The 232,760-nt window shown below is 40.6% G+C and overlaps 1 protein-coding gene across 3 annotated transcripts; it reads right to left on the bottom strand.

Moving 5' to 3' along the window:
• Window positions 1–10,381: 10,381 nt before the first annotated feature.
• On the bottom strand, window positions 10,382–162,095 carry IGF2BP2 (insulin like growth factor 2 mRNA binding protein 2). 3 transcript variants are annotated; one of them, XM_087439896.1, is made up of 16 exons: window positions 161,851–162,095; window positions 160,222–160,282; window positions 56,083–56,131; window positions 54,763–54,814; window positions 50,999–51,062; window positions 47,912–48,184; window positions 45,906–46,040; window positions 37,236–37,358; window positions 36,749–36,884; window positions 33,745–33,873; window positions 22,501–22,569; window positions 21,450–21,566; window positions 17,201–17,275; window positions 15,540–15,671; window positions 13,695–13,819; window positions 10,382–11,238 (listed from the first exon to the last, which is right to left on the bottom strand). In XM_087439896.1, exons 1-16 carry the CDS (start codon window positions 162,026–162,028, stop codon window positions 11,091–11,093), a joined length of 1,866 nt encoding a protein of 621 aa, XP_087296022.1. In that variant the 5' UTR covers window positions 162,029–162,095; the 3' UTR covers window positions 10,382–11,090. The 3 variants fall into 3 exon arrangements, with proteins under 3 accessions (XP_087296022.1, XP_004424674.1, XP_004424675.1); XM_004424617.3 differs by having other exon boundaries at window positions 11,178–12,246; window positions 13,706–13,819; window positions 161,851–162,094; XM_004424618.3 differs by lacking the exon at window positions 33,745–33,873 and having other exon boundaries at window positions 11,178–12,246; window positions 13,706–13,819; window positions 161,851–162,094.
• Window positions 162,096–232,760: the final 70,665 nt, after the last annotated feature.

The following is a 232,760-nucleotide window of genomic DNA, read 5'->3' as shown; positions in this document are numbered from 1 at the left end:
AACTTGTTGGTAATAGGATTTTTATATCTAAACAGTTTATGAGAAAAGCAGTCAGGTGATAAAAACAGCTATTGATTTTATCAGTAGCAAATTATCAGCATTAAAGCCAGTGAGTGGATCGACAGATAGATACATATGTATTTTTTTATTGCAGTAGTTTAGGGGTCTGAAGAAAGGTGGAGTGAACCATTGTTCTTTTTTAGTAGGCAGTCTCTCCTCAAGATTGATAAAGAAGAAAAGAAAAGAAAAAACTGTTGGTGAGCAAGTATCTTTCTCATGTTTGACCTTGTACCAGAGCCAGGATATGGGTGGGAGGGAAACAGACTTGGGGCATAAGGAAGATGTTCTAGAGAGCCCCATATTCTACCTCAGTTACCTAAGGCTATTAGAACTTCTGATCTTTTCCTCCTCTGAAATCCTAAGCACAACTTGGGAAATGCCATGTCGAATGTTGGATGTTTGCCTGCACTGTGAGTTGCTTGGTGCTGGGACCAAAGTGTGGGTGTGGGAAGAATGTGTCCTTGCAGATATATTGAACCTCAAATACAAATAAATAAACAAGGTAGAGAAATTTATGTTTGTAATAACCTTAGTACTATAGTTAGGCTACATTGTTTAAATTGGCTTTTTAGAACTAATTGGGAACCTAATCTCTTTATAATAGTTTGAGAAAAAACTCTAAGCACCCAATATTCAAACAAACTTTTGGTACTTGTTTCTAAGTTGGGGGTCTAGCTGGCTGTATTGCTTTGATAATTTTTGATAATTTTTTGATATATACAAGGGAGGGTTTGGGTGTTTGAAATAGGTGTTGATTTTATCTAATTACCAATAAAGTCATCTCTTTAATTCGGTGGATTTCAAATTATTTTGATTGCAACTCATAGTAATAAATGTATTTTATATTGTGACCAATATACATATGCATATCTATTATGTGATTATATATGGACACAAAAGTTTTACAAAAACATTACTTATCCTTTTTACTTCTCTCTGATAGTTTTATTTCAGTTTTTAGAAAAATGTGGGTTTTGACCACCAAGTTGATTTCTCAATCCACTAATGGATAGAAATCCGCAGTTTGAAAAACACTGCTCTAAATGAACTGATGGCGAGAGGCAAATTATGTTTAAAACTCTAAAGCTTGAGACCATAAAAACATGATAAATGTGGGGCTGTTTTGAGGTGAATCCATCTAAATCTAGGAAAACAGGCCAGAACCTTTCAGACCCTCAGTGGAAATATGTGGTGTAAACAGTTCTTGTTCTTCAGGTTTTTACATGGGCTTTTCCTAAAATGTGTTAAGTAGAAGTCCTGTTACTTCTATGTAGGATGTAAAACAAAGAGTTCTATGGCCCAATGAGTGTGTGTACCATGTGTCTTCCTCCTGGCAGTGCACAGCAAATCTTATAATACATTAATGTCTTAGCCTAACATTTCTGAAAGCTTGGAAGCTGAGCCCTTCTCTGTGCAACACCTGTGGAATTGTTTTATGGAATACACTTTGGAAAATGCCAGAAGCAACACAGAGTTCTTGGAAGCATGTACTTCAAATATACACTGGGGAGGCACCCCTCTCTCCTCCAGCACACACACTGCCTCCTTAAGGGCATATGGTGATCATAAAGTCTATGGTCTCAATTGTATTTTTCTTTAATTGTATCGTAATAGGTGTTCATAGTAGAAAGATAAAATACTGATAAAAGATAATAAGAATTCTGCAAACTCCCTACCCAGAGTTAATAACTTTTAACATTTTGGTATATATACTAGGCTTTTAGTATATACTCCGTCATGTATGTATGAATAAGTATGTGTGTTGTGCATGCTTGCACATTTATATCTATTTTGTTATTAACAAATATAGAATCATACTATGTATATGGCTATCTAACCCCTTTTCCACTTAATTTATCTTGAATATATTTTCATGTCAATAAATATTGACATCATTTTAGTTACTGCATAGTGTTCCAGCGTATGACTGTAACATAATTTATTTACTCCAATATTGCTGGACATACCATCTTGCACAATGTTTGGGTTATTTTCTTAGGAGAAATTCTTAGAATTAAAATTTCTGAGTTAAAGTTAAATATATTAAAAAAAAAATCACCCATTGGTATTTTGACTTTTATTTCTTCTGGCACAGGATGACGACTTGTATCTCCATTGATTTAAGTTTTATATTTTTCATGTGTGGGTCTTCTGGATAAGTTCATTCTGAGATTTAATGTCTCATTTTAGTGGACAGTTTTATCTTTTTTCCAACTACTTTATGAAAAGCTTTTGATTATGGAAATTTTAAGAAATACACAATCATCACCCCCTTTCAGCAGTTATTAAAATGTAGCTAATCTTGATTCACCTTTTCTTTCATAGGGGAAAGGAGAGGAGGGTCTGGAGTATTTTAAAGCAAAACCCTGACATATCATTCTACCTAAATACTTAAGAATGTCTCCCTAACCAAGAATAACCTAAAAAAAAAGCCTATGTCATTTTCACACCTAACAAAATAAGAATTTGCTAATATCATCTAATACTTAGCTCATATTCAGATTTTCCTGATCGTTTAAAAAATGTTTACTTATATTCTTCTAATTAGGATATATAATGGGCTGAATGGTGGCCCCCCAAAAGATATGTCCACATCCTAATCCTTAGAACCTCTGAATATTACCTTCTATGGCAAAGAATGAATACTACCTTCTATGGAAAAAGATATAATTAAGTTAAAGATCTTGAGAAAAAGAATTTATCCTGGATTATCTGGGTGGGTTCTAAGTGTAATCACATGCCTTATAAGAGAAGCAGAGGGAGTTTTGAGACAGAAGAGGAGAAGGTGCTAAAATGGGCCTAGGAAGTGTTTATATTTTATACCTATTTTTGTGGAAAAAAATCTGATTATACATATCTAAAACAAAATCTGGAAAAAGATGCCCAAGTATTAATAATGGTTGTCTGGAAAGGCTCATTACTTTCTACTTTATAAACTTGTGTTTGAAGTTTTTAAAAAAAGAAGAGGAGGTGGCAGTAAGACTATGGAAGCAGAGACTGGAGTGATGCTACCACAAACCAAGAAAGCCTGGAGCCACCAAAGCTAGAAGAGCCTTCAGAGGGAACATGGCCCTACTGACACCTTGATTTGGGACTTCTGGCTCCAGAACTGTGAGGGATAAATTTCTGTTGTTTCAGTCCATCAGATTTGTGGTAGTTAGTTACAGCAGTCTCAAGAAACTAATACAGGATCCAAATAAAATGTACATATTGCCTTTGGTTATTATATCTCTTGAGTCTCTTTTCTTCAACAGTAGTCTTCCTCCTTATACTATTTTTTTATTAGAGAAACTGGTTTTTCTGGTGGAACATCCCATCTTTGGCTTATAGCTCCTTGGTGTTTAACTAGTTCCTCTGTCCCTTGTTATTTCATATAAACTGGTAAGTTCAATCTAGAGGCTTGATCAGATTCAGGTTGAATTTATTAGGAAAGGTTACTTCATTAGTGGTCCTATTGTATCGCATCATGTGGCACATAATGTCTAGTTGTCCCACTTAGCGGTGTTAAGATTGATCAGTGATTCAGGCCATAAGGGTTCCTATCCATCTTTCTCCTCTTGGTTTTAAACTTAATTGCTGATCCATTATTTCATTAAGAGGTACAAAATGGTGATTTTCTGATTCTATCATTTCTTCTGTGTTCATTACCTTGAATTCTTCTATAAAAGAAAAACTTATCAACTATTTGGTTATCCTGAAATGCATTTCATACAGGAACGAGTATATGATGTATATGATGTTACGATTCATTGTAATTATTCTTTTTGATGTTCAGATTGCCCCATTTTAGGTTCCAGTGCCTTTTGACAGAACCCCCCAAGTCTGATTTTGATAGCTTCCTTGCTTAACCAGTATGGTAAAGGCTCATCTTACACATTTCCTGCCCCTGACCTGGAATTGGCCATTTATTAAAGGATTTTTTTAGAGACCAGAATTTGGGCACTATTAATGCTGATTACTACTGGGTTATTGGTGCTTCTTAGGCCTTTACAACAGGTAGGTTAGGAAATACTTTTTCTTCAAAGGAAAAAAAAACCGATTTCCAATTCAAATGTAAGATTCCAAGGTTTTTCTTGATTTTATACTGTAATCTTCAAAATCTTGTTGCTAACAACATCAGCGTAATTACTCGTTTTCTCCTACAGTATACTTATAATAATTTTAAAATAGCAATACCAGCATAACAACTAACAAGTCCACTAAGCAGTTTAAGATTTCTTTGCAATTCTTTTTATTTTTAGACTATATCCCACTAGAGATTCACAGTGAAAATACTCTTTAATCACTTAAAGTGATTATGTCATCAGTTTGACACACAGTTGGATTCATTTGTTCTTGGTGTCCTGGGATTTGCTTTTGTTTTTTAATTACGTAAAACATAAACATTAGTCTAAGAGCAAAACTACAGAACAGGTGCCTTCACAGTTTTGCTTGCTTCACCCTGTTCCCTTCCCTGTGTAGATAATTTTTTATTGGTTTCTAACCTTCCCCTTTTTGAAAAATATCTAGACATGTATGTATTCATATTTCTTTCCTTTCTTACACTTAAGATAGCATATTAAAAACACTTATGCTTCTTGATTTTTTTAAAAACTTAATTTATTCTGGATGTTACTCCTCATTTCAATTCTTTTTACAGCTTCATAACAATCCATTGTTTCAGGGTGCTGTGCTTCATTAGCAGTCCCCTCACGGTGGACGTTTAGGCTGTTGATCTTTTTATGTTACAAATAAGGCTGCAATGCATGTGCCTTGTGCATGTGACTTCCTATTTTTGCTAACATATCTTCGGGATAGATTCCTAGAAGTAGAATTGCTGGGGTGAATACCTAGCATATGTAATTTGCCAAATTTCCTTCCACAGGGGTAGCATAATTTTGTATCACTTCACAGTCTTACCTGCAAAGCCTAAAATATTTATTCTCTATTTACGAAAAGAATTGTCAACCCCTGTCCTATGGCACTGCAGTCCTTAAGGGCCAGCCAGCAGAGAGCATGGAGGAGGTAGTGTAGGCAATTTTTAATGGGCCCAGTTACGTGTGACACAGATCACTTCTGCTCACGTTCCTTTGGCTAGAGCTCAGTCCCATGTCCACGTAGTACTGCAAGGGAGAGCAGGAGACAGTCTGGTTGGGTCCCTAGGAAGAGGAGACCATGGATTTTTGTTCTGCAGCTAGCACTTTGCCACAATTATCAATTTTTGTCTTGTTTATGACACTTTCGGGGTTTTTTTTTTTTTTTTGCCCACTGTCTCCATATACATTTCACACATTTTTGGTCTTTGTTAATATGTGTTTTGGAACTTTATTACTATCATTACTATATTTTGCTTCCTCTCCAAGGGTAATTTTTGATATTTAAATTCAGTTTTAAATTTAATTATATTCAGCTCTGAATTTAGACTTACAACAATTTAAACATTTCTAGTTTAATTGGGTTCAATGCTCATTTTTAGTCTTTTTTTTTTTTAACATGAGTTCTATTTGGCTTTATCTTTCAGTTAGTTGGAAACATTATTTTCAAGGACATAGGAATACTCTTATCTGAATCCTTGCAAATATGAGAATTTTTCTCAAGTTTTCACACATGAAAGATAACTTGACTGGGTATAAAAATTTGAGTCACAGCCCTTTTTCTCCTCAAAACTTGCTTTCTGGCATTTAGCATGGAGCAGAGATATCTGAAACTAGCTTAATTTTTGCTTGTTTTTTGTTTTGTAAGTAACTTTTTTTTTGGTCTGTATCCTATTAGAATTTTAGTTCTATCCAAAAAATATGCCAGAATCTATCTAGATCTAAATCTCTGTTTTTGTATGGTTGTATTAAGATACTAGTTTGTTGCTGTAAAAAAGGCCATAATAATAGTGGTTTGTAAAAGACAGAATTTTCTCTCTCTCAGGTACCAATCTGAGCCTAAGCAGTCCAGCACTGAGGGAGCAGTGTCAGTGTCAGCTTTCCTTAACGCTGGGCTTCCATTTTGTGTTTTAAGATGGCCCTTCCAGCTCCACCCCACACTCACCTCCACATCTGCATTCCATCCAGTAGGAAGGGGGGAGTAGTAGGTACATCATGGAGATGGCAAGTATGCATTTTCCTACCTTTTAAAAAAGTGGTGTCATGAAGCTAGACCATGCCATGCACTGAAGTTTCCCATTCCAGTTCTGTATAGCTTATAATTATTGTCGATTTCCCTTGCTTTTTGGTGTTTAGTTGTTTTTTTAAGTCTGTTTTTGGTGCTAAGTTTTCATCATTTTTGATGTTCAATGAGAAATTGTAAGAAGCAGGCTTGAAGGCTGCTAACCAGAAGCCATTTTTGACTTAAAAGTCCCTTCTTATACATCAATTAGAATCAAAGACTTTGACTGTTGTGTTCAAACTTTTATTTTACGTACAACGAGACAGGTCTCCAAGAGGCTGTGATGTGCACAAGGTTATACAGCTAGTGTACAGACAAGCAGAGAGAAAACTTCTAGGCCTGGGCATTCTCTTATTTTCCTGATGAGAAAATGAGACTCTGGTAAAGGAAAGGGAGATCTAGTCAGAGGTACCTGTCCTGCCTTCAGGCCTGCCCTGGGGTAGTGCAGAGCTCCGCCCTGCTATGCTCCTCCAGTCTCATGCTCTTTCTTGAGCAAAGCCTCCCATGCCTACCACCAGTTACTGTGGCTTTCGAAGGTATATCATGCAGGAGCTAAGGGCTGTATTCCTTCACAATATGATTTTTAAGAGCTGAGAGAAAGCTAGTCCTAGATATGAGGAATAATTGGAGGAACCAAGAGAAGGGAGGATGAGACAGCTGTCTTCAGACATTAGGAGAGTTGTCCTAAGTAAGATATAGCAGCCACTGTGTGTGGATGGTTGTAGGGACAGCAGATTTCAGATCAGTGGAAGGAAGAACTATGAGACTGGGCTGTGCAAATACAGAACGGCCTACCTTAGGAGCTGCGTTTCCCCTCGCTAATGGCGTGGTGAGTTGTTGGAGAGATTTTAGAGGGCATTATTTCATATTAGGAAGGTGGACTGAATGACCTCTAAGGTCCTTTCCCAGTACTACTGTTCTGTGAATCTAGAGTTGAGGATAGGTTTTACTGAGTTCACTGAAGGTGACTGGAAGTAGTTTTGTATGTATGGGAGAATCAGGGACATTCATGAGTCGTAGAAGTCAGTCAATCTTTCATATTGGAAATTGTTGAAATTACAGATAAATTGAGATAGGGATCACGTTGAGTTTAATTTTTCAGAGTTTGCCGATTGCTAGAGGTTATTGGAGGCAAATGGGTATCCTTCTTCACTGTTTATTGTCAGCCCTAAATAGAGGCGTGCCCTAAAATGGGAACAGACCAAGTGCCTTGGATCTATGACCAAGTCACTGCTTTTACAAGAGAATATAGGGAACATTCAGGTCAAGTTAGAATATAATTTTCTATGAGGTTTTCTCCTCATGCCGGCTGTTTCTAAGAGAGCAAGAGCTATTAAGAGCGCTCATTATGGCTTCTAGAAAGACAGTGACTTTATGTGGCTGATGTGAGCCAGAATAGAAAATTAACCTGCATTCGGGGTAAGTCTTAAATTTCAATTCATCAGCACCTTAAGGGGAATGTGGAGAGGAAATAAAAGGCAGCAGCAACAACTGACAGTAAACACCAGGGGAGTTTGCTAGCAGTGTGATTAGACATTAGCGGTAGCAGGCCAAAGAACTCTCCGTTAGGCTTTAAGACAATGAGAGATTTGGATGCATGTACTATTTAGGCTAGTCTTTAAATATCTACAGTTGTGGGCTTCTTTCATAATCATTAAGATGAGGATGCCTCTATTGCCCACATCCTTCCCCAGGGATGTAGGACAAAGACTAGGCCAAATGCTTTTCATACTCCTTATCCCATCTCCGTGTACTCAGTCACTGAGTCATTCAGATCCTAACTGATGCCAGGTTATCAATTTTCCCTGCTTGCCCTTAGAAGTCCAGTGTTTTCTCCCACCCTTGCCTCCTGTCTGTCAAGATGCCTTCTTCCTGTCTAGGGCTAATCCTCTGATTCTTGGTTGAAACCCCTCCAAACTTCTAACTATTCAGTCGATTCTCTTTTTTCCTCATGTTTTTAAGTTCTCCCTCTATGCTGGAATCCTCTTCTAAACTGGAATCCTCTTCTAATTTGCAACCAACCTCTATCACCTTTCCTTTCCAGAGCTCCACGTTGGAGGAAATAAGAATGTCTTGAAGCAGAGGTGGAGGTAAATTAACCAGGACAGAAGGGATGCTCAGGCCTACTCACCAAGTCGAGGAAGATGCTAACATTCAAAACCACTGTGGGTCATGGGTTTTCAATGGGTTCAGTCCAAGGGAGTGGGGAGGGGTTTTTCAAGTCCTGCAGGCTAATGAATAAAACCTTTGTTGTTGAGCTAAGTCTCCATCTAACAACTGTCCTTTTATTTTGCATAATATCATGTTCAATTAGGACTTTCTGGGATGTCAGGGCATCTTGTCAAGATAGAAGTCTGGGATTTATAGCAGAAGAAATGAATACAAAGTTTGTAATAGTTTGAGCCCACATGTGGTGAACTATTCATCAGAGCCCAATGCACACACGCGAAGCTGTTCTTATATACAGTAAGATGGGCTAGGATTTCATCCTGTAAAGGGATGGTCTCATGCTCATGCTGCCCTCGGGAAGCCCAAGAGAACTGAGCCCAAGTGCTAAATAATCTAGCACTTGGGGGTCTCAGAAAATGGGTTGTGGGAAGAACATCTCTGCCTAGGAACAAGGCCAGCTGGTCTCGTTGCTGTCTCCTGCCTCTCTGTGTGGCCTCCCCTTTCACGTCTGCAACTCTAGGACAACTTGTGGGTGCTCTGTACCAGGGCAAGTCAGGCATCACCTGAGCACTTCCTTCTGTCTTTCTCACGTGTTTAGAGACAAATATTTTGGAAATGGGCAGTTTAAGAGCTCGAGTTAACACTCAAATTCTGCCACTTGGAGTAAAGGCCAAGGAGTGAAACCTGAGAAGCAGGGCCTCTTAAGAGAGTGCATTTTTGGAGGTTCTTGTGTCTTTTCTCTCACCCCAATTCCGCTCATCTTGACAGATTCATTACCAAGCCCTTGGCCTGTATTTAAAGCCCTTCCTTTAAAAATGTGCTGTTGCTCTGTCTGTTCATCTGACATGGATGCCTCAACCCAGGGAAGAGCTTTCAGTAATAACCCTGGTTGCTAAGAACTCCGACAGCTTCTCTTGGACCATGGACCTATGGTTTGTCTCCCCCAGAGAGGGCGATGGGTTTGAACTAAATGGGGAGGAGGGAAGGTGTAGCCATAGATACTGGGCTTTCTAATGGCCACATGAAGGAACAGCCTGTTCCTGCCCACGTTCATGCCGACCACAGCAATGAGGAAGAGCTAGCATCTACACGCCATGTGACTGTAAAAGTAAAATCAGCGTCATGGAAATTGGAAATAATGGGAAAATCAGGAGTGGGGATGGAACATTGGTGAGGAACAAATTTTGATTCAGGAGCCCTCAGAGTTTGTTAGAAGGGGCATGTGGCTACTTTGGAATCCCATCAGTTCACCTCCATCTGCCCCTGCTGTGCTATGAACAGTCATCCCCAAAAACCTGACTGCCGATGGTAGTCTAGTGTCAGCTCGTTATTCCTAAGACTGCTTGGACTTTTAGCAGCTCTCTGGTAGACTCCACATGCCTATGAACATAGGCTTATAAATGGAGCAGGACCACTGCCACCCAACCTTTTCACAGCACATTGGTGGGAGTGCCAAGTAGGCTGACCCTGCCCTTCTCTGATCTCTTGGAATACTTACAATCAGGCTTCTGGGGAGGGGTGAGGTACTTCCTCCCTTGAATTGTCAGGCATATTATCTGCCCCTTTCCCCCACATAAAAATAAACTCTTGCCCAGGCCAAGGTTAAAGTTCCTTAAAGATAGGGGCTGGTCGTACCTAGCTCGATATGCTGTCAATCCATCCCTCTACTTCTGTGGTTCTCAAACCTTAGCAGGCATAGGAATCACCCAGAGGGCTTGTTGCAACAGACTGCTGGGCCCCACCCCCAGAACTTCTGATTCAAGGTGGACCCCAAGAATCTGCATTTCTAACAAGTTCCCAGGTGATATTGCTGCTGCTGGTCTGGAGACCACACTTTGAAAGCCATTGACCTAGTTTAGCTTCTCCCAAAATTCCCTGGAGAAGCCAGCCTCCTCAGAGTAGCTCCCCAGTCCTGACTGTGTATGTTGTCCATTTCTCTCGTCCCCTCAGAGCTGGGACTCAGCTGACACTGGGGGATGGGCAATACTTAGTAAAATAAGAGACCAAGACACCAGGATCTTGTTAGCTGGATATATTTCATTTTTTTTTGTTTTTGTTTTTGTCACAGAACACTGTTTGCAGTAGAGGAAACTGGCATTGCAGTCTGGTGGTAAAATGGCTTGTTCACATAAACCAGTACATGTTCATCCTTTAGCGCAAAAAGCCCTAATGGCGCGTACCCTATTGAAATTCAGGACATCTCCAATATTTTCTCTCTCTGTTTTTCTTTGTCATCATTTTTTTTTTTAATAAACATTTTCAAGGTTTGTCCAAAAGAAGGCCATATAGGTTCTTGGCTAGCGGAAGACAATTCAGAACAGTTGTTGCACACTTGGACTGTCACCTTCTCCAGGCTGGCAGTTGATATCTTATTTTTTTTCCAACTCATTTTTATTAAAAAAATAAAAAAATGCTCCAACTATCAGTTTTACAAAATCTCTAAGGGAAACACAAGAGCAAGGTGCTGAGGTAAAAAACACCTGAGGTAGCTTTTTTTTGTGTGTTTTTCTCGATAAAAAAATCTGTAAATTTAACGCCCTGGGCCAACGACCTCGTGTAAATTGCTATTTTTCTCCATATTTTTTTTAAAAGAAAGAAATCATTTCACTGAATATTGATGGCTTATACACCAAAATGTAAAAAGACAAAATACATTCTTTCTTTGTGGAATTTTTCTTTGTTTGGTTGGTTGGTTTGATGGGTTCCTGTTTTCCTCTTCCAAAATGCTAGGACAAGTACCATTGACTCTTGTTCTTTTGAGTTACCAAGTGTAAGTTGCGGCTGGTTTGTGTGTTTCGCTTTTGTTCCTTTTGTGTGATGTGATACTCAGAGCACTGCTTTGCCGGGGGGGGGGGGGTGCGTAGATATGGGGAACTGAGACAGAGGGATGAGGGAATTAAAAAGAATGGGGATGGAGAAGGGGAGGGGAAAAGGGTAGGGGGAGATAAACAGAGAGAGACAGAGAATTATATAGCAGTATGCAAAAACCAGTTTAAAACCTGTGAAGCAAAGAGAAATGGGTGTGTGAGCTAGACAGGGATGAAGAGAGACAGAGTTTCCTCTTCAGAGAGACGGTATCCCTTCTGTTGACATACACAGGTGATCCAGAACTGCTGTGAGTGTCCTTTCGACGAGATTTCCCTCTGGGTGAATTTTGTGTGGGTGGCCTTCAAGCTCCTTACTAAACCATTAGACCTCCCAAAGAAAGACTTTATTCTTTAAAGTCTAGAAAAGCCTGCTTTCTCTTTAAAAAGAAAAAAAAAAATTAATAATTGATTAAAAATTGGAGTTAGTTGAGTTATTTGATATATTATTTCTAAAATATATTAACGCTGCAGGCACCCTGTGTAACCCACAGGCCACATATCTTAACATCTTTCCCCTTCTAATATGTACACACATGTACAGAGACAATTTTCCACAAAAAGAAAAGGGTGTGAATTTTGCTTTGCTTTGAACACGTTCACCTATGTTAGTTCAACTGAAAGGGATAGCGTGGTGGGAGTTAAGGAGAGATCCGAGTGGATGGTGAAGTGGATGGCTGGGAAGCCTGCAGAGGCCCTGGGGGGAGGCAGGAGGCTGGGCGGTGAACAGTCTGACCTCCCTGCCTCCCTCCCAGCCCCTGGGATTCTCAGGGCCTCTGCAGAGTCCCTGGCGCCTCCGCAGACTTCTCATTCCTCAGGATGGTCTTTGGTTTGCTCCCGATCTGGCTGGCTGTGTTTGGTCTCATTCTGTCAGGTGTTGGAAGGGCTACATTCATCCGTTGTTTTGCTGGTGCCTGTGGGAGCCTCACTTGCTGCGCTGTGAGGCGACTCCCTGAGGATATTTCTGCTCCTGCTGCTTCACCTGTTGTACAATTTCCCTGATCTTGCGCTGTGCAGTCTGCAGCAAGGGAGAGGAGGGGACAGGGGAAAAAAAGGAACCCAGTTCTGAGGACAAGCAGTGGGGGGGAGGGGGAGGCTTGGGGGAGGGAGGTGGTAAGCTAAGAGAAGTGTCATCTACCCGCTGAGGCCCTTACTCTGGGGGCCTTTTCTACCTGGAAATAAAGTGGCAACATCATCCCCCCACCAACCCCCCAAGGCTGCTGGGTAGAAGATAAGGAGATGGGACCCCAGAAGCTTCCAGTTAATTGCTGGACAGACAGGCCAGGACACAGAACCAGGGAACCAGTGACCAGAAGGCCTTGCAGAGGTCAGACAGCACCCTCCTCCCAACCACACACGCTTCAGCTTCCAAGGCTGCCCCACCCACCTTTCTAGAGTCCCTAGGAAGAACATTAGTGTGATTGCTGGGAAAGATGGAAGTGAATGGGATGGGGATGAAGTGAGGAACTGGCCCAGACACTCTGCCCTAAACAACTGGAGAAAACGTGTGAACCCAAACCTGACCCCTCACCCCACCCCAGTGCTCCCACTACTGGGAGACCCCTGCAGACCGAACTCCTGCAGCAACCTGGCAGCTCAGACACAGGGCACTGGAGGAGCTGGGACGTGAGAGCAGCAGAGTCGGGTGTGGCTGGGGCTGGCGGGGCTCTGACTGCAGGAGGCCCAGGTAGGAATCTCACAGGTCACAGGGCATGGGGATGCGGCAGCACAGCAGGTGCCTTTTCCCAGTCAGGTCTCCCGGCACAGGCACGGCGCTGGAAAGCCAGCTGATGGCTCAGACAAACCTTCCATGAAAGCTTAGACTTCCTTCACTGGTTTAGGACAAGGACCGGGACTGCTCCATCCCAAAACCCAACTAAGAAAAAGCATCAGCAAGAACGGGGCCACATGACACAGGTCGCTGGCACCTCCGAATGAAAGAGAAGCAGCTGTGTGAAGGTCCTGTGTCCTGATGGGGGGTGTCATGGTGAGATGGAGGAGGAGAGGAAATGAGGGCCTCGTGCGATGAGCACTTAACCCGTAAGCGTGAGATTCTGGCACCCAGGCAGGTTCTCAGGGCCTGGCTGGGACCCCCAAGGGTGGGCCCTTGCCTGGTATGTGGCTCCCAGCAGAGGAAGGCTGTGACTGAGGCCTGAGTAGGAGGGCGAGGGAAGCAGAGACCTCGCACTGGAGCATTTCAGGGGGCTTGAAACATGCTTGGCTTGACTCCAAAGTTCTACATTCTTCCTCAGGCTCCGCTAGCATGCCTGGGGGAGAGCAGTGGTGAGAAGGTGGGGAACAATTTCCTTGCCCTGTAGGCAGTCCCTGAAGACCCAGGGAGAAGTTCCATCTCTGTGTGGGGTCGGGGTAGGGGGTGTGTCTGTGCAAGGCCCATGGCCACCCGACAGGCCACTAATAGGTTAGACAGAGAACTGAAGAGACTGGCAGGAGAGACCGGACCCTCACAGCACAGGTACCTGGCTAGCAAAGAAGTGCCCAATAATTCTGACGATCACTTCCTCATTTTCATCTGGCGTTTGGTCACGAGGCACGATGACTTCTGCACTGGTTAAGTTCTGCAGTTCATTCACCTGGGAAGGGAGAAAAGCGGGCTCAGGAGGAAGTGGGCGAGGGGAGTGGCAGAAGGCAAGGAGGCTGCTCTCCTTTCCTTCAATCTAGGACACCTCTGGGGACTTCCCCGCCCCGGTCACATGAGGCCGTGTTGGTTTGGCCCTGCGAGGCTCGAAGACAGAGAGGGAGTCCAGTCCCCAATTCCATGGAACTGCTTATGGGGCTGAATTCTCTCATTCTGGAGTTCCCGTCAATGCGGATCTTGCACATGGTCACAGTGACTCCAGGCTTCCCAGTAATCCAGGGAAGAAAGTCACTACCTGACATGCTCTCCTTGGCGCGAGCCCTGAGCCGTAGACAAAGTAAACTTTCCTTTCTGATCAGGCCCTGCTCCGTCCCTCTTTGCTCCAAGTCTTGCTTATGCTGTTCCTACCCCTACGTTGTCATCTTTTCTCCCTACCACTCGAGTTCTATCACAGGCCTGCCTCCTCCGTGCAGCCTTCAGCCCCTGCTGATCTCCCCTTATCCTATTTCCTGCAGTCTGGTGTTCCTCCTCACTGGGTCTGCTTCCCAACAAGACTACACTTCCCGGGAGCTAGTACCCCAGCCCCTGGCATAGTGCTGAGTACACAGGTAGAGTTGGCAAGTGCCTAGTGGACAGGCGGGGGCAGGCACAGAATTCAATGACGGATTCTAAAATAACCAAATAGGACATGGAAGGGCTCAGGAGTCCACTCCCTAGTGGACTATTTGCTCTCTTTGCCTACTACACTCCAGCTTGCTAGAGCTCGGTGTGCCTGCCCTCGGATGTTGATCACCCTCCTGGATACAGGGAATAATCTGCATGCCATGCAACTTTATTCTTTTGCATAAAAGTGACTTATTATATCCAGAACTTGGCTTTGATTCCTCTGTAAGAGTTTCTATGTAAAGAAAACAGCAAACACACACACACAGTCAGAACTCCAAAGATATCCCAAATTCCTGCCACCCAGCACTGCCACCTTGCCAGCGTGCACAGGCTTTACTGGAACTTCTCAGGTGTCGATCCCCACCAGGTGGTAGGTCATGTTCCAGAACACACCTGTGTGTCTGATGGACTATCTGCTCATTCCTACAGGCTTCAAAGTCGATTCTCTGGCACTTTTCAAATTACATTGTATTACTGCCACCTTCAGGTTGAGAACCTTGATTATTTTTTGAAAATGATTTCCTTCTCACCAACTACCCTATTGCTATCCTCGCTCCCCTGTAGCAGATGGCCAGATGTGGGAAACAGCCAGAAGACACAGTCTGTAGGAGGGAGAGTTAGGGCCCCTGGAAGGCATCTGTCAGGAGAGTTTGAAGAGTCAGAAGAGAATGAAGGACATCAGACCTCACGGGGCTCTGAGCATGAAATTCAGAGAATATGATGGTCTGCCAAGTGGGTATCCTCTGGGTGGGACTCTGCTGCCTATTATTTTCCTGCTGCTCTGTGGGTACAAAGGGGCAGGAGGCAGCCTCCCTGTCTTCAGGAAGTGGAGACCATTTCCCAGCACGTAGCTGAGATGCAGTGTTCAGGGTGCAGGACCCTGGTGTTTTTGGTACCTAGCTCAGTACCACGGATCTGGGGCCCTCATCTCTGGAGGGATGCCAATTACATTTTTGTCCTTGAAGAGCAGTGGGGGTCTGTGGGAAGTCAGGCCAGGCCGGGGCAGGGAATTCAGCTCAGGAGGTGAAGCCAGCTCGGAGCAAACTTACGGTTTTGCCGCCCTTGCCAATCACCCGGCCAGCTGTAGAAGAGGGCACTCGGATGTGGGCTTCCAGCTTCACCTCTTCTTTGGGGTTAAAGAAGTTTTCTTCTTTCAGTTTCCCAAAGATCCGCCCCTGGGCCTGAGAGAGCAAGACATGACTGGTGACTCGCAGTCAGCTGCCAGTCAACCCACTTTAGCGGCGCTGCTCCGGGAGCCGGCGAGTCCAGACTGCACCCCTGTGCTGCCACACTCGCTCTGGCCACGTGCAGGGAAGGTGTGCGCCCTGCTTCGCTCGCTCACAGACCTGGCAGGGTGCCGTTCTGGCCCCATCCCATGACTCCCACTTTCCGAAATGTGCACTGGGCACTCCCGTGTCTTCATGGTTCGCACACCGTCACCTCCTCTAGGAGGTGTGTTGGACTGGGGGTGGTGGTGAGGCGGCAGAACTGTATGTCTTATTTCCGTCTCCCTAGCACCTCTAAACGTCTGGTTGAATGATTTTGTTCAGGGAATTCTTTATTTCCTCTTACTATGATATATTCAAACCTCTGGTTATTAAAGGATGGACGTGAGGGTGGTGGTGATGGGATCTGATGAGCGTGATCTTGCTTTTTGATGTCTAACTCCAAAGCCATGGTAGCTAAGAGGTTATTGTTCTTTTTAAAAAAACTTAAAAAAAAATTGAGATATAATTTATATAACCTAAAATTAATCATTCTAAAGTGTACACTTCAGTGGTTTTTTAGTATATTCACTATTTTGTGCAAGCGTCAACACTATCCAGAACATTTCTATCCCATCCCCCAAATAAAAACCCCGTACCTATTAGCAGTTAGTCCCAATTCTTCCTACCCCCATCCCCTGGCAACCACTATTCTACTTCCTGTCTGTATGGATTTGCCTGTTCTGGACATTTCATATAAATGGAATCACATAATACACATGGCCTTTTGTGTTTGCTTCTTTCACTTAGTGGAATGTTTTCTAGGTTCATCCATGTTGTACTGTAGTGTGCATCAGAAATTCACTCCTTTTTATGGCTGAATAATATCCTGTTGTGTGGATATACCACATTTTGTTTATCCGTTTATGAGTTGAAGGGTTATGGTTCTTGAATGGTTCCACATGAGTTAATTTTGTCTTTTCAAATTTTAAATGATAAGGATTATATTTTTTTGACTTTTAGAAAACTCAAGTTATAATTTTCCTAGGGGAGAAAAAAGGGCAAAAACAAAGCACCCCACCAAATAACTTCCAACAAACCATGCTATTTCCCCTTACACCCCATGTTTATGCCCCCCTAGCCTGAAGGGGGTAAATGACCAAATGAGTATGACATATCCATCCTTAGGACAATGACTGAGGGGTCAGAGATAACACAGAGGAGGCGCCATTTGAGTGGTGCACTGACGGACGATCTACTTTTCCAGGGGAGAGAAGGGAAGGAGGGCTCCAGGCAAAGGCAATAGCTGGGAGGTGGGGAAGACAGGGTGGGTCAGACTAGTGAGCAGTAGCAGGAAAGGAAAAAGCAGCAGGAGGTTGGGGTTCCAAAAAATGGCCTTGAACACACCTCTGGGGTGGCTGCCGCCTGTTAAAAGGCCCTTGGCTCCCCAAACAGGTGGCCCTGTGCCCAGTGCCTGCAGAGCTGAGGTGGCCCTTGGCACTGACCTTGAACTGGGCTTCAGGTGGGCCGGTGATGATGACCATCCTTTCACTGACGTCTGGGCCTTCCGCTGGGGCAATCTGCAGTTCACAAGGAAAGAGGAAAGTGCTGTTGCTTGCTGCGTTCTGCAAGCCCCTTTCTTGTCTAAGTGGATGGCACACACACTAGCAAGAGATTACAGAGCTTCCGTCTCTGCACCTGGTGCTTCGTCTGACCCCTGCTGCTGCCACTCTGGGTCTTAGGAAGTCATGACTGTAGTGCCCAGGATCAAATTTGGGTCTTTGGCCGCCCAGAGAGAGTTGAAGCAGGCCAGCAGTTACTGGCTGCCCCTGTCCCCAGCACCAGCAATGACGGGCCTCCTGTCACCAAGCCAAGGGAGCTGAGCTCTAGGAAGAGGGAATTATTCAGGCTCCACCAACCCACCCAGAGCCCAGAGGGGAGGAAGGGCCACTCCAGAGGCGTTAAATTGGAGCCAGCTTGCAGGAAGGTAACCCTGGTTCTGATGCTCAGCTCCCAGAGGCAGCTGGCTGCAAGTGACAGTGGCACTAGAGCAGGTGGGGCGAGGACCAGCTCCTCCATGGCACACAAATCAACTGTGACAGCCCCAGAGCGGGAATGAGGGACGCTGGTTCCAGCACCGGCTCTGCAGATCCCTCCCCTCCGTTTCCTCATCTGTGAAATGTGGAGGCTGAACCTGGCAGGGTCAGAACGTCCTTCGAGCTCTCATTCTTGGTGAGTCTGAGTTTTTTTGTAACACAACTCAAATGTTGTGTGATGGACCAAGCAAATTTTTTTTTGTTAGAGAGATTCTCACTACATATTTTTTTTTCTGCACACCCTGCCTTATTCCAGAAACCTTTAATTAAGGTAGCTTTAAAAACAAATACAATGTAGCAAAATTTAAAAAAAATTAAAGTAAAAAGAGTTAAAAGTATACTGGGCATTAGGAATGAGCCAGGATGAGGCTAGTACACAAATACATCTCTTAAGGTCCTATACACCTGCCTCAGGTGCGCCACAGACGGGGATCTAAGCTTACTAAGCAATTACAAAAAGGGAATATGATCAGTGACCGTGTTCCTAAGGCAGAACACCACCAGCAGCTCAGGGGAGGCACCGTTCCTGAGACTGAGCCTCGACACGCAAGCTGTTCAGAGTGAAGGTGATTCACCACTGACGTGCACGTACCCATTATCATCTCGGAACCGCTCCGTCTCAGTCTTAGGCTCCCCCAGGAGGACCCCCACCTCCACCTCCACTGGATTTAATTTAGTTTTCTCTCAGTATATGCCCCGAGCCAGGTTCCATCCATGCGTCCTGCGTTGCTGTCTCAGCTTTATTGTGAGGACACATCCAAGGCGTGCTCTGACCCGTACCCCGCTCTGGAAGGAGGGACCCTTCTACACAATTTGTGAAGAGGTCTCTGGCCTTGATTACTTTGGAGCACGAGGATGAATGTGGGACATAGGGTGCCAATGACCGAGCTTCTTAGGAGACTTCCCTTTGCTGCGGGCAGACCACCTGCCAGCCTTCAACTGCAGGACAATGGCCTCAGCCGAAAATCACAGAACGCAGTGTGGCCAGGGGACCAAGACTCCCCAGCAGGCCACACACAGACTGGCCCTTGAGACCACTGGTGGAAACCCTCTCCTCTTCTTCTAGATCCACAGCCAGCATTAAATCTGGTCCTTATCTCAAAGAGTAAATAAGAGAGACCAGATCATGGACATGGTGTTTGCTAGTTCTTACCCACCGAAACCAAGAAGGGCTGAAGGGTAATTCACCATTAACGTCGACCAAATCAGTTTCCTGGTGACTCATGGCCGTCTTGCTTAGATTCTGAAAGAAGCCCCCCAGCTCTCTCTACTGTCCAGCATTCGCCAGCCCAGCCCAGAAGCCCGAGAGTTACACACGTGCTCCTGAGTTGTGGAATGGCATTCCACAGGCAAACTCCCTCCAGAAGACCAGGAGTGAGGACCCCATTCTATGACTGAAGCCAATGGGACCCAGAGAGATGAGGTGACTGCCAAGATCCCAGGGTGAGGAGGAGCTGGAGCAAGGATCAGGAATGGAGTGTCCCTGGCTGGCACTGTCAACTGAATTTTGTGTGGCATTGCTCTGCAAAAAAAGGTGAGCGATGGGAGCTCAGCTCTTCCTGTAACCAAGCGTCTTGTGGCATGCACCTCCCCGACCTCAGCTCCGCCCACCCCCGCCAGCACTCTGCTCCTACTCTCAGTGGAAAGCTCTCTCCCGGCCCCAGCAGCATCCAACGTGCCTCTAGCTGTGGCCCCTGAAGACTGGCAAAGCAGGACTAGGGGCATTCTCTGGAATCAGTGAGATCATCCATCTTGCTTTAGAGACAGATGCTTTCAGAGAACTGTCCAGATAAAGGGGATCTAGCAAAAACCAGGTTGATTTTAAAAAGTGGGGACTTTCTCTCACAGACACATGGCTTCCCTGGTTTTCCCGCCTCTTTACTGTTCTGGAGAGAGGCAGGGGCTGGGGGAGGAGAAGGTTGCTGGAGAAGCAGGTTGTTGGCCCAGCATAAAAAACGTCTGGACATTACCAGACTGCAGAGCCCATCTGTCTCCCAGGTCCAGCCCTGCTGTCTTTGCCCATCACAGAGGTCATGAGCAAAGTGACAGGCCACCATGCTACCTTGCTGGGACAGAGGGGCTCTGGGGATGCTGTGTGGAGAAGCCCAAGGGACTATCTCTCTCTCTCCGTATTTTCCTAAAGGCCTGCTGGGAATGGGTCTGTCACAGCACTCAGGTTGCTAGGGTAGAAAAAACACTGGACCAGAAATAGGATACCCTGGCCAAATCTTCACTCTCACGTTCTCTAGCTTTGTGGCTTTTGACAAGTCAATGAAACTCTCTGGGCCCTGGTTCCTTGTGGGCAACAGTAAATAGAGAGTTATTGCTGCAGTCATCTCACGGGTCAGCGGAATTGATATCTAAGAGCCAGTCTTGCCACTGATTCTCTAAGTTTCACTTTTGTCAGGGGAAAAAAGGGAGGATTTCATGAGATGATCCCTCAAGTCCCTTTTAGCTGAAATTGTCTCATTCCATCTCTGCATGGCATCTTGGAGCACAGGACTGAACACTGGGAAAGGCCCGCGAGGTGCAGCCTTCCACACCTTCCACACCTCACCTGTCCCATTCCAGGAGGGGGACCCTCACCTGCAACAAGCCTGCTGGTGGAAAGGCCCCTGTGTGCCCCCCCACACCCCCACACCTCGGGGCTCTCATCCAATCTGTCCACTTTGCAGGTGACATAAATGAGGCCTGAGAGGGGAAATGATTTACCTAAATAAAACTCGTCTATGGTCTCACTGCAATGTTTGTTCTGCGCTACTCAGAATGTTTTGTTTTTGTTTTTTCTCCAGCACACTTGCTGTGGGAGAAATTCCAGCTCTTCTTGGGGAGAAAGTGTAAGCATTCTTTCTCTCCAAGTCATGAGACTTCTTGTTCGGAATGCCGGGTTGTCCCATGGTAGCAAATTATTTTACGTAACAACGGAAACTCTGTTTCCGAAAGTGTTTCATGAGGCTCGGGACGTGCTCAGCATTCTGCCCGTGAGTCAGAGCTGATAGCTGGGCTTGGAGCAGGACCAGGGTGGAATAATCCTTCCCTTTCAGCTTCTCTGACGATTCTTCACATTGTGCTCGAGGAGGCAGGATGTGGGTATGGAACTGCAGCTATGTCTGCATCACAACCATTTCCATAAATCAAGGGGCCTTCCTTCCTGAGCCTCCTCTGTTCAGTCCCAGGGCTGCACATCAGGTTGTCACCAGCTTTTATTTATCTATGGTTTTATCATCACTTTTCAAAGAGTTTTTCATTCAAATTAGTTTTTCAAAGTTCAAGGGTTTCTGAAGTGGAGATTAATTAAAGCATCGAAGCACTGGTAACTGCTAAGTATAAATTATCGCTCCACTTAAGTCCACTCCCTTGACTTGGGAAAAATCCTCAGCCATTCTTGGCTTTATCTTCTTAAGAAGAGGAGAGTGCTAACCCAAAGAGGACTGGGTTGGCTTATCTGTTTTTTCTATTCCATATATTTTTTCTAATTCAGTTGTTAGTTGAACAAACAAGCAATAACAGAGATAAAGATGAGAGCAAATGCCCTGGAGGCAAATTTTCCAGATCCTGTGGCATTCTGTCCCTGGGACTGACAGAAGCAACAAGGGATGTGGAGGGGGAGGTGGTGGTGGAAGAAGTGGGCTGGGGTGGCTGTGGAGAGTGGCTTTACCTTGATGGAGGCCCCGGCGAATCTAGCCAGCTGTTTAATGTGCGCCCCCTTCTTCCCGATGATGGCCCCCACGGCCTGGGTTGGGATGAAGAGATTCACAATCTCCTGCTCTGGATACTGTAAGGGCAAGAATGACAGAAGACATCATTCCCACTGGGGTTGCTCCTTCGCGCACTCAACGGTTACTGAGAATCTACCATGAACCACATGGTGGGGAGGCCCCACTACTAACCAAAGGGCCAAAATGTGCATGGGATTCTTCTGTGGCTTACGGCTCTGCAGGTGTGAAACTTGAGGAATGAACCTGAACACAGGGAGGATCGCACGACAATCAAAATGCAAACTCCTCTTGAGCAGCTCTGAATTTGCTAGATACAGAAAGTTGTCTGTTCAGAGGTTTTCTGTCATATACAAATGTGATATGTACTTCTCCTGTGTCTTCATCCAAGAAATCAACATAGCAATCAAACATACCTGGCCTGAGGCTGGGGCCCTGAAGCACTTCGTTACAGGGAATGGAAAGCTGCCTGCCCAGCCCATCTTATAGCCAGGAATGGCATTTTGACAAGAGTGGTGTCCTATTCCAAATAAGAAGGCAACAAGACCCACCCTGACCAGGCTGCATGGTGACAGCCCAGAGAAACATGGGCAAGGCCACCAGGGGTCCTTGCTATAGGGTCCGTGGGAATGACATGATCCTATCTGCTAGACTTTGTTCAGAGATCTTTGGAAACTCTAATCTTTAGTCCAACATCACCTCCTACTTTGATGGCTCATTCGCACCTGTTTCCTGCCACCTATGGGATTTGTAAGCATCAGCAGGATTGTGAAACGGGACAGCACCAGCACTTTGAAGAAGCTCTAGTGTACTTGAGTGCTGAGTAGTTTGGTGTGCTCATGCCCTGCTATGTGTCCCTCCCAGGATGACCTGGAACCACAGGACCCAGCATGCACACCGTGACCATTCACTGGTCAGTCTGCCAAAGACTATGTGGTGTCAGCCACAGAAGAGGGAAACGTGGTGGATGGGGCTGAACTGAGGGGCACTTACGGAGTGATGATGCGGGAACGGGCCGAATTGGTGAGGGGGGTACAAGCTGGAGAAGTATCCGGAGTGGGTCTGCAGCATGAGAGAAACAGTCAATCAGCTGGTGCTCTCAAGGTCACTTACCAAACTCAGGGAGGCAAGATTCCCACACGCAACACAGGCTGCCTGAGCCATCATCTGGCCCCACTGTTGTGTCTGCACACCTGTCCCTCTGCAGCTCAGATCTCTGCTCCACCTTCCCCCTCAGAGCACTGGGCTGGGCTGAATGTTGATCCTTTCCAGCTGAGCCATGGTTTAGGTTTCCTAGCATCTTACCGTGTGAGTGAGCACACACACATACCCTTTTAACCTGCCCGCAGGTCGAGAGGCAGGGCCAGTGGCTTCTATTTTCTGGGGCATTATGAACCATGGATAAAAAGGAACAGAGTGTGCTAGGACAACATCCAAGAGTTATTCAGAACAAGCAAATGTGCTCCCAGGAAGTCAGATCAGTGAGCTCCATCAGAGAGGTTCAGAGGGAACGGAGAGATTGAGAAGGGAGAAACTGAAAAAGAGATGGAGAGGAAAGAAAATGAATGAATAAATATATTGTGTGTGAGTGTGGGGAGCAGGAGTAGGGCACAGGAAGGCAGATGTGGATAGAAGAAAATAGCGCTATGAGGAAAATAACATTTTAAAAGTAGCTGTTTTTTATTGAATACCTATTGCATACTAGGCACTGTGGTAGATACTTTATTCATAAACTTTTTTTTTTGTGAGGAAGATCAGCCCTGAGCTAACATCTGCCAATCTTCCTTTTTTTTTTTGCTGAGGAAGACTGGCCCTGGGCTAACATCCGTGCCCATCTTCCTCCACTTTATATGGGACGCCGCCACAGCATGGCTTGACAAGCGGTGTGTCAGTGCGCACCTGGGATCTGAATTGGTGAACCCCGGGCTGCCGCAGTGGAGCGCACGCACTTAACCGCTTGCGCCACCAGGCCGGCCCTCCATAAACTCTTTTAATCCTCACAATAGTCCAGCAAGGCAGGAATAGGTCTGATTTTATACATTCTTATGGGCAGGACACCAACCAGTCAGCAAAGTCTAGTTAACTGTACTTTATATAAGGCCAAGTAAACGCTGACATGCCTGTTACAGAAAAGGAGGTGAACAGCTCTGAGCACCATGGAACCAATCCCTCGGGTCCAGCCCGCAACATAACCTCCCTGGAAGACCGTCCAACAGTGGTCAGACACGGGTAAGGCTTGGACTCAGGGGACCCAGCTTTCATTTGAGGACCCTTTAAAAAAAATCTTAGGACGTCCTTCATCTCCTGAATCTCTAGCTGAACTCGGAGCTACAGATCACAACTTTGCCCTATGATTCATTAGGGACAAAATGAAACTGTTCCCCTTTTTGAGCCTGGAGAGTGGACTTCTGGACCTGCGGAAGAAGAGATGTGAACACTATGGGGAGCGTCCCCCAGGGCTGCTCGAGGTGCCCACAGCACCTACGGAGGACAAAACTCTGCTTGTGGAAGGAAACGGTGACTGTAGCGCAACCCTTTGCTTTTATGACTTCGAAAGAGGCTGCAGTGATGCCTCAAGCCCACAAGAGGGTGCTATGAGATCAGCGTTCTCTTGGCAACCTCTAGTTTTGAAAGGCAGCTGAGTGAAGAGGTTTTGGCTTCCTTGGTCGTGTCTCTTTCTTGAAGATCATCAGCTCCAGATCCTTGTCCATGCAGATCCCTGTCTGGGGCTTTGGAGTGTGGGGGGAGAATTCCTGCAGCTTTTCCACTTAGACAAAGCTCTACCTTGGGAAAAGGATGCTTCTGCCCTCCCTACCTGGAGAGCTTTCCTTCAGCCCTCATAGCAGAAATAATTCTTTTGAATTGTGATTTGGCCTCACTCGTCTCTCTCCTACCACTTGGGTTAGGAGCGAGAATTACCTGTAAAAGGACAAAAAGGACAAATTCCCACTCCCCTTTTTATTCATGAGCTACAGCTGGGAAACTGTCATGAGAAAAAAGAACCCTGAACTCAGTAATTAGGAGCTCGTTTCCAGCTGAGGCTCTGCCATTAGCCTTGGTGCACATAAGTTGGCTTTTGGAGTCAGAAGACTCAGAAGACCTGAGTGAATCACTAGTTCTATACAAGTTGGAATAATTTATTCAGCCTTCCTAAGCCTCTCCACAAATGGTTTAAATAATATCTAGATCTTTTAATATTGTTGTGTGGGTTCGTTCAATTGTTCATTCATTCATTCAAAAGATATTTGAGGGCTGGCCCCATGGCTTCATTCAAAAGATATTTGAGGGCTGACCCTGTGGCTTAGCGGTTAAGTGCGTGCGCTCCCCTGCTGGCGGCCCGGGTTCGGATCCCAGGCGCGCACTGACGCACTGCTTCTCTGGCCATGCTGAGGCCATGTCCCACATACAGCAACTAGAAGGAAGTGCAGCTATGACATACAACTATCTACTGGGGTTTTGGGGGAAAAAATAAAATTATAAAAAAAAAAGATATTTGAGCACCTACTATGTGCAAAGCACTGTCCTAGGTGCTGGGCACAGAGCTATTAAGATAGAAAAGGTCACTGCCACGATGGGACTTAGGTTCTATTGGGGAGGCAGACAGTACCGTGAAAGAGATGACCAGGGGGATGTGAGGAAGGGGAGCTGCAGAGATGACAGGTGGGACGGTGACTTTAGCTGGAGTGGTCTAGGAGGACTCTTGGAGGAGGTGACCTCTGAGTTGGGACCCATGGAGGAGATGGAGCCCTGTGAAGGAACTGGGGAGGGAATATTCTTTTTTTTTTTAAAGATTTTATTTATTTATTCCCCCCCCCCCCCACCGCAAAGCCCCAGTAGATAGTTGTATGTCATAGCTGCACATCCTTCTAGTTGCTGTGTGTGGGACACGGCCTCAGCATGGCCGGAGAAGTGGTGCATCGGTGCACGCCCGGGATCCGAATCCGGGCCGCCAGCAGCAGAGCGTGCGCACTTAACCGCTAAGCCACGGGGCCAGCCCGGGGAGGGAATATTCTAAGCAGGGTTCTTAGAGGTTCAGAGCTAGGAAAGGAGTTGGCCTGTTTGAAAAGCAGAAAAGAGGCCTGTATGGTGAAAGCAAATAAGAGAGTTCAGTAGGATACGACGGGGAGGCAGGTGGGGCAAGATCACGCAGGGCCTCGTGGGCCTTGGTTTGGGCCTGGATTTGACCCTAAGTACAATGGCTGCCCCTGAAGGATGTTACGTGGCATTCAGTGAGGTCACAGGAATGGAAGACTCTATCATTGGGCATTGTATGGGCTGAATCAATGAGTGTTAAATGAATACTTATTTATAAGGAAGTGTGTGGCTTATCAGAGCATACTTTTTCCCATCCCTCCAAGCTTACATGGAGTCTACAACCTCAAATAGAAGAGGGCTTCCAACCATGCGTAGTCACAGTGATCAGAAAAGTAACCTGTTGATGATTTGAATAAATGTTCTCTTTAATGAGAAAGCAGGTTGTAGCCATCTGACAAACCAAGGCCCCGGGGAGCGGGAGGTCAGCATGGAACCCTGACTCCAACGTGGCAGCTGGGCTCACTGTCCCAGTTTGAGAGTCCCCAGCTATTTTATGAGGGAGAAGCTACTTTATTTTTTTTTATTTTTTTGTGAGGAAGATCAGCCCTGTGCTAACATCTGCCAATCCTCTTCCTTTTTTGCCGAGGAAGACTGGCCCTGAGCTAACATCCGTGCCCATCTTCCTCCACTTTATATGGGACACCGCCACAGCGTGACTTGACAAGTGGTGCGTCGGTACGCGCCCAGGATCCGAACCTGCAGACCCCAGGCCACTGAAGCGGAGTGTGCGCACTTAACCGCTGTGCCACCAGGCCAGCCCCAGAAGCTACTTTATTTTTGAGTGTTTCAAAAGCATTATGACATTGGGGAGAGGGAGATGAGGTGTTATGGCAAAGGTGCCCCTGCCAAGCATGCGCCCACCCCCTGCCAACAGAGAGGCAGCAAGGGGGGGGGGCATTATTATGCACTTGTTTATTTCAAATTCTCAGTTTGAAGGAAACTGGTGTCTGCTTTCCTCTATGCTTGACTCCGCAGGGGGGCAGGTAGAGGAGTATATACCAAACACACTTGTGAAAACTGAAAACGGTTGGGCCTGCTTTTCCTGGAAGAACTGCAGGGTCCTTAGTTCCAAGGTGTTATGTGTGACCATGTGATGCACGATTGAGGTGATATTCTTAAGCATGAAGCAATCAGGGTGGGAGGAGTGAGGAGTGGGAAAGGGGTAGTGGAGAAGGCAAGGGTCAGGCATACAAATTATGCTCAAATGTTTAAATAGCTTTACTATAATGACAGAGGGACACCACGTTGCAAAGACGGCGGGTGCTCTCCCTAGGAACCAGGGATACAGACATGGGCCTGGGGAAGGGCAGTGGACTTGGCCAGAGGGATCAGTGTCATGGGAAGAGCCTTCCATGATTCAGAAGGTGCACGGTTCCACCCCAGGTTGTCCAAGTGCCTCCCCACAGCAGCTGCTTATCCACCTGTGTGCGCTCACAGGGCTAAAACTGGTGAGCTAGCAAGAGGTAGAGCCAAGGATGCACAGATCTCTGTGGCTGACCCTGTGGCCCAAGATCTTAACCACCACACCCAACACTGCCCTCACCTGGAACTTTCCAAACTCACTGGTTCAGGTGGAGTCTATGGCGTGTGTTATGAAAAAGCTCCGCTAAGGATTCTAATATGCTCTCTGTTGGGTTTATTTAAATGCATGAATGGACAATTAAAATTCATTAGACATATATGGAGAATTAGCATGAAAGAGGGGAGATTCAAGAGGACAGTGCTTTATTAGGTGAGTAGACTGCTATGAGAAAAGACTAATCAGAAAACTAGATCAATCTTGGAAATTAAAAACATGATTAGTGAAGTAAAACTCAATAGAAGCCGTATAAATACCAGAACAGACACTCCTGAAAAGCCAATCACTGCATTAGAAGATCAACTGATGCAAAATAAAAAGAGAGCATTAGCGACATGAAGAGCAGAGGGAGCAGATCTTCTATCCATAAAGTGGGACCTCCAGAAGGAGGAAATGCAGTGGAGGGAGGAGAAGGGACACTAAAACTAATTACGGAAGCAAAAGATTTTCCTGAGCCAAAGAAAAACTTGAATCTTCAGATCAAAGGGCTCAGACTCAGATTTCTGAATTCCAAGGGTGAAGGCAAAGTACTACAAAAGGCAAAAAAACTTACAGACAAAAAGGAAAAAAAAGTTACCTACAAAAGAAAGAGAATCAGGCTAAAAGAGAATCACACTTATCTGAAAAAGGAAATGTTAGAAGTCAAGTTTTCAGAGTTCTGAAGGAACAATGACTCTAGAATTTCTGGACACCCAGTTGAACTTTCCTTCATGTGTGAAGGGGAAAAAAAGGCATTTTCAGAAATAGAAAGGTTTAGAAATTATGCCACTTATGTATTATTTCTGAAAAAAGTTGTTTGAGGAAGTACTCCAGACAAACAAACAAAAAAACCAAATAAATACCTCAAAAAATGAGAGGATATGGAACACAAGAAACCATCTGCAGTTAGCAAAGAAACCAGTAAAAGTTTAGTTAAATCTAAATAACTGTGGATTATGAGACTGTGTATTCATTAAGGAAGAAAGCTTTATAATTTGGACTAGAATTCCAGATTATTTCCAGTTATATGATCAAAACACATTAAATAAAATCTGTTAGAAATAAAGAATTTGACAAAACCATAATCATAATGAGAGAACAGAGAACAGTAAACTGCTCTCAAAATTTAGTAAGTTATATAGATAAAAAATTATAGAGAGGCTATGAGCCATCAATTAGAAGCTTGATTTTATAGCTGTTAACATAAGAGAAGGTATCTTTCCAAATGCCCATGATTTTCAAAAACTGATGATGCATGAGCAAGGCCACAAAAATCACAAATGTTCCAATAACATTCTCTGAGTACAAAGTACAGGAAACAATTTCAAGATAACAAAAAAAGAAACCCTTGACTACTTAGAAATTTAAAAAATAGAAAAATCCCTAGCAAAGCTGATTAAGAAAAAAAAGAGAGAAAACACAAATCTATGATGTTAGGAATTAAAAGAGAGCTATAACTACAGGTTTGGAGATTTAAAAGGCAACAGTCTGCTTTGTACAACTTTATGCCGATACATATGAAAAGAGAGGTGAAGTGAGTACTTTCATAGGAAAATATAAATCCAAAAACCAAGTCAAAAACTTATAAGAAATTGAAAAGGTTATAAATGATCTTTCTCCAAACAAAAGGTGCTAGGCCCAGATGTTTTACCAATGGGTGTTATCAAATCTTCAAAAACAGAACATCTCTATATATTCTTTAATTTTCCCAAGCCTAGTAAAAGTTGGCCTTCTTTCCAATTCATTCTTTGAGAGAAAAAATAACCCTGCTGTTAAAACTATCGAAGATAGTATTAAATTACAGTAAGTGCAGTGTAGACAGATGAATGGAACAGAACAGAGTCCAGGAATATGAGTAAGTGGGAATTTAGTGTAAGACAAAGCTGGCATTTCAAATTGTGTGATAAGATGGTGCATTACTCAATAAATGATTTTGAGAAAACTATGGAAAAAAACAAAGTTAGATCCCTATCTCAAAGTATAAGTCAAGACACATTGCCTATGAATTACAGATATAAACATAAACCCAAATCCCCCAAAACCAACAACTAAAAATTACTTTAAGAAAATGTGGGAGAATATTTTTACAGTCTTCGATGAGAAAAGACTTCTTCCTTAGCATGACATCAAAGGCCAGAAATCCATACAGGAAAATATCACTGATTTAACTACCTTAATTCTTAAAATTCTGCATGAATTGTGTTGTAGGGAAATCTGTGAAAATTTAAAATGCATGTACCCTTTGACACAATAATTCCACTCTTAAAAGAATTTACTTCCAGATATACTCACACAATTGTGTGAAGACTTTTGTATAAGGATATTCCATTTTGACATTATTTGCAGTACAGAAAACCTGGAAACAACCCAAATGTCTAAAAATAGTGTGCTCAGTAGAAAAATTATAGTAAATTCACACAGTGGAATACTAAGGAGCCATTAAAGGGAATTAGGTCTAGCTACAGAAGGATGCCCATAATAAGTAAAAAAACAACTTGTAATTCACTGAGTATAGCATGATTCCACTTGTATTTTTGAATAACATCATCGTACATATGCTGAAAAAACATTTTTAAAAAATTGTGTAAACAGAGTGCTATACTCCTGGGGTGTGTTGTTGGGTGAAATCTGGGTAAGAGAAGGAAGTCTGCAGGGAAACATTTATATTTTACTTCATACAATAGTTTGTTTACTCAAAATATGTCTATTTTATTTATTTATTTATTTATTTTGGTGAGGAAGATTAGCCCTGAGCTAACATCCGTGCCCATCTTCCTCTTTCTATGTGGGACCTTGATAAGTGGTACGTAGGTCTGCGCCTGGGATCTGAACCTGCGAACCCCGGGCCACCAACGTGGAGAGTGTGAACTTAACCACTACGCCACCAGGCTGGTCCCAAAATATATCTATTTTAAATTATCATGGCACAAGACACCACAATAAAGCAAAGAGAAATGACAAGCTGGTGGAAAATATTTACAACACGACAAATGGTTAACAGCCGTAATATGTAATTGGCTGTTACAAATCATTAAGAAAAAGATGGAGGGGCCGGCCCCGTGGCTTAGCGGTTGAGTGCGTGCGCTCCGCTGCTGGCGGCCCGGGTTCCGATCCCGGGTGCGCACCGACGTACCGCTTCTCCCGCCATGCTGAGGCCGCGTCCCACATACAGCAACTAGAAGGATGTGCAGCTATGACATACAACTATCTACTGGGGCTTTGGGGGAAAAAATAAATAAAATTAAATTAAAAAAAAAAAAGAAAAAGATGGGGGAAGAAAAGATGACAATAGCAGCTAAGATTTACATGGCAATTACTATGTGCAGGTTTTAACTTATTTAATAACTCTTACAACAACTCCACAATACGTGTACTGTTATTACCCCCATCTTACAGATAGGGACATTGAGATGCAAAGAGGTTAAGTTGCTTGCTCAAGGTTAAAAATAGCAAGTGATAGAGCGGAGATTCAAACCAGGCAGTCTGGCTCCAGAACCTATACTGCCTCTCAACAGACTGATGGGCACAGGATACAGAAAGACAATTCATTAGCAAGGGGATAAAATGGCCAATAAACTTAAAAGTGCTGTGTCTCATAATAACAAAAGAAATGTGTATTTTACAGTATCAGATTGCAAGGACTAAGTACACTGGTAGTGAGAGTATGGGAGGAAAAAATTCCTCTGTCACATACTCCTGGTGGGAATGAAAAGTAGTACATCCTTTATGTATCAAAATTTATATATTATGTATCAACATTTATATATTTTATAATGATACATTCCGTATAAAATTTATACATTATTTGGCTCAGCAATTCTATTTCCAAGGATTTATTCTAGGGAAATAATTGGATAAGAGAGCCAAGATGTATATACAAGGATTTCCCTTGTAGAGTGAAGATTTGGAATATATATATAACATATATGTATAAACAATTTGTATATAAATATAAAATTTATTTACACACACACATATACATGGAAACACTGGTTATCTCTAGATTAAGAAAAACCTGAACTTTCTACATTTCTGTATTATTTACTTCTTAATTACTATGTACGTATTACTTTTATCACCAGAAAATAATTTTAAAATGCGTTTTCATACATACGCATATGCATTAAAAATTCCAGAGTCTAGAGACCAACTCATGCATATGAGCCAGCTATAAGGTGGTACACAGATTTCCTGACCTTTGGATGCCAAGAGCAAAAACACTAGAGTTTTGTGATGTATAAAAGCAACCAAGAAATATCTCAGTTCCTTGAAATCTAAATGCCTATGTGACAGGAAAACAATATTTTCTAAGTATTTAATGTATGCCCACGACCCCACTCTACCCTGTCCTTCTCAGGAGGCCTGGGCCCACCAGGGAAGCCCACAAGCCGGCAATGCAGATGCTGCAGGTGTGGCTTCAGGGACCTGTCCCAGGTCCTACACAGGTGGGTGGCGATGCACCTCCATGCCCTGGCCCTGCACTTCTGCAGCTGCCTGAAGGAGATGTCTGCAGAGGCCACAGTGTCACAGAGTCAGGGCAATGGTGCGCTCTGGATCAGAATCTAATCTTGATCTATGGGATCAAGACCACAATTACATGGCTTTCAGCGTAAAAAAGAAGTTTTATTTAAAATCTATTTTATAAGGAACAAGAGCTATGTATTTTAGTAAACTACTACTACTGTTTTAGTTTAAAATACTACTGTTTTAGTAAAACTCTCAGATGTAAAGGAAGCTTTCCAACTGGCAAAACCTATTTTCAAGTTTAGAAAATCTTCTGCTTTCATGTGAAAACTTCTCCTCTTCGTTTAGTTTTGGGATTTGCAAAGTTTTTCTGTAAAGGGCCAAAAAAAATTTTAGGCTCTGCAGGTCATAGAGTCTCTATCGCATCTACTCAACTCTGCCATCCTATTAGGAAAGCAAACATTCAATATGTAAACCATTTGGTCATGGCTGTGTTCCAATAAAACTTTATTTACAATATAAGTGGTAGGCTAGATTGGGCCCTTGGGCTGTAGTTTGCTGGCCCCTATTTAAGATGATCAATTTTAGAAGTGGTCTATTTTATTATACCTCTTTTCCCCCACCACTTATGTTATTTAGGTTGAGAGGGTAGCCTGGCTTTTGAGGTTATCTTCTGTGGGCAGTATATATAGCCTTTCTCCCAAGAAATGAGATGTGCCTCAATGCCATTTAATTGTACCAAGCTCGGTCATTCTCAAATCTCACAGCAAACGTACGGAGACGTGCACCTGTCGTAACTGTTCTCGCTCCTTGGAGCAGCCACGTGACCATAACAGCTGCCTCTAGCTCCCTCTAACACACACACATGCGCACATACGTACACATGGCTCAATATTGGGCCCTATCCTTCAGTTTAAGGGAAAACGGATATAACTCTAAAGCAAGAGTCTGAAGATTTAGAAGTGACTCAGAGGATCTACATATAAACAAGATTGCTGAATGTATGTTCCTGAGACTAAGGACGTGGGTGCCAGTCCATGTCTGTATTTTGTTGGCAGAACAGCACAGAGGGTTCATTTCAGCTCTCTACAGGTAACCCAAGGAGCTCCTAGGAATTCTCATACTGTAATGCCTACAGATAATGTTTACCAACCTGGTTCTTCTCATTTAAACAGTATAAACATTGGGGGAAAGAAAGTTTGCTTCAGAAATAAACAATAGATGCGGAGGGCCGGCCCCGTGGCTTAGCGGTTAAGTGCTCGTGCTCCGCTGCTGGCGGCCCGGGTTTGATCCCGGGCGCGCACCAACACACCGCTTCTCCGGCCATGCTGAGGCCGCGTCCCACATACAGCAACTAGAAGGATGTGCAGCTATGACATACAACTATCTACTGGGGCTTTGGGGGAAAAAAATAAATAAATAAAATTAAAAAAAAAAAAAACAATAGATGCGGAGAAGAATTAGAAATAGAAAAAAAACAAAAAGCTGTTAAGTATCCTGAACCCCAATTTGGTAATGTATTGTTCTTGAATAATGCTCGTGAATAGGAGCAACAAGTAGAAAACTCATAAAAATCACATTACTTCTTTTGTTATTAATCGTGACTCAAACAATACTTATTGAGAACCTACTAAATGCCAGGCATTGTGCTAAGTGTTGAGAAACAAACACTGTGTATTATTTTCTTTTAAAAACTGCCTATTAATAAAATATAATGCATTTGACTTGTAGACATAGGTGGGAATTATATATATATCTAACTCCAAGAATCATCCAGGTACCCTAATATTTTAATAAATGAACAACGCTCATGAAGGTTCTTATATGAACTAACAGTTTTTTACAATAGATAGGCTTCTAGTTAATGAATTTTCTAGTAGTTTCTTTCCTAGATATGATAATATACTATGTTTAAGCGCATATATTTAGAGGTTGGTTTAATAATATTAATCTGTCCATTAGGAAAAAGTCCTAAGAAATGTTGGATTCATTCTACAATCAATTTAATTATGAGCATGGCCTCCAAATTAAAGCTTTAGCTCTGATCAACATAGCAGAGTAATGCTCCTGCCTGGGGGTGCCCAGCGCATGAGCAAATCTCTGAATGCTGAGCTACTTACAGCGAAAGGGTGGTAGGGGGGAGCGGGGGGAGCTCCTCGGGGCCCTGCTGGTGGAGGCAGCATGGACAGTCCTGTTGAAAAGATGCCAAGTGCGCTGAGGTTCAACCCCGGGATCAGATTGGCTTGTTGCTGGGAACAGAAATGGAGAAAAAGTTGAGGGGAGGAGACCAGAGAGGGCCAGCTTGCCTGGGTCAACCTCTATCTTGTCTGGTTGGCACCAGTGTCTCCTAATCAGCTCCACCCCGGCCCAGTGGGCCTCTTCCCCACTCTGCTGCCAGAGTGGGCTCTCCAAACCTCAGCCTGACCACGGTCTTCCTTCAAAGCTTCTCTGCCACCCTTGAGAGTGTCTATACATCGTAACACAGCAAACAAGGCTCTTCCTGGGGACCTAGGCCACTTCACCAGCCTCTCTCCTGCTAACTTCTCATCCCCATCCTGCCCAATCCTGCTCCTCTCTCACCTCTGGACCCCTGCACATGTTGGGTACCTTGCAAGGAATGTGCTTCTCCCCCTCCTCATCTGGCTAAGTCCTTCTCATCATGTGGATTTCACCTGAGCTCAGGTGTCACCTCATCCAAGAAGCCTTCTTTCACCCCAAAGGTCTCAACTCAAGTACCTTTTCTGCGCTCTCTTAACATTCCTATGTTTCCTTAAAATAGAACTCAACACATGGTACGTGAATCACCTGTGTAGTTACCGCTTCCCCTTTAAGACCATAATTTCCTTGTGGACAGAGTCCTTGTGGACTTAGCATTGTGTGCTCAGTGCCTGGTACATAGTAAGTATTCAATAAATATTTGTTGAAGGCATATGTTTAAAACAAATTGGATTAACAGTTTTTTTAAAACTCTAGCAGGGAAAGATCAGACCCTTCACTAGGATACCACACACGTAAACTCCATTACCCAGATTTAGGATGGTTCACAACTTTGGCTTTTTCACCATTTAGTTGCCATCTTCATGATTCTCTCACTTGCTTGCTTATTTCGCATTTAAACACCGGGATGCTCACACACGACGGGGGTGAGTTTTAACTACACAGCCCTTCAGAGGCAGAGGCATGTAGCGACCCCTCCAGGCCTGTGTCCGACCTGCCCCTACCTTTGTCTCCCTGGACACTAAGCAGCTCTCTAACATATTCTATTCTATCTGTGCCTGGGGTCACCCAGCAACTTGCCTTCTTTTATTTTTTTAATTTTGTTTTTTTCTTTTTTTGCTGAGGAAGATTCACCCTGAGCTAACATCAGAGGCTATTCTTCCCGTTTTTTTGTATGTGAACCATTGCACAGCATGGCCACTGACAGACAAGTGGTGTGGGTCCACCACTGAGAACCAAACCTGGGTCGCTGACATGGAGTATGCTGAACTTAACCACTAGGCCACAGGCCTGGCCCCTTGCCTTCTTTCGGAATGTTTGGAATACTAGAGCTGGGCTCCTTAACCTTTATCCCATTTGATATATAAGATCTAGTAATTTTGTTATTCATCTATCAATGCATGACTTTAGTACAGACATGAATGAATCTAAGTGATAGGCTCAGGTGAAGATGTGTGGAGCACCCAGACCCTTTTGTAGCTTTCCCAGGTGTTCACAGAAAGAGATGTTTATCATAAGACGTCAAGATCCCAAAAGAAGAAAATGAGATCAATGGATGATACTTCCATAGCCAAATACACACAAACTGTAATCTTATCCTTATCATGTCCCATAATTACCAGGTGATGTGGGCTGCTGAGGTGGCGGTCAGGGTAAGGTGGGAGATAGTGTACTGACGTGAATAAGAGGGTCCTGTGGAAAGTGCTGCATGAGGGAACTGGTTTTAACCTACATAGCTCTTTGTCATCATTTATTCCTCTATGAAATGCTACCAGGTCGGGGATTTGCTTCAAAGTTATCCAAAGGGGGTGGGGAAGTGGATAAAGGTTCAGACGAAACAAGACAGGCCATGAGTTAATAACTACTGAAGCTGGATTATGGGTATATGAGGGTTTATCACAGTATCATTTCCTCTTTTGTACCTGTTAGAAAATCTTAATAAAAAATGAAAAAATTTACTCCTCTGAGTTGAGCTTCGGCTTTGCTGATGGACAAATATTTTTAAGATTTATGAATGCCAGACTGGTGTCTTCCCATTATAAAATGGGACCTACGTAGCACGAACAGGAAGGACAAACCCAAACCAGTTTGCTAGAAGTATTAGTGAGAACTTAGGCAGTTGACAACATTTATTGGGCAATCTAAAAGAGCAAATCAGTATGTAACAGATGAAAATCAGAAGTTAATTTTAAAGTATATATTTTTAAAATTTAAGAAGTAACAGGACAATATTACAGCAAGTTTGGAAAGTAGAAAAACATCCCACTTTCCTAACATACCAGCTATTTTTATTTTTATATGAAGATTTCCAGTCATTTTGATCCATTTTATTTTACATAATTCCAACCCTAGTTATATATACTTTTACATATTCTTCTTCTTTTTTTTTTGTGAGGAAGATTAGCCCTGAGCTAACATCCAAGGCCAATCCTCCTCTTTCTGCTGAGGAAGATTGGCCCTGGGCTAACATCTGTGCCCATCTTCCTCTACTTTATACGGCACACCGCCACAGCATGGCTTGACAAGCGGTGTGTCGTGGTGCGCCTGGGATCTGAACCTGCGAACCCCGGGCCGCCACAGTGGAGCGCGCACACTTAACCGCTACGCCACCAGGCCGGCCCCCTACATATTATTTTCTTAACTAACATTATATCATAAGCAATTCCTCATTCTTCAAAGTTATGATTTTAATGGCTTCATACTATTTTGTCCAGTGTATTTATCATACTTTACTGGTTGGTTTCCCGATTGTGTTAATGCCCTTGCCCCAAGACCACAGGAATAATTCTGCATACTTATTCTAAGGTGCTTCTTCACTAGCTAAACGACAATTATTCTTAAAGAAGCTTGGGTCCTGCCTGAAGACACACGTGAAAGCCAGTAGAGAAGAAAACATTAGGCACTTACATTAACAGCCAGCATATCATTTTCAAAGGCCTCACGCAGCTTCTTCATAATCTCTATCTCAGCGTTGGCACAGGCCTCAACTGTGCCCTTCACAGTGATGGTTCTCTCAGGGTTGTATATGCTCAAATCCTGCAAGCTGGCCACCGAGAAAAAGAGAGAAATTTCCTTTTTTTCAAAAGGAAAAATAAAATCCCAGAAGGATCATAAATAAGTCTTGGTGGAGGAGGCAGGGAGAACACTAGATTCCCTCATCACACGCTGTGGTATAGCATACCGGCCTTCTTATCTCAAATCATGGTAGTGACTTAGATCATATCCATAGCAGAAAATGTTTGACTGGTAACTATTTATGTATTTGTTTTGATGGTGTTGGAGATAACATCACTTATATATTCCCATTTTAGGGAAAAGCAGATGAATGAGCTGGGCATATCAAAATGCTCAAATTCTCTATTATTGGACACAGTTAATCTGATGAGTGGCTTACGATGAGATTGTTATCTTGGTCCCCGTCTCATGTTCAATTTTCTTCAAATTTCTGCCTTCTTTCCCAATCAGTCTTCCAACCAAGCCATTGTGGGCCAAGATTTTCAGAGGAATCTCTTCGGCTCTAAGAGAGAGAGAGAAACAACAATTGAACACTTAAGGTGGACACAGTGATTGGCTCCCAAGAGCTATTACCCTGATTTTTTCTTACAAATAGAAGCCCTTTTGTTCAGGTACCAATGGCCATGGGCTTTAGGAGGGGCTGAGTGCCTCACCAACCCCAGAGCATGACTTCTGATTAACATAAACCAAACCATGGTAATTATACTCCCCTTGTTGTGACTGGTTGGAAGTGGGTCCATGAGGCAGATCTACCCAATGAGGTATGAGGAGAAGTCTGTTGGGTGACTTTATGAAAGTTTTCCTTGCTCTTAAAAAAGGCACAAGGGAGAATGACACCAGCCAGATGTCAGACTAGAAAGCTACAGGCTGTCCAACCCCAAGGAGACACCAAATTAACAACAATGGACAGGCCAGAATACCTCTGTGAGAACCCTAGAGATCAGCTGAGAAGCTACAGCACCCACGCCATTATAAAACCCAAGGGATTCCAGCAACAGGGGTAAAAAAATTTGTGACATTTGGCGAGCCCATTTGTGCTCCTTCCCCTACACAGCATAACAAAGAGCAACTGGGAGGAAATCTCCCATACCAGGGCGTCCCCCTTGGGATGGAAACAAAAGACTGAACCATGAGTTCAACATTCTGGCTTGTCTGGGAGCTGCCTCAGGGATTGGTTTCTGCCTCGCCTGACTCAGAGGGCTGACAAGACTGGTGCCAGAATTTGGAAGCCACTGAAAACAGAGTTGAACAGTAAGTTAGAGCTGTAGTTCCATGGTCAGAAGCTGGGGGGAGAAAGAGATCAGAAGTTTGAGAGGTCCTAGAACCTCCAGCCAGGCTGATTAGTGAAGGTATTCCCCTGAACAAAGCCAGTATGCAAAGCCTATGAGAGGTGGCTGTTTTTTCAAATGCCCAAATCCCAGCAAAATATTACAAGGCATACAAAAAAACAAGGAAACACAGCCTAATCAAAGGATCAAAATAGAAATCCAGAAACTGACCCTAAAGAAACTCAGATCTATGAGCTACCTGACAAAGAATTGAAAAGAACCATCATAAACATACTCAGTGACCTAAAAGAGAACACAGACAACTAAACGAAATCAGAAAAATGATGTATGAATAAAATGAAAATATCAACAAAGAGATAGAAACTATAAAAAACAACCTAACAGAAATAATGGAGCTAAAAAAATACAAAAATTGAACCGAAAAATTCATTAAAGGGTTCAACAGCAGACATGATCAGGCAGAAAAAAGAATCAGCAAACTTGAAGATTGGTCATTTGACACCATCAAGTCAGAGGAGGAAAAAAAATGAAGAAAAGCAAAGAGAGGCTAAGAGACTTATGGGACACTATCAACTGGACCAACGTACACATCATGGGAATCCCAAAAGGAGGGGAGAGAGAAGGCGCAGAGAACTTATTTGAAGAAATAATGGTGGAAAACTTTCCAAATCTGAGGAAAGAAATGGACATATAGATTTAAGAAGCTCAAACAACTCCGACTGGGAAAAATCCAAAGAGAACCACACTCAGACACATTATAATCCACGTGTCTCAAGTCAAAGACAAAGAGAGACTCTTGAAAGCAGCAAGAGAAAAGTGATTAGTAATATATAAGGGAGTTTCCATAGGATTATTGGCAGATTTCTCAGCAGAAATTTTGCAGGCCAGAAGGGAGTGGGATGATATATTCAATGGGCTGAAAGAAAAAAACTGTCATCTGAGAATACTGTATCTGGCAAAACTGTCCTTTGAAAATAAAGGAGAAATTAAGACTTTTCCAGATAAACAAAAGCTGAGGGAGTTCATTACTATTAGACCTGCTCTACAGGAAACGCTAAAAGGAGTCCATTAAATTGAAATGAAAGGACAGTAGACAGCAATGCAAAGCTGCATGAAAATATAAGGTTCTCTAATAAAAAGAAATACACAAATACAGTAATCTGCACTATAGTAACAAGTATAAAATTTAAATGACAAAAACATGAAAAAAGACAAATTTTGTTAACAGGTATACAATATATGAAGAGTAATTTGTGACATCAGTAACAAGGGGGAGTGGAGTTTTAAAGGAGTTTTTTTTTAATTGATGTCATAATAGTTTGTAACATTGTGAAATTTCAGTTGTACATTATTATTTGTCAGGCACCATATAAATGTGCCCCTTCACGGCTTGTACTCACCCCCCTAGCCCGTTCCCCCTGGTACCCACTAAACTGTTCTCCAGAAGGGGAGTTTTTGAATGCGACTGAAGTTAAGCTGTTATCAGTTTAAAATAGAATGCCATAATTTTAGCATGTTTTACGTAATTGCAAGGGTAACCACAAAGAAAATATCTATAGAATACATACAAAAGGAAATTAGAAGGGAATCAAAGAATATAACTAAAACACACACACACACACAAAGGAAGGCAGTAAGACAGGAAAGTAGGGACAATAAAACTACAAGACATACAGAAAACAATTAACAAAATGGCAATAGTAAGTCCTTCCCTATGAGTAATTACTTTAAATGTTAGAGGATTACACTCCCCAGTCAAAAGACATAGATTGGCTGACTGGATTAAAAAAAACAGGATGAAAGATCTCAAATCAACAACTTTACACCTCAAGAAATTAGAAAAAGAAGAACTAAACTAAACCCAAAGCTAGCATAAGGAAGGAAATAATAAAGATTAGAGCAGAGATAAGCAAAACAGAGAACAGAAAAACAAAAGAAAAAAAAAAAATCAATGAAACTAGGAGTTGGTTGTTTTGAAAAGATCAACAAAACTGATAATTCTTAGCTAGATTAACTAAGGAAAAAAGAGAGAACACTCAAATATCTAAAATCAGAAATGAAAGAGGGGGCATTACAACTGATGCCACAGAAATAAAAACGATTATAAGGGGGGCCGGCCCCATGGTGTAGTGGTTAAGTGCCTGCGCTCCGCTGCTGGCGGCCCGGGTTCGGATCCCGGGCGTGCACCAATGCACCGCTTGTCAGGCCATGTTGTGGCGGCGTCCCATATAAAGTGGAGGAAGATGGGCACAGATGTTAGCCCAGGGCCAGTCTTCCTCAGCAAAAAGAGGAGGACTGGCATGAATGTTAGCTCAGGGCTGATCTTCTTCACACACACAAAAAGAAAAATTTTTAAAAAAATGATTATAAGAGAATACTATGAAGTTGAACACCAACAAATTGGATAACCTAGAAGAAATGGATAAATTTCTAGAAACACAACCTACCAAGACTGAATTATGAATAGAAAATCTGAACAGACCACTAATGAGTAAGGAGATTGAATCAGTCATCAAAAAAGAAAAGCCTCCCAACAAAGAAAAGCCCAGGACCAGATGACTTCCCTGGAGAATTCTACCAAACATTTAAAGAAGAATTAACACCAATCCTTTTCTAATTCTCCCAAAAAATTGAAGAGGGGCAAACACTTCCAAGCTCATTCTATGAGGCTAGCTTTACTCTAATACCAAAGCCGAACAAAGACACTTCAAGAAAACTACAGAGCCAGCCCTGATGGCCTAGTGGTTAAAGTTAGGCATGCTCTGCTTTGGCAGCCCAGGTTCGGTTCTCAGGTGCTGAACCACACCACTAATCTGTCAGTAGCCATGCTGTGGCAGCAGCTCACACAGAAGAACCAGAAGAACTTACAACTGTATACAACTATGTACTGGGGGCTTTGGGGGGAAAAGAAATAAAAAAGGAGGAAGATTGGCAACAGATGTTAGTTTAGGGTGAATCTTCCCCTGTGAAAAGAAGGAAGGAAGGGAGGGAGGGAGGGAGGGAGGAAGGAAGGAAGGAAGGAAGGAAGGAAACAACAGACTAATATCCCTGATGAATACTGATGCAAAAATCCTCAACAAAATACTAGCAAACTGAATTCAAAAGCACATAAAAAGGATTATACACTATGATCAAGTGGGATGTATTCTTGGAATGCAGGGATGGTTCAACATATGATAATCAATCAATGTAGTATACCACATCAACAGAATGAAGGACAAAAACCGCACAATCACCTCAATTCATATAGAAAAAGCATCTGACGAAATTTAACACCTTTTATGATAAAAACACTCAACAGTCTAGGAATAGAAGGAAATTACCTCAACATAATATAGGCCATTTGTGAAAAGCCCACAGTGAACATCATATTCAATGGTGGAACAAGACAAGGGACAAGACAAGGATGCTCACTCTTATCATTTCTATTCAACATAGTATTGGAAGTCCTAGCCAGAGCAATTAGCTAAGGACAAGAAATAAAAGGCATCTAAATTGGAAAGGAAGAAGTAAAATTATCTCTGTTCACAGATAATATGATCTTATATGTAGAAAACTCTAAAGATGCCACAAAAAAAAACATTAGAACTAATAAACTAATTCAGCAATGTCGTAGGATATAAAAATTAACACACAAAAGTCAGTTGTGTTTCTATACACTAACCACAAACAATCTGAAAAGGAAATTAAGAAAATAATTCCATTTACAATGCCATCATAAGGAATAAAATATTTAGGAATAAACCTAACCAAGGAAGTAAAAGACTTATACACTGAAAACTACAAAACCTTGCTGAAAGAAATTTAAAAAGACAGAAATCAATGGAAAGACATCCTGGATTCATGGGTTGGAAGACGTAATATTGTTTAGATGTCCATACTACCCAAACTGATCTGTGGATTCAATACTATCCTATCAAAATCCCAATAGCAATTTTTGCTGAAATAGAAAAATTCATTCTAAAATTTGTACAGAATCTCAAGGGACCCTAAAGAGTCAAAACAATTTTAAAAAAGAACAAAGTTGGAAGACTCACATTTCCTGATTTCAAAACATATTACAAAGCTACAGTAATCAAAACAGTGTGGTACTGGCATCAAGACAGACAAATAAACCAATGGAATAGAATAGACAGCCCAGAAATAAACCCTCACACATATGGTCAAATGATCTTCGACAAGGGTGCCAAGGCTACACGATGGGAAAAGGACAGTCTCTTCAACAAATGGTGGTGGGAAAACTGGATATCCACAGGCAAAAGAATGAAGCTGGACCCTTATCTTACTCCATATACAAAAATTAACTCAAAATGGATTAAAGACCTAAATGTAAAACCTAAAACTCTAATATTCCTAGAAGAAAACACAGGGGAAAAGCTTTATGACAATGGACTTGGCAATCGTTTCTTGGCTATAACACCAAAGCACTGACAACAAAAGCAAAAACGGACAAATGGAACTCCATCAAACTTAAAAACTTTTGTGCATCAAAAGACACAATCAGGGCCGGCCCCGTGGCTTAGCAGTTAAGTGCGTGCGCTCCGCTGCCGGCGGCCCGGGTTCGGATCCCGGGTGCGCACCGAGGCACCACTCCTCCAGCCATGCTGAGGCCGCGTCCCACGTACAGCAACTGGAAGGATGTGCAGCTATGACAGACAACTATGTACTGGGGCTTTGGGGGAAAAATAAATAAATAAAATCTTTAAAAAAAAAAAAAAAAAGACACAATCAACAGAGAGGAAAGACAACCTATGGAATGGAAGTAAATATTTGTAAATCGTATATCTCATACCGGATTAATATGCAAAATATATACAGGATTAATATGCAAAATATATAAAGAACTCCTACAACTCAACAACAAAAAATCAAACGACCTGTTTAAAAACTGTGCAAAGACCTGAATAGACATTTCTCCCAAGATGATATAAAAATGCCAAAAATTACATGAAAAGATGCTCAACATCACTAATCATCAGAGAAATGCAAATAAAAACCACGATGAGATATTGTGAATACAAAATATTACCTCATACCCGTTAGTTTGGCTACTATCAAAATAACAGAAAATAACAAGTGTTGGTGAGGACGTAGAGAAATTGGAACCCTTGTGCGCTGTTTGTGGGATTGTAAGATGGTTAATTGCTATGGAAAACAGTATGGAGGTTCCTCAAAAAATTGAAAATGGAACTACCATGTGATCCAGCAATCCCACTTCTGGGTATATATCCAAAAGAATTGACAGCAGGGTCTCAAAGAGATATTTGCACACCCGTGTTCATAACAGCACTATTCACAATAGCCAAGAAGAAACCCAAATGTCCACGAATGGATGGACGAATAAAGAAAATGTGGTATATACGACAATGGAATATTATTCAGGATTAAAAAGGAAGGAAATCCAGTCACATGCTATAACACGGATGAATCTTGAGGACATTATGCTAAGTGAAATAGGCCAGTCACAAAAAGACAAGAATTGTATGATTCCACTTGTCTGAGTTTTTCTAAAGTAGTCAAATTTATAGAAACAGAAAGCAGAACGGGAGTTACCAGAGGCTGGAGGGAGAGAGAAAAGAGGAGTTGTTGTTTAACGGGCATAGAGTTTCAGTTTTGCAAGATGAAAAAGTTCTGGATATTCGTTTCACAACATTGTGAGTATACTTAACACTCCTGAACTGTGCACTTAAAAATGGTTAAGATGGTAAATTTTATGTTATGTGTTTTTTACCACAGTAAAAAAAAGTTCAAAAAAAAAAAAACAAACAAAAAAAAAAAGGAAGAAGGAAAGATGCCTTGTCTTTCAACTTTTGAATATTTTTGTGTGGGGACACAAGATCAGAAATCACCACAGCCATCTTGTCACCACCAGGGGAATATCAGACATACCTTGAAGAAGGTAAAGCAGAAAGACAAGTTGTGGGTCTTTGAGACCATGATTTAACTGACCTTGGAGTCACTCTACGCTAGGACTTCTTGTTATGTGACATAGTAATTGTTTCTTATTGCTTAAGCCACTTGTTATGTTTTCCGTCTCTTGAGACCACAAGCATCTAACAGATGCATTACTGCTCAAGATACACGCACACTTGAAGAAGCTCCACTAGAATGTGACTTTCAGAGGCCTGAAAGTTGGCCTTGTTCACTGGCACATAGTAGGCGCTCAATAAACATTTGGCAAATGAACAAAAAGAAAGTTTAGGATCCCTCTTTTCCTACATCTTCCACCTCCTACTCATCCCCCTCAGGGCTCAGCTTAAGTGTCACTTACACAAGGAGGTCTTCTCTGAAACCCTCTAATCTCCTCCAGTCCTCCTAAAGCCTTGATGAGGGTCTCCAGTTACAGTGAAGCACTTCTCATAGCCATGCTTAGTTATTTTATGGTGTAATTATTTGTTTAACGAATCTCTCACACTGGATTGTAAGCTCCATGAAAGCAGAAGTGGGTCTTGCTCATGATTGTAGCCTCAACCCCCAGCACAGTACTTAGCAGTGTGGCACTTAAAAATTTTTTATTTCAAAGATATTCAAACTCTACCTTGGCTCTACACGAAAACTTAAAAATCCAATTTATAAATTAGTTTTTTTGATTATTTAGAATATTGTAAGTTGCTTGCACTTGGGTCAAAAGACCAATGAGGGTGTTATTTATAAAGTTCTCAGTAACTTAGATGAGGGAGGGGCTTCTTCAAATTAAGCCATGGCATTTGGGGGTTTCAAAAGCCCCAAGTAGAGTAAATAATTCACAAGTGAAAGGTTAGAGTCCCTTATGAAACCTGAGAGTTGATTTGTAATGTTTTTCTTTTAAGGCCTACTATTACCTTCTTGGTTTTGGAACACTCTTATTTGACATTATTTGCTAAATTAACTTTATATTCAATTCATCCCTCACTGCTTCTCTATAAAAAAACTGCCACCACCGCCCATAAGCGGATTTTGCCAAACTGATATAAAACCTTTTTTATTACGTTGTCTACTCCATTACCATTAATTCATTTATAATACAAAGACAATTGGTTTAGGAAGAACTGTATTTGCCATTCAAACTGGTGCAACACACATTAAGCTGTGGAATCCTAAGAAGTATTTTGTAAAACAAAGGGAGAGAGGGAGAGAGAAGAATAAAAGAGGAAGAAGAGTAGAGTAGCCACTTGGATACCAGTTTCTACTACTTAAGGAAATGTAATCCTTAATTTAAAAAGAGTGCAAATAATTTAGGAGCATGGTGGCAAACACCTTTTCCAGGACAGTAAATGATGGTTTTGATGACAACGTACATTCTATACCTGCACTGTCCAATATGATAGCCATTAGCCATACACGTGACTATTTTATTTTAATTAATTACAATTTTAAAATATTCAGTTCTTCCATTGCACTAGTCACATTTCAAGCACTCAGTAGCAAAATGTGGCTAGTGGCTATTGCATTGAACAGTGCAGATAAAGAACATTTCCATCATTGCGTGGCATTGGACAGCACAGGTCTATATGTTCGTACCAGTAATTATTACCAATGAGTGATGGAAGTATTCGAATCACCAAGACAAACACATGAGTGGAAAAACAGACATATTATAAATGTAGAAGATTTATTTCCCACTGTCTTCTCCATGGGAACAAATTTCTTAAAAATAATCCCTTTCCTGCTCCCTTTACTGAGTAATAGATTTACAGTTTCTTAAAAATTGCTTAAGCTAAATGAATGAGAACCTACTCTTATTCTCTGTTGAGTGATCTGGGCATTGCATGCAAACTTACAGTTTGGTCTCATCAGCCTCTTTCTGCATGATTTCAAGAATCATGCGGCATGCTTCAGAGGTCCCCTCTGGGGTGGCATGGATGGTGACAGGCTTCTCTGCAGCCCCAGAGTTCTCCTTTCTATGGATGTCTACCCTGTAGGAAAAGAATCAGGAGCCATAGCACAACGTCATCTGGGACAGGATCCTAGTCCCAAGAAAGCGTCACACCAGCCAATGTACAGCAAGGACGCAGACAGACAAGAAGTGTCATTAGCACGTTTGCAACCAATGCCATTCTCCAAGGAGGCGACAAGCAGTGCAGGGGATCTTGTGCCAAACTTGAATTCTTTGCAGCTCCATTTAGAAGGGAATATTTCTTACAGGAGTGCTGGGGGACAAAGGCACCATGCCAACTTGGTAAAGAAGCCAGTTTGGTAAATGAAGTATTTTGTGTAGTCTTTCAAACGATCGTAGAAGTAAGAGTCAAGTGAGTGGGATAATACTGCACATTGGCACAGTGCCGGTCTCTGAACTGATTGCAGCTTTTAAAAGCCATATGTTAATCCAAATCCAAACACCAAATTCAAGCCAGCTTTATATATTTGAGTGTGGACAGAAACAGAGGCATGCCCTCTCTCTGCCTCTCGAAGTTTTTGGTTTCCTTGCCACTGGCAGCCTGCCTTCTTCCAGGCTCTTAAAACTAATGTCTTAAAAGCTTGATGACTTTATCAGACTTCGTTGGGTAGTTGTGGCCCTACTTGTTTTTGTTAACTTTCAAAATCACATAATTGATTGTATCCCTTTTTACTTTGGCTCTTAGAAAGCCCAGATCCAAGTCTTTGGCCCACTTCTAAAAAAATGGGCACACACTTTGAGAACTAACCTCACTTCTATTTAAACTTGTTGCATTCTTAAAGCCACTGTAAACAATTTTTGGAACAAGAAGACACATAAATAAAAGTCACTTTCGCAGTGAAGCCAAGTTGGAGGGGAAAAAAGGGCTGATTTTAAAATAAAAGGAACATCAGACAGTATTTCCCCTCTCTACTATCTCATCATTTCACTCTCATGGTTATGAACTCTGAGACTCATTTAAGTCTCTATCATCTGGGAGTAACTCAGACGCTTTGAAGAGAATAGTGTTTTCTCTTTCAGGTTACAAGACTCAATGAATGACCTGAATAAAATGCACTAGGCACGTAAACAATATTTGTCAGTAATTTGGTGCTTTGCAATTTAAATGCTTTCACAGTAATTATTTCATTCACTCTGCCTATCCTAATTCTCACAATAATCCTGCTTTACAGAAGAAGCAATTGATGCCTAGAGAGGTTAAAATTTTTTCCAAGATCGATAGCTATTAAGTGGTAAAACTTGCATGGGTCTTTGTTTTCAAGTCCTGTGCTTTCTTCATTACATCATGGTATGGTCTGATGAACACACAAAAATCAACAACCCCATAAGTCACTTTATCCACTACAACTCCTATTACCAATCCAATCTCCTTAAACAGACAGAAAACTAAACATAGGCTAATGTACTTTATTTCTTGCTCAATATAGCAGTGACTCACCCACTTCCTTTATGTAGCTATTTGTGAGACTACCTAGGTGGTCTCAAAGAATGACTACCACCCAGGGCTCTGACTAAGGAGAGGAGGTAAGAGCTAAGATAAGTGGGTTCTAGGATCCCACAAAGTTCAGCCCCATACCTCTGCTGTTTTAGAAATAGATGCATTCATAAGCATCAGTTAGCTTATGAGAACAATTCTTGGCTGTGAGGTCATTAGTACCTTCTTTATGAACCTATAGTGTTTCAGGGTATGACCTTTAGACCATTGGTATGGAAGTCATTAAAGCCCCTGGCTTTATGTTAGTCTGTTAGTTCTGTTTAAAGAAGCCACCATCCCATACAGCACAGCCCCCCACTGCTGACGCAAGCAATAGCAACCTGAGGATGGCTGGGACCCACCAGCACTCAGGGGACCCCTCAGAAGGAAGCAAAGGAAGCCCCGGAGGCACGTACCGGGACTGGGTCTGCTTAGTGATGTTCTTTATGGTCAAGCCCTCCTTTCCGATGATGGCACCAACAAACTGGGTGGGGACCAGGATCCGCAGCGGGAAATCAATCTGTCTGGCCTGAGAAGAGCCCCCAGGGGCATGGCCTTGCTCCCGGGAAGAGTGGTCCCCACGCTGGGCTCGCTGAGGGGGCGAAGGGGAGCTCACCTCTTCATCCGGGATGTAGGAAATCTTGAAGGAGTAGTTCTCAAACTGATGCCCGCTTAGCTTCTCGATGGCTCTGAAATGCAGCAAGGGCAAGCAAGCTTTGTGAGCTTTGCTAGAGAACAATGTCAGAGAGGACCCTCCGGGTCAGTGGACTGGTTCATTCAGTCTTGTTTACCAGCTGCCTATGTGGGCGCTGTGCTGGGCACTGAGGATACAGCGGTGAGCAAGACGCCATCTCTGCTCCCTCAGAGCTCGTGGTTAACAATTAAACAAGTCATCACAATGTATAGGCCTGGTCAGATTGATATGCAGTTTTGCATTCTGCTTTTTTTCACCACCCAAGGCTGTATCCTCTTCTTCAAACACTCTTTGTAAATACTGGTATAAAATTATGACTCATTTCTTTCTCATTTTAATCATAATTCATAGTTATTATTATTGTTTTTAATTTTTATTTATTTATTTTTTCCCCCAAAGCCCCAGTAGATAGTTGTATGTCATAGTTGCCCATCCTTCTAGTTGCTGTATGTGAGACACGGCCTCAGCATGGCCGGAGAAGCGGTGTGTCGGTGCGCGCCCAGGATCCGAACCCGGGCCGCCAGCAGCCGAGCGAGTGCACTTAACCACTAAGCCATGGGGCTGGCCCATAATTCATAGTTATTAAAAATTCAGAAATAGATAAGGAAAATAAGAAAAAAAATTTTAGTCCATCCTACATCTTTGTTTTTCCTAAATATAAGTGTATTATATTTATAAAAATGGACTAATACTATTCATACTACTTTATAACCTTCAAAAAATAGTTAATACTCTCAACATTTTTCCAAGTCATTAAATATTTTGCAATTTAGTTTTTACTGGTTATTTAACATTGTGTTGATTTACCTAGTTTTTACATGATTCTCTCTTTTTTTTTTTTTTAATTAGAGGTTAATTTTTTTTTTTGAGAAAGATTGGCCCTGAGCTACTGTCTGTTGCCAATTTTCCTCCTTTTTTCCTTTTTTTTTTTCCCCAAAGCCCCCAGTAGACAGTCGTATATCATAGTTGTACATCCTTTTTGTTGTTCTGCGTGGGGTGCCACCTCAGCACAGCTTGATGAGCAGTGTGTAGGTCAGTGCCCAGGATCCAAACCGGTGAACCCTGGGCCGCCAAAGTGGAGTGCACGAACTTACCCACTACACCACCGGGCCAGCCCCATGATTCTCTACTGTTAGATAGATATATTATGTCCAATCTTTTACTACATATTGCATATAGAGTTGCCATGGACATCTTTGCAACTACAACTTTGCACACAGGACAAATTCCTAATGGAATTGCTGGGTCAGAGAGTATGCAGAATTCTAACATTATTAAGTATTGCCCAGTGTCCTTCTGGAAAGGTTTCAACATTTACTATCCCATAGCAGTTAAGAGAGCATTTGTTTCCTTGAATCCTCAAAAGCACAGAGTATTATTATTTTAATAGATTTATCAATTTGAATGGGAATAAATGATATTCCACTATTGCATTTTAAAAATTATACATGAAGTGGAACAATTTTTTCACATGTTTTTGGCAGCACTTGAAAACATCAACCCTGGGCTGGCCCCGTGGCTTAGTGGTTAAGTGCACGCACTCCGCTACTGGCAGCCCGGGTTCAGATCCCGGGCGCGCACCGACGCACCACTTCTCCGGCCATGCTGAGGCTGCGTCCCACATACAGCAACTAGAAGGATGTGCAACTATGATGTACAACTATCTACTAGGGCTTCGGAGAAAAAAAAAAAAGGAGGATTGGCAATAGATGTTAGCTCAGAGCCGGTCTTCCTCAGCAAAAAGAGGAGGATTAGCATGGATGTTCGCTCAGGGCTAATCTTCCTCACAAAAAAAAAAAAAAAGGAAACATCAACCCTATTCTCCTAGGCTAATGTGTAGGGTTTGTGAATTTAATACAAAGCAGCACCTTCTGAATTCAATAAAAGCAACAAAGTAACATCATGGACGGGGCCCTACCTAAGCAGCAGCTGGACAAGAACTGTGAAGGTGAGCTGTTGGTATCTATCCTGCTTACATATGCGTGCAAATGTCAACAGCAAATGAACTATTGCCTTTTTCAATGCAAAATTAACTTTTTGAAAACTAGCAGTATGAGAACAGGTTAAATATGTCTTCATGTACGTTGAAACCTTGAAAAAGAAATAAAACTATAATGCTGGGATGTATAACCAAGGTTATACCACATCCATAAAGCATGATCATAGGTGACCCTAATTCTATTTACTTCAAGGACCTCCTACAAAAAGGAACTTTTTTGGTTGTTGCTGTTGTTTTTTTAAAAAAGTCAATCAATGTCCATTAATAGCCAAGCTCAAAATTAACCATCACTAAAGCCATATAGTCATGAATGGGGACTAGAAAGTAAATGGGAGTAGGAAAAAGAACCCAAGCCAGGTGCTCTTTGATTAACTACTTCCAGACAATTCTCACTGAGGGGGATCCCCCTTTAATACTATAAAGAGGAGAAATTGATGTTTCAGCATCCATTCAGTGAGTGTGGATAGAAACAGGCTTGTGCTTCTTCCTTGTGGTGTATGGAGGAAGCTCCAGGTAAAAGTGGCTCCCAGGGGTTGGCAAAGCAGAGTCTAGAGACACAGTGTCACAGAGCTGGTGCCCTCTATTCCTAACCATGTCAAGACACAGTCCCCACCTTGGGTTTTGATGCCAAGGCCCAACATTTTTCAAGATAAAGTCTCTGTATAATTAACAAATAGACATGCCCTGGAGGTCCACTGGCATGTCAAAGACTTGCATCTTTCCATAAAAGGTTTCTAAACACAGGACTCAGCAGAATTCAAAGACAAGCCTCCCCTAAATTTAAAACGAAATAAGCCCAAATCCACTTACGTTTTTGCTTCTTCTCTTGTTGCATATGTGACGTTGACAACGGCAGTTTCTGTGTCTGTGTTGACTAGGAAAGAAGCAAAAAACTACACTGTCATAGAAAAAAACTGTTGTCGACCTCTGGCTCAATGTAAACAGACTTACTCTAGAGAAAAATGCACAAAAAAAACTCATCGCCCTAACTCTAGAGTTATTTGAATCTCTACCTTTATTCAGGTGCATTCATAGTAATGTATAATCAATTGTATATACACATTTGTAATCAATTCTATATACAACTCAAAGCTATATTTTCACTTATTTTATCAAGACTTTTGCATGTGTAACTGTACACTTTCTTTGTATTTTTCATTTTTAATACCTACGTAAAATTGCAGTAAGTAAATGTGCCATGATTTTTGCCTAACCGTTCCTCAACTGTTGACAAATGGGTTGTTCCCAGGATTTGCTATTCCTTTTTTTTTTTTTTTTTTAAGATTTTATTTATTTATTTTTCCCCCAAAGCCCCAGTAGATAGTTGTCTGTCATAGTTGCACATCCTTCTAGTTGCTGTACGTGGGACGCGGCCTCAACACGGCTGGAGAAGCGGTGCGTCGGTGCGCGCCTGGGATCCAAACCCGGGCCGCCAGCAGCGGAGCACGCGCACTTAACCGCTAAGCCACGGGGCCGGCCTCAGGATTTGCTATTCTAAATAGTGTTGCCAACAATCACTTTTGCTGCAAATATCATTTGATTTGTGTTCTTCTGAATTAGTTTTTTAGGATAAAATCATAAAAGAAAAATTATTCAGTAGAGGAGCATAATGCTTTTTAATGCATATTTTGAGATTACTTTCCTAGAAGTTTGTATCAATTTATTGTACCACTTACTAAGGTATGAGTTTTAATTGTTATGATTTGCATATATTTTTAAATAATTGGATATATATTGTAATTTTAATTCTTCATTCATTGATAAGGTTGAACTATTACTATTTTTGTCTCCCTTTGACTGAACTCCTTGACTGTGTGAGTTAAATCTAGTAACTGTGTACAATAAATAAAGAAAGCTGACAATTCCAACTCACTTGGCTGACAGAGAGAACATGTAAACTCTAAGAGTGGCTAATACAGGATCACTCTTATGAGTTGGCTTATCTTGGTTCATAATCGCTTGCTTCTTCTCCAAAGTCAGAAGTTAAAAATAAATTCAAAAGGCAAGATAAAACTTTCTCAATCCAAGCCAGTAAACTTAAACCAGAAATATTGGTTTTCCCAAAACAAGTAGACATGACTAAACCAAATACTCCCTTTAAAACATTTAAGCTACTGGGAGATGTAATAACAACATTAAGTTAAGGATAATTCAAGAAAACCATGATAAAGTTGCTTTTCAAAGTAATAATAAAACCCTATAGTGTAGGGATTCTTAATTTTGGATCCATGCTCGAGCTTCAGGAATTCTATAAACTCCCCCTCCAAAGATTCAAATTTGTGGAAATATGAATTTTTCTGGTTTATAATTTCCATAAGATTCTCAAAAAGGTTAAAGATCACTGTTAAAAACACTGTTTATCCAATAACTTCAAAGTAGCTGTAGCCTTTACAGGGAGAGGATGTACAATCCTTAGGAACAAACTGCTACCGAGGTTTACATGTAATAAACGCTGAGCCCAGCCCTGGCCTTTGCAAGTGATGATTGCTCTCTAATCCACACCCAGAGAAGACCTCGCGGTGCAAAACAGGGGAATGAGTAGCCCCTAGCCTTCCTCTCTCAGTGCTGACACATACAATGTTACAGAGGTTTCACATTTGCTGCTTTCTAGTGCTACAGATGAGGCTGCAGACTCCCAGAAAGGGAGAAAAGGCTGGGTTTGAACCTCCTGGATAAAGCTAACCACTAGGAATCTCAGATTTTGTTCTCACTTCTGGGTCATACTCTCTGTTCTTCAAAGAAGTTTGTCTACAGGGCCGGCCCCGTGGCTTGGTGGTTAAGTGCGCGCGCTCCGATGCTGGCGGCCCGGGTTCGGATCCCGGGCGCGCGCCGAGGCACCACTTCTCCGTCCATCCTGGGGCTGAGTCCCACATACAGCAACTAGAAGGATGTGCAGCTATGACATACGACTATCTACTGGGGCTTTGGGGGAAAAAATAAATAAATAAATAAAATCTTTAAAAAAAAAAAGAAGTTTGTCTACAAGAAATCAGACAGTTCTATGATTCTAGGAAGAACTGAGCTCCATTCAAAGAATACATTTCATTCATGGGATATGATACCTCTATAAAGTTTCTTAAAACTCTAGCGAAAATGTTTTCCTGCTGAATCAGGGATCACCTATGAAACAGAACAAAACAAAAGCCCAAGACCTCTCTCTTGTAGTTGTGAGTCAGCTGGAAACTGGGTGTTCTCCAGGGCACAGGTGCCCCAGGAGCTGTAAACTGCCCCAGGGACTTGGAATATTTCTTCCTAGCGTGGCATTGTCCTGAGCTTATAACATGGTCTTAGCCAGTAGCTTTTACAGGTTCATGTCTTTAAGGCCATCTTGCCTACTACATCCAATCCTTATTAGAATATCTTCTTTTCCATGTTGAGGGAAATAACAAGAACTGAGAAATAGAATCCTTGTAAATCATGTCTTCTTTCTGAGCTCTTTTCCTTCACCTTGGGGCACGGGCAGTCAGCAGCATGAAACTGAATAACAATATTTTCAGTATTCATGGAGTGGAGAACAACTGAACAATTACTGCTTTAAAACTATTATATAATTATACTGGCAGACAGAACAACTTGCATATGAAAAAATGGGTTCTCTATGATTTTTCCTAAGTGACCCTTAACAATCCCTTGAGATTATGTATGACTTCATTGTCTACAAATATTTGTACAAGTTCTCTTTGGGTACCACAACTATTCAGTGATAGAAGGAGGGTAAAATTATCCTCCCCATTTTATAGATGTGGAAACTAAGTCAGTCAAGGTAAGTGACTTTTACAAGGGCTCACACTAAGAAAATTCACATTCTGCTTTCTAGGCCAATGCAAAAAGAACCTTTTATCACATGTTACTGCCTGTCATATCAGGAGCTTAGAATCTATTTTTCCGGGACTCTTAAAGAGCTAAATAAGATCTCAGCTTCAGGTACCTTTACTTTTCTTTTTAAAATCATTGCCTTTCACATTTTATAAGATAAAAATGAGGGTGGCAGGAAGAAGAATATGTATTTTCTGGGCATTTACAACACTGTTCCTAAGACAGAGACTCTCAAATGAGTATACACAAAAATCACTTGGGAGTGCTTGTTTAAAATACAGATTCATGAACTCTTCCCCTAAAGAGTCTTACTTGTAGGTCTGTCTGTGGTGAGCCCCAGGAATCTGCATTTTCACAAGCATCCAGTGGATTCTGGTGTAGGAGTCCTACTCCTTGAGAAACACTCAGTCCAAGACACTGGGGATCTGTTGTTCTTAGCCAGGAAGAGGAAAGTTGTCATAGTGTAAAGTTAATTACTTCCAAGTGAATTAAGCTTACCCCAGCTTGACAGCGTTTGTCCAGTGCTTGAGCACATTACAGAGTAGAAGAAAAATAGCCTGAAAATCATTCCCTGAAGAATAAAGTATATAGATATATATAGACATCCCTCACACATAGATATGTAAACATACATTCTAGGAAGCTTGCTTCAAAGAAATATGACCTTCCTATTTCTCCTGGGATTTGACCCAGCCTATAAGAAAAAAACAGATAATATCCCTCTCAAAATTCAGTAGGCTAATTTCCTCACTTATTACCTTGTTCCACATTCTCCACTGTTCCATACTGAGCCAAAAGTCCATCTAACACCTGAAAAAGAAAACTTCAATATTAGAACTTCAGGTCTTCCATAAAAACAGTTAGAACTAGGGGCTGGCCCGGTGGCGCAAGCGGTTAAGTGCGTGTGCTCCACCGCGGCAGCCCAGGGTTCGCCGGCCCGGATCGTGCACTGACGCACCACTTGTCAAGCCATGCTGTGGCAGCGTGCCATATGAAGTGGAGGAAGTTGGGCATGGATGTTAGCCCAGGGCCAGTCTTCCTCAACAAAAAAAAAAAAAAAAAAAAGAAAAAAAAAAGAGGAGGATTGGCAGATGTCAGCTCAGGGCCAATCTTCCTCCCCCCTCCAAAAAAAAAAAAACCAGAACTAAATACATATGTTGGACTTTCATTTGCTTATTGGCTCCTAAGTAATCTGTTCACTGAGGTGACACAGCAGAATTTCGGAGTCTTACTAACATTAACAATCACATTCATCATGATGGTTGGAAGCCACTTACTGCTTTTGAAATGAGAAGCAGAATAAAGTGCAAGGATCAGTTCTTCTTGGAAGATTTAACCATTCTTCCTTCAGTTTTCCTTTAGGGATCTCCGAATTTTACAAAGCAATGGGATGTATAAGTTTGAAATTTTTCATAATAAAAAGTGTTTTTTTTAAAGTAACAAAAAGTTAGACAAAACATTCCGTGTCCTTTAAGGCTATTTTGATTTTGTTTGGGTTGGCGAATATGGGGCAGTTTGTTTTTAAATAATGCAATAAGGCCACTCCTCATATTCTATCTTATTTTAAGGTAGCGAATCTTATAAGAAGTTTTACAACTCTGAAAGTATATCTTAACTATTACTCATGGCAACTAATTTAAAATAAACAAAAACCTGCTCAAAGAACTTTCTATTTTTATTAGTTTTCCAGTGATTTTACTTTTTTCAAAATCATAATTTGGAAAGGTAAAAATCTTTTACAAAATCATGAGATAAAAATTACAAGCCAAGTAAACATTTGTTTCAGTTTGTTCGTTGGTGCTTGGTGCTTAAGACAGAATAAGAGAGATCAAAGTGCACATCCTACACAATGAAAGGGACAAATACGACCCCAAACTCAGGACAGATCATGCACATAGGGTAGTGAAAAAGGAAGAGACAGGACCCAGAGGCTTTGTGGACCTCTCAAGTCTGAGGACCTCTAACTCATAAATGTGAAAGGGAACTAAAAAAGGGAGAAAATGTCTTATTAACCCATTAAAAAGTAAAATGAGGAAAGAAAGCAGGAAGAGAGTAAACACAGAAGTGACATTACCTACCTCCCACTGCAGGTGAGGAGGGATATTTCGAATCTGAATTTTCCTGCTCCTGTAAAAATAAAAGTACAGACTGTAACACTCTCCAGGACACAACTTCAGCAACTAATAAAAACAGGCTTCAGACCATAGTTTGAGTTAACTTTCTCACTGTGTTCACCAAGGCATCAGCAAGAGACTGTGACGGTGAATCAGAAGCATCATGTTTTAAGGTTTTCAATTACGTTGGGGAAAAAATAAAGAACAAATCCCAAAAGTCCAAACAGCTAAAGGAATGGTTTAAACGCAGATTTGCCTTTTCGATTTCCTGCTAGTTAGAATTTAAAGTGTCATACATGGGGCCGGCCCGGTGGTGCCAGCGGTTAAGTGCACGCGCTCCGCTGCGGCGGTCCAGGGTTTGCCTGTTTGGATCTCGGGCCGGCACCGACGCACTGCTTGTCAAGCCATGCTGTGGCGGCGTCCCATATAAAGTGGAGGAAGATGGGCACAGATGTTAGCCCAGGGCCAGTCCTCCTCAACAAAAAGAGGAGGATTGGCACATGTTAGCTCAGGGCTGATCTTCCTCACAAAAACTAAATAAATAAATTGCCATACAGGTTTTCATTACAGAATTGTCCCTTTCCTCCTCAAAATATATGGTCCTGCAACTGACCCTCCCCCAAAAGGTACCTAGGTTCAAACATGATAGGTAAAGTCACATATACAGCAGGCTTAAACAAGATCAGATTTAGTTTGTTCCTTGTCTAACAACACAAAACTTCCTTTTAGAAAATTATTTTTAATTCTGAATAGGTAATACAGTCATAATTCAAAAATCAGAACACTATAAAAAGGTATACTATGAAAAGTCTTACTCCCACCCACCCTCTTCCTTACCAGAAATAAACACTAGTTGCTTTCAGTTTCTTTATGCAAATAATAGCAAATACAAATATAAATTCTTATTTTTTCCTTCTCTTTCAGAAATATTCATATTTTCCACACACTCACTGCATCTTGTATTTTTCGCCTAACAGTAATATCCTGGAGATCTTCCTATGTTGGTAGATAGAGAGTGTCCTCACTCTATTTTATACTACCTGGTTGCCCGAGGTGCATTTAACCCATTCCCTATTGATGGATATTTGGGCCTTCTTCTGCCATTTTATTCAGAGGATTTTTCTGTTTTTCCAAGATAACTTTGTCTGATAACTTGGAGTGATTTAGATTGTTTCTTGTTTTTACTTAAGCATTAAAATTAGATAGAAAAAAGAATAGAAATACAAGGCTAAGAATTTTTCTGTCTTTTGAGAACATCAGATTCTGGAAAGAAAACACAAATCAGCATTTAAATATTAGAGAGGTCATTTTAATAGAAGAGCTTGACATAGAAATCCCAATAATATCCACTATGGGGGGTTGCAGGGGAAGGGACGTGATAGCCAAAGCATACCCCCATTACTTGTTCTTTCCTTCTCGTCTGAGAGGCACCAAAGAGCTGCTATCCACAGCCACACGTTTCTCCATGGCTTTACTCTGGGCAACAGCCCCAAAAAGAAATGCTACAATTCACGCAGAGAGAAAAAAAAAAGAGACAGAGAGAGAGGTACACAGGTAGAGGAAACAGGTAAACAAACAATGAAGTAAATGAGGGCTCCAGTGTCCTTATTGGATAAAGCCCCCCCCCCACTAGATCCCATACACTATTTCTCTCATCTTATTTTTGAAAAATGAGAATGCATTCATGCTTTACCAGGGCTCCTTAAATGACTATACAAGCCAGTCTGCAGAACCTCTAATCTTGTATCAGGGTAGGAAGGAGGAAAAAGAACCAAAGACTAATTTCTACCTCTCTGCTATGCAGGCTCTTTCCTGACACTGCCTTTGGCAAGAGTTCATAACAAAACTGCTGACACCATCCCATACAGTGGCTACACGGAATGCTCCACAGAGGATGTCACAAGCCTAACTATTTATAGAAAAGGCATCAGAATTTGCAAGAAAATTGAATATTTCTAAAGAAAAATATTTTTGTTATCTCCAAGTATAAACATTGACCCCAACTGCTAACCAAGAATTTACTGGTAGAAATCCTATTGGAAGAAATTCACACATGAACACAAAGATTTGAATAAAGACAGATACTGTAGCATTGTTTGTAATGACAAAGATTGCAAACAATCTAAATATCCACCAACAGGGAGATGAATCAAGTAAATCACAGTATAGTCATAATAAGGAACATCATACAGCAGTTAAAAAGGGTGAAGGAGACATATGTGCACAGTCATAGGACACTCTCCAAGGCATGCTGTTACAAGAAGAAAGTTAATTACACATTAGGTTGATAGTGTTTTTTAAGAGCACAAAACTACATGTTTTTTCTTTTTTTGTGTGAGAAAGATCAGCCCTGAGCTAACATGCATGCCAATCCTCCTCTTTTTGCTGAGGAATACTGGCCCTGGGCTAACATCCGTGCCCATCTTCCTCCACTTTATATGGGACGCTGCCATAGCATGGCTTAACAAGCAGTGCGTCAGTGCACACCCGGGATCTGAACCTGTGAACCCCGGGCCGCCGCAGCTGAGCGCGCACACTTAACTGCTACACCATCAGGCCGGCCCCAAAACTACATGTTATTAAATGTGTATATGTGTAAATGCATAGAAAAAAGTAGCAACAAACAGATTTGGTTGGTGAAAAGGGACATGCACTTTTTATTTTAGCTACTTCTATCTTGTTTGCTTTTTTTAAAAATGAGAATGTATTCGTGTCTTACCTTACTTGCTTTAAAAATTAACAATTAAAACTCCTACTAGGGATGCTTTAATGAATATACAAGATTTATTTTTTTAAGTATATTGGAACCTGCTAAGCAAAAAAAAGAAAAAGAAGATGAAAAAAAAACCAACACCTCACTCTTTCCATAATTACGTTAGGTACTCTTCTTGAACTCTTATTTAATAGAGCATTAATTTATTTGCTGAACCCCTTTGTTCATAGTGCACAAGAAGGCAAATTCTGCCCAGTCCAGATGATCCCAAATCCTAACTAAATGGGTCTAAAACAATGTTTCCCTGTAATACGTCATGTAAAGAATGCACATGAGGCAATCAGTTCAGTTACTAGAATGTTTGTTAAGCAGGATTCTAAGAGAAATCATCTCTAAAAAGCTAGTGTGTATGTAGCATCTCTAATCTTAGATCAGGATGGAAAGGAGGAAAAAGAACCAAGAACTAAAAAAGGGAAATGGAGATCACTACAGTAGAGCCAATTAAACTGGAGCTCAGTCAGGTCATTTAGGAGAATATCCTGAGAGATCTCTTTCAGGATCAGGAGTGATCAGGATCTCTGAGATCTGCGAACTCCCACAGCATCATGTGGACTCCATGCCTTCTTGTCACAGAACCCAGGATGCCTGTCCCCTTTCCCCTGGGAGGGACTTCCACATGCTCTCCAAAACCCAGCTCGTACCTACAGACATTTCCAGGGCATCTCCAGGCAGAATTGTTTCTTCTGCACTCTTTAGCTTTTATAACAGCTCACTCTTTGGTATAATTATTTATCTGTCAGCACTGTCCGTCCTGCTAGACAGTGACTTCCTCAAGGACAGGCTCCTTGTTTACTAGTCTCCTGTCGAGCATGGGGCCAAGTGCATAGTAGAAAAGGAGAATGTGGAAGCCCAGGGGCTGGGAAAAGCACTCCTATCGCTGCCTGTGTTCTATTTGCGATGTGGACCCTGACCCCACCCAGGAAGGCAAACTGCCCTTTTCTCCTTTGCCAGGTGGTCAAGAAGAGAGGGAAGGGGGAGTTCTTTTTCTTCTTTCCTTTAGAAAAGAAACCCAGTGTTTGGCTCAGTCTCGAACAAGAAATATGGACCTTTTTCCCTTTGAAATCCATAAAAGTGTGCCCTGCTTTAAAACAAGCCAAACTTACACAGTAACTTAGGAAAGAAATTGGCTATAAAAAAAATTTTTTTTTAAATAATTTCACAGTCCCTTTACTTTAAAAAAGAAATCAAGCTTTTCTAAATATCCGTAAATGGCATTGCTCATCCTTACGGCCACAGAACTATTACCACAGTCTCCCGGCTGGTCTGCCATCCCACTCCAGTCTCCCTCCTCTCCCATCCATCCCACACTTGGCCGCCAGTGACTCTGTAAACACACAAATATGACTGGTCACTTCTCCCTTCTTTGAATGTCACCATGTCCAAATTCCCTTTCATGACCCTGTTACTGCCCCCTTCCCCATCTCTATCTTTAAACACTCTTGCCCCAGCAAACTGTTCAAACTTTGTGCACTTATCCCCTTCACCAAAAATAATGCGTTACACCTGTAGTTGATACGCGTGCGGGGTCGGAGCCTTCAACACTCCCAGTCGACCTCAACAACAAGAATAAGAGGGCAGTACAGAGCATGGTTTTGATTTTTTTTCTTTTTCATTTTAACCAAAAGCAGAATAAGACCTGTAGTCAAGCAGAGGGTGCCCTTTAATACAGATACACAGACTCTTTCCCTGTGGCTGTGGGATTTAGGAACTCAAAATTTCCCACTCTCATATTCAGGTAAGCTAGTATTTTGGGTGGGAAAGGGCAAGCCCAGGCTCCACACGACCAAGAAAAGGATAACATAGCCCAACAGCCATCTTGCTTGGCTGGGGAACTGGCTACTTTGACCGATTGTGTATTCTGGTTAATTGGTGATATAGTATACATGTGTAGACTATCAAACCTTTGAGAACGACAAAACAAAATATACTTAATTAACCCCAGCTCATCTAACTCTCATTTAGTTGATGGTTCCTAAGGCTTTTCAACATAAAAGTAACTCAGGGTACTTTTTATGAATATATTATTATCTTTGTACTGTAGATGCTCAGAGGAAATAGAAGGTTCCAACTGAATGAATTTCAGATAAAACTAGATGTCCATTGTTATGAATTTCAAGGGAGGGCCTGGCAGAAATTATTTTGTGTGGTAGAATTTGTTGCTTAAAATAAGTGGGCAATCATCTGGGGAAATAAAATGATATTTAAATGTCAAGGAATCTGTGATTCTGAAGAACTATTTCACCTGTATTTTAAAAAAACGTAAAACACCTGCTTGCAAGTGAGGAGGATAATGCCATAGTTTTCAGGCATATGGTCACCTAGTCACAAGTCTGATCAGCCACCCTGGGAACTCTAAGCCAAGCCTTGATCTTGCTGGAGGCTTGAGTAGAGAACAAAGTTAACAAATTGTGAGAACTGAGCTCATAGGATCTCAGGTTCCATTTGAAAATTACGCCAGCTAAGGATGGGAGGATTCCCCAGGTAAACTGTGGGGAAGTGAGGCAGCAGAGGCAGCAAAGAGGGTCCTGTGAGAGAGTCCTTTGGGGTTCAATGAGGGATTCTACCCCACTGGGTCCCATCGGTGTGCACAGCAATTCTGAGCTCCATCGGATGACACAGGGTCCTCATCTTGGAGGGAAATCAGAGCACCATGGAATGTGCATTATGTGCAAAGAGAAGCTGGTGTGCTAACAGACTCCAAGGACCAAGACTGAACCCACCAGAGCTCTCAGCCCCACCACCTCTAGTGCTGTAATCAGATTCCACGGCACCCTGTGCACTCATTAGTATGTATTTGAGGCACTTTATCTGTTTCCTATTCCTCATTAGTTGTGAAAGTTCCCCTTAAAACTGCTGGACATTGTGTACAAGAGACATTCTGTGCTAAATTGAAGTAGGATCTAGGGCTGCTTGGGGAAGCAAATGAATCACTGGTGATAGCCCAGTCCAACTCTCTACCCAACTGTCCCTTAAAGTCCCCGCCCCCTCCTCTGTCTCTATCTGTCTTTGTCTCTGTCTCTCTCTCTCTCTCTCACACACACACACACACACACACACGCACACGCACAGAGGCAGGGCACAGAGAATGATTAAGAGTCAATAAAACAAATTACTTAGTCACTTTCTTTGTTACAAAATTATTAAGAACAATTGCCTCTGCCTCTATGGAATCTAAAATAAATGTATTACAACAGTTTTTAGAAAAATAAATGCCTTCAACATAAAAATTGTTGAAAAATGAACAAAAAGAGGTTTGGGGGTTTTTTAGAGAGAAAAAAATATGTGATCAAAGTAAAGTTCCTGTGAATATTAGCAGTAGTCTGGGCCAAATCACAAAAGGATTAAATCAGATATTATTGTGGTGACCCACTGCAAAGGGTTTTGAGCCAGGAGAATTACAGTTATAATCCCAGTAACTTTCCTTTTTGTATAAACTTATGTCCACAAAACCATAAATCCCCAGTGGCCCTCACGTACTCATGCTTCCTGAGCATTCAGGGACAGGAGCTCATGAAAGTTCATTGCTTGATTGGAACAGAAAAGAAATCAGTGAATATAATAAGCAATAGTCTGAGACTTTGTAGCTCATTTATTTACCCTCCACCCCTTCTCAAAGAGTTTACTAGTTCATAAAAAGGCCTTGATTTTTTAAGAAGTTGCTAACACAATTACAGATTTCCTTTTTGAGGAAAACATCAGGGTTTCTTAATTGTTGAAAGCAGCAGAAGGGGAAAAGAGAAAAGCCAATAGGATAATTAGATGATGATCAGAGGTTCATGAGAAGATAAGTCAGACTGCTATGTCGTGGGCAAGACGGTGAAGGAATTTCCCTATTGGGGGTATGGTGGGTAGAATTTGCATTAAATGACCATTAAGTTTCATTCCAACTGCAGGATTCTACAAATCTTTGGAAAGAGGTGTAAGAGGAAAGTTAAAATCATCTATTAAAATGAATCAGTATGTTTGACTATAGCTTGAAACCACCATACACTGTTCTAGAGAAATAGATAACCAGATTTCTCAGAGATTCAATATTTTAACTCTTTAAAAAGGAAGCCAATACCTAAAATTTTCTTTTTGATTCATATTCAGTTTTTAGCCAAGGGGCTCCTTTTACTGGAATAGTGGTAAACAGTAGAACTATTTGAAGTGAAAGAAAGCTAAAAATCTAAATAATTATTTGGGAAAAAGACAGTATTTTTCTTTGTCAAAGACTATTTAAGGAAATTAAAATAAAACAAAAACAAAAAACCCTGACATGGAAAAACTGTGACCACTCTTATCAAGACTTGTGTACAATTCCCTACAGATATCATCTTTCCCATCCACCAACCCCCTCCTTAACTTGTTTTGTGACATAAGAGAGAAGGAAATACAGTTTCAGCTCTAGTTTTACCAGAACTTCTCTATTGGCCTCATTGAACTCTCTCTCTTCCCCATCCCTCAAGTTATTTTATTTGAGGAAGTCTAATAAAGTTTCAGAGGTATACTCAAAACGTTCATCACAGTGTTTTTAGCAGGAATCTTTCCCCAAACCACCACTACTACTTCCATTAATGAATGCTAAGCATCTCATTCAAGCTTTACCACATTCCCGCATAAAGTAGGCATTGTTATCCCCATTTTTCAGATAAGTAAACTGAGGAGTTGATGAGTTCCTTGTCTGAGTCTCACAGCTAGGCTCTGATATTTTTGACTTGCAGTCTATAAGTTTAAAAGTTGGCTCTTAAAATGTTACTCTGGCACTGTCAATTCACCAAAATAACAAAATTTTTACATTTCATGTATATATTTCAGTTCAATGAATCTTGGACAAGATGTGCCCCCTCAGGCAAATACTAGGAAAATGGGTCTTAGGAATAGATTTCTAGCTTTTCCCTCTCACTGTCAACCTCATTGTAGACTCTGACCAAAAACATCTCCTCCAGGAAGGGTTATTTTAGATACTTCACCATAGGGGCCCACTCTTTGCGCCTCACAAGAACTTACTTAAATATAAATGCCCTTTAGAGAGGGTAATAAAGGTATTAATAACGAGTAAACTCCTTCATAGGGTGAGTTCACTCCTGGTTAACAGTCAGGCTCTCCTGGCCCATGGCTAGCAGCTGTCCACACCTGCAAGGGACTGGGTATGTGAGAAATCACCTGCTTACCAGTTTTGCTTATTATCACTGGCTCCAACCAGGGCTGTGCGGAGCCCCATGGGGCAAGATGAAGTTTGAGAACCCTCCCCAAAATACGGATTGCTGAATGGAGAAGGGTGGAGTGAATCCCAGACAGGCAGACAAAGTCCTCAGAAGGCCAGGACATTCGTGTGTGCGTGAGTACGAACACGCATTTAGATTCAGGAAGGTGAGATTTTGAGAGGCAGGGCTGAGTCTTTGCGAGCCAAAAATCTGCATGCCAGCTTCCAATTTTTTAAGATCTAAACCAAGTAAGAACCGAAAGCATTTTCTCTAATGCTTTTATTCTGCCGTGAAGATCCCAGTTAACAAAACCAAATTGTGTTTCTAGAGAAGTGATTAGCCACCCTTATAAGGCCCTCAACTCCTTACCTGTAATTAAGACTAACCAGGGTACAAACAAATATTTACACATCGTAATTTGAGCCCAGATGAAAAACATATATAAACACAATGCAGCACAAGTTATAATCTGAGTATGTAAATGTTTGCCTTGTGTGGCACATGTTAAATACAAAACCATCTTTGTAAGGGCAAAGGGAGCCACATGGCCGGCCCCGTCACCAACACCTGTGCCATCCTTTCAGCATCTCTTCATTTTCGAATAATTGTTCTCTTTAGTTCTCCAAAGGGCACTCAAACCTGTCCCTTTCCTTCCTTCCTTCCTACTTCTGTCTTTTTCATTTTTTTCCCTCCTCAGTCCAAGCAGCAACTGGAACAGAGCAGGTGCTCCGCAATCAGCAAATTCACCAGGAGCATTCGTGGACTACAGCTGGCTTCTGTTTCCTAGCCCACTCCATCCCCTATTCTGTCTTCCGACCACAAGAAGAACAGGTGCTTACTGGAGACACTGACTGGTCTTCAATCAAGCCAATTTCTTTCACTCCAGTTTATGCTCATCAGCTCAAGGCAATAGGCTGCTGACTGGAAAACGGATGGGGAGACATTTCCTGACACAGTAGCCACTGCATACATTTCCTGTGATTGGATGTAATGACTCATATAGAGGTGGTGTTCTTAACACAAGAAGTACAACGGCATGCCTTGATTGACTGAAGAAACAGTTTCACAATTAACACAAAAACTCAAGCCAGAAGCTGTGAGTCCTCCATGCCTGGGAATGAGTAATAAGCCAACAGCATTTTACTTCTGAAAAGAAGGAACTAGTCCCAGTGGTTATAAAAGACTTTGATCTTATTCATTACAGTCATGATGATGATTAAGGAAAATTAAACTCATCTCTTAATAGAGCCCTAAATCCCAATAAGCAGAGGGAGGCAGGAGAGGGCCAGCCAAATCACATACTCCTTCCTCATAAAGGAACTTGGTGCCCTTGCCATGCTAATCAAATAGTTTTCACCCTCCATCCCACACAAGAGTAACATCTCACTCATGCTCAGGGCTGGGGTGGTGTGAACAATCCAAACCACTCATAATGTTTGGACTGGAGGTTAAATATTGGACATTTTATCTGATTTTGGAAAATAGGATGATTTCTAAGATTGAAATAAAAACTTTCCAAATTCATTTTACAAACATTCACTAAGCACCTATTATGTGCCAAGCTCTTGTTTTAGGTTTTGGGTATTGCAGTGAACAAAACAAAAATGTCCTCACGCTGCTTACATTCTAGGGAGCAAAAAACAAACAAACAAACAAAAAGACAATACTGACCTCGGCAACCTTTAGAACTCTCTACTTAATTTCAATAAAACAATAGTTATGTACTTGAGAGTTGGTCCTTTGATCCAATGAAGTCTTCAAGGAAAAAGGCTATCCCTGCCTTTTCCTAGCTCCTATTTTTAGGTTTTAGCTAGAAGTGAACCAAATATCTTTAAACACCTATTTTTATATTTCTGCACAATATCCTCATAATGTCATTGCAGCTAGTCAATGCATCACACGAGCCCTTGTTTCCAAGTGCCATGGGGAAGTTCCAGTTGGGGCAAGTATTTCTGCGTGTGACAGCACTGGGAAAGTTTCCTCTGCAACATGAAGGGGTGCTCTGGAGAAAATAAAAAAGATCATACTGGAGAGGAGGCAGAAAAATAACCTCTTACACAACACCAATAAAAAAATAAAAGCACTTCACAGCATACAAAGAAAAATAAGTCAGTGAACACCCTTGGTATCTCATAAGGTGCTGATGAAAAAGAAAAGGAAAATCATTGGGTCTTGGAGCCAATTCCATGATTTGAATACAACTAAATTAACCTTTTTTTTTTTTTTTTGGTGAGCAAGATTGCTCTGAGCTAACACCTATTGCCAATCTTCCTCTTTTTTTTTTTTTGGCTTGAGGAAGACTAGCTCTGAGCTAATATCTGTGCCAATCCTCTATTTTGTATGTGGGTGACCACCACAGCATGGCTTGACGACACGCATATGTCTGTGCCCGGGGTTTTGAATCCGAGAACCCAGGCCTCCAAAGCAGAGCATGCCAGACTTGAACCACTATGCCACAAGGCCGGCCCCAAAATTCACTTTTTAAAACTTCAAATGGCCAAGTTTAAAAACAGATGAATGAACTGGGGAAAGATGGCATGGAAATTATTCTTATTTTAAAAAGGATTCATCACCTTAATGAGGATTCATCTTAAGATCCCTTAATATCAATTCTGAAATGAGGCAAATTAGTAGGGAAATAACTTCAAATATACAAATTTGATTTGTCACCAATTTTGGGAGACTCGACTTTTGCACTGAGAAGTTTTACCAGTAGGGCTGAGAGAAACGCAAGATTCCTGAATTGTATCCTTCCTGAATATGCACACCCTATCCCTACCCCTACACATTCACGGCTCCTAACCTGGTGACGTATACACAGCAGTCACTAAGTTTGATGAATGAATGAACGTACATGACAGGGTTAACATCTCTGGCACTTAAACACAGAATTCCTTCCAGCTGCTGATTCACACTCTCTTCTGAGTTCCCCGTCTTACAAAGACAGTAAACAGAGCATCTGTCTCAGTTGGTTCCTGCCTTTTCATCACTTCCTCTCAAGCCAGCAGCATTAGCTGGGTGGCCTCTGCAGGACCCATCAATGAGAAGTTGCATATAAGAGTCAACATCTGACTCGCATAAAGGTGAACCACCTACCTGGCTCAGCAGGTGGCCATAGAAGATCCTGCTACCACAGCTTCAAATTCCTTTTCCTATCTCTTTTCCCTTCCCTGGATGCAGCACAGGGTTGCCCCCTACTTCCAGGACCCTGTTCCTTTCTTTGCTTGGAGCCAGGTCCTCAGCAGCACGATTGAGGGAGGGAAGAGAGTTCAGGGGGTGCCCTTAACTCAGCTGTTCACAGGGTCCCAGTCTCCTTAGTATTATGATGAGCTCCTGCCCTCTCCTCTCATTTGTCCCTCACCAAACCCCACGGAATTATGAGAAAGTTCTCCATAAACTGCAGTGCACTCAACATATGTGGGTATTAGGAATATCTGGATGGAAGCACAATACCATCAAACTCCCCTTGCATCTCTCATTCACAGCTTTGGTCCCGACGTGCCCAGGAGAGCTGGTTTTCCTATGAAATGTGAACGAATCTGACTTCACCTGATGAGTCACAATCAGGTAATCAATTAACTAGAAGGCATTGCATGGAGCCAGCACTGAACCAGGAGAGAGGCGACTGAAGTTATACAGAATCCCCTGTGGACTCAGGACCCATTTCAGGAGAATTTCAGAAGCTGAGAAGTACAATTGGCAAACCAATGGATTATGCTTCTCCTTCATTAAGAGCAACTTGATTATTGGGCTTAATTAAGGGAGAGTACTTTTGTTCCTTGGTGGGAAATACAAAATTTATAATATTCAAGGAGAGATACTTGTGGAAATGCTAACACTTTTATTTGCTAATGTCTATAAGCAAAGCAAAAGGCCTTGATTTCTTAGGGAACAGTGATGTAAGAAAAAATATAAATTTAAATATACTCCCTGGATTTTCTAACCCCTAATAAAACATTTTATTGTTACCAAAGGCTACCATTATTACACAACAGAGAAGCAGAGTGGGAGCCATGCCCAGCTGGGAACTGGAGACCAGGGTTTGAATCCCGGTTCCACCTCGGACAAGACGTCAGACAGACGTCAGGCCAGTCGCTTAACCTCTCTGGTTAATGCCTCAGACATGAGGCAGTTAGACAAGAAGATAGGCAGTTAGACAAGATTCTTTCCTCATCTAAGATTCACTTCATTTTGGCAGCAAAACAAAATTGTCACAGAGAGAAGGTAAGGAGCAGAAAGAAGAGGAAATGCCTTGGACTTTAGGCTACAAATAGAAACAATTGGAAAAAAAATTATTTCAATAAATCTTACATTTTGTTTGGGTCACAACGTTGAACAACCCAATAAATAAGTCAGATGACAGAGCCCATGGTATTTTTTTAACTGGATGGCTTACAATACAAAATATTGGGTTTGTGACTCGACTTCCGTCACAACACAACCCTATAGCCACAATTGATCCCACTTCTTTCCTTTTCTATCTTACTGCAGAAAGCTTTGTTGACACTTTACTACTGCCAGTGTTACTCTTGTACAACCTCTGGTGTCTGGATTTTGAAGATGTAATGTTATTTCATGAAATTTACTATGACTAGATGGTATGACACAGCTATGTAGGAGTTCATCCATTTCCTATAGGTAGATATAGGTCTTGGCATGGGACTGTGCATGAGGAGGCTATAATTGCTTCCAAGGAATTCCACTGATGTCATAAACCACTGGATCAAAGTTTACGTTTCCACTACACAGAAACAGAGCTCTGGCCCATAATTCAGATGTTGGTTAATTAGTATTGTAGTGATACTCCACTTGTTATTGCAACTTTGATCTAAACAGCTCTGTAAAGCCCACATTCATATTTTTAAAGTAACACGCTTTAGCAGCAGGTGACAGAAACTTAAGACATGGCACATTTCTTGGAAAAGCAGGAGTGTTCAGCTTGATTTAGTGGAAACATCACTAGACAGTTGTCTAAGGCCCTTTCCAGCTCCAGTGATCCAGGTAAGAGGATAGTAAGAGACTTCAAAGACAGGGGGACAGAGAGTGGGAGGGTGTGGTGAGACATCAGGATGAAAAGTGTTTATATTACATGGAGCTCTTCCTAGTGATTTTTACATAGTGATTCTGCAGAGCTCAGCAAATCTGAAAACATTATCTACCACTCAACTGGTTTCTTTAAAACAAATTTATTTTTTAGAAATAAGCACCACATAGTCTTTGTACAAAGTTCAAAATGTACCAAAGGGTATAGTAGAAAAATTCTCCCTTCTACACCCATCCTTCAGCCCTCCAGATCTTGATACCATTTTTTATTGATGTCTTAATAGTTTATAAGTGTGAAATTTTAGTTGTACATTATTATTTGTCCGTCACCATATAAATACCTCCCTTCACCCCTTGTGTCCCTCCTGCCAATCCCCTTGCCCCTGATAACCACCAAACAGTTCTCTCTCTCCATGTGTTGGTTTATATTCCACGTGAGTGAAATCATGCAGTGTTTGTCTTTCTCTCTTTGGCTTATTTCACCATCCAGGTCCATCCACGTTGTTGCAAATGGAACAATTTTGTCTTTTTTATGGCTGAGTAGTATTCCATTGTATATATATACCACATCTTCTTTATCCAATCATCAGTCAAGGGACACTTGGGTTGCTTCCACTTCTTGGCTATAGTGAATGATGCCGCAATGAACACAGGGGTCCATAAGCCTCTGTGGATTGTTGATTTCAAGTTCTTTGGATAAAGACCCAGAAGTGGGATAGCTAGATCATAAGATATTTCTATTTCTAATTTTTTGAGGAATCTCCATACTGTTTCCACAGTGGCTGCACCAGTTTGCATTTCCACCAACAGTGAATGAGAGTTCCTGTTTCTCCACAACCTCTCCAACATTTGTTGTTTTTTGTCTTGGTGATTACAGCCATTCTAATGGGTGTAAGGTGATAACTTATGCAGTTTTGATTTGCATTTCCCTGATGATTAGCGATGCTGAACATCTTTTCATGTGCCCATTGGCCATCTGCATATCTTCCTTGGGAAAGTATCTGTTCATATCCTCTGCCCATTTTTTGATCGATACTGTTTTTTTAAAATCATTCCAGCATATTCTATACATAAGCATATATGTATATATTCTTTCTTTCCCCCTAAATACAAATGTTAGTGCTTTGTATATGTTTTTTTCACTTGGAGATTGTTTCATATCCATATACTTAGAGCTGTATTATTCTTTGGGACAGCTGTATAATATTCAATTTTATGAATGCACTGTAATTAAATTTAACTGGTCTACTGATGGACATATATTTCTAATCTTTTGCTATTTCCAAAATAATAATAATGCTGTAATGAATATCTATCTACCTACCTAATTTTGCACATAAGTGAGAATACCTTGGAAGATAAGCTCCTAGAAGTGAAATCACTAGCTCAGAGGGCTGTGCATTTGTAATGGTAACATACAAATGCAGTGTTGTTTCCCCACACATCTGAAAACACAGTTACCAAATTTTTTATTTCACCCATTCATAGGTGAAAAATACTCTCATTTGCATTTTAATTATGAATGAGGTTGATCATTTTTCAAATGTTAAAGAACCTACCCCATCTCACCCACCCTGGGGAAACTCCACAGAATTCTCCCTTGCTTTTCTTCAGTATTCTGGTTTGATTAACTTCATTCATTTCATTTATTTGACAAACTCTTACTGAGTATTTGCTATGTTGGACACCAGAGAGACAGGTGAAAAGCATTTTCCCTCCCATGAGGAGCTCACAGTCTGGTGGGAAGACAGCAAGCAGTCAGCGCACCTTGCGTGCTGTGCCACAGACACATGCTGTGCTATAGACAGACCTGTGCCACGCTGGAGGCACCCCTGTGCCGGGGTGGCCAGATAAGAGGGGAACCTGGCAAGGCCCCCAGGGAAGGTGATGCGTCAGCTGAGTCCTGAGCAGTAGGAGGCAGAGTGGGTCAGGTGAACAGAAGTAAGGGTGAGAGTGTAGAGGGGTCCAGAAAAGCCTTGCAAGTCAAGGGAACGAGGCATGGTGGTTTGAGGGAATCTGGTTTGAGGGAATCAGAGAATGCTTCCAGTGAAAGTCAAGAGAGCAGGCTGGAGAGGTTGGCAGGAACCAGGAAAGGTGGGAAAGAACTCCTATTTCCTGAGTTGAACCATGAAGGTGATAAACCTCTGAACAACTCACTACACGCATGCAGGGTCTGTGAACACCAGGTGCAACACTGAGAGGCATGTAAACATAGCCAGCAGCACTAACTTTCTTTTCTGAAGCTATTTTCTTCTTACTGACTCCCTTCCTCAGAGAAGACAGCCTTGTGGCTCTGAAAATTTGGGTGCAAGTATAATCTACCCTTTGCTGTGGCTGTGTGCCTCCCACCACTGGGGCAGTCTACTGATGACTGCTCACTTCTCTGACATGGGGCTGCCACGTACACTTAACCAACAAACTAAGTGCCTCTTTATCTTAAAATAAAAGCATCTCGCCAACCACCATTATAATACTCTTCTGTTCCCAGCAGGGAACACCTCTCGAGTGTGCAACAGATAGATCTATTAAAAATATTAAGAGTATTTTAGATTACTGGAAGGCATGATTAAATAACATGATTGATTTTTCTTTAAAACAAATGCACTGGAAACTTTATTTTTTAATCCAAGTGAATAATGCCACCATCAAAGTAATGCCCTCAGAAGACTTTACTTATTCCAATAATGATTCCTCTGCCCAACAAGTTTTGGAAATTCTTTATTGATATTTTTTGCAGCATCTATCCAATAAACATTGATTTAACGGATTTGCCTTCGGTCTGTAGTGCAATCTTACGAATATGATCTGTGTTGAAACAGAATATGCCGCTTTTCCTTCCTCTTCTTCTTTCTATATTCAACAGGAACAAAACAAAACTTGGAGGCCTCTCCTTATGCCTCTGCTAACAGCAAAGAGCACAGCTCTCTGGGGGAGTGGGCTGCCTTATTTTCTAAGCCTCCTTAGATGCCAGGACTGCTGGGTTGGCCACCATACCCAGGCCACCAACCTATTCTCATACGGGATTCACCTCCTACTTTCCATCGGGGGTAGGGTGGGGTGGAGAGAAGCAGCACCAGGAAGAATAATGCCCTTGGCTGTCTCGAGCTCCCTGGTCTGGTTAAGAAGAGGGTGTTTACTCAGGGCCATGCTGGTACATGGGGAAGCCAAGCCCATCCCTGTTGGCTGATCATCAGAATGAGGGCAGGGGACAGTCTTCATTCCAGGTCGTGTCTGGGTAACATCAGGTGCCAGGATCGGAATTTCATCCAACTGAGGGGCGGCTGCCCAGCCTGCAGGGTCAGTGCTCCCACAGCCCTTAGTAGTGCCTTGTTTGTGGCATTCATCACAACCCTCTGTTTACATCTCTGCTGCCCAGCCAGACTCTGCCCCCTGTAATTTGTTCATCCCACCATCCAGCACTTTACATGCTCGAGGGATGATTATACACAAGTAAACAGATAGCAGGCGTGGCTGCCCTTTAAGTCCATGTAAACGGGCCTCTCAATTCGACCCACTTTGGTCAGGCCAGGTCATCTGAATGTAAAGGGGCCTCTCTGTCTCTAACCAGACTCCTTGCTGCCCTTTGATGGCCGTAGAGCTCTGAGAAAAAGCTCATTCCCTGAGGGCCTGATGATCTTTACCTCTCAGTCTATTGGGAAGTCATGGGCAGAGAGTTAGACTAGGCATCAGGATAGCTGAGCGTGGGGCCACCACCCAATACGTAACTGTGGCAGGCTACTTCATTTCTTGGGACCAGATGGCCTCTCTCCATGATCCTCCTCAATGTCCCAAGTTCTCCAGTCCTGCCTACTCTCTTCCCCAAGCACAGGACAGATGTCTCTTCCTCCTGTAGAAATGTGTACAAGGACTAAGTTGTCCAGGCGAAAAAAGCCTCTGAAGGAAGAATTCCTGTGCTGTGACTGATTTATTCTAAGACTAGGACTCAGACAAGTTTTAGAAATCTTCATTCAATGACACAGATAGACAGACTTTAATCTGTGAGCCAAGAAAAATGGTTTGTAAAGCCTACAAGAAGAGAATCCCATGGCTAAGAACTTGTAAAAACATCTATAACAAACAAAAGTTCTAAGGGAAAGACTGTGAATCAGCAGGATCTCAGGAGGTGGAGAGAGAGCTTTGAGATGACAGAGAATTAAGTGGCTAAAGGGCAAAGGGTGCAGAATGTGACCGCAAGAGGTGATGCACGTGGATCCAAGCAGCACCTGGAGTCAACAAAGGACAAGTAGACACATTTCATCCCAGGCCTCTACCAATGGGGACAGCCTAGCTCATCATACTAGTATTTTCCAGATGGGAAGCAGGGATCACTGAGATTCATTAGAGTTTATAAGGCCGAAAACCCCGTCTTGGGAGGTGGAGGAGAGAAGGTAGTGAGAATGAACAGGAATGACATTTTCCATTCCTGGAATAGGAATGACAGTTTTGTACAGTGCTGGGCAAATGCAATAGAAGCCTGCCACCGTGGTCTCTGCCTTCTAGGAACTCAGTCCAGGAGGCAAGGAAGACAGTGGACAAAACCTATCACCCAAGTCCCGCCAATGGTAAAACTGGTGCAGACTTGACCATTACAAAGCATTTTTACACGTTAACTCATTTAATTCTCACACTAATCAGCAGGCCAGAAGAGAATTTAAGTAACTTGCCCAAGGTCTCTCAGCTGTTAAGCGGTAGGACCAATTATAGAAATTTCATAGATACTACTGTAAGAGACATTTTGAATTTGCGAGGGTTCTAAGACAACAGTGTCCACGCTAAGCGACAGGCATTGTGATGGAGGCTTTACAAATACCAACTCCAGTGCCTAAAAGAGCCCCACACTGGTGCCCAGATAGTCAATACCTAACTCCTACTTGTTGCATGAATGAAGGTGGGGTGAGCATTACCTGTCTCCACTTTGCAGTTGGGGAATCTAAGGTGAAGTCAAGAATCTGAACACAGACCTGTCTGATGCTCAAGTCACTAGTCCTTTCATTCTGGCAGTGCTTTGAGGTGGCCCATGAGACACAGAGCTCCACGCAATGACTGCAGGAGGTGAGCAAATACAGCAATAAACAATGCATCACATTTCATTTATTTTCTAATATTTCTTTTTCCATCAAGGAAAAAGTCTCAGTTTGGGGCTGGACAGTCTTCAACAACTCTCCAATACCAATTCTCTTCCCTCTTTAAAAAAGGAGAAGGCATTAGGCTTAGAATCTCCCAGCAAGAAACAGTAGCTAGAATTTAGTAACACTTTGTTTTCAGTATATTTTATTTTTATGGTTACTTTCCATTTATTGCAAATGGTATTGGTTTTCCATGTATATAAATGATAGCAAGTTTCTTTTTAAAGTAAACTTAGGTTAAGTTCTTTTAAAGGGGCACCACTTTAAAAGACAATATTAAGTAGTTACCAGTGCAGGTAGTAGAGATATGGCAGAAAACACGAAAGCAGCACACAGATGGCTGAAATTTGGGAAATGTTGCTCTCATACTGGCTCTCAGAACACCAGTGCTTCTGCCCAGTTTTGAATCAGTGCTCCTTTGTGGGTAGAGCAAATGGGGCAAGTAATGTTCTCTGGAACCCCCAACTCTGAGGCTGCAGGATTCCCAGCTGAGCATGTCCCCAAGAGACACTCTCTCTTGCACCGGCTACACTAATGAACATCAGTATTGAGGCTGGAAGTCAGTTACATGAACAGGTGTCAGGAGTGGCTATTAATAGGTGTTTGACCAAGGCAGGAGACAGAAAACTATAGCCCACAGGCTACATCCAGCCCAAAGCCTGTTTTTGCAAATAAAGTTTTATTGAAACACTCATTTGTTTACATATTGTCTACAGTTGCTTTTCCACTATACTGGCAGAATTCAGTGTTGCGACAGAGGCCAGATGGGCCACAAAGCCTAATATATTTACTAACTGGTCCTTAACAACAACAAAAAAATTGCTAACCCTTGGACTAGGGAGGCCAGACATTGAAATTGAGAAGATCAGGGCCAAGGAAGGGTGTATGAGTGTAGTTCACAAGTCAGAGAAATAACTCTGCCAGAAAGTAAGCTAGAAACTCCCTCCTGGAACTGGCAGATGGGTAGGAAGAAATCTAAGAGGAAAACTGAAGCAGGAAGAGGGGAAGAGCAAAACCATGATCAAAACTTGAGAAGCAGAGAAGATGAACAAGGGGCAGGATAATACCAGAGATAATGGTCTTGTACCTTCTGGAGTCAAGAACCATTCCTTTATGGGGTGGGGAGTTGGGTGAAATAAGTGAAGGTGATTAAGAAGTACAAACTTCCAGTTATGAAATGAATAAGTCACAGGGATGTAATATACAGCAGAGGGAATACAGTCAATAATATTGTAATAACTTTGTATGGTGACAGATGGTAACCAGACTTATTGTGATGATCATTTCATAATGTATATAAATGTTAAATCACTATGTTGTACACCTGAAACTAACATAACATTGTATGTCAACAATACCTCACAAAAAACAGAACTACCTCTTAGGTGGGCTATTCTGGGTTTCCCAGACCTTCCCAAGGAACTGCTCCTTGCAGCTTAAGGAGCCACGTCCTTGAGAAGCCAGGAACCCCAATCATACTTTGCCAGGTGATATTCAGTGTGGACCATGATAGCATTACGATGGTCAGAGATGAGCTCAGGTGGAGAGAGGAAATAACAGACTGTGTTTAGGCAAGGGCAAATGGGGTTTATTTAATGGGGAGACAGATGAACGCTAAGTGGGAACAACTGCAGAGGCCTCATTGAACAGGGTGAGGGGTTTGTGCTAATATAGTAGGCTAGGGGAGATCACTGCAGGCTTTTGAGTACGGCAGTCATTTGTAATTCCAGTTATTTGTGAGGCAAAGCTGGGGCGTGACACAGCTCTACAGAACTGTTAGATACTACCTATCTTTGAGTAACAATAGTATAAAAGACAAAATGGATTGGGTTTGCTAGAATAAAGGTGTTAATAAGATGGCCATCACTAGCAGTGTGAGACTCTGCTGCAGCACAGGCTCAAAACACCCATGCCAGCTCTTCTTTCACATGCTTCATCTCGTTTGCATGGACATTTCTATGAGTTAAAGAGCAGGAAGGCAGTGATGACCTTGAAGTGACCAGGAGTGTTGACTGGGGAATGAAGGTTGGAGTACAAAGAAGTGAGCCTTGATAGAGACAAACTCAAAGGAGAGAAGTAAGCTGTACTCGATCCAAGGGCCACTAATACATACTTACACTTGATGGGGTAGGAGTGGGGGCAATTTCTAGTTGTTGCCAGTTTCCGTGCTATAAATACTCTCACCATAGCTAATTTAAAGCTACTAACGTGAGGTCACCATTTGCAAGCCGGAAAGAGATGCACACAATTGGCTCTGGTGAGTCGAGCGACCCTCCTCTAGCAAACCACTAGAAATCCAGCATGTTGCTCACAGCAGCTCTCACCTGGATGATGTGAGATGACAGGTTACTCAGAAGCCATGCTACTGAAGCTACTCCACCCACCCAGTTATTGAGAGACTGAGATCTTTCAGGGGACATTCTCAAAAGGTTTTTGAAGAACATCAGTTGCAGATCTCAGAATAACTTCATTTTGCAGAAAAGGAAACTGCAGCCCAGGGCTACAGAACTGCTCACCTTGGGCTACATGGCAGGGCTGGGGATCATGCTTTGCGTGAGCAGAAACAAATTCTGAAACCAAACAGGGAGTAACTGTAGAGTGAGAAGGTAGTCTACAAACGGTCAAGCCACATCAAAGTGCAGCTGATACAGGGCTGGCAAATTACTCCAAGGGTAGTCTGGTCAAAGAAGAGGAAAGAAAGGCCACCCTGGATGCACAGAAGCTGTGTGTGTGTGTGTGTGTGTGTGTACACATGTGTACATATATACATGTGCACAAGTGGGTAGATATCATGAAGCACTCCCAATTGCCACCTCCTACATCCTGTCAATAGAGCAAGACACCCCAGGCATCTTATTTAAGATAACAAAAAATTAGTGTGTGAATTTTAACTAGTTAATGTCACATGTGAAAGGAAAGGCTCATACTTGCTTCTTCTTCCAAGTGGTTTTTTCCCTCTCAATTTTATTTTTACGGTTAAAACTTTCAATTTTGCTACCTGCTCACCTCAGCAAATAAACTACAGATTTTATTGGAAATCAATGCTTCCTCTAAAAACTGTATTTTCATGCCAGTTTCCTTCAGACTAATAAAATGCTTTATCAATCTAAACCTCAAGTAGGCCTCTTGTGCACCTGTCACCCCCTCCCTTTCATCTGAAAAGACATGAACACCCACCTGGTTAGTTCCCTCTGTCATGAGAACCAACAGACCCTGGGGAAAATTCACCCATGTTAGGTTTCTTTCTGACTCTTCCTGCTTACAAAGAATGCCCCTTTGGCAAGTTAGGGCAGCCTTCTGGTCTGTTTGTGAGGCACTTTTCTTCTGGGTGGCAGACAATGCTGTCTATTTACCAACCATTCACTCACCACTAACCAACCTCCTTGGCAGCCCTTAAACTTCCAGGTGGCACTGTTTGTTTATCCCCATTTTGTAGGAGATGAAACTGAGGCACAAGAGGAGGAAACCACTGTCAGGACATGCCACAGGAGCAAGATACAGTACACGAGTATTTCAGCATCATGGATTATTTTTAAAAACTGAAGAAGGGATTGCAACAAGACCTGAATCACACCTTCATACAGCACTGCCTTCCTTCACCACCTCCTTCACACTTCCTTCACCAGCCAACTGTGAAAGGAACCTCTAATGAGGGGCAACACGGACAGACTTAAGTTTTCACTTGTATGTCATTTTGCGCTTTCTGGAGGATAAAGCGAGCTTAGAAATAGGTGATATGGTGGGAGGGTGGAGATGGGAAAGTAAAGTGAGAGGCTTGTATGATCTAGACCAGGATAATCGAACTCAGAATAATCAGTCTGGTGGAGGCTACACAGAGACTCCAGGAAATGATCCTCAGCTGTACTCACAGTTCACTGGAAAACTGTAGAAAGGGCTTCTGTACATCAGGGCTGGTGGGTAGAGAACTCAGGCCTCATGCTGTATAATTATGTAAATAAACGTATATATGTGTATATACATACACACACACATAGATACATATAGACACACGTATACGTATACACAAAAACATATACATTTATATACACATAATAATATATAGTTATGTAATTATAATTGAGTTATAAGAACCTACTATGTTAGTGTGTTTTCAAGACCAGACTTCATTGTAAAGGAAAACTATTAGCCATAAAAGCTTTGCTTTGGCTTGTCCCCAAGGGCGTATGTCCATTTGCCTTACTTTTGCTAATTAAGAGTTGAAAATTGTTGAAATGTTTCTTGTTGGCTAAACTGAAGAGAAGACAACAAAATTCAGTGGAGACTTATTAAGTCTTGAGAATTAGGATCCACTGAGGTTTATGTGGGAAGGGGAAAGGGTTTGTGGACTGTGGACATGTTTACAATTCCATCAAATCAAGTCAGCCACAGCTCTCCACCAGGAGCACAATCAAAATTGCACAAATAACTAAATTTCTGTCCTAAGGAAATGATGATATTGGGTCATATTTTCAATACTTAGAACTCACTGTTTAGCTCCATGGCAGTCTACAGTCAAAAGCTTATCAGATCAAGTTGTCTTCACAGAGTATTAGGGCTGGGAAGGTCCTTAGGAAAACCCCTTCATTTCTTAAATAAAAAATATTGTGTCCCAGAGAAGCAATTTGTCCGAAGACACACAATATTTTCTGATTGAGAAGCCCCATCTTCTGAGTCTCAAGATCCCTGAATATTCTTCCCACCCCAACACCTCTGTTGGCAGCATCCACCCCAGTCAATCCATTAACAGATATGAACAAGAACTGGTGTTCTGGGCATTGTGCCAGCCAACTCAGGAGGATTTGAGCATCTTTGATATGCCCAGCTCTTAACAGGCACTGAGGGCTCCAAGATGAATGATACAGTTTCTTCCCTGTTGGAGCTGCCAGGCTAGCGAGGGTCACATGGAACTAAACAACAGATGAGTACAGAATGGGGTAAAAACCATTCTAGAAGAAGGTACAAGAAACCATGGGAGCTCAGAAGAGGGGCCATGACTAGCCTTGAGGGAGGGGGGTAGGAACCTGACCTGAATCTTGAAGGAAGAGTAGGTATTATCCAGGTAAATAAAGGGAACAAAGAACATTCATTCACCCTGCAGAGAAAACAGCATAAACAAGTTTGGGAGGCAATCCCAGGTAAGCAGGTTCAGGTTGGGCTACCCCAGGGAAATCAGAAGAGCCAAATCCAGCGAGAAGCCAAACTACAGGGAGAAAAATCTCTGTAATGCTAAGTGGGGCTGCAATGAGCATGAGGTCAAAGCAAACACATGGCAGAGGCAAGGAGCCCTAAGTGGGCACCAGGCCAGGAAGAATGAACAGATCAGGAGACAGCAGGAAGAGGAAGCGAGCCTCCCAGAGAGCACAGGAGCAAAACAGCCCAGCTGAGGCCAGCAGAGGCAGACACAGAGACAGTTACCAAGACCATTCCCTGGGTGCTTCTCCTCCACTGGGGCCACATGCAGTCTGAGGACTAAGCTGGCTTGAGCCATCAGCCAACAAGACTCTTCTTTCCCTAGGGTTGTGAGCTTTCCAGGACTGGAAATGGACAGGTGGGGAAGTCAGTCTCAACTACAACTAATGCCTAGTAGGTTTTTATAACTGCTGTTCTTCTCTCCCTCTTTCTTGGCACCTGGGCTTTTGTCCTGAAGGAAGTAGAGACAGTATAGCCTGGAGGTTAAGACTGGAATCAAAGGTTCTACGTTCAAACCTCACCCAGCTACTGACTAACTGGGTGACCCCCTGACAAACCTGCCTTAACCTCCATGACTCAGTTCCTGCATCTAAACTCTCAGAATTGTTGATGAGATGAGAATGCATACAAAGTCTTTCAACTTCATGCCTGGCACAGAGGAAGTGTTCTGTGAGTGGCAGATGCTCTCCTGTTCTATTTAAAAGGTAAGGTGGGTCATACTTTAAAGGAACTCCCATAGATAAGGGAATCTGCACTTTGTGACAGACTGTATTTTCCAAAGACGACGGCAACAAAATCACCCATATGCTCTTCTTAGGATGTGACTCTGACACTCCTCCCACTGAGAGATGGCGTTCTATGTTCCCTCCCCTAGAATCTGGTCAGGCTTGTGACCACAGCGAAACTGATAGTGTGTGGCTTCTGAAGCTAGATCACACCCTGCCTCTCCTAGGAATGCTTGCTGTTGGAACTCAGCCACCGTGCTGTGAGAAAGCACAAGCAACCACTCGGAAAGACCACTGTTCCAGCCGACAACTCCAGCTGAGGTCCCAGCTGACAGCCAGCATCAAATCGCCCAAGATGTGAGCGAGGGAGCCCTCAGATGTCAAGTCGCCCCAGCCTTTGAATCTTCCCAGCAGAGGCCCCAGACATCACAGAGCAGAGACAAGCCGACCCACTGTGCCCTTTCCAAATTCTTGAACCAGAGAATCTGTGAGTCTGAAAAAATGGTGGTTGTTTCATGCCAGTTAGTTTGGTTTTGTCACACAGCAACAGATAATCACTACAAATCTTTTAAGGCAACAGAGGGCCATGAGATTTGAGAGTGGTGGAAAAAAAGAAAGGTTTCCAGAAGGCTAACCTGACTGCATGGGTTGAGATTGGTGGCAGAGGGACCTAGTAAGGAAATCACTGATACGATATGGCAGGCTCTATGTGATACAAATCTGAATATTGCGGTGTTTACAGGGGACAGATCAGATGTGGGAGTTGAGGAAAAGAGAGTTCAAATGACTCCAAGGTTTGAACTAATGGTGTAACCCCTGGCAGAAGTAGGTTCATCCAGAGGGGGCTTAATTTTTTTTTTTTTTTTTTCCTGGTGAGTCGTGGGGAGAGAGGAGAGAAAGTAAATTCCATTCTAAATATATTGAATCTGCATAATGTCAGGATAATCTAAGAAGTGTCAAGCAAGAAGTTAGAAATTTAGGACCAGAGGTTGAACACTGGTTTTGGTTAAAACTGAAAATGGATGAGATTACCTCTGAGATTATGCTGAGAAAAGGTCTTGGCCTCAGCCTACATTTAAGGGAACAAAAGACCAGAGGAACCATGTTTGGTCAGTCATGAGGCAGAATTCTGGGAGTATAACGTCACAACCAAGTTTTGGAAAGGTGTGATCATTAATTGTGCCAAATGCTGCAGAGAGGTCAAAGAGACAAAATATTGAGAAAAGGGACCTGAAGCAAAAAGGTGACCAGAAGGGACCCAGGGTCAGAGGAGGGCATCTCCACCCCTGACCAAACGTGGAATCAGACACACAAACTGAAGAGTGAAATGACACAAAGCTGCTAAGTACATCAGTCTTTAGTCTCCATTCAGATAGTTTCCTGCGAGTCTGGAAAGGGGAAGTGGATAGGAACTGTTAAAAGGAGATGGTGAAATACACATTTCTAAGGGTATAAAGTAGGCAGAGGAACACTTGCCACTTATCTACCTGACAAAGATAAAGTACAGATTAGATTCCTATAAAGTGCTTTGAGTTCTCTGGCATTGTAGTAGATCCCGGGACCTATCTTTCAGCCTTTAAGAGGAACAGTTCTTAGCATTTGTTAAACTCCACAACATTCCCCTGAGGTAGATATTATCATTGGATGAGGAAACAAAGGCCACACAGCAAGTCAAAAGCCAAGGCCGGATTAGAACAGGGCCTGCCTTCCGTGTGGGGAAGGCCCGTTGGCTGGATTCCTTTTGTGTCAGTAATAGGTTCTTTGATCTGTAACACGGAAGAGGCTTGTTTCTGAGAAGGTTGTGAAAATAGATTCATTAATGACCATAAGGTTCTCTGAAACTCACTGAGGGGGATATGGAAAAAAAGGTGCAGCCACCCAGATTCTAGAAACAATAAAAGCAATTCCAGGAACAATGGGGATTCTAGGAACAGCAAGGGAGATCGGTGCACTGGGGAAGAGTCAGTCTGGGTGGTAACCAGAAGGGAACAGTTTGGGGAAGGACCTTACAGAAGGGGCTGTGCGCCAGCTGTTCCACACACATCTTCCTTCTGCCTCTTCACCTGGGGCAGACACAGCATCAAAGTGGCTGGGTTGGACTGAGACTCCTGGCCTCAAAGACAGAGCAGTAACTGGGTTACTCCCAGGCTGAGGTGGCAGTACCTCAGAGCAGAGGGGGTCTGGATTAGAGCACCTCAGGCATCCCCAGAAATAGTGAAGAGGAGGGGTTATGGTTTTGTGAAATATGTTACTTGAAATCCCTAGAGGAACAGCAGGATCACAACTACATCTACCTTTTTCTAAAAACTCAATTTCTAATTTTATTTATTTATTTATTTATTTCCCCAAAGCCCCAGTAGATAGTTGTATGTGCACAGCTGCACATCCTTCTAGTTGCTGTATGTGGGACGCGGCCCCAGCATGGCCGGAGAAGCGGTGCATCGGTGCGCGCCCGGGATCCGAACCCGGGCCGCCAGCAGCGGAGCTCGCGCACTTAACTGCTAAGCCACGGTGCCGGCCCCTAAAAACTCAATTTCTTAATAGAAGTAAAAAAGCAATGACGACACTGTTTGAATAGTAGTTAGGGCCTTATTATAAATTAACAGTGATGGAGTTTAAGATAAATGAAGCTGGCATGGGGAAGGTAATAGGCATTTATTGAGTGCCTACCATCAGCCATCTCATTTAACATTTACAACCCCTTCATGAGGTATTGGCAACCCCATTTTACAGAGACTAAACAGAGGCTTAGAAAGGTTCAATCCTTTGCCCAAGGCCATACAGCAAGTTTATGACAGAGCCAGGATTTGAGCCCTGACATGACTCATTGCAGAGCTCATGTTCTTTTCTGTACATCGCACTGCCTACCTCCCAATAGTCACAAATTCAACATTAGTCAGGTTTGAACTAATGAGATTTATTGGACCGCTCCAGAGATGACTACACCTTAGAACTGGAGCATGTGTAGGGAGGGGCACTTATATTACATACGCCAGAGCTATGTCTGCAATTCACAAAAGATAAAGAAGTGACCAGGACCAATCCCAATGCATGAGAGGCAACGTTACTGTCTTTCCTCGCCTCCCCAGAGAGCCCTCACTCAGTACTCTCCCACCATGCTCTAGCTGTCCAGTGGACCCTTCACTGCTCTGGATCTCCCCACTCCTTTGCCCCTTCGTCAAGCACTATCCTTTTTCTCCATTCCTTCAGAGCCTTGACTCAGTTGGCAAGAGCTGTTAGGTTAATTAGATAAAGCAATCCCTGCTATGTTGTGAGCTAATACATTACCCCTTCTAGGATATGGGTTTTAACTCAGTTAGTATGTACTTTACCACCATAAGCATACCAAAGAGTAATTATAATGGTGGACATCTCAGGCATCCTGGAAGACTGACAGAGGAGGCAGCTTCTGGGCAACCCAGGCTTTGGGCATTTCCCCAGATAATACCTGATTGATTGATTGATTGATTAAGTTTCACCAATACCCACTAATGAGTTAACTATTAGGCAGATTAACTCATTTAATGAGGTAGGTACTGTTATCACATCCATTTTACAGAGAGAAAACAGCCACAGAGAGGTTCAATATCCTCCCAAAGTCACACAGCTCATCAGCAGAGGCAGGATTCAAACCCAGGCACTCTAGACCCTGAGTCATGCTCTTAACCACTAACCCATCTAGTTCTCAAAGTGTGATCTGTAGACCCTTGGAATCCTCATGACTCTTTCAGGGGTTCCACAAGGCTAAAACTATCTTCCCAATAATACCAAAATGTTATTTGCCTTTTTCACGGTGTTGATATTTGCACAGATGGTGCAAAAGCAATGGTGGGTAAAACTGCTGGAATCTTAGCATGAATCAAGGCAATGGCACCAAACGGTGCTAACAGTCATTGTATCCTCACTGTTATGCAGTCTCAGTAAAGGGGTCCTTGATAAACAGTAAAAATTACTAATTTTAAAAAATCTACCCTGGAGTACCAATCTTTTAAAATATTCCATGTGACAAAATGGAAACTACACATAAAGCGCTTCTACATATTGAGTGAGATGCTATCTCAAGGAAAGACACTTGTTGACTGAGTTGTGAGCTGAAACAGCTGCTTTCTTCATGGAATACCACTTCTACTTGAAAGAACAACTGACAGACAGCTATGGCTATTCAGAATTGGGTATCTGACATATTCTTAAAAATGAATGAAGTGAGCCTATTACTTCAAGGAAAACAATTGACAGTATTTGTTGCTAATGAAGAAATATGACCTCTCAAGCAAAAATCAGAATTCTGAGAAACTTGTATTTACCAACATGAGCTTGCAGCTTCCCAATATTTAAAGACTTTGGGGATGAGATTGGTCATGACAGCAATGATTGTGATTTTTTGACACTATATAATACAACACGTCAACATTTGGAATATCTGAATAACCCAGTGAACCAATATTTTCCAAGTGACCAATATATGACATCACAAAATCCTGCATTAGTAAACGATTCTAGTGTAACAGAATATTAAAGTTCATTCATATGGTTTCAGATACTATATGGCAACTAACCTTGAAGAAACTATTACTTGTCAAGTTTTGGTGTAGTATCAAAGAAGAATATCCATAATTATCTGAAAAGGCTATTGAAATACTCTTCTTTTTTCCAACTACACATCTGGGTGAGCCCAGATTTTCTTCACATACTTCAACCAAAATAATATATTACATCAGATTGAATGCAGAAGCAGATATGCAAATCTATATGCCTTCTCTTAAGGCATCAAAGAGATTTGAAAAAACAAAAAGGTAAAACGATGCCACTATTCTCATTAAAATAGTGATATTTACAAAAACAGTTATTTTTAATAAAGTGTTATCTATGTTAACAAGCATTTGTTTTATTATTTTTAAGTGAATTAATAAATACTTTCAAACTTTCTTAGTTTTAACTTCAGATATGGTAAATATCAAAAACTCTTTGGAGGGCTGGCCCCATGGCTTAGTGGTTAAGTGCACGCGCTCCGCTACGGGCGGCCCAGGTTCGGATCCCGGGCGCGCACCGACGCACTGCTTCTCCGGCCATGCTGAGGCCTCCTCCCACATACAGCAACTAGAAGGGTGGGCAACTATGACATACAACTACCTACTGGGGCTTTGGGGGAAAAAAAGGAGGAGGATTGGCAATAGATGTTAGCTCAGAGCCGGTCTTCCTCAGCAAAAAGAGGAGGATTAGCATAGATGTTAGCTCAGGGCTGATCTTCCTCACATACACAAAAAAAAAACTCTTTGGAGTCCTCAATAATTTATAAGAGCGTGAAGAAGTCCAAAAACCAAAAGTTTGAAAATCACTGCTGTAGAGCATGGAATCTAGAAGAGAAGCCCAAAGAGCAGACCGTGCAGGTGTATCATTTTCCAGGTGAGAGGGTACCATGACTAGCCACCATGAATTTCATGGACTTCTCAGCAAGTAAGTTTCAAGGACCTAATTTCTCATCAGGCTTTATGGCTTAATGACAATAAGTATTAAAGATCATTCTCAACTCCTTGCAGTTCCCCGAGTACAGTCGTTCTCTCTCTTGTCCCGGGAAACCCCTACGCTCCTTGAAGGAGACGTATCACAGTAGGTGCTCACCTCTCCTCCAAGTGCCCTGTATATCCGTCTTCTATAGCACTAAGCACGTAGCTTTGATATTTGCTTACGTGGCTCTCTGTTGGGAGTGTGAAGCCTTGAAAGCTAGAATTTTGTCTTAATTCCAGCACTTTGCTCAGTACTTGGCACAAAGAGTAAAACTCAAAAAAAAAAAAAAAAACAAAAAAAACAAATCTGTTCAATTAATGTAACTGGTGAACTCCCCACCACGCACCAAGCAATCTTCCAATGGCAACCTGACCTCTCCAGGGGAAGACTGCTGGCCAGCCAAGAGGAACAGTGCAGGTTTTTAGCATTTCTCAGTATTTTATTTAACTGACATTCTGACTCACTGTCAAGTCTCCCGTTAGTAGGATTGGTGTGAATCTTGAAATTGTAAATCTGAGACCCAATCCAAGGCAAGCTTCCACTGCACCCTCCCCACACCGAAGGGCCCTTCCTGTGTAGACACTGGCCTCCCTCTGTGATACCAGTGACACCAGCTCTCTAAAACCAACAGAATGCTTTTAAGCAGCCAGATTTGAAGAAGAAATTTTTAGTAAAAATGAAGAGTATATAAAGCCAACTATAAAATCACTGCTGTAGTTTGAACTGCTACATGATCAGGGACTTCATAACCCAGAGGAAAAGATTTTTTTTCCAGATTTAATGTAAGCAATGTGTGGGAATAAAGGATGTTGAGTCAGATAATCTCCTGTGAGCATCACAGACAATACAGTGTGTATAAGTTACGAAGAATTTTCACAGCTCAGGATGTTACAGCTTCTTTCTGGAATGCTGCTACTGTCCTGTTAATCCCCCCTGCCTCCAACACACAATGTTCTCTTATCCTGTTGCTCATCCTGCCTCTTCCCTTCCTTCTACCATACCTTGTTCTGCTGCTTCCTCCCTCTATTCACGTAGGAACTGAAGAAGGATAATAATAAAGCTGATAGGCATAAGACATTTCACAGCCTCCAGAGGCTCTGCCAAAGAATGTGATCTTCTTATTTCCTTATCCCCTACAGAGTAAAAACCTTGGAAATCATCCATTTTCACCCCCCATATTACTAGAGAGAAAACTGAGAAAAATGTTAAGTGACTGAAATGCCATACTTCCTCAATTTATTTCTGTATGTTTCAGGAAAACTGATACCAAGGAAAAGGGGGTGCCCGTAGGTAAAAGGGGGAAAGAAACTTAGGAATGGTTAAGACGACGGTCAGCATCCACACAACACCATGTCTTGAGTTTCTACTACAGGCTGGGTGCCAGAGGCCTGGGTTAGCACAGGCAGACAGAGAAAACCCGAACTGAGCATTAAAAATTTAACAGATAGTAAATCAGAGCCAAAAAAAAATGAAGTAAATGCAAACAGCACGAATGAAAGCAAAATAAATACAGTAGTCTAGGAAAATAAAAAACCTAGCAAGGCTCTCTATGAATGGAACAGGAAAGAAATGGAGGAAAACATTACACATTTATTCCTTTTGGCGGGGGGAGCAGGGGGGCAGGCCAAAGAATTTTTTTGTTGTTGTTATTTTTTTTTATTGCAGTAACATTGGTTTATAACATTATATAAATTTCAAGTGTACATCTTTGTATTTCATGTTTATTCTGATTAGAGAAAAAAATGTGATTATCTCTCACTGCAAGCAAAGCTGGGTCAAGACTAAGCAATTTATTCATATTGCAATTTAAGGATCTGTTTAGAAAGAGTGTGTACCTTCATCACTGGGAAAGGATTTCTGGTGACAATTTTTAAAAAACCCACAATAACAACATTCAAATATTTTTCCGAAGACTCCCTTAGCCCCCTCACTTCACCACAAGAGGGTGCACACTTCCTTATTAATACGGTAACCAAGGGAAACCCTCTTAAGTTCCTCCAGGCAGCTGCCCACCTCTGCCCAAGCACCTCCCTCCCCAACCCCAAGCCTCAGGGGTAATGAGCATCCACAGAGAGTTACGTGGGTTAAACCCGTTTCATACATATTATCTCACATAATTCTAACAATAGCTCTGTGAGGGTGGGTAGGGTGAAAAGTATCAAGCCCATTTCAAAGATGAGGAAACACACTCAGCTGCAGTGACTTGTCCAAGGGTAGAGAGATAATACTGTTAGAGCCCAAACTCAAGCTAATGTCTTCTAAGTCCCAAATCCTATATACATTTTCCTTATTTCTGTTTAAGAGCACAATCAAAACAAACGCACACCTCAATCATTCAGTGCCTCCATCCTTCCATTCTACTTTTTCTGAGCAAAGAATCATACACTGGGCAGATCCGGCTTTGTGAGCCTTTGCACCATTAAAGCTCTTTTTTAAAAAGTGTGTGTTAATACCTGGCAATTATTTTTATGGGTTTCCAATGAGGTGAGAAATGTGCTGACACCTGTCTTCAGGATTCTATGGCAGCATTAACATGGACTAGAATAATTTTAAGTGTTGCTTATAACAGGGAAAGAGTAATTGTAAACTCAAATTTCTTTGGACAGATCTTATGAGATTCAGGCTAAAAACATAACTCCAAAGGCCTTCTCTTGTGAGAGATGGTATAGCACAGTGGTAAAGATTTGAACTTGGCAGCCAGACTGCATGAGTTCAAATCCAGACTGCACCACTTACCATGTGACCTTGGCAAATTACTCAACTCCACTGTGACTCAGTCTCCCCTCTGCAGAACGGAGAAAAGAGTAGCAGCCACCTCACAGTGCAGTAGGGAAGATACAGTTATTACATGAAAGAGCAGATAGTAAGCTCTCAAGCTCAAAAGGCAGTCCTTATTCTGAAGGGAAAAAATTATTAATTATAGTGATTATTAAAAAAATATTAATTTTCTGTGCTTTATATCACAGTAGAATTGCATTTTATGACAATATGTACATTTGAAAATACATTTAAATCCCTTAACAGTCTATGTGCACAGCAAATTATAACTATCTTAAAGGAATTAGAGCATAAATACAAACTGCTAAGGAGTATACAGTTCTCATAACTTTGCTTTTATGACATTGTTTGTCTTATCTACCGTTAATTTGATGCCACGTCCTTGGTGAGGAAAGAAAAGCTAAATTACAGAGTTCCTCCGGGAGGAGATAATAAGCTTTACCCAGTAGAGGGGAAAGCTCCCTGCCCAGGAAACGTAAAGACCCAAAGTGTAGTCCCAGCTCTGCCACCGACCAGCATCCCCCTAATCCCACATCCAGAGCTCCTAAATATCTCTAAAAAGCCACCTTTTCCTCTTCACTCCTACCACCATGGTTGTAATTCATATCCTTATCATCATGGACTCCCAACTGGCCACAGAAGTGGGGCTCATGAAGTTTGCTGAATGAGTGAATAAGTGGGGCTGGAAATAGTGACACTAAAGAAGACTGCAAATACAGGGGGGAAGATCAGTTTACAAACTATATACATGTACTTCGTTCACTCCCGTCCTAGCTCAGCTCTGACTTGGTAGAAAGCCGGGTCACTCCAGCAAGGTTCAGCTGTAAGAATCTTTCTTCCCTCTCAGAACTTTTTTTAGTGGTAGTGTCACAGGCCCCACAGGGATCCCAGATCACCTTTTTCAGTCCTGTTCAGTTTGCCAGATCATTAAGGCTGGCTGCTCCTGCACCTGGCTAAAGCTACTTTGGCACCTCTACGTCTAAGATGGCACTGAGCCTGGTCTCACCAGAGGTCACATGGGCTCAGAGGTAGTGCGGTCCACTCCTTCGCAGGTCTGAGTGCCTTCCAGCTCCTTTCAAGGGCCCCAACAGACCTCTGATCCCTTCCCATTCTAAACATCACGCTCCTCCTTTTAAGACTGCCCTCTAAATTCCTGTTTAGTTTGGAATAAAAAGCACTAAATACATAGAATAATGTAACCACTACTCCTAATGCAACCAGCAGATTTAACAACTATTATTTGTTAATAATATGTGGGGCAGAGATAACTCCGTGGCTACATCCCAATGAAAGGTGAATACACCTTTTACAGCTTTGACCTCAGATTTTATCTGATATCCCCATAGGCTCTGGTGCCCCTCCTAGGGACACGACTTCACACACACAATATGTGCAAGATCATTCCCTATTCATGCAATGGCAAGGTCTTACTGCATTCAAAGGAGGAGGGACTGTATTTCCTCCTAGGCTCCCTCAGGAATGTTCCTACTTGCTTACCCAACGTGGCTGTTGATTTTATAGTTAAGGAGGCTCCTCTGTACCTTGCTCACAACCTGAAATTTCCAGCAGGAGGCACCATGGAGGGAGGAATCAGTCACTTTCTTTTTTTTTATTTATTTTTTATTTTTTTTATTTCTTGTGTGAGGAAGATCAGCCCTGAGCTAACATCCATGCTAATCCTCCTCTTTTTTTTTTTTTTGCTGAGGAAGACTTGCTCTGAGCTAACATCTATTGCCAATCCTCCTCCTTTTTTTCCCCCAAAGCCCCAGTAGATAGTTGTATGTCATAGGTGCACATCCTTCTAGTTGCTGTATGTGGGACGTGGCCTCAGCATGGCCGGAGAAGCAGTGCGTCGGTGCGCGCCCGGGATCCGAACCCAGGCCGCCAGTAGCGGAGCGTGCGCACTTAACTGCTAAGCCATGCGGTGGCCCAGAACCAGTCACTTTCTGATGGCAGAGTTAAGCAGCTAAACTCTTAGGGTTTCAATTTAGGCTTCACGGACAGTCTGTAAGGTTGGACTGCATGACGCTGGGGACGTGCCTGAGTTTGGCTTCTACGAGATTGTAACAAGACACTTCCTTCTGACCCTGATATGCAAACTGTGCAATCAGAACTGGGTGGCAAATCCATGCTAGAAAGGGCCATGATCTCAGCCATCGAAATTAGAACTGGAAAAGCCCTCCCCAAATGTAGGCAGGATAGCTCAGTCGTAAATGCCTCTATACAGGGCTTTTGATACCTCTCTTGGGATTCCAATTCACAAGCTAATAAGTCTCTCCATGAAAATAGCTTTTCTTGATGTTTAGCACTAATTTTTATTTCTCTTTGTATACTGCTTTGATCAGTTCTAAATACATTTTCTCTTTCCATGATGTTTACATCCTTCACATTCTTAGGGACTGTTATCATATCCCCTTTAATCATCCTTTGGCCAAGCTATACATATTTAGCTCCTTTCATCTCTCTTATGTCCTTCCTTCCAGCAGTGTTGGCTCCTCTTTAAATTCCTTCTAATCTGTCAACATCTTTCTGAATCTGATGCACACCCTCCTATAATAAACATTCTAGGTACTCCTTATTTCCTAAGAGTTCTCCAAAGACTCTTACAGTAAAAAGAATAACGGGGGAAGGCCCTGTGGCTTAGCGGTTAAGTGCGTGCGCTCCGCTACTGGCGGCCCGGGTTCGGATCCGGGGCGCGCACCGATGCACCGCTTCTCCGGCCACGCTGAGGCCGCGTCCCACATACAGTAACTAGAAGGATGCGCAAGTATGACATACAACTATCTACTTGGCCTTTGGGGGGAAAAAAAAAAGGAGGAGGATTGGCAATAGACGTCAGCTCAGAGCCGGTCTTCCTCAGCAAAAAGAGGAGGATTAGCATGGATGTTAGCTCAGGGCTGATCTTCCTCACAACAAAAAACAAAAAATAAAAAAATAAAAAAAAGAATAATGGACCAGGAATCAGAAGTGGTGGTTCTAGTCCTGGCTCTGCTCCAAGCCTCAGTTATCCCTTCTATAAAATGGGAGTGATACCTCTTCTGATGTGATCAAGAGAACATAAAATATGAAATCACTTTGCAGATTATAAAGTACTGTGCATGAAGAATACGTGCAGACATTACTTGCATAATTTTAAAAGCATAAACAAAGAAAAATAAGATTGGAAACAAGTATGTCAAATAATAATTGTTAAATCTGGTGGTGGCATTAGGAGTAACGGTTACATTATTCTATGTATTTGGTGCTTTTTATTTCAATTTAAGGAATTATTCATTTATTCACTCACTAAAAGTGTTTACTGAAGCTTTAATATACGCAAGACAATGGGCTGGATGATGTGGAAGAACATAAAACAAGGACTTCAAGAAGTTATCATTATTATCCCAAGCTCTTAGGAACTCACTACTTGGTTTGGATCACATAATACCAGAAAGCTGCTGCTATACCTTCAAAAAAATTTTTTTATTGAGGTATAATTGACATAACTGCTGTACCTTTGATTACGCTCTATGTTATAACATTAGCGTGATTTCTTATTATTTCTTTAGAATAGATTAAAAGAAATAGAATTACTAGGTCAAAGGGTATACTCATATTTAAGCTTCAAATTTCCAAATAGTTTCCCAGAAAAAGTGTGCCAATTTATACCCTCATCAGTAATGTATGAATGTCTCTTACCACATCATTGCCAACATTGGGAATTACCTTCTTTTCCCATCTAACGGACTGCTCTTAGAAATCATAGAGGGCGGGCCCCGTGGCTTAGCGGTTAAGTGCGCGCGCTCCGCTGCTGGCGGCCCGGGGTTCGGATCCCGGGCGCGCGCCGACACACCGCTTCTCCAGCCATGCTGGGGCCGTGCCCCACATACAGCAACTAGAAGGATGTGCAGCTATGACATACAACTATCCACTGGGGCTTTGGGGGAAAAATAAATAAATAAATAAAATTATTTTAAAAAAATCTTAAAAAAAAAAAAGAAATCACAGACAAAAACAGGAGAATATCTAAAATAAATTCTTTTCTACCAACACAGAATATCCCCACTTGGTACCTATTTTGGTATTGCCTTAGGGCAATTAAGTGTTGAACAGAATATCTGAGTGTCTATTACTTTCCAGGCAATATACTGGGGGTTAGACCACCAAGATGAAGTAGACCCAGACCCTGCCCTCAAAGGGCTCATAATCCAGTGAAAAGATAAACACTAGTAATTACAGAACACTGTGGGAGGGGTCCTTTGTTGAGAAGTACATGGAAAGTGCAAAAGCAACAAGAGACGAGGAAGCCAGGGGCGGTCAGGGAGGCTTCAAGGACATGTGAGTCGGGTTTTGAAGGATGAACAGATCCTGACCAGAAAAGAGACAGCAAAGCAGAGTAAACCAGGCACAGGAACTAGTTGTTGGCCTCTGCAGCCACGATAATCCTCTCTCAGAAAGTGTTGTATTACATAAAGTGTTAGCAATCTAGATTTAAGCCTCATGGGTAGTTTTATTGTTTTCATCTCTATCATCTGCAGTTGCATTTCTGTCCATGGAAAAAGCAATCAGCAAATCTTCCTGCTACTTCCTGCAAGATTACTCTTGCTTCCTTCAAAGAGGACGGTGTTTCACAAAAATGGGTAGGAAACCATTTTGCTGAATACAAACTTTAAAAATCAGATTGTCAAGCTTTAAGAGGATCTTTAATCCTTAAATAGTTTCTCAAGTTAAGGTGGGAGGGTATAGAAATGAGATGAATAACTTTCCTTTCCACTCCTAGAAAAACGAAGCAATTGATCTACACAAAATCTAGTTCAAAAACTGTATAAGAATTTATTAATGGCATCAGATCATTTTCAAATAATAAAAATACCCCTAAAAGCTGCCCATTTATGTGTTTTCACACGTCATTAGTGGCAGATATAAATACTGCGTCTTGGATTTAACTGTTCTGAAAAACATGCTTTTGCAGAATATGGATTTCAGCAGCACGCTCTAAAAAGGGGGGAGGGGGGCAATTGTAACTGCAGGAGGATAAAAGCCTCTAACTTATCCTAGAATTTTCAAAGCCCAAAACACCTCTCCAGGTCACTAATCCTCTGGTGTTTAAATTGCAGAGGATTTAAATAGAATTGGCAGAAAATCACATAAAAAGGGGCCTCTGGTCTTTTATAAATTATTAGAAAATGGCTTTTGAATGACTTTGTCAATTATTTTTACTTAAATTTAAGCCTTTCAAATTGTGTCCAATTGGCTCAAATATCTTCCTAAACATTTTATTATCAAAAGCCAAATAGATCTTCCTCCGAATCTAAGTGACAGCCTGGCTTTCTCCTGGCTCCCTAGGAACCACCACCACCACCTGCCGGAATGCATCTGAGCTTGGCCAGGAGCAGACACTGATCATCTCTGTGCCCATGACAGGGACAGCTTCTCTGGCCCAGAAGCTCCAGGGGAAGGCTATGACCCTGGAGCCCAGGTAAGCAACCATACGGAGTTTCAGTTTCTGTCCAGCCCTACAACGCAGCCCAGATCCCAGCCAAGGCTCTGGGCCATCTGCCACCAGGCCAAGGATTCAGGGGTCAAGCCTGTGTTCAGATATGGAAAATTATCACTTATCCCATCTTTATTAAAATTAAAGATAACACCAGATTTTCATCTGTTTGATTTTTTCCTATCTTTTTTTTTTCAATTGTCAAAAAGCAAAGGGAATCCTCATACACAGAAAATGACACACACCCACACAATTTTTATTGGCTTGAAAAATATATCTCTTGGTTTGTTTGTAAATTTAGAAGGACAGATGTCACACAGGCTGAAAAATAAATTACTGACCTATTTATTCATTCATCGTTTAATCAACAAGCACCTACTATGTGCTAGACACTCTGCTGGGCTGAGGATTGTAACAGAGTTCCCGTTCTCAGGACACTCACAGGCTAGTACAGACCAACACCATTTTCTCCTTCGTATTTAATTTCTATCTGCCAGGTTTCCAACAGAACGAGACTGGACTATTTCTTACATTAATCTGATAACATGTTTATTATCAGATTTATTCACCTTCCAACCTTACGAGCATAGTCATTTGAAGTCTTTTTTCCCTCATTTTATACTAATAAACATAACAGTTAAAATCGAATGCCTATTCTGTGTCAAACATCAAATTAACCCATTTTCTGTACATTATTAAGCATAATCCTCTGAGCTATCTACTCTATCATGGCCTCTTCACAAGTGAGGAAACCAAGCTCAGAACCACAGGTGACTTACCCAAAGTCACATACCTTGTAAAAGGTATAGCGAGGATGTGAACTCGGGTCCGCCCAACCTCAACTTACGCTCTTAACTACCAAGGCTTTGTGGCCTCCGCTTACTCAAGAGACTGTCAAGATTAGTTGCAAATGGAAAGAATTTTTGGATATTTTCTGAGAAATTCTTCTATCAAAGGCGCAGGGGCAAAATACTCCAATAGCCTCTCAAAGATAAGTTCATGAAGTTATTGGTTTGCAAAGATCTTAACAGCCCACCGATGATTTTATAAGGCCAACAGAAACTTAAGGAGAATACCTTCTTGCCAGCAGAAGTACAATTTTAAAGCTACTGGTTATAAATTTTGATTTTTATTAAACTTCTTCATTCCCATGAGCCCAGCCTTTTAGACTCAGCTCTCTTTCTTTCCTATTTAGGATCAATGGACTAATGTGTCTGATTGATAAACACATAATGAAAGAATGAATTGGTAAGAACAGCAAGCAACACCTTGTACCATGGATAACTGCTATCTGTCATTGCCAAAAAAACCTGGAAGTCACCCTGAACAGAATTCTGGCCCCATGGGACTACAAATAAAGGGGACTCATAACCCAGAATAGAAAGCCATGGGAAGGGTGACAACAAGACCAGTCATCAGGGTTGCAAAAATAACAATAGTTAGGGCTGGCTTCACAGGCATGGCGACCCATACAGTCACACAGGGCCCTGCACTTGGTTTAATGCTCTCCTGTCACCACATAGGAATTCTTAATAATTTTGTCTTTGAATCGGTGTTTTGCAACTACAGTCCAATGGAACAATGGAGCACGGGTGTGAGCAGAGGAGATAAGTACAATGCGCGTTGCCATTCCTTGCCGCCCCATTTGCATAGACCATTCATGATGCCCTATGAGCACAGACTTCTAATGTACCCACTATGTGTAGGATTACAGCAAGACTCAGAGCAAGTACAAGGTAAGTATGTGATTCTACGACTGAGTAAGTGGAAGTGCAGCCCCCAGGAGGCACTTGGAACCAGAACTTGCTTTGAAAACAGAAAGAAGGCAATGGCATTCTAAGAAACCCAAATGAGCAAGGAACCCTACGTTGCCACCTTTTCTCATGTTACTTTCCCATGTTAGCCAGCCATTTACACTGAAATTGATGAGGTATGATGTAAAAGGAAAGGAAAAGATAGGGCAATCCACAGTTCCTTTTCCATGAATCCTTACTATCAGTAAGGCAAGGGTAGAGTTGGTAGAACATGCTAATATTAAGTGAAATAAAAAGGCTGAGTTAGTTTGGAACAGCATTTCCACTGTTCTAGTAAGAACAATGTACGAGCTACAAAATACAAATTGTGTAATTTTGATGATTTTTGCATATAAGCTAACTGTTCTATACTTGCATTTTAAACTGGCATTGCACAATATAAAAGTGAACAGTAAAATTCATAATAATAACAAAAATTTTTAATTTTTCTTTACTTAGAATGACATTAAATAGCAAATAAAATATACCATGACAAGTCAAGATAGAGAACATGGAAGAAAGGAAAAACCTTTATATTTTAGTACCTTTAATAACACTTTTCCCCTGCTGTTTTCAAGAGACCCCACATTTTCATTCTGCACTTGGCCCTACAAATGATGTAGCAGCCTTGACAACAGTAACAGATGAAAGGATTAAATTATGATTAATTCATTGCCTGCTTTCAATCAGACTTCAAATCAAGAGGTGAAAGACTAGATAATTCACCGATAAAACAAAAAAAAAATTTCTGCTTAGAATTCCGACTTTGGTGAAATCAACTAATCAACACACACACAACCTTCTTCCACCATGTGCAACAACCCAACCCAGGGAATCACAGAAAACCAAGAGTAGTGAGCCTGAAATGGAGGAAAGAGGTTTTACATCAAGTCGGTCACCAACACTTCTCCCAGTGTCCAAGACTGTGCCTCAGGGCTTCTCTGTGAGGGAAGAACATGCAGGTAGCACAAGAGGTACAACTGTACATTTTCAGTGCAAATCTCTGCGTGACACAAGCAGCCTCAGACTTCGGCAATGACTTACTGCTTTTGTGCACCTGTCACATTTGGCACTTTAGAGAGAGAGAACTCCTTGAGTTTGATGGACGTTTTAAGATTTAATAAGCACAAGCACTTTGATATACCGTCTTACTTTATTCCTACCATAGCCATGTGAGGGACTCAGGAAAAGTAGTTTTTAATAAAATTTTTACTGTCAGTATTCCAGTGATAAAAGTAATGTTGGTTTTAATGTTCTCGACCTGGGGAGTGGTTACAGGGTATTCACTTCAGATTCAATCATTAAACTTTATGTATGTATCTTATGTACTTTGTGTACGATATAGTCTGCAACAAAAAGAACAAGGGGTAATAAATGTTCACTGTAGAAAATTAGGAAAGAAGGTTAAAATCTCCCATAATCCCATCAAAGGAAACTATTAACAACTGGATGCTTTCTCTTGTTTGTTTTTAAATTGGAATCATTTTTCCACGATGTTTTGTCTCTTTTTCTTCAACATATCACATTTTCATCCAGCATTAAAAATTAAACATAGTATTACTTAACAAAGATAAACCCTACTTTATTAACCAACTCCTATCGTTGGATATTTAGGTTGTCCCTAGTTTATTTCCAAAATTACCAGCAGGCACTTATCTCTCTTTCACGGAAAAGGAACAGCTCGTGGAGGTTGATGGCCTTATTGCCGCTCTGCTGCGGAGCCAGGAGAGGCTGAGGCTCACCGGGTTTGGAGGCTTGTTCCTCTCCATACGCTGCTCTGCACTTCCTCTGATCACGAACTTGACAAATTCATGGGGAAAACAGTGCAAGACAATCCGTTCCTGACCCTTTCCCACGAACTCTCTCTCACCCTAAAAAGGAGCACAGCCCAACACGTTCAGAGTTAAGATCAGGAAGGATGTGTTTCTGTGGTGCCAGGTCTGAGATGAAGGGCACCATCGCTGTCCCTCTGAGGTATATACTGCCTGGGTCCAAACAGTCACTTGGGAGGCCAGGGAGGGAGAATAAACTTTTCAAAGGTACAAGGTTGCAGGGTTCGAGGTTAGTAGGGAGGTTCTATAAATATTTACTGAACAAAACTCTGCCTGTTAACTGGTGACACAGAGCAAGGTGTGGTTTTCCTTCCCGCCCCCGGAGGCGGCTGGGAAAGCTGGTCTGACAAACTAGTGGGAAACGCTGCCCAGCCAAGATGGAACCAAGAGACGCAAGAAGGCCTAACATGATTCAGGAAATGAAATGAGTCCAACCATCTTCTGTCTGTCCTCTCCCCTGAGCCCCCACAACTCCCACCCCTAGTCACTGAACCGGAAACCATAGAGGAGAAGACACTCATAAACAAAACACTGGCCACAAAAATGAGAGCCTGGAGTAGCTGGCCAAACAAATAGCTCTGGTCGCCGTACACAGTTTAGCTGTTTCTCAACAGGTTGAAATATCACTGGCACCACTTAATACTGCAAAAGCGACTGGGTGGCAATGAAAATCATGAGTTGTGGGGAGGCTGTACACAGAAAAAAAGTCCTAGCCTACCTCTGGTTTGGTGGGTGGTCTGAAAGTTCTCTTTTTGGCAAGGCAGTGTCCATTCCTTTACTAACTGAAGTAGCCAAAAAACCTAGGTTTGGGCAGATGACCTTCCTTCAGGTAGAACCACAAATAAACCACTCCAGACTTAAGAGAATCGATCCTATTATCTAAAGACCTCAGAGACAGTGATTCCAAAACCCACTGGAAAACACAAAGATGTTTAGCTACAGTTTACTGGGAAAGCCACCCCCAACCCCCAGTCAATTCTAATCTAATCCCTGATTCTAAAAAATAAGCCCATTTTTCAAATAACAAAATATAGTCTATGTGGCATGGCAAATTTTGCTTGAAGACATCCTGGGTCAGTGGAGGGGCATTCAGAGGGATAGGAAACCATCTTCCAGAGCTGCTGAAGCCAAGGTGCACATGACTGCTCAAAGCAGACATCAAACCTGCTGTTCCAAACATCAGCATTCTCAAGGGCAGGTGCTCCCCCAGGCAGGCACTGCTGTGCCTTGGAGCTGCTTCTTACATGGGCGACTCCATGTCCTTCCAGTAACGGCAGGGATTGATCTACTTAATGATGATTAATTATTTTCCTGAGCAACAATGGGGAGGCCAGCCAGGGTATCATACAGAAGGACTAGCCTTTCTAGCACTGGAACCCTAGCTCAAACTGAATTTCTCTCCCTTCTGGATCAAAAAAGCCAGCTCTCAGGGCCCATCCCGTGGCATGTAGTTAAGTTCAGCACGCTCCGCTTCAGCGGCCTGGGTTCGCGGGTTCGGATCCTGGCCACGGACCTATACCACTTGTCAGCCATGCTGAGGCAGTGTACCACATACAAAAAAAGAGGAAGATTGGCAACAGATGTTAGCTCAGGGCTAATCTTCCTTACCAAAAAAAGAAAAAAGCCAGCTCTCATAAACATGGGTATGAGGCATAACTTGGTACATAAGCTTTGAGGGCCTCAGTGAGGAAGACTGTACATGGAGGTAGAGCAGAAGTGAGGTAAAGCCAAAAAGAAGCATATATCATATTACTCAAGCAACATACCTATTTTTTATAACTTTTATTTACATTTTCATTTAAATGATAGATTCTTAAGCTAGGATTCCTGTAGAAATTAACTAAATATTTTATGGGAGAAGAGAAAATGACTCTCTTTGATGCTTTAAGTTGACAAGTTAGGTCTGTAAAGATCTAGGTATCCAAATGTGGCTGTGCTCAGTGGGACTATGGGCTCTTTTTCATTCCTGGCCTGCCTTATTTTGGAAGTGTGACTGGATGAAAATCAAAATCAAGAACAAACAAGAGCAAAAACCAGATAAAACACAGAAATAAGTCAGAGGCCTTGAAAACTCCAAAATTAATAATTTCCAAATCACTAGGAGTTAAGGATAATTATCCAGCTATGTATCAATGGAATCACTATGTTTTAACTTTCTAGAATTCTCATGCTTCCAAAACTAATTATCTGCTTACCTATAGCTTCTAACTTACAATTTATAAACAGGCGCCCTTTTACTGCATTGAAGAAATTTAGATTTTAAATTTAATTTAAGATTTTAACATATTTAAAAGCTCTGAAAACTAGTAATCCTCTGACATCACTTCTTCTCACTATCCTTATGTTTTGGCCCAGTCACCATCCCTGGGCTTGAAAGTCTTTGGTATTTACGGTTTAGGTGCTCTGTGCTTACAGCACTTAAAAATATACGGACAATGACTACTGTAGTTTCTTTAATAGGTTGGGAGTGTCCCAAATGCAATCATAAAAATTTCCTTCCTATCACTTTTTTAGGGGGTCCTATTCAGCCTGCTCTCACCAGCAGCGAAAAAAGCAGAGGAATAATGGATTGGCACAATGGACACACGGTTAGATATATGATGCACTGCCTGCCTATGCTCAGTGTGTCAGTAAACAAGCACTATTGTGCCTTAACACTAGAAGCAGCAATTGGCAAATGGAGAAATATGTCACAAAGCCTGCTGCTGTTACTATTGTGGGAAGTCAAACAGCAACCTTTTCAAATATCAGTTTTCTTTCCCCCCAATAATAGGTTATACAGAAGCTCTCTTCCAAGTTATAGAATTTATTTCTAAAAATTCCCAACCAGCAAATTCTAGACCAGCAGTAGGAACTGGTAAAGCACAACACGCAACAATCATTAAAGGCTGAATTCCCCAACTCTTGATTTAGGATATACCAACTGTCACCTCCACCCCACCTCCCCACACAGCATGCACTGTGGCAACCCTATTCCAGAAGGTCTGGCCGTCCCCACATAATTCAAAAATCAGCCTGATAAGTCCCATTTTGTGAAACCTGTTCCTCAAGTTCTTGACACAAAGAACTCCAATGTCATTGGTAACCTCAAATTCCATAAAGCCCTCATACCTCTTTTCAGCCATTAAAATTGTTTTAAAATATGTATAGTAATTCAAGAACTTCTCCCTTTTCCTGCTTAATTGTATTAAGAATGGTGATTTAACCTAAACATGTACATGTCAAGGCTGTTTTATAAAGGATAATTACCTACCAGTTTATTTATTAGACTCTTGGTCTTAAATATCAGGAGGGAAAAAACTGAGAAGTTGGGGTCATCACTTGAAGATTCAACTCACTTAGAGAAATTAAGATGCATAATCAATTACTGGTTAGACACCAATGATTATAATGTATGCTGCAGTCCATAGTGCAAACAAGCAATTAAGGTTGATACAAGAAGTGTAAACAATTAATGAATGGGCTGACTGCTCTTCTGAATGAAGACTGGCCTCTATCCCTCACACACACTCTATGACAGTCAGTCTATGGTAACTCCCTTGCCACTTCCTCGCAGGTGCATACTGAAAAGTTCTGAAAAGTAGTAATACTCTGAAAATAGGTTTATCTTTCATGACCATCACTTCTTCCTCTGGGTAATTCTGAGAAAAAATTTCAAGTTGTTTTAGTAACCAGTGTCAAAAAAAAAAAAATAGGACTTACAATTAGACTTGGAATTAGCTAGGATATGAGCTCTCATTGAAAGCAAAGGCACTACTACAATTAGCAAAGTTGCAGTGTTAAAAAGGTCCCCGACATCAACCCAAGAACATGAATTAGCTTGGCTCAGAGAGAAAAGAGCCTGTTCCTGAGATAAATCAGGCAAGCACACATCTTTAACAAAATTAAAAGTACACCAAAACCACAATGGCATCTTGGCTTTTATCCCTCTTGCTGATTTAATACGTGACTATAAACTCTTCAAAAGTGGGGACTATATTCTAGCTCAGTTGTTTCAAACTTTAGCCTCCATCAGAATCCCCTGGAGGACTTGTTAATACATACGTTGCAGGACCCACCTCCAGAGTTTCTGATACAATAGATCTAGGGTGGGGCCTGACAATTTGCATTTCCAACAAAGTTCCCAGTTGATGGTAAGAGGACCACACTTTGAGAATCACTGTCCTGGCTTATATAATACATGTGGTGTACAAAAGTACTGGGAGGATACTTACTTTTCTGTGGGGAACATCCCTCAACAGCATTGGAGAGCTGAATTGTGAAAGGATCCTTCAGGAAATGCCCACATAGGCCCACAATTTGCTCTTTTTTTTTTTTTTTTAAGATTTTTTTATTTATTTATTTTTTCCCCGCAAAGCCCCAGTAGATAGTTGTATGTCATAGCTGCACATCCTTCCAGTTGCTGTATGTGGGACTCGGCCCCAGGATGAACGGAGAAGTGGTGCCTCGGTGCGCACCCGGGATCCGAACCCGGGCCGCCAGCATCGGAGCGCGTGCACTTAACCACCAAGCCACGGGGCCGGCCCTACAATTTGCTCTTGACATTGGGAATTTATTATCTGTTGATCTTTAATCTACGTATTATAAACCTCTCTGGACTTTGAGACCTTCCAAAGCAAAAGAAAGCAATTCCCTCAGCCTAGGAACCATCTCACCTAGGGTAACATGCGTCACATCCCCTAGAGGTACAAGCTCTAGTAAGATGCACCTAGGTTTAAATCTTGGCTCTTTCACTTAGTAAACTGTGAGCCCTTGGGCAAGTTACTTAATCTCTGAACCACGGTTTCCTCATTCCTAAAATGAGAATCATAATGACAATGCCCACAACTCATAGTGTGGTTGTGAGAATTCAATGAAATAATGTGTCTACAGCTCTTAGCCCAAAATCTAACTCATAGATGTCAATGCTACCATGCCTAGTCTTTGCTGAGGATTTCTAGAATTCTCTACCCAGATCATTCGTAATTCAGGAACTCTTCCTCCACTGACAAGTCCCACCTACCCAGACTTTTCAACAAGATGCCATGACAGGAGAGAGAGTTTGCTCCTGAGAAAACAGCATTCACAGTCCTCTTGGATCTCTTGGTCATCCTGTCATCCCTGTCTCTCTGCTCCAGTCCAGACCCTCTGTATATGCTGGTGTATGAAGTCTACCTGGTATACTTGTCCCTAAAGTCCTCCAGACAACCTAAATTCTTTCATCACTGGTCAAAAAGAATCTTTTTGGGATGTTAGAGGAAATATGAATAAAGTATGAACTATAATTAATAATAATGTACCAATATGGGCTTATTAATTGTAACAAATATACCACACTGATGTAAGATACTAATAACGGGAAACTGGTTTATGGGAACTCTGTACTATCTTGCAAAGTTTCTGTAAATCTAAAACTATTCTAAAAGTAAAATTTATTTAAAAGAAAAAGAGTCTTTCTGAATAAAGGGAAGAAAGGTGTGGGCATCATTAACTCAGCCAACTAAAGATAAGCTACCATCACACCACCTGAACTCATGCATTTCCTTTGAAATTTATGTAATTCAGTGCACGTTCTCTGTTTTTTAAAAATTTGTTTCATTTTTTATAAAACTTTTCTTATAAAAGTAATAAATATAGAAATTAGAAAATTAAGACCGCTAGTGATTCTATCACAAGATAACCACTGTTAATAATTTGATGAATGTTATTACAATTATGTACGTATTTCTGAAAATGGGATCATACTATTTATTATTGTTCTGCAATCTTTCTCACTTAGTATGTTGTACAAGTCATTAAATATTCTTCCACACAACATTAATTTTAATGGCTGCAAAAGGTTTCATGGCACGGTTGGGCAATAATTTACTTAACCCCTTGGAGCTTTCTCTCTCACACATGCTGTATACGTTTAGGATCCAGCACAATGAATATGTGTATTCACAACTGTTGCTCTCCACCACTGCGCCACATGCAAGGATAGAACTGTTGGATTGATAAAGCTAAAGCATTTATTACCTAATAAACTTGCAGACTGACTTTCTTAATCAGAGAAAAACACTTAAATTAATTAACTAAAAAATACTTCTAATCATTTTCTGTACATTCTAACGCTGGAGAGCATGCGGCTCACAAACTCCTTCCCTTTTGTACTCCAATGTAGCTGAAACATTTTTTCCCCACTTTTGTTTTAATGAGAAATTTAATTTTGTCAATAAAATTAAATTAAACCAGAATATATTTTATATACATTCCCTAGGGTCTAAAGATAGTACGAGTATTTAAAACATTTTTTTTTTTTTTTTTAGATAAAAGAGGGAGAATTAAGACTTATAGAAGCTATTTACTGTGCTTGAATTCTGTATTCCCTGAAGAGAGAACGGAGGGGGCTGAGAGTGGTCGGGGAGACCAATCTGAGCCTAACACTGTACATTTTCATTAGTTAATGCTGTTAAAGAATCAAAGACCCTGTGTGAGGAAAAGTCCATCGCTCTGTTTACACTGTGCCTCTTAAGGGTTCTTGTAAAACTGATGACCATGAGTGCAGGAAATCACCTTTCCAACACGGAACATTCACCCCAGGAAGCACGTACAGTCGTGGCCTCCACATCCAGGACTGATATCACTTCTGAGGACTGTCAAGTTCCTGCAGGGGTGCACTCTGCTGGAAAGAGACCATCTGCCCCCGCTACCGAGCCCCTCCAAGTCTGTGCCTCCTGCTTGTCATTTCTCACTAGTTGCTTCAAAGCATATGTCTTCCTTCCCATCTTCGGAAGCCCAACATTACTAGGAAAGATGCAGAAAAGATGATATATATTATCTAGAAAGAATGAACTCATATACCTTTATGAAAAATTACACTGGGCCGGCCCCGTGGCTTAGTGGTTAAGTGCGTGCGCTCTGCTACTGGTGGCCCGGGTTCAGATCCCGGGCGCGCACCACTGCACCGCTTCTCCGGCCATGCTGAGGCCGCGTCCCACATACGGCAACTAGAAGGATGTGCAACTCTAACATACAACTATCTACTGGGGGGCTTTGGGGAATAAAAGGAGAAGGATTGGCAATGGATGTTAGCTCAGAGCCGGTCTTCCTCAGCAAAAAGAGAAGGATTAGCATGGATGTTAGCTCAGGGCTAATCTTCCTCACAAAAAAAAAAATAATAATAATAATAAATTATCACCTCTTGTAACAAGTCATTCCAAGGAGGACCCGAGGGTCTGCCACTCTGTTATACGTAGATAAAGCAATTGCCCAATCTAAAAAGACCAGCAGGGCACAGCCATCTTCTCCCACTGCTCAGCAGACATTTCCTTTTATGTCCCAGCATCTCAAATTTAAAATTTTATCTCCTCAAACCTACCTTCCTCCTCCGATTCCCATATTACACTTAATGAAACAACAGCATCACCCTTCTCCCAAGATCCCTAGTTCAGGATCTCTGGGCCATCTTTGATTACTCCTCTTCCTTACCTTCACTGGACTTGCATACCCAGTCACTAACTTACAAGTCCTGTTTCTTCTTTCTTCACAATATCTCTTCCATCTGCCTCTTTCAGCTTCCTCAGCCAATATCCTAGTTCAGGTCCTTATTACCCAAACACCTAAACAGATTTGTAGCCTCTTAACTGATTTCCCCACCCATCAGTCCATCCATCCACAGCCACTTGTTTGGATCATACCTCTCTGCTGATCAGAAACCCAGGTGACTACAGAATAAAATCTGAATATCTTTGTCCAGCACTCAAGATACTCCACGGTTCCAGCCATATCTCTGGTCTCGCAAAACTGGTCTATTTTATTCCCGGGGCACATTTATATATGCACTTTTATGTTTCCAAACTACTCTTGACACCTTTCCCTGCCTTTGGAATGTCCTTCCCACTTTCCCACTCTTCTCCACATCCTTCAATTTTATTCATATGTGAGTGTCCAGCTTAAATCCAACTTATTCTACGAAGGCATCAAAAAAGGTACTAATCTCTCTCCTCTGCCTTCTCATTCATTCAAAAAATATTTATCAAGTTCTAATGATGTGCCAGGCACTAAGCTAGTTGCCAAGTATAAGGAGATTTGAAAAAAAAAACACAGACATGGCTCCTGTTTTTATATTTTTCTCTCTCCATGAGTCATATCTGCACCAATTAGGTGTAAATCTTTGAGAGGCTGTATCTCACACTTTTTTTTTAATCCTTCAGCACTCCTAGCATAGTGTCAGGCATGGGGCGATGCTCAGCAAATGTTTGCTGATTGATTTTTGATTAGTGCTTACAGATCCAATCTATCCACACACACACACCCTGACCTGCCTGTGTCCAGGCTATTTATGCGCCCAGGCTAACTGGCTCCTATCTGAAGAGGCTAACCTTTATTAACACCATGCTCCAAAACCAACTGGGCTAAGTGGCCACCTGACCAAGAGCGATAATTTTCTTTCCCATAGAGAACGTTAGCAGTTTGCCTTAGGCACCGAGAGCCCTTTCTGAAACCCCGATGCAACAGCAAAAGGCACACTTTTGAATGGCAACAGGAGATGGAGGTGGTCTCTGTCTTCATACGTCCAGGCAACAAAACATGGGTTTGGTCGAAGATTCCCACTCATATAATGCCTTTGATATTCCCTATAGACTCATAACCATTTCATCTCATATAAATTTAGGAGATATGCAAAAGACCTGTCAAGCATCCAAAGTATGCATCAATTCAGCAAATATTTACCAAACACCAAAAAGAGGCAACACATTTGACAGGGAAAAGCATGGGCTTTGGAACTAAGAAAACCTGGGTTTGATTCCTAGATTTACCACTAACTAGTTGTATGGACAGACACTGGACCTTGCTCAGCTTTGGTTTCCTTCTTTGTAAAACAAGTGTGGGGCCACCTACCTCACAGGGTTGCTTTGAGGATTAAATGAGATAATGCATGCACAGTCCTCGGCACAGGTAGCTGTTCAGCAGGTGGTAAGTTGTTGCGATGGCTAAAGGAGAAGAGCAGGCAGTAGTAGTATTCGCAGTGCTAGGCCCAGTGCTTAATTCGCACTGCTGCACAACCAGCAAAACAAGCTCAAGGGAGACCTTGACTTGGTGAGAGAAATTAGGTGAATATATATAAAACTATCTTATGCCTTGGAACTCTGTGTCTGTCATTCAAGTCTAACAAATGTGGAGATTCAGATATTTCACTGACATCACAAGCAACATTATCCCAAAGCATTTATGAGTACTTAGTGTTTTCAACAATTCAAACTGCTTTTGGGGATACAGGTCAGTGGTAGAACATCTGACTGCACTTCAAAGTCCTTTCACCTATTTTACCTTGAGCTAAACAGCTTGTAAACTCCTAGAAAGCCACTATTGTTCCAAAAACCCAAGTTGGTCCTCCAGGGAAGGTAATGCCAGAAATCCAAACCTAGTAAGAATTCAGCTCTGGTGCAGGCCACTGTAAAGAGGACACACCTAGCAACAAAAGTTTGCTACACCTAAGAATGAGTTTCAGTTACAATTAACCTGCACATCTAGTGTAATGTAACACCTGGGATATCAATGTAATAAATGTTTCTATGAATAAGAGCTCCAACCTTCAGCATCAGAGAAGGAAATACAAATGCCCCATTTCAATCTCTCCCAAGAACAAAAAGTACCTGAAAAAAGTACTGAAACAGAAACTGGCATTCACTCGCAAACATATGCCACAGTCAACGTGCATGTTTTAGTTGTGTGGGTTCCAAGTTCACATAGGAAGTTAAGGATAAACGCTATTCTTTAGCATCTTGCTAAAAAATTTAGCTCCTGTCCCAAGAAAACAGTAAATTGAAGTACTTTAGCACTCAAATCCCACTAAAGAGCAGAGAGACTTAGGAGACAAAGAAGTATAAAGGGCAAAATTACCCTTAAAAGATAAGAGCTTTCTCTGTCTTTCTGAAGGGTGGCAACTCTTCCTTCTATCATGTAGCAGCATCTGAGAAGCACAGAGAAGGCTGAAAAAGCTGTGGATGACCTTACTAGAATTTCATGCTTACTTATACACGTGACTTAGAGCCAGTACCCAGGCTTCCAATCTCTCCGAAGTCACCCATAAATCAGCAAATGAGACAAGTGCTGCAAACAGCATAATTTCTCATGAGCAAGAACCCTGGCTATGTCGCTAGATTTTTTTTGGTAGTTAAGTTAACAGAGAATAATAAAATCTGTTGTAACATTTTATTGTGAAAATTTTCAAACTTACACAAAAGTAGAGAGCTAGTGTAATGAACCCAGCTTTATTAGTTATCAACAGACGGACAGTCTTGTTTCATCTATACCCTATCCACTGGATTATTTTCAAGATAAACCTAGATGTCATAGCATTTTATTTAGAAATACTTCAGTATGTATCTCTAAAAGAGAAAGACTTGTAAAAAATCCCCACAATGCCATTATCATACACTAACAATGAAAAGTAATTTCTTTATATTATCAGATACGTCGTCAGCATTCAAATATGTCCCAAATGTCTCATAGCCTCATTATCTTTTGACAGTTGGTCAAAAATTGCATGTTCACAATGGAAAGAAATTTAGAGATTGCACAGTCCAATTTCTACCCAATATGACCCAATCCCCTTAAAGCAGTACCTCAACTGTGACACTGCCCCTGAGAAGTGTGCATCTTGTGGAAGACACGAATCTTAGACTTAGGAGTTGATTTTTCTCCAGTATGTTATTTTATCATCTTTCATAATTGCAATATTTTAATTTTTTGAAAATAACAGCTTTATTGAGATATAATTCACATACCATAAAATTCACCCATTTAAATTGTACAAGTCAATGGTTTTTAGTATATTTACAAGGTTATGCAACCATTACCACTATCTAACTTTAGAACACTTTCACCACCCCAAAAAGAAACCCCACACCCATTAGCAGTCACTCCCCATCTCCCCTTCCCTATCCCCTGGAAACCACCAGTCTGCTTTCTGTGTCTGTGGATTTTGCCTTTTCTGGACATTCTTACTCCCCTCTCATGCTGTTTTAAAACTGTTGGGGGTCTGCTCCCCGCCGACTTCCCACTAAGCAGGAACTGTCCTGGGAGGAGGATACTAGGAGGATACTGACACTCATGAGAACAAGATTCCCCAACAGGGAGCTCCCCCTCTCTCCCCTAATTTGGGAGCAGAGGATCAGCTGTTTCTTCTTGCTTTAGCTGTTGGAAAGATCAGAGTTAAATTTGCCGCCCAACTTTTATAACCATGTAGCATATTATCATACATATTTCTCTGACCAAACTTTCCCTCTGTCCTCACTTTAGTATTCTACCTTAATTTTCCCTTTGTTTTGTTCATTTGTTTTTTTCTTATATTTCAAGAATTTTTGTACTTTATCTCAAATACTTTTTCGGAACAGGAAAAGATTTAGATGCATAACATTTCTCTCCAGACATTCTGGTACTCCCCTATCATGTCTTAAAAGCCTAGGAAAATCTCCCCTATTTCGCTATGATTATTTTCTTTTTGATGATGGATGCTTAGGCTGGTATTCCCCAAAATATGGTCCTAGGACTCCTACTAAAGGATATGGATGCATAAAAGGTGACTTGAGTGAGGATGTATCAAGTTTGTTTCTGTACACACAAAAAAGAAGGGTCTGTGTGGGGGCAGAATCTGTGAAGAACAAGTTGGTGATTCAAAGGTTTGAGAACTAAAAATAAGAGTTGATGGTCATGGAAAATAAAGAGAAAGAGGAAAAGAGACATGGCAGGTATCACTCTGGGATACCAGGCTGGTGCCTTAATAACATATTACTGCAAATACTGGGAGGTGTGTGTGTGTGTGTGTGTGTGTGTGTGTGTGAACTTAGAGAACAAGAACTGCAGCTTTACTGCTAGAAGTGTGATGTACTCATCCCCATTTGAAGTGCTGGCTATTTAGCACATTTTACTTGGTGGTATTGGTTGTTCTGCTCTTGCCAAAAGAAAAATATCCTGTACCAAGTAACAATAAAACCTAGGCTTTCCCAAGGAAAGGTTGCCAGGAAAGACCCCACAGGCAGAGGACATTAATCCTTCCCTTGATGAGAGTTCAACAAAACTCTTCCTGCACCCAGGAATGCAATGATTAATCAACTAATTTCGACCCAGGTTTTGTTTACATGTTCCAACTGTAAACATTAATTGAAATATTTCCATTGCAACAAAATCACTTTGGTTTGGATTTAAACACCACTGTATGACAACACGCAAGCATGCTTCAGAACATGAAAGCACAACTTAGCAAAATAACATTTCCCATAGTAAATGCAAGGGGGCACACAGTGGAAAGTGTGTTATTCTAGGGTGCATGTACTTGACATCTAGAGCAGGGGACTGGGATTTCCTTTTCCATGTAATAAACTGCAGAAGATATTCCACCCTGCTTTGTGGTTTTAGAAATGCTTGCGTGAAGAAAAATTTGCTTGTTGGTGTCTGTTTCGTTTTGTTGTTGGTGGTGGGGGGTTAGGTTTTAACGTGAAAAAGAGACACAAATGGTGGTAATACCATGTCTGGGAGTAAGCCTGTTTTTGATAGTATTTGCATAGGGGTCAAATCCCTGGAAGAAGCTTCGATATAATAATAGAGGGGAACGTGATAACATAGCTTGTCCAGGCTGTATCCTATTTCAGTTACTGCTCTAGGAGAAAACAGCCTTTGGGAGGAGCAAAAAGTCTCGGCAATTTGAGATGCACAAATGCTATTTTCTTAATAAAAGCTAACAGATGAATTTTATCCAAGTACTTTAAGGTACACATAACACAGAATGATCTGCACTAGCTCTTCTCATCACCACCAGAACTCTCCCACCTTTAAGATGACAACCTCCAGGTTTCTCCAACAACGTAATAGCAAGACATTTACTGTTTTTTTTTTTTAAAGGAAGATTTATCTGCCTAGATTATGGTTCCCAATCCTGGACACATTAGAATCACCTGGACAGCTTTTTCAAACAGCTCCCCCACAACCCAAGATTCTATTTAACTGGTCTGGGATTGAACCCAGGCATTGGTATCTTTAAAAAGCTCCCCGGTAATCCCAACGTGGGTCAAGGTTAAGCGTCAATGGTCTATACAGATGCCTCAAATAAGCTTCTACTTCCTTCAAGGCTGAATCTCCTCCATGTAATGTACCAAAATGGTCCTACCTTTAATACGACCCTAGTCACTTAACCATTCCAGATACACCTCCAATATTGAGGCTTTCGTATTTTTCCTGTGACTTAGTACTTATGGATATATCCAGCATTACATTCATAAGGTAGCCATCGTGTACGTGTTTGTTAGTACGGCTTGTGCTTAAGCTATGTGCTCGTGTTATCTTCCTCATTTGATTTATTAGATGATTTTGGAAGAGGCTTATTATGTGAAAGTCACTACGCTCAAAGCCTCTGGAGGCTGCAAAGATGAAAAGTCGCTCTTGTAGCTACACCTGCAGTCAAGAAACTTAAAATCCAGCATAGAAATAAAACAGATATGAATAACACAGTTTAGAATACACAGTCTATAGCAGACATCCAAGATATGCTAGACCAGTCCCAGCTGCAGAGCTCAAAAATATTTCTGAAAGACATATATCAAAATGTTAACAGAGGTTATCTCTAAGAAGTGGGATTAAGGATTTTGTTATTTGTGTTTTTCCAAGTCTTTTCCAAGGAGCATGTGATGAAAAATACTCTCTAAAGAAGGTAAAATCTGTTTGAAGGACAGAAAATTGATATGTAGAGAGGGGCATAAACAGACATAAAGCACCAAATGTATTTGGTAACGTGAGTAGCTCCACTTTGGTATAACTTGGAGTGTGGGGCACAGAGAGCAAGAGGTGAGGCTGGAGAGACTGGAGCAATCTTGCAAAGGCCTTGAATGCCGGGGTGGAGGGATTAATAATCAGCAATTGGGAGCCACTGAAGGTTTTTAAAGGTACTTGTTATCATTATAAAAATAATGTTTTGGGGCTGGCCTGTGGGCGTAGTGGTTAAGTTCGCGCGTTCCGCGTCGGCGGCCTGGGGTTTGCCAGTTCCGATCCTGGGCGCGGACCTACTCACTACTCATCAAGCCATGCTGAGGCGGCGTCCCACACAGAAGAACTAGAAGGACCTACAACTAGGATATACAACTACGTACTGGGGCTTTGGGGAGAAAAAGGAAAAAAAAAAAAAAAAGAGGAAGATTGGCAACAGACGTTAGCTCAGGGCCAATCTTCTTTACAAAAAATTAAAATAAAAAATAATGTTTTTCTCAAAAGATAGTATTATATGTTTATCATAAAAATAGTTGGAAAAGACAAAAATCATAAAGTAAATAAAAGTTATCACCAGGAAGAAGCTCATCACCAGGAGAAAACCATTGTTAACACTTCGGCACATTTCCTTTCAATCCTTTCTCTATGTATATAGTTATGTAAGTTTTTGAGCAGGAATGTGACATTATCTGGGCTATGCTTAGGAAGGCTGGTTTACTAGATGGCCTGAGTACAAAGTGGACTTTCTGGGAATGGAAGTGACTAGCTGAGGCTTCCTCACACACATTCACGGCTTCTCCTGCTTAGTCTCTGCACCTGCACAAGTGAGAAGAGAGTCTAGCTATTTAGGGCAGACCCACAAATATGTCCTAAGGGGCAAGTGACACCTGAGGCAGAAGCCCAAGGCCGGAGCCTAGGGGTAAGCATTCCTAACAATATTCAGCAAAGCCGGAAGACCTCAATGGAGGTGGAGATGCTGATCTGCAGAGCACTGGCAGGTTTCCAGGAAAGGAAGTCTTATCTTGGGAGGGGTTTGTTTCATAGGACTGGAGAAAGCTTTCCTAGAGACCATCCTCACCACGCACGATTCCCAGTAGGGAAATATCTAAAAATAGGCGATTACCACATCTACTATGTGATAATTATATTACCCTAAAACAGCTCATGGTATGACTGCTACTGCCTATTAGTCAGAAATCATGTTGACTCTGAGATCACAGCCTCAAGAAGTTGACCTGTGTCAAAACTCACTAACAGGCTCTACTTGCCAAGTCGGTTCTCCCAGCACTGAGCCTTGCCCCCTAACTCGGAGACAATGGGGCTCTGTGCAGGAGCAGAGGCCAAAAACTGGAAGGAAATCTGCATGCCTCTTCTACCCCCACGAGGTGTTTATTATTTTGCTTCCAAATAGGCTGAGTCCAATGTTTGATTCCTCCCCCTCCTTCCCTTTGCTAATTTTAACTCAATTTCAAATTAATATTTTTCAAGAGATAACTTAATGGCCGGCCACTCCCAACCCTGTTTATGACTTAGGAATGAACGTAAGCACAAAACATCTTGTGATGGCCTCAAAATAGAAAGCAGGTTTAAAGTTTTATTTTTCTGTCCCAAAGCTGCCAAAGCTCTGGCGTGTTTTAACTTCTGCTCTACACACTGTTTTCTCCTTCCCTCCCTCCCATCCAGCTATATTTAGTAAAGCCCAAATAAAAGGGATACAGGCAAAGCAAAATTAAATATAGTTTCTTTGAATCAGTAAAGCCCAGAGTTAGTCTGCATGCGAGCAGCTAAGGAAGTGAGGCTCACATGAACACACGTATACCCACGAGAGGCACTGTCCTTCTCCAAAGGCGGCCGGCAGCCTTGCCTGATTCACCAAGCGGCAGGTGTATCCAGGAAGGCAAACATACCATGCCCCCCGACTAAATCTCTGACCACCCCTTTTCCTTCTTGCTCCCATACCTCCCCAACCCCCACCTTCAGTGCCACCCCCATCTCTCTGCTCTCCATTTCCAGATGTCACTGTATCTGTACCTCTACTCCCTGCCTGCACCTAGAGGGAAAAGAGAAAAACTGAGAAGGGTAAATTTAAATGAAAGGAAGCATGGAGAAGTGCTTAGATGACCAAGGAATTGTAAACCAAGCTAGCTGAGAAGCATACCACTGTCACTGCTGTGCAGTATATACATTTTGACCTCAGTTCATTTATTTAAAACTGATCTTAGGCTTTCGTTGACTGAAGGAAATTCTAGGGGACTGAAGGACAAGGGACACATTCCGGTTCTGGTTTTCCAATAGGGACAATGAGCCTACAATGGCAATAAGTTTTTTGGGGACAACTTCTTGTCCACAAGGCAGAAAAGCCATAAACCTAAACACAGAACATTCCAAAGGAAGGAACGGGGTGGGTTTGAGGAGCATAAATTGTGGGCGTGGAAGAAGAGGAAGAACAGGGCAAATGCAACTTTCGCTTTTCTCATGTAAGAAGTACAGGCCTGCCCCATCCCTTTCCCAAAACCAAGGGCATAGAAGACGACGGGGGAAAAGATGCAGAGGTTCTAAGAACCTAATGGCTTGGTAGCAAACCCATCCTTCACCGAGTTTTCTAAATGTAGCCCTTGTTTCCATACAGGTTCACTAAATTAATTTAATTCTACTATCAAAAAGGAAGCTACTGGGCCGGCCCCGTGGCTTAGCGGTTAAGTGTGCGCGCTCTGCTGCTGGCGGCCCGGGTTCAGATCCCGGGTGCGCACCGACGCACCGCTTCTCCGGCCATGCTGAGGCCGCGTTCCACATACAGCAACTAGAAGGATGTGCAACTATGACATACAACCATCTACTGGGGCTTTGGGGGGAAAAAAAAATGAGGAGGATTGGCAATAGATGTTAGCTCAGAGCCGGTCTTCCTCAGCAAAAAAAAAAAAAAAAAAAGGAAGCTACTACCCAGTCCAATGTGAAGAGCAGTAAAGGGCCGACCCAGTGGCGCCAGTGGTTAAGTGCGCGCGCTCCACTTTGGCAGCCTGGGGTTCGCAGGTTCGGATCCTGAGCATGCACTGATGCACAGCTTGTCAAAGCCATGCTGTGGCGGCACCTCATATCAAGTGGAGGAAGATGGGCACGGATGTCAGCTCAGGGTCAATCTTCCTCAGCAAAAAAAAAAAAAAAAAAGAAAAAGAAAAAGAAAAAGAAAAAAAAGAGAGGAGGATTGGCATCAGATGTTAGCTCAGGGCTGATCTTCCTCACACAAAAAAAAGAGCAGTAAAGATTGTACACTCTCTATTTAGACAATATCATCAGAAAAAGCCCGAAATTTATTTGCTACTCCATTCAGGCAAAACAACTCTACATTTTAAAATACTTTAAGAAAATGTTCTAGAATAGGAGTTAGGCCATAATAGGCCCATAGGCCATAATCCAGCCTGCCACCTGGTTTTGTACAGCCTGCAAACTAAGAATGTTTTTCACATTTTTAAATGGTTGAAAAAAATCAAAAGAATAATACTATCCACGACACGTGCAAATTATATGAAATGCAAATTTCGGTGTCCATTAATAACATTTTATTGGAACAGAGCCATACTCATTCACTTACATATTGTCTATGGCTGCTTTTGCGGAGTTAAGTAGGTGTGAAAGAGACTATATGACCTACAAAGACAAAACTATTTACTATCTGGCCCTTTATATAAAGAGTTTGCCAATCTCTGGTCTAGAGATGTATCTGAGGTGTAAAAAATACCTTTCACTTATTTCATACTTTATAGTTTTTCCAGGTATGTTCACACTCATTACTTTTATTTTTTATCTTTACTCCAAGCCTGTGAGTTGGATAAGCAGGAATTATTATTGCTTCTTTACAGATAAGAACACAGAAGTTTGAAAATGGATTTGCTCAAGGTCATGTTGCTGCTAAGTGGCTAGGCCAGGGTTAGACTCCAATTTTCTGACCTACATGCAGAGGTGTTCACATTACACAACTCTGTCTTCATGGACGTCAACCGACTGTGGCTACCCAAAGTCTTTTAAACACTCTCTCCATATCTGAGAGTTCACCATAGTGTAAAATCGCTCCTTCCTAAAATAGGATCCAAAACACTACACTTCCCAGCCCCACTTCCTGTGAGGGTAGAGACACAGGAGTGTGGACTCAGTGGTTTCCCATCACGGCAGACGCAGCTCTGGCGAAAGCTTCCTGATGGTGGCAGAGGCAGTGGTCCCCTTGGCAGACTAACTCTGTGGAATTCCTAGAAGCTCAACCTGGAGTTGGTTTCTTCAGCCTACCCAACAATTCTGTGCTCTATCTACATACCTCAATGCATTCTTTTCTGCTTAATCAAGCCACCATGGGTTCTATTTTCCAGAACTAAGATCACGAACCAATACAACTTAAGTTCAGAAGAAATCCTTATAATACTATAGTGGTTCCTAAAAACTTCTGTAACAATTTCCCACTACCATCTTCCAAAATACAATCCTATTTCCATACGACATTACCAGATGTTAATCTTAAAAAAGGATTCTAGGGGCCGGCCAGGTGGCATAGTGGTTAAGTTCGCAAGCTCTGCTTCAGTGGCCCGGGGTTCGTGGGGTCACATCCTGGGCGTGGACCTATGCACCGCCTATCAAGCCATGCTGGGGCAGGCATCCCACATATAAAACAGAGGAAGATGGGCACGGATGTTAGCTCAGGGCCAATCTTCCTCAGTAAAAAGAGGAGATTGGCAACGGATGTGAGCTCAGGGCTAACCTTCCTCACCAAAAAAATAAAAAGGATTCTGTAATTAAATAACAAAATTGGGAAACACGAAGTTAAACAGATTTCTTTATTGCAGGACTTCTCAGAGCCTTAATATGTATGTGTGCTTCATAAATCTCCAAGAAAGGGGCGAGTACGCAACATTTAAAAAATCTATTGGACCACTGAACCATTTTTTAATATAATCTCTCACCAGGATAGTAACACATTTTGGGAAATATTGATCAACATATCCTCTACCTAGAAAAAACGTTACTGTTCTAAAATATAAAAAAAATAAGGCTGTTGAAATGAGGAATCTAATTCTGGAGTGTGTTACAATGAAAAATATACTTTCATACACTACTGGAGGGGGTATGTATTAGTACAACCTTTTTGGAAAGCAATTTGGCAATAATGAGCAAGCGTCCTAATATTTATACTCTTTGACTCAGTAATTCTACTTCTAGGAATTCATCCTAAAAAAATAATTTGAAATGTGGACAAAGGTCAGATCCTCAGTTCTTATGTACACCTGTGTCACTTTATGAAAAAGAAAAACAATATGCTCTGACTTGAAAAAAACACAAAAGGGGGCTGCTTCATCCTTCTATTCAGGTGATAGAAAAAGGACTTCCTCATGATGGAGGGAAAAGAGACAAAGGCACTTTTATACTCTTAGTGGCATCATGACACTGTATAAACATTTATTTAGCTCTTTACCTTCTGCAGAAAAAGAAAGAAGGAAAGTTGAAAACTTTCCCAAGAATATCTCTATTGTTAACTAAAATATCCTAGGCCAGACGCACAGCATCTCCATAAGTTAGGCAGGGAGATGAAACCTGGGTGACATAGATATGTAGTTGGAGGTGCAACAATGCTGGGCTAACCTAAAGGCTGATGACAAACCACAAACCTCTGACACAGATTTTTTTACTCCAGGATTCAGGTTAACTTGGTAAAGACCAAGACAATGATGATAAGGAATTGTACGTTAAATATTTTAAGTTAACTTAAATACGTTTTAAAAGATCATTTAATATCACTTAATTACAGTTATTTATTGTATTTTGTATTATTGTATATATTTAACATATATAAAGAAATAATAGAAATTTTCAGTGGAGGATTGAAGGGAGCTTCAAATTCAGCAATTTGTAGGCTCAGATCATGTGACTAAGGCAGCAATGCCCCCTAGTGGTGGAGCATCACACTTTCACTTGGAGGCTCTTGATAGATCAATAAGCATCTTTAAAAGGTTGAATCCACAAAAATAAAGTTTTGAAGAGACAGTAAACATTTCTAAGAACCTGTAACTCTTAAATGGTGAAGACCATGACGAAATAAGTAAACATTTCTAAGAACCTGTAACTCTTAAATGGTGAAGACCATGACCAAATAAGAGTATTCAGTTTTAAGACCATTCCTTGATTTGCTCAAGTCCATTTTAAAGATAGAGAAACCACGGCCTCAAAAGATTAGAAATGATTTCATCTCAGTCACAAAACCACAAGAGGGCTATGTGTCCACCATACTTACTGCCTATTAGGCAAAAACTACAAACTAAAGATGCATGAACCATCCTTTCATATTTTATTTCTAACAGTGTCAACTGCCTATAGCGGCAGCCACTACATTTTTTTTCCCGAGTTCAGCCCCTGTGGTTTAGAGGCCCACACAGACTGTGTAAGGTCCAGCTACTCCCAGAAGGGAAATGACTCCCTTCTCCATGTCCCTCAGTGAGTAGAATAGGGAGACTGGTTCCCTCTTAGGTTCAAATGCCAAGAGAATCTGTGTCTCATAAGAAAGGATGTGGTAGTGGGTGTATAATTGACATCAGAAAATGAAGCCTATATCTTTGTTCTGCAGGAGCATAACCACAGAGTTAGGATTCAGGACTGGTCAAGTAGGACCAGCCAACCCCAGGGAACATATCTAGTGATTTACAGGAAACTCTCGAGTTCTCTCAGGGAAAATAGGATGTGGTAGGAGAGGCAAAACCAGAGAACAGAGGTCATCATGTTGTGGTGGTGGTGGTTTATATTTGCAGAGTATTTTTTACATTGCAAAATATTTTCACGAATACTTCACTTGCTCCTTTGGTTATGACCCTGTAGAGAAAGTACCTTTATTCCAAGGTTACAGGTTAAGAAGAGAAGACGCTGAGAAGTTAAGTGGCTTGTTTGTATAACCTGGCAAGTTAGCGGACTCAAGATTCACCCTGGGGTCTACTGTGTTTCCCCCAGCACCTGTGACACTCAAGTGAGAAGGGGCTTAATTAGCAGCAAATATAAACTTGAGAGGAGCAGTCCTTTAGGCAGTCACAGTCAGAGCAGCAGAAAGAGACTGGTAACAGATGACACTGTGGAAAGGCTTTTCAAAATCCAAGGGACAGTCACAGAAATTAAAAAGCAAAGAAGCTTGAGACCATTTAGAATAGGAACAAACAGGCTTACAAAACTTGAAAAGAGCCTAAGGTAATCACTCTATTACAGTAAAAATATGCTCATTATACTCTATTTAAGCAGCAGAAAGTGAGAAATCCATTTTAGAAAAAGACTGCTACCCCAAACTGCCAAACATTTGCTTAAGGAGGTAAACTTTCCACTTTCCCAAAACCCTCTGGATAACCAAGGTTCTGGCTAAAGTCTCTTCTCAACCATTTCAATCAATTAGTCAATCTTTTTCTCTTCTTCCTGTGCTCTCACTTTTCCTTCTATTTACTTACAGTTTGAATAAGTAGTCTTGTATTTGGAGTTTTTACGATGGTATATCTCAAATCCTATGAGCTTATTTGCATTGCAGAACTCATCCTTGGTAATGAAAGAAAACAATGGAACTGGAAAGGTGGAGAGCCTATAACAGACATATTTTTGAGACTGTCAGCATCTCACACTGTGCCCCACACCCTCAGGAACGACTTCTTCAACCCAGACGTGGGATCTTGGAGGCCATGTCTATAGTCATGTCTATATGTCCCTGTGGCCATATCTGATTGATCAGGAGTAGACATCTGTCCCCAACAGACCCAATCAGAAACTTCCCCACAGCAATTCCTTTTGCTTAAACTAGCTTGATTCTATTTCTATTACCTGGAACCAAAATGTTCTAAAACCATACATTTTACGTATTTATTTCCTGCTTTCCCTACACTACATTGTTTGCTCTACAAGGGCAAAGACTTTTGTCTGTTTTGTTCACTGTTATATCCCAAGTGCCTACAACAACGCCTGGCCCATAGCAGATATTCAGAAATGTTTGCTGAATAACCAATATTGTCAGCCTTTCTTAGTTTTACCCATTGTAGGTTTTATTCATTGGACGTATTCTACTTGCTTAAGAGTTTGGTCTTTAAATGCTTCCACACAGTATCTGAAAGATGTTCAAATTCTTCCTTTCCCAAATACCTATTCCCTATGCCTCTGTCTCTGAAAGATTCTCATCTTCCCTTTATACATTAGCACTTTAGTACAACATCTGTCGTATATAGTATACTGTATTATCATCATCAGAATGGGATAATCCCTACATTTCCCTTTCTTCTCTTCTTTTTCATCCTTCCAATTGTCTGCTCTCAATAATGTCACTGGCTGGGCCATCTATTAATGAATGGCCAGAAGACCTTGTTCCTGCTTCACAAGCTCCAGGATTTAAATGATGTCAGCGAAGGAATAAAGAGGTGCTCGGGGAGGCCCGATGACTCCATTACGGTACCAATCAGGCTCCTAAGAGCAGCAAAACATATGATCACTACCCAGGAGGCCAAACAATGTCAATATACCTCCAAATCCCTTCACCGCGGACCAGGGGAACACACAAACTACTAAAAGACAGCTGGCCCATCTTTATAGCTCCTAGATCCTATAACTGAGCCATTTAACTGCTGTGTGTTGATGAGTCAAATAGATCAGTCCTATTTCTCTATATTGTTAGTGGGTAATAACCACTATTATAATACCTAGACTACAGAAGCTGATGGCTAAGATAAAATGATCCATTAGATTTTTACGTAATTTAAAAAGCAGAAGTGCTAAATAAATATAAATCGTTCCTATGTAAAGTTCAAGTCCAGATTACACATTCAAATGGAGACATAATGAAGAAATAGATAATTTTTTCTAAGTAGAAAATTCCTCCAAATACATGGCTTTAAAATTCAGTGTTTATGTCTACAACCACTTAGTTAAAAAAGCAAAACAAAACAAACTTTAGGGAAGTTTAAATTCCCAACATAAATACCAAGTTAGGGAAACCAAGCAGGGGCTTATTTATAAAGCAGAAAGAAACATCTTCACAAATGGATAAATCAGCAACTGGCCTTATCCCTACAGTTTCTTACCATTCCTTTTATCACCTCATCTTCTCATGTCACATTCTTTCTTGTTTTAATTTCTTAATGTAACTCCTTAGGCTTAAACACTCACATTTTTTTTCATACTGTGGCCATTCATTAGCTCAATCTTTCTTGCGGTCTGAGTACTCTAAAAACAAGTGCTCTAAAGCCCTTGTGTCGTACTTTAATGTCTTGAGCACACTCATGTAAGTGAGCTGACAAAGGCAAATACCATCTCAGAATTCTTCTCACTTCTGGCCCTCCCTTCGAGGAAGTCCTAACTTTGCTGATTAAGGGGAGAAACAAATATCTTTTGATACTCTGGGGTGACAGCTACCTGCCGCTCTCCACCTCTCCTTAAGACAGTGCTGAACGCAGTTTTCTGGAGGAGCTCCAGAATGTGTGAATTCTAGAGGAGCAAAGAATTGTGGCAGCCTCCTTACTCCAGTTTACATAGCTGAGGCGAGTAGGAGCGTCCAGAGCAGAGGGGAGGGAAGCAGGGAGCCTGTTCATGGGGCTTACCTGATACCACTGACATTCCCAAGTTCAAATGCCCTCTTGTTTTCCTCCACTTCTGCAAAATCACAGACTCAGAAAGTAAAAGTGACTTCAAGAAATAACTACTGGGCAAAGTCCTGCCTTCCTACAGATAAATAAAATAAGTCTCACAGACGTATATGTGATGGTTAAGAGGGAGCCTGGGTTCAAATCTTGGCTCTACTGCTTATCATCTGGGTTAACTCTAGTAAGGTACTGAAGCTCTGTGCCTCAGTTTCTTCATTTGTAAAACAAGGATAATAACACAACTGACCACAAAGGATTGTGCAGATGTGACACGAGATAAACATGTAAAGCATTTAGAACAGAACTGGGCATGTAAGAGCTCAATAAACAGTAGTAGCTGTTGATGTGATTACTATTACTGGCGTTGTTTTTTAGAAAGTTCCAAGAATTGCAATGCCTTCATTTAGCAAACATTTTAATAAGCACTTACCAGGTGCGTCACGTATACGGTGCTAAACACTGGAGAGAGAGGCTCAAAACGTGCAATCTGGACCCTCAAACAGCATCCAATCAACTGGGACAACATATCACAGTGTGGTAAGATCTATAACAGAGAGGTGTACAGGACCTTGGGAAGTGAGAGGCCTGAAGAGGTCCGAGAAAGGGAGAATGAGCCAAGTCTTAAAAGGCAGACTGGAGTGCACCAAAGGAAGAGGAGAGGGAAGGTAATTCTGGGCAACAATGGATAACAGCAAAACGTAATACAAATAAACTTAAGCAAAGGCAAGTGTACGAAAGGCCTAACTAATCTGAACCTTTTAGCCTGAAGATAAACACGGATCCTGGACTTCAGGACAAAGGATCAGAATAAAACGGGAAGGAGACTAAGTGGTGATTACTGCAATAATAAAAACCCCAAAGTGGGCAAGGATAGATAAAAACCCCAACAGGTCTTACAGAAAGGATGGAGCGGAGAAAATAGATCTCCCAAATATTTACAAGTTCAAGTGACAGATCTTAGGGGCTGATTAGATGTGGAGGATTAGAGAATGGGAAAAGTACAGACTGGAGCGACAGGGTGGATGGTGGAGCAACGGGACCCGGGCAGAGGGGGTTTGGGGAGAGGATGTGGAGCTTAGTTTTGAACATGTTACGCTGAGGTACCTGAGGGACATTCAGATGGAGCCGCCGGTAAGAGGGAAGTCAGAAGTACGGACATGCATCTGTGAATCTGGGTGAGGCTGCAGACAGAGATGAGCCATCACTGCTCAGGATGCAGCCAAAGCCACAGAGAGAAAAAGAGGGGCTGTAGGTGACCAAGGCGGATCAGTCAGGGAGATGGGAGGACCAGGGAGAAAAAGAAGGCAGATACCACAGCCACCAACATTTTCTCGGAACTATGACACTACTTTCAACCTCAACAGTCTTGTCATGAACAACTTTTTCAAACATTCCAATGTTCTTTATTTATATACCATCTGTTTCACAAATATTTAAGGCAGCTTACAGTAAAGGCATACAATAAAACAGCAAAATAAAAACAAAATCAATAAATCAGAGCAAGAAAATATGGAATAAAATCAGGAGGTCAAGACAGAGGCAGATTGGGGAAGAAAGTAGGATTAGAATACAATTATGCAGGGGAAAGGGGACTAGACAGTTGCTACAGGAGAGCTGCAAGTTTGGCTGTGAGCTTCCCAGCGGCCAAAGTAAAAAGAGAGACAGCCAGTTACCTCTGCAAGAAGAAACTATACTCTTCTTCAGGATTAACTGATTTACCCAAGATCACACAGTTAAAAGGTAAATGGCTCCTTCTACTCTACCAAGCTGTTTCAACATGCAAATATTCTTCAACATAGTTAGATTCCCATTGTCAGGACAGAATGGTAGAAAGAGAACTGGACTAGGAATCAGGATACCTAGTTATCATAGTACTAGGTCTTCCAAAAACCACAAACCTAAGGCAGATCATTTAAATTCTTTGTGCCTCATTTCTTAACTGAGCCAGAATCAACCAATACATAATGATAGCATTAGTGCTATCATTCTCCAATCCAGCACACCTTGACAGACATTGCTAATTAATCACAGAACTTTTTTCTGTTGAATCCTGAAGACTTCAAAATCTTGCTCAATAGTGTTCCAAGTAACCACCAACAAATCAACATGGGCATTCAGACCCTAGAGGGTCTCTAAAGTGCCTCCAGTGCTATCATGCTGTGATCATGGTGTGCCATATTCTGTAGTATCTTCTCTGAATAAGGAAGGCTGAGGGGGATTTGACTGCAGCTGCTAAGGTAGGCAGATAGGGAACAAAGCTCGTTTTGAAGTTATTTTTAAACTTCTAAAAATACTTGGATATGTTAAAATTAAAACTCACAAGAGTCAAAATACACTACTAATTAAAATAAAATGCTTCCAAATCATCTACCAGAGGAAATCTAGGAAAAGCATAGCAGCGTGTACCAAGCTGACAATCTTTAGGAGCAACTCAAATTTCAAAGGATCTTTCTTTTATTTTTAAATTTGCATTATGAGCACTTCTACAAAATGCTCCACACAAAAGTAGAGTGAATGGTACAATGAACCTATATGCACCCATCACCCAGTTTCAACAACCATCGACATTTTGCCATATGTGTTCACAGGATTTAACTATAAAGGTCAAGCCTTCTAGGGCTTGAGTTAAAATCCTTAGGGCAAAATATAGCTCCTTCTGGAAACACGGTTGTGTCCATGCATTCACACATGGACATACACACCTAAAAACATTAACTTCCAGGCAATACAGAGAAACAAGCTGGACCAAGATCTGTTCTCTAGATTCTTACTACTCAGTGTGGTTCCTGATCAGCAGGGTCAGTATCAACTAGGAGCTTGCTAGTAATACAAAATCTTAAGCCCCATTTCAAACTTACTGAGTCATAATTTGCATTTTAAAAATCCTCAGGGTGTCCAGCCCCGTGGCCAAGTGGTTAAAGTTCCGTGTACTCTGCTTCAGCAGCCCGGGTTTGAGGATTTGGATCCTGGGTGCAGACCTACTCCACTCACCAGCCACACTGTGGCGGTGTCCCACATACAAAGTGGAGGAAGACTGGCACAGACGTTAGCTCAGGGCTAATTTTCCTCAAGCAAAAAAAGAGGAGGATTGGCAACAGACAGTGCAGGGCAGGTCTTCCTCAGCAAAAAAAAAAAAAAAATCCCAGGTAATTAGACTGCACAATAAGGTTTAAGAAGCACTGGTCTACTCTAGACCACCATAACTGTCTTCTGCAAATCTTTCTCTAAGTAAGTGGCTCATGGTAGTTGGGCAAGAAACTGAAGTGTGAAAAACAGTGTCCATTTTACTTGGGAGGGCAATTTGGCATTAACCAGTCATATTTAAAGGTATATAATTTATGACCTAGCAATTCCACTTCTCAATACCTTCACTAGAGAAATATTCACACATATGTTTAAATAGGATATTACAAAGATGTCTATCACAGCATTGTTTCAAATTGGGAACAACCTAACTGTCTACTGATAGGTGAATGGTAAAACAAACAATACAGAACAGTAAGCAGAGGTTCAAGTGAATGAGCTGGATCATGGAAAGTTCTCCTAGATATGCTGCTGAGGAAAAAAGGCAAGTTGCAGAATGTTCCACTTAGTATAACAACATTTGTTTAACACAAAAAAAAGAAAAACAAATGCTTCATTACATACTTTTCTCTTATATACGTGTGTAAAGGAAGAGAAAAGGTCTGGAAGGACAGATACCAAAGGAAACAGTGGTTACACTTGGAAGGGGATGAAGGGGACTGGGATTAGGGGTGGGAAATTGAAGGAGGATTATAATGTTTTCTCTTTTTGCTTTTTTATGGAAAGGAGAATGCATTCATATATGATTTGTGGGACAAATATTTTTTAAGTAGCTAAATGGTTTCCTACACTAAATGATTTTATGTATAGAAAATATGGTCAGGTAGAGAAAATATGACAGACCATAAAGAAGCATATATGATGGACCATTTTTTCTCACTGGTTTTTTCAACACAGGCATTCACTTGGTACTGTGCGTATTTTGCACTATTTAAAAATGTGTTCAAAAGTGGTATGTTTGTTTTTCTGCACATTTTTGTATTTCCCTCATTTATCTATGAACTTCTGGAGAACAAGTTATATCATATATGTGATTGTTTTTATTGCTGCATATTCCGAGTTCCTAGTTCAACAGATGACGGTGCACACTAGATAAATAAATAGATAAAGCCTATGTATAATAACAATAGCTTAAAAAAAAATCCCTAAGAGGTAGGCAAAGCACGTATTGTCCTTATTTTACAGCTGAAGAAACAGGTTCAGAAAGGTTGGGTGATGCGGCCAACAACCCTTTAGCTAGTAAGTGGCAAAGTCAGACCTTGGCTCCCCCTCTGTCATTCCAAGTCCCCTGCCCTTTCAATTACACTGCATTTGCCATGCCGCCAAACTTACATATGATACTTGCCTACGCCTTTGGCAGTTTTTAAACAGCTTCAGACTGGAAACTCTAAGGAGAAATATTAGAATGCAAATAATATAAACCTTTTTGGGATCTCATATCTAATTATTTGCTTGAGTTTCTTTTCTTTTCCAATACCTTGCCTTGAACAGCCCAAGGAGATGAGACTGAAAAAAATACTACTACCACCCTATTCCCACCATAAAGTAGAAAAATGATGAAATTTACCTCTTCTGAGTTTTGTGTGTGTGTGTGAGGAAGACTAGCTCTGAGTTAACATCCATTGCCAATCCTCTTCTTTTTGCTGAGGAAGATTAGCCCTGAGCTAACATCTGTGCCCATCTTCCTCTATTTTGTATGTGAGATGCCGCCACAGCATGGCTTGATGAGCCATGTGTAGGTCCACGCCTGGGATCTGAACCTGAGAACCCTGGGCCACCAAAGTGAAGTGCGTGAACTTAACCACTATGCCACCAGGCCGGCCCATTCTGAGTTTTTAATAATGTGTCTGTTCTAATTTATATGGAAGAAAAAATACAAAAGTAGACAGATACTATGTACCCATCTCCCAGCTTTAACAATTATCATAATCCATTAGAAAAATCCATGTGACAATATAAATAGTGTTGGGGGGTGGGAAGAATCTAGTTGTCTGTCCTTAATAAAGGAAAGTGACAAGATACCTGGAAGCTTTTCCTGTGAAATATTCTCAATGTGATTTACAGGCTTTGTGAAGTTAGCTGTTTTTTTAAAAGTCTGGAGTGAACAAGGTTAAAAGGTCACACTGGACCTTAGATATCAAGATAATACAACTGACTTCTTGATCCTCTGAAGCACTGTGACTAGAGAGAAGCAACTCTGGACACACATGCATGCCTCTATTTATAGCAGCAAGCACCAAGTCTTATGGGAAAAGCTCCTAAACCATTTAAAAATCAAACTATTTTAAGCACCTCACAACTTTCTAAGAATTTTGTTTGTTTGTTTTAACATTGTTCCCAAAAGTTGGGTCATAAACTGTGTGTGTGTGTATGCATGCGCATGCGTCTGTGTGCTTGTTTTTGGGAAATGTGCAAAATGAGGTTAGTGGGTTTGAAGCATTAAAGGCTCTATGAAGAGCTCTAACCAAGGCGGCATTCGTGGGATAATGTCCTGGGAGTTCCTAGTATGACTAAGAAATGAATTAGCTGCCTTAAAAAAATTTTTTTTTTAGAATTGGGAGGAAGATACATATTGTTTAAAAATATGAATCAAGTACAGCTCATTTCAAATATTAGGCATATTTCCCATAACCATTTAACACATATATATACTGACTCTGGGATCCTGCTAAATTTAAACCCTGACTCAGTAGAGTAAGACAAGTTCTTCCTTCTTCTTTAGGGGAGGGAAGAGTGGAAGAGACTGCCCCAGCAGAGAAGACTCCTAAAAACACCCTCTATGTGCCAGGAACTTGTTAATAATAGAGACAATTATTAACCCTCCCCTCTTTCTTTTGGAAGAGTAAAAACCAGTTTAAGGGGCGTAGTGGTTAAGTTCGGCGTGCTCCACGTTGGCGGCCTGGGTTCACGGGTTCACGGGTTCGGATCCTGGGCGTGGACATACACCACTCCTCAGCCATGCTATGACAGCGACCCACATGCAAAATAGAGGAAAAATGGCAGAGACGTTAGCTCAGGGCTAATCTTCCTCAAGCAAAAAAGGAGGAAGACTGGCAACAGATGTTAGCTCGGCAAATCTTCCTCAGCAAAAAAAAAAAAAAAACAGTTGAAGACATTTAAAACCTGCTTAGGATCACAGCTAATTTCCAACATTGGTCTGTCTGACTCCAAAATCTACCCTTTTCCCTCTCTACCACACTGACTCTCAACTAGGCCAGCACCCTATGTTTGCTTCAGATAGTCTTGAAATAAGTTTTACTGACCATCTCTGCTGGGAATTAATCTTTTGATCATGGCTTTCTCTAAGGTACTATGTTTTAAAAGTTCACATTCGTTTACAGAGTAAGTTATATTACTGCCCACCAATTTTGAGAGAAGCCTTGAAAAGCCTTGAAAACCATGGTGCTTACAAGGTGGTCATCAAAAAATGGCTCTTCCTAGTAATTTTATTGTATCACCAGAAGCTCAGAATGTAAATTAATGGGCACAGCTACACTGGTCTTGTCTGAAAATAGCTGCATGAGCAACTGTGTCCATACAGTGACTAGAATGAGTCAAAGCACAAGACTCGTGGGTTGCAGAACTTTCGAAGAGGAGAGCCTCCAGGAAGGCAGACCAGGATCCCAAGTTGAGGGTTGGGAGGTGGAAGTCACTAGCTTGGTCACCAAATAGCACTCACTTGAGATTTTTACCAAAAGTCTTGTTGCTGTAATTGTTGTTTTAAACCCTCTTAAGGAACACATATGAAGAAGAAGGTATGCAGTAGGGATTAACCACCTGTCAGCTGTGGGCCTTCTGTTATCAAGTTACAGGCTTGACTCAATTAGTAGTTGTAATTAATTACATAATTTTTAGTTCAAGTTTAATTCCACTAAAATGTCATGGTGAAACTAGGCCAGTTATGAAGGTTTATGCATAAAAGGATAATGATAAGCTTAAAGGTTAACACACATTTGATTCAGATTTGAGATACGTGAGATATTTGTAAACCAAGAATGGAACCTCTTGTTCCACGAACAGCAATAAAATTAAGTGTGTCCCTCACATATATAGGTTTCTGAGCATTTGGACTCTTACTGAAAATAGACTGATACCTCTGCTCTGAGAAGACCACGAACGGCCTAATTCCACCCTGGCCCTCAGCAAGGAGAATGTGGTGGGCCTCTCCAGACCTGCATGGAGCTTTGCAGAGGTGGAGAAGGACTTACAGTGGCGGGGAGCCCCAAGGCTATTGTGATTGCCACAATCACCAAATGGAGTTCTCATCCTTGAGAGCAGGACAAAGGGTTCCCAGAGATTCCAACCCAGCAGTTGATTATAAACTCAGGGACATAAACCAGGGAGAGTCTGAGACTCTCCCTGCCACTCTGCCACTCTAACCACAGGTCACGTGCCTCTGCACCTGGTTCTTGGTTTTTACCACTTTACGTGAAAACACACCTCAACTTCCAAGATTTGATTGGCCAAAGTTTGTGCTCAACTATGCTTCTCCATTTACGATGTAAGTCTTCCCAGGGGTTCATAGCAGTGGGCTCAGGGTACAGGATGAATGTGGTTCATTCTTGTGGAAAATCAATTCCATGTAAAGTTTTAAAATATTTTTAATATTTTTAAATTAAAACAAATACACGTATGGTGGAGTACATTGCTAGAAACACAAAAATGTTAAGAAAAAATACAACAGGAGACAAATTTTATGTTCATAGAGGTCACTTTGGTGGATACATCCTGATTCCCCAGGGGAATTTTGGTAGAGATATTTGAGGAACAACAGTCTCCTGGATTTCTAGGAGTTCCCTCAGAGCCTCTGGCTGGAATGGAAGGTCCCTCTCCCCAGATGCCACTTCCAGCTCCCAGCCCAGCAGGAGGCATGAACCCTTGGCACTACCTCTTTCAGTACCCTCCACCACACTATACTCTATGTCAACTACGGGACAGGACACTATTGCATCCACATTGGTTATGCCATGAAGACCTTCCCTGTGTAATGAATGCTGTTTGAACAATCCCTTGCTATTTATCACCACCAATCCTTGCAACAGTGATGGAAAGACCAACTGGTACTGGGGACCAAGGTGAGTCAGTGAGAAGTGTATCTACAGGAATGAGTCTGTAAGTAAGAACAAGTTGGGGCAAAGAAAAACTGCTAGTAGAAAGAACTCCAGGGTACAATGAGGCATGTGCAGAAATATCACCAGTACAGCCAGTACCAGAAACACATTCGCTGACCACCTGCCATGTAGGCACTGGGGATACAGATACATAAGACACAGCTCTTGCCTGTGAGGCGAGATCAGGATGACCTAAGTTCCTGACATTTCAGTGGCCTGTTGTCAAAATCTGTATATTCTAAATCAGACTCTGTTTTCAGGTAAAATAATGATATACCTGTGTTTTCAATTCAGAGTTGACATGACTGTGAGGAGACTTGCATGGAGCTTTAGGGTTAAAGGTCTTTACATCCCAACACCTATACTCATTTTATTGCATCTGTAACAAATGTAAGAAAAAATAATAAGAATTTTAGTCTAATAAGCAAGAAGCATCTGTCTGTTATATCGGAAAGATTAATCATTTGACAAACTTTTCAAAGGTTAAAAAGAATTTTTTAAAATTTCCAGTGCCGTAGAGTTTGCCGTGAAATCAATTTCTAGACAGAATGGGTCACTGAACTAGATCAGAAGTTTCATTTATTCAACTATGCTGTAACAAATTTAATGGATTGAAAAAATGTTCTAGATCCTCTGCTAAACACTGGCATATTCGGAGGCTAATAAGACACAGGTCCTGCCTTCTAGAATTCAGTCTTGGGCAGTGTTTCTCAAACTTTTTTCATTATCACTCCTCTAATGAGCCCAACCAGACATTTGTTCTAATCGCCCCTCTCCTCCCCAAGAAATTTTAATACCAGAGATATACTATATAACTGTTTATATACTGTGGCCCTTTGGAAGGCTGGGGAACATTATTAAATATCTAAGATTTCTTACCTCCCCAAGAACCAATTTTCCCCACTTAGGGGCAACATGGCCCTGTTGAGAACACATAAGACATGTGAAACAGTATGCATATACAAACACACATATTTAAACCAAATTCCTGGTTTTTTTTTTTTTTTTAGTGAGGAAGATTCACTCTGAGCTAACATCTGTTGCCAATCTTCCTCTTTTTTTGCTTGAGGAAGATTAGCTCTGAGCTAACATCTGTGCCAGTCTTCCTCTATTTTGTATGTGGGTCACTGCCTCAGCATGGCTGACAAGTGGTGTAGGTCTGCACCTGGGACCCCAACCTGCTCACTGGGGCTGAACTTAACCACTACACGACGGGGCTGGCCCCTAATTTTTGTGTGTGTGTGTGTGTGTGTGTGTGTGTGAGAAGATCAGCCCTGTGCTAACATCTGCCAATCCTCCTCTTTTTTTGCCGAGTAAGACTGGCCCTGGGCTAACATCCATGCCCATCTTCCTCCACTTTATATGGGACGCCGCCACAGCATGGCTTGACAAGCGGTGCATCGGTGCGCACCCGGGATCCAAACCGGCGAACCCCGGGCCGCAACAGCGGAGCACGCGCACTTAACCGCTTGCGCCACTGGGCCGGCCCCCTAAATCAAATTCTTGAAGGACCCCATGATCCCCCACCCCCGCCAAAAAATATATTAGATCTAGAACAGGGGTCAGGAAACTAGTTCTGTAAAGGACCAGACAGTAAAAATTTTAGGTTTTGTAGGCTACATACTGTCTCTGTGGTATATTCTTTATTTTGTTTTGTTTGTTTTTACAACTCTGTAGAAATATAAAAACCTTCCTTAGTTCAAGGACCCTACTAAAACAGGCTACAGGCCAAATTTGGCCTGTGGGCTGGAGTTTGCTGACTCCTGATCTAGAGGGATAATAGCTAACATTTTTTGAGATCTTACCATTTATAAAAAAGTAACTTGTTTGTAGAACGGTGGTTGCCACGGGCTGGGTGGAGAGCAGAGGGGAATGGGGAGGTATTGTTTAATGGGTATAGAGTTTCAGTTTTGCAACATGAAAAGAGTTCTGGAGATGGATGGTGGTGATGATTGCACAATTATATGAATGTACCTAATACCACTGAGCCGTACATTTAAAAATGGTTATGATAGTAAATTTTGTTATATGTATTTTACCACAATAAAAAAAATTGTTATTAAAAAAAGTAACAGTTTAACTTTCATTTAATACTCACCAAAAAACCACATAAAGTAGATATCTTCATTTTATAGCTGAAGAATGTGAGGCTAAAAGAACTTTGACAACTTGCCCAAGTTACAAAGCTAGCAAGTGGGGTGCTGAGATTCGAGTCCTAGTCTGTCAGCTTAAAAGACTGAGCTCTTCGTCATTCTTACCACACCAAGAACTCCTTTTATTTATTTTCTCCAACAGACGCCATATTTCAAAAGATTTTATCTGCTAAACAAACATCATTTACTAATAGTTTGTTTTGCTTCTTAAACAATTATTTATTCAAAGATACATATTGACAATCAGAACTTCAGATCCATTCAGGGGTCAGCCCATTCTTAAAAGAAAGCTCTAAATTGACATGATTTCAGCCAAAAATCAAAGAAATTTGACATTCTAGTTAGCCTGTCAAGATTTTTTTTTTTAGGTAAAGATAAGGCCCATGAGGGAAAGGATCTTCCTTATCTGTCTGTTTCACCCACTATCCTTAGTTCCTAGAACAGGGCCCAATATTTAGAAATGCAAAAGAAATGCTCACACTTCTTTATCTCTTGGTCCTTTGTACTTAGGAGACCCCATAACATATGAGAAACTACCAAATGTAGATGGAATCTCGGATCTCTTTCATCTTTCAAGTTTTATAATTCTGGCTCAACGTACTTACTCCAGTGGTATTCACTCAGTCAGTCAACCATAATTCTTGAGAACACACTACAGCATAGGGTGCTAGTCTGTGTTCTTGCAAAAACACAGAGTAAAACGGAAGAGGAGCCTAAAGTCTAACTGGCTAGCAAGTCCATCACCTGACGAAAACAGTAACAAAAGGCTTTAAAAGATTTTTAATGAATTAGGCAAAGAATCTTAACTAGTCATTTGAACTGGCTCCCATCCAGACTAAAAAAGCAAAAAACTGCTGTGGCTACCTGCTTATAACAATTCCCTCAGGGCAATGTCTGTGTGACTTCCCTGGGCATGTGACACAAGCTGAGCCTATCATGTACCTCGTCCCCTTGGCTGTATGAACTGTCATGAGCACACGACGTAGGCCAGGCCGATTAGAATTCTTCCCTGGGGGCCGGCCCCGTGGCTTAGCGGTTGAGTGCGTCCACTCCGCTGCTGGCGGCCCGGGGTTCAGATCCCGGGCGCGCACCGACGCACCGCTTCTCCGGCCATGCTGAGGCCGCGTCCCACACACAGCAACTAGAAGGATATGCAGCTATGACATACAACTATCTACTGGGGCTTTGGGGGGAAAATAAATAAATAAAATCTTAAAAAAAAAAAAAAAAAAAGAATTCTTCCCTGGGATTTTTCAAACTTAAGCTGAGGGAACAGGATTCTGTTTTCTCCCAGATCATAGGCTATAAAGACATCTATAGATTGGCACTGACCATGGTACTACCTTCCATGTAGTGGAAATTCATCTGCAGTGAGAAAAATGAAGCCAACACTAAAACACAGAGACAAAAAGTGGAGACAAAGAGTGAAGGAGCCCAACAGAGATACACAGCTGCTGTGTTCAAGTCCCTAGTTCTCAATGTCCTTAAGACCAACTTCATCCAGCTCAACCTGCAACTTGATTAAGTTAAAAAAAAAAAAAGAAGAAAAGAAAAGAAAAGAAAAAAAATCCCCCCTTTTCCTTAAGCTAGATGAAGTGAGTTTCTGTTACTTGCAACCAAGAATCTTAATGCATGAGCTGAGGCCGCTGACGACCTGGAAGGATCAAGTGCGTCATCCAGAGAAAGTAGGCTAAAGGTAACCAGCTCCTCAGCTCACTCTGGACTGGTTCCTCATCCTTCCTACACCTGGAGTTTTCCTCTGAGAAACTAGGTTAAACCTCTTTGCTACTAGGTGAGCTCAAATCCCTTAAACAGGCAGATTTGACATAACGCACTGTTGAAGCATTTTTATTTTTCGACAGAAGTGAGCCACCCAAAATCTCCAAATAAAATTATATTTATCTTGAAAGTCCCTTTACATTTTATAGAGCATCCAGAAACAAGTGTGAAGAGACTGGGCTTCAGGCTATACATAATAAAGAGCTTGAAGGGAACTCTTAAGGACGTAATCCCTTCAAAATAGCTCATGTAAATTATACTAATCTATGGAAAGAAATCTTGCATCACAAAGAGAATCTCAAGAAAAAATTTCACTTTTTTCCAACCCAGCCACCAGCCCAATCACTTTTATCTTGCTGGTTTTGTATTATCACTTTCTTACCTTTCTTTCTTATGATTTTTTTTCCCCCCCCCAAAGCCCCAGTGGATAGTTGTATGTCGTAGCTACACATCCTTCTAGTTGCTGTATGCGGGACTCGGCCTCAGGATGAACGGAGAAGTGGTGCCTCGACGCGCACCCGGGATCCGAACCCGGGCCACCAGCATCGCAGCGCGCGCACTTAACCACCAAGCCACAGGGCCGGCCCTTCTTATGATTTTAATTGTTTTTTTTTCCCCATATGAAACTAGATGAAGCTATTCACCATTAAATCTGCCAATTTTACCTAAGATTGGGGAGCTATGAATAGAAACAATATGCAACTAAATTAGTCACCAGGCACAAGGAAAAATGATAGTTTGCCTTACTAGAAAACTCAGAAAATGAATAATTTACATTTAAGATAAGAAAAGAGATTTTGCTACCAAACACACAGGCAAATTCAAAGTCAGTCTAAACATTTCCAAAATAGCAGTTTCTAGAGAACAGTCTCACCCCAGACCCAGTGAATGCCCTCCCGACGATGGTCCTTTTTGCCCACCAGACTAGAAGCTCTAGGAGAGGAGGCAATGGAGCTATACTGGTCCACTGCTATGCTTTTAGTGCCTGGTAGCACCTGGCACATCACAGGTGATCAATAAATGGTGAATAAGTAAACAGATGGGTTAAAAAATAAATCCAACTGCACAGCCTACTTCCAGGGTTGAGGAGGAGTTTGACATAACGAGTTCGACATAACAAAGTTCTTGAGAAACTGATGAGGATGAAAATAGAGAATATAAAAGTTTCTCTTCCTTAAATTCAACCTAATTCAGCAAGTATTGGGGGTCATGTCCTCTGCGTCAGGCAGTGGACTGGTAGCTGCTGATGCACAGATAAAGACGACAAAGCCCCTACCCACAAGGTACACATCAGAGTGAGCTGACATCATCTGAAGGCCCAACTTTCACAAGACCTATCCACTCACCAGGAGGCTCATCTTTAGTAGGACTGAGAAAGTGGGAAGAAGGGAGAGAAGACCATGGAAAACTTAATAAAATGGTGATTTTTAAATGCACTTAAGTATCCTAACCAGCCATTAAAAGCTTACAGTATCATATAACCTATTATTCCCATAACATCATTTCTACAGGAAAATACATTCTAACAGGAATGCTATAGTTCCAGGAACAAGCCCCCACACTCCTAATTCCTCTTCTCTCCTCCCATCAGAGCTTTGCCTAGGCAAAGGCAAAGGTGGAGGAAAAGAGAAGGAATAAAGGGCAGCTTTGACAATGAAAGTTTTCCCAGGATGGGAAAATATGAGAAGGAAAGTGGGGGAGGGTGTGATATTCCTATATATGATACGGATCATCTGAGTATTTGAAGACGAGAGTGGCTGCACTTTTAATTTTGAACATCATTAAACCCAGATGCACCTTCTCATACTAAACTCCACTTTACTAAGGATATTACTATTACTGTCATCTGCTTGAATATATGATCATAGACAAATCGCTCATCAAATTATAGCAAATCCTGTTAAAAAGCAGATTATTACTTTACTGGTTTCAGATACCATCAAATAATGATCCCTCCAAACAAAGCAGATATACAGAATAAAAGTCTAAATTTGGAATTGAATATCTGCCTTTCTCCTCAATATCAAAAATAAAAAGAGATTGCATATGTATTCATTTAGCATAGATGTTATCAAAGATATAAACAATGATTCTCTAAAAACTGCAAGCTCTTTCATCTATCCACCCATTCACCCACAGAACACCAATTATGTGTCAGATACCACATTAGCCTTAGGAAAAAACATGGGGGAAGGGGGAGACACACAAAAAGGACACACCCTCAACTAGTAATAGCAAGTAGTATTCTTTCTATTTCTTATCTTGACTTGTTCAAGTCTAACTGAATGACTAATGAGTGGACTAGGAAGGGAAGATAAACTCCAAGTCCTATCCCATAATAAATTAGAGTAGAAGTTAAAAATAGATTGAGCAAGAGCCACTATTACTTAGAAATACACAGGTGCAAACAAAACGAGGAGAGTATCTGGTCACACCATAAGCATTCCTAAACGACACCATAAATAGACTTATGAAGAACTAGTGGGGGGGTCTAATGACTTCCATGACAGTTCCCGAACCATGTAAGACCCTCTCATAAGCAGCCCACAGCTCTTCCTCCTCTATCCCAGCTAGAATATTCTATGGTCCTAACACACAAGGGCACGGAGGAACTGTTTGACAGTTTGGTCATCGTTATCACAAACATGGCTCCATAGTTACACAACTGTTCAGCTCTCAGCATTACAAGGCGGAAAATTACAATCTAGTGATTCTATTACTGTTTCTTGAATTGGAGATAATCTTTCAGTTCTAAATTCTCAAATAGCACAGTTACGTGCCTTCCTATATTAAGAAGTTTGGTATAGCAGAAAGACTACAGGCTTTGCAATCAGACAGATCTAAGTTCGGATCTAAGGTTTGTTGCCTTTCTTGCGGGTGTTCTTGGGAGAGTGGCAATCTCTCTGAACCTCAGTCTCCTCTTCTGAGGAATGAAGTTGCCACCACCTGCTTCACAGGGCTGTTGTGAGATGGGTGATAATCCATATAAAGCAACTAGCCCAGTCAATGGCCTCTATTTATCACGCCAGGCTGTCTATACCTCCTCTCGCCCAACATATCCACATGTTGCCCACACCTGGCACTCAGTGTGTTAAAGGTAAGCTTTAGCCTGTCAATCAGTCTGCATGCTTAATAAAAGCTAACATGAGCCTACATGAAACCTAAGGGGAAGGATTAACTTGGTACCAAACTATATGCTCCAAAGCCAAAAAGAAATAACTTTTATATAACAGACACGCCAGCTCAGGTAAGAGAGAACCTTTTCCATGGATTATTGAAAATAAAAACAACTTGGGAGGAACAGTCCCATCCTCGAGGCAGTGATAAAGAAACTGATTTCTGATGCCACACTCACTTAGGCAAAAGCACTATGAGAAACAGCCCCTGTCTCTGGGCCTGGTGTCAAAGCAGGTACAGGACCCTAAAACATAGCTCTAGAACCTGATAGGCTCAGCAGAATTCTGGCCCTGCCTAGAGAGCAGAGAGGCAAGAAGTACAGATTAAAATGCTTACTATATTTTCACACATGCCCCAGACAAGGGTTGGTCAGAACAAGTTCTGGAGAACTGGTCTGCCCTCATATTGTAGGTGTGCCCGGCTCCTTATCTTTACACAGGCAGTTGTTCCTAAATAAATATTTCTTTGCTAAGGACTTGTAGACTCACAGAATTCTAGAGCCGGCAAGAAGGCTGAAGATGAACCAGCCAACATCCTCACTTTACTGATGACAAAACTAATGGCCAGATGGGTGGGTCACAGAGCTGGTTAATGACAGAACTAGAATTAGAGCCCAGGCCAGCATTCCTCCCACCAGGCTTCATAGTCCCATTCAAGTACCAGTGAACAAATTCCCTTCCTATTAGTGTTTTTTTTTTTTTTTAAAGTCTTGAGTTTATTTGGAGGTCACTTCTTTTTCTTCCCCAACATTTTTTATTATGATAAAATATACATAATATAAAATTTATGATTTTATCCACTTTTAGCATACAGTTCAGTAGAATTAAGTCTAGTCATACTGTTGTGCATCCATCACTACTATCCATCTCCAGAACTTTTCATCTTCCCAAACTGAAACTCTGTACCTATTAAAAAATAACTCCTCAGCCCCTGGCAACCACCATTCTACTCTCAGTCTCTATGAATTTGACTCATTTATGTACTTCATATAAGTGGAATCACACAGTATTTGTTTTTTTTTTGATTGGCTTATTTCACTTAGCATAATGCCTTCAAGGTTCATCCATGTTGTAGCATGTTTCACAATTTCCTTCCTTTTTAAGGCTGAATAATATTCCATTGTATGGAGATACCACATTTTGTTTATCCATTCATCTGTTGATGGACACTGAGTTGCTTCCACCTTTTAAGTATTGTGAATAATGTTTCCATGAGCATGGCTGTATAAATATCTGTTCAAGTCCCTGTTTTCAAGTATTTTGGGTATATACACCCCAAAGTGAAATTGCTGGGTCATATGGTATATCAGTGATATTTTGAAATGTGTCTTGAAGGAGACAAAGAAGAGACTAAATCATCTTGGTTGATGAATTCTTTAAGAAAAGGAAAAATACTGAATATTTTGTTCCTGAACTTAAGCCTTACTTAAAAACAACAAATTTTATGAGAAATCTTTTAGAGGTTGTGTGAGGTAGAGGAAAAAGCGTAGCAATGACAGTAAGGAGGATGACTTTGTATTAAAGTCCAACGTAACATTGGAGAAGCTTTTTGAGCTGAGTGTGAATTTCCACAGGGAGCAGAAAGTGATCTAGATAATCTCTAAGGTCTATGGACTCTGTGGGATCTATGAATCTATGGAAAAACTTACTTACAGGATTACTACGTTTCTTAATCGTTTTCTACTGTTCCTTACTTCTGTTTGAATTATCAAGCATATTAGAGCTTAAAGAACTGTTTCAGGTTAAAGAACTTAGTGTATTCTTGAGACAAGAGTTCCAGGGACAATGAGAAGAATTCCTGAGCTAGAAAAAAATCACTGAGACTAATTTAATATAATAGGCAATAATTTTCTCTAGTAGCACATTTATTTGATAATCGCCTTAGAATTTCTAGAGCATTGTACCTGTATAATCTGAGTCACCGTGAACTTGTGGTTATTTTATAGTAGTTGATATAAAACTATCACATGCACACCGAGCTCAGTATCAACAGCGCATACCTGCCAAGAAAAGTTTGCTACAATAGTTTGGTCCAAACAACACTTCAGTTACTGAGCAACATGCCGTCACCAAGATCCCTAACTGACAATGTATTCTGAGTCAAAATGCAGACCTGGCTACAGGTAAGACACTAACAACACACTCCAAACCCCAGCCATTCTTGGGTCCTTCCTAATGACCCAGACTGGGGACATTACGCTCTTTCCCAGGAAGGATTTACAGGGTGAGAAACACCTCTCACCCTGTTTCCCCCAGCTTCCCAGAACTCTATCTACTCGAGTATCCACCAGGAAGCTTTCTACTCCAGGGATAAGAAGGGCAAGATACAGATAGAATTCCTCATTTCTGTTTCACCAACCAATATTTCAATTACTTTAAGTAACTTTTATGGAAAGCTTCCCATGCTGGGTATAATTATCTATGTTAACCTATGCAATCCTGTGAGTAATCCTGTGAGTTAGGTGCGTTCATGCTCACATTGTAGGAAAGGAGCTGGAAGCTCAGAGAAATGTTCTGTCGAGAGCCGCAAGGGTGTTCAGGAGCACAGCCAGGTTGGGCTGGGTCTTCTGGCTCCAAGTCCAGGCTTCTGCCACCACACCATTTGCCATACTATCACAAGCCTATGCCAACTTGGCCACCCTAAAGAGAACATCTGAAGTTCCTCTCTTAAAAAACAGGCCCTTATGATTTAACAATTAACTTACGGTTTTTCAGTCAAGTGTCAAGTGGACTGATCACATCATTTATTCTCTTACCTTTATTTCTACTGATAGGCAGAACTTTGAAGGAACTAAGACCAAGAGAAGAAATCTTGGACCAGTCCTTTCATTAAAAATGCTTTTCAGGGATAGAAACATCCACATTAGCACCACCTCCAACAACAGCAGAAACCTACTGGGTCCCAGTGTTTTCATCCACCTCCAGGCTTATTCCCAGGAAAGGCATCCAGTCAAGACTTCCTTGGACATTTTTAGAAAGTTAGGCTACCCAAATCTTTCCTTTCCAAATTCTAAGCATACAGTGTTAACTAATATTTATTACATAAGAGATTCAGAAAACTGTGCTTTCTATGACCACATGCATTTTTCTACAGTACCTAGACCTCTGGGGGAGATAGTAGGTTGTGTACTACATTTATGGTGACTTTATTGGACTTGGAGCATAATTATATTATTTAAAATGACCACAGAGGTTTATAATTATTGTATCGTTGATTTTCTGACATGTTATTGGTCCCATCTATGATTTATTCAATGCCAAGGCCTTGATCAGGAAGTTAACACCAAAATATGACATTGTTCCTATGGGAAAATACCGCTGGCTTTAAAACACCTGCTTTTTTTTGTTTTTGAGGAAGATCGGCCCTGAGCTAACATCTGCCAATCCTCCTCTTTTCTTTCTTTTTTTTCGTTGAGGAAGACTGGCCCTGGGCTAACATCCATGCCCATCTTACTCCACTTTATATGGGACGCCGCCACAGCATGGCATGACAAGCAGTGTGCTGGTGCGCGCCCAGGATCCGAACCGGCACACCCCGGGCCACCGCAGTGGAGCGCACGCACTTAACCACTTGCGCCACCAGGCCGGCCCCTAAAACACCTGCTTTTATAGGCGAGTTTTAATTAATGCAATGCCATGAAAATTGGGGATTATCTGCTCAATAAAACCCTGACTAAGCAAAATATAACTGTAAGTTTTTCTTTATCCAACTTTTAGGAGAAAGAAGTATTATTCTGGATTTATTTTTTAAGCAGAGGATAGCGTGGAGTAAGTCCCAAATTTCTGTTCTACCCCACACGTCAGTAGTTCTGAACTCTGGCAGCACATCAGTATCACATGGGGGCACTTAAAAAATAGCGATGCTAGGCCCCATCCAGACCAACTGAATCAGAATTTCTAGAGGTGGGCTCAGGTACTGTATTTTTTTTTTTTTTAAAGAAAGCTCCCCATGTAATTATAATGTGCATCCAGGGCTCAGAACAATTGCCCTACACCAGTGGCTCTTAAACTTGAGAATGCATCCAAATCACCTAAAGGCCTTGTTAAAGCACAGATTGTTGGACCCCTCCTGGGAATTTCTGATTCAGTGGGTCTGGGGTGGGATGGAAAACCCGCATTTCTAACTAGTGGCCAGATGATGCTGTTGGTCCAAGGGCCACAGTGAGAGTCATTGCCCTATACCTTCTCTAGTTGAACAATATTAATAGTTATTCTAAATTAATAGCATAAAAATATTTCATATTTTTATAAATATATACCACTCAATTCACAAAAAATATATATATATTTTATAAATATATTTATAAAATATATATTTATATTTTTTTGGTGAGGAAGATTAGCCCTGAGCTAGCCTCTGTTGCCAATCCTCCTCTTTTTCCTGAGGAAGATTGGCCCTGAACTAACATCTGTGCCCATCTTCCTCTATTTTATATGTGGGATGCCTGCCACAGCATGGCCTGATAAGCGGTGCATAGGTCCATGCCCAGGATCCGAAGCTGTGAACGCCGGGCTGCCGAAACAGCGTGCCAACTTAACCACTACACCACTAGGCCAGCCCCTATAAATATATTTTTTATATATATATTTATAAATATAAAATATATTTATATTTTTATAAATATATAAGATTTTAGAAAGGTTTTCAATAGGTCAAAGAAAATGATTTCCTGCTTAACCATCAATTAAAACAGGTAACTTAGTTTATCAGAATGCACCATTCCCTGAGAATGTTAGTTACTAAACCAGGATAAAATCAGACACGATTCAATTCAACCATCAGTAAGCACCTCCCATGTGATGGCTGGGCACACACATGAGTAAGTCATTCTTTCCTTCCTAGAGCAGTGAACAGGCTATCAGACAGGACTGCCCTGCACACAAGTAACTACACAGTCAGATGGTGACAGCTGAGACCCTGAGGGGAGCGTTTCAGAAGGACTTGGAGGAGGGGCCGGCCCGGTGGCATAGCGGTTAAGTTTGCATGCTCCGCTGTGGCAGCCTGGGGTTCTCAGGTTCGGATCCCGGGCGCGCACCGATGCATCGCTTGTCAAGCCACGTTGTGGCGGCATCCCATATAAAGTAGAGGAAGATGGGCACGGATGTTAGCCCACGGCCAATCTTCCTCAGCAAAAAGAGGAGGATTGGCAACAGGTGTTAGCTGAGGGCTAATCTTCCTCACCAAAAAAAAAAAGAAGGATGTGGGGGAGCTTTACACAGGAGGGGGCCTTTTAGGTGGATCTTCAAGGGGACCACCCACCTGCCATTTTTCCACTGTCCACAACAAATTTTACACCACCAGTACAGCATTCTCTCTGCCAAACGAGGGTGCATCTGGACCTTGTCCCCAGGCATTTCAGAAAAGATCAGGAACGACAGGTTAATTTTACTTCCAGACTGAATGCAGGCTCCGTGGTTTATCTACCTTTGTACTTTTTACAACAATTAGCCCAACGCCTCACACATAGGCACTGCTGAATATCTGGGAGTAAGTAATGAAAAAGCGTAATCTGGAAGATAAACCTAATGCACCCTAGGAGTGCACATAGGTAGAGAGGGGAGATCATGTTCAGACTACCAGTTTTTTGCTGAGTAGCATCCTCATTCCAGGCTTAACACACCACAGGCATTTAGTGTTCTTGACTAACCAGAAATATGGTAACACATTAAACTGGTGTAGATTTGGAAAGAATCAGAGGAGAAGATTCCTCAGAGCCTAGCTCATTAATGCAGGGACTGAGGGCTGGCTTCTTCTGTGCCCTACACTCTGTACCCTACTCTGGCTAAACACATAGTAGGTACTCAAGTAATGCTCTTCTAAGTTTACGTAACTTGGGTTGCTTACTGAGTCTCAAAAACATTTTTTAAAATTATTCGGACATTATTTGACATTCAGCAACTGATTTAGCCGAGGTCATTGAGAGCTGGCAGGCACTAATTTCAAAACCCAAATGCAACATCACCAACTAGGTACAGAATCCCTCTTACACACCCACCAACCAGACTGAAGCACTACCAACGAAGCTTAGGTCTCTAAAGACCCCTGACAGAGAAGATCTTCAGAACTAAAAGCTTTTCTCAAGATGAGAACAACCACAAACACTTTTTTGTTGTGAGAAGAACTGAAATAAATGTACAAGTTAAATGCTGAAAGGACCCTTTGGAGTGCCAATGTGGGAGGGGTTCGCAGGCTGCAGGCTGGGTACTCCCCACTAGAGCACAGCTCCCAGGCAGCCTCTTCTGCTAAAGAGCTAGATACTGGAAGTTATCATCCTCTTTCTGACAAATGTAGTTTGTTAGGCTCAGTCTTAAAAGTTACCCAAAATATGTCCTTTAAAACTAAAATGCATTTAAATTTTACCTTTAAAGGATAGTACAGAATCAAATGTCAAATAATCAAACATTAAAACAGCCCCCAAATTAAAGTACTCTTGGTTATTAGATTCTTCTTGGTGAATATTTCCCAAACAAAAGTACTGAAAAAAGAGGTATTTCCATTTCATTAAGCTATGATTATTCTGATCAAAACTGCCTTCATTTTCTGTCAGTTAAGTAATACTGGATTGCCATGATTTAAATTGAACTCTCTCTCTCGAATGGATGGATTTTTAACCACTTCCTGTCAGGTGAAAATTATGAAGGCATCGTCCTAAAATCTTGCAGAATAGGATGGTACCCGGATATTAACTATTTGCAGCTCAAGGGCATTGAAAACCTAAAAAGAATAAAGATTACAACTCATTGAATAGTGACATATCATTAATTCTAACTGTAATAGGACAGAACTGGAATTTACTCTACCTTTCCTTGAAAAAGGGGGAAGGGTGCTTATTCAACAAAAGAATCAATATCAATAAGATCTCAAGAGGGAAATTTAAACTACTCAAGAGAATAAGCTACTTAAACACATTTCAGAAGTATTTATATATAACTGATATGATAAATGTAAATCATTTTCCCTATTCAATAAGAAGGTCTAGTAGGACTGCTCTTTAGCAACTTTTTGTTAGTTTACTCAGGTTACAATACTTAATTGAAAGTAATCTAAATTTTTTAAAAATCTGCCCACTCAGACATTCTACGAATTACCACTGATCTTCCCTAACCCCAACTAGTCTGAATCAATAAGGCCTCAATGTATTTAATTCTAATCATAACCTCAGGTCAAGAATTGAACAGCGTCAACTAAATCCAGGGAAGTTGATATTCCTTGTGTTTTCAGAGAGGAGGATCTGATGCATTTGATGATGAAAAATGCCCAACCACATTCACTCTACATTATATGGCTCCTAGGCTGTCAGACACGACAGTGAACGTCTGAGGTTCAAACATCAATGGCACTAGCCTAGAAGCACTTTTGAAATTCCAGGAAACATGTATGTTTCCAAAGGCTATACAACCATACACAAGAGCCACTCCACACACTGAGGGACACTTAAAGGAGTGGCATCCTAACTGGAACTCTGTGGACAGTTCCTGTAATTAGACATTTTATGGGCAGAGCTACTTGTGTGGCTCTGTGAAGAGGCCTGGGAAACAGACTCTGTCGGGTCACCAAGTAGGAAATGTTCTCTTCTACCTCAAATGCTGCATTTCTTGACCTGAAAAACAAATCAGCTGGAGGAGCAAACTGAGGAGGAATAACCGAGACTATTTGAGATTAAGCAGGTCACCTGAGGCGGTTCAGCCCACCAGATGACTTCTGATGTTCCCTGCTCCCTTTCCCCCAGGCTGGGATCGTAACAAGAAGTCAGTGAGGAAGAATGAGAAAAAATGCATTTCTTTGGATGCATATTTACAGGCAGTCAAAATATTAAAAAAAACAACAATAAAAAATAAGGTGTAGGGGCCCAGCCCTGTGGCCAAGTGGTTGAGTTCGGCATGCTCTGCTTCAGCGGCCAGGGTTCGGTTCCTGGGTGCAGACCTACACCACTCGTCAGAGGCCATGCTGTGGCAGCAACCCTCACACAAAACGAAGAAGACTGGCACAGATACTAGCTCAGGGCGAATCTTCCTCAAGCAAAAAAGAGGAAGATCAGCAACAGATGTTAGCTCGGGGTGAATCTTCCTCAGCAAAAAGTAAAAAATAATAAATCAATAAGGTGTAGAGTTATACATATTACATGGGTCCTCTGAGCTCACAGAATTCCTTTTTCATGCTCACCTTTAACTTCCTAACTCTTGAAGATAAAAATCTGAAATAAATTTTAAACTCAGTCTGTTCACTGAAGCCAGTTGGGAAGTTCTCTCTAAACTCTAAAGACAAAAACATTTTTTTAATATAATCATTTGATTGTTTTACGAAAAAAACTGCGTCAAGAGTTTACACTGCGGAGAGGTCAACAATTCACTCAGAATACAAAAAAGGGAGAGAGGTAGGTGAAGGATAACTCCGGATATACTCTGATTGACTAGAATATATAAACTACGTAGAAGATTTAATTTTATATTTAGCCCTAGTGTTTTGCTAAAAAATACAAAAAGCATCTCTCTTTCCTAAAGGGCAGGCACTTCCAACAAACTCGAACATTCTATAAGCCTCAGTCTATACATGTTCAAAAGGAAACAACCAAAATAACTTTTCACTTCACATAATTATCAGGTTATCAGGACCTTTAAGACAAAAGGTTAAATGGGTTACAGAAATATGTAAGGCAAGTAAAGTAAGCACTGAGATTCAATAAAAATTTAAAGACATGACCATTAAAATACTGTATTTGACTGAAGTCAAAGTAATTTGGGACATTCTATAGGCAAAGTTGATAGGTTTGCCTGAGTTTGGCAAAATGCTCATACAGAATGAATCATTCAACATTGACATGGATATGTCTGACACCAAAAACAACACAAAAACGCTATCAAATTTCTTCAAGAAAAAAATGTAAAGGTAGGCACCAAAGATTTGAGGGCCTGATGTTTTGCATTTTTAGTGGGGCGAGAATTGGCCTTGTCTAATATCAAAGTGGCCACAGCATTTTCCCTGAGAAAGATTTACTCAGATTTGGTATAGTAAATAGCATTTTTCTTAGAAAACCAATGATTTTAAAGAAGAGTAAATATATTTTCCTCTTGTAGACCATGGCTAACCACAGAATGGCACAATTCTGGAGAAATCAGACCTCACCCAGTTACAAAAATAGCAAAAAGGACTCTTGCTGCTGGCAGAAAAGTGACAAACATCTTTATTGATACAACAGGAACAATGTTTTAAACTTCAATTATGGATTAAAAAAAATGAGCTCTTTCAGATACGGCTGAAAAGGAACACTTAAATTGTGTTTTATAAAAGCAGAAGTAATTGAAACCAATCCTTCGAACAGAAAGAGGCGAAAAAGAAAGAAAAAAAAAAACTCAGGTTGAATGCTAAATATGTGACCCTGTTTAAGTACTCTGAACAATCTGGGCCTCAGTTCCCTAATCTATGAAATGAGGATAGTACTACCTGCCTTCCTCACTCTACAGGTGTTGTGAAAATTAAATAAGGATTATAAAGGGATTCAGTAATCTGTAATTGTTATTACTGTTGTTTTATAAGGAATTCCAGTTTTACTCCAAAAGGGGCTGACTATAAATATTAATATAAGGGAATTATTCTTTTCAGCATAAGCTCTGAATCAACAAGTCTCTCCCTGCCTTGCTGACTTTTCCGGATTGACTTAATTAAACCCTAGAAGGCTCCCAGTGATCCCCACCTCCTGGAATTCACCTTTTGAGTAATCCCTTCCTATTGAGTGTAGGCTGGACTAGCATCCCATATCTAAAGAACAAAATAAGGCAGAAGCGACCATGCACAACTGGTAAAAGGCAGTGTGATGTCACAGACTCTTGGGTTACTTACTCGAGGAAGCCTGTCATGCTGTGAGCAGACCTATGGAGAAGCCCATGTTGTAAGGAACCGAGACCTTCAGCCAACAGCCAGAGAGAAATTGAGGCCTTCCAACAACCATGTCAGTGAGCTGGGTAGCACATCTAGCCTCAGCTGAGCCTTCAGATGACTGCAGCCCCAGCTGGCAACTCGACTGCAATCTTGTGAAAGAAGCTGACCCAAAACAACCCAGCTCAACTTTTAGCTGCCATATTCCTGACCCCAGAAAACATGTGAGATGATAAATGTTTGTTGTTTTAAATTGCTGAATTTGGGGGTAATTTGTATGCGGCAATGGATTACTAATACAGAGCATTTGACAGCATCTTGCTTTGCAATTAACATTTAATTTAAGATCACTTTCTTGGTTATGAATTATCTTATCCACTGATAATTCCTGTCATTTTTGCATTTGTCTGTTTTTTTCACAATAACTTTTGATGCTGTCTGTTTTAATTGATCATATTTGATTTACTATATAAAAACACACCTTAAGTTTGATTCTTGTATCCACCTACTTTCTTGCAATAAGAGGATAGCTGTTCTTGTTTTTTTCAAATAGGTTTTTCTTCTATGATTCCCAGTAGATTCTTAATGCAATTTGGGTTACAGAGAAATATCTACAGGGAAAATTGTATTTTCATGTAATCATACTGAATCTAATAATACTTAGATTAATCTATCCTTACTTTATTTTTTTAAAAAAAGATTGATTTGCAAAACTACTCTAGTTCCACCAAATCTGAATCTCTGCTTTCCAACACTTGTTTTGCAGCCCTGTGCAACTGCTCTTTGCAGCTCACCTAATGTTTTAAGGAGCCTTCATTCCTAAAATGCCCGTGAAGGTTTTAATCCACTTAGGACAAAGATTCAGTCAAAAGTTTGAAAAACCCATGCACAAAAGAGCAAAATCTTTGAATTGCTATTCCCCCCCAACTCCATTTGAAAATAAAGAAGGAAGAAAAGAGGGAAAGAAATAAAAGTAAATTATTAATGACATCTTATTATGGCTTTCTTAATTTTAAATTTAACTAATTTATTCAAAAATATTTAATGAGCAGCTATTTCCACTATTCAAGGCATTCAAGATGCAACAGTGGAAACAAAAAGTAAGACAAGACCCAGATCTCACAGAACTTCAAATTTTTAAAGTTCAAAAGACCAGTCCAAAAAATAGAGTTGGCTATTTTTGTGGAACTGATGACCATTCAGATCCATCACAAATGAGGCAAGCCAAATGAAATCCTGAATTCCCAGATTCCTGCATGCCACTCTATTATGCCTTACCATAGATGACTTGCTAACTTATGTTCTCCAAGACATGTGCTTTACCTCACCATTATAGTGATTACTAATGAGCTATTTCATTGCCCACGTAAGTTACAGAAAGAAAAGATACATTTTTAAAATGCTAATTCCAACTGTCAGAATAGTTTTGTTTTTTGTTTTGTTTTTTTTTTAAAAAAAAGGTCCCTTAGGCAACTGGCAGTTTTCATTTAGTTTTGCCTTAATGAGTATTTACTACACCCAGGGCCCAGAATCAGAATCCATATGGCCTTCAATTTCCTCAACTTAAATACAAGAAAGTGCAACAGTAACCAAAACACTTTTCAAACATATTTAAAAGCACAATTTTTCACCACTGAATTTTCCTACCAAGTACACTCTATGCTTTTATAACTACCTGCCTTATACCAGACATTGATTTACAGGCAGAATTCAAGTTCTTACTGAAAAAAATGTTTGCTGGACATATGAGAATCATATTTTCTTAGGAAATGGTTTAAAACATTATCTACAGTTGGCCCAGTGTTTAATTGGAGAGGGTGTAATTCAGATTGATGTGGAAACATGTTCCTCCAATTATATGAAAATAGAGGCTTATTTTTTTCTCATGAACATGTATTACGAAATACTATATACACAAACTTATAAGATTGTCACATACTCGGTATATGTACATTCTATATTTACTAATGGATTTTAGATGCTTTAATAGAAACACAATAAAATCATTACATAAAATTAAAACTATAGGGTATTTATAATGGGGAAAATAATTATTCCACAAAACTGGACTAAAGATGGTTGCTGCAACTGAGATCTAATTTTAATTTTGAGCTTCCAAACAGCTATCATCTTTAGATAAGAGACATACTAGTTTATCCAGTTTATCAAAAGAAGGACTTTTCCCTCTCACTTATAGACAAGCCTTAAAGAGTAAGAGATATTAAACATAATGGAGTGTCTTCAACAATATTTTGTAGAAGATGCATATTTTCATGCAGCAGGGACTACAAACCGGCAACTCACGGGCCAGATTCAACCCACAGCTATCTTCTTTGACCCTCACAGCATCTATTAAAACTTTCTGAATTGTTAATAGTATTTAACATAAGAACTCTGACTTCTGGCTTCTCTTGAAAAATCAGATTTGGGAACACTGGCTCTACCTTTCCAAAACACGGCAGCAGTTGGCTGGACCTGACTAACAGCTACCCCTCCTGTACTCCACAGAATCCCCCTTCCCACCACTTATGTCATCTGCAGGTATTTGAGTGTGGAGTCTCGCAAATATATGGTGGTCTCTTACAACAGTCTTACTACAAAAACTTGGGTGTATGACATGACATCAGTCTTTGAAGACCAATCTGCAGGAAGCTACAGTGACCCATCACAGGGGCGTGGAGCAGAGCTCAGAGGGGAGCCTCTCTCTTTGGGCATCAGAACCACCCAGAAGGCTCTTTAAACAACACAGAAGCCAAAGTCCAAGGACTTTAAGGACTCCCTCCAAGAGTCCTTGGCCATAGGTTAAGAAATCACTGAAGAGAATAATATATATTTTTTGAAGTAATATCCTGTTTTTGAGTAAGAATCACATATGCAGGACAGATACTGAGGAAATGTGTGTTAGAGTATAACAGCTCCTGTCCCTTCTGATTTGTTGGGCATCGGTTCTAACTAGTTGAAAATATTTTGAAGATCACCCCTGTGTTCATGGAACCCCAACATACACAATAGATAAAGGTCGGGATGCTCTGCTAGAAGAAGGGGTAGGAAGGTCAACCTGCTTGGACCTCCTGAAGCAAAAACTTGTTCTCAATGAATGAGCGGGTTCCGTGTCACCAGACCATCACTCTTCAAAATCAGTTGACTCTAATGGCTCTGCCAAGAGCTGGAGTGCAATCATTGGCCAAGGGGCTCCCTGGAAAGTTCCTGAGGGGCAAACATTCTGTGCTGTTGATCGTAGAAAAATCCATAGATTTAGTAGTCTGACATGCAGTTGGCAAAGCAAACACTTGTTACTAAAGCGAAAGTGACAAGAGATGGAAGGCCATTCCACAGGAAATAGATTCAGAAGTAACAAAGACAAGATCTAAACTTTCCTCAAGAAAGAACTTTGGATCTGCTAGAATGCCTGATCAAGGAATGGACTCAAGGCCCAGAATTATATACTAGAGGACTGATACTTTCAAACTGTTTTTCAAAGCAGCAAACCCCTTTTCTAAACCATATTCTAGACCAAACTCCAATATATAAAATAGCAATGAAAGCAGCTGATGGAGAGATAGGTAAGAACCCAGGGTCCCCCATGTACGTATGTCCACTCTCCCTTCCCATGAATCTGGCATCTCCTCAGAATTCTGAGGCTCTATGGAACACACTGTGAAAAGCACTGCCATAGGGAATAAAGGATAAGACTTCAGCCTGGAAATTTTTAAGGCAGGTATTAACACCTTGACCATAATCGTTACACGTGAACTAAAGCCACAAATCATTTTCAATATCAAAACTATTGTTTTGAAACCATTCTTGAAATAGAAACGTACAGCAGACCATTAACACAAAAATCAATGAACCAACTAACTAAGAGCTAACTAACTCTCTCCTGGCAAACCTTTTAAGATGTATAAAGAATTATATCAGAACCAACCACCTGTTCCCAGTCTTTTATAATCCTTAAAACAAAATACACTTTTAACTTATCTACTTCATATACCTAGATCCCTGCTTTCTTTACTTCAAATAATTGAGCCACCAGTATTTTTGTCATCTCAAATCTTTTGTGAAGAAAAAAATGAATAAAATAAAAATGAAAAAAATAAAACCTTTAAAAAATATTAAGCAACTAAAAAATTTAAAGAATATTAACTAACTAGTATTTTGTCCTTTATTCCTTAAAAGGGAGACTAAATCTTACATTTTTAAATATCTGAGCTTAAAACTTGGTTTCTAAAGATCCTTGATTTCATCATCTTCAGCAGTGACACAACTCAGGGATTTCTGTAAAGCTTAGTTTACAAATTCAGTGTCCATGATTTGAAGACATCAATATCAGTTTGAAGAGAAAGGGAAAAAGAGTACAGCTGGATCCAGGAGAAAGGCCAGATTATTTATGCATCCACAAATTTTTTTCTAAAAATGTTTTAAAAAAAAATAGATTTTTTTCCTTTTACAAAGAATAAATACAATTGCACTTCAGGGGGAAAAAAGTAACCTAAACTTTCAGCACTGGGAAATTCCTTCCCAAATTTTCAACCACTCACAAAAGCCTATGACGCGTGACCCCCATAACCATGGAGGAGCGTGTGTCTGCTGCACATTCCGAGTAAGTGTATGCCACAGAACCCATACATTCCAACACATTGAGCAAGCGCACACACGTCTCCCTGGCTTTCCCAAACTCAGCCAAAGAGGGGGCACCGGGCTGGAGGGAGCCCTGCCCAGCCATCCCCATCGAAATGCAAAGGGGAAGGAAAGTAAGAGAGAGAGGGGAAGTGGCCAGTGCAGGGCCTCATAGAAAGAAATGCAAAACCTTTTGTGGGGCAGGCCAGCCACATACTCCTAGAGTTTTTAAATGTCAAAGAAAAGAACAAGTAGTTCGAGACGCCCAGTCCTGCTGTCACCAGTGGAGTCACTTACTGTCTTCTACATACTATCAGTGAGTACCAGTCTTTCCCACGTGCTCTGGAATTATAAACAGAGAATGTAATGCTACATGACACAGTTCAGTCACCTATGATTCTATGGCTGCCTGTATGCTCTCCCCTCTCCTTCCTTCCCTCCCATCTTCCCTCCTCCCTTCCTCTTCTCTTTCTTTCTTAATAATTGAAGAGGCTAAACTGCATTTTTTTCAGTGTTAAAACTGTCTCCGACTCTCTCAAAGATGCACAAACATTTTACTCCAAAACTTTATCCATACAATGATGATGAAAATACCCATTTTCCAAAGAGGCACTGTTAAAATCACAAAGATTAGGAGCAACTAAAGTAAAAGGTCTCCATGTAATACAAAAAATATATATAGCCTGTCCTCACACGAGCTTTTTCAAAATACCCTCTATTTCAAGAATTGGTTTGAGGGTAACCTGTCCACAGAATCATCATTCAATTACATTATTTTTCGCTTTTTTTCCAAAGAGAAAGAGTAAAGAGAATATATAACATGGTAATAAAAATGCCATCTCTGATAATATTTTAAGCTCTATTAGAGGTTCCTGACTTAGTAAAGTCATTATTTTTTTTATCTCATAATAAATTTCATAAAATTATGTTCTTATCAAAAAAGCATTGCCTCCATATCTAGAAGCTAAACTCTTGTATATCTCATTTCACTGCTAATATAATTGTATCTTAAGTCTTACTTACTTAAAAAACAGTCACGAATGCATAATACGCTTAAGTATTATGTCGAAAAGAACATATAAGTCTTTCTACCCCCTGTGCTTTCACTGACATTTTCCTGTGTCAAAAAGGTTTAAAATTTTCTAATGTTAATAAAATGAATCATTTTATAAAAAATAATTTGCAAGAATCCCATATTTTCCTTCTCCAAACCATAGACATTTTTTTATATACAGATAAAAATGAAAGCATGCCAAACTCTGTGCAACATTTTAGGTCCTAAACAAAAAAGCCTGAGTTTTTTTTTTTTAGGATTCAAAAAGATATGTGGGCCAAAGGCATGAGTACAGATCCTCCCCCAACACTGCATCATATATGTTTTTTACACTTAACTTTCAACCTCAATGATTTTTAAAAAGATCTCTTTATCTTTATATAATTACAAATGCCTCTACTATAGGACTACTTCAAGAGAGTTTCTTCAAGTTATGACTAACACTTTTAGCTGTTTTTCAATTACATTAAACTAAAAATATACTCAATTTCAGTCCCTTATTTTCCTCAGCATATCTGTTGTACACATGTAAATTTTATCCCTTATTCTGAGTTAGGAAAAATATACAAAGTTACTCCATAACCTATGTATACATTATCACAACTTGCTTCCTTGTTGCTAAGGCGCTGTTACTGTATTCAAATTAGATGGACGGCAAGAGTAATAATACAGCCACTGCTTCTGTGAAGCAGGTTTGCTCAGGTCGAAGGAAGAGGTGCTTTGGAGTCTGAAGCTTTACAGCCTTATCTGTGAAAGGGATGAAATACAGAACCCTCCTGGCTGTTTTAAGGATAAAATAAGATATGTAGAAGGCCTAGTCCAGTGCCTAGCACATCAGCTACTCGGCATTAGTTATCTTCCTTCCTCTTCCCCATCTTCTGAGTCAGAATTCCATGGCACATGCAATACTCCACCCTGGACGGTACTAAGTTAAAGAAACGAAATGTGTGCGAAGTTGGAAATCATCCTCTTTCACCTATTTTTTTCTCGATAATTTCTTCCTCCCACCCACCACCACCATAAATATGATAGGACACAAAAATTAAAGTAAACAAGAGGACAAATGCAGGAAAAGTTTACAATTAAGGGGAAATAGACTGTGCTTCACATGCTTAGTATATCTTTTTGAGTGATTATGTCATTAATGAAGAACTCGGAGAACTTTATGGATGCTATCCTATTAATACTCATTCCATCCCCACAGGAGAGGCCAAAGGCCATATTCTGTACAGAAAGTGAAGCAGAGAGAAACAACAAATTTGGAGAAAGACCTGGAAGCTACCAGGAAAACACTTAAACTAAAACACAGTCCTGACCTCCAGCAATGGTTGGCTAAAGCCTGTGAAGAACCCACCCAGTGGTTCCTTGAGCTAGACATTCATTTACCATATGGCATATCATTGACCAAGGCTACCTGTGTAATCTGTGCGGCTCAGATATTTAAAGAAACGTCTTTCTTGCAATGTCCTATTTCATAACACAAGGAATGCAACCACTGAAAAAAGCAATATAACAACAACAACAAAATCCAATCTGCTTAGTTAGGCAAACCCGCCACTTCTGTCTGTGGGCAAGCATGGTGATGGGAGGAGGTAATGCTGCTCATAATTTTAAAATTACCTTTGTTTACTTCTAATTATTTTTTTCTAAAAAACTATAACAAAGGACAGATCATGCAGACTGATGTGAAAATAAGATCTTGGAACGGGTCATTCACAAAAAAATCTATTTTCCTATATTTCTACCACTCTTGAATGTCATCCTTTGAACCTTATACCACTTTGAGTTGATTACTTTAATTAAAAACAGTAAATGCAGGTGAAGTACACCGAAGTGAGAATCAGAAGACTTGTGTTCTATCTAGTCCTAGCTTTACTACTTAATAGCCATGTGGCCTTAGGCAAATTTTTAAATGTCTCTGAGACTGAGTTTTCTCATCTGAAAAAAGGGGATAATATTAATTATCCTATCTTCTTCACATAATTATTATTTGGAATAAATGAAACAATGTGTTGAAGAAGCTGGGACATCATCAGTACTATACGAATATAAGATGGCGGGCACATAAAAATACATCTATCTCCCTAAGATAATACCACTACTATTATTTACATATCAACACAAGGAATTATGAAACAACCTTTCTGGCCATATTTAAAACAAAAATTAAAAATCCAAGCTTCCCCCTAAGGCAAATTCTCACACGTTGGTACATATTAATTATATGATAATGAGAAAAACTGAAAATAGCATTTTCATCAGAATGGTCCCATACATATTTTCCTGGTCATTAGATACAACATTTCATATGATGTAGGTAAATATTAGAAAGTCTAAAACACATCAGAACTCTTAATTTTCATTTATTGGACTTATTAAGATACCTATTTTATGAAACGTTCTTGATAGTAAACAGAATGGGAAAATTCTAACTAAATGTTCACATTTTAAGAAATAAAGTCTAGAACAGATAAATAACTAGGAAATCCAGGAATAAACAAACAAAATGTATCCCAAAAATGCAAGCTTCTTATTTAAGTGAGAACCAAAGGCTCTGGGAAGAGACATATAACTATTAAATGATGGACATGGGGTTAGCTTTTGGACTTCACTGCCTGCTATTAATACAAAAGCATCCATTTTCTCTGGTCTACTTAGTCTACATCTTAATATGCCATCAAACTCTAAACCAAGAACTCTAAACTGTAAAGAAACAGTTATTACATTCCCCCTCCTCTTTGGAAGCCAAAACAACAGAATCTGAATTTTTCTGTAAAAAAATAATTTTTCTTCACTATTTTATGGAAAGACCAGACTAAAGTCCATGATCAAAACAGGAAAAGAAAAACCTTAAAAATAATGCTCTGAGCACTCTGCAATTTTGCTGCCCAAAATAGAACCCATACAGTCCATGCCACCAAATGAAAATTACAAGTTTGTAAGCATGAAGTCAAATTATAAAGTAAAAGATTTTTTAAAATATTTTAATGGTGATAAATGGGAGGAAAGGCTGTTATCTTTACCGGTAGGTGTTTGTTGTTTATTTGCTATTATGTTTTCTTCAATGATAGTGTTTTGAACGACTCCCCAAACTAATTTGAACTTGAATTTGAGTGTAAAAAGAATAAACCTTGACTGATAAATTATTTGGGCATGTTTTGTTAAACAGAACTGTCCCATCCTTCAAATTAAGAAATTAATCTTAACTTTTGAGAGATTATGCTTTTGACTAAAAGTTTTAGAAAATTGGTGTAAAAAATCGGTTTAGCTAAGACCCACCACTCTCCTCTTTAACATCAAAAAGAACACTGAAGATATTTTAGTGGTATTTAAACAGAATTTTTAGAAAAATATTTTTGAAATTCATAATTCAACTTTTTTAACAGCCTTCAAAGAAACCAGTTCAATACTATGCTTCTTCTAATAAAATTGATTCTCAGAGTACTTCTGTTATGCAAAATATACTGCCTTCCATGGTATAGAATCTCTAAATGAAAATGCATATTCAAATCTTGAATTTTCTAACACTTAAAAAATGGTTTTTAGATCATCAAAGCCTTCACAGAATCACTTAGCTAACTCTATTAGTGAGAGGGGACATTGAAGCAAAAAGGGAGGAGAGCTTTTGCATCAGATGGTCCTTCCAGCAGCATGCTCACAGAAAAAGCCACTACAGGTGCCTGTGCCCTGGCTTCCACAAGGTTAACCACCTACAGGAAGTTATGCATGGCTCAAGGCAAATATCACTGCACTTGATTCCCTTTGCCACAAGGTTCAAACACCTAGTGATTTTCATTTCCCTTGTCAAGACTGAGATCCAGAGCAATTATTGCTCAATTAAAGGTTTCCTCCTCTTCCCTCTTGATATCATCTGTCTGAAACTACTGTCCCCCAAAACACACACGTACACACACACACACACCCATGTGCACACACCCCACTGAATCACAGAGATGAAACACTTAGCTCAAATAATATCCTATAACAACTCTGACCAATTGCTCATCTACTTTTGAGGATTTCATTAATAGACTCGGAAGAGTGATTTAGCAGTAGACAGAAAATATTTAGAAAGTTGAAAAGTATCAAATATGTATAAATAGTTCCTGTAGAAATCTGATTTTCACCGCTTTTTTGACTTTTAATAAATGTGCCCAAGTTACTAACCTTTTATGCACATTTCAACATCATTTATATCCCCCCAGTTGAAAAATTGGAGCAACCTCCATAAAATAAAAACATTTACTCAAAATAATAGTGAAATGTTAATTTTGATAGGCAATTAGTTCTAAATCTTCTAATGTCCTTTAAAAATTTTCTTCTTAAAGAAAATATATTGTAATTGAGAGCATTATGTATAAAAAGTGTTGTACAAATATTACTAATCTTCTCTCATCTTCTCTATATAAATGATAATCTCAGGTTAACATAATAAAAAACAAAACTCTGAGACCATCCTTTACTGGTCATCTTATACCCAGCCATAATTACAAGGAAACATTATTATTTTAAAAAACACCTTTGGCAAAAGGATTACATATTACCAAATCACCTTATAGTATTAATGTTTAGGTGTTTAGCTATTTAATACTATAAATTGCTACAATACAATTTAAAATTGATATGAATTTAGAGAATTGGAAAATCAAGCAGGATATAAAATCTATTTTGATTTGTAGATTTCAATGGTTTTAAATATTTAACTAAATAATTTAAAAACATCAAATGACCAGGTTTTTAAAAATGTAAACTAGAATTTTAAACCTACATTATCACCTGAATCATTAAGTAATTTTTTTCTTTATTGCTTCTATTTTAATTCTAATGCTTATCTCTTAAAGGTCACAAAAATGGGTAATTCTCTATGGCATTACCTAGAATCATATGAAAAAATAATTAGCCTTTTTTAAAATGTGAAACTAAATGTCCAACTCAAAGCCAAACCAAAAGTAACCTTACAGTTTGATATATATTTTATATTAATATATGTTATAGCCACACATGAAACCTATATAATTAAATCCAGGCATTAATTTCTAACTCAACAAATTCTTGAAATAGGAGGCTACCATATGATTTTAACCTAATAAAGTCTTTTCTGTTGCTACAAAATTAAAAATTGATGCAGCAAAAGCCTTTGTTGCAGGGAGGACTTGAGGTTGGGTCTTTTTTTTTTTTTTTTTTTTTTGGTATTTAATTCAACTATACACAATGTAGTACATACAAGCAAAATACAATTGAGATACTGTTTTCTTTAACATTCCTATAGGAGACCAAATTCATTTGCATTGGAGAGAACACAATTACTGATTTTTAACTCATGAAAGACAAATTCATAGCTTTTTCCTACACTACCTCATAGTATTCACACCATCTCAGGGAAAGCATGTCTAGCACCACTTAGTTACTTCCTAGAAGTGGGCAGAAATGGCATTTTTTAAAGTTTTGTTTCTCACAGAATCATTCAACTTTAGTTACAAAGCACATTCAGGTTAGTGGATGTCTTAGCTCAAAACAATTTATGTAACATGTGTGCATGCGTGTAGATACATATACAGATATACATATTTTTTAAAACTAAACTCTCATCAACATCAAAGTAAAATTTCTATCAAGGAAGTTTCCACAACTTTTAACAGAATTTTAAATCTCTTACCAGTTTTTCCTCTTTCAGAAATCTTTGACTCATATATACTACCAAAAAATATGAATAGAGAAAAAAGATCCAAAGATTTTTATTCAACAGAGCCTGAAACCAACTTTAGAAAGGACTAGAAATAGATGGTTTGTACATGGTTTACATTACAATAATTTGCATTTAATAAGAATGAAACACATGTGGCAAAAAGAAAAAAGAACTTTCTACTTCTGAGTGACCTTGAGAAAATAATGGTGTCTAGTCTGTCTACTATAATAGCACATATAAAGTGATGCTAGAATGATATTTAACAAAAGACCCAATTGGTAAGCAAATGGCATGCCAATAATTTCATAACTTAAGATAAAAACATCTCTTTCCAAAGTATCATTAGCTTAAAAAAATCTATTTGGAATGTAGATATTAAAACTGATTCTTGGGAACAGAAAGAAGTCTGAAAAATATAAAGAAAATGAGCACTCAACTGCGGAATGATTTTTTAAGTAAGCAAGCAATGAGGATGAATTGTTTTCTTCACATTTTCACTTCAACTAACACAAAAACCACATATGGAACTGACTTGATGCGGACAAATTTACTTCTAACTTGTTAATTTTCATGGAAATGCAACAAAAGAACACCAAAATAGTCACCATATAACATAAAAGCTTTAGTTTCAAATGTCACAGTACCCTGCTTTTTGAAAGCCACCACCGTGGTTGTGCCCTGTCCATGAGTACAGCTGCCTCATCCCAGGAGTCTGAGCTCAGTGCACAACACCAGTCATTAGCCATCTCTCCCTTAGCCTGCAATACAAGTAACTAATTTCTGCCTTTTAAACTAATAAAGGAAAGGAAAAAAAAGATTAAAACCATCCAATCAGAAATGATGCAACCCTCTACAGCAGCAGCTTATGCATACATTTGGTATGTCAGACGTCTTCAGTGCAGTGAATCATACACAGCGCATTTTAATCTACCTCCTAGGTATTTCATATCGCCCACGTGTTCAAAGAAATCATGTACTAATAGGACTGTATACCTCCTAGACTGCTCTTTATTTAAGTAATACTAAAAATCTGGGACATGCTTTCAATTCTGAATTCTTATATAAACACAACAAAATTATTTCAATGATACTCCAGCTAACAGCAAATAACCTCTGCATTTTTGAAAGAAAAAAGTTAAAAAGTAGCATATTTGTGAGAAGTTTTAGGAGATGTTAATGACTTTAGATAAACTAGCATTTCACTTATATTGCAACATTAAATAACGTACTTTGCAACGTGAAATGAGATCCCAACTAACCAAAGTTAAAATTCTAGTGATTTTTACTAATTATAACCCCAAAAAAGGGTCAAAACAGCTCTATAGCCAATAGAATTAGGCATTTATAGAAACATAACCCATCAAATATTTTAGTTGGTTCTTTCAAACCTTGTTCAATATATTCAAATTTTCAAGTGTTGTAAGATGAGTAATTTAAACTTCCAATAAATACTTAATATATCAGAAAGCTTCAATTTGGATTTCTCAAGCAAAAAAAAATTTTTTTAAAGAAAAGTATACAAATTTAGAATACTTAATTGAAAAGTCAATCAGTTACACATTACCTCTTTTCCTAGAGATAAGAAGAACTAGCTTAACAGTACACACGAAACTGCAAATCATAACTTTTACCTCTTTTTTTAAAGGTATTAAGTAGTTTTCTGATATGCCACAGAATCATTTGCAAACAAAAGATATTCTGTTGCCTAGTTAAAATAAAACATTTCTGGAAACGTGCACACAATTTTTTAAAAACCTGTTTAACAAAACATCTAAGTAGTTATAAAATTAAGATTGTTTTAAAATCTATTCAATCCTGGCAAAAATCAAGTGGCTACCCTATTGAGTATCACAAATTGTAAAGGTGGTAAATCAAAGACTTCACTTGGAGTCTCCAGTTCAGCTGCTTAATGACTAATGGTGAAGAAATGTATGTGAATGGGATACAAACTAAGTTAGGACACATAGGAGAAAAAAAATCTAAGAATGAGTAATAAAGGGCCCAAATTTAAAGTCCACAATAAACTTTAAACAAAGATGTTCTCCCTCATTCTCTCCTCATAGACAGATATTCTCATGAAAGCAAATCACTGTGGAGAAACCCAACCTCCACAAAACTTTTCACTCCTTCATTAACAACAGTGCACTTTAATATAACTATGGATTTCACAGTGATATTTGTTTAGCCTCAAATATATCTTAAAAGCAACAACAACAACAAGAAAACGCTTAGAAGCAATATTCAGTAGGCTCAGTGACTACAAAAGTCTGGCTTTTAACTGCCATCCAATCCAAACAACCTACTTCTTTAGAGTACTATGCAAAATATTGACCCCTTACTGAATTATTTTATTATTCAACATTAAGCTATCTAAAAAAGAAAACTAATTAATCGCGAAGTTTAGTTAAGCAATTTAGCTGACACAGTAAATATTTACTCTTAACATCTCACAGGAAGTCTTCACAAGCATTTGTAGCCATTGTGTTGGGGGCAGCGGTGGGAGTAGGGGGGTGGGAGGCGAGTTTTGATAAACAAGTTAAACGATCCCAGCGAATTTAACGTAGCTAGTGTTTGCCACCCCCCACCCCCAATAAGGCACCAGATATTTTCCAAGTACAGTAAACACCTTATATAATGAAAGTAAAAAATGCAACTTTCTAAACTATGTTATCTCCCCTAACAAAACAAACAAAAGCCTTTTTAAAAACTATAAAAGCACATTTTTAAAATTTGAGTGTGTTTTTTTACTTATACGTAAGCCCAATCACAAAATAACTAAGCAAAATATATTTACCTGAGCTTTTTAGAGACTGAGTAATCAACTTCCATGATTTTCCCATGCAATTCCACTTTACCTTTAAAACAGAAATTAAAGCACTCAGAACCTTCCTGAGATGAAACCCGCGGGGGTCTAGGAGGGGCACGCACAGAACTCCACGCTCCGGCTCCGCCTTCGGGCGCCCTCAAGGGATCTCCTACCCGGCTCGAGCTGGGCAAACTTGGTTCCCAGTGGGAAGAAGGGTGGGCGCCCCGGGTCTCGGGATGAGGTGGGAAGGGTGCGAACCCGGATCCGACCCCAGGTATAGCTGTGGGTGGCATTACCGGAAAAACAAATTTAATAAAGAGCGGCGCCAATTTGAAAGGATGAGCTCATTTGAAACTCAAGCTGCAGGGCTGGCTCGGCCCCGCTCCTCTCCCGGCCCCCACCTCTCCATTCCGCTACCCCGGGACCCGAAGGCTCCGCTGTGCCGCCCTCCCTGCCCTCTCCTCCCCGTGGCCCCGAGAAGACGCGCCGAAGCCCCCCGGGGTCCGCTGCTGCGAGAGCCCAGTCGCCGCCGGCTTCTGGGTGTCACTCTGGCCTCGCCGCCGCCCCGCCCCCACCCCGCGCGCCGGTGGGGAAGGGGCTCCGGCCCGGCCGGGATTCGGGGGGCGCAGGCTCCTGGCCTGGGGGCGAGCGCGGCTCCGAGCGGTGCGTGTGCGAGAGGGAGAGTTGGTGAGTGCGCGCGCGCGCGAGTGTGTGTGTGTCGCTCTCCGTCTCCCGTCTGGGCTCCAGCGCTCTCGCGGGCCCCCCGGTCGCCTTTTCTCCGGTTCTCAGCCCGGGCCCCCACCGAGTTGAGACAGGGCACCTCGTAAAAAGGTGCTTCTGGCCGAGCGGGAGGCGGGGGGACAGGCGGCGGAAAGCCCCCAGCCCCGAGTTCTTCTCAATAAAATCGGACAAAAAATTCAGAGAAAAATAGGAGCGCTTGAGAGACGAGCGAAAGGGGACTGAGGTTCGGCAGAGGACCGAGAGAGATGTGCCGTCGTGCAGGGGCTGGGGTGGGGGGAGCCCCGAAACCTCGGAGGGGATCATCAGGGAGGTGCCGAGGGGGTGCCGAAAGTGGGGGTCCGCGGGGCGAGGTGGGGAGGGGGCTCGAAAGGAGAGTGCGGCTCAGGGGACGCCAGAGGGCGAGAGGTCCTGGGCACGAGGCACGGGAAGGGGTAAGGTCCGGTCAAGGGAGAAGGAGATGCAGGATTTGAGGGGGGGTCCCTGACAAAGAGGGTGACCGGAAGGTCAGGGAAGAGGGGGGCTGGGGGCTCTCGGAGGATGGGGGTGGGGGAACTCTGCAGAGCAGCTCGGGGAGCCAGGCGAACGAAGGGTGCTCCCAGAGAGCGAGCGAGCCTCGGGGACCCTTGGAGCGGCACGGGGGTCGCCCTAGGGCCGCGGCTCGGAGGGCAAGAGGTGAGTCCGGAGCTGTGGGGGGAGGGGCGCGGGCCGTCCCAGGAGCGGGCCGGCGGGGAGAGTTGAGGGTCTGGTGCGTGGAAGTGAGCGTGCGGGCGCGGGAGCCCCCGCCGGGCGCCGCCCGCAGGGCTCGGCCTCCCTCCGGGCGCCGTCCCGGCCTGAGCAGGGCGAGGCGGGGGGAGGGGGACAGCGCCGACTGCTCACCCGAGAGGGTCTCGATGGCGCGGATGGCCCAGTTCTGGTCGGGGTAGTCCACGAAGGCGTAGCCGGACTTGAGCAGGACCTGTCCCGCCAGGGGCAGCTTCCTGTCCCCGAAGAGCTGCCGGAGGTCGTCGGCGGTGACGGCGGGGCTCAGGTTCCCTATGTAAAGCTTGTTCATCATCCGTCTCTTCCCCGAGAGCCCGCGGCTCCCCCGGCCCGGTACCCGGCGCTCCTCGGCTCCTCCGCTGCCCTCGTCTCTCCTCCTCCTCCTCCGCCCCCCCTCCCCGCCCTCCGCCCGCCCGCCACCCACCCCCACCCTCAGCCTGGCTCCCCCCACCGCGGCCGGCCCGGCCCGCCCGGGGGCAGAGGCGGAGGCGGGGACTCGGCGCGGCTGCCTCCTCGGGGCAGAGTCCCGGGCCGGGCGGCGGCGCGCGGACAAAGCGCTCTCTCTGCCTCCCTCTCTCTCCCTCTCAAGGCGGTGGCGGGAGGAGGAGCAGCGGCGGGCGGCGGCAGCGCACCCCGCGTGTGTCTGTGTGAGAGTTTGTACGGGCGTGTGCGCAGCCGAGAGTGAGCGAGCGAGCGCCCCCTCCCCGCCCCGCGCCGCTGCGCCCCTCGCCTCGCGCCCCCCGCGCTCCGAGCGCTCCGCGCGGCTACCCGGGCTTCTGCCCCGCGCCGGGCGGGCGGAAGCGGGTCGCGGCCGGGGGCTGGGGCTCCCGGGCGCCAGAACCCCGGGCGGGCGCGGCGCAGAGGCCGGGCGAGCGGCGGGGAGGAGAAGGCGCGCCCCGGGCGCGGGTGGGAGTGCGCGAGGGGGCGCGGGGGAGCGGTTAGGAGCCGCAGGCGTGGGAGGGAGAGGGGCTGTGGGAGAGCGTGGAAGGGGTGTGCGCAAGGTGGACCGGATGTGCGAGCGCGGCTGCCAGGGCCAGCGGGAAGGTGTGTCTCGGAGGTGAGAGGCGAGGGCAGGCTGGGAGACAACAACTTTCGCGGCGAGTTGGCCGAGTCTGGCGCCCTGCGCGTTCCCGGGCGGAGCGCTCGCTCCGAAACCCGCTCCCCGCCCCGCTCTCCGGGGCGACCGGGCGGCGCGTGTGGTCGAGGGATCGCGGACCGGAGTCGGGACGCTTGGGGTCCGGGGCTGGCCGGGCCCTCCCGGACAGTGCACCCCGGGGAAGTTGCTCCCGGCCCTGGGCCTCAGTTTCCCGGCCCGTGAGGGGAGACGGCAGGCCAGAGCGGAGTCACGTCCCCTCCGCCCGCACCCTGTGCGCCCGGAACCCCGCGGCGGGCTGCAGCCTGACGTTGGCAGCTGCTCTCTATTCTGGGAAGTGCCGAGGGCTTCCCGAGCGGCCGCTGCGAAGCCAGGTGGCGGGTGGGGAGGCAGCGAGGAGGGGGCAGGGGCTGCGTCCGGGAGGACGAACGCTCGCTGCAAGGCTGCGAGGCCGGTTCAGTCCCATAGCCAGGGTGGTGGGAGGCGAGGGTGGCTGGAAGCGGAGGTGCTCGGGCTGTGGAGGAGTTCCCCGAGCATTGGGAAGGGCCCGGAGAGGAAAGAGGTCCTTCCAAGCGGAGGAAACAACGTGACCGACGGAAGAGGCAGGGTTGGGATGAGAGCAGCCCGAGCCGAGGGGCTAGGGAAGGAGCCAGATAGACTGGAAGCCGGTTGCGAGTTCCGGGGCCCGGCTGGAAGTCTGGTGGTTAGAGCCTGGTCCCAGCCAGAAAATGAAATTCCCCAGGAAAGAAGAAAATTGGCAGGATTCAGAGGTGAAGAGGCAGAATAAGATTCCAAGATCTGGACTTCTGGGGGCCTCAAAAGAGGTGATGGTTTGACCGGAGAAATGTGGGTTTTTTGACGGCATTGGGGGTTTCTTGGTGGAGAAGCCACAAATGTAGGGTTGGAACAGGTTCGGGTCTTCTGGCTGGTGTGTGAAGTACTGTGTTGGAGAGGGTCGCGGAAGCAGGGCTTATTAAAAAAGATACACGTTCCCAGGCGCCTTTGACGACTGGGAGCCTGGATTTTTTATTGTCCGCAAGTACTCTCAGGTGATTCTTGTTCGGGAAACATTGGCGGGTGGAAGGCCTATCTGCTGAGGACTCAGACCTTCCTCCTTTCTGCCCCCAGCTGTGTGGCCTAGAATGTTCCAGCATCTCTGAGCCCAAGTTACTTCATCTATAAAAAGAGGACAAAACATAACTCTTGCAGGGCTGTGGTGAGGGCTACATGAAGGATAACTGAGTAGTGTGTTGAGACACGGTGGACCCTTTTTTTCATTTCTTTCCCCCGGAAACTTGTAAGCTTTAAAATACTTTCTTTTGGGGAAGCAGAGCTCCTTAAATAATTACTTGTTCAGAGGAGAAAATAATGTATTCATTCTCGCCTAGATATTTGCAGTTACTTGAATTCTGGCCTTGGTCTCAAATATTCATGTATTTCCTCTCTCTAGAAGAGGAATTGGATTTTACTACTTCTGGAGTTGGGAATGGACTTTGCCTTTATTCCTCAAACAAATAGAAAAACTAGGTATGGATGCTTCCCTACCTATGTTCCCTGAAATGTAGCAGAGAATGACAAATGAAAACTACTGTATGTGCATATATCTCAGCAGACTGGGAGGTAACTATCTTCAGATTATTTGCACAAATGCCTTAATTGGTATGGTCACCTTCATATTATAGGGCAGCATGTTTGCTTATTTTTTTTTCCAGTAATTCAAAGTTACATGTTCTAAAAGAGAAATGAGAGTGGCAGAGATAATAGGTGTCATTCTTTTGTGAAGGGTTAGTAAAATTGTTTTTTGTTGTATAATATTTTCAGACGTGTCAATTCCTTGGTCCTATTGCAAACTCGCAAACATTTTAGCGTGGATTCTCTAGTGGGCAGCAAGCATCTAAGGATTCTTGGCAGAGGTGACTTCTGGTGAACTCTTCTACCCTGTTTCACCAGGTCACTTGCAAACTTTTTTCTGAGAAATAACTGCTCTTTGCTGTCATTTGTGTCTTTTGTCCTGCTGGTGGTTTGTAAACAGTGGTGCTTCATAAGGGCTTGAATGGTAAGTGTGATGGAGGACACGTTCCCACCACACCTCTGATTTGTAGCACCCACAGTTCCTTATCCTAGAATTCAGAGTTGTTCTTTCACATGATAGAGTGTGGGGGACAACAAGGGGACAGCCCCCCAGTGCAAACCCAGAAATCCAGAGGTCATTGCCCTTGCCTGAGAAAACTTTATTTTCTACCTGTTTTTTTTCCTGAGTTCCCCTAACTCAACCCTCCATTTCAGAGATGAAATGGAGATTGATCTGGATTGAATTTAAGCCTGATAAGCCAAGATTTTATGAATGTTTAACTTAGGTCAAATGTTGGAGAAATTCTTGCAGCAGGCATATTACTTTTAAAAGCATCTATTAACCTTTTCGCCAAGAGTTTCAAAGGCAGTACAGTTCCTCATGGTTTTCCAATGATTTTTGGGGGCAGGATGGTAGTAAGGTGGCTGGGACAAGATTTCTTAGCGTCACTCTGCAGGTAGGAAGACTGAGGCCCAGGAAAGTAGAAGAATTTCTTCCTGGTCATACAGAGGACTTTAAACATTACTGGCAAACACATTTTAGCCTAACAAAGAGCCCATGAAGTATTAAGGCTTCATATTGGACTTTCATGACCAAAATATTTCTGTCCATGGACAGAGCACCTTCTGATAGCATCACTGTGGTGGCCTTAACGTTTTGAATCAACAAAACCGCCATGGAAATGTTTTTGCTCAACTAATGGTGGTGGTCAGTATGGCCAATGTTTGTAGGTAGTGTAAAGAGTTGGGAGGGAAGATGAAGTGTATTTGCTGGAAGGTTGTGGGAAAAACAGTATTTGGAGATAATTCAGTATTTGGTAATACAGTATTTGATGATGTCAGCACCTGCCTGCTCGTTGGGAATGATTTGGTGGTAAGGTAACCTTCTTTAGACACCTTTTCTTGAGTTAGTAGAAGAGAAATTGTCTGACCTTAGCTGAGTTAATTCACCTCTCTGAGCTTTGGATTCCTCATTTGTAAAATAGCCCAACCTACTTCCTCACCATAAACTCCAGGTCCCCTGCACTTTTCCTGTTTCCCAAATACTGGGCCATCTCAGAGCTCTGCCCCTTTGCACGTATTGCTCCCTTTCCCTGGAATGCATTTTTTTCCCACTGGTAAACTCCTGCTTCTTCCTCTGACTTGACCCCAGGATACATACAGCACTTCATTCATACAAATAAAAAATATCTAGTGGTGATGGTTTCCTGACTTTGTGAACAGACTAAAAACCACTGTGAATTTTATGGTATGTGAATTAAGTGTCAATTTTTTAAAATTGTATGAGGAAAAAAAGTCTTTTCTACTGTATGGTGAATTTCTGGAGAAATGTCTTTTTCACCCTTTTGTCAGTATTTTTTTCACCCTTTTGTCAGTATCAAACCTGGCACATAATGGCAACTTAGGTAATATTTGTTGACTAAACAGTGACCATCTGAGGTTTGCTCTAAGGATTAAATGAAAATGTGTGTGATGGTACCTGTTTTGCATGACACTTGACATGTAGCAGGAGAAAGTGTTCACTTTTCTCCCTTTGTTGAATTCATTCATTCATTCATGGCATTACACCATGTTAGGCACTAAGGATACAGAAATAAACATCTTGCTCTCAAGGAGTTTATGATCAGTGGGGGAGGCAGATGTATAAATAGATTATAGTATGTTATTAGAGGTACCATAAAAGACTTTGTGAGCATAGAGGAGAGACCATCTTATTTAGCCTAAGGTCAAGGAGGGGATCATCATGGAAGAACTGATGTTGGAAATGGGTTTTAAAAGATAGCTAGTGATTTGCTAGGATAGGAGAAGGAGTGGGAGAGGAAATGCCTCCTGAGCAGAAGGAATAGCATATGCAAAGGCACAGAGACATAAAGAAAGCATCTGCTCCACACCTAAAATCGAATCCAAATGTGGATTCAGAAATAAGTTTGAGAAAAGAGGACAAAAAATAATGTAAAAAAATTTTTTTTCAGAATTAAAGTCATGGATCTCCTGATTAAAATGGTTTACTCAACACCCAGCACAAAAGATCCAGAGCAAAAGCACATCATTGTGAAATTTAGAGCTCAGTCAAATTATAAAAGCATCTGGGAGAAAATAGGTCGCGTAAGAAGGATTTGGAAAGAATGTGAATGTATTTTTCTAAAACGTAAAGGAAACTAGAAAGCAGTAGAGCACTGCCTTCAAAACTGAATGGAAATTATTTTCAATCTAGAATTCTAACCTAGTTAGACCATCATTTAAAAAGACATGCAGGGATTCAGACATGCCCCCATTTTGGGAAAGTACTGGAGGACAAGTGCCAGCAAAACCATGGAAGAGGAAGACATGGGATTTGAGAAATGGAATCCAACCCAGGAGACTATGAATAGAAGATCCAGAATGCCAGCAATGCAGCCGTCCAAAGAGCAACCAGTATAGATTGAAACAAGAAGATAGATGGCTTAGAAAGTGAGGACTTCAAGGAACAAAAAAAATGGAACTTGTGTATGAATGCATAGTAATTATTTCTGATAGGATGCTAGGCATGTTGGAGCATTTGGAAAAAATTAACCACAGGTATATGGAAAACTAGGCAAATGGAAAAACAAGGAAATCATTAACTCTCAGAAAAACAAATGGTCATACAAGAAAGGAGCAATGGTTGTAGGCTCAACAGTGAAAAATATTTGTACAGTCATAATGTGAACACTGATGTATTATTCAAACTATATAAAGAGAACTTACAAATCAGAAAAAGACAGCCATTAGAAAAATGAGAAAAAATATAAATGGACTAATTTGCAGAAGATGAAACTCAAATGGACAATAAGCTCAACTCATGAGTAATTGGGAAAATTAAAACTGTTCGCAAACATCAAATTGACAAAAGTTTTAAAATTCTGATGATACAAGATATTGCTGAAGCTGTGGAGCATCAGAAACAACCATCCACACTGCTGGCAAGAGTGTCCATTGGTGCAATTACTCTGAAGAGCAATTTATCAATATCTAGTAAAACTGGAGATATAGGCCCTTAGCACTCCTTGGCAATCATTCTTCCATTCTCCTAGAAGGCCTTTTCGTATCACCTCATCTCTCTTCACACCCTTCCAGTTGCTCTTCATCCACCCTAGGTGTCGGCTGAAAGCCTCGCTTTCCATTTCACTGAGAAAATAGAAGCAATCAGAAGAGCACTTCAACAAATTCCCACTATATCTGCCCACATACCTGCATCTGAGCCCGTAGACTGCTGCCTTCTCTCCTTTTACTATGGACAACTATGCATGATCCAGAAGAGGAAAAAACTGATGACTTCAGAGAAAACGAATAAACATGCATACTGTTTGACCTGGCAATTTCTCCTTTAAAGAAATTCTACATGTGCACAAGGAAGCATATACCAGTTTCGTTGTATCACTAGAATAGTGAAAAATGGAACTCAAGTGTCCATCAGCAAGAAAATGGATTAAAAAAATAAATTGTGATATAGTCATAAATTGAATATTATACATGAGGTCAAGTATGCACATTATTCTTTTTCTCTGGAATCATGAGTTTTTCCCTCTGGATGAAATAGCCTACGTGGATCAACATTAAAAAGCAAAACATATCATGCTGAGTGAAAAGTTATGTTGTAGAAGGAAGTGTTTGTTATGATAGTATTTATAAAATCTGAACACATGCAAAACAATTCTATTGCTGATATGGACATTTGTATGGTATAAATGTATAAAAACATGCATGGGGACTGAGAGACTTCAAATTTGAGATAATGATTATCTTTGGAAAGCTCCAAGTTTGGGATAAGGGAATAGGAGATGGAGGGGCACACGTGGAATTTCCATTTTAACTATTTTTTGTTTTTAAAGCTGGGTGGTGGGTAAATGGGTGTTATCTTTTTTTACCTCTTCAGTAATAAAATTTTTATTTATCTGGCAGAGGATGATTCTCAAACCAGGTTAAGCATCATAATCATCGGAAGAACTTTAAAAATACAGATTCACAAGACACACCACTAGAACTCCTGAACCAAAAATTTCAGAGCTGGGGCCCAGGAATCTACATTTTTTAAAAACTAAAAATTTTTTGTTATATATATAAATTTATATATAAATATATGTAACATATATAAAATGCTAGACTGTTAATATATAACATTATTTATATAAATATAAAATGTTAGACTTACAGGAAGGTTGCAAGAATGGTACAAAGAAGTCCTATATACTGTACCCAGGTTCCCCAAATGTTAACATTTTACCACATTTGTTTTATCCTTTTCTCTTTCTCTGAACCATTTGAGAGTAAACTGCAGACAGGATGTCCCTTTATGCCTAAAGCCTTCAGTTTATACCTACTGAAAAAAAGAACTGTCTATATAACGCCAGTACAGTAGTCCCCCCTTATCCACGGTTTTGCTTTCTGCAGTCAACTGCAGTCTGAAAATATTAAATGGAAAATTCCAGAAATAAACAATTCACAGTTTTAAATTGTGTGCTTGTTCTGAGTAGTGTGGTGAAATCTCTCTGCCTTGCTCAGTCCCATCTGGGACGTGAATCATCTCCAGGTATCCACTCTATGTGCTACCTGCCCGTCATTAGTCACCTAGTAGCTGTCTTGGTTATCAGATCAACTTGTCATGGTATCAAAGTGCTTGTGTTCAAGTAACTCTTATTTTACTTAATAATGGCCCCAAAGTGCAAGAGTAATGCTGGCAATTCAGATATACCAAAGAGAAGCCATAAAGTGCTTCTTTTTGTGAAAAGCTTCTTAAGTGAAAAGGTGGAAGTTTTTGACTTAATAAGAAAAAAATCATATGCTGAGATTGCTAAGATCTATAGTAACTTTTATTACAGTGTATTATTATAATTGTTCTATTTTTATTAGTTATTGTTAATCTCTTACTGTGCCTAATCTATAAATTAAACTTCATCCTAGGTATGTATATATAGGAAAAAACAGTGCATCTAGGGTTCGGTACTATCTGCAGTTTCAAGCATCCTCTGGGAGTTTTGGAAGGTATACTCTGCGAATAAGGGGAGGCTACTGTATAATGATCAAAACCAGGAAATGAACATTAATACTATTATGTAATCTACAACCCTATTTCAGATTTCACCAATTTTGTCGATAATTGTTATAGCAAAAGAAAATCCCAAATCGTGTTGAATTTGGTTGTTTTGTCTCTACTCTCCTTTACTGTGGACAGTTCCTCAGTCTGTCTTTGTTTTCATTGTTGACATTGTTGACAAAAACAGGCTACTGATTTGGTTGAATGCCCCTCAATTTGAGTTTGTCTGATGTTTCCTCATGATTAGATTTAGGTTGTAGATTTTCTTGCAGGAATACCACAGAAGTGATATTGTGCATTGTATCAGGAGACACATAATGCTGATTTGTCCCATTACCAACTTGGGTGATAATAACTGATCACTTGCTGACGGTGGTGTGTGCCAAGTTTCTCTATTATAAAGTTACTAAGTATCTCTTTGAAATACTTTGAAACTATGTAAATACTCTTATTACTCCTCAGAATTTCAACCATTAGTTTTAGTACCTATTGTTGATTCTTGGGTAGATTAATTATTATTATTATTATGGTTGCCGAATGTTAATTCTAATTTCATCATTACTTTTATATTTATTAGTTGGCTTTTTATTGTAAGGAAGAGCTTTCCCTTCTCCCCCATTTATTATATCAGTGTGGACTAATGGATTCTTATTTTATTCAAAGTGTTATACACTTTTACTATCATCAAGTATTTTGATGCTCAGATTGTCCCAGATATGGCCAGAGAGAACCCCTTCAAGCTGGAGCCTGTGAACTTCTGACATTGTTCCAGGTTTGTACATTCTCTGCTTCACTCCTGGAGCCCTGGTGCTCCTTTAGCAGAGAACAGTATTTGGAAACCAAGATCTGCGTGCTGGATATGCTCATTGCTACTGGAATACTTTTGATTCTAGACACTCTCAGCAGAAAGAGCTAGGAAATAGATTATGTATGTAAATGCACACATATCCAGCTCTATATCAGTCTATATTTACCTGTCTATTACTATATTAAAAATGACAAGTTTACACTGATACCTCTGACTCCAGTGAAACGCTACAGGATTCATCCTCTCCTCCTCCCCACTTTTCATATTTGCGGCTCTCCTCTAACAGTAAGAAACTTGGCTCCCATTATCCACAATAGATTTACTTATTTGCTCAGTCCTAGAATACACAGAATTGGTAAGCCATGCTTCTGCGAAAAAGAAGGCTACTAACTAGGCTTCTAACTATTTAATATTAGTTTAGAGTTCTTTTGTGTTTAGCTTGAGGGTATACAGTCTAAATACAGTGTTCAAAAGTTACTTGAGTTTTATTTCCCCCTTCAGTGTTGGCTATCATTTGAAATTTGGTTGGTTCATTCGTTTTTTTACATTTTAGTTTTTCCCTCCATCTTTGCTGATTTTATTTTTCTCTTTTAGTTATTGTTGAGTATGTAGAACATTAACAAGGTTCCAAAACACAGAAGGGATAGTCAGAGGATTTCCATCCGCTCTGCATTCCTTCTATTCTATCCAGCCCATTCCCACCCAATCCCCGAGGGTAACCGATCTTATTAGTCTCTGGTTTATCTTTGCTGTGTTTCTTTTTGCACAAATGAACGTATACATGTATGTTTTTATTCCTCCTTTTTCCTACAAAAAATGTAGCACACTGCAGATACTGTCTTGTGCTTTGATTTCTTCACTTAACAATATATCCTGGAAATCACTCCATATCAATTCATAGAGATCTTTCTCATTCTTTTTTTTTTTTTTAACAACTGCATAGTGCTCATGTTTCATATATATGTGCATGTCAGTGGTTGCCAATATTTTTAGTTTTACAAACAATGCTGTGAATAACCTTTATGTATATATTTTTTGTATTGTTGGAGGTTTATCTTCAGGGTAAGTTCTTAGGAGTGGGATTGCTAGGTCAAAAGATTACGTGCATGCGTACATGTGTTTTAAATATATATTGTAAAATTCTCCTCCATGAAGATTATACCAACTTGCATTCCCATCAGCAAGGTATAAGAGTGCCTGTTTCACTACAACCTCCTAACGAGGTGTGTGATTGTACTGCTTAGTTTTTGCCAGTTGGATAGGTGAGAAATGATATATCAGTGAAGTTTTAATTTGTATTTCTCTTATTATGAGTGAGAAGGAACTTATTTTCATATGTTTAAGGATCATCTTTATTTCCTTTTTTGGTACCTTTTCTGTTCATGTCTTTTGTCCATTCTTCTGTTGAGTTTTGATCTATTTTTCTCCTCAGTTTTTATGAATTACTTAAATATTAGGGATATAAGCCCTTTATCTGTGATACGTGTTGCAAGTATTTTCTCCTGGGTTTTAATTGTCTTTTGGTTCTATTTATGGTGTTTTTTCTCGTGCAAAAATTTTGCTTTTATGTAGTCAAGTTTATCAGTCTTTTCTTTCATTTCATTTGATTTTGAATTATAGTTAGAAAGCTTTGCTCTACACCCAGGTTAAGGAGGAAGTCACTCATTTTTTAATAGGACCTGTATGGTTTCATTGTTACATTTAGATCCCTGATCCACCTGAAATTTATTCTTGTGTGTGGTATAAGGTATGGATCTAATTTTACCTTTTTTTCCAAATAGCTAACTAGTCATTCCAGTACTATTTATTAAAAAAAAATTTTAGCCCAGGTATTTTGAGATTCCACCTTTATCACATACTAAAGTTTCATATGTACTTGGTTCTATTTCTGGACTTTCTTTTCTACTGGTCTATTTATTCATGTGCCCATACCCCACCCACTGTTTAATTATAAAGGCGTTATAGTATATTTTAATGTCTGGTATGCCTAATCCCCCTTGTAGCTTTTTTCTCCTTTTTTTTTTAGTGTCTTCCTGGCTATTCTTTCATGTTTGTTTTTCCATACGAGGTTTAGTAACAGCTTGTCAAGCTCCATAAAAAGTTGTTGGTATTTTATTGAGATCACATACATTATATAAATTAACTTAGGGATAACAGACATCTTTTTGATGTTGAATCATCTTGTCTAAGAACGAAGACTGTCTTTCCACTCACCAATCTCATTTAACAAAAAACGTTGGGTTCTAACTGTGTTGGAAAGGGAGAGATGTGGAAGAGCTAAATGTCACTGACCTCAATGGGAAGTCAATAGATAATGGCTAAAATTTATAAATCAAGGAATGGTGTAAGCGAATTAGTTAGAAATACGTAGATGAGTACCAGGGGAAAGAGCTACTGCAACAGTGACAGGACCTTTTCTTTTTTTTTAATGAGGCTTTTAGTACATTTATTAGTCAGGGTCCTGGTAGGAAACAGACAGCACACTCAATCAGAGTGATTGAGAATCTAATAGAAGTACTATTTAGAGGTGTGAGTAGGGTTAAAAGACATAAACAAGGGCTGGTGAAGCACCCTGCCACTAGCAGCAAGAGGGAGCCATCACCACTGCTTGGCCTAAAGAGTGACGAGATGGAGGGACAATTGAATGGGATTGAGAGAGCTATAGGAGAGGACTGCCCCACAGAAACCTTGGACTTGGGTAAAACAGTCACTGCTCCCTGCAGCATGACAGATTGGGAGCTGAAGGAGTAAATATCTTACTCTTCTCCTACTCCTGCCAGTGCCCCCTAATGGCTGAACCAAAGCAGAAGGCAGAGGGCAAGAGAGCCCATTAGTGCCATTTGTAACACGCAGCCTCCAGCACACAATAGGGCAGGGAAGGGTGGAGAGTGGATTTGGAAGGGCACATGGAAGATATGCAAGCAGTACTATAATACATTTAAGTATGTAAATGTACAGCACATAATAAAACAATAAAGTAACAATAAAAAACAACTTTAGTCAATGAATCTATGGTCTAAGGGAACATGAATCAAATAATTAGAATACAGGTTGAAAAGTGGTAAATGCCTGAAGAGAGACTGGGGATATTCCCAGTAAGGGAATCTTGCCAGATTCTCCAGAGAGGGACACAAACATTCAGTCCAAAACAGTCATGTCAGCAGAAACACCGGGAGCCTCTTGTTTTACAAATGTCCATTATTGGTATAGTGGCCTCTCAAACTCAGCATGGAAGTAAACACCCCTCCCTGCCCACAGGCCGTGGAAGTTTAGTCTTTAGTTCGTGGTTTGTCATTTATACTACATTTCGCTTCCTTGATATTCTACCCCTTCTCTATGTTCTTTGCCTCCTCCCATTGAACATTGCTCCTCTGAGACAGGAAAGAACTGTGGAAAGTGCTGTATTGAAATCAGTAGACCTAGAATTGAATTCCCTAACTTTCACTTACTAGCTTTGTGACCTTAATAAAGTTACTTCGCCTCTCTGAGCCTCAATTGCATTTTGTAAAAGGAGAATAATACCTATCTCATGGAATTGGTATAAGAGTTCAAGATGCTATATGTCAAGTACCTGGCACCAGGCCTGTCACTCAGTAGATGGCAGGTGAAGATGTTACTGCAGACTGTCGGGCTTTCCCTCCTCCAGCTGAGATTCTTGACTGTGAGCACTTGAGCATCACTGCAATGGGAGTTGTTCTGGCAACTACTTGAAACAGGAAAAATTTCCAGACCAAGTTTGAGAGGACCTTAGCAGTAATCTGGTCCGTCTTCCCAGTGGATGCAGGAGATCCTGCCACAAGCTTCCTGACAGGTTGTCACCCCAACTCTGCCCATACCAACAGAGAGCTCACCATCTCCTGAAGCTGCCTATTATTGGAAGGTTGGTTGATTGGAAGAAAGCTTTTCTTTGAATTGATGTGAAATCAATTTCCCCACTAATTATAGATTCAAAACTATTTAGAGCTAAAAGAAATCTTCAAGATCTTCAAGCCCACCAGCTTATTTTATGAATGAAGAATCTGAGCCTCAGGGAGGCAAAGCAAGGCGCTGTTCTTTGTGGTAATGCTTTGTGGAGCTACATGGGACAGTCTCCTCCCCTGCCTTTCAATATCATCAATCAGCGTGGCCTCTCAGTTCTTTCAGAGCCCCCCCATTCCCTCAACATCTCCTCATGAGCCAAGGTTCACTCTTCACCACTCTGATTACCCACCTTTGAGTATGCAAGTCTGTGATCCCCAGAACTAAACCTGTTTCTTATTGTGTTCTGACCCCAACAGTGTGAAATGAGACTATTTGGGAGTCAGATCCGGGGCGAGGGATGGCCGTTAGACCTGGAAAGGCCAAGAACTTGAGCTAGACAAAACCATCAGGTCATTTATAGAAATGGAGTTCATCGTGGTGGTTCAATCTATTCAGGCCATCTTCGCTGGACACTTAGAGTTTGTCTTATGTGCTTTTGAAACATCTGTGCCAGGTCTGGAGAAGGTGCTGAGTAATATTTTTAATATATATTTAATTTTAACTTTCTTTCCTAAAAAAAATTTCCAAAGAAGGGAGGGTGGACATAGGGGAAAGTGTGAAAGAAAGAAATAGACCTGTTGTCCTCAAACCAGAGTTGTTAATTAGCAATTTTGCCCAAATAAAGTATTGGACTTATGTGACTTTAAAATAAACCTAGGGCCAGCCCCGTGGCTTAGCGGTTAAGTGCCTGCGCTCCACTGCTGGCGGCCAGGGTCCGGATCCCGGGCGCGCACTAACGTACCGCTTCTCTGGCCATGCTGAGGCCGCGTCCCACATACAGCAACTAGAAGGATGTGCAATTATGACATACAACTATCTACTGGGGCTTTGGGGGAAAAAATAAATAAAATTATAAAATAAACCTAAACAAAAATTCTAGAAGTCCAGCATTGTTGGCATTTTCTGGTAATGTTGAAGCGGAGGCACGATAAAGAACTGCCTGGTAGGGCTGGCCCCGTGGCTTAGTGGTTGAGTGCACTCACTCCGCTACTGGCGGCAGGGGTTCGGATCCTGGGCACGCACTGACGCACCACTTCTCCGGCCCTGCTGAGGCCGCGTCCCACATACAGCATCTAGAAGGATGTGCAGCTATGACATACAACTATCTACTAGGGCTTTGGGGAAAAAAAAAAAAGGAGGAGGATTGGCAATAGAGGTTAACTCAGAGCCCGTCTTCCTCAGCAAAAGGAGGAGGATTAGCATGGATGTTAGCTCAGGGGTGATCTTCCTCACAACAAAATAAATAAATAAATAAATAAATAAATAAAATAAAAAGAACTGCCTGGTAAAACATACAATAATACTGGTGAGTCCTTTTGTTCAAAGCCAGAGAAATTATCTCTGGCTCTCACAGTGTTTCTGAGAAGAGGAGGGAGGGGCATGGCTGGTGTATTATTCAACTGAATAATCCTCACAGAAGTTATATGTTTTTATGATACTGCCGCAGTCACCAACATATTTAACAAGATGCCGTTTGCCTCAGTGGTTTGTTTTAAGATCAGTGCCACATCTGGTAATTGGTTTTTGAGATTTTCTTTTCTATGTCTTAAAAGCCAATGACCATTGATATTATTAGAATGGACAGACTAAATTCTAGTTTGAATGGGAGATATCTATTTTTATATCCCAGGTACTTCTATTTCTTTTCATTTATCTATGTAATTTTTTTCCCCATTTTAGATAAATTGGGTATCTACCCTCCTGGATAACATTTTTTTAAAAATCACCTTCTTTTATATGAAAGACATTTTTAGCAATCACACCAGAAGTGGTCTTCAGAAGCAGCTGATCTGATTAGCTAATTACTATCAAAAAGAACAGCTAAATAAGTACCATGCCAAAACAAAAATTGTTGTTTTTATCAGAAGTTTGCCATTATTCAGATGGACAGTTTTAAATAAGACACATGCAGCTGCTTATAGGCAATTTTTTGTGGTTGTTGCTATTTTAAAAAGAACAACTAACATAGAGCTATTAGCAGTCCCCACCAGGTCAGTGACATAAACAAATAGCTAACTCCTGCTGCACTCTCTAAGGGAATTTATCCTGGGCTCAAGCTAGACTGAAAGACTAAATGTAAAAGATAGGCAGGGCACCAGTGAGCATCTTTTCATTATGCTCCAGTCTGAGGAGGAAGAATTTCTGCAGCTTCATAAAAATACCAATTTGGTTTTGGTTCAGTAGAGTAACTGTACCTTGTGGCTTACTTTGAATTATTTTTTAAAAGACTAGTTTATAAAATCTTATTGCTGTCTTAAATATTACTTAGAGGCAAAATATTTTTTTCTGTGATAAGGCATCATCAAGTTAATAATGGAAGTCAGTGGGAAATATGATTCAATTTTAAAACTAGCGTTATGCCCAACTCTCTTTAAGCTTTTCATCTGGTCTGTCTTTTCTGAGAGAAGAGAAGAAGGTGAGGTAGAGGTGGGTAGTTACTGTATCTACAAGGTCTATGACACTATTCAATTTAGCAGTTCTCCGACTTTTTGAATCCAGCAGTAAAGAATTTTGAATTGTCCAACTCAGTTACTCCTAAAAACTGTTGCCAAAACCAAAAGGTGCAAAGAATGGTGACCAAGATGCTGCTTTTGATGAGAGACCAAAGCAGGCGTTCTGAAGTAAGTTATTAACTCATATCAGAAACAAAGGAATGGGCCGGCCCCGTGGCTTAGTGGTTGGGTGCGCGCGCTCCACTGCTGGCGACCCGGGTTCGGATCCCGGGCTCACACCGACGCGCTGCTTCTCCAGCCATGCTGAGGCCGCGTCCCACATACAGCAACTAGAAGGATGTGCAGCTATAACATACAACTATCTACTGGGGCTTTGGGGAAAAATAAATAAAATCTTTAAAAAAAAAAAAACAAAGGAATGGCCACCATCACGTGGTAAACATAAATTTGACAAGGAAAAGTCTCAGCTTTAGAAATAGAAAACCTGGAGTCTAGTCTTCACCACTTCACTCTTATGAACTTGGGGCAATTCATTTAATCTCTGAATCTCAATTACCTGCTGAAGGCAGAGTGCTGGATCTAATCATCTTTTGGGGGTGTCTTTCAGCGGCAAGATCTATTAGCAGAATTCTTGGGAAAGTAGCTATCTTTGTTTCAGGAAATACCATGATAAGCCTCTAGGGCATAAGGGCTGGCTAGGGCTCAGGCAACCAAAAAGAGCCAGCAGGCTGCACTCGCAGAAGCAGGAAATTAATTTTTCTTGGTGGGTCGAGGTGGGGAGAAGGTTCTTTCTATAGGATGGGGGAGTGAGATGAGGAGAGGGGAGGGGTAGGAGATTGCTGGAGTAAGGGCGCTGCATGGGGTAAAAGCCAGTGAGAAACCTCCAGGAGGGAATGATCAAGAGGACATTTAGGAATCAGAAAGCCTAAAACGTAATTTTAAGTGCTTTGTGGTATAATGGACAATGTGACCCTTCCCCAAACCCCACATCTTGGTGAACTTGAACACACTAATGTTCTGTGTGAGTCGGGGTTTGTTTAAAGAGGAGTAAGGAACCATATGGACACCTTGGGGCACAGAGATGGTCTCAGAAAACCTAGAGCTGGGAGGCAGAGAGGGCCTCCGAAATGCATGCCATTGTGAATCAGCAGAAGGCGTGGTAGGGCTGTGGACCTCAGCTGGGCACCATGGGGCTCAGGTTCATCTGATCTAGATATGAAGGGACCAGCAGAGCTCAGCTGACATTTGGGTTACCCTGGTGATGAGGAGTCTGCAGGCTGCCCTCTGAGTGCCACTGCCAGCTTCATCTTCAGTGTTTTCATCCTCTTCACGTCAGTATCAATTTAAGAGGTGACTTCAGAGTCTTCTAGGATCGCCTCTGGGTGTTTCCAATATTTTGATTAGAACACAAGGCATTTTCCTCTAATACCATTTTTCCCTTCAATATGTTTCGTAAATCAATCTATATTGTGCTTAAGTTATTTCCTAGCTTGAGCTTATTTTGTCATTTTGTTTCTTTTCCTCTTAGAAGTGAATTGACAGAGATTCTGGTTTATTTCCTACCCCTATCTTCCATTTGTCATTCTGATTTTTCTTTACCTGTAAATCTCTGAAGATTACTTTCAAGGCTTCCTTAGCCTTGCAGTTTGCTTTCTATAAGTACTATTCTATAGGACATCAATTATTAGAATATTTAATGAAAATTAGATTATCTTTCATGTCCAAAAATTTTATTGGTTCTTACAACTTCAGTTTTTAAAAGAAATTTAAATTTAAGTGTTCCACATCCCATTCTATTCTGTGACAGTTTTATATTCTCACCCTAAGTGAAAACAATCATTTTGGAGTTCCATCTAAAAGCATTAACAATGCCTTCTAAAGATTATGCTAGTGCGAGAATAAATTGGTATAACCTTTCTGTCAAGCAATTTGGCAATATAGTACTTATCAAGAGCCTTCAAAATGTTTATACCCTTTGGCTCAGTGATCACACTTCTAAGAATCTTTCCACTGGAAATAATTAGAAATGTGGTCAAAGATTTATATATAATATGTTTATTATACCTATAATAACATAATTTGAGATAGTGAGAAGTTGGTAACAACCTGAATGGCCAGTGAAAGGAAAATAAATTGGTATATCCATATGATAAAAATTAGGCAGCAGTTAAAAACTATGCTTTTCGCTGAACTGGCAGTCCATTTAAAATATTTGGATAACCACTCTGAGTGTTCATGACTTCCAAGATGGAAAGCAGGAGTAGCTTGTGTCCCTTTAGGAATTTAACCCCCTCCATTGACTGTGAAATCAGCCCATCCTGAAGGTGGGGGTGTCTCATTCAGAGGCCCAGCCCCAGCGGTTCTGTCTTTGCAAGTCTGAGGGCCTTCAGAATCCATATTTTTACCAAGGTTTCCACATTAATTCTGGCGTGAGTACAGCCTAAGCCACACCTCCAACCACCACCACCAGCACCTGAACTCTGACAAGAATTGGGGAGGGAAGCAGAAAAAAATTGTTCTTTTAAAACTTTTTTCCTATATTTTACGAAATGCTATTTTGAAGTTAAATTTTTTTTAAAAACGTATTATTCCAAATTTGTGGAGAAAATCAATATATGCTTAGAAAAAATAAACACACCAAAATATTTACGGAGTTTAAATCTGGGTGATGGAATTGTGGATGATTTATGGGGAACAGAAAGGAGGCATGATTCAGAGAGGTGAGGTAATTTGTCCAAGTTCTCATAGCCAGTAAAATGCCGAAGTAAAGATTCTAACCCAAGTCTACTTGACTATAAAGTCTGTGCTCCTACAGCTGCTGAATATTACTTAAATTGAGAAGCCATGTGTAAAAGAAAAACAAATACAGTACCCTAGGTGTGGTAGATTGAATTATTGGTCCCAATTATTCACTGCCCTGTAGGAGTATTTTACATTCACACGCTTGCTATGGCCTCATGATGGATAGAATGTATTCCATGCACCTTGATTCTGGGCTTGGCCATGTGACTTGCTTTGGCCAATGGGCTGAGGGTGAAAATAATGAAAAGGAAGGCTTAAAATGGGCTAGCACCATTGGGCCTTTTCTCTTGTACTCCTGCCTTTTGCCATGAGAATTATATGCTTCAGATAACCTTTGGTCCAAGGAGAATGAGAAATACATGGAGCAAACATAGACCCAACCTACAGCGTAAAGCTTAAATCTCAGCCAGTCTGAAGATACATAGCGAAAAATAAATGATGATGGTTTTGTCATTGAGTTACGGATTGTTATGTTTTATATAAAATTGTTATGGCTGATTGATATGAAACGTAAAGATGTTCGTGTTGAGTAACAGAATTGAATCTCTTGCTATTTCAATACAATTTCAAATTTGGTTGTGCAAATGTAGAAGCTACAGGTTCTCGCCATCTGGGAAAAGAGCATAACAAGACCTTTATTTAATGCAAACTGCCTCATTGCTTGGTGTGGGAGCTAGTCTCCAGTGAGGAGGGAGATATTTACATAGAAATACATGGCATTCTGAGAAAAAAGGAAAACAACCCCCAAATCTCTGAAGTCTAGGGTTGGGAAAAAGAGTTGATGTGGGCCAGGCCCAGAGTAGGGATGAACAATGAGGAAAAGAGTAGAAATAGACTGATCTCCAGAGTTCAGAAGGAAGTTCTTTTCTTTTTGGGGCGTGGAAATACATTCTGCCCATCGTGACACCACAGCAACAATATGACTATAAAGAGTAGAAGGTTCTAGGCTCAACAACCTTTGAGGTTGGAGCTGGAAGGCCCTAAGACCAAGTCACTGTAGGTACCTTGTATGAGTTTTGGAGAACCATGACTCAATCTGTAAACTGTACCCTGGGAGTCCACTTGCTGGCCCCACATTTGTAGCCCTCCAGTTTTCTGTGTTTTTTTTTTGCAAAAATGAGATCATATTTATTTTAATCAACTATATTTTGCAGTATACCATGAGCTATTTTCAAAATCATTAAATGTTCTTCTATAGTTTAGTTTTTAAAACTATAGAATATTCTTTTCTGTGGTCCAGCGTCTTAGGGCATCTGATTATTTAGGATAAGAATTCAGACAGAAATATTTTCTTTCATGTTCTATCCTCCACCGTTTAAGAAAATGTTATCACTACATTTTAAAAAATATATATGAGTCTATGTTCAAAGCAAACATATGCTAAATGAGACTACCAGAAAGTAAATTAATGGAAGGAGAGAAAACTCAAAGAAAAAAAATAAATAAAAGAAACTTATTTCAATCAATGAAACAAGAAATAAACAAATTTAAATGAGATTCTCTAAATATTCTTTAATATTTAATAATATCTTTGAGGGGCCGGCCCGGTGGCGCAAGCGGTTGGGTGCGCGCGCTCCGCTGCAGCGGCCCGGGGTTCGCTGGTTCGGATCCCGGGCGCGCACCGACGCACTGCTTTGGCAAGCCATGCTGTGGCGGCGTCCCATATAAAGTGGAGGAGGATGGGCACGGATGTTAGCCCAGGGCCGTCTTCCTCGGCAAAAAAAGAGGAGGATTGGCGGATGTTAGCACAGGGCTGATCTCCTCACAAAAAAAAATAAAATAAAAAATAATAATATCTTTGAGCAAGAAAACTATGAAACATAAAATTTTTATACCTTTTTTCATAAGTCTCAATCCTGAAAATTTATCCTAAGCATATGATTCAAAACAAGAATAGACTATAGGATGTGTGGTTGAGTAGCTCCTAGCAGACTCAATCTTCCCACAGATTACTATAAACTGGACAAAATATGAAAGCACAAAACCTGAAGACATTGGAGAGTAATCAGAAGCAGACAGATTTTTGGGAGGAGTCAATACTCAGGGAAAAAAAGAAACATCACAGGGTAAGTTATCCATTTTTAGAGCTTTTTGCCTGAAGAAAAGCCACAGTCAGCACTGTATGGGATAACTAAAACAGAACACTTGCTATCTTTCTGGTCTCAACCACCACAGAACTACGTTCAGGGAAACCCCAGCTGCTGGAGAGGGGAGGGTGGGATCTTAGAAAGGAAAGAGTCATAAAGGGAGAGCCCTAAATTCTGTGTTAAAACTCTGTCCAAATTTCTGGTTGATTGCTGAACCACATATCCATTGGACAGACTTGAGCTAAGAACAAAAGAATCAAATTGACATTTGAGCTACCATCCAAAAGATAGAGTTTACAGTTCAAGTCCAGTCAAATAAACTGCCAGTTAAAAAAAAAATTCTTTAGAGAAATATAACAAAATCCAGAATGTTTACAACATAGCATTTACAAGGTCCAGGATAAAATTTGAAGATCCAGGAAAATGTGACCCATTCTCAAGAGAAAAGGCAATCAACAGAGACCAATGGTGAGAAAATTCAAATGCTGATATTAGCAGAGAAGGATTTTAAAGCTATTATAACAATATTCAAAAAAGTAAAGAAAAACATTTTCACAATGAGTGAAAATATACAGACTCACAGAAGACACATCGAAACTATAAAAAAAAGAAATAGATGGAAATTCTAGAACTAAAACATGCAATATCTGAAATAAAAAATTCACTGGATGGGTTTAACAGCAAATTTTGAATGACAGAGGAAAGATCCAGTGAGCTTGAAATTATGCACTCTGAAGAACAAAGAGAAAAAAAAGATTGAAAAAAAATACCTCCAAGGAGTTGTGGGACAATATGAAAAGTCCAATATATGTGTTATCAGAAGAATGAGAGAATGAGGTAAAGAAAATATTTTAGGAAATAATAGCTAAAAATTTTCTATATTTGGTAAAAGAGACACATTTACAGATTTAAGAAAGTCAGTGAAATCCAAGAAGGGTTAATTTAAAAAAACATGCTTAGAAACATCATAGTCAAATTGCAAAAAATGATAAAGGGGAAATCATGAAATCATTACATACAGGAAAAAAATAGTTCAAGTTACTGCTGACTTTTAGTAGAAACTATGGAGACAGTGAAACAACGTTTTTTTTTTCGTACCTTTTGATCATCTTCACCCATTTTGCCCACCCTCCACTCTTGCCCCTGGCAACCACCAGTCTTTTTCTGTATCTATGAGTTTGTTTGTTTGTTTGTTAGATTCCACACATAAATGAGATTATACAGTATTTTCTTTCTCTGTCTGACTTATTTCACTTAGCCTAATGCCCTAAAGTTTCATCCATATTGTTGCAAATGGCAGGATTCCTTCTTTTTAATAACTGAATAATATTTCATCGTATAGATACCAAGTTTTCTTTATCTATTCATCTATTGATGGACTTTGGTTGTTTCCATGTCTTGGCTGTTGTAAATAATGCTGCAATGAACATGAGGGTGCAGATATCTTTTCGAGGTAGTGATTTCACTTCCAGGACCCCACACACATACTGTAATCCAAGGATGCTCAAATTCTTTAGTTGGCCGTCTGTATCTGCAAGTTCTGCATCTGCAGATTCAACCAACTGCAGATCATGAGAATTGTACACAACCTGCAATTGGTTGAATCTGCAAGTGCAAACCGGTGGATATGGAGGGCTGACTGTACCCAGAAGTGGAATTGCTGGATCATATGGTAGTTCTATTTTTAATTTTTTGAGGAACCTCCATACTGTTTTCCATAGTGGCTGCACCAATTTACATTCCCACTAACAGTGTATAGGAGTTCCCTTCTCTTCACATTCTCGCCAACACTTGTTATTTCTTGTCTTTTTGACGCTAGCTATTCTAAATGGTATGAGATGATATCTCATTGTGGTTTTGACTTGCATTTCCCTGATGATTAAGGATGTTGAGCACCTTTTCATGTACCTGCCAGCCATTTATATATCTTTGGAAATATGTCTATTCAGATCCTCTGCCCATTTTTAAATCAGATTTGTTTGTTCTGTTGAGTTATATGTGTTCTTTATTTATTTTGTATATTAACCCTTTATCAGATATAGGATTTGCAATTATTTTCTCCCATTCCATAGGTTGCCTTTTCATTGTGTTGATAGTTCACTTTGCTGTGCAGAAACTTTTTAATGTGATGTAGTCCCACTTGTTTATTTTTGATTTTGTTGCCTCTGCTTTTGCTGTCAAATACAAAAAGCACTGCCAAGACCAATATCCAGGAGCTTACCCCCTCTGTTTTCTTATAGGAGTTTTATAGTTTCAGGTCTTACATTCAAGTCTTTAATCCATTTTGAGTTTATTTTTATGTCTGGTATATGATAGGGGTCCAGTTTCATTCTTTTGCATGTGGCTGTCCAGTTTTACCAATAACATTGTTGAAGAGACTAGCCTTTCTCCATTGTATATACTTGGCTCCTTAGTGATAAATTAATTGACCATATACACATGGGTCTATTTCTGGGCTCTTTATTCTGTTCCATTGATTTATTTGTTTTTATGCCAATACCATACTGTTTTGATTACTATAGCTTTGTAACATAATTTGAAATCAAGAATGTGATGCCCCCAGCTTTGTTCTTCTTTCTCAAGACTGCTTTGGCCATTTGGGGTCTCTTGTGGTTCCATACAATTTTAGGATTGTTTTTTCTATTTCTGTGAAAAATGATGTTGGAATTTAGATATGGAGTGCATTGGATCTGTAGATTGCTTTTGGTAGTATGGACATTTTAACAATATTAATTCTTCCAATCCATGAGCATGGAATATCTTTCCATTTATTTGTGTCTTCTTCAATTTCCTTCATCAGTGTCTTATAGTTTTCAGTGTATAGGTCTTTATGTCCTTTGTTAAATTTGTTCCTAGGTATTTTATTTTTTTTGATGCAACTATAAATGGGATTGTTTTCTTTTTTTTTTTATAATTTTTATTTATTTATTTATTTCTCCCCCCCCCCCCCAAAGCCCCAGTAGATAGTTGTATGTCATAGTTGCCCATTCTTCTAGTTGCTGTATGTGGGACGTGGCCTCAGCATGGCCGGAGAAGTGGTGCGTCGGTGGGAACCCGGGATCCGAACCCGGGCCGCCAGCAGTGGAGTGCGTGCACTTAACCGCTAAGCCACGGGGCCGGCCCCATGTTTTCTTAATTTCTCTTTGTGATAGTTCATTATTAGTGTGTGGAAACACAGCTGATTTTTATATATTGATTTTGTATTGTGCAACTTTGCTGAATCTGTGTATTAGTTCTGACATTTTTTTGTGGAGTCTTTAGGGTTTTCTATGTATGGTATCATGTCATCTGCAAATAGAAACAGTTTTACTTCTTCGTTTCCAATTTGGGTGCCTTTTATTTCTTTTTCTTGCCTGATTGCTCTGGCTAGGACTTCCAGTACTATACTGAATAAAAGTGGTGAGAATGTGCATCCTTTCTTGTTCCTGATCATAGAGGAAAAACTTTCAGCTTTTTACCATGGAGTATGATGTTAGCTGTGGGCTTTTCATATATGGCCTTTATTATGTCAAGTTATGTTCCCTCTATACCCACTTTATTGAGAGTTTTTATCATAAACGGATGTTGAATTTTGTCAAATGCTTTTTGTGCATCTATTGAGATGATCATATGATTTTTATCCTTCATTTTGTTAATGTGATATATCACATTGATTGATTTGCAAATGTTGAACCATCCTTGCATCCCAGGGATAAATTCCACTTGATCATAGTGTATGATGCTTTAATGTATTGTTGAATTCTGTTTGCTAATATTTTGTTGAGGATTTTCGCATCTGTGTTCATCAGGGATATTGACCTGTAGTTTTCTTTTCTTCTAGTGTCTTTGTCTGGTTTTGTTATCAGGGTAATGCTGGCTTCATAAAATGAGTTTGAAAGTGTTCCTTCCTCCTGTATTTTTTGGAAGAGTTTGAGAAGCGTTGGTATTCATTCTGCCTTAAATGTTTGATAGAGTTTACCTGTGAGGCCATCTGGTCCTGAACTTTTCTTTGTTGGGAAGTTTTTAATTACTGATTCAATCTCCTCACTAGTAATTTGTCTGTTCAGATTTTCTATTTCTTCATGATTCAGTCTTGGTAGGTTGTGTGTTTCTAGGAATTTATCTATTTCTTCTAGTTTGTCCAATTTGTTGTCATATAATTGTTCATAGTAGAAACAACATTTTTATTTTTATTTTGCCCTGAACATCTGTTGCCAATCTTCCTCTTTTTGCTTGAGTAAGATTCCCTGTGAGCTAACACCTGTGCCAGTCTTCCTCTATTTTGTATGTGGGTCACTGCCATAGCGTGGCCACCGGCAAGTGGTGTAAGTCTGTGCCTGGGAACCGAACTGAGGCTGCCAAAGCAGAGTGCGCCAAACTTAACCACTAGACCACAGGGCTGTCCCCCAGAAACAACAATTTTTAAATGCTAAAAAATATTGTCAACCCAGAATGATAAATCAAGCAAAAATATTCTTCAATAATAAAAAAGATGACTTTTTTAGATTTCAAAAAACTAACATAATTTTTACCAGCAGGGCTACACTGCAAGAAATGCTGATAGAAGTTCTTCAGGCTGAGGGGAAATGATACTAAGATGGAAACTCGTCTTTAGGAAGGAATGAAGAGCATTAGAAATGGTAAATATCTGGATAAACATAAGAGACTATTTTTCCCTCTGAATTTCTTTAAAATAATTAAGACTGTTTAAAATAATTTCTTATGGAATTTATAACATATATAGAAGTAATACATATGACAGGTATTGCATAAAGGGTGGTGGGGGTGGGTAGGTAAGTGGACGTATGTGGTTTCAAGGTTCTACTTTTTACGTAAAGTGATACAATATAAACTCTAAATTATGCTGTGAAAACTTAAGGATGCCTACTGTAATCCTTAGAACAAACACTACAAAATAATGCAGAATATATAGTGAAAAAGTCAATAGATTAAAAGTATTCAAATATCTAAAAGACAGAAAAGGGGGAACAGAGAAACATCAAACCAAAGGAATTAACAAAAAGCAGACCCTTTAGTAGTTTCCCTTTGCACCCAGGACAAAATCCTTGAGGCTTCCACGGCCTGGCCCCTGCCAACCTTGGTAGCCTCATCTCTCCAGCCCACTAAGCTTTCTCCATATTTACCTTTCTCTTCTTCCCTCCACTATCCCTCTCCTGTCTCTCTTTCTCTTGTCATCTCTTGCCAGGGACACCTTTCCCACAGTCCTTTCACTTGACTAACTCCTCCCCCTTCTTCAGGTCTCAGCAGGGTAACACTTCCTTCAGATAGCCTTTCTGGGCCAGGTTCTCCCTCTTGTATGGTCCATTGCACCCCAAACATCCTTCATCACTTCACCCACCTAGCTTCTCTGAAATATCGTGTTCAGTGCTTCTGTTTCCCTAGACTGAGGCTTCATGAGGGCGGGAACATGGCCTGTTTTGCTCACCATTCTATGCCATGGCCTGGCACAGTGCTCAGCACGTAGTAAATGCTCAGTAAAAAAAATTTGCCAAGTGGCTAAAAGAGTGACTAAGTGAATGAGTAGAGAAGCACTGAGGCAGTACATGCTGGCATGAAAGAAGACCAAAGTGTATCATTGAACAGAAAAAGCACAGAGCAGTGTGGATAGTATGTTGCCATTTGTGTGATGTAGGCATAGTCTACTTCTTGAAGGATGGCTGTGAAATTTGTAACAGTGAGTTACATTGTGGAGGAATGAAAATCTGTTCAATTTGTACAATGTTCATATACAGCTCATTTAAAATAAATATAATTAAAAACGAAAGAATAGATTATGGACATAAAGACTTTGTGTGCAGTGCTAGCCATAATTGGAAAAAATAAAAACAACCTAGATGTCTGTATTAGGATTCTCCAGAGAAATAGAACCAATAGTGAGTGAGTGGGAGTGTGTGTGTGTCTATGTGTCTGTGTGTCTGTCTATAAAGAGATTTATTACAAGGAATTGGCTCGTGCAGTTATGGAGGCTGAGAAGTCCTAAGATCTGCAGAGTGAGTCGTCGAGCTGGAGACCCAAGAAGAGCCAATGTTTCAGTTTGAGTCCAAAGGCAGAAAAAAGCTGATTTCCCAGTTCAAAGGCAGGCAGAAGGAATTCTCTCTTACTTAGGGTAGAGTCAGCCTTTTTGTTCTATTTAGGCCTTGAATAGATTAGATGAGTCCCATCCACATTAGAGAGGGCAATCTGCTTTACTCAGTCTACAATTGAAATGTTGGTCTCATCCAAGCACATTAACACTCAGAATAATGTTTGACCAAATATCTGGGCACCCCATGGACCAGTCAAGTTAACACATAAAATTAATCATCACAATGTCCTACAGTAGGGTAATGGAATATAGTGCAGCCATTAAAGTGTTAATTTTGAAGGCTAGGGAAAATAGGTATGGTAAGAAGCTAAGTGGAAAAATAAAACACAGAATACTAGACTGTACTTACAATTGCAACAGTAATATATGTGTACATATGAATAAAGAATGGAAGTGAATAGGAAGAAATAAAAATAGCTTTTGTGGGACAGGCCCAGTGGTGTAGTGGTTAAGTTTGCATGCTCCGCTTTGGTGGCCTGGGGTTTGCAGATTCGGATTCCTGGCACAGAGATGTGCACTGTTTGTCAAGCTATGCTGTGGCAGGCGTCCCATGTAAAGTAGAGGAAGATGGGCACGGATGTTAGCCCAGGGCCAATCTTCCTCAGCAAAAAGAGGAGGATTGGCAACAGATGTTAGCTCAGGGCTAATCTTCCTCACACACACACACAAAAAAGCTTTTGTGCTAAACTGGTGAGATTATGGGAAAGAATTTTTTCCTTTAATTTTTTAATAATAGTTAAAAATTCAAGAAACCAGAAATCCTAGGTATAGTGGTTTACAGAAGGATGGAGCAGTAATAAGAAATAGTACCTGACACATTGTCTGCGCTCAATTACTATTGAATGAATGTATAATAGCTACTCTCTTCATTGGGTTTCCCAGAAGCAGACCATGTGACAAGGATTTGACTGCAAGTAGTTTATTTTGGAGGTGATCACTGGTAGGGGAATAAGGAGGTGAGGCTGGAAAGAGAAAGAAGCCAATATGAGGTGCTCTAATGAGAAGGTCACCACTGGAGACAACTGAGTCACAATCCATGGGGGACTTCTGTGGGAATAGGTACAATAGGCTTCAGTTTGTCTCACTCAGTGGACAAGAAAGAGGTTTTAATCTACCAACTCCATTCATCCTTAGTTGAAGGGGCTGCGCCTGGGGGCATGGCATTGACTTCTTGGCATTTCCAGCCTTCTCCAAGCAAGGGTTGATCACACTTCTGTGGCTAGAGAAAGCCCTCAGGCAGAGAGGCACAGGTGCTTGCAGTGAGAAGCTATTGGTTGTATGGGAACAATGAGTGCTGAGGGCAAATGGGTGGGCAGCTAGAACATCTGCAAAGTTTGCTATTATGGGACACCTACTGTGATTCAGGCACCTCCAGGACATTTTCTCTAATCCCCACAACAGTTTTACCCAGTGAATATTATTAGTTCCACGTTTCAGGTGAAGAAACTGAAGCTCAGAGAGGTTGTCACTTGCTCGAAGTCATGCAGGGCAAGGTACAAAATCAAGAACTTGAACTACAAGCTTAAGATTTATTTTCACTTCCTCTTGCTACTTCCCAGTAAACTTAGCACTGTAAACTTCCTGGATAAACTCACCCCAAAAGTAAAATAGTGACATGTCAAAGGTAACAGTTCAGTAAGATCAGCTTCAAAACAGCACAACTACCCAGGTCCAAATGTGCCATCAATAAGAATTGAAATCTCTAAGAGAAAGAGACTGTCAGTATGGGAAAGAGGGCATCTGCCGTGGCAGGAGCATCAATACGAGCTAAGACTCAGGCCAGAGTCGATAAGCCCACACCTGCCACTTTCCAAGAGATTAAAGAAGAAATCATGACTGTGGAAGGAAATTTGTAGGTGCTATCAGAAAAGCAAATTTGCCTTTGTCACTCCCTCCCGCAGAATCCTTCAATGGCTCCCAGTTGCCTTCAGTATAATTCCCTTAGTAGAGCATACAAGTGCTTCATGATTTGGCCCCTGCCAACCTCTCCATGCTCATCTGCTACCACTCACAGCCATGTGAAACCATTTGCAGTCATCAAACTAGCCCAGCCTTGTCACACCCTTGAGCACATATAATGGCTGTTCCTGCTACCCAGAATTCCCTTTTCCTCTCTTTTCTACTTGGCTAATTCCTACTTATTATTCAAGGCTTAGTCATTAGTTATTAAAGTGAAGTTTCTCAATCTTTTAAAAACCATACTCCTAAGTGAAGTATATAAACATCTCATACCAACCTTCTCCTGAGACTCTAATTATTCCCCTTTGAGAATTGCTGATATACAGAATATATAACCTATCTTATGAATATCTCCAACATCTGGAGTGATTCTGTATTTACTTTTTATAGTTTGAATTATGAAAACAACCATTTTTTTTTGCTTCTCCACATATAAAATTGTCTTATAGTATTGAATATATTTTTTCAGCCTTTGTCCTGCTCTTTAAAGATTCCCACCAGCCGCTTCCATATTCCTTCCTCCCACCCACCTCAAGATGAGAATATTAACCCTTTGTAGTAATAAAAGTAATCTAAAGTAATAATATAAAGTAATATAACTTTTGCATTGTTTTTAAAGTATTGACTTAATTGTTAATTTTCCACTGAGTTCTGTATTTAAAGGAAATAAACATGTATGAAGGCTCCACCAAGCTCCAGGTACTATCTTATGGGAGTAGTCTTTCCATCCTCCAGAGGAAAAGAGGACAAGAGGCTATGTGATTTATCAACTAAGGTTCTAACTAGTAAGTGATGAAGCTGCAATTCTAGGTCGATTTGCCTGACATCAGAGTTGATGCTCCTTCAGTAAAGTACATTTCCTGCCTGATGTGGAAGCTGTGTCCGAGCTCCGTACCCATGTACTCAGCATGGTGCCTGAAACAAGTAGGCCTATAATAGTCTGTGGGTGAATAAATGAGCCAAAGGCATCAAGAAAAGTAATAAAAATCTGAGTGAGTGTCACTGAACAAATAAGTGATTGAGAAGAAGAAACATGAACCCAAAAACCTAAATTTTAGGGCTTTTACACAAAAAAGATAAAACACAAAAAACAATGCAAGAAGAATGAAAAGACTTGGAACGTAGCTTAGAATGATTCAGGTGAAAACAATAGCAAGTCTATAGGAAACAGGGGGCTAACAATGTAGAAATCATCATCAGGGAAATAAGTAAGAAAATGTAGCTGAATAGAAAATATTATAGCATTCTTTGTGTGATTGTTTACTCTGCATCTCTCTTTTGAGACAGTCAGCTCCATGAGGGTAGGAGTCATATCTCTCTTGTTTCTCGTTGTATCTTTACTGCTTAACACAGTACCTGATGTAAGGTTGGGGTTCAATCAATATTTTGTTGAATGAATCAAAGAAAGCTGAGCATGGATAATGAGAAGATATGCAAAATCCCATTCAAAAATCATCAAAGACAGACACCTGCAGTGGTTCTGAAACATTGCTCCAGGAGGTGGAGTTTATGCTCTTATATCTGGGGAGGGTTTATGAGTTCTTCAATTACGGAGTTTGACAGAGTGACGCTTTGTAACTTCTAAGGCTAGGTCATAAAGCTGAGGAAGGTTTCACCTGGTTATCTTAGAATGCTCACTCTCCAGATGCTCCCTCTCAGAACCCAGTCATCACGCTGTGAGGAACCCACACCATGCGGAGAGGCCACATGTAAGCACTCCAGTTGACAGACCCCACAGAGCCCAGCTTCAAGTCATCCCTGCCAGGCACCAGACATATGAGTAAAGGAACCCCCAGATGATCCATCTTCCAGCCATATGGTCTCCTCTCACCGAGGCCCCAGACTTTGTGGAACAGAGACAAGCCAGCTCTGCTGTGCCCTCTCTGAATTACTGACCCACAGAATTCATAAGCATAATAAAATGATTGTGGTTTCATGCCATCAAGCTTGGGATGATTTGTCATGTAGCAATAAAATAATCAGAACAATATCCATTCACACCTTTCAAAGTATTTCTTTGTCAGGTGTTTAAATTTTAAAAACAAGGGTAGGATTTTATGAGTTGCAAATAGAAAAGAATAACTTTTGGAGACCCAAGGATAAGAGTGATTTTAAGACCTGTCCCTGAGATGTTGGATAAGAGGAAGACTTAAGAGGAAATCTAAGAGAACTGAGTTATTGCCCAGTCAAATTGACTTTTCTCTTTGAAGGCAGAAAGAAAACTGTGTCATGATCTATCTACAAAATCACCCACACTCACAATTTCTTCATATCCTTGAACTGTAAAGATCACTGTACAAGCAGTGGAAATCAAAAAGCACATACAGGGAGAATAAAAATAAAGATACAGAGACTTAAAAGAGTTAAGTGAATTTAAACATTAACAAGGAGGGAATTTTAATATTGTAAATGTAACCCAGCCTAAGGCGACGTTTTTCAAATTGCAGGTCACAATCCATTAGTAGGTCATGAAATCAAGTTAGTGGCTCTCAACCAGCTTTTTATTTTTAAATGAAATAGAATATACTAGAATATAATGGAATAGAAAGCACCAGAGTTCATCATAAGGATGCTTAGCAAAAACTGTGCATATTGTACCAGTCTTCTGCCCAGTTGCAACAAGCAAGGATAGAGGGAGGGACATGATGAATCCATGAACTGCTTAGGCCTGGGTCATTTGATATTTTGTTCCCTGGTATATGCATGTTAATTTGACTATCATCATAGTGAGAGGGTTAATGTATAGTTGGAGCTAAGATTGAAGCAAAGGTTAGTATAATTTTATTTGCTGTTGGCAAAATTGTTGAGACCGTCTAATGAATTTTAGATAACTTTCAGTGTTTTTCAGAAAAGGCATTAATATCAATGCAACGTATTTTGAGTTTGTGACAATTGTAACATTTTAACTGAACTTGTACAAAATGCTTTAAAATTGACTAGTAGTAAAAAATGATGAAGTGAAAAATATAGAGGCAAGTTCAAGTTTAACTGCTGGACATAGTGGTTAATTGACTAGGGTTATGTGCATCTCTGTCAAGAACTGTACTAGTTTTTCTGCAGATCACCCACATCATCAGATTTGGGGGCTTGGCGCTGGTGAGAGACCAACATGGGTTGTAGTGAGAGACAGACATGGGTTCCGGCTTGTTCTAGCTCTTCCTAATTGTCAGCCTCCCTGACTTCAGGCCCAGCACCAGATGCAGTGGCAACTGACTTTATAACATAGACTGCTTAACCAGCTCTCCCAAATAGTCAGGTCTAAGTCTTATAATAAATCGCATATATCACCCAAAGTGGTTCTGCTTTCCTGATTGATCCCTAACTGATAGCCCTCCCCTATTTCTTTTCTTTTCTTTTTTTTCCCCTAGCAGTTCATTTATCCTGCAGAGTTTCCCACAGTCTGGATTTTGGACTTTGCTGATTGTGTCTCTGCAGTGTTGCTTATCATGTTCCTCTGTCCCTTTTATTTCCTGTAAATTGGTAGTTAGATCTGGAGGCTTGATCAGATTGAGGTTTGATTTGGGGGGCGGAGGTGAGGACAAGATATAAATAGCAATTTTTGTTTTTCTATCAGGAGTTGTTTATTTCTATCAGGAGTTGTATATTTCTGTATATATTTCTATATAATCTCTAGTTGTCTCTTTTCACATGGTGTTAGTAGTCATTGGTGATTAATAACAAGATCCATTATTTCATTATTGTTTGCAAAATGGCAATATTATATCATTCTTCTTCATTTATTAGCTGGATAACTTCTATAAAGAGAAACCCTAAATGTTTACTCTGAGTTACAATTCATAGAGGAAAAGGAGGATAAATTCTTGCTTTCCCCCCCCTTTTAATTAGCAGATTTTGAAATAATGATTTGGTTCCCTAGCCTCTTCCAAAGGTGACTAATAAGTTTTGTTGGGTTTTTTTTTCAGTATCATTATAAACTTGTGAACATATTTGAGATATTTCAAATAATTGCATTTATTATTCTTATGTGAATTTTTGGGCAATTGTCCCATTTTTGGGGCAGTGGATGCCTCTTCAGATTGGCTCTTGGGTCATTTTAATCCATCCTCAGTAGTCTTTAATGGCTTTCTTATTTTCTGACATGTTTTAGGCTCAATTTGTATATTTTCTGCCCCAGATATGGAATCAATCATTTCTCCAAAGAGCTCTGGTTTCTTTAAGTGTGCAATGGATTTTGGATACCTTAGTCTAGGAGGGTGTTCACTGATGCTTAATTGAGCTTTGTTTCTAGGCCTTTTCAATAGATATAGCTAGGAAGTACTCTTTTTTTTTAATAATAAAGTACATCATGAGTTTATGGTGATACTTGTGATTCAAATTCAGGACTATAGGATTTTTACTTAACCTTGTCTATCTTAATCTATTTCTCCTTTTTTTCTCACACCGGAAAACCAACATAATCACTCTTTTGCTTTATCCCGCATGCACAAACAGCAGTCTTAGAATAACAGTACTGACACTAACACAAACATTATGATTACTGAAAACAGTTTAAGATTTTATTTTTCAGTTTTTTGTCCTTAGGGTATATCCCACTAAGAATATGCAAATTACAGTGTTTAAAACTGATTTGAAATAATTCATATTTATGTGGTTATGCCACCAACACAATATACAATTAGGTTTATTTATTTCATTTTGCTTTTGATTTTTAGGGATTGCTTTTTAAAATAACATATTTTATAATTATGTAAAAAAATTATATTATGATTCCATAAGTCAAATGTATCAAAGAAGATATATTCAGAAAGGTTTAGCTTCTATCTCTGTTTCCTTTAGCTTTTCCTTCTCTCTAGCAAGCCATACAAAAGGTTTTTGTTGCTTTTTTTCCATTTACTATGTCCAGGGTATCACTCTGTAGCGATGTATAACTCTAGTCCTCATTTCTTTTTACATCTGCATGGTATTCTACTGTATGTATATACCATAGTTAATCCCAACGGTTCCCTCTTAATGGATATTTGGGTTACTTCTAGGCTTTTGTTATTATAGATAATTAGATAACTGGTCTTTAAGAATAGTTGTTCAGGGGCCAGCCCCATGGCTTAGCGGTTAAGTGGACGCGCTCTGCTACTGGCGGCTGGGGTTCGAATCCCGGGCACGCACCGACACATCGCTTGTCCGGCCATGCTGAGGCGGCGTCCCACATGCAGCAACTAGAAGGATGTGCAACTATGACATACAACTATCTACTGGGGCTTTGGGGAGAAAAAGGGGAAAAAAAAAAAAAAGAATAGTTGTTCAAATATTAGAATTACCTATAACCAAGTATGTTGGTTATCTTCAGGGAAAGTACTAAGCAAGTTGTATGAACCTGAAAATGAGATTCACATTTTTCACGTCTCAATCTTTCCCAATTTTTCTTTTTGTATTATTTGTTTTAAATTTCTCTACATTTTCTTTAAAAATTAATAGTATTGAATACAAACTTTGTTATACTTTATCATACATAGCAAGAATATTTTGTGAAATTTTTTTTCTTACATATATTTGTATTAGGTCCCAATATAAAAATGTATTTCTTATTGTGAGTCACAGGCAAAAGGCACACAATCAGAAGAGGATGGAATATCCATAAGTATTGATAATTAAGGTGTTTTTTGTTTTTTTAATTCCTCAACTCCAGCTTTTCTGAAAATAGAGGCATAGACCTTCCCACCCTGAGTTGTCTTGTTCTCTGCTCTGGCTCCAGGCTTGGTATCCTGATGTCATCCCTTCCAGCCTGCACTGTCTGTGTACTTCTCCCTACCCTGCACTCTGATAGCCTGGCTGTGGCAGCCTCTTGACATCACTACTCCTGTCACCTGTGTCATCCCTGTAGCTGATGAAGTGGAGGAAGGCCCCCTCCCACAATGTTTAAAACCTTTCAAAGGGACAGTAAGACACCAGTCTTGCCCCTTTTTTTATTTCAGCATGCTGACAGTTACAACTCTGTTTATCAAATCATTCACCTCTCCTACCCTTAAAAATATTCTCTGTCAAAGGTGTTTGCCACTAGCTACCGCCATATCTTTCTCTTGCCCTTCACAGCCAAATTTCATTATCTCTACCTCTTCACACCCCATTCATTTGACAGCCCACTGCAGTTGCTTTTTCTTCCGCCATTCCACCTTAATGAACACTTGCCATGATCCCAAAGACTTCATAGTTGGCAAATTCTGTAGTGCTTTTGAGTTGTCATCCAATTTGAATGCTCTCCACGGCACTTGACATTGTTAACCACCCCTCTTCTGTGAACCTCTCTCTTGCTTTGGCTTCCATAATAACATTCTCCTTTTCTCTGGCCATTCTTTCTCAGTCTCCTTTTCATGCCACTTACATGCGAGTGTGTCCCATTTAATATAGCTTATTGGATTTTCCTTTCAAACTATAATAGGAATATATGCTCATTGAAACAGTCAGTAAACACAAAAGTATACAAGAAAAAGCCAACTATATCCTTTTCTGTATTTAGAGCTAATTTAGGATTCTAAAACTACTAAAAATTTTAATTTTTTTCATTTTAAAGATTGATCTGGGTTCAAATAAGCCCTGATTCTGTGACTTAAATGAAAGTATGTCTGTATTGCAGAGAGACCAATTAGGAGGTTGTTACTGTGTATCCAGGTGAGAGGGTGTGGTGGCTTGTGTAGGGGATTGGCAGTGGAGATGGTGAAACAGACCCATTCACTAGATATTTAGAACATGGAATCAGTAAGACTGAATGATTGATGAGATAGGGAGGTGAGGGAGAGGAGGAGTCAAGGATGCCTTCCAGGTTTCCAGTTAAAATGTGGGAGGATGAGGATGACACAAACTGAAATAGAATGTGGGAGGAGGAGCCTGTTTAGGGAAGAAATTGGTAATTCAGTTTGAGCATGTTGACTTTTAAATGCCAGGGAGACATCAGGGAGAAAAGTCCTGTGGCCACCTGGGTACATGAACCCGGACTTGGAGATTCAGGGAAGAGAATTATCTGCTTATTATGACAATGGGAGCCATGGTCACAAATGAGCTTGTGTCAGGAGAGAATGTACAGTGAGAAGAGAAAATGGCCCGGGATAGAACCCTGAGGGGCCTCTCATTTACATGTGGATAGAGGAAGCAGAGTCCTGCTGGAGCAAACACCATTGATCTCTCTTGTCACCATCTGCTACTCTCTATCCCAACTACCTGGTTCTGGCTGCTTATAATGGGCTAGAATGCACTGTGCTAAGTGTTGAAGATATTAGGACAAATTAATTTTATTAACATATTTTTTTTCCTACAGACCAGCAGAGGAAGGTGACATGTCAATAGATAAGTGCATGCTTAAGTAGAGTTCTGAACCCTGGCCTGTGGGATATATTAATCATGCCTTTTTATTCTTTGTATTTCTGATGCTTTGACATCTAAGGCCTTGCTGACCCTAGAGAGACTGTTTCTCCCAGGGCTAGCCAATTCCTAGAGATAGTAAGGGGCTTGGAGCTGACAGTCCCATGACTGTCCTCTAGCCTGTGCCCCTCACAAGTGACCATGTATTGGAGTTGGTATCACCAGGAATCTAGTACCTCACTCATATAGTACTTAGATTCACTGTTTAGAGTCAACAGAGTTGGTTTCTGGGTACAGAGAGGAGTTGGTGTCATCAGGTGCTGGGCAGAGCAGGAACTGGGAGAAGATAAGAGTAGACCTGCCCGGAGGGGTCAGTAAGAATCTGAAGGTTGGTGTGACTATGTATCATGGAGTTAAGGGCTAGAATCCAGGATCATGGTCCCTCAAGTAATCTGGCCTATTGATAGTATAGTACTTGAGGTTCCCAAGAACTGAGACCACATAGTTAGGTTTCTTCCATTCTAGCTTCCAGCAGGAAGCAAACCTACAGTGGTGTGGTGGGCCATACCCACCCACACATGGAGCCAGTGGAGGTCGCCCAAGACTGCCACTTGGGTAAGTGGAACTACTAAACAGGTCGGGGCCAAAGTAGTTCCTGAGCAGCAGAGGGCTGGGTTATGAGAACAACCCAGTGTCGCTTATCTCCCACCAGCCAGGAAACCAGAAGCGTGATTTCTCCATGAACCTGATTTTACATTTCTACAAATAGCCAAATCTTCAGAGGAAAACAAAACAAAACAAGACCATCTAGAGGAACCTCCAGTTAATTGTCTGTCAGGGGAAGTTGGGGCATTTGTGGGAAGAGTGTCTCTCGCTACCCTTCTACCTCCATCAGCCACACACAAGGTGCTCCCTTAACCCCCAACCCATCCCTCCTGGCCAGGAAGTCCTGATTGCTCCCAAGAATTGTGCCTGATTCTTCTCCCTGTCAGGTTCTCTTCCTGTGTAAAGGAGATCAAAGGTGGGTTGTGCAAATGGTGTTCCTGAATACTAAAAAATATACGGAGAGAGAAATAAAGGGAGAGAGCAAATAAAATGGATCTCATAGTGAAAACTATTTAGGTAAAAGAACTGCTCATATTAAAAAAATGTATGGAATGATAAGTCATAACATTTTTTGAAAGGTTATCTATAGAAGGATGGAGGAATAGAGTAGAGAGGAATAGAAGCTAGACTTGTTTGTAGATTTGACTTAGCAACCATGTAAATATTTTACATAATTATAAAACAAAATTAAGATTTAAAAACAATTCTTAAAAATTGAAAGCAAAATGAAACAAATGAACCTAACTGTAAATCAAGTTAGTGGCAAAGACAACAGAGGGGATCTATTTCAAGTGAATTTAAAACATAGCAATTTGACTGCTTATCCCAGTGGGATATACTCTTAAGACAAAAGAACTGCTTAAAAATTTTAAAGTGTTTATGGCAATCATGTTGTTGGTAGTAGTGTTGATATTGTTATTCCGAGACTGTTGAATGTGTATTATGGGGTGAAAAACTGAGTAATTTGTGATATTCTAGTATCGGTCTCAGTATCACTGAGAACCAGGATTCCCAGCATGGGAAAAAGAAAATAGAGATGTAAGACAGAAGTTAAGTATAAACCCTGAATTTGAATTGCAAATATCATTATAAACTCGTAATGAATTCATCTTAGAAAAAAATAAGTATTTTCCAGTTCTGTCCATTTAAAAAGCCTAAAAACAATGATCAATCAGTAAAAATGAGCTCATTGTACACAAATTATGATCTTAAAGTACTATTTCCCCCTTAAAAGGAACTAGGATTCCTTGAAGAAATGGCTGATTCTGTGTCTGGGGCAGCCTGCAACACCAAATAGCAAGAAAGTTATCAAAGACCTCTAAGGTCTTGTCAAAAGGGCTTAGAAGCCAACTTTAAGAGCCTCCCACTGGCCAAAGATGGAGTAATTTGTGCATCACATCAGTATGTTTAAGTCAACACCAGCTCATAATAACACTAAAAATTAATTGCTCACTATTGGAAGATGCAAGTGAACATTTCATTATTTTGAGTACTGCTAAATAAAGGGAAAGAATTATCATGTATTTAGTTTTTCCTTTATGAACTGTGCCATTGGGTAACCAAATAGTAGATGAGAGGGTTTCTTTTTAAATGTATTTCAAGGGGCTGGCCCAGTGGCACAGTGGTTGAGTTCAGCACACTCCGCTTCAGCAGCCTGGGGTTTGAAGGTTCAGATCCCGGGCATGGACCTACACCACTCGTCAAGCCATGTTGTGGTGGTGTGCCACATATACAATGGAGGAAGACAGGCACAGATGTTAGCCCAGGGCCACTCTTGCTCAAGCAAAAAGAGAGAGATTGGCAGTGGGTGTTAGCTCAGAGCCAATCTTGCTCACCAAAAAAAAAACATTATTTCAACTAATAAATGAAAAAGGCATGCTAGATTTTGAATATCACCATTTGGAAGTCCTAATGAATTAATGGATCTAGTTATTGATGTTCAGTAACTGCTAACATCACAAAAAGAGACAGCCAGACATCATGTGCCTCCTAATCGAAAATCACAATACTACCCAAGAAGTTGTGCCAAAAAAAAATTGAATCTGAATGCAACCAGGCTTCTACGTCCAATTACGAGTTTATAGGGAAAAAAATCAGAGCATAGACAAACATGTTAGATGGCACCATGGGAATGTAGTCAGCAAAATACAGATTGTGGGAAACTCTTCAGGACAAATGAGCCATTTTCTTAAATAAATAAATTTCAAGCAAAAAAAGAGATCAAAGCGGATCCTAGAGTAAAAGAGAATTAAGAGATATATCAACAAGTCACAATGTAGAGGTCTTTTTTTGATTATGATTCAAGCAAATTGTAAAATTTACGGATACAAACATATAAAATTTGAGACAATTGCAAACTGAACAAAAATTTTTTTAAAAACAAGCCTTAATGGGCCGGCCCCATGGCTTAGCAGTTAAGTGCGCATGCTCCACTACTGGTGGCCTGGGTTCGGATCCCGGGCGCACACCGCCGCACCGCTTCTCCGGCCATGCTGAGGCCGTGTCCCACATACAGCAGCTAGAAGGATGTGCAGCTATGACATACAATTATCTACTGGGGCTTTGGGGGAAAAAAAAAAAGGAGGAGGATTGGCAATAGATGTTAGCTCAGAGCCGGTCTTCCTCAGCAAAAAGAGGAGGATTAGCACAGATGTTAGCTCAGGGCTGATCTTCCTCACACACACACACAAATAATAATAAAAACAAGCCTTAAAATTTAGTAATGCATACTAAATAGTTATAAATAAAATATTTGGGAATTTCTCTAAAATAATATGGGATGGGAGCAACTAGCTGGAAGAATAGATGACAAGCATGGCTATGAGTTGATTATTGTTGGTGTTTTTTTAGGAAAGCTGAGATAACGCTTCCAAAATAATCTTCCTTTTGTGTTTTTATGAGAAGTGTTTATTTTTTATTTTATTTTTATTTATTTTTTTTGTGAGGAAGATCAGCTCTGAGCTAACATCTATGCCAATCCTCCTCTTTTTGCTGAGGAAGACTGGCCCTGGGCTAACATCCATGCCCATCTTCCTCTACCTTATATGCGACGCCACCACAGCATGGCCCGACAAGCGGTGCATCGGTGCACGCCTGGGATCCAAACCCAGGGCGCCAGCAGCGGAGTGCTCGCACTTAACTGCTATGCCACAGGGCTGGCCCTTATTATTATTTTTTTTTGTGAGGAAGATCAGCCCTGTGCTAACATCTGCAAATCCTCCTCTTTTTTTTTGCCGAGGAAGACCGGCCCTGGGCTAACATCTGTGCCCATCTTCCACCACTTTATATGGGACACTGCCACAGCATGGCTTGCCAAGCGGTGTGTTGGTGCGCGCCCGGGATCCGAACTGGTGGCCGCAGCAGATCACGTGCACTTAACTGCTTGCGCCACTGGGCCGGGCCCCCCGGCCCTTATTTTTTATTTTTTTTGTGAGAAAGATCAGCCCTGAGCTGACACCCGTGCCCATCTTCCTCCACTTTATATGGGACACCACCACAGCATGGCTTGACAAACAGTGCATCGGTACATGCCTGGGATCCGAACCTGCGAACCCCTGGCCACCGCAGCTGAGCACATGCACTTAACTGCTTGTGCCACTGAGGCGGCCCCTGGAGAAGTGTTTAATAATACTTTTTTTTTTGAATCATTAAGTTCTAGTCCCTTAGCAAGTTAGATGTTTATAATACAATATTGTTGTCTATATTCACTATTCACTCTAGGGCTTATTTACTACTTGTTGTAAGTTTGTACCCTTGAACAACATCTGTCCTATTCCACCACCCCCTCATCCCCTGGTAACCACCATTTTACCTTCTCTTTTTACAAGTTTGCCTTTTTTAGATTCCACATATAAGTGATATCATACATTACTTTTCTTTCTCTATCTCACTTAGCATAATATGATCAAGGCCCATCAATGTTGTCACAAATGGCAGGATGTCCTTCTTTCTCATGGCTGAATAATATTCCATTGTGTATATATACCACATCTTCTTTATTCATTCATCTGTTGATGGGCACTTAGGTTTCCATATCTTGGTTATTGTAAATAGTGCTCCAATAAACGTAGGAGTGCAGATATCTCTTTGATAGCCTGTTTTTATTTCCTTTGGGAATATACCCAGAAGTAGAATTGCTGGATCATATGGCAGATCTATTTTTAATTTTTTGAGGAACCTCCATATTGTTTTCCATAGTGGTTGAACCAATTTACATTCCCACCAACAGTGCACAAGGGTTCCCTTTTCTCCATACCCTCGCCAACACTTGTTATCTCTTGTCTTCTTTATGATAGCCATACTAACAGGTGTGAGGTGATATCATTGTGGTTTTGATGTGCAGTTCCTTGATGATTAGTGATGTTGAGCATCTTTTCATGTACCTGTTGGCCATTTGGATGTCTTCTTTGGAAAAATGTCTATTTAGTTTCTCTGCCCATTTTTAATCAAATTGTTTGGGTTTTTTTGGTATTGAGTTGTATGAGTTCTTTATATATTCTGGATATTAACCCTTTATTTGATATATGGTTTGCAATAATGTTCTCCCATTCTGTACGTTGCCTTTTTATTTTGTTAATTGTTTCTTTTGCTAAGGATCTTTTTCTATTTAACATAAAACCATTAGCACACCTAACAAAGTTAAAAATAATTTAAGGAAGGATTTTTTTGTGTGTGTGTGAGGTAGATCAGCCCTGAGCTAACATCCATGCCAATCCTCCTCTTTTTGCTGAGGAAGACTGGCCCTGAGCTAACATCTATTGCCAATCCTCCTCCTTTTTTTTTTTCCCCTTTTCTCCCCAAAGCCCCAGTAGATAGTTGTAGGTCATAGTTGCACATCCCTCTAGTTGCTGTATGTGGGATGCCACCTCAGCATGGCCGGACAAGCAGTGTGTTGGTGTGCTCCCGGGATCCGAACCCGGGGCCACCAGTAGTGGAGCGCTCACACTTAACCACTAAGCCGCGGGGCCGGCCCCTAGGAAGGATTTTTTAACAGGACAGAAAAAGCATAAATCACAAAGAAAAAGTTTATATATTTATTAACATTTAAGATTTAAAAATTCTGTTTAACAAAGATCATTACAAAAAAGGGAAAAGACAGACTAAAAAAAGAGAAACGCATACAACAGGCAACTATTAAAGAGCCACAACAAATCAATAAAAAAAGGCAAACAATCCAATAGAAAAAAGGTCAAAGAAAAACAGAAAATAGGAAATCTAAAGTGCCAACAAACATATGAAAAAGTGCTCACTCACAAAGTTGCCAAAAGAGGCAAATTAAAACCGCAATGGGATACCATTATATATCTCTTATATAGGCAAAATTTAATCTGATGAAACTATATGTTACCAAAGATGTAGACAAATGGGGATTCCGAGGTGCTGCTACTGGGAGTGTACATTGAAGAGTTGTTGAAGAGGAATTTGGAAATATCTACCATACTTGAAAAAAGAGTATATACTTGCTGACCCAGCAATACCCCTCCTAGGTGTAGAACCCATAAAAATCTTGCATATTTGCATAAGCAACCACATGCAAGAATGTTTATTGCAGCATTGTGTGCAATAGAAAAAAATGGGAACAACCTAAATGTCCAACAATAGGAGGATAGATATATTGTGATTTATTCATATAATATGATATTAAATAGATTAAAATAGAATATGTATCAACCTCAAAAAATATATCTTGAGTGAAGAACACAAAATATAGGAAAAATGTAAACTATCACATCACTTATATAAAGTTTGTAAATTATAAAATAATGGCATACATTGTTTATGAATACATATACACATAAAATAATAGTATATAAACATATATGGGAATGATGGATGTCAATTTCAGGATGCCAGTTACCTCTGTGAAAAAAAGAAACACAAGGAGCTTCAACTGTTATCTGTAATATTTTATTTTTTTAAAAGACCTAAGATTAAAAACTAAAAAAGATCTAAAAGATTAAGAGCTAACCGGGCACATGAATGCTTATTATAATTTTTCCCTATACTTTTCTATATGCTTGAAATATTGCTAAAAGGAAAAAAAGTGAATAGGGAGATGAGGAAGTGGAAACAGTGAGGATCTTGGCTCTGAAGTCAAAGAGAGGGGATAGCAGCTAGAGAAGGAAGTAGGGCCAAACTCCTAATGGAGCCACAAGTTTTGAAATGCTGGCGGGTTAAAGGCCAAGCCATGCCTTTTCATTTTTTATTATCCCCCTCCAGTTTGACAAATAATACTTGGCAAATAAGTAAGCACTCTATGACTTTTGTTGAATGGATGAATGGAGTTAATTGCCAGAATTGCTTCCAAAGAAACAGTTGGCATCAATAAGATATATAGTTGAACATTCCTTTTTAACAAGGTGGCTCAGAATTTCCTGAATAGATTCCTCGGGGACAATTGCTTCCCTCTCTGAAAAAGCCATATCCTCTGACTAAATGGGGATTTCTGCCATGCTCACTAGCACTGATTACAATGCAGCATCCTTTCTTGATTAAAACCCTAACATATTAGGTATTCAGGATTTTTTTTTAACAGCTTTATTGAGGTATAATTTACAACCATAAAATTTAGCCATTGTAAGGGTATAATTCAATGATTTTAATAAATTTATTTAGTTGTACAACTATCACCACACTCCACTTTTAGAATATTTCCGTTACCCCAAAAAATAACCTCATGCTCATTTGCAGTTAATCTCTCCTCCCACCACCAGCCTCAGGCTACCACTGATTTTCCATCTGTTTCTATAAATTTGCCTCTTCTGGACATTTAATATAAATGGAATCATGTGATATATAGTGTTTGCGTCTGACCTCTTTTGCTTAGCATAATGTTTTTGAGGTTCACCCATGTTGCAGTGTGTATTAGAAGTATATTCCTTTTTATTGCCAAATAGTATTTGATTGTATGGATATACTATATTTTGTTTATCCATTCATCAAGTGATGGACATTTAGGTGGTTTCCAGTTTTTGGCTATTATGAAGAATGCTACTATGAACATTTACATGCGTGTTTTCTGTGTGGATTTATGTTTTCATTCTCTTGGGTATATCCTAGGACTGGATGGCTGGGTTATATGGCAAGTTTATCTTCTTAAGAAACTTTTCAACTGTTTTCCCAAGTGGCTGTACCATTTTACATTCCTATCAGCAATGTATGAGAGTTCCAGTTTTTCCCCTTCCTCATCAACACTTGTTATTGTCTTTATAATTATAGCCATTCTAGTGGGTGTGACATGGTATGTCATTGTGGTTTTAATTTGCATCTCCCTAATGACTAATGGTATTGAGCATATTTTCCTGTGCTTATTAGCCATTTGCCTGTCTTTTCTGGTGAAATGTTTATTCAAATTTTTTGCCCATTTTTCAAATTGAATGTTTGTCTTTTTATTGTTGATATGTAAGAGCTCTTTATATATTCTGAATGCAAGTCATTTATCAGATATATAATTTGCAAATATTTTCTCCCAGTCCATAGTTTGTTTTTACCTTTTTCTTAACGGTATCTTTTGATACTGCAGAAGTCAACCTAAACTACTAGAGGTGTTTAAAATATAAATTGAAGCAAAATTTCACAGTATAAGATAAACATTTATTATATTTTTCTGTTCTATATTTTTACAGCTAGAAATGCAGTATAAACAGCTTCTATTTACAATAGTAATAAAATTTTATTGACTTGACTTGGAACCAAAGAGATTTATTCAAAGAAAACAACAAAACTCCAATGAAATAAATAAAGACAGGCATGAATGTAGAACAGATAAATCTTGCTTGAGAAGGATCAATATAGTAAAGAGGACATATTTTCAAAGTGAATATATAGATTCAATTCAAGAAGCATTTTTTTAGCACCTATTATGTGTTAATCATTATATCTGATGATGGAACAAAATATGAATCGGACATAATCTTCTGTCTTAAGAAATTTACAAGTATTGAGACATTGGAGTCACTGTGTGAAAAAGAATTAGCTTGGATTCCTACCTTATGTCATACACTATAATAAGCCCCAGGTAAATCTTCAATTTATTCACTCTGTTTTGGTTATCTATTACTGCATAACAAACCATTCCAAAACCTCATGGTGGAAAACAACAATAATTTATTTTGTTTTCAGCTTTTCACTGTTGAGTATGATGTCTGCTTTGAGTTTTTCATATATGGCTTTTATTATGTTGAGGTAATTTCCTTCTAGTCCTAGTTTGCTGAGTGTTTTTTATCAGGAAAGGGTGTTGAATTTTGTAAAATGATTTTTCTGCATCAAATGCTTTTTCTGATCATGTAGATTTCTTTTTCATTCTGTTAATGTGGTGCATTACGTTGATCAATTTCATATGTTGAACCATCCTTGTATTCCAAGAATAAATCCCACTTGGTCAATCCTTTTAATATGCTGCTGAATTCAGTTTGCTAGTATTTTATTGAAGATTTTTGTATCAATGTTCATAAGGGATATTGGTCTGTAGTTTTTTTTTTTTTCTTGAAAGTCGTTGTCTGGCTTTGGTATCAGGGTAATACCAGCCTCATAAATGAGTTTGGAAGTGTTCCTTCCCCTTCAACTTTTTGGAAAAGTTTGAGAAGGATTGGTGTTGTAAGATCAATTTTGTCTTTTTTTTTTTTTTTTTTTTTTTTTTAAAGATTTTTATTTATTCAGTTTTTTTTCCCCCCAAAGCCCCAGTAGATAGTTGCATGTCATAGGTTCACATCCTTCTAGTTGCTGTACGTGGGACTCGGCCTCGCGTTGGACGGAGAAGCGGTGCCTCGGGGCGCCCCCGGGATCCGAACCCGGGCCGCCAGCATCAGAGCGCGTGCACTTAACCGCTAAGCCACGGAGCCGGCCCAATTTTGTCTTTTAAAGAAGTGGGGAATATCATGTTGGACTGCTTTGAATGTATTAAACTGAAAGAAAGGAAAAAAGCACCTTTTAGGCAATCAAGTGTGCCCTGTTCTTCCCAGTCTTTCTTGTTCAACTGTAAATAGGCCAGGCCCAAGTTAGGCCAACACCATCACTCTCAAGGTGTCATGGTTGAGAGTATTCTCTTCCTCGCTCTTCTTTAGAAATCAACTCCAGTTTGATGCCTTCACCTTGTTTTGAAGAAAAAGTTAACTCCTACATTAATCATCCACCTTGCTTCAGACTTGACATTGAGGGGCTTTGGTCATTGCCAAAGTTCAAATTTAGCTCAAAAGGTGAAAAATAGCCTCTTTGAAAAAACTTTGAGAGAAAATTCAGAAGAAGATTCCCAGAAATGATCAGAACTATGATTTATGTCTAAATAACCCCGAGTTATGTAAGATGTCCCCAAAGAGTTATAATAAACTTCCCATACCCTTGGTTAAGCTAGCTGGAGTTGGGTTTTGGTTAGTAGCAACAAGAGTCCTAGCCAAAACACTGTAGTTAAATTTGCTGAGACCAGATATTGGCTGTGGCATGGCTCAGTGCACCTATGACCTTGTGTAAATATTTAGAAAAGCTAGGCTATGGCTCTCCCTTCCTGTTGACTTTTCTATTTTTTTTTTTTCTGTGAGGAAGATGGGCCCTGAGCTAACATCTTTGCCCATCTTCCTCTATTTTGTATATGGTATGCCGCCACAGCATGGCTTAATGAGCAGCGCATAGGTCCATGCCTGGGATCCGAACCTGCGAACCCTGGGGCACCGAAGCGGAGCGTGCAAACCCAACAACTATGCCATCAGGCCGGCCCCCCAACTTTTCTTTTTTTTTAAATAATGTCTTTATTGAGACATAATTCACATGCCATACAATTCACCCCTTTAAAGTGTAAATTCAGTGGGTTTTAATTAATTAATTAATTAATTAATTAATTTATTTATTGTGAGGAAGATTAGCCCTGAGCTAACATCTGTTGCCAATCCTCCTCTTTTTGCTGAGGAAGATTGGCCCTGGGCTTACATCTGTGCCCATCTTCCTCTTTTATATGTGGGATGCCAACCACAGCATGGCTTGATAAGTGGTGCATATGTCCACGCCCAGGATCTGAACCTGTGAACCCCAGGCTGCCAAAGCAGAGTGCACAAACTTAACCACTACCCCACTGGGCCAGCCCCTCAGTGGGTTTTTCTATATTCACAAAGTTGTGCAACCGTAACCACAATCAATCAATTTTATTATTTTTTATTTATTTATTTTTTATTATTTTTTTAAAATTTTATTTATTTTTTCCCCCAAAGCCCCAGTAGATAGTTGTATGTCATAGCTGCATAGTTGCTGTACGTGGGACGCAGCCTCAGCATGGCCAGAGAAGCAGTGTGTCGGTGCGCGCCCAGGATCCGAACCTGGGCCGCCAGCAGCGGAGCGCACGCACCTAACCGCTAAGCCACAGGGCCGGCCCACAATCAATCAATTTTAGAATATTTCCTTCACCCCAGAAAGAAACCCCATACCTTTTATTTATACCCTGTAATCTCTCCCATCCCTAGGCAACTGCTAGTTTACTTTCTGTCTTTATATATTTGTCTATTTTGGACATTTGGAACCATATAATATGTGGTATTTTTAGTCTGACTTCTTTTACTTAGAATAATGCTTTCAAGGCTCATCTATGTGTGGCAGCGTGTATCAGTACTTCATTCCTTTTTATCACTAAATAATATTCCATTGTATGGATATACCACATTTTATCCATTCCTCAGTTGATGGACATTTGGATTGTTGTGATTTTTTTCACTATTATGAATAATGCTGCTATGAACTTGTGTGATCAAGATTTTATGTATACATATGTTTTGAATTCTTTTGGATATACACGTAAGAGCGGAATTGCTGAGTGTTGAGTTGTTCTTGTCCTCCAGCCCTGCCTGCCTCTGTTCTTACTCCATATTCCTAGCTTCGGTAATAGATCTTGTCTTGCCCAACTTCTGACCTTGGCCCATAGTCTGGAGCCTCTTTTAGAGTTTCCTTTTTCCCACAAAGGACAAAGGGTTCCTCAGTTACTCTAGTTCCCCATCTCAGTCTTACCTACCTCCACAGCTCCCAACAACTCAGCCCCAGTCCACCTGCACACTTAGCCCTGTCCCAGTTCCCATACTCTATACTTGGGAGTATGACAATCCTCAGTTTGAATCCAGACTCTATCACTTAATAGCTCTGGATAGGGCCGGCCCCGTGGCTTAGCGGTTAAGTGCACGCGCTCCGCTGCTGGCAGCCCGGGTTTGGGTCCTGGGCAGGCACCGACGCACCGCTTCTCCGGCCATGATGAGGCTGCGTCCCACATACAGCAACTAGAAGGCTGTGCAACTATGACATACAACTATCTACTGGGGCTTTGGGGGAAAAAAATAAAATAAATAAAAATTAAAAAAAAAAATAGCTCTGGATAATCATACCATTTCTTGAAGTCTTACCATCTGCCAGGCATTAGGCCGAGTGATTTACATACATGATCTCATTTAATCCTAACACTTTTGTGTTTTGACTGTTACTATCATTCCTATTTTTCAGACAAGTAAACTGAGACTCAGAGAATTTAAATGATGTGCCTAAAGTCGAGCAGCCATGGCCTGCATTCAAACCTGCTCTCCTTTTTTTTTGGTGATGAAGATTAGCCCTGAGCTAACATCTGTTGCCAATCCTCCTCTTTTTGGTGAGGAAGATTGGCCCTGGGACAACATCCATGCCCATCTTCCTCTACTTTATATGTGGGATGCCTACCACAGCATGGCTTGACATGTGGTACATATGTCCACACCCGGGATCCGAACCTGGGAGCCCCGGGCCACCGATGTGGAGTGCTCGGACTTAACCACTATGCCACCGGGCAGGCCCCAAGCCTGCTCTCCTTTATAGAGCTGGGATATTGCCTCATTCTCTTCCCATCAAGACTTGCTGGTCCTATGGCTAGCAAATACAGGTGAAAAATGTTCAACAGCACTAGTAAAAAAAAAATGCAAAGTAAAATACAAAAGAGACACCATTTGTCCCCTAACAAATTGGCAAAGATTTAAAAAGTCTTTGCTTAAGATGAGAGGAAGCAGGGGGCCGGCCCGGTGGCGCGATTGGTTAAGTGCGCGTGCTCTGCTGTGGTGGCCCGGGGTTCAACGGTTCAGAACCCCAGGCGCACACCGTCGCACCGCTTGTCAAGCCATGCTGTGGCGGTGTCCCATATAAAGTAGAGGAAGATGGGCACGGATGTTAGCCCAGGGCCAGTCTTCCTCAGCAAAAAAAGAGGAGGATTGGCAGATGTTAGCTCAGGGCCAATCTTCCTCACACACACACACACACACACACAAAAATAGGTTGAGAGGAAGCAGACACTGGTGAACATGTACATTGATACAGTCTTTTTTGGAGATCAGTTGAGTTATGTGTATTAAAAGCCTTAAAGATGTACTTATCTTTTAGTTCTTGAATTCCAAGTGAAAAATTTTATTCTAAAGAAATGTATGTGGACAAAGAATTAGCAATGTCAATACTCAATGTATCTTTGAGTTTACAAAATATGTAGATCCCACACTTATTTTTTTAAAAAAGGAAAGAAAAATATATACCGAATATAATAAATGCACACAAAAATACACAGTAAAGCTGCTAGAAGAAATTATACTGAAATACTGACTGTGGGTGACTCTAAGTGGCGAGATTAAGAATGATTCTTTATTTTCTTCTCTAAATTAAAAATTAATAAATATATGCATTTTGGAAAGAATATAATGCTATTGACAAAAATTTATCTTCTTTGCAACTGAAACAAGAATTTCTTTGTAGGGAAACGTCTAATTCTGTTGGAGGACCAGAGACACAGTCACTGACTGCTCTTCCTGAAACACTAGCCCAAGTGGACAAGTTGGACCTTGTCAGGAAACCCCAGAAGCCGAGCATGGCCATCCATTGAAGTGAGACCACAGAGGGGAGAGTTCCGTGAAAAGTTGTTGTAGCTACTGCATCTGTGGGTCTGCAGCTAAGCATTGGTGGTAGGTCTGGGGCTGCTGTTGGTCAGCTGGGCAGCATTTAGGAAGATGAGTTGTGTGTGGAGCAGAGAAGAGTGAGGACAAACAGGAACCTGCCAGGACCTCTGCATATGTCCTTCACTGTCTCTCATCCCTGTATCTCATCAGTGATAAGTGGCTGCTAATTCACCTCCACCTTCCAATACTGTGCAATTTCCTCTTTGGGTCAATTCTAACTGGGAGCCATACAGGAAAGGGGATTCTAAGAATTATAGTTCCCAGTTTAAACATGTTGATAATAGCATAATCTAGCACAGATTCATAGTCTGAATATATAAAAAACACCTACAGGGGGCCGGCCCAGTGGCGCAAGCAGTTAAGTACGCGTGCTCCGCTGCGGTGGCCCGGGGTTTGCTGGTCCGGATCATGGGCACGTACTGACGCACCGCTTCTCAAGCAGTGCTGTGGCAGCATCCCATATAAAGTGGAGGAAGATGGGCATGGATGTTAGCCCAGGGCCAGTCTTCCTCAGCAAGAAAGAGGAGGATTGGCAGATGTTAGCTCAGGCCTGATCTTCCTCACACACACAAAAAATAAAAAAAAAAAATAAACACCTACAAATTAATAGGAAAACCATAATACGACCCAGTATAAAAATGAATGAAGGAGCCGGCCACGTGACATAGCAGTTAAGTGCGCGTGCTCCGCTGCTGGCGGCCTGGGTTCGGATCCCCGGCATGCACTGATGCACTGCTTGTCAGGCCATGCTGTGGCAGCGTCCCACATAAAGTGGAGGAAGATGGGCATGGCTGTTAGCCCAGGGCCAGTCTTCCTCAGCAAAAAGAGGAGGATTGGCATGGATGTTAGCTCAGGGCTGATCTTCCTCACAATAAACAAACAAACAAACAAATAAATAAAAATGAATGAAACATTGAAACAGGTATTCTCAAAATAAGATATCCAAATGGCAAATAAGCATCAGGGAAATTCAAATTAAAACCACAGTGGTCTACCACTATACACCCATTATAATACCAAATGTTAGTGAAAATATGGAACAACTGGAACTCTTATGCGTTGCTAGTTGGAGTGTACATTGGTTCAACTCTTTGGAAAACTGTTTTGCAAGATCTACTAAAGCTAAATACATGTATATCTTATAACCCAGTAAATCTACTCCTAGTTATATACCCAAGTGAAATAAGTGCAAATGTCCACCAAAAGATGTATTCAAGAAATTTCATAGCAGCATTCATGATAGCTTCAGCCTGGTAACAACTCACATATCCATCAAAAGGAAAATGGACAAATAAATTGTGGTATGATACATAAAATGGAATACTACACAATAATGAAAAATAATGAACTACTGTACATGCAACACCAAGAATAAAATGAGTCAAAGAAGCCAGATTCAGAGTACAAAAACAGGAAAACTAATTTATAGTGATAAGAGTCAGAATAGTGATAACCTCTGTGTTGAATAGGGAGAATAGGGGAGCCTTCTGGAGTGCTGGAAATGTTCTACATTGATCTAGGTAGTAGTCACGTGAGTGAATACATATGTACAAATTCATTGAAGTGTGCGCACTGAAGATAAGTGTACTTTATGTTCTCTATAGTATGTATTTTATTGTTTTTTTTTGTGAGGAAGATTAGCCCTGACCTAATATCTGTTGCCAATCCTCCTCTTTTTGCTGAGGAAGACTGGCCCTGGGCTAACATCTGTGCCCATCTTCCTCTACTTTGCATGGGACGCCGCCACAGCATGGCTTGACAAGCGGTGCGTCAGTGCGCGCCCGGGATCCGAACCTGCGAACCCCGGGCCTTGGAAGCAGAGCACGTGAACCTAACCACTACGTCACTGGACGGGCCCCTATAGTATGTATTTTATACCCCAATAAAAAATAACAAGGAATCTTATCAGTAAAACATTCTAGGCAGAAATTACTATGGGAACTGCCATCATAGACTAAGTTGGGTTGTGGCTATGGGAGGAAGACAGAACTGTGATGGAGTCCATCATGATTTTGCGTTAGGAAGGCGTGTGGGGTTGGAGCAGGCTAAGTGAGTGAACTTTCAGGTGCTGGCCAGTGCTGCGATTATTTAGAGGGTGTTGTGTTGAATGTGGGTCCAGCGGGTGTCCCTACGTCCACTCAGGATTTGGACAGTCTGAAGTATCTACTTGAGTAATGCCATTGCAGAACCCACCATAAGGGTGAGCTTACCCTGGGAAGGCCACAGCTACCTGTCGTGGTGGAACAGGCTACCCCTGTTCTTGGCACCTTTAGGAGCAGGCACCAGGCAGCTTTGGGCTTGAGCAGGTGCACCTCCATCTAAATGTCTGCTTGTTGCACTTTCTTGGTTGTCCTAGAAGGCTACAGTTGAAGGAGGATGGTTACAAAGTTCCTGAGCAGGAAGATTCTTGGGGTAGGATAGCCTGTGCTGCCCAACACTCTGACGTAGATAGATCTTCTCCAAGGATGACAGCACTGATGATATTTACTGAATGCTATGTGGATGGTATGGAAGCAAACCTATTAAAGAAGAGTGCCCACCTAAACTGCCAAGCTGAAACCTCCAGGCTTATCCCAGCTGCTCTAGGCAACAATATTCAGACTCTCCAGGCCAGATGGTGCTGGGCTCCCCGATATTATCTTTCCACACCTGTGAGGCAGCCTTGATAGTCAGCAAGTCCTGTTCCCTCTTGGGGCAAGTTGACTTCAGCTAAACCTGACAAGAAACATATGAGTGAGGCGCCCAGGCTGGGATCTTTTTATTCAGGATAAATGATAGTGTTGAGAGTATCAATTTCCCTCAAGGAAGCTTGTTTGGTTAGATAGGGCAAAGATCCAGGAGGAAGTAAATTGATTTTTTTGTTTGTTTTCCTTCCTAAAACACTGTGACCAATGTTATATCAATGTCTTTCCTCTCCTGAAAGTTGGTTATAGGTGGTCAGGATAGTAAAATTTTGGCAAAACCACAATCAGTTTCAGGAACCTTGGGCTCTATTTATGGCTTTATGTCTTATGTTTTTCACTTAACTTTATATTGTAAACATTTACAACATTCTTCAAACAAACCCTTTTGAATGGCTGCGTAATCATCCATTATGAATGGGTAGAGCTTATTTAAACATTCCTCTATTATTGGATATTTTCATTGTTTCCAACTTTTTGCTATTATAAATAATTCTGTAATGAAAACCTTCTGATTTGGTAAAGGCAAATCTGTTTGTCTTTGGGATTGATTCCTAAGACTGAAATGGCCACGTCAAAGGGTGTGAGCATTTTAACTGTCTTAATACTGATTGCTTATCAAAAATGATGTGCCAACTTACCATCTGGGACAGATCATAAAGGGGCTAAGACATTGTATCCTGGGCATTGTTATCCTTATGTGTGCTCCTATTGGGACAAAAGCTTTGAGCTGGAGCATAGTGAGCAGGACTGGGCCATTGACCTCTTCATTTTTCTTACCAGCTCCTTCACACAGGTCTGACCCTGTTCTGCACATCTTTAACTGCTGCCTCGAGTTTGGTTCTAACCTTGTGAACGCCCGTAACTGTGGTACTGCTACCCTCAACTCTTAGTATCCATCCTCATTGCCAAGATTCCTGCTTCTACACCCCAACACCACATGGGACCATTGTATTTGATGGACCTACAATTCCAGTTAGCCCACCCTCCTGGATATAGTGATTTGTACAGATGACTAACCATGCACAAGCCAGGCTCTCCCTCAGGTAAGCCCCTCCCTGCTAAAGCCATGCTTATTTCCAGCTGATGTTTAAGAGCAAAGATTATGGCATCAGATAGGTCTCAGTTCAGATATTTCTTTTCCAAGTCCTGGATATAGGTTATTGAATCTCAGTTTCCTCATCTAAAACAAGGATAATAAGAGGTAGGGATCTTTATTAGTTTGTATTTTATTGCTAAAACAAGTATGTACACGTACATCCATAGAAAAATGAAAAGGGTTTTCAAAATCATACCTTTGCCTTAAATGAGGCCTCAAAGGCCAACTGAAAAGTCAAATCATTTTGCTTTTTGCCTGTAACAATGTCAACTTAATTGGAATCATTCTGCTAATTAAAAAAAAACTCTGGCAGTTAAATGTCTCTGATAAAAAAAATTGGAAAACAAATTACTTAATATCTTGTTAGGTATTTGGTAGGTAAAAATAATTTTTACAGTATGAGCTCCATAGTGGAAAATAATAAAGTTTAAACTACCCTTGCTCTACGTAAATTCACTATTCCTCCAAGGCCCAGGATAAACCCCATCTTACCCATGAGGTATTCTTAGGCAACATCTTGATCATGTCTTGCATTATTTTCTCATATGTTTTGTACATTCACATTTTGTGTCCCGAAGATAATAAGCCACTTGTGTTTATTACCCAAAGCCTACAGCCAGACCCAAAGTAGGTGCTCAGTTATTGAGCAGTGATAGTAGACAGCATAGTGCACAAACAGGCCCTTAATGGTCAATGTGCATGATGCTGGTGAGTTTATATTTGTAGGAAAGGAATAGGACATTTGGGGAAAATTGACATCCTAAGTATTTTTAGCCTTCTAATCCATGAACATAATATGTTTATCTATTTATTTAGGTTTTTAAAATTTCTTTCATTAGCATTTTGTAATATTTCTGTTACTTATTTTTATTTTAATTCCATTATGGTCAGAAAACATCTCTTGTATGATTTCAATTCTTTTCTGGTAGTTGATGGTGTTTGTAAGTTAAAGGTCCTCGCCAATTTTCTGTCTGCTTATTCTACTGATTATTGAGTGAGGAGTGTTGAAGGCTCCAACTATACTTGTGGCTTTGTCCACATCTTTCAGTTCTATCAGTTTTTGCTTCTTTTATTTTCAAGCTCTGTCATTAAGTACATACACCTGTAGGATTGTTATGTCTTCTTGGTGAATTGACTCTTTTATCATTATGTAACATCCCTCTTTATTCCTGCTGTTTTCTTGCTTTGAAATCTATTTTGTCTTATATTAACACAGCTACTCCAGCTTCCTTTTGATTGTGTTTGCATGGTACACCTTTTTCCACCCTTTTACTTTTAGAACCCATATCATTTTAATTGAAGTAAGCTTCTTGTAGATAGCATATAGTTGGGTCTTGTTATTGTATTCAATCTGACAATCTCTATCTTTTAATGAGTGTGTTTCGTTCATTTACATATAGTATAATTATTGATATATTTGGATGTAGGTCTACCGTTTTACTGCTTATTTTCTGTTTGTGTCCTCTTTTGTTCTTTTGTTTTCCCTTTCCTGCCTTTTCTTTTTGGATTATTTGATTTTTTTTAAGGATTCCATTTGAATTAAATCCATTGGGTTTTTGGCCACATCCCTTTGTACGGTTTTTTTAGTAGCTGCTCTAGGGATTATAATATACATACTTAACTTTTCGCAATGTTCTTAAAATTAATATTTACCATTTCAAGCAGAATAGAGAAACCTTACTACCATACAAATCTCTTTACCCTCCCCACTTTATGTTGTAGTTGTCATATATAATACATTTACATATGTTGAGATTGAAAACGCTACCAGACAATATTATAATTTTGATTTCAACTATCATCCATACTTTAACAAAGTTAAGAGGAGAAAATAGTCTACTATATCTACCCAGACTTACCATTTCTGTCATTCTTCCTCTATTCCTCAAGTTTCAAATTTCCATCTAGTATAATATGCCTTACACCTGAAGAACTTCCTTTAGCATTTCTTTTAGGGAAAGTCTGCTGGAAACAACTTGTCTTAGTTTTCTTTCGCTTGTAGGTGTCTTTATTTCACCTTCATTCCTGAAAGGTATTTTCACTAGATATAGAATTATAGGTTGACAATTATTTTCTTTCAGCACAGTAAAATCTTTGTTCCTGTGCCTTCTGACCTCCATTGTTCCTGATAAGAAATCTGAAGTTATTCTAATCGTTATTCTCTTATAGGTAATGCATTGTTTTTCTCTGGCAGCTTTCAAGATTTTTGATTTGTATCTGCCTTTTAAGAGTTTGATTATAGGGCCGGCCCCATGGCTTAGTGGTTAAGTGCGTGCGCTCTGCTACTGGAGGCCTGGGTTTGGATCCCCGGCGCGCACTGATGCACCGCTTCTCTGGCCATGCTGAGGTGGCATCCCACATACAGCAACTAGAAGGATGTGCAACTATGACATGCAACTATCTACTGGGGCTTTGGGGAGAAAAAGGAGGAGGATTGGCAATAGATGTTAGCTCAGAGCCAGTCTTCCTCAGCAAAAAGAGGAGGATTGGCATGGATGTTAGCTCAGGGCCGATCTTCCTCACAAAAAAAAAAAAATTGATTATAATGTGTCTGGGCATGGATTTCTTTGAGTTTACTCTTTTGGGGTTTGAGGAGTTTCTTGAATCTGTACATATATGCTTTTCAAGAAATTTGGGAAGTTTCTAGCCATTATTTCCTCAAATTTACTTTTGCAACACAGTCTTTCTCCTCTCCTTCTGAGACTCCAGTGAGGCAAATGTTAGAAGTTTTTTGTGTTGTCCCACAGTTTCCCTGAGGCTCTATTTATTTACACATCCTACCCAATGTTTTGTTTCTTTGTTGTTTAGATTCATAATGTCTATTGATCAAGCTTCAATTTCATTTACTTTTTCCTCTGTTATCTCCATTTTGCAATTGAACTCTAATGAATTTTTTATTTTTGTTATTGTATTTTTCAGTTCTAAAATTTCCATTGGGATCATTTTTATAGCTTCTGTTTCTCTGCTGAGATTTTCCATCTTTCCATTCATTTCAGTAATGTTCACCCTACTCCCTGGAGCATGGTTATAATAGTTTCTTGAAAGCATTTGTCTGATACTTATAATATCTGGGTCATCTCAGAGTTGACTTCTATTGGTTGTCTTTTCCCCAGTGAATTGTTGAGATTTTCCTGGTTCTTCTATGTTGAATAATCTTGGATTATATCCTAGACATTTTGAATATTATGTTATGAGACTCCATGTCTTGTTTAAATCCTATGGAGAGTTTTTATTTTTTATTTATGTTGTTATTATGATGATTATTTTTAGCAGGCAATCAATCTGATTAGATTCAGTCTACAAGTTCTAACCCACCTTCTGTGGTTTCAATGTAAGTTCATATTTTAAAGTTTTTGCAGTGCTATTTGGATCAATCTTTCACATGCACCACCCAGGGACCACTCTGGTTCCTGAGCAGTGGTCTACCCCATAATTCACTTCTCAGTGCCTTGATATTCTATTCTATTCTATTCTATTCTATTCTATTCTATTCTATTCTATTTATTTATTTATTTAGTGAGGAAGATCAGCCCTGAGCTAACATCCGTGCCAATCCTCCTCTTTTTCCTGAGGAAGACTGGCCCTGAGCTAACATCTATTGCCAATCCTCCTCCTTTTATTTTTTCTCTTTTTCTCCCCAAAGCCCCAGTAGATAGTTGTATGTCATAGTGGCCCATCCTTCTAGTTGCTGTATGTGAGACACCGCCTCAGCATGGCCTGACAAGCAGTGTGTCAGTGCGCGCCCGGGATCCGAACCTGAGCCACCAGTAGCGGAGCGTGCGCACTTAACCGCTAAGCCACATGGCCGGCGCCTCTATTTAGTTTATTTATTCCATGCATCCACAGCTTGGGTATAAGCCAGGGAGTTCATGCAGAACTTTTATTGAGCTTACTCCTCTCCACATTCTCCCTGCATTCTCTACCTCTCAGGGACCCCTCTTTCTGGTACCCTGACTATAAAGTTGATGCTTTATTCTCTTGGCTCTGTCATGTACTTCCCATAAATGATTTTCTCTCTTGGGCAAAGGAATAGGAGGATATATAGAGAAAAAAGCAACAGGAATTCCTACACTCTCTCTTTCTTCAGACCTCAGTTCCTCCAATCAGAGAGGGGTATTCCCTTATCTCAGATTTTAGGTGTCCACCTGACTCCCACTGCCTTCACTACCACTATCACAGAATTGCAACTCAAGACTGGGGCTTGCCTGAGGGCTTTGGCAGGAGAGAAAGAAAAGAAAAAGAAGGATATTTTCTCCACTCTCTCTGACCTGTAGAGGCTCTAATTCCATTCTTTGAGCCAGAAAGAGAGGGATTCTCTTAGAGTTCTCTGTCTACACCTGGTGAACAGTTCTGGAATTTAGGCTGCCTTTGAGTTCAGGCAGGTAGATACAGGAAGAGAAAACCCAGGGAACTTATTGCTGGATTAGTAGTACTTGGAGTCTTGGTTTCCTGCCCTATTTTTTCTGCTATCATTCACTTTTCAGAGCCCTGAGACTGTTATTCCATGCATTCTCTCTGGGGTTCTTAGTTGCATTCAGTGGGAGAGCTAGGAGAGTGTGCTTACCCCATCTTAACCAGAACCCAAAGTTTTATGCTTTCTTCTAGAAGTTTTATAACTTTATCTTTTACATTTGTCTCTGATTCATCTTGAATTAATTTTTGTATTGAATGAAGTAAAAGTCAAGGTTCATTTTTCCCATATAGGTAACCAATTATGCCAGTACCATTTTTGAAAAGACTTTGTTTCCGCATTAAGTTCTTTTGATACCTTGGTAAAAAAACAATTGATCATATACGATTGTGCTCTTGTTTACACACATTTATACAATTGTGCCCTTCCTTTGTGCTCTTGTTTACACACATTTATACAATTGTGCCCTTCCTTTGTGCTCTTGTTTACACACATTTTATTTCTACATTCATCATAAACCCTGTAATACATTGTTATTTTGCTTCTTCACATAATTATCTTTTATATTTACCTTCATATTTACCATTTCTAGTACTCTTTATTTCTTATTCCTTCATTTATTCATTCATGCCTCAACCTGGCATCATTTTCTTTCAGCCCGAAGAGCTCTATTTAAAATTTCTTGTAGAGCCTGTCTACTGGCAGTGAATTCTCTGAGCTTCATTTTTTGGAAATGCCTTTATTTCACCTTCATTTTTGAAGGATATTTTTGCTTGATATAAATTCTAGTTTGACAGGTTTAATGTTTCTTACAGCACATTAAATGGTTGTTACATTGTTCTGGCTTGCATCATTTCTGATGAGAAGCCAGAGATTATTCTTTTCATTATATGTCTATGTAATGCATGTTTTTTTCCTCTGGTTGCTTTTAAGATTTTTTTTCATAAGTTTTAAGAACTTTGATTATGATATTCTTCAGTGTGTTTTCCTTTATAGTTATCCTCCTTAGGGTTCTTTGAGTTTCTTGGATCTGTGGGTTTATATTTTGGAAATTTTGAAAAAATTTTGACCATTATTCAAGTGCCATATTGCGACCATTATTCATATATTTGTCTGCCTCAATCTCTCTCACCTTTCTTTCTGGTGCTTGAATTACATATATAGTAGATGGCCTGATATTGTCTAATAGGTCACTGAGACTTTGTTGATAATTTTCTGGGCTTTTTTCCTCTGTGTGCTTCAGTTTGGGTAATATCTATTGTCATATCCTCAAGTTCACTGATCTTTCTTCTCTGTGTCTCTGAGTGCTTTTAAATCTATCCAGTAAAACTTTCTTTTTTTTTTTTTTTTTTTTTTAATTTTATTTATTTATTTATTTATTTATTTTCCCCCCAAAGATCCAGTAGATAGTTGTATGTCATAGTTGCACATCCTTTTAGTTGCTGTATGTGGGACGCGGCCTCAGCGTGGCCAGACAAGTGGTGCGTCGGTGCGCGCCCGGGATCCGAACCCGGGCCGCCAGCAGCAGAGCGCACGCACTTAACCGCTAAGCCACGGGGCCGGCCCTATCCAGTAAAACTTTCGATTCATATATTTTATTTTTAGGTTCCAGAATTTTTATTTGATTCTTTTTTTCACTTTCCATTTTTATATTGAGATTTCCTAATTGTTCCTTCGTTGTGTTCATCTTTTCCTTAAAATAGTTTAACATGTTTATAATACTGTTTTAAAGTCCCTGTTGATAATAACATCATTGCCATCATTTTGAGGTGTATTTCTACTGGCTAATTTTTCTCCCAGTTATGGATCATACTTTCCTGCTTCTTCATTTATCTAGGAATTTTTATTATATGCTGGACATTAAAAATGCTACATTGTTGAGCGCCTAGATTTTTTTTTAACTTCCTTAATAGAGTTTTGGATTTTGTTCTGTCAGGGAGTTAATTTACTTGAGAATTAGCTTAACCCTTTTGAGACTTGTTTTTAAGCTTTGTTAGGGTGGGTCTAGAGAAACCTTTACTCTAGGACTAGATTAGTCCTTCTTCTAAGATGGGATCTTTCTGAAGCCTCCATTGAGGCATCATTTTTTTAAAAGTAGTTCCACTCTCACTGGTTTAAATTTGAACATCTCCTAGCCCTGTATGAGATTCCGTAGTTATTTAGCTCACAGCTAACTGATAGTTGTAATTTGCCCAGCCTCTTGGAGTCTTGTCCTGTGCATGCACAGTTTAGTATTTGGCCAAAGACTCAAGAGGGTCCCTACGCAGATTTCTGGAGCAGCTCATCGGCATTGCTCCTTTGTCTTTGGTACTCTGCCCCACAAAGTGCAGATAACTAAGTAGCCCTGAACTCTGATTTTTGTCTTGTTAAGTCAGGGAGACTTCTGTGCTCTGTTTAGGCTACCCCTCCTTACACTGCAGTCAAGAAATTGACTCCAGAATGAAAGTCAGGGCATATGGGACTCACCTCATTTTTTTCCCTTCTCTCAAAGATCACAGTCCTGTATTGCCTGTTAGGTAACATTTGAAAACAATTATTTCATGTATTTTGTTCAGTTTTATAGTTGTTTACAGTGGGAGAGCTGGTTGAATATCAGTTTCTGTCATGGCTAAAAACATAAATTCCTGCCTCTCAGCTGATTTTTTTTTGTGTGTGTGTGAGGAAGATCAGCCCTGAGCTAACATCCATGCCAATCCTCCTCTTTTTGCTGAGGAAGACTGGCCCTGGGCTAACATCCGTGCCCATCTTCCTCCTCTTCCTGTGGGATGCCATCACAGCATGGCCTGACAAATGGTGCATTGGTGCTTGGATCCGAACCTGGGCCGCCAGCAGCGGAGCGTGCACTTAACCACTACGCCACGGGGCCGGCCCCTCAGCTGATTTTATATTTTTAATTTTGGGAGGTGATGGAAATGTTCTAAGTCAAGATTTTAGTGATGGTTACATGACTATATACTTGTCACAACTCACTGACACTTTAGTACACAAGGTGTACTAAAAATTGGTAAATTTTATTGTATGTAAAGCATACCTCATTAAAGCTCATAAAAGGAAAAATAAAGACTTTTGAGACAAAGTGATAATATTAATAGACATTACAGGCACACAAATAAGTATAGATAATAATGTAGGAAATGTCCTTATGGTTATCGCTCAGATTACAAAGTAAGATAATACAAATACAACCAGCAACTCCTTGTGTATCTCTCACTCCCCTGCAGAGCTAATCACTATCTTGAACTTTGTGTTTATTATCCTCATGCTTATTTTTATCATCTACTTCATATATATGTGTCATCTTACTTTATATATATATATAAATATATATATGTATCTCAACAAATATGGTATTGTTTTCTCTGCTTTTAAACTTGACATAAATGTTTCATCCATCTAGCTGTTTTTAAATGATGTGATAATAAATAGGCAAACCCACAAACATAATTATACTTATATAACTTCTAGCCTTGGGCCTGTACAGAAATGCACAAAGTTTACCAGACTCTACGTTTTGAACCAACTACCCTTCCCTCAGGAGACAAAACCAAGGAAATCACTGTCATTTATTCCTCTGCCCAGGGGAAAAAATTAGTGAACACTCACTCTTGGCAAGTGGCATCAAGGATAATTTGCAAGCCTGGCTCTGTTCCAACAGCTGTAGTAGAAGACTCATGCGCCGAGGGGTGACGAGGGTTTGGCCGTTCCCATTGCCCTGAGTCAGAGGGTTGACTGGTGCCTGGTGTCAGCAGTTTCCGGTCAGACAGTGACTTGCTGGACACCCTCCTGCTTTCCGCTGGATGAAAGGGAGTGTCTCAGAAAAATATATTCCAGCCCTCAGATCCAAGCTGGACCATTAATTCTTTAAATCTTATTAATCCCTAATAAGGGTGAGAAATATCTGTAATTCCTTCCCTATGTGACTTCTTCTTATGGGGTCCAGGCCACATGCCCTACCCATCCTCCAAGGCACAGACTCAAATGGCATCTCCTTCTTCACACCAGCCCTGATTCCCCCAATTCAAAATAATGGCTGCTTCTTTTGGCTTTTATCTGTGCCTCTTTTGTCATTTTCTGCATGTGCTCTGTTTGTTTCAGTACCTGTCTTGTTTCCTTTATTAAACTCAGGGACCTGCCTATGCCACTTTCTCTTTATAGTCATCCACTTGCCCCTGCCTCTTACCCTCACTCTCAGTGCCTGGTAAAATGTCTAACACAATAACTGTTTATTGAATAAATAATTTTAATAGATATCAATTTTTTGTTTCACTTTATTTTTATTTTTTTATTTTTTTTGTGAGGAAGATCAGCCCTGAGCTAACATCTGCCAATCCTCCTCTTTTTTCGCTGAGGAAGACTGACCCTGAGCTAACATCCATGCCCATCTTCCTCTATACGGGACGCCGCCACAGCATGGCCTGACAAGCGGTGCGTTGGTGCACATCTGGGATCCCAACCGGCGAACCCTGGGCCGCCGCAGCAGAGCGCGCACACTTAACCGCTTGCGCCAGCGGGCCGGCCCCCATGTTTCACTTTATCACACAAAATTTAAAACAACAGAAACACTTTGCTCATGAAACAACTATATACACAGCATAACATTTGTATTCTCTAGTTTAATCTACAATTCTACCCTTTTGGTTCATGTAACTCCTCAAGAATAAGCCAATCACTGCAATCACTAGCAAGACCACAGTTCCTAAACACAGCCGGATCCTCTAGAATGAGTTTTATTTTCTCATAACCTTTGCTTATTCTAAGTAGAGTTTCATTTTCTTTTCCATTGTTTTTTTGAGCTATAACAAGCCCCTCCTCTGTCCATTTCTTGATTTCCCAACAGGTCAGTTTTGATCCCTCATAGGGTGGTTAAATTTCCTGAAATGCCACACAGCTGAGCCAAAAGTTCTAAACAGAAACAAGAGGGACATCAAACAGAAGAGCCTGGTTTCAAAGTTCGCAGACCACATGACATTCAGAAGCATTAACTAACGTCTTTGAAGGTTAAGGAAAAATTTAATCAGAGAAAGTGATGAAAAGTGTGTCTACCTTAGCGCTCATGCACACACAAACACACACACATTTTTTTACAGTTTTTTTGTTTTTACTTGAAGCCAAGCATAATAAATTTCTATATCATTCCGTGAAATCAGTTCCTTCAGTTGGAATGTGTGGAATTCCCATTAATAAGTAAATAAGGGAGGAACAGAATTAATTTGTTTATAATCTATTTTATAAAAGGTATTTTTGTCAAAATAATTAAAAAATCAGATGAAACTAAAAAACTTATAAATAGAAGCACAGGAGACTCTCCCTCTCTTCCTTTCTCAGATCTTTCCCTCAGAGACAACCACCAACACCTATTCTACCCTTTCTTCTAATATTTCTTCTTGTATCTATCTCTCTTTCTAAATATTATGCTTATATTATTATTTCTTACTTTCTCAATTTTAGACATTATCCATTTCTTGTTGGGGAAGTTGAGACTTAGCACCCTTTACTTATACACCCATTCTTTTCTTCCTCCCTATCCTCTCAGTATAGGTATCTCACAATTCTCAGTGTACTAATATGCAGTATTTGCCTTATCACGACTATGTCAGTATTCACTTCTGAGTCAAGTACTATAGTATATTATGAATGGCTTTTTCTTATTGTCCTATTTTTTTCCAGCTTTACTAAGGTATGATTGACAAATGAAAATTATATCTCTTTAAGGTATACAACATGATGTTTTGAGATATATATTCATTGTGAAATGATTACCACAATCAAGCTAATTATCATATCTATCACCATATAGTTACCTTTTTGTATGTGTAGTGAGAACACTCAAGATTTACTCTCTTAGCAATTTTCAAGTATATAGTACATTATTATTAACTATAGTCACCATGCTGTACATTAGGTCTCCAGAACTTACGAGTCTTATAAGTGAAGGTTTGTACATTTTGACCAACATCTTCCCTTTTCCCCATCCTCCAGCTGCTGGTAACCACTATTCTACTCTCTGTTACTATATTACTATGATTTCAAGATTTTAAGATTCCACATATAAGTGAAACCATGCAGTATTTGTCTTTTTGTGTCTAGCTATTTCACTTAGCATAATGACTTCAGGTTCATCCTTGTTGTCGCAAATGGCAGGATTTTCTTCTTTCTTGTGGCTGAATAATACTTCATTGTATGTATATACACTACATTTTCTTTATCCATTATCTGTTGTTGGACAGTTAGATTCTTTCCATAGCTTTCCTACTGTGTATAATGCTGCACTGAATGTGGGAGTGCAGATATCTCTTCAAGATAGTGATTTTATGTCCTTTGGATACATATCCAGAAGTAGGAATGCTGGATCACATGGTATCTCCATTTTTAATTTTATGAGGAATCGCCATACTGTTTTCCATAGTGGCTGCCCCAATTTACATTCCCACCAACAGTGCACAACCCTTTTTTCCACATCCTCACCAACTCTTGTTATTTCTTGACTTTTTTCTTTCTCTCTCTCTTTTTTTTTTTTTTGTGAGGAAGATCAGCCCTGAGCTAACATCTGCCAATCCTCCTCTTTTTGCTGAGGAAGACTGGCCCTGGGCTAACATCCGTGCCCATCTTCCCATCTTCCTCCACTTTATATGGGATGCCGCCACAGCATGGCTTGACAAGTGGTGCATTGGTGCGCGCCTGGGATCCAAACCCTGGGCCACCACAGCGGAGTGCACACACTTAACCGCTACGCCACTGGGTTGGGCCCCTTGACTTTTTGATAACGGTCGTCTTAACAGGTGTAAGATGATATCTCATTGTGGTTTTGATTTGCATTTCCCTGATGATTAGTGATGTTGAGCATCTTTTCATATACATGTTGGCCATTTGTATATCTTCTTTGGAAGAATGTCTATCCAGATCCTTTGCCCATTTTTTAATCAGCTTATTTGGTTTATTTTGCTATTGAGTTGTGTAAGTTCCTTCTATATTTTGGATATTAACCTTTATCAGATATATGGCTTGCAAATATTTTCTCCCATTCTGTAGATAGCCTTTTCATTTTGTTGATTTTTTCCTTTGCTGTGCAGAAACGTTTTAGTTTAATGTAGTCCCACTTGTTGATTTTTGCTTTTGTTACCTGTGCTTTGGGTGTCAAATCCAAAAAATCATTGCCAAGACCATTGTAAAGGAGCTTTTCCCTTATGTTTTCTTCAAGGAGTTTTATGGTTTCAGGTCTTACATTTAAATGTTTAGTCCATTTTAAGTTGCTTTTGTTTAAGATGAGTCCAATTTCATTTTTCTGCATGTGGATATCCCGTTTTTCCAGTGCTATTTATTGAAGAGACTATCCTTTCTCCCTTGTGTTTTCTTGGCACTGTTGTTAGTTGACTTGGCATTGTGTATTCTTGGCACGAAGATTAGTTGACTAAATATGTGTAGGTTTATTTCTGGGCTCTCTATTCTGTTCCATTGGTATATGCTTCTGTTTTTATGCCAGTACCATACTATTTTGATTGTTGTAGCTTTGTAATATAATGTGAAATAAGGAAATGTGATACCTCCAGCTTTGTTCTTGCTCAAGATTGCTTTAGCTATTCAGTCTTTTGTGGTTCCATATGAATCTTGGATTGTTTTTTCTATTTCTGTGGAAAATGCCATTGGAATTTTCACAGGGATTGCTTTAAATCTGTAGATCACTTGGTAGTAGTTTGAGTAGTATGGATATTTTAACAATATTAATTCTTTTGATCCATGAACATGGGATATCTTTCCATTTGTTTATATCTTCAATTCCTTTCACCAAGGTCTTATAATTTTCAGTGTCAAAATTGTTCACCTCCTTGGATTAATTTATTCCTAGGTATTTTATTGACTTTGATGCTATTGTAAATGGGATTGTTTTCTTTATTTCTTTTTCAGATAGTTTGTAGTTAGTGTATAGAAACAACTGATTTTTGTATGTTGACTTTGAAAATGGGCACGCTTGTCTTGTTCCTGATCTTACTGGAAAAGCTTTCAATTTTTCACCATTGAGTATAATATTACCTGTGGGCTTGTCATATATGGCCTTTATTATTTTGAGGTATGTTTCTTCTATACTCAATTTATGGAGTTTTTATCAGGAAAAGATGTATTTTCTCAAATGCTTTTTCTGCATCATATGATTACATGATTTTTATCTTTCATTCTATAAATGTGATGTATCACATTTATTTTTTAATTTTTTTTTAACATCCTGGTTTTTTTTTTTTTTGTGAGGAAGATTAGTCCTGAGCTAACATCTGTTGCTAATCCTCCTCTTTTTGCTGAGGAAGACTGGCCCTGGGCTAACATCTGTGCCTGTCTTCCTCCACTTTTTATGGGATGCCGCCACAGCATGGCTTCACAAGCGGTGCATTAATGCGTGCCCGGGTCGCTGCAGCGGAGAACAAGCACTTAAACACTACGCCACCAGGCTGGCCCCTGTGTCACATTTATTGGTTTGTGTATGTTGAACCCTCCTTGCATCCCAGGGTTAAATCCCACTTGGTCATGGTGTATAATCCTTCTAATGTGTTGTCGAATTCTGTTTGCTAATATTTTGTTGAGGATTTTTGCATCTATCTTCATCAGGGATATTGGCCTGTAGTTTACTTTTCTTCTATTGTCCTTATCTGGCTTTGGTGTCAAGATAACGCTGGCCTTGTAAGATAAGTTTGGGAGTGTTCCCTCCTCTTCAGTTTTTTGGAAGAGTGAAAAGGATTGACATTAATTCTTTAAATTTTTGGTAGAATCCACCAGTGAAACCATCTGGCCCTGGGCTTTTCTTTCTTGGGAGATTTTTGATGAATGATCTCGTCTCTTTACTATTACTGGTCTATTCTGATTTTCTATTTCTTCATGATTCAGTCTTGGTAGATTGTATGTTTCTAGGAATTTATCCATTTCTTCGAGGTTATTCAATTGTTGGCATATAATTGTTCATAGTAGTCTCTTATGATCCTTTTTATTTCATTTGGTATCAGTTGTAATGTTTCCTCTTTCATTTCTGATTTTATTTGAGTCTTCTCTCTTTTTTTCTTAGTGTAGCTAAAAGTTTGTCAGTTTTGTATATCTTTTCACAAAGCCATTCTCTTAGGGGCTGGGCCAGTGGCAGAGGGGTTAAGTTCCCATGTTCCGCTTCGGCGGCCCAGGGTCCATGGGTTCGGATCCCGAGCATGGACTGACACACTGCTTGTCAAGCCATGCTGTGGTGGCATCCCATATAAAGTAGAGGAAGATGGGCATGGGTGTTAGCCCAGGGCCAATCTTCCTCAGCACAAAAAAAAAAAATGAGGCGGCTTGGCATTGGATGTTAGCTCAGGGCTAATCTTCCTCACACACACACACACACACACACACACACACACAGATTAAGCCATTCTCTTAATTTTGTTGCCCTTTCCTATTGTTTCTGTAGTCCCTATTTCATTTATTTTTGCTCTGATCCTTGGTATTTCCTTCATTCTGCTCACTTTGGGCTTAGTTTGTTCTTTTTCTAGTTTCTTGAGATGTGAAGTTAGGTTGTTTATTTGAGATCTTTCTTTTTTCTTAATGTTGGCATTTATTGCTGTAAACTTCCCTCTTAGAACTGCTTTTGCTGTATCCCATAAGTTTCGGTATATCTTTTCCATTTTTGTTTGTTTCAAGATATTTTTTGATTTACTTTTGATTTCTTATTTGACCCGTTGGTTGTTCAGGAGTATGTTGTTTAATTTCTACATATTTTTAAAATTTCCAGTTTTCCTCGTGTTATTGATTTCTAGTTTCCTACCATTGTGGTTGGAAAAGATATTTGATATGCTTTCTAATATTCTTAAATTTGTTAAGACTTATTTTGTGTCCTAACATATGATCTATACTGGCGAATGTTCCATGTGCACTTTAGAAAAGTGTGCGTTCTGGTGCTGTTGCATAGAATGTTCTGTTATGTTCATTTGGTCCAAAGTATAGTTCAAGTCCAATGTTTCCTTATTGATTTTCTGTCTGGATAATCTGTCCATTGTTGAAAGTGGGTTATTGATGTCCTCTATTACTATTGTATTGCTGTCCTTTTCTCCCTTCGGTTCTGTTAATATTTGCTTTGTATATTTTGGTGCTCTGATGTTGGATGCATATATATACAATTGTTATGTTCTCTTGATGAATTGAATGAATTTGCTTTTCCTACAAAGTTTGTTTTTTATCCTGGAGTTGAAAATTATTTTATCTTTTCTTTTTCTAATTTTTTTCATGTGCATGTATCTAATTTTTCCCAATTATTTGGGAAAATAACAAATCTGTGAAAGCCACTCAATATTTTTCTGAATGCAAAAACACAATTCCATTTTTCCCATGGAGACTTCCCTCCAATGTGGACTTGGGCATCTCTAGGCTAGGCACACAGCTTTCACCCTGGGCTTCCCTTTGCTGCTGTTCTGGCTGGGATCGTCAGTCTTTTCATCCCATTCCTTCCTCCTCTTTCCTGAGTTATACCCTAATTTTGCCAAAGCACATCTTCTAGGAGGTTCCTTAAAAGTCATATAGGGAAAATATTGTTTTTAAAGAAGGGGAGTTTTTGCATGCCTCAAATTATCTTTATTCAATCCTCATATTTGACTTAAGTTTGAATGAGTATAGAATTTTAGGTTGAAAATAACTGTCCCTCAGAATTTTATAGGCATTTCTTCACTCTTTTCTGGTATCTAGTGTTGCTTTTCAAAAGTTCCATGCTATTCTGATTCTGTTGTCTGTCTCTTTGAACGGGACCTTTGAAGTGGCCCCATTTCACCCTTTTATGATCTTTTCTTTAGTATTCTTAAGTTTCATAACATGGATTTGTATGCTGGGTACTCGGCAGGCTTTTTAAATATGGAGACTTATCCCCTCAGTTCTAGGAAATTTATTTGTACTTGATCTTAAATAACTTTCTTTCCCCCATATTCTCTGGTCTGTCTTTCTGCAATTTCTATTATTACCAATTGCCTGGAATACTCTTCTGATTTTTCTTATCACCCATAATTTCCACCTCTTTGGTTTTTGTATTCTATTGTACTTTCTTCTAGTTTTCTTCAACTTGACCTTTCAACCTTTTATTGAACTTCTATTCCATCCATCATGTTTTTAATTTTGAAGAGCTCTATCTTGTTGTCTGATTGTTCTTGGTTTTAGATGTAATATTCCTGGTTCATAGATGCAATGTTTTATCTTATTACTCTGATTCTGTTAATGATAATTTTTAAATATTTTTCTTCTGTTCCCTGTATGATGCCTCTTTTATACAAATTCCTCCACTTTAGTTTAACTTTTTAGTTGAGGTATAACTTACTTACTGAAACATATATAGAATTCACTTATACAGCTTGATGAATTTTACATGTGATTACACTCATAACCACACCCCGATCAAGATATAGAATATTCCAGTAACACAAAAGCCTCACTCATGACCCTTCCCAGGCAATACAACCCCTTAAGAAATAATCACTCTTATGATTTCTATCAACAGCAGTCTGTTTTGCTTGTTCTTGAACTTCTTATCAATGGAATCATACAATATGTGCTCTCCTGTGTCTAGTTTATTTCATTCGACAACATTATGTCTGTGAGATTCATCCACGTAATCAAATGTAGCAGTTGTTAATTTTTTTTATTGCTGTACAGTATTCCATTGTAAAAGTATACCACAATTTATTTATTCATTTCCGGTCAAAAGACTTTTGAGTTGTTTCCAGTTTGGACCTATTATGAATAAAGCTACAATGAACATTCTTGTACGTGTTTATTATAGATGTAAGCACTCAGTTCTGTGGGGTATATATATGCAGGAGTTAATTTTTTAGGTCATAGGGTTTATGAAGGTTTAGCTTCAAAATTTATTGTCAAAATAGTTTTTCCAAGTGGCTGTACCAATTTATACTCCTGCCAGCAATGTATGAAAGTTCCAGTTGCTCCACATCCTCATCAACACTTGTTATTGTCAATTTTAAAATTTTAGTCATTCTAGTGGGTATATAGCAATATTTCATTGCAGCTTTAATTTGAATTTCCTTGCTAAGCTTATTAGCTATTTGCATGTCCTCTTTAATGTGAAATTCCTATTCAAGATTTTGTCCATTTTTAGAAAACTGGGTTTGTGTTTATTATTTATTCTGAGTAACAAATTACCGCAAGACATACTGGTTTAAAACACCAATAAACATTTATTGGGCCGGCCCCGTGGCTTAGTGGTTAAGTGCGCGCGCTCCGCTGCTGGCGGCCCGGGTTCGGATCCCAGGTACGCACCGATGCACCGCTTGTCCGGCCATGCTGAGGCCGCGTCCCACATACAGCAACTAGAAGGATGTGCAGCTATGACATACAACTATCTAATGGGGCTTTGGGGGAAAAATAAATAAATAAAATTATAAAAAAAAAAAAAACATTTATTATCTCAGTTTCTGTGGGTCAAGAATTCTGGAATGGCTTAGATGGGTGGTTCTGGCTTGGGATTTCTCATGCAGTTGCAGTCAAGAGGTTAACTGGGGCTGCAGGCATCTGTAGGCTTGAGTAAAGTTGGAGGATCCACTTCAAAGATGGCCTACTCACATGGCTGGCAAGTTGGTGCCGGCTGTTGGCAGGAGGCCACAGTTCCTTGCCACATGGACTCTTCATAGGATGGCTTGACTTTCCTCACATTGTTGCTGCCATTGCCCAGAGCAAGTGATCCAAGAGAGAGCAAGGCAGAAGTTTCTATGTCTTTTCTGCCCTAGCTTTTGAAGTTACATTTTGTCATTTCTGTAGCAGTATTTGTTGCATGTGTCAGACTATTTCAATGTGGGAGGGGACTAACTAAACGAGTTATAAATACCAGGAAGCAAAGATCAATGGGGGCCATCTGGGGAACTGGCTTCCATAGGTTGTTTGCCCTTTTCTACATATTCTGATTAGAAATTCTCTATCAGACATGGCAACTCTGTTAGAATGACTTGCCTTTTCACTCTCTTAACATTGCCTTTCGATGACTAGAAGTTCTTAACAGCTCTATTAAGAGAAAATTCATCAATTTAAAGTGTACAATTCAATACCTTTCATATATTCACAAAGTTATGCAACCATCACCACAATCAGTTTTAGAATATTTTCATCATCCTCAAAGGAAACACCATACCTATTACCAGTCACTCCCCATTCCTTCTGAAACTCCCAGCCCTAGGAAACCACTAATCTACTTTCTCTGTATATAAAATTGCCTATTTTGCACATTTCATATAAATTACATCATACAATATATAGTCTTTTTAGACTGGCTGCTTTCACTTAGCAAAATGTATTGCAAGATTATCCATGTTTTAGCATGTCATAGTACTTCATTCCTTTTTACTGCCGAATAATATTCTATTATATGGATATATCACATTTTATTTATCCATTCACCAGTTTAAGAATCATTTGAGTTCTTTATACTTTTTGGCTATTCTAAATAAATGCTACTATGAACATTCAGATATAAGTTTTTGTATGAACATATGTTTTCAGTTATCTTGGGTAAATACATAGGAGTGGAATTGCTGGATTGTGTGGTAACTATGTTTAACTTTT

This window comes from Ceratotherium simum, chromosome 15, assembly GCF_057802395.1.
Source record: "Ceratotherium simum simum isolate JZ-2026a chromosome 15, ASM5780239v1, whole genome shotgun sequence".
In the NCBI taxonomy this organism is placed as follows: domain Eukaryota; kingdom Metazoa; phylum Chordata; class Mammalia; order Perissodactyla; family Rhinocerotidae; genus Ceratotherium; species Ceratotherium simum.
This window is presented reverse-complemented; position numbering and strand designations above follow the sequence as displayed.

Coding starts and splice junctions, on each gene's coding strand:
- IGF2BP2 (XM_087439896.1), bottom strand. CDS start 162,028: ATGATGAACAAGCTTTACATAGGGAACCTGAGCCCCGCCGTCACCGCC. Junction 54,815..56,082: donor CTCCTCACCTGCAGTGGGAG/GTAGGTAATGTC, acceptor TTTCTTTTTCAG/GTGTTAGATGGACTTTTGGC. Junction 21,567..22,500: donor CGTTCCCGCATCATCACTCC/GTAAGTGCCCCT, acceptor TTGCCCTTACAG/TATCCAGAGCAGGAGATTGT.